Raw genomic sequence first — 274654 nt, forward strand, 5'->3', positions numbered from 1 at the left:
AGGGCCAGGTCTCAGCATGGGGCCAGGGCCAGGCTCAGCGTGGGACCAGGCTCAGAGTGTGACCAGGGCCAGGCTCGGCGTGGGACCAGGGTCAGGGTTCACCCAGGCCAAGCACAGCAGATCCCTGAGTCCTGGCTCATCAGGAACCTTCCAGTTCCTTCAAGCTTCTAGACTGGGGCCGCCTACACTCCCTCATGAGCCCAGCAGAGGGCACTGTGCAGCCCCTGGAGAGAGAGCAAAGGAAGCCCCTGGTCTGGAAAGGTCTGTGAGGGTGCCACAACCCCCTGCAGTTTCCAGATCCACACACCCCTCGGCCCCAGGATGGAAGACCGTCCCTGGAGAGGGCGCGTCAGAGGCGTGACCACCACACCTCACAGCCGGGCCTCTGCCGGGGGCCGGGGGCAGCCAGTGAAACCCGGACCCCAGGAGCTACCCTGGGGCCCCCACCTGCTGGGCCTCTGGCTCCTCTTCTCACCGGGGCCGCTCACAACAAGAAGCAGCACTCGGTTCCAGAGCCCAGGTCCCGGGCCCTGGCCGGCGCGACGGGCTTTTTGCGCCTGCTCACGTGTCAGACGGACGCGGCCATTCCGCGCCCGAGCCTGGGGCGTCCAGCTCACCCTTCCGGCACTGCCCAAGAATCCCCTCCTGCCCCGAGTCCAGAGCGGTGGCCACACTGACCGGGCGTCACACGGCGGCAAGTCTGCGGTCTGGGGCGGGCCTCGGGACCCCGCTGTGAAATGGGGCCGTCACGGGGACGGGCCCCACACATCCACCCGCGAAGGCCTGTGCCCCCCCCAGGCCTGGTTGGGTAGGAGAGGCGGCAGGCAGCAGCGGCGGCTCGGGGGGGGCTCAGGGCCCAGCGCCACGACGGAGGACCAGGCTGCTACCCCCGCCTCGGCCTTCCTTTCTGGGCAGTGGGTGAGGCTGTCTGTCCCACGTGGCTCTGAGACCATCCATCTTCTTCATTCTTTGCATGCTGTTCTTTGAATGGCATAAGCTCTATCGGTCTCGAGCGCTATCAAGGTCACTAATTCTGTGAGTTCACATCCACCGTGGAGCCCTTCCAGTGAATTTTTCATGTTGTTGTACTTTCGACTCTGGAATTCCCATGGTTTTTTTTTTTAAAGAGGAATGGTGGTTTTCTTGGTTTTTTTAATACTTGTATTAAGGTGTCATCTGCCTATTCTTAACTAAGACAGCTGAGTCTCCTTTAAGACGGTCACAGAGGCAGAGGGTGTGTTTGTTTTTTTGGCTGCACCACACGGCACGTGGGATCTCAGCTCCCCGACCAGGGATCCCACCCGGGCCCCCCGCAGTGGAAGCGCGGAGTCCTAACCACTGGACCGCCAGGGAAGTTCCTCCAGCTTTTTTAAAATAACTTTTTGTTTATAACCTTTTTATAGATACTCTCTACTTGATACCTTCCTTTCTTTTTTCCCCCTTTACTTCTTTAGTCATGGTTTCCTTTCGTTCTCTGACCACATTTGTAAAGGCCAGTTTGAAGTCTTTTCCTGTTAAATCCAACATCTCACTCCCTGAGGCAGTATCCCTTGCCTGCTTTTTAGTAACGGTACGGTATGCGGCCGTATTTTCCTGTTTCTTTGCACGTTCATACTCTGGTTGGGAACTGATCCTTTCAGGAAACATGTCGTACCGACTCTGGGTACTGGTCGCCCCAAACTGGGACCTGCTACCTGCCTGTTCCGTGTTTGGCTGGCTGGGCCATCTTAGTGGGCCCCCTGCAGCCCCTAACGGGGCCCCCGATGCCCCTTCTCCAGGGTGCGGCCTCCAGCAGGCCCACACTCCGCCCACCTCCCACCCCATGGCAGTGGTTCTGTGGTCCCTCTGTGTGGTCCCTGCCCACAGCCAGCTGTTAAGCTCCACTCACAGCTGGCTGAGCGCTGTTGTTTTTAACAACGCCCTAGGTGTAAGCTGCTTCTCAGACCAATCCAGTCAAATTTGGCTCCTCTGAAGGAACAGATACTGAGCTCAGTGCTTGAGGTTTCTTCCCTGGCCCACAGACAGCCTCCAGTTTAGCCTGCATCCCCAGTAAATCCATCAACCTCCTCCCACTGGCCTTTCTCCACGACGTCCGGTTTCTGAGAGCAGCCCTCGGCTTGCACTTCTCCACACCCTGCAGCAAATGAAGGCAGCTCCTTAGCAGAGGGACTAGGGGCTCTGTCCCACGGCCTGCTCCCGCCCGCGAAGAACCTGTGAGCACAGCTCGGGGGCTGGGGGTGAGTGGCAGCCCTGCTTCGGAGCTGAGGGGCAGGTGGAAGGGGCAGCAACCTAGGCCTCCTGGGCCTGCCACGCAGGTGGGGCGCCCTCACACCGCCCGGGCTCCTCACGGACACGGCGGCTGCGACCCGGGGACGCAACTGCCGGGCAGGGCGGCCGCCCCAGCAGCCCTTCTCGGGAGACCCGTGCTCCCTGCAAGCAGGACAGGGACTTCGTCTGACCCCCCTCCAGCCTCAAGCTGAGCCCAACGCCCGGCACGCAGCAGGCGCTGAGCAACGCTACGCGTGGATGAGACAGAAGCACGTTTACGAACCAAGAAAACCCACTGAAGCTGGTGCCTGTGGATGCCTCCTTCCTGGGGCTGCCCAGGCGGGTCCTGTTTGCCAAAAATTCTGCTGCCCCTGAGCCACAGCCTCCCAGGAACTGAGGCAGCATGTGTCCCTGCCGCCGACCTCCATCCCTCCAGAAACATCTGGCTACAGGGGCCCCGAGCTGCCTCCAAAGGGCTCTGCCTTCCGACCTGGGTAATCCTGGCCGAGAAAGGTCCAAGCAGGGGCTGCAACTGCCTGCCTTCCTTTCTTCATTCATCTGCCCTCCACCCACCCACGCTCCAATCCCCCCTGCCCCACCACCCGGCCCACCAGAGGTGTGAGTGCTACCACGTGGACACGCCCAGGGCAGGGCCTCAGCGGCCTCCGCCCGCCCCCGCCCCCCCACCCCCCCACCCCCCCCCACCAGAAGGAAACACTGGTGAGGCGGGGCAGTTCACCCCAGACCCCTACACAGGTTCAGCCTTCCCCAGCTGGACGACCTCCGGGACCTTCCACACCGTGGGTCTAAGCTGGGGCGCCTGCAGACCCCCCCGCACCGGGGAGCAGGCACTGCAGGCGGCGAGCCAAAGCAAAAGAGGCTGCGAAGCACCGCCGACCCACCCAGCCCCCTGGCAGGTGCCTGAATTCCATCTACCACCTGCGAGTCCAGCCTCTGCTTGGCCAGGCTCAGGCGAGGGGCAAGCCCGGCCGAGGCTGCCTGTCCTGGCCCGGCGGCCCCAGGCCTCCCGGCAGACTCTGGTCTCCTCTCCCTGGATCCCGGCAGAACGGTCCCTTATCCACCACAGGCAGGGCTGCCAGCGGCTGCCCGTCCAGCTCCGGGGACGCCCCGATTCCCCCCGCGGTGGGAAGGAGAGGCTGGGGGTACGGCGCGGCCGCGGGCGGCTTCCTCCCAGCTCGCGGTCTGCCGAGTCGTTTTGACCACCGAGAAGGGGGAAGGTCGAGGTGGGCCGACAGACCGAAGGGGCCCGCCGAGCGCCGACAGGGACGACCCCTGGCCTTATCCCAGGGCACCGGTGCTGCCTGCCTGGGGCGGGAGGGGTGTGCGCCGCTCTCGCTGTGCCCGAGCTCGCTGCCCCTGCAGGGTGAGCAGGGGGCCGGGAAGAGGCTCTGCCGGCGGGACGGAGACCCCACTGCCCCTGGGGGCTGCAGGGGAGGAGACAGGGGCCGAGGCACGGGAGGATGAGGGGGCCTTCCCACCCGGCTCCGATTTCACACCCAGTCCAGTGGGGCCCCCTAAGACTGTTTAGGAAAGATTCTGAGACCAGAACATTCTGACCCCTCAAGCCTCTCAGAAACTGGATGGTGAGTGAAGAGCAAAGCCCCAGGGGTGGGCGCTCGGGGGCGGGGCAGAGGCGGGGGCACCCGAGGGCAGCTGGGCGCCGCCGGGCTCCGGTCCTCCCCGGGCACGCGCGTCTCATGCAGCACCTCAGTTTGCACCCCGAGAAGCCTCGCACCGCCCGGGATCGCCAGCACTGAGGCCATGAGGAGGGGGCGCGCTGGCTCATTAGGGGAGAGGGAAGCAGGCAGGGCCGAGTCCTGCCCCCTGAAGAACGCAGCACAGGGGGCGCGTCTGGTCCTGGAAGGAGGGCAGAGACCCTCAGCCGGTCGGCGACGAGTGCTCATTGATCGGCCACAACACAGCCAGGACGGGGGCAGGCTGTGAGGGCAGGACAGGAGTCTGGCCTGGGGTCTACAGTTCGGTGGGGACAAAGCACCCACCGGGGGCCTAGGAGAGCCGGTCCCCCCCCAGCCGCCGGCCCCCAGCACAGCCCTGCCGCTCCAGAACCGCTGGGCTGGGGTCGAGGGGCTGACAGTGGGGAGGGAGCTTCTCCGTGTGTCCATCCACCTCCACGCTGCTGCCCCTGACATCTAACCCTGTCAACACCTCAAGAAGCTGCAATTCAACCGCACAGGGGACGCACAGGAGTCCAAAAGTGGCACAAAAGTACACGGTGCACAGATGCCGCCCCAAACACGGGAAGGAAACCGATGTGACAACGCAGCAGGAGGCAATCTGGCCCAAAGAATCAGCAACGACACTCTGAAAACAATCCGTGCTTGTTTCACAATCTTCATACACGCATTTAAAGCAGGAAACACACGGTCCACAGGGCAGGGCCAGGCCAGCCATGACTGTCACCTCACTGTCTGAAAAGATGTAAAAACACCAGAGAAACCGACGGCGAACCAAGCCCTCCCCTCCCCTCGGCTCTCGGCACGCAGCAAACACAGGAAAGAAAACCATGTGCCGGTTCAGCTACCCAAGAAGGGGATGCGACTGAAGGCGGAGCAGTGAAAAGAGCACAGAAAAGCATGCCCATGTCACCTGACATTCAAAGAGGGCGACCACTGCCCACGAGGGGCTCTCTGTCCTGCGGCCGTGCTGACAAGCGACGTGGCAGAACGGAGAGGCTGGAATCGGCTGCAACACAGGACACACAGCCTCGTCATCCCGCAACCGGCCTTTACGAGACCACCAGCACAGCCAGCTTGCCCCGCGTGAATCACTGCGGGGCAAACAGCTGAGAACAGGAGTTCAGATACTGCTCGGCAGCTCAGCTGCGTGCTTCACTGTTTTTGTTATATCGCCTAAGGCTAATTTCTGAACATCCGGTCCGAAGTTTACTAATGCAGAGGCTGTAAATGTGAACTTCTGGGGCACGAGGCCTGTCGGTTGGACTCGGAGCCGCGATGCTCGAAACACCGGCAGTGCCCTGTGGCCCCACGCTGGGGTGACGGGCACCCAGCCGCCCGCTCCCGCTGGCCTCGACGGAGCAATTCTACCACATCCAGTCGGCCTGCAGCCTGCTGCATCTTGGGGTCTGAGCCTGAGAGGCGGGGTGCGCTGGCAACACGGAGAAGCTCCGAGAGGCTTGTGCTGCTACGAGAGCTCACGACTGAAGGGGGACACGTGGCCTGTAAAGCCGCAGGCAGGGGCCACGCCGGCTCTTATGCGTTTGGAGTCCCTCCCTCGGTGACCTGCCCGACTCAGGGCCGGCCCCCAGGCCAGCAGACTGAGTCCCGGTGGAGGGGGGCAGTGGGCCCCAGGGAGTGACAGCCCCGTCAAGTGGCAGCGGGTAGCGCCATTGGTCGGCTGAAGGCGGCTCTTCCCCACCTGGACAGAGAGACGTCTCCACCCTCGGACACAGCAAGGCTCAGCCAGCGAACACGAGACTGGCTTCCGGCCACCGGAGGCTCCGGTACGTTTTGGGTCTGGGTGGGCCCTTCGGGAAGACCCCCTGGTGCCCATGTGGCACGACAGGCCACACGGCAAAACCCCGACGGGGCGGGCCGTCCCGAGGGACGTGACCCGAGACCGCAGGTCGGGCCCCGCTGCCTCAGGCCTCGCCCGCTGTGGACGAGCCGGGCAGAGGGGAGCGAGGCGGGGCGCCGCGAGGCCCGGAGGGCTCCCAGGGCGCCTCGAGCTTGACGGCGGCCCTGAGGGCTCTGCGCCGCTGTGCCTGCTGCCGCCTGCCGAACACGGAGCGCAGCGCGCGCAGCTGGCCCACCTCCTGAGCCGAGAAGCAGGGCTGCCCCTCCGCAAAGCGCACCACAGCGTCGAAGGATGCAGCCGCCTGCTCCCAGGCCGCCTCGTCACCGCCCCCAGCCTCGGCCAGCTCGGGACTCCCCGGGGCCGCGCTCCCAAGGCGGGCTGGGGCGCCTCCCCCGAGCCCGGGGATGTGCACGGAGGTCTGGTCGGGAGGCTTTGTCCTGAGGCGCTCGGGCTCCTCCTCTGAAGAGGAGCCTTCGACGAGCGTGACCTCGGGCCACAGCTTCCTCCAGGCCCGGCTGAAGACGGCGCCCGGCACTGCGTTCCAGGCACAGGCCACGTCGAGCACGGCGTCGGGCACGCTGAAGCGGGGGGTGAGGGCCTGCAGCGTGCCGCGAGGGGTGACGAAGTTCCTCATGAAATCCCTGCGAATGCCCTGGTCCATGGGCTGGATCAGGGAGGTGACGCTGGCGGGCAGGAAGATGGTGAAAATGTTCTCCGAAACCAACTCGGCCTCCCGCGGGTGGGCGCGGGAGCCGTCCAGCAGGAGGATGGCCTTGCTGTCTTCGGGCAGAGCCACAGCTCGGAAGTGCTCCCTCACCGCAGGCACAAAGATGTGATGGAACCAGTCAGCAAAAATCTCCTTGTCCACCCGCGCGTTACCTTGGGCCTTGTACGCGACAGGCAGGTGCTGGATGCCCGGGACCGCCTTGGGGCCGCCGCATTTCCCAACCACCAAGGGTGTGACCCTGTGGGAGCCCGTGGCGTTGGCGCACATGAGGACGGTCAGCCTGTCCTTGTTCTGCTTGGGGCCGGGCCCCGCCCCGCCCTCCGGGCTGGGACTAGGCAAGCTGCGCCAGAAGAGGCCGGTCTCATCGGCGTTGTACACCTGCTCGGGGGACAGGCCGTGCTCGGCGGTTAAGCTCCGGAAGAAGCCGCAGAACTGCTCTGCAGCCTGGTGGTCGGCCGCCTGTTTCTCGCTGGACGCATCCAGCTTCTTGATGCCGTGTCTGGCCTTAAAACGCCAGAGCCAGCCGCCAGAAAACACGCAGGGCTCCGTCAGCTGCATCTGCTCGTAGAAGTCCTTGGCCTTTTCGATGAGCATGGGGCCCGAGACGGGCACGCCCTCGGCGCGCTTCACCAGGAACCACTCGTACAGCACGCGGTCCAGGTGCTCGAGCTTGGGCGTGTGCAGCGTGCGCCGCTGCGCCAGGGCCTTGTCCGAGTCGGAGCTGGCGAAGAAGCGGAGCAGCTGGGCCTTGTGGGCCCTGATGTCGTACAGGGTGGACATGCCCACGTTGTACTCCTGCATCAGCGCCTTCCTGCTCTCCCCCTTCTCCAGGCGCCGGCAGATATCCATCTTCTCCTTCAGGGTCAGCACCACCCTCTTGCGCTTCTCCCCCGGGCTCCTCCCGGCAGCCGGCTTGGAGGCCATGAGGAGCGGGCTCGTCCTGGCCGACAGGGCTCGCGCCTGAGCCACTACTGGAGGCCTTTCCACCCCTCCCTCCCCTCCCACCACCCTCGCCCACCGGCGTCCTGCTGATGCTGATGCGGGGCCGCCACGAGCCAAGGCCCCTTCTCGGCTCCAGCAGCTTCCCGGCCCTCTCTGCAGGGGGGACCAGCGTCAGCCGCCCTAGGCTTCCACGGCTGGAACCTCCAGCCTTCTCTGCACGGACGGTGGCAGCTTCTCCCCTCAAACACGGACCGGAAGGTAAAGGGGCCCCGGGAGCTGGTTTCCGGCAAATCGAGGTTTCACCGTCTGAGCCGTGGTGCCTCTCTCACGCACATGGTGCTTTAGCAGCTGGAAAGCAAAAGGGGGAAGAAAGAAAACGTTACGGAGCCCGTGCCTCAGCCACCGTAGGCACATCCTCGTTACTTTCGACGACGTGCTGGGGAGCGGCAGGGCACGGTGGTGTGGAGGCGCTGAACACGCGAGCTGGCCAGCAGGTGGCACAGGGAAGAGGCCTGCCCGGCGCAGGGGGGCTGCCCGGCGCGCTGGGCACACTGGCTCTTCTCAGCTTCCACAAGTGACCTCTGAGCCGCTCGCTACGGCTCCAAATTAAAAGTGGCTCCTCTTGGAAGCAACCTGGCCTCCCGGGAAAAACGCCAAGGGCGATGCCTCTGATCGACGAAGCAAGGAAGCCACAGGTGCTGGGCGACCTGAGAACCACGTCCCACCTCCAGAACCAACCTTCCCGCTGTAGCCGCTCACGGCCCACCTGACCCACCCACCTTCACAAAGCCTGCGTTCCTGTGAGGGAGGTGGAGGCAGGGGACGGAGGCGCTGCAGGGGGCAGGGATTCCTCTAGACTTCCCGGGCTGAGGAGCCTGCAAACCTCTTCTGAAACAAGGTCCCCTCAAACCCTCTCTTTGACAGCAGGCCCCAAACTGCTTCTAGAAAACCAGGCCTTGGTAGGCCTCAGGCTCCTCCCAGAGCTGGGAGGGGCTCCCAGTCTTTCAGCTACTGGTCCCCATAGCGACACGCTCAGACGCCAAGGACGCCTCTGGAGGCACAGTCACACGTGAGCGTGCAGACAACACTCAACACACACCCTCCCTCCCTTACACACACACACAGGACACTGGAAAGGGCCAGGCCAGAGCGGGCTTTCTGAATACTTGTTGATCAAGAACACTCTATGAATAAATTACTAATTCATGCTGGAAACAAAAATACGAGAACTGCCTTCTGGCCCCGCTGCGAGCAGGCTGGTCTTCCTGCATCAGTTATGTAGCCTTGTAAGTAGTAAACGTCGTGTTTTAAGTTGACATACACGTCTTTGGTTAAAGCTGGTAAGACCACATAAAGGCAAGTGACTTACAGAAACCCCCCAGGCCTGGTCTGACTTGTCTTTCATCCTCATCAAGATCGGGGTCATCACGGTCCCTTCCAGCTGGCCATGTCCATCCCTTTATGACAATTTCCCCAAACGCCCCCCACGCCCCCCCTGCTCCGTGGAGCAGACATGTAGGACTTAGCAGACGGTCCTGGCTGACTCGGGCGGCCTGTGAGAATCACAGCCCTGTCACGTCACCTGGTAAACCGCCAACTTCCTCCGGCCCCTGAGGAGTGAAGAGCGTCATCCCCACACTGACCAGCCCTGGCTGGTCTGCTTGGGCCGTGTGGCGTGTCCGCCACTAGTCCTGTCTTCTCCCTCCCAGCCAGCTGTGTCCCCTGGCTCCCCTCCCGCCCGGGAGGGGCTGCCAGTCACCGAGGCAGCACCCCAGGCAGCTGACGGCGTCCGTCGCCAGGTCCCAGCGGGGAAAGGCAGCAACTCCCACCTCACCTCCCTCCCAAACCCTCACACTCGGCTCTGTCCAACTCCACACCATGGGTGAGGCCACAGGACTACACACGTGTGGAACGTAAAAAGGTAGCCCGTTGAGACCACAGCTCAACAGAAATGAAGTTTATTCAGATGTAGCAAGAGTCCCAAAGACAAATCCTAGGCATGTCAGCAGCCAGCCCAAGGTACGTCCTTTCACCCTTCTGAGTCAGTCTCCCGGTCTGCAAAGTACGGGTGCTGGGCCTGCTGGGACCTATTTTCAACCTATAGGGTTGGCTAAAAAGTTTGTTCGGGCTTTTCCATAAGATGCTACAGAAAATCCCGAATGACCTTTTCGGCCGATGCAGTATTTACTAGGTGACAGGTGATTGTGCCCTGCTTGGCCCTGTGGAGAGCAGAGGAAACTAAAGGCCATAATCCATCCTTAAGGGAACATTTAATATAAAACCACCGTAAAACCCAGGAGGAAATAGGGGACCCCCGGTCACTTGCGAGGGACTGACTCTAAGCACAAAAGGAAGGAGGACGGGCCAGACGTGGCGCCGGGACGGGGCTCAGCGCCAGCCACGGGCTCACTGTGGACGCTTCCTCACGTCTGAGCCTGATACAAGGGAGATGGAAACACCGGTCCCGCTGGAGAGACAAAAACTTCCTGTAAAAGTGAAATTCAGATATTACTTCTGAAACAATGTCTTAAACCAAAAGGAAACAACACGGCCAAAACATTAAGACGGTTTGTAGCCTTGTCACTGATACCCTCTTGGGCCATAGGGGACGGTAGGAGGGGGCAGAGTTGGGGCAGGAGAGAGAAGAGTGGGGCACCACCTGCATTCTGCCCCTTCCTGCAGGCGGGGAGATGCTCGTCCTTAGAGGAGAGCCTGAGGAATTTAGAAGGAGGATGTGAGAAACCACGTTTCCTCGGCAGTAGCCAGTAGCGTGCAAGGGCGTGCGTGGGGAGCGGGGCGACGATCAGGAAAAATACTCCAGACACAAGTGTTCCGGCCCGAGGAAGGGCTGGATTAAGTCTTGAGGGGCAAGAGGGACTGGGGAGGGGTCCTGGGTCAGGGCCGGACATGGGGGTGCGCACCCTGCAGAGAGGGGAGGCGGGCAGTTAGTTTCCCACGCAGACCCCTCCTTCGTGGGCGCAGGTGCGGGGCCGTGGGCAGCCCGAAGCAGCGGGACGGCTCGGGTTAGGGGAGAGGCTTGTTTTGATAGCGTTTCTAACGCCGGGGGCCACGTTTCGGGCAGAAAGGCAAAACCCAAAAAGAAAAGAAAGCAGCCAGGTCTCAGGCCGGCTCCTTCCTGGCGAAAGGACCTCGGGGGCTGGTCCTTCCTCGGGGGGGGGGGGGAGCCCCGGCCAGCCTCGGAGGGAGGCTGCGGAGAGACCAGCTCGGTTTCGGGGACCCGGGGGAGGCTTCGCACCAGCAGCTCGGCCCCGGACCCCAGCGGCCCGCCCGGCCCCCCTGCAGGCCAGGACCCCACTCACCTGCGGACCCCGAGCCGCCACCGCCGGCCGGAAGCGCCCCACCCCCTGCCGGTCCGCGCCGCTCCGCCTTCCCCCAGACACTTCCGGGACGCTCTAGGCGGCCCGGGGGACTCGGCGTTTCTGTGGCTCCGCGGGTGGCGGCGGCCGCGCGGTGACCGTAGGCTCGGGTTCGGAGATGGGTGCATCTCTGGGCCGAAAAGGCGGGGGCTCTTGTCGTGGGCAGGGGTGGCAGTAGGGCAGGGTGGGCCCGGCGCCCCCGGCCGGGAGGCCTCGGGTGGGGATGTTCCTGATGGAGGAAGGCAGTGCTTGTCTAGAAGATGGAGGAAGGGGCCACCAGCCAAGGAATGCAGGGCCTGCAGGAGCCGGAAAAGAGCCTGCAGAAGGAACCGGCTCTGTGGACACCTTGATTTTTAGCTCCGTAAGGCTCGCGTCAGACTTCTGACCTCCAGAACTGTAAGATGATAAATGTGTGTTGTTTTAAGCCCAGGTTATGGTCATCTGTTGCAGCAGCAACAGGGAACTAGGATGGATTTGCATAGTTCTCTCCCTCTTCGTTCACCTTCTTCCCTTGGCTCCCAGGACGCGACTACCCCTGGCCCTCCTTCCTCACCCCCCCCTGCTGATTCCCTGCGGGCCAGCTTCACCCCTCGGCTCTCTCCTCTCTGTCCACGCCCCCTCCTGGGATCTCCTCCAGTCTCGTGCTGTGCCTACCAGCAAAGGCAGGCAGCTCCCAAATTTAGCCTCCTGCCAGGACCCCGCCCGCAAACTCTAGCCGCCTGTGCCCTACCCAGCGTCCCGACGTACGTAGCCTTCTAACACTCGAGCCGGCATTTCTACACCTGGGCTCGCACCCCTCCCCCTGCTGGGCTCCAGCTTCACACCACCCACCGCAGTGAGTGGCAGCTCCACGTCTCCATCGCTCCGGCCAAAAACGTGGAGTCGTCCCTGACTCTCTGTCCCCCGACCCCCACGCTCTGCCCTCCACATCCAGGCAGCATCTGGCCTCTGCTCACTCCCCCAAGGTCGCCCTGAACCCGCTGTTGCCTCCCCTGGCCCTGGCTTCTGCCCTTGCCCCCTGGCGGACTGGAGGGCCCTTAGCCAGCGGGGTCTCCGGGGATGGTGAGGTTGACCCCCAGGAAGGCCGGCTTCATCCCCCCATGGCACTCTGCTGCCACCTTGTGGGCACCGGATCTCTTGCGCGCCCCCCCCCACCCCGCCCCAGAACCTGCTGGGGCCGATGCTCCCACGATCACGCTGGAAGCCTTGGGCCTCGTCTCCAGGACTGAGTCCACTCTGGCAGAGAGGAAGGGGTCGGGAAGAGACAAGGAGAAGAAAGCCAATCCCCTGGTGTCACATGAAACCTGGCATGGAGGGCCGCCTCCCCCAAGTATTCCCCCCAATGCACAGGGTCAGGCCCCCCACCAGGCCAGACTGTCCACAGCCCGAAGGCCTTGGAGAGGGTCTGGCTGAGCGGACGCCCCGTCACCGCCCCCTCCCGTGGCATCCCACGTGCCCCAGAAAGGTCCTCCTGGGCCACCAGGCCTGACGAGGTCCTGCTCTCACTGTCTTCCAAGCCCACGGGGCTCCTGAGTGCTGTGGCCCTCTGCCCATGGCCCTTGGCCTGGGCCACTCTGGGCACCCAGCCCAGGTTCCAGACCCTCGGGTGGAGAGATGTCCGGTCCCCCCAGAGCCAGGGTGAGGGTTTCTCACAGCAGAGGGGACTTTACTTGGGAGCTGGGGGTGTGGCCGGAGCTCCTGGCTCCCCGACTTTACTCGGGGGGTGGGGAGGAGTGGACAGGAGAAGGGGGGCCGGCTAGAGGCTCAGTCCTGAGAGGCACGGAGGCCCTGAGGACTCGGGGACACACAGGAGGGGCACCTCTGCGACCAGGGCTCTCTGGGGACAGAGACCCCTGAGCCCAGGACGGACGGTGTGGGGCTGGCGCACCGATCAGGTGGACGGGGTCTCAGTGCCCCGCTCGCGCGCTCAGCTGTGGGACACGCATTTACACACGCCCTGCACATGCGCTGTTCACCCAGGAACACACCCTCATACGTGCATTCCACACGGTCACTCCCACATGCAGTTTTCACACCCAGAGACGCCCTCACAGAGTCGGAGCTTGCAAGACACGGCTTTAATTTTGAGAGCCTATAAAGGGGAGCCCGGCACGGTGGACGCTCTCCCCAGTCTGTCAGGGATCTGGCAGTGCACCAATTACCCTCCTGGTGATACATGCACTTTTCTAAAGGAAAATGTCTACAAACGTGGAGGAGAATTCAGTTGCGGTTTTGCCGTAATACCCCATCTTTTTAAAAAAAAATGAATTCTGCATAAAATAATGAATTCATCCAAAACTGATGTCCGTTAAAGTGTGGGGCCACGTGGCAGCCCCAGGAGGTGGCAGTGGTCTGCTGGTAAGGAATCCCTGTGAGGTGGGCCTGCCCCACAGGGCCGCCCCCCCCCCCAACCCCAGCGCCCAGCCCCACCACCAGTCCTAGCAGCCCAGGCTTCACACTAGCAAGATCAGGAAAATCCCTGAGCTATGTGAACAGGCAGGATTTCCAGGGAACCCAACCGGTTTGGGCGGGCAGGTGGAGGGCCAAGAGAGAACAGGAAAATCTGGAGTCCTGGGAGGTGGCCGCAGAGCTGAGCGAAGGAATGGGGCTAAGGGCAAGTCACATGGAAGCCACACCTCGACCCCATTCCTGCTTGGAGGGGCCGCAGGGAGTCACACCCCTACAGGCCTTCCCAGAAAGTTGGATCCCACCAGAGGATCCAGGCTCAATTCCAGCTCACTGCGTGCCCAGAGCATGAGTGACAGGATGGGGTTCAGCATGGGACCAGGGTCGGGGCTTAGACTTTGACCCCAGCGAGAGGTCAGTTTGGGGCCCAGGTCAGAGCTCAAACTGTGATTAGGAGTGGAGTTGAATAACTGTCCTCAGGACATCACAGCCGTGGTCTTCTATGTTTGAGCCATGTCCATTAGGTCATCTATCTCGGTCAGCTTGGGCTGCCATAACAAAATACCAGAGTCTGGGTGACATAAACAAGAGAATGTGTTTCTCTCCCAGTTCTGGAGCCCGGCAGTCTGAGATCAGGGTTCCTGGGTGGGCAGGTTCTGGTGGGGACTCTATTCCTGGTTTGCAGGTGGCTCCCTCGCCCTGTATCCTCGCGTGGCAGAGAGAGAGCTGGTGCCACGTCTTCTCAGGTCGCCAAATCCCATCGTGAGGGCCCCAATCTCATGACCTCATCCAACCCTGAGGCCCCCCACTCTGAAAGCCATCAGGTTGGGGGTTAGGGCTTCAACATATGAATTAGGGGAGGACACAGTTCAGCCTATAGCACTGCGCCCTTGGCCCTCAAAGTTCACGTCCTTCTCACATGCACGGTGCATTCCCATCATCCCAATAAGCCCAGGAGTCTTAACTCATTACAGGGTCCACACTAACCCCTAAAGCCCCAAAGTCTCCTCCAGACCCTCTCTACATCAGACACGGCCGAGTCCGGGTATGATTCCTCCTGGCAAATTCCTCTCTGGCTGTGAATCTGTACAACCAGACAAATTACGTGCCTCCAAACTACAGCAGTGGGACAGGCCGAGGGGAGAGATTCCCACCGCAAAGGGGAAAATGGGAAGGGAGAGTGGTGGGTTCGAACCCCAGCAAAGCCGCGTCATCGCCGGGGCTCCAGGCGGTCCGGCCTGACGTCAGCCGAGGACGCTGTGGTGCTGTGCTGTGCTGTGCACGGCAGGGTGTGGAGCAGCAGCCTCGGCCTGCCCCCCTGCACACCAGGAGCACCCCCATCAGGGCAACTGAAAATGTCTTCAGGCCCCGCCAAACGTCGCCTGGGCCACGGAAACGCCCCCATCTGAGAACCAGTGCCTTACAGCAACCACTTCATATCAGATCACGCGCACGAACACACGGGCGACTGTCAATATTTGAAGAATGAGTGCTCCGGGCTGGTGCTAGGTGCTGGGTGCCTTGAACACCAAACAGATAAGAAAGGCCCCAGCCCGGGGCACCGCAGCTCCCTGTGAACTGGGGTGGGGGAGGGGCGCCGGCGGGCAGCCCCACAAGGGAACAGCGAAGGCACAAACATTTTACTTCCCACGTGAGGCAGCTGAGCCCCGGGGGCGGGCGGGGGCGTGTTCTGGGCGGGCAGCGTGGGCAAGGAAGGTGCCCCGGTGCAGGGGGCGCGCTCACCTCCATGCGACCTCGAGCAAGTTCCTCCCTGTCTGGGCCCCAGGCTCCAAGGGACAGAGCCGGCTTGGGGGGAGCCGGGGGCTGGGGTCGGGGTTGACCCCAGGAGCGCTGTGAACCCCGGGCGGGCTGGGTCTCAGGGCCCCCCCGGCCCACGCCGCCCTGCCGTCCTGCTCCCGGGCTGCCACCGCCGCGAGGCATCCACCTGCCCCTCGGCCTCCCCTCCGGCCCAGGGAGCCTCCTTCCCTAGTGCTCCTGGCAACGTCCTTCCCACCCCTGACGTGCCCTGGGCCCTTTTCTGGGGTGCAAATCAAGGAGGGGAGTGAGATGTGCTCCGCGAGGCCATCCACAGGGCCAGGAAGATCAGAGGAAATGAAAGGCCCCCTCCCCCTGGTAGGAGGAGCTCGTCGCCCCCAGACACACCCCGGGGCCAGCAGGCAGTGGACGCAGCCTGTGCCTGCCACCACCTGGCCGACACGCCAAGGGGTCCCAGGGAGACTGGGCACAAAAGGAGGGTCAGGTTGAGAGGGCAACAGGGACCACTGATGGCCCCGAGGGCAACAGCAGCCAGGAGCCACCGGCCCTCCCCAGTGCACAGGAATGAGGGGAAGGGCCAGTCCCGGAGGCTGGCTGGAGCCGCCGTGATGGGAGAAGGCTGGCGACATGGATGCAGCTGCTGCCATGGTGGCCCAGGCGTCAGGTGTGGCAGAACAGGTGGCCTGACTGCTGAACCTCTCACCCTCAGGTCTTGGCCAGTGGAAGCCTTTATAGGATCCTTATGGGACCCGGGACACAAACAGCGTGGTGGACAGGGGGCCTGGGTCTGGATGGAGAATGTCTGGCCCAGTGCCAAGCTCTTGTCACCTCCTCGTCCCACAGAGGCCGCTGACACGGCATTTCCCGGACTCCCTTGCAGCTAAAGTGCCGTGGTGTGGTGGGGTACTGAGTAAGTTCACGAGGGTGAAGCCCGCGGCTCCGGCTCCAGCCGTACGCTGTGCTCCACACCCTTGCGCTGCCGCGGCAGGTCCTCCAAGTGCAGCAACAATCGACGAGGGGGTGGGGAACGGAGAGCACCAAGGTGTGGGATCAGAAGGGCACAAGCAACTGATGGTTGCAAGGCAAATTTAATAGCAAAGCATAGCCGTATATATACCCCTAAAGCAGGGACTCTGCATAGTCATTGTAAAGCAGGGACTCTGCATAGACATTGTAAAGCAGGGACTTTGCCTAGTCATTGTAAAGCAGGGACTCTGCATAGACATTGTAAAGCAGGGACTCTGCATAGACATTGTAAAGCAGGGACTCTGCATAGACATTGTAAAGCAGGGACTTTGCACAGACATTTTTCTATAGAACTGGGCGCCACCATATCTGCATCCGCGGGTTTATTGCTTGTTCCACAAAGGCACCAACTTCCCCTCCAGGGTTGCTTTTCCTAGCTTTAGGGAACAACCAGGGACTCCCAGTAACTGAGCAGGTCCCTGGAGCGATCTGGCCAAAGGCCATCTCCTTTTTTACGTTCATACCATAAAGTCCAGGATGCATACCAAGGAGAGTACAGTCGGGCCCTGAGGCTTATGAGGGTCTTAATGGCGCCTTCCTCAGAGGGCAATGCTCGCCACATTTCCCCCTCTTTTATTTTTTAAAGCTTGGTAATGCAATTCCAACCCATACACATCCTGACGAGCAGGGAGACGGCCAACAATAAAGTGTAATAAACAAGGTAATGCAATTAAAATCAACAATACACATGACCCCACGGTAATCAATCCTGTGAGTCCATTTTGAAACCAATGCATTGGGTTTAACCATTGAAGCTGATCCAAGAGTCCTTGAATTAATTGTTGGGGCCCATCTTCTTGTAGATGAGCTTCTTGAATTGCTTGTATTTCCGCATTAAGTTTTTGTATGTCCAAACTAATGTGTCCATCATTGCGCCCTGGCAGCCTCCCCAGAAGGTCCCCCCCAGGCCCCCTCTCTGCAGCCCATGTTTCCTTCCTGCTGATTGTGCTGTCTGATCAAGGCCTGTCACCCCAGTGGGACTCAGCCACAGGGGTCAGCGTGGCTCCCACACAGAGCACAGTGGGGCCGAGGGAGGGGCCCTCAACCTGGGCTCAAAGACGGAAGGAGTGAGTGAAACTGGGGAATACGGTCTCCTTTCTCTGGCCTCGCCGCCCCTCTGAGGTGGTGGAGAGGTGGTCTGGGGCCTCGTCCTGGGGTGGCTGAGAAATGGCCCCTGCCGCAGGCAGGCTCTGCCTTCCCGAAGCAGAAAGAAGGCCAAAGGGTGCGGGAGGGCGGGGGCTGGAGATTGGGACCTGCCCGGCCCTGGGGCCCTGCGGCCAGGAAGCTACTGGTGTTGACAGTGGGTGGGCCCCCCCCCCCCCCCGTGGGCCACCCCCTCCCCGGCCCCAGCCAGCAGAGTCATATAAAGCTGCTCAAGGTCTGCTCCCCGCTGCCCGCCCGCCACCATGAAGGCTTTCCTCCTTGCCCTGCTAGCCGCTGTCTTGGCCCTGCGGCCAGGTGAGGCCACAGGGGGCCACGGGGCAGGGCGGAGGGAGCAGGGCCAGGGCAGGGGGCGGGGGTGGGGGGGGATGATCGAGGGAGGCCAGAGGGGCAGAGAGGAAGGAGGAGGGGGGGAGCAGCCCGGGCGGAAGGACACGATGCAGAGGCAGGGAGAAGGGGCTTTGACCCCACCCAGGTCCCCCTGGGGCGGCTCTTCGTGCAGCCAGGATACCCCGAGGCGGGAGCAGGCGGGGCAGCGCGGGGGTCTCTCCTCTGGCGCCACGGGGCCGGCCTGGCTGCTGGAGGGGCGGCAGACCGAGGGATGCGCCGAGAGCCTGTGGGGTGGGCGGGGCCACAGGGGCAAAGGGCCTCAAGTGAAGAAGGGCCACAGAGGGACGGAGGGAAGAGTGACCGGACCCTTCTCCCCAGGCCCAGCCCCGGCTTCTGATGGGGGCGCAGGGGTCGGCTGTGGGCCCGCACCGCTCCAGCCCGGACTCGGGCCTGGTAGGGACGCTCCCGGCCGGCCCCGAGCCCGGGGCGATCGGTAAAGCTCTCGGAGCCTCCGCTCTCCCTCTTCTGGAAAGCAGGGATCACGGTGGTGCCCGAGCACACACGGGTCGCCGGCGTGGGTGGTGCCCGAGCACAGGCTGGCCGCGGGGATCCTGTTGGCACCGCACCAGCGTGATGTGGATCCCAGCTTCAGCATTGTTTTACCCGGAGGAGACCTAATCATCATGACAGCTGGGGCCACTGCCCCCAGGGGCAGAGCAGGGCCGGGCCAGGGGCGCACCGATGGGCTCACAGCTGCGGGGCGGGGGGAGGGGACGCTGAGAGCGAGTGTGAAGGGTCCTGTCTATCCTGCCCTCACCTGCCTGGTGTGTGTCCCTCTCAGGAGCGCGGGCATCGTAACGGCCTTACAAGCAAGGGGGCGGGCGTGGCGCCCTCCCTGTGAGGGGCCCCCAGTTTGTGGCTCTTGTGCACCAGCCAGTGCTCCCTACTGTGTGTGACCTACGAGAAAGGTTCCCCCCACACCCCCGCAGCACGGGGAGGGGAGGGAGGGCAGGCTGGGCAGCCTCTGAGCTCCACCCACCCGCACCTTGCAGGCACCGCCCTGCAGTGTTACTCCTGCCAGGCCAAGGTCAGCAACAAGGACTGCCAGCACGTGCAGAACTGCAGCCACTCTGAGACCCAGTGCTGGACCGAGCGCATCCGTAAGCGGCCCTGCTGTCCCCGCAGGCCTCCCCGTGCCCCTGCCCTGCCCCTGCACCATCCCCTAGAAGCCCTGTGCCTCCCCTCCCTGGCAGGGACTCAAAGGGCCTGGGATTGGGTCTCTGCGCTGACCTGTCCACCCTTCTGTCCACCTGTCCACCTGCCCACGTGTTCTCCTGTCCACACATAAATACAGATGCTCAGCTTCCCATCTGTATTGGGTGGGTGAGCATCCGGGGCCCGGCCCTCGCCCAGTGGTCCCCACATGCCTCCCCCAGGTGCTGTGGATCTCGTGACCTTCATCAGCAAGGGCTGCAGCTCGCAGTGTGTGGAGGACTCGGAGAACTACTACGTGGGCCAGAAGAACGTCACATGCTGCTCTACCGACCTGTGCAACGCCAGCGGGGCCCACGCCCTGCAGCCGGCCATTGTCACCCTGACGCTGCTCCCCGCTCTTGGCATGCTGCTGTTCTGGGGCCTCGGGCAGCTGTAGGATCCAGGAGGACCCTGTGGTGTCCCATGCTGGGCAGTGGTGCCCAGGGGCCCGGGGGGCACTCCTCACACACACCCGGTCCAGTCACGGCCCCTTCTGAACCCTAACTCAGGTCGGGCGATGCCCCTCTGCCCTTTCCAGCCCCCCCTGGCTCCCTCCAGGACTCCTGCCCAGCTCCCATCGCCCGGCAGGCTGAGCTCCGTGATGTGGAACAGCATGCAGATGGCCCATCAGACCCCTTTCCAATATTTCGACCCACCCCTTAACCTTCACTCAGGCACCTCTTCCTCCAGGAAGCCTTCCCTGCCTGCCTCCTCCACAAGCTGAGCCAGGTCCTGCCCGTGGTGTCCCCCGCACCCAGCATGAAGCAGGCTCTCAGGAGGGCCCCGAAAAGGCTGAGAGGAAACGTTCCGAGTAGAATGAGGGTCAGGGGTGTGAGGTCCTGGGAGCCCCAAGAGATGAAGCTTGGAGGGGGGACCAGCTCTCCATGTTCATGGGGGTCCTGGGGCAGCAACCCCAGCACACAGTAGGCCCTTAATAAAGGCCCATGGGTTTGGTTGCAGAGAGCCCGTTCTTGCATGCCCGCAGGCTGAGGTCAAGGTTGGGGTCCAGGGCTGTGAAGGGTTGCCACCTGGGGCCACGTCTGTGGCTGTGGCTGTGCCCTTGGCTCCGGCCAGGGCAGGAGCAAATGTCCGACTCCTGGAAGGGAGAACATCGCTGCAAGGCCACGTCCCTGGGGCCTCCCGGCTCTTGCTGTGTGGCCTCGCACATGTTGCTCAACCTCTCTGAGCCTCAGATGCTCACTGGGACCCATCTCTGCTGTGAGGACTGACCCAGAGACTTCAAGGCATGGAGACACTTCTGCGTGGGAGGGGCTGCTGCTGCTGCATGAGGCCGCCAGAACCCCTGCCCTGTCCTCTCCCTTCAGCTTGAGGACGGCCCCTCTGTCTGTTTCTTCAATTTCTTATTTTGTTTGTTGTAAGGGCTTCACATCCAGAGCAAAACATTCAAACCGTACAAGAGGGTCTCTCTCCAGTGCTAAGCCAGTTCCCCAACCCCGACTGCGGGCCCCTCCCCTCTCTAGGATGCTCCCGTCGCACGCTTGGGGCTCCTTCCGGGGTAACTAACTGTGAGGCCTGGGGGAGCCCCAGGGGACATGGCCCCTGCCCTCGGGTGCCAGGGCTCAGGGAGGGCCGGGCCCTGGGTGAGACCTTCCTGCACAGGATGGGGCTTCCAGCCCACGCCAGGCGCTGGGTGGTGGATGAGGCAGGATTAGAACCCGGGTCCTGGAGGGACCCTCCAGGTTGGCACAGCAGCAGGTGTGGGGGGCGGGTCACGCTCACCAGAGTCCAGGCCAGGGCACAGGGAGCCCCGGGCAGCCCAGTGTTGCGGGTGGTGACGTCGGGAGGGCAGAGGAGACCAGAGGTCCCCGCACTCAGAGCCCACGACAACCCACACCTTAGCGCCTCCCTGTGGAGGGGGGCTCCGCCCTGGGGCCGAGGCTCGTGGAGGCGAGGTGCCCTGGGCCCCAGTGGATTGAATTCTCTGGGTCAACATGAGAGGAGAGACACGGCAGGTGGGAGGCCTGGCCACGCTCCCCACGCCCTGTAACCCGGGGCCTCCTCTCGCCTCCTGAGCCGTCCCTGAGGTCACGCGGCCTTGAGCCTCCAGAACAAGGACAGGCCCCGGGAGGCGCAGGAGCCTGCTCTGCACCCGACCCAGCACCTCAGGGCAGAAGTCTCCCCCTCCTGCAGGATGGAGGGCTGACGGGGGCTCTGCCTCTCCAAGGGTGAGGACAGCACGGAGGCCACCTGCAGGGCCAGCCCAGGGTCCCTCAGCCGGCCTAACGCAGGGTCTGGACTGGGCTCCCCACCCGCTCCACCCACACCGTTTCATTGTCAGAAACTATGGGAAAGCAAGAAAGAGGAAGTGCAGCCCCCTCTCCCCAAAAGCCCTCGCATGGTGTCGGGCCCCATTTTCACCCTCACGGTGATGCTTCTCGTGCAAGAATAAGGAGCGCCCTGTCACACTCTCTGCAGGAAACCGCTTGTTTTTTTAAAAACCTCTATCTCTCCTTGGTAAGGACTAGACACCCCGTGGTGGCTGAGGTGATGCTCCGGACAGACCAACGTGGTTTTGTTTTTAAGATGGCACTTGCTGAGCATCTTCCGTGGGAGAGATACTGTCCTGGTCTGTCTGCACCTATAGTATAGGTGACGACAAGAGCAGACATGGCGTAGCGCTCACCACGGGCCCGGCACTCCTCTGCCGCCTCCCATGCAGCCGGACGGTCTCCGTCTCCGGGGCTGAGGTTGATGGGACGCTGGCTCGGGGACTCGCCCTGGGCAGACAGCACCCAGAAAAGAACCCCAGCACAGGAATAATCGAGTCGGTCTCCCCCAGGGCTGCGATAGAGCTACCCTCTGTTAGGGAGACCGCCCCCTTTTTACCGAACTGAGTTTCAAGTCCACGATGGGCCGGCCCCCCAGCTCGCACTGCGGACAAACAGGTCTGCGCCCTCGTGACCCTGATTCTGTCCCGCCCGCAGGCTACCCCTTCGGGGCACTGTGGTGGTAACCAAGGCGTGCACGGACCCATGCGAGCCCTCGAACGCGGACGGGCTGGGCCAAAAGGGCCAGCAGAGCTGCTGCCGCCAGGATCCGTGCCCCACGCGGGGTGCTGCTGGGGTCCGGGCCGGGCGGGGCCCTGGGGCGACTCTGGGGGCGGGGCGGGGCGGAGCTTGGGCGGGGCCGGGGCCGAGGTTGGGTCCCCGTCCAGGGGCTGCCCGCCGCGTTCCGGCCACTCGCACTGCTGCTCCTGTTTTGCCGGGCGGCATCCCGAGCCCCTGCTCCTCTTGGGTCTGGAGCCTCGAATCCAAGCAGGCAGCCGCTAGAACTTAGGCTGCGGGCCTGCCTTTGGCGGTGACGCCCGGTGCTACCCAGACACGAGAGTCCTTGAGGAACCAAGGGGACCCAGAAGTACCCCTCCGCTGCTCCTCCACCCTGCTGGATACTCCAAGCCAGGGCCGAGGGAAGGGATCGAGGTTCCAAGCCCAGGACTCCTTCCAGCCTCCCAATAAACTGCCAGTGACCCATCACAAGATGCCTGCGTCCATTGTGTGGGACTGAAGCGGCCCGATGGTGGGGGGAGGGGGGGCAGAGAAGGCGCTGGTCCTTACAGCATTCACGTTCTGAGTGCCCTCGGTGCACCGGGCACCCCGCTGGCCCTGGGATTTGGCAATCAACGAGACAGACCGGGCCCTGGCCTCCTGGCCTCAAGGTCCAGCAGGGAGAGAGCACCCCCTGCCTACGGATCATATCTGTGAGTAAAAGTGGAGTGAGACCAGGGCTCTGGAGATCTAGCCCAGTCCGGGATTCAGGAAAGGGGCAGATGGGGCAGGGAGGGGCGGTGGGGGGAGCACAGGCTGTGAGGAAGTTGGGGGCAGGGGTCTCATAAGCTCCCGGCTGGATTCTCATTCACCAAACTTCACTGACATCTCCAGAAGCAGGTCTCTAGCTTTGGGGCCCTCCCCTGGGGGGACGGGACAAGGTGGGTGACAAGGAGGCTGTGTTCTCAGAGGAGCAGCCAAGGGGGGCTCCAAGAACATGTCATTCTTCTATTCGCCTTGAGAAGCTAGCTCACCCCCGGACCGACAGCTCAGAGCCAAGCCAGGGCAGGGAGAGCATTACAGGGACACGCGTGAGCAATGTGCGGGAAGGGCCTTCTTACCGCCAGGGCTTCCTAGGGCAGCTGGGCCTGCCCTGATAGGAAATGAGTTCCCTGTCCCTGGGAGTATCCAAGCAGATCCAGGGACCCAGGAAAACCCAGACCCCACTCTGCCCAGCCGCTGGCCCCAGAAGCAAAGCCAGAAAAGCAAACACCTCAGCCTCTGCCCTGACAGTGAACGTGGCATGGGAGGCCGCCCAGCCCCAGAGTGGACTGTGGACCTCCTTCTTCAGGGGCTTTCAAGAACCCCGCAACCCGGGCCCAGGCTGGGTGTGGACTGGATGAGAGCCCAGTTGCCTCAGTCCAGCTGCTGCCAGATGTATTCTCAGAGCCTCGGGACCTCAGCAATCACTCCTTAAACGCACCCATCCATCCCGGGACTCCAGTACTGACCTAAGGAGGCAGCCTCCGGGGTCACTGGCAAACGCCGTCGTTGGAGAGGCCTGGAGGCCGGCCGGGCCTTCGCTGGGCCTTCCCTGCCGACCTTGCAGAAAAGAGGGACAGGACACCTACTGTGCGTGGCAGTCCGGCAGGCCAGGCGTCCCAAGTGCCTAAGGCAAGGCCTTTGAATCGATTGCTGAGTCATTTACATTTCCTGACTCCTCCCTCTCCATCCGGGACGTTATTTGCTCCCTCTTCAAAAAGTGCAAAGGGTGGGAATACTAGGAAATGAGGTTGCGGTTATCAGGACCTTTGGGGAGGAAGGGGTGAATGTGGGGGGAGGGGTAATGAGGTTACAGGCTGAGACTGAAAAGGTGTTTTGGGGCCAGACTGAGATACTCCCTGAACCCGCCGCCTATGGGGCTACGGCCCTGCCAAAGTGGGAAGCCAGCCCCTGGTGGTTCTGGAGTAGAAGAGGGTCGGTTTCCAGCAGCCTCCAAGCAGCGCCGCTAGGGACCGGCCTATGTCCATGTGTCCTGGCCAAATTCCACAGCCTAGGCCGGGAAAGTGCTGGAGACTCCGACCCTCCCAGATCAGAGGCGGAATCTCCGGGGTCACTCCAAGTCTTCAAGACCCAGGGAAAGGCGCGAGGGGCTCGCGCTCCCAGAGGGCGGGCAACGCTGCGGGAGACCCGGAACGCTCCTGCGCCTGCAGCGCGCGGCGTCACCGCCAGGTGCCGCTGTGGTGCTCGGCGCGCCGCCCTGTGGCCCCGCCCGCTCCGGGGAAAGCAAAAGCGGCGCGGGCTGCGGGGGTGGGACGGACCACTGAGAGCGGGGAGGGGGGGGCCCTGGGCGGGGGGCGGGGCTCCGCCGGCCTCCGCGCGTCTCCCCCCCTCAGCCAGCCTCTCGAGATGGTTCGCTCCGGCCGCGCTGCGCTCAACGGTTCCCAGGCTGGCCGGCAGAGCTGGGGCATCAGGGCTGCAGCGCCGTGTGCACTGTCGACACCAGCGCCTAGGGCTCCGCAGCACCCCTGCGCCCGCCGCCGCCGCCGCCGCGATGCTGGGGCTGCTCGTGGCGGTGCTGGCCCTGGCGCTCGCCTACTTCGCGCTGCTGGACGGCTGGTACCTGGTGCGCGTGCCGTGCGCCGTACTGCGCGCGCGCCTGCTGCAGCCCCGCGTCCGTGACCTGCTGGCTGAGCAGAGCTACGCGGGCCGCGTGCTGCCCTCGGACTTGGACCTGCTGCTGCACATGAACAACGCGCGCTACCTGCGCGAGGCCGACGTGGCGCGCGCCGCTCACCTGGCCCGCTGCGGCGTGCTCGGGGCTCTGCGCGCGCTCGGGGCGCGCGCCGTGCTGGCCGCTTCGTGCGCGCGCTACCGCCGCTCGCTGCGTCTGCTCGAGCCGTTCGAGGTGCGCACCCGCCTGCTGGGCTGGGACGACCGCGCCTTCTACCTGGAGGCGCGCTTCATCAGCCTGCGCGACGGCTTCGTGTGCGCGCTGCTGCGCTCCCGCCAGCACGTGCTGGGCACCTCGCCGGAGCGCGTCGTGCAGCACCTGTGCAAGCGCCGGGTAAGCGTCCCCCGCCCCGAGCTCACTCCTCGCGCTGGACTCTGAGGACTCCTGGTCCCTGCCCCCCGCCCCTGGGGAAGGCCTGCCGCCTACCCCGTTAGGGGTGCCCCTGTTCCTCCGAGTACCGCTCCAGCCCTTTTCTTTGGACCCAGGGCCTTCTTCACTGATGCCATTCTTCTTGGGACCTCTCAGGGTCCCCTCATCAATTCTCTGTAGTCGGACTCAGCATGCTCCCCTCCTGCCATCCCTTATTAACCTCTCAAGGTTCCCTGCCCCACGCTACGCCTTTTCCAGAACAGGGAAGGCCAGACCGGGCGCCTCCCAAAGAGTCTGAGTGTGGCTTGGAGTGCGGAGCCAACCTCATTGGTCCTTGGTTCGGAATGTAGCATGGAAGCCGGGTGGGGGTGGGGTGGGGAGATGGGGGCTGGGGCGTTAGTGAGAGGAGGTTGCTGGGAGTTCTTAAGGACCTGAGACCCCCTTCACCCAGCTTAGACCTGAGGGGCTGTGTCACCATCACCTGGGTTAGGGGTGAGCCCTGAGCCGTATAGAGCTGCAAGCCCTTCTGCCTTTTCCAGTTGGAGAAAAGAAGGCTGCAGCACCTGCCTGGGGCTCAAGGCCCCTCCCCAGGGCCTGCTCCTCCCAGCACAGCCTGCTGCTGCAGCAGGGCCCTGGGCCCTGGGGATGCTGCTGCGGTGCTGGTTGCCGGGGCAGGCTCCTGCTGCAGGCACGTTCCTAAAAACATGCTTGGAGCCTCCATGCCAAAGCCAGGGCCCCCTGGGCCCCTAGGTGCCCTCAGGCAGGGTGCTGCCCTCTCTGGCCCTGGACAGGAGCAGAGGAGGGACACAGCCGCATGTTAATCACGAGAGGTGAGCCTTTCCTTTATATCGGAGGTGGGGAAACTGAGTCTCAGAGGGGCGACGCGAACTGCTTGCGGCTGCACAGTGGGCCACAGGCCCAGTCCCCTGGTTTTCTGTCTCTTTGAGTCAGGGACGCCCCCAAAGGGCCTGGATACCTCCCACCCTGCACCCACAGCGGTGCCCTGCGTGTCCCTTCACGCGTCAGGAGGCCGGGAGGAGATGGCCATCGAGGCTTTAAATCGATGGGCTGAGAGCTGCAAGCAGGGAGCGGAGGAGAGGGAGCCAGGGCCACTTTCCTGCAGGGGTGGGTGGTCAGGCGTGGGCTGATGGGTGAGACCCACACGAGAGGCAAGGGGGCCCATACCGTGGCATGGCAGGGACACTCGGCCACAGATGGCCAGGGGTCACGCGGCCTGAGCCCCCTGGGTTGGGAGGGTCCCGGGTGCAGTCTTGGGTTTAGTGTGGGACAGGCTGAGCCCAGTGCCGAGGTCTGCATGCTGAAAGGCTGGTGTGGGGCAGCACGGCCTTGCAGGGAGAGCTGGGCTACAGCCAAGTCTGTATCTGGTGATTCCAGCTGGGCTGGGTGGAGGATGCTTCCAAGAGCCAGGCCCAGCTCTGCCCAGCTTACCCTGTGACTCGGCTCTGAGCACCTCTGCCCAGCCTCCCTGATGCCCTGAGGTGGGTGGGCATTCCCCCTCATCCCTGAGAGTCCCACAAGTCCTCGGACCCCTCCAGCCTGGCCCAGCCCCTTGCCCCAGCACAGAATGGTGGCCGACTTTGCAGGGAGGCGGCTGGTGTGGCTGAGCAGGAGGGCGCAGGAACGCGGTGCTGAGCTGGCAGGTGGCGTCCAGCTCCTGTTGGCGCGCTGAGAGGGGGCCTCAGGCGTGGCCCTGTCCTGGGCTCTCCCGGCAGAGCCGCTCCGACGCCGCTTCTGCCCCTGCATCCCCTGCCCTGCCTCTGGCCGCTCTGGGTCTCCCGTCTCCCGCCGCCCCCTCCAACCAGCTGGCCTCAGGTTTTTGCCCCGGATCTGGGACCGTGCAGAGGGCTAAGTCGTGACCCAGTCGGGGAGACAGGCCTGATAGGGGGCTGGTGCCCTGAGAGCTGGGATGGGGAGGAGCCCGCACTGCGGCACAGGGGCCTGGGACGTGTCAGGGAGGGGGCTGGGGTTGGGGAACCGTGTGAGCCGAGGTCCAGAGCTGTGAAGACAGCAACCTGGCTGTCCCCGCCCCGCACCCGGCCCTGCTGGTCCCCACAGCAGCGGGTGGCCCGTGGGCCTCTCACCCTTGTCTTCCCCTGCAGGTGGAGCCCCCTGAGCTGCCAGCCGACCTGCAGCACTGGATCGCCTACAATGAGGCCAGCAGCCAGCTGCTCCGGGCCGAGAGCGGGCTTGGCGATGTCGTAAAGGACCAGTGAGCAGCGCAGCCCACCCGCCCTGCCCGTCAGCCTTGACCTGGGGGCAGTTGCCCACCCTTCCCCGCCTGCCAGGAGGCAGAGAGCACAGTGGGCTGGCCGGGCTGGGCTCTCTCGGAGCTGGAGTGGCCTTGGGACCGGCCCAGCCCCCTTCACACACCCAAGGCCCTCCCCCGCCCCCGTTATCGACGCCCCTCTACGCCCCATCCCACGCGGAGCACGGGATGCTGGTGACACAGGCACCCAGGCCCGCTCTGCGCTCAGGATAATGACGATGGGCACCTGGGAGGCGCAGGGCCCTTGGCACGTGGGCAGCAGGGTTTGGGGGTGGCCCACCCAGCAGGTGCAGCCCCGTGTCCACGTGTCGAGTCGGGGGAGAGTGCCTGGAGTAGGGGACTGCCTAGAGTTGCCCTGAGCACCGGAGCTTGGAGTCCGAGCTGCCGTGGGGCTGAGGCCCCAGCAGTCCTGGAGGCGGGGCTGGGGCTGGCCGGGGCCGGGGCCCTGCTTCGGGCACGGCAAGGAGCTGGGAAGGGTCAGAGCAGCATTTCAAGGCGTATCCCTCTGGCTGCGAGTGAGGGAAGGGGAGGCCCAGGGCAGAGTCTGGCAGACCAGGGGGGCAGGCAGACTGACCCAAGGGCACTCAGGACAGAGGCCCGGCCACCAGGCTCCTGGGATGGGGGCAAGTCCTGCAGGCTTGTGGCCCTGGAGAGAGTGCTGGGGCCGGTGCAGGTCACATGGCACAGGGGCTCCAGTGGAGGTGGTGAACCGTCGTAGCTGGGGGTGTCCTAGTTGGGGCCTGCTGCTGAGGAGGGATTGGGGAGTGGGGTTCTGCCTGGGTTCCCTCACCCATCTGTACCCTTCAGTGCCCGTAGGACTGTGCTGTGTGACGCTGGTGGGAGGGGGGGTCCTGCCCTCTCTGGGCCTACAGCACCTCAGTGGTCCGCCCTCCTGCTGGGGCTGTCCCTGCCTGGCATTCTGCCCCACTGTTGACTTTTTTCCTTCCTGTGCAGAGAGCTGCTTCCCTCAGTGGGCTGAGGCTGGAGAGAGTCTTCTTGGTTTTGCTCGAGCGGCTCTGTCCAGGCAGCTGCTGAGGGGCTCCCTGATGGCGTCACCGGCCGAGGGCTCCCACTCCTGCCCCGTCTCCCACCTTGCAGCTGGGGAGAGGGAGGCCTGGAGAGAAGCAGGCACTGGCCCGGAGCCTCCAGGGGTGCTGAGGGCAAAGCAGGTGGGCCTTGTCCCTGGCTGGCTGGGGACAGAGCTCAGGGCTCTGGGTGTGGGATTGCTGCTTTCCCGTGGGGGGCTGCCCAGGGCAGGGTGCCCGCTCACCCGTGCCCCTGCAGCTGCCCCCTCCGGCCCACGGGGCAGGCCAGAGCAGCTGGGGCCCAGGACTGCCCCCTCGCCACCCGGTCCATGACCCGCGGCCAGCTGGATCCAGGAGCACAGCCACACCCCTCATGCCTCCCCTGTCCCCACAGTGTCATCTGCCTCACAGCCACCGTGGGAACGCCGCAGTATTTCTGTTTTATTTAAAGAAAGCCCAAGAGTAAAGGGTCTTAAACGTGAGCTTGCTGGGGAGTCCTCATTTCCAAAGCCCCGGTCCCCCGGCGGTGTTTTCTGGCGTGGGGCGCTGTCGGTCTCGTTGGGTGAGCTTGGGGGCCACGCTGGCAGGCTGGGGTGCTGTCCCCGTTCCACAGGACATGGTGTCGAGGCCTGAAAGGAGCTGCCCCAAGCCCCTCCGGCCCTGGTCCTCTCCTCATCTGCGATTTTCCACAGGAACTTGGGAGGTCATGCCCCAGACTCGGGGTCCCAGCCCCCAGGCTCCTGGGGTCACTGGGCAGGGTGTGGGTGCCAGGGGGTTCAGAGGTCAGCGGGCCTTGATGCGTGGGGGACCAGGGGGGAGCACAGGGGCTGTTCCGCAGGCTGCTCCAAGAGGGCAGAGAGTGGGACCCCTGGGGTATAAGGCAGGTGAGTAACGGAGGTGTGGGTGGTGTCCGTGCTCTGACCACCTGCCCAGGAGGGCCCAGCACTGGGACCTGGGGAAGAAGGGCCGTTGGAAGCAGCTGGGTTTGCAAGAGGCATTCAGCGACGGGACAGTGGAGCTGGAGAGGCGGGGAGCAGGGCAGCGCTCTGCTGCCAGGCTGGTGGGCTGCGGCCTCGGCCCTCTCCACCTTTCCGGGCGGCCTGAGGGCCTTGGGGACTGACTGGGCAGTGCCTTATGCCTGTCCTGAGCCAGGGGCCACGTGGGGGGCAGTTGGGCACCCACACAGAATGTCTGTTTCTCTTCGTGTAAGAGGTGTTTGCACAGGTCCTGAGGGGCCGGGGGCAGGGGAGGTTGGGGGGTCGTGTTAGGCGTCTTGAGCTGAGCATTGCCGGACAGGACAAGTTCCCGGGTGGGACCACAGATAGGAAATGGTGCACGCAGATGGTCTGGGCCTGGGCAGGTCCGGCCAGTGGTCCTGAGTGGCTGGCTGGGGCCCTGGAGCAGGGCGGCGGGCTGTGGAGGCAGGATGGGGGTGCCTGGGCGTGGTCTGACCCACTTGGCACTGTGTGTGTGTCGGAGAGAGAAGGGGTGTTCAGGATGGCCAAGGGCATCTGGGTTGCATGTGGCTGCCCCAGAGGCATGGGGACCTCTGTGTCCACTTCAGGGAGACGCACCCCAGCTGGGCAGGCAGAGGGGAGGCTCTTGGTCCACATTTGGAGGACAGGCCGACAGCAGAGGGGAGGAGGGTCCTTGTTGACTAGGGGGCCTGGGGCCAGGGCTGGGGCTTTGGAGGTGGATCTGCAGCCTGGCTCTTCTGGCGAGTCCCACTCTGACCCCGTGGACTGGCCGCTTTTGTTGAGAAATTCAAGTGACTGTTTCAGCCCGCACGCGGGCCGGGCACTGGTTCTCTGGGCCGCGCTCCCCGCCTCCCACAGGCCGACGGCTACAGGGATGTCCGCGCCAGCACCCCGCAGCCTGTGGGGCTGGGGGAAGGAGGGTCAAGCCAGGGGCAGGGCACCGAGCAGGGACGAGGAAAGGGTAAGGGCTCAGCTGATGGGTCCGCAGGTCCGGGGAGGGGCTGGGCAGAGGGTAGAGGCTGGTGGATGGGAGGGCCAGTGCCTCAGGAAACGGGGTGTGGGGCAGGAAATGGGCTCCCCCAAGGTGGGAGTCACAGCTCAGTGGTGGCCGAGATCGGAGGGACAGGCTTAGAGCAAGCGAGGAGGGCTGGAAAGGAGGTGGCCCTAAGCCCTGGACTCACCCAGCTCCAGGTTCAAGGCAGCGGCCAGCGGGAGCCCAGGGAGCAGCCTCAGGTCCTCCTGGGGAGAGGCCTGGCTCCCAGGGCGCCCGGGCTGCTGTCTTACGCCAGCTGCTGCTCCGCCCCGCCCCAGAGGCCAGCGCAGCCCGGGAACTGGACTGGGGCCTGGGCAGCACGGGGGTCCAGCCTGGGCCCCAGGCTCGATGGCTGTGTGGCCTCCGGAGAGCCTCACTGAATTCCATAAACCTCTTTCCTGGTCCTCAGATGATACGATGGGGGTCACGTAAGATGGCATGGCACACCATGAAGCCCCAGGGCACAGCCTCTGGCCTCCCGGGTGAACAGGAATGAGGGTCTGGCTCGGGCCTGGGGGCCTAGCCCCTGGCCCTAAACATGCAAACAAAGCTTAGGGCCCGCCCAAACCAGAAGCTTCACCAGCACGGCCCCCTGCGGTGAGTTAGCGGAGCAGCTGCCCTCCGAAGAGCCACAAAGCACGGCCCTCAGCTTTCCCGCCTGTCAAATGGGCCTCCCTGCAGAAGTGGTGGTTCTGCACTGCCTACCCCCTGGGAGTGACGAGGGACCCTGGTCACGATCGTTGACTGTATTGCAGGGCCCAGGACCTGCGGGTGTTTGCCCAGTGCTGGGGGGCGGGGAGCAGAAAGACCCTTGGTATTAAGAGAGGCCCCGTGATGGGTGAGAGCCCAGAAGGACACCCCTGAGGGCAGGAGCCAGACTTTGTGGGAGCGACGCTCCAGCCAAGACATTCTGCCAAAGTGGAGGTGCACCGCGGGGGCAGTGTGGGTGGCTGTCTGAAGCGGGCCAGCCCTCCCGGCCCACAGGCCCTTGTCTGCCCTGGCAGCCCGAGGGGCTTCTGTCCATCCTTCTATCTGGTGGGCTCCTGTGGGTGGTCCGTCTCAGACCCCGCTCCCAGGCGGAGAGGAAGAGCCGGTGTCAGGAGCTAGAGAGCTGGGTGGTGGGTGGGTTCCTGGGGTCCTACCTCCCCCACCAGCCCCGTCAGCCTTCCCCAGGGGGCCGCTGGGTGAGGTGGTAGGTCTGCCTCGCTCCCAGGGAACCAGAACTGGGGCCCCGCCCGTGAACCCTGGGAGCCCTCCTGCCTCTCCTGCCTGGCTCCCCTCCCATGGGTCACCCCCTGCCCTGGGCCAGGGCTGGTTCCGAGGTCAAGACTGGGAGACCCAGGGTGGGCGGGAGTCTAGGACAGACAGAGGCAGCAGGACCAGCAAGCCAGACCACTGGGTGGAGGTGAGCGCAGGAGGGGTGGCTCGTGGGACAGAAAGTCGACACACATATTCACCCATTTATTCACTAGCTCGAGGAGGTGCAAACAAGACCTCTCTGGGAGGCCGTGTGAGGGAGGGGGGCCATGGCCTGAAGTTGACGCCCATGCTGGGTAGGGTCAGGAAGTGGACGGAAAGGGCACCATCTGTCCATCTGTCCATCCGTTCATCCATCTGTCCACCCGGTGCCTCCTGTGTGCCAGGCCCCAGACTGGGCAGTTACGCCCCAGCCTGGTGGCCGCTATTGTCCCCATTTTATCATCAAGACAACAGAGGCTCAGAGATGTGAACGACAAGCTCCAGATCAGCCTGAGGGATAGGATCCAACAAATTTTGGGGTGGGGGGGAGATGAAAAAGAAATAGGCCTCTCACTTTCCTTTTACCTTTCTCAGAGGTTTAGAATCATGAAAAAAATACACGTTCATCACCACAAATCCGATGTTACAAAGGGAGGTGAGAAGCAGCTGTCCAGCCTCCCCTCTGCACGTCTGTCTGCACCGGGGCCGCAGCTGTGCTCCAGGCAGATGGACAGCACAGGAGCCCACGGAGGTGCCACCACACAGTCAAGCAGCCGCTCCTGCGACAGGCAGGCTGCTCCCAGACGTGAAACGCCGCGAAGAGCTGCGAGGAAGAGCCTCGGCCTCTCCGCCTGCTGAGCGGGCTCTCGTTCCCGTTGGGGACCCACGATCCTGACACAGGTGGGAAGGGCTCCGGGCCAGGCGAGCTCAGCCTGGCTCCCCTCTGCCCTCCTCTGCGCTATTCCAGCCCTGGCCCAGCACCCAGACACAGGGCTGGGTGCCCTGACTCTCTTTCATGGCTTCTCCAACCTCCTGGTGCTGATTTTCTCCTTCTTTCCTGACCCTAAGCTGTTATAATGATTTCACATGCTAAAATCCTCTTAAATTTATAAACCCACCTTCTCAGCTTCCCCTTCCTCTCCCAGCTGATGGGAGAAGCGACTGCAGGGTGGCGCAGGGGTGCAGTGGGGGCGGGGGCAAGAAGTCCCACCTGGCTTGGGCAACTACTTCACCTCTCTGTGCCTTGGTTTCCTCATCTGTGAAAGGGGCGTGATAACGGCTCCTACCTTGCGGGATTGTCTTGCAGTGCTTAGAGCCACGACTGCAGGGAAACGGGCAGATGTTAGTTACTAACCTCATGGACAGTCGGTTGGGACAAGTTGACTTGTTTGATTTCCAAGGGCCCTACTGGTGCATTCCCCTGATTTTGCAGTGCTGCACGCTTCCCACTAGGGGGCCCGGCCGGGGCGTGAGCATAACACCCTAGGTGTGTCTGCGCTCAGTTTTGACCCCAGCCGGGCCAGGCAGAACCCAGCCTGTGGAGGCAGGACTGGCAGCAGGTTCTCCGGTGCTGCGGGCGGTGCCACGGGTTTACTGGGATGGGACCAGGTCGGGGGGAGGAGGGTCGGACAGATGGAGGCAAGAGGCAGGTGTAAGAAGCTCCCCCAACACCAAGCACACCCAGCTGCTGGATCCCTGCTCTCAGTGACCCCAGAGCCCACAGGGGGCCAGGCAGGGCTCTACTCCATCCCCGCCGGGACAGGAGGGAGAGAGGGAGGACCCGATCTAGCCGAGGAGCCACCGGACCCAGGACAAAGTGCTTTTGCACAAGCAGGGCAGTGACAGTGCTTCCCAGGCCTCTCCTGCTGAGGCAGGAGGGCAGCCTGCCCACGGCTGGCTGCCCTCCCTCCCAGGAAGCATCTGGAGCTGCAGTGGCCCTGCAGCCAACTCTGCGGGGAGTGTGGTCTCTTCCCTGAGGTGGACCACCCCCGGGAGTCTCTGGGTGGAGGAGCTGGGGGTGGGGTCTGGCTTCCCCCCAGCCTCCCCCAGGGAGGGCCTCACCCCGCACTGGGCATCAGGGGGAGGGGCCACCTGGCAGGCTGCCTGGGGTTCCGTCCTTCTGCTCCTTGGCCCTCTGGGAAGCCTGACCCAGGCCTGCCTAAGGACCTCCTACCCGGGCTCCCCCAGGGCGACCTGATTCCCTGAGGTCTGGCGGTCCCAGAGGGAAGCTCGCAAGAGGAATTTCCAGCACAGGCCCCCCTGACGGGGGCCATGCTTAGGGGCCAAGGGCTTCTGAGTTCCAGGCACAAGCCCCCACGTGGGCACCTGCTGTCGTCCTGCACACTTGGGCCGTGCCAACCTGAAGGGGCTCCTTGACCCCTCCCCGGACACTGGAGCTGGGGGCACTGGTCAGCTGAGGAGGCCTCAGGTGCTGTGTGACCCCCGCACAACGCTGCACGTCCCGACTGGCCTCACTGGAAGGAGGGCCCGGCTCCCCGGGCCACCTGGACCCAGAACAGCAGACGCTGGGCGACCCGGGCTCCCCAAGCTGGCCAAGGGGGGGCTCACCTAGGGTAGGTGCCTTTTAAATGATTCCCTTTCTTGGATCTCTGGGGGTCCCAAGGCCCAGCTTGACTGGCGGCACCTGAGAGCCACTCCCTGAGCTGAGGCTGGAGCGCTCCAGCCGGAGCAGAGCTCCCGCCCTCCCCGTGGGCAGAGTCAGAGGTCGAGGGCCCCGCGAAACCCTTTGGGACCAAGGCCGGCGCACGCGGCACTCGTTCAGTCGGGATCCTGCTGCCGCCCGGAGAGCAGTCGAGCCGCTGCGAGGGGCGAGGGGATCCCAGCTGCGCGGGGAGGGAGCGCGGCCCATTGCACCCTTCTTTCCCGACCCGTCCTCCCCTCCACCCCCGGACGCTGCCTTCCCTTCCCCTCCCCTCCGGCGGACCGAGCCCACCCCTGCCCGGCGCGGCCCCAAGCGTCCACCAGAGGGCGCCCCGCTCCGGTTCAAGGATGCACCGCCCCCGCCCCCGCCCCGGCGAATCCTCGGCGCCCCGGCAGAGTTCGCCGCCCCAAACCCCCCCACCCCGTAAAGAGGCGCACTCCGCCAGGGCCTGCTTAGGGCTGAAGGCCAGGCTTCGGGTGGCCACCGCTCTGCTCCCTTCCCTCCTGGCCCAAAATAGTCCTGGGATCAGCTCTCAAGCTCGGCCAAATATAGCCTGGCCTCTCCAGGCTCAGACCTTGCGCAGGGTCCCAGCGCCGGATCTGGAGGGGCCTCAGGGGCCTCTTTAGGCTGAGCCACTTCCTCCCCTGCCACGGGCTGCCGAAACACGAGGGGACGGCCGACGGGGTGGGGGGCACAGGGCTTCCCCGATCGGCCTGCCATGCCACACCTGCCCTGGGCAGCCCTCCTGGGGCCCTGGAGAGCCTTCTTCCTAGGGCTGTTCCCCACCCCCCGGGTCCCTAATTCCCCTCCCCCTCCAGCACACTTACAGGGCAGACGCAGAGGCCCCCTTCACGTCAGTGTTCACCGGCCAACTGAAGATCCCCCATCAACAGCACACCGTGCCCACACCCCCATCCTTGGACAGAGGAGGGGGCTCAGCTGCCCCGTCAAAGCCAGATGCCTTGGGAGGCGTGGTCCCACATGGCCTTCTGGAAACAACAGGTCATGACCTGGAAGCAGACCCCAGGTGGCTGGGGGAGGTCAAGAGTCCTCTTGCAGACACTCCTGGATGTGGCTGGTGGGGTCTGGGGAGGGCAGGGGTGGGGGGTGCAGGGGGAGAGGGTGGGGCCGTGCTGCTCAGCACTTTGCCCTTGAGTGAGTCTGTGGAGGGCGGGACGGGGCTTTAGAGCAGACCCCAGAGGGTGGCCAGGAGTACCAGGGTCAGGGTTGCAGGGGCCGCGAGGCCAGCGCCGTTACAGAGATCGTACTGGCAGCAGGAGGTGGTGGACGCGTGCTTGGAGTAGCCATCGTACACGGTCTCAAAGCACCTGGGCACGCATGACTTGCTCACCTTCATCCTGGTCGGGGTGTAGTCTGCAGAGGGAGGGGGAGGTGGGCCAGGGCCCTGAGGCTCCAACCCCAGCACGCAGGGCCATTAGGCCAGGTTCCCCGAAGCCAGGAGCTCCCCAAAAAGGATCCTAGGGCAGGTGGGAGCCTCCCTCCTCAGCCTCCCTCACACGCCCCCACCCGCCGCCGTGCTCCCCAGGCAGGGCCGTGAGGGGCGGGCCAGCAACTCACAAGTGCGCGTGGTCATGCAGTAGGTGACCATGGCCGGGCACGGCATGGGGTTGAAGCAGTTCTCGCCGTTGTAGGCACACACGTGGCAGTCCAGAGCCTGGGCTGGGGGCCGGGGAGAGATTGGGGTCAGAGAGCAGCGAGAGGCCCCCTCCTCCAGCCCATCAGCCCCCTCGTCCCGTCAGCTTCCCCAGGTCAGAACAGCTGGGAGGAGAGGCGGTCACTGGAATTTCCGCCCCCACCCCCTTCAGCCTGCCTGCCCCCAAAGGTGGGCCTGTCCACCCTCTGTTCTCCATCCATCTTACCCACAGGTAGGCCCACCAAGGCCACCAGGAGCAGGGAGAGCAGGGGCACCATGGCCGGAGGTGAGAGCGCAGAGTGGGAGTAGGGAAGTGGAGAGCAGCTGGTCTTCGATTCAACTCAGGCCAGGGCTGGGGCAGGGCACAGAGCGGGTGGGACAACCCCCTGCCCTCTGGGAGCTCCTGGTCGACTGGAGGCACTGTAGCCCTGCACAGAGGGGGATGAGGACAGGTGGTCACAGCAGGGCCTGAGGGACCCACAGGCTTGGGCAGAGGAGCCCCCCAACTCAGCCTGGGAGTCAGGGAAGACTTCCTGGAGGAGGAGACACGAATGAGATGAGAAGGAAGCAAGGGTGGGACAGCCCCCCAGGGGTGGGGGGCCAAGGGGAGTCCAGAAGGCTGGAGGGGCCTTGAATGCCAGGTCAAACCCACAGTCTACCGGGGAAGGTTGATGCAGGGGCCCAGGAGCTTGGCACCCAGCCCTCTCCCACCCAGGGCCCTGGGGCCCCGGGGGTGGGTCTATCCTCACTGCTCCCCCTACCCTCTGCCCCTGGCATGTCCCCGCGTGGGCCCCCCCCCACTTCCTGACACTTTCAGGGCCCAGCTAGGGGCCCCTCTCCCGGAAGACCTCCAGAGCCCTGCCTGGGGTTTTGAGTCAGTACTGCAGAGCTCCCGGCAGCGGAAGGCTTCCGGGCTCTGTCCAGCCTGTGGGGGAATGCGCTTTGAATGCACTCCAGGAGGGCACTTGGGCAAGACAAGACCTTCAGTCTGGATCTGCTGTTTGGAGCGGAGATGCCCACTCTCTCCGAAAGGGTCTGGGGGGTGAGTGTGGAGTACGACTCCCCTCCCCGCGCGGATAGTCCAGCCCCGGGTCCCCGCCTCGGGGAACTAAATTAGACCCTCCCCTTCCCGAGAACAACAAATCCATCTTCCATGACCCATTTTCCGGGCGTGCACCTCGGGATGTCGAAGGTCTGAGCAAGGCCGGGCCTGCGGCTCCAGCTCTTCCCGCCCCCTCCCGGAGAGCCCCGCCCCCAAGACTGCGGTCCCAAGTTCGGGGGGCTGTCGGGGTGACCTCAACCATGACCTTCACCACAATGAGCCCCCGTTGCGCCTACGACTCACCCCTCGCCAGCCCTGCGAGCCCGGGTCTGACAGTGAGTCCGTCCTTGAGCCCCGCAGTGACCACGCCGCGCCGCAGCCCCGCGGCAGAGCCGCCCATCGCGCGTGACCTCAGCGCAGGCCCCGCCCCGCCCCGCCCCGCCCCGCCCGCGAGTTCGTCCTTCCCGCGGGGACCCGGACCCACCGCCCCCCGCGGAGAGCCAACCGCGCGCAGACCTAGGCCCCCGCGGTGACACCCGCGCCACCCTCAGACGCATGCGCACCTCGGGATGGGGCTCGGGCCACCTCCACGGGGACGGAATCTTCTGCCCCTCCCTCCCTCTCCCTGCTTCCGCCCCGCCCTTCGCCCGCTCACCCCTCTGTTGCTAGTCAGCCCCGCACCCCAGCAGCAGCCCGCGCCCCTTCTTCCTTTAGCCCAGTTGTACAGGGATGTTAGCGGAGCTGCAGCGGGTGCGGGTGTGGGCGGCCGTGGGGGCGGAGGGGGGTTGGCGCGCTGACTTCTGGATCCGGCTTCTGGGTCCCCACGTGGCCCCGCTTTACCTGCTGTGTGACCTCGGCAAGTTACCTAGCATCTCTGGGCCTCGGTCCCCACATCAAGTCCTTCCTAACAGAGCGTAAGAGCAAGCCTTGAAAGGAGGCCATTGTTTCATGGACCCCCTTCCACGGTAGTAGTAATGTTTAAGGCAAAATTTAAGATTTTCATGGGCCCTAAATTTTTTTTTTTTCTAATGTGAGGAAAAAAATGCAACATTTTCTTTGACCCTCAATTGTATTTTTCTTTAAAAGAGTTGAACCGCTTTGGGGACCGTAGGCCCTGAGCCTCCAGAGTGAAGTGGGCGCTCTCCCTGGACGGACTGGGATGGTTGCTCACCCTATTTGCCAAATAGTCCCTGAGATGCCACGGGGTGCCAGGAGTTGAAGATAAAACGGGCAAACGTTCCCAAATATTCTCACGGTCATGAAGCTCACACTCTAATGGACCATAAAATAAACACGTGGGTCAAAACCCAAGTATGCTGTGGGCTTCAGCATCAGATCGTGATGAATTAACAGCAACTGGATTTTCCGCCTGCCTTGAAACAACTGAAAAATGGGGCAAAATAAATGAAGCCACGGTTCTCAGAGGTCACACAGCAGGCAGCAGGGGCCGTGACCCTGGAGGTGGGGGAGACAAAGGAGCTGCAAGCCACAGCGTGGGGAGGAGAAACCCAGACAGAGCCCAGGACTCTGACTGAGGAGAGGAGAGTTCAGGGAAGCCCAAAGCAGCTGGATCTCACAGAGTAGAGAGGAGAGAGCTGTCCCCTCTCCAACCCACAGGGCTGGGGAGGTCAGCAGAGGATGCCTGTGTCTTCAGCTGAGGGCCTATCAGTGCACACGTTTGAGGAACCAACCCCAAGATGTGGAAGGCGCAGGCACAAGGGTTCCCAGAGCTCACACAAGGCTGGAGGAGAAACCTTGTATCGACTGGAAAAAATACAAACCCGCACAACCTGAAAGTCTTGAGTTACTATTTTATTTGGGGACCCTGCTGAGGACTATAGCCCAGGACACTCAGAGCCTCTGAGCTCGGAGGATCCAAAGAGGTGAGGGAGGAGCCGGGACATACAGGAGTTCTTGCTGCGAAAAAACAAACAAATGTACTCAAACATCAAAAGATCACTTCTAGTCACAAAAAGCAGACGTGCAAGTTAATGATTTTAGTGCTTTTCTCTGTTCGGGAAGATGCGAGAGTCTGGGCTCATTGAAATTATTCCTTTGACGTGCATCTTAGCTTCTAGGGTGACTGTCCTGCTTTCCTCTATCCTGAATTCCCCTCAGAGAAACTATAAACTCATGGAACCCAGAAATTCAATGAACGTCAAGCACAAGAAATTGAAGAAATCCATACCAAAGCACATCGTGATCCGTTGCTTAAAACCGGTGATAAAGAGAAACCACTAAAAGCAGACATTGTGTGATGCACAAGAAGAGAAGGACGCCAGCAGATTTCTTGTCAGAAACAGTACAAGCCAACACAGTGAGGCAATATTTGAAATACCAAAACACAAAAAACAAACAACTTGGAATACATATGCCCCCCAAAAACATCTCTGAAAAGTGAAGGGGAAATAAAGATGTTTTCAGACGTGCAAAGGCAAAAAGAATTATTTTCTAGAATTTTTTTTTAAAAAAGTAAAGAAAGAGCAAGAAAAGAAAAATCAAAGAGCTCTACTTAATAAAGTAACAAAGGAGATAAAATGGAATCACAGAGAGTCATCTGGTCATTGACAAGAAGGCAGAAAAAGAGGGGAAAGGAAAAAGAGCAGGTGGGAGAGAGAGAAGACAGAAGGCAGGATGGGAGAGTTAAACCCATGACACCTCTAATCACACTGAATGGTCCAAACACCCCAACTAGGAAGCAGAGGTCGTCAGATTAAATAAAAAGAGAAAGCCATGTCTCTGCTGCCCTCAAGAAGTCCACTGTACATGTAAGATCACGTGTAGGTTAAAAGGCAAAGCACGGAGGAAGAGACACCAGGCTCACAGTAATTAAAAGAAAGCAGGAGTGACCACACTCATATCAGATAAAGTGGATTTTAGAGCAGAAGATATAGCCAGGAATAAAGAAGGACGTTACATAATGATAAAAGGGTCGGTTCATTAAGGGGACATAGCAATCCTAAATGTTTATGCACCTAACAACTGAGTTTCAAAACACACAAAGCCAAAAAACCTGATAGAACAAAAAGGAGAAAAAGAAAATTCATGATTCCAGCCAGAGATTTCAACACTCCTGTCTTAGAGAATTTTTTTTTTTGGCTGCATTGGGTCTTCGTTGCTGCACCCGGGCTTTCTCTAGTTGTGGTGAGCGGGGGGCTACTTTTCGTTGCAGTGCGCGGGCTTCGCGTTGCAGTGGCTTCTCTTGTGGCGGAGCACGGGCTCTAGGCACGCAGGCTCAGTAGTTGCGGCGCATAGGCTTAGTTGCTCCGCGGCATGTGGGATCTTCCCGGACCAGGGCTCGAACCTGTGTCCCCTGCGTTGGCAGGCGGATTCTTAACCACTGCGCCACCAGGGAAGCCCAACACTCCTTTCTTAAGAGCTCATAGGAGTCAACAGAAAATGAATAACGATAAAGGAGACTTGAACAACACTAATAGCCTGTGTGACCTACTTGATAAGCACAGAAGGAGAGCCCGTTCTTTACAAGGACACACAGAATATTGATCAAGATAGACCTATTGTGGGCCATAAAATAAATCTCAACAAATTTACAGGGATTGAAATCCTACAGATTATTTTATTGGGCTACAGTGGAATTAAATCAAGAAATCAAGAACAGAAAAATAAGATCACCAAATATTTAGAAACTGGTCAACACATTTCTAAATACCCGGTGGGCTAAAGGAAAAATTTTAAAGGAAATTAGAAAGTATTTCCAACTGAATGAAAATGAAAAGACAAAATACCAAAGTTAGTGGATGCAGCTAAAGCAGTGTTTAGAAGGAAAGTTTGGGCACTAACGCTTGTATGAGAAAAAATAAAGTTCTCGACACAATGGCCTATGATCCCACCTTCAGAAACCAGAACAAGAGTAAATCAAACCCCAAATAAGCAAAACAAAGGAAATGATAAAAATAAGAGCAAAAGGATCAAGGAAATAGAAGAAAATCAATAGAGAAAATCAATCAACCCAAAAGCTGATCTTTGAGAATATCAATACAATTTTTAACCCCCTAGCCAGATTGTTCAGAAGGAAAAGAGACAAGACAGATCACTGATATCAGGAATGACAAAAGGAGCCTTATGACAGGCCACAACAGCATTACAAAGACAATAAGGGAACGTTATGAATGACATTGTTACCAAAAGTGGGGTCTTCCTGCTTGCGGCTCAAAAGCCAATAAAGAGGCCAGGTTGGTGGAAAGGAAAGTTTGGTTTATTTCCGAGGTCGGCAGGCAACCAGGGCGGTGTGGGGGGGGAACTCCTGTCCAAAGGCCAATTCCCCCCCATTCCCCCCAAAAAATCAGTGGGCTAGAGCTTTTATAGACAGAGGGAGGGGGCTCCATGCAGCGACAGCACAGGCAGCTCTGACAGTCATCTTGAAATTCGCCCTGAGTGGTCTGTCTGATCTGCGGTCATCTTGATTGTTTTAAGTACAGTTAATCTTCATTTCCAGGGTCTGTTTGTTCCCTTTTCTTTGAGGCCAGTTCTCGGCATTGCGGCAGCTTCTGTCACGGCTCCAGCCTGCTCATCACGTAGTTCACTTCCTCCACCTGGTGGGGGTTTCTAACCTGGGACCCAGGTGGCCCCGGTTGTCCCTTTAGGGGTGGCCGCTCTGCGGAGCCTTCCCTGAGCCCGTGCGGAGGCCTCCTCCTCCTCCTGCCTCCGGAAGTTTGCTGACTGCACCCCTGGCTTCCAGATGGGGGGTGGGGGGTCGTCTCTGGAGTTTGGAACCAGGAGGCACTTTCCTCTCTGGCTCCAGCTGGCCCAGCTCAGAGCACCCTCCCCTCTTCGGAGGCGGATGTCCCTGACCCCACCTCTCGATTCAAACCCCAGCCACACGGCCGGCCTGCTGTGGGATATCCCGAGGGCTCGGGATGGTCCGCGCCCTGGGTGTCCCGGCCCGTCTGTCCGACCTCGGGGGCCCGCGTGTCTGACCCGGCCTTTCCACTCCCTGCCCTGGGTGCCGGGTGCCGAGGGCACAGGGTGGGCTCTGAGGGAGGGGAGAGGCATCCCCCCCGGGGCAGCTCTTCCCAAGGCCCGTCTCTCCGGTGGCCACCGGGCGGGGCGCGCTGGTCCTCGGAAAACTCCCGCTGCAGCAGGAGCTCCGGTCGGATCGCAGCCCACGGGAGCGCGCGGAGCGGGAGAGACCTGCCGCGGGCAGAGGCTGCTGCTCAAGGTCACCTGGTAGGACGAGGTGGGACCCGGGCGAGCCTGGGCATGCGGGGCTTGGCCGTGACGGGTGGGGGAAGGGCTGGCAGGGTGGGCGGGGCGGCCCTGCAGGACGGCGGCGTGTTCCACCGCGAGGTCTCAGGCAGGCTGGCGGCTACCTGGTGAGGAGCTGTGGCCTCGCCATCACTGTTGCCCTGACAAACTTTTGCCTACTCAGGCCTCTCCCAGGAGGGCCCTCCTTGTGTGGGGCTGCAGTGGAGGTGCCTGGGGAGGGTCGCGTCCCCTCCAGGGCTGAAGGGTGACGGTGGCCCCCCAGGCATCATGCGCGCTGCCGGGACTGGCCCTGGGTGACAAACCCTGGGACTTGGGGGCCTGTGCGTGTGGACGGCTCCTCCCCACCCCCGCTACTCCCGGAGCTAGCACACACACGACCGCACTGGTTTGCAACCATTTATTCCTGTGCAGGGCTTTGGGTAGAAAAGTAAACGGAAGCCAGACAGAATGACTAGGAAGCCTGAAGGGAGCCGAATGCCTCCCGTCCCCCCTCCTCCCCACCGCTGTTCAGGGAGGGGCGTCCTCTTGTGCTGGGGGAGGGGCAGCTCCAAGCCAGCAGCTCTCCGTGCCTCACCGCCCGCCCTGCCCTGGACCTTCCAGGGGAGCCCCCAGCCCAGGGTGTCTGAGCCCCCATCCTGGCCAGGGAGAGGAGGGGGTGGGGCCCCGGTCCCGAGGGTCACAGGCTGGGGGCCCAGGCGAGGGCCAGGAGGCCCAGGGCCAGCGCCAGGCCGAGGGGGGCGCTGGTGAGCAGGGCGCGGGCTGGCGCAGCGCTCTGCAGACTCTTGTTGCACAGGTCGCCCTGGCAGCACTGGGTGTCGGAGAATCCCCCGCTGACTTGGCTCTGATGGCTGTGCGTGGCCGTGCACGACTCGGCGCAGTCCTTCTGCACCAGGTTCCCAGATAGGGGCTCCACTGGGGACGGGTGGGCGGGGTCAGGCCGGGCAGCGCCCCCGACCCCCAGGGCCTCCCAAGTACCAGTTCCCAGCTTCCACCGCCACCGTGACCGGACGGTCACCGAGCTCACTCCCACCATCCTCCCCAGGGATGAGCCTCCAAGGCCTGGAGCCCCAGGACAGAGCCCTGGAGTGTCCTGCAGGGACCCCTTTCCCGTCCCCCAGATCGCTCACCCTTGGTCACGATCCTGCAGAACTTTGAGTTGCCTGAGCAGGTCTGAGGCTTCTCACAGTTGGTGGAGCTTGTGCATACATGACAGCGGAGAGCCTGGGCTGGGGGCGAGGGGGCAGGGGTTTCAGCAGGCCCCAGGGAGACCTCCCAGGGGGACAGGGAGGCCTGGGTTTACTGCCAGAAAAGACTCCTCCTGGACAGGGCCCTCTGTCACCCGTGCCCTAGGCCAGTCCCCTCTGCGGCCCCTGGGCCCCGCCAGGGTTCAGGTCTTGCACGCAGCCTCAGGAGGCAGGAGGTGACGGTCGTTGCCTGCTGGGGCCCTGGCACCCCACCCGGAGGAGCTGTCCCGTGCCGGGCATCCCTAGAGGACCAGTGAGGAGGTGGCCAGTGTGGGGCGCACTGAAGATCCTTCCCCGGGGGCATCAGAGGCTCTGGGATTTGCTAATAGTGGCCCACAGGACCTGGCTGCAGTCCCCACCCTGGGGGCTGTCTCCTGGTGGGCAGCCCACGGTGAGGACCCGAGGCTGCGTTGGGGTCCTGGAGGCTGTCAGGTGGGCCATGCTGAGCCTGCGGGGGGGAGGGGGAAGGGTGACCCAGGAGGCCCCTGGGCCCCGGAGAGGGGATCAGGGGCTGAACGCTGGGCATCTGTCTTTCCGCAGGAGAGCCATCTCAAGACAACTCCCAGCATCGCTCCGGCTCAGAATGTCTGCTTCTCGGGCTTGATTCTCTGATTCTGAGATATTGTTGGCTGTGATCCCACAAAGTTAAGACGCGGGTTCACTTGGTTCTAGGGTTCACAACGCCGAGGTTCTCCGTGCCTAGAGGTGAGCGACTCCAGGCTGCCAGGGTCTGGCTCCCCACTGCCCCCAGCCCCCAGCCAGCCCCTCACCTGGCCCAGAAGCCACAGCCAGGGCAACAAGGAACAGCGGGGCTGTCTTCATCTCAGCGTTCCTGGGAGCACTGGAAGCCCCTCCTCTCCGAGGCCTTATAGCTGGGACAGGCACTGGTGGGAGGGAGGGGCACGGACCTGCCCCTCCCTGCCTGGCCCACGCCCTCCATCGAGGCACACCCCTGCCCTGCCAGCTGGAGGGATCTCTGCCCCAGCTCCCCCCACCACAACCCTCCCCCCACCTCCCCCCCACCCCCCACACTGCCCCCCCACCTTCCCCCCCAACTCCCCCCCACCCCACACACTTCCCCCCCACCTTCCCCCCCAACTGCCCCCCACCCCACACACTTCCCCCCCACCTCCCCCCCACCCCACCCCCACTGCCTGCCCCTCTCTGGGCTGTGGACAGGGGCCTCAGCTGGCTCTGCAGCCCGCCTCCTCTCTCTGTCCCCTGCCCAGCTCTGGTCACTTTGTCTCTGACTTCCACCCTCAGATAGGGTCACAGAGTCCCAAGCCTGTGTGGGTGCCCTGGGGGGGCCCAGTGCCGTGCTTGGGGCCGAGGGGCGTGGTGCAGGAGCAGGCTCAGGCCCTGCATTCTTGGCCCCCCGGGGGCTCTGGGTTGCTAGGTTGGCCCCCAGGGGTGCTGGGGGAAAGACCCTAGGGCAGTGAAGTGTTCACTAACATGTCTGGACCTCGGGGAGAAGGGGAAAGAGAAGCCCTCGGGGCAGGGACGTGGATGCCAGATATGCCTGCGGAGAGGTGAGCACCGACTGGGTGAGGGAGGTGAAGTCCAGCGGGACCTGGGGCTTCGGAGGAGGGGCAGGGGCTGGACTGCTGGGGAGGGGCTGGTGTGGAGGCAAAGACCCAACCCCGCGTCGTCTCCACCACCCCTGCCTCCCTGCTCTCTGTGTGTGCTCTGCTCCTGAAAGGCGGTGTACTCTTCCAGGCCAGGCCCAGGGCCCACCTGGTGCAGGGTTCGGCCAGGGACTGCCAGGCACACCCCGCCCCACCTTCCCCCTCTGGCGGTGCTCACAGGAGGGGCTCCGGCCTCTGCGCTAGGCTCCCCCTTCCCTTGTCCCTCTCCCCGCAGGTTTCCCTGTCTGCTTGCTGGCCCTGGGACCCCACTACTTCTGCGATGTGCCCGGCAGACCCTGCTGGGAGGTGTGGGGGGACCTGCAGAGGCAGGCGGTGATGGCACTGAGTGGGGCCGGGGCACCGATGGAGGTCGGCGCTGGGCCGCCGCCAGCAGCTGGACCTGCCGCTGGACACGCCCCTGAGGGTCTGGTGGGGCAGCGCCTGCTGTGGCATCGGGGCCAGCCTGAGGCTCTTTGGAGCAGAGGCTCAGGCCGGTCAGGTCTGGGCTCCGGACCCCTGGCCTTTCCTCCTGACAGGCCCCCGGGCAAGCTGGCTCCTGAGCTGGGCCTCACCTCCTCCCTGCCGAGTCAAGGGTGCATATCGTGATGCTGGGGGTCCAAAGAGGTGTGCCCACCCTGAAGCAGTCACTGGGCCTGCAGGACCTGCACGATAGTGGAGGGGTGGTGTTGCGGTGCCTTCCAGGACCCTGGGGGGCACAGGGAGAGGGCAGGCAGGAGCCCCCGAGGCAGCCCCCCGTCGGCCTCCTGAGCCCGCGAAGGCGGCCTGTCCTACTGGCTGCTCCCTGGGGCTTGTTTAAGGCAGCTGGGCTCTGGATTGACAATGCAGGTGACGTGGGGGTCCCTGGACCCTGATCCAGAGAGAGAAAGTCACCCCGAGCTCCGCGGCCTCCCTCGGAGTGCGAGGGAGGGTGCCCAGGAGGTCCTGGGAAGCAGGGCACAGGGCTCAGGGACGGGGTGGTAACTGGCAAGGGGTGGCAGATGGCAGGTGGGGAGTGGTGACTACTTGGGCCAAGGGTCATGGAAGCTGCTGGAAAAATAGGTTTGGGGGATTGGGTTTCCTGTCGGGCCTGGTGGCGCTGCAGGATCCAGGGATGTCGGGCCGACTGGGAGTGGAGGTCTTGTCGTGAGGGCGCTGGGCAGCAGGCTCCCCGCGTGTGGGGCTGGAGGGGGCCCTGTACCCCCGATCCAACTCCGTGAGGCGCCTCAGGCTTTTACGTGGCTGCGTGCCCTGGTGGCAGGGCTAGACGCTGGAGCAGAGGTAGCAGCTGGTCCTGTTCTGTGGGAAGGAGGCCTTTGCCCCGGCAGGGCCGCCCACAAGGACGCGAGCTGCCTCTCCTGGGGCTTCCTAGCAGAAACATCAACCCCAGATACGCTTTACTTGTGGGAGAAAGTGGGTGATTCCAATGACAGGAGCCCTCAGAGAACTGGGAGTTATCAGGATGGTGCAGTCGGGGAGGGCTTCCTGCAGGCAGTGCTCTGGCCACCACAGTCTTAGAGGCCGGGTTCAGGGGACAGAGGAGTCCCGAAGCTCGTCCCCTACCAACCCCTTTCACCGGTGAGGAAAGAAGGGCCAGAGAGGACCGGGCTGGCACCAGGTCATCCGGGAGCGGGCCAGAAACTGGCGCTTGTTTCTGTCACCACTGAGTCCTCCTTCCCTCCCCTCTCGCATGCTGGAGAGAGCAGCCGCTTTCCAGAACCCGAGCCCTCCTATCAGCCTGGGTCCCTGGACCTGACTGTACCGGCAGGCGTGACGCCCAGGAGAGGCCTTAGAGGGAGTACTACCCCCTACACCCTCCCCCTAGCCCTGCCTGCGCCCTTAACTCGGCTGGCCAGGAAGCCAGACACCAAGACAAGCCCAGGCCTCCGCCTGCAGCTGAGGTTCTCCTGCCCGGGCCCTCCCCCTGCACCTTGCTTTCCTGCCCTCTCCCCCTCGTCTCAGCCTGGGCATGGGAGAGGGCCCAGGGCCACCGGAGTTACACAGAGCAGGGGTGTGGCCCAGAGAGGGCAGCGCCTGGCTCAGCACGGCACAGCAGGCACCCCAGGCCTTCCAAAAGGCTCCCAGGCCTGCCCCGGGCTGAGGGTGGGCACCTCCTAACCTCAGGCCGGGACAGGCTTCTTCAGCTCAGGTCACCATAAGGGCAGCCCCGGCCCCGGCTACACCCCCAAACTTCCCTCCACCTCAAGGCGCCCCATTCACCCCCTCCTTCATTCCTTCAACAGAGTTTTAGAAGGACTCAGCACGTGCCAGGCACAGAGGGTGTAACAGAGACTGAGCCAGGAGGGACAAGGTCCAGGCTTCAGCGCCCCCCGACTAGCTGGGGAGATGTCGAGAGGGTGCCTTAGGTCTGCAGGTGGTTGGTAGGCAGCTCTGGAACTTGCAACACCTGACATGCAGGAACTCCCTTTTTATTTAAGATTATGTTAACTGGGGAGGAGAAGGGCTTTGGGAGGACATCACTGATCCTAACCCGTAAGAGGGGAATGAATATCTAATATAAATCATGCGCTCCGTGTCTGTCCGTCTTTGGCACTAGTACCTCTTACACAGGGCAGTGGAAATTCCTTTCCTTGGCAGCCCTCCACCCCTGTCACTTTGTCCCCTTCCCCTTGGGAACAGGAAACGAGCCTTTTTGGGGGTGCTGCCACTCTTTAAGCCCCACTAGAATATGGCCAGGACAACCTAGAATTTCACAGAAAGGTTTTTTGGTTTTTGGTTTTTTTTGCGGTATGTGGGCCTCTCCCGTTGCGGAGCACAGGCTCCGGACGCACAGGCTCAGCGGCCATGGCTCACGGGCCCAGCCGCTCCGCGGCACGTGGGATCCTGCCGGACCCGGGCACGAACCCGTGTTCCCTGCATCGGCAGGCAGACTCTCCACCACTGCGCCACCAGGGAAGCCCTACAGAAAGGTTTTTTGGAAACAGCTGGTGAAACTGTGGACTTGGGACTACGTGTCGGGGAAGTCTGCAGTCTGCAGTGAGACCCCGATTTCAGACGTGGGCAGCCTCTCTGCAGACCCTGCATTTTGCAGACACGGTTACCGGGCACAGGGCGATGGGAGCCAGCAGGGCGGCATCTGCAGAAGCCACGTGGCCTGGGAGCTGTGGGACCCTGTCTCTCCCTGGGAGCCCCAGGAGCCTGTGGACTGGGACACGGGGCCGTGTCTGCTCCTGCAGGCCTCAGGTGGCTGCTGAGCTTGGAGTCCGGAACAGCCCAGCTCCAACGCTCTCTGCTCAGCTTGGTGGCCTCAGGGGCCCGGCTCTGGCACCGGTCCCGGTCCAGGAGTTTGCATATTGTTGCAGCCCGCTCTGGGCGTGGGGACAGCCCTGGGGCAGGGAGGTGGGTCCCAGTCTGGGCCTGCCAGGAGCTCATGACTACAATCCCAGAGGCTCAGGGGATCAGAGGGCTTGTGCCGTCATAACGTGGGACGTTATGTAAGAGGGGAGCGGGGGCGGCCCCCCTGGCTGGAGGGAAGGTGACTCACAGAGGCCCAGGAGACCCCAGGGATGTGCCCAGAGCAGAGGAGGCAGCTCTGACTGTGAAGCCCAGGGCACACGGAGGGCCTGGTGCTCCAGGACCCCTGCTGGCTGGCGGTCGGGGCTTCTAACCCAGAAGACTGCAGAGCCACACCTGCTCCCAAGCCCTCTGAGCTCCAGCTGCCTCCCTGCCCTCCCACTCCACCCTCCCTCAGGGATTTCAGAATAACAGGTCGAAGCCTGAGCCTTCCACGGATGGCCCCACCCCCGCACCCCCCAAATGCTCCTCCCTAAGCCAGCAGCAGAGGCAGTGGCTCCAGGGTCAGAGACGGCCCCACTGCCCGAGAGCCCTGCTCTGCTGGCACATCAGGTGCCCACCCTCAGGCTTCCCGCCGGGGGTCCTCTTGAAGTCCCTCCAGCCCTTCCCTACCTCTGGGCCTTTGCACCTGCAGTCCGGCTGCCTGCCCATGGTCAGGATCACAGCCACAACCTCGCCCTCTGAGAGGCCAGAGAGCCCTGCAGCACCCGACCTCCTCCCGAGTCCCCGTGAGAACTTGAGGGCCCACCTTTGCTTGTCGGTTTGCGGGCCACGGCCTCTGTCTAGAAGGCCGTCAGACCCCCCGCCCTGGCCTGTGTCCTAGACGTGCCCGCCTGGAGCCTGCACCCTTTCCCAGCAGCCCTGTGGGGGGACCGCTCCTCACGGGCTGAGCTGTTGGGCGCTCATCCCCAGGCCCAGGTGTGGCACAGGGCAGTTGTTGGTGGGGGTGGGAGGCGGAGCTGGCGCACAGGCTGGGGGCCACACGCACGCAGGGCCGGCCTTGCAGCGCAGGGCAGCTCAGGTCTCGGGCTGGGCCAGCCGCGCTCTGCACAGCCAAGGAGCCAGGAACCTAGACTCGCACTAGACGGTCCAGTTTTTGTTCGTTTGTTTGTTTGTTTGGGTTTTTGTTTTTTCCGCGCCATGCGGCACATGGGATCTTAGTTCCCCGACCAGGGATTGAACCCGCGCCCCCTGCATGGGAAGCACAGAGTCTTAACCACTGGACCGCCAGGAAAGTCCCTGTCCAGTTTGTTTCGATGGTATATTTGTCAATGATATTTTATTTTAACTTTTTTAAAGCTTCTTTTAGAGCTGTCATATTTTTGGCTATATGGTATGTGGGCTCCCATTCGCCCCAGGCCCCAAAAGATAAGGGTGGGTAAGAAACCAAAGTTCTGATCACTTCCCCTAAAACTGTACATGTCTGGGTACTGAGATGGGACGGACACTAGCCAAGCAATCCTGGTGTCCACACCACCCCCTCCGTCCACACCACCCCCTCCGTCCACTCCGTCCACACCACCCCCTCCGTCCACACCGTCCACACCACCCTCTCCGTCCACTCCGTCCACACCACCCCCTCCGTCCACACCACCCACTCCGTCCACTCCGTCCACACCACCCCCTCCGTCCACACCGTCCACACCACCCCCTCCGTCCACTCCGTCCACACCACCCCCTCCGTCCACACCGTCCACACCACCCCCTCTGTCCACACCACCCCATCCGTCCACTCCGTCCACACCACCCACTCCGTCCACTCCGTCCACACCACCCCCTCCGTCCACACCACCCCCTCCGTCCACTCCGTCCACACCACCCCCTCCGTCCACACCACCCCCTCCGTCCACTCCGTCCACACCACCCCCTCCGTCCACACCCCCCCCCGTCCACTCCGTCCACACCACCCCCTCCGTCCACACCGTCCACACCACCCCCTCCGTCCATACCACCCCCTCCGTCCACACCGTCCACACCACCCCCTCCGCCCACTCTGTCCACTCCTCGCACTCCATCGTTCCTCTGAGCCGGCTGACCTCCTGTGGCCACGGGCCATGGCAGTGGCCAGGCCTTGCCCAGCAGCCCCTGGCTTCCCTGGCCTGAAGCCCAGCCTTGCCTGGAGGTGTCCTGAGATTCGGACTGGACTCTGAAGCCTGTGTGCCTTCCAGACGCCACCCCAGCCCTCAGCCCAGGCCTGAGGAAGTTCTTTGATCTTGCTTCGAGGGGCACGTGGCTGGGAAGGGCAAGCTGCAGCCCAGACTGGGGCCACGAGACTTCGGTTTGGAGCACCAGGCAGTGGGCCGGCCCTAGACCCAGCTCAGAGGCCAGCAGGTGGAGGCCAGGCCTCTGTCTGTGGGTGCAGCAGACAGGCTGGGGGAGGGAGAGAGCACATGGGGCTCTGGGGTCCCCCTGCTCCGGGTGTCGCTGATTTCCACTCCGTAACCCCTTGGTCCTGGGGTGCAGGGACGAGGGGCTGAATGTGAGGGATTGGGGGACCTGCATTCAGTGATCGGTCGGGTAGCACACGGGAGCCCTGTGCGCAGCCTGGAGAAGATGGGCTGCATTTGAAGTAGGGGCGAAGAGGGGCGGGGCTTGAAAGAAGAGGAGGAGCCAGTGCAGAGCAATAGGCAAGGGGGTGGGTTCCCAAAACTCTCCCACAAGCAAAGTCGGCTGGATTTCACCCAGGGGGCACAGCATTTCTCAAACTGAGGTCTATATTCCCGGGGACCTGTAAGAGCTTTTTTCCCCTAATAGGGCAATGTGGGACATACTGAACATAAGGACTCTCAAAGGGCCTTTTGCGGCGAAGATTCTGCAGTCCTGTGGGGCAGGGGCCTGAGAGGGCCCAGCTATCTGCAGAGATGCTCTCAGGGAACGGGGGGATCCTCCGCACGAGGAGGGCAGCAGGGCAGAGGCTGCCCTGGCCCGGGAATGGGCAGAGAAACGCGTCCCAAGTACCAGCCTGCCCAGGGGCTGGGGGTGGGAGTGGAGCTGCCCCTCATTAAACTAACCAGGCATTTGAAACTCACTCTTTTACGAGCTGGACGTTCTCCAGTTAAGGCCCCAGTTCCCACCCCAGGTCCCAGTTAACACATGCCTCAGCCTGGCATTGGCCTCCACTCCCCAGAGTGGCTGCGAGGAGACACGGAGCTCCCTACCCCACAGGTGTGCAGGGCAGGCGAGAAAACTAAGATCCCAGCGAGGCCCTGCACTGGACACCTGCCCAGAGGAGCTCGATCCCACCCTCTGGGAAAAGACCTTGACCCCAGTTATGAACCCCAGGACCGCCACATGAACAGGAGGCTGAGTCCTGCTCCCGCCTCCCCTTCTTCCCTCCCCTCCCTGCTTCTGACCCCTCCTCCCGCCCTGTGCTGGGGACAGAGTGGTGCGGACCCAGGATGTGGACTCAGGCCCCCCGCTGTCAGGCAGGTCTGGAAAAGGGATGTTCCTATGCCTATTTCACCAAGGGGGCTCCAGAGCCCTGAGCCCGGTCCCACGCTGAGCCCTGGCCCTGGTCCCACGCTGAGCCCTGACCCTGGTCCCATGCTGAGCCCTGAGCCCGGTCCCACGCTGAGCCCCAATCCTGGTCCCGCTCTGAGCCTGGGCTTTGGTCACAAGCTGAGCTTAGTCCTGGCCATAAAGAATGGAAGCTGTTCTAGTCTCAGGGCCCATGGCCAGGTGCTGGGGAGGGAAGGAAAGGCTGGCTCGCTCGCGGGCACAGGGCGCCTCACAAAGGGCTTCAGCAGCCCCCGCAGAGCTGAGGCTGGTGGGACCCTGAGCGTCCTGAGTAGAAAGCTCGGTGCCCTGAGTTGCTCTGGCACCCGCCCTCGGCCAGTCTCCCCTCTGCCTTCCCTTCCTGCTAACACAGAGACTGGCCCCTACCCCCGGCACTGCAGCCTTCTGCTTCCCTGCAGCAGGGAGAATACCGGCTCCTCCCTCCCCATCCTGAAGGACCCCGGTCTCGGGGTGGGGGTCTCTGAGTGTCCGCCTGGCCCAGGGGTGTTCCAGCTATAGCCGCTCCTTGAGCGTCCCTGGCTCCTTCAGAGGAGGAACAGAGAGAGAGGTGGAGGATGGGGGTGATTCACTCTGGGCCCCCGGGTGGGCGGGCTGCTCCTGTTCGGGCTGGTCTGGGCAGCAGGAGCCGGGGTGCAGGGACGCCCGTGTTCCTGAGCATAGGCAGCTGGTATTTTCCAGGAGCGAGAAGGTGGCAAACTGGATAAACAAGGGAGTCCCAACAGCAAGCACACGGCAGGGCACACCTGGGACAGCCCGGCACGCCCTCCTTGCAGGTTGGGGCTGAGCCACGGAGTGGGGGGGGGGCACCGCCAGCTCCCCAGTGAGGGGCACTAGAGATGGGCCAGGAAGGGTGAGTAGGAGCTCACCAGCCAGAGCCGGAGCCAAGGTGCACAGGTACACCATCTCAGGGGATGTCTGCGTGGGAGAGGCTCCCTCTCTGAGATGGTGCCCTTGGGTTCTGTTCCAGCAACACGTCGTGGAAACTTCGGTACACCCTGGGCAGAGCTGTTATCCTGTTTAATGTGGGGCCAAGGGACAGCCGTGTCAGGGGCGCAGCTCCTGCCCTCCAGTGTCCATCTCCCTCTAGCGCCCTCTGCCGGCAAAGTGGGAGTGTGGCGGGCAGCGTTGCTGCCAGAAGCTGGGCACAGAGGGTGGGTGTGGACCTGAGCCCATTTCACCACCAGCACCCTGTTTGCTCACTAATAAAGGGAAAGTCACTCAAATGGAGTTGGGATGCCAGAAGAGGGCGCTCTCCCGCACCTACCCCTCAAGGTCAATACAGATCCCAACAGGAAGAGACCTACCTTGCATCTCTGGCAAGAAGTGACACTAAGACCAGCAGGAGGAAGGAAGATTTTTCTCCCCGCCCGACAACAGCCCAGCCAATGAAAAGCCACCGCTCCGTCCACTCCCAGTTTCCTCCAATGGACTCTGTTTATAACAGCCCCTCCCAACTCCCCTTCTCCTCTGCAAAAGAGTCTCCTCTTCTTTGCTTTACCAGACATGCGTATAGTTCACCACAGTTGCATTCTTTGCAAATTCCAAATTGCAATCCTTTGCTATTCCAGAACAAACACATGTTGCTGGTAAAATAACTGACTGTTATACTGTTTTAGGTTAGCTACCCCCTCCCGTGGCCGAGACCACGCGCCCCTCAGGGCTCTTTCAAACCTCGCTCCAGCCCAGGACTGGAAGAGCCGTCCAATGGGCAACGTGGGCCTGGCCCAGGGCGCACTCCCCCCGCCTCCCTGCGCCGTGGAGAGGTCTGGCTGCTCCCCCCTGTTACCCTCCCAGAGCTCCGGAGAGCGAGGCCACCCGGGCGGTGGAGCTTTCTCTGCCAGGTTCAGACCTCGAGTTCGTGCCCCTTGCCAGGTGGGGAAGGGTCTTGAACAGGCACTGAAGTGGCTGAGTGGGCACAAGCTTGGAAGAAGATGCCAGCAGGGATGGTTTTGAAGGAGAATCTTGTGTCCCCAGTGCTGCCCCGAGGCTCTCCGTCCCCAAAGCTCAGGTGCCCTCTTGCTGGCGAGGGGACCCAGGCTTCAGGGTCCCCTCCCCACACTCCACCCCACGCTGTTTATACCACCACTGGGTCCCCTCCGCCTTCCCGTGCCTGCAGTGCCCAGCTTGGAGCCTGCCACCTGGAGGGCCTGTGTCGCTGTAGGGCAGGTGGCTCCTGCAGGACCGTGCCCGGGCCTGGAGACGTCAGCTGGCCTCCTGGAGGCTGGAACGCCCCGAGGGCAGCACCACCTTGCTGGTTCTGCTGCAGAGGCCCGGCCAGGGGGCAGGCTGGGCCTTGGCATCTTGGCCACCAGGACGCTGGCAGATGTCCTCAGTCTGCAAACGGGAGACAGGTCGAGTCGGAGACAGTGAGGGCCCCTAGGCACTGATCTCTTTCATTTATTCACTCATCCACAAATATTCAGGTACCCGCTCATGCTGGGCGCGGTGTCCAGCACTGGCTCACGCTGGCCTTGGCTGGATTGGAAGGACCAGTGGCTCCACAGGAAGGGGGCCTGGGTGTGACAAGAGTGAAGAGAATGGTCTCCGCAGGCGCTTCCCACGGTCCCAGGGAGCGGAGGAGACATTTCCGGGAGGTCCTCGGGCGCGGGCGGCGGCCCGCTAGTTCAGACGCCTGACTGTAGCCTCTGGCCTCCAGCAGTGAGAGCTTAGGCAAGACGCCTGCTTCACTCTCGGCCTTACCACGGGCCCCCGCGTGGCCAACCCAGGAAGGCACGTATGCAGACACCGCCGCAGGCCTGGCCGCCTGGCGCCCGTGCCCCCTTCCCAGCACCGGGGCTGCACTTCCTGGCCTGGATCCCATGTCCCCCCAGCAAGGTAGGGAATCGGTACCCCCCTCAGTCCCTGAGGCCCCGGCACTGACAGCTGGGGTCGGGGAGTCCGTACCCACACTTCCTCGCCCAGGTGGGACGATTCTGAGGTGAGGGTTCTACGTGGGCTTCAGAGAGTCCCAGGGGACAGGGGGTGGGGTCTGCAGTGGCAGCTGGATGGTGCCCTCCCTTCCCCGTCTCCCCTGGAGATGTGCCTTCACCTCCAGAATAAGCCGCCTGCTCTCCAGCCCTTGTCTCAGGGCTGCTTCTGGGGGGCCTGGAACTTAGTGCCTTCAGCACCTGGCACAGAGCTGATCAACAACCAACAGCTACGGCCCTGATGCTAACGATCATCGCAGGGCTTTGGGGCTCCCGGGGAGGCTGCAAACACCTGGACAGTAGACCAGATGTCTGTCTGTCCGCCCACGGCCGAGGGTCCTGGAAACTGTGGCTGGATCTGCCCTGGGCTGCTGAGTCCGCAGAAACCTTCCCAGGTGGAAGCTGAGCCAGGTGTGCCCCCCAGACCACGCTGAGGCGGCTGAGGTCACAGAGAGCAGGAAAAGTGTGCACTTAACTCGCTATGGCAACTGTTAGGACGGGAGGAATGTATTTTCTTGATTCAGTTTTAAAAATACAAGGAACAGGGCTTCCCTGGTGGCGCAGTGGTTGAGAGTCCGCCTGCCGATGCAGGGGACGCGGGTTCGTGCCCCGGTCCGGGAAGATCCCACATGCCGCGGAGCGGCTGGGCCCGTGAGCCGTGGCCGCTGAGCCTGCGCGTCCGGAGCCCGTGCTCCGCAGCGGGAGAGGCCACAGCGGTGAGAGGCCCGCGTACCGCAAAAAAAAAAAAAAATACAAGGAACAGCGAGACATAGACGTTTAAGATCCATTACGATGGATCGTGTTCTGACATCACCTGGAGCCGAGTATGACTATTTAAATTCAAATTAAACAACGTAAAATCGGTTCCTCTATCACACGGGGCAACGTTTCGCGCACTAGGCGGCTATGGGCGTGGAAGCAGCCCCGGGGAAGGGCAACCTGCAGCCGTGGTCACAGAGCCTTCCTCCTGCTTCCCACACCCCGGCTCCACACAAGCCAACGCTACCGCCGCATCAACGGCTCATTTGCTGGCAAACCAAACACGTCTCTCAAGTTCCACTCGTGCCAGTTTTCTTGGTTTTTAAAGCCTACGTTCAGGTGACAACTTGGGCATGCATGTATATTTTGGAGAACTTGTCACTTTGAAAGGGATGCTGCTCTTGCGGCCCGCACACTCCCCTCCCCGAAGCGTGCGCCCCGAGCTGCAGCGGCGCTCGGCGAGGCGGAGTGTGCTTCCCGCCGCGCCGCGCCGCGCCGCTCGGGGCTGCTGAGTGCTGCGCTTTGTGTGTGTGAGCCAGGAAGAAACACTTTCTGCCCTTGCTGAGGTCACCACGGTTTGGGGTTTTCTGACACTTGCACCACACCGGCTCTTAAGGAACACGGTGGCCCACCTTAGCAATGCCACTTGCGGAGTCACGCGTCCTTCCCCAGCACGTGAGCTTTCCCTGACTCTGCACGGAGTTCTGGGGGGTCCGGGTGACCGTAGGCCCCTTCCCTTCACGCTCTTGCGTCAGCTGTAGCCAACACTCTGCCCCCTGCCTCCACGTGCCCCTGCAGGCCTGGCCTGGCCCTATTCACCTTGGCTGGACCTTCTCTATCCGGCCAGGTTTCGAGAGGTCGTCGCTCAGCCGCTCTCCTGAAACCAAGTGCGGTTCCCTCTTGCCCCGGTGCCCTAGGGGATTAGCTCACAGCAGGCTTCAGAGAGCCTCCCCCGTTTCCGCTCCTGTGCCTCGGCTGCTCCCGCGTCCTCTTGCCAGCGAGCTCTTCTGGCTCTCTGCACGGTCTCAGCCACGACCTCCTCTCTCGCGCGCCTGCAGGGACGGTCCCAAGCCGCCAGCGGGCCCCGCCGCGTCTTTTGGCTCACTCTCTGCAGCAGGTACCCCGTCCGCTGCTTCACGGAGCAGGCGTGACTGTGGGCCATGGGTTCTTCCAGCCTCCCGGCTCCTTCCCACACGTGCGCCCTCTGCGCGCTCCTGCCCATCGCTCCGCCAGCTCGCGGGAGAAGCGGCCACTCTCCCGCCGGGGCCGCGGCCTCCGCTCCGGACCCCGCTCCTTTCTGCCCGCGCCAGCCGGGCCTCCTCCTCCTACTTCTGTCCTTCACCGACTGGCTCCCCGCTCTTCGCAGATAAAGGCTCCCGAGGCTTTACATTCTTAATGTGGCACCGATGTTGACCCTTGATCTGCTTTTTCTAAACACTACCCTCTCACAGCTCCTTCCTTCCACAGTGACTTCTAGAAAGAGGATCTGTCACACTGGTGACAACATGTGTCCCGACTCACTTGAACTCCTCATCCTGGCAATACGTTGGTATCTCCCATCATCTGTCACTGAAAGTGGTCCTCATCGAATCACCAGACCCACGAGATCCAAATCTAGGGATTCTCCATATTCGCACGTCTTGACTTCCCGGTTATCTCACGCTGCACCTAACCGCCCTCCTGGTGCAGAGACTCCAATGTCAGGTTGCCATGGTGACTCTCAGTAGCTGACCTCTTGCCTCTCTTGCCTGCCCTAACAAAAGGGGCGCCCCCCAAGCTCCTCTGCTAGGATTTGAGTCGCGAGTAGCTGGGGGAGGCCGTTCCCGGACCCGGGCACGAGCTGCAGGCTGTGAGCGCAAAGCCCGTGCTTGGAAAAGGGACGTGCGCTCGGCAGGAGCCTGACAGATGCTGGAAATCTTCAGTCGGGGGCTTCTGGCCCACTAGACCTCTGGTTTAGAGGGTCCCGATGTGGCAGGGAGGGCCCTCCTCCCTGCTCGCCCCACGGCGCCTCCTCCTGGGGCCACCGAGACCCTTGGGAAGGTCCCCGGGCTGCCCGGAGCAGCAGTGTCCCTGAGCCCGACCGGGTCGGGGCCGCACTGGGCAGACGGGGCAGGAAGGGGCGCTGCAGACGCCGCGCCCGTCCCGACGCCGGGTCAACGTCACGGCGGAGAAAGGCTTCCTTTTGTGCACGGCCGTGACTGACTTTGCAGCTGTCGCCGGACAGCTGCATCTCACCCGGAAACTGAGAAAAGGCCGACCGTGCTGCCGTCCACCTGCTCGAGCTTCGGGCGCTGGACAAACGCACGCGCAGGGATTTGAGAGTCCGCCCGCGTGGGCCGCCCGGCGGGGGAAGCCCGCGCGTATCCAGCAGAGCCCCGTGTCTTCCGCCTCCTGGAAGCTGGCGGCCGCAAGAGCTGAAGGAGAGCGGCCGTGGGGCCTCCCCGATCACGAGAGGGCCGTCCCCAGGCTGATGCCCCACTCCCCACGCTGAGCAGTATTTCCTTGGCTTCAGGGATGTCTTATGCCCAAATCATTCTGTCTCCCCCACTGACCCTGGGCCCCCCCAGAGGTCAGAAGCATCGGAGCACTGCTCTTCACGGGCGGGCCTCAGGCCCTCGCTTCCCTCAGTACTGAGGCCCTCCAAGGTGAAGGGGGGGTCAAGCGTGGTTGTCGGCAATGGACAGAGTTACAGGTCTTGATTTCAGAGAGAAACAACGTGGAGACAAAATCGCTGCGGGGAAGGTTCGGCCTGGCTCTAATTTGACCCGCCGACCCGCCGCCTAGAGCCAAAGAGATGCCATCTCCCCGCTCCGTCCCCATTTCGAGGTGCCTGGAAAGTCGGACCACCAGTGAGCTACTCAGTGGAAAACGAGTTTAATGCAACAGGTTCCAACCGCCTGCAGCCAGTCGGCTTCATCAGGGCAGCCTGAGGCCCAGGAGCCCAGAGGCCGGCGTCAGGAAAGCGACCAGGCCCGAAATGCGGCCCCGGCTGCCCCGCCCGCTGCGGCCGCCCGCCCCGCCCCCCTCTGTGTATCTATCGTCTCTGTTTTCTTTGATGATCGGCTTCTGGTTGTTGCACAGGTTCTTCTTACAGCATGCCACGAACAGGAAGGGCGTGGGCTTCTCGAGCACGAACGACTTGCCCGTCTGTGGCGGCGGGCTGACGACCCCACAATACTTGGCGCACTGCTTGGAGACATAGAAGGTCCGCGGAAAGATTCCTGCCGGGAAATAAGAACAGAGAGACAGGAGTCACGTGGACGGAAAGCGACACCGACACCGACACCGTTTCTGTCCGACGTCTGCGGTGCCGCGTCTCGGAAGCCCCGCTCGCGGGGGGCGCCCGCTGGGGAGTCAGGAGCCGTCGCCACAGAGGAAGAGGACCAGGCCCTCGTGTTCAGATTTGCTGCCGGCCTGTGCGCGGGCCCCGGGCACCCGGGCCTGGCGGTCTCCGTTTGGGCACGTACAGGCTCCTTAGGCCTCGACTTCTCAAACGCGGGGTCGCTCAGGCCTCTGTGACCACGGACCGTCCCACGAGAGCAAGGGGCTCCCGGCCTCCCGAGGAGCCGCTGCCCGGGGCCTGGGTGTGGGCGCTGTGCCGTGGGCCCCCCGCAAGGGCGCAGCTCGGCGCGGGGTGACGGGGGGGGGGGCAGGCTTCCGACTCCACCTCATCTCGTACTTCCCCGCGCCCTCATCTTTCCACGCCGAGTCGTCGGGTCCGCGTGAGGCTGCAGCGGGGCGCCCCGCACACCTCCGGGAACGTGGAAGCCTCCAGAAGCGGCTGACGAAAGGCGAGTGACTCCTCTGGCCCTGGCAGGGCCGCTGCTGGGTGGCGCTGGCGCCTTCACACTCCCCCTCGGGAGAGAGCTCTTCCCGAGCCAGACGCCCTCGGGCGGGGCCACATGGCACAGCGGTGCTCTCCAGACCTTTCGAAGCCTGCACACTCCTCTCAGAACATAGTTTAAGCCCACGCCCCTAACCACGTACATCTCCTGTAAAAGCTACTCTGGGTGGGACATCTGAAGTCCTTAAAGCTTAGTTTTTGACTCAGAAGTGAACGAAAAGAACTCTTGTTACTTTCTTCGTACATCTCAGAATTTCACCCTGACGGACGGTCAACGTGCGCTGCCCTGCAACGGCCCCGCGGTGACCGACACGAGCTGGGTCTCCTCCACGGCCCGCCCGCCCTCCTGGCTCCGCAGGACTTTGCTCTTCAAATTTAACAAAAGGGTCGCTTTCATATTAGTTATTCTCTATTGAGGAAAACTAGATGGACCCTAAATCCTGAAAGTGTTCTACGGACCCGCCTGTGGAACCCCAGCGCTGACTGAGACACTTACTCACGGCGACAGAAGTGCAATACTGCACGTCCGCTTTGCAATCGGTGGGTCTTTCGCAGTCGAAGCTGTTCTCCTTCTCGCAAACGTGACACCTCAGCACGTCTGAAACGAGGAATAAAACGAAAACGGAATGTGGCGGCTCTCAGGTGCTGTCAGAGCAACACCCGCCATCCTCTCCTTCCTCCAAATGCGAACAGCCCTGGGGTCCCTGTCCTTCCAGCTCCCCACAGCCCGCCCCGCGCCCCGCGCCCCGAGCTCCTTCTCTCCTCCCTGGGCTTCCCTCGTTCACGCACAGGCTGTGTCTCGCTCACACCTCCACCCCGAGACCCACCGCACGAACCCGGCACGCACAGACGCTCGCCCCAGACACGTGCAAGCTCCCACCTGCACGTGGCAACGGCCCAGGCTCAGCTCCCCCACCCCGCCCAGACTCAGGGACGTGCCCCATCCACGCACACCACTGGCATCTCTCCTCTGACTTCTCTAGAAACAGAAGCCCCACAGCTCTGGAGCCTGCTCCCCCACCCCCTTCCCAGCCCGCTTCCCGGCCCGCCCCACCTCCTTCAGCACCTAGCTCCCCTTCCCCTCCCGACCCCGGAGCAGCGGCCCATGTCAGCTCCGCGTCACGGCGGGACTTGCTGCTGCGGGAGAAGCCGGCCACGCTCGTGCAGCTCTCTGTTCTCAAAGGCGGCCCCAGAAGGCCCAGTGACGGCTGCGCCAGGCCTGGCCTCCAGCCTGACCTCCCCCGGGAAGGCGGGGCCGTGGCAGGGAGAGCTGGGCGCTGGGGAACAAAACCAGCCATCCCGACCTGCTGCTGGGGGCCCCACATCAAGAGGCTCCCCGACGAGGCGTCCAGGCCAGCTGACCACCTCCTCCCGCTCTTTTGCCCACTGAGTTCTCTGCGCTACGACTGTCCAAACCCACCTGGGGCCAGGGCGGCGTCCCAGCGGGGATGGCCACCCCCGAGGCCGCACGGGCATTCCAGCCCCCACCTCCTCCTCCCAGCCCAGGAGGCCGAGGGCCTGGAACTTACTTTGCCTTCCAGACACGGTGACATTGGTCTCCACCCACGGCAGGCTCGTGACCAGCAGCAAAACAAGGAGGACCGTCATTTCCGGCGATGTCTGGCCCTGAGCGTGAGGAACGAGCAGGGCGGCTTGCTCAGCGCTGTGACTCCAGGGTTAGATCTGGCCCCTGTGCGTCTCCCACCATTCGGAGCCCTTCCCCACTGGACACTGGGGCAGACCCCCTCCTCCTCACCCATGGGGCCGGGGCGAGCTGGGGCCTCTCGGTGCTGGGCGGCCTGTCACCGCCACGAAGCCCCCTCTATCCTCAGGGATGTCACCACTCCCTGGAACTCTGCATTCATTCACCCGCGCCCCGGCACACCCGCCCGGCAGGTTTCCCCCACCGCTGATCCGAACTCCTGCTCCCTCAGGAGCCCCCACGGGGTCCCTCCCACCCAGCACCGCCGGCCTTCCTCCTCCACCTCCATCTCCCTCTCCATCTGCGGCCAGGACATCACCAGTGCACCCTGACCCCAGGGCACAGGAAGGCTTGGGTACCCCTGCAGCACCCAGCCCACCCCAGGCTGGCCTTGCCACCCCTGATGCTGAGGCCGGCTCTCCTCTCACCCAGCCTGCAGGCCTCACGCCGCCCCCGCCCGTCCACTCCTGCCCGCTCCCTTCCGGGATCCCCTCTCCTGCTCCTTCTGGAATGTTCCCCAAGTTCCACACCCGCCTTCGCCCTGCTGTCTGGCGGGTGGCGGGTCAAGGGGGAGAGACATTGGCCACGCGTCTGGGGGCGGCAGGGCCCTCCCGCGGAGGGAGCGGACACCCACCGCCCCTGTCACCCCGCAGGGCTCAGCCCCCTGCGGCCGGGCCGCGCACGCGCAACCGGTGCCTGGCGCTAGGGGAGAGGCTGCTCCGGGTGCCCCAGGCGCTCGCACCCTGTCCCTTCCCGGGCTGCACGGGATCGCGTTCTGGTTTCTCCCACGTCGTGGCCCCAGAGGAGCGTGGTGCTGCGGGAAGAACGTGGCTGTGCCCCGCCTGCGTTCTTCGCGCAGCTTCTCCTGCAGCCGTGCCTTTGTTATAGCACTGGCAGCGCCTTCGCAGGAATTCTCCTGTTTTCTTACAGGGGCGGAGCGTCCACGGCCTGGGTGTAAGATAGTGTATTTACAGAGCCTGCTTCGATGAGCCTTTGTGTTGTTTACAGCGTGTCATACTAGAAATAGGGCTGCAATTGTCCGTAAGGTTATTTCTTACGAGTGCAGGTACACCGGAAGGACGGGTTCCCAGAAATTCGACCGACAGCCTCAGGTTCAATGTATTTGCAATGTAGATGCACTTGCCCAACAGCTACATCAGTTTTCTCCTCCCGTCTTTGAGAAGTGTGAGTGCCCATTCCCACGGCATCGTAAAAAAGAATGCATTCTTGTCCATCCTTTGGGTTTTCACCAATCCAGTAGGTAAAAATAGTATCCCGTAGCATGAATTTGCAGTTCTTTAATACTGAGTGATGTTGAGCAAGTTTTTGCATTCAGGTAGATATGTGTATTCCTTTTTCTGGGCTCTCTATTCGAGTCTGTTGTCTACATGCACTGTGACGGTAGTCCATTGTCTGCCATAAAAAGTCAAAAAAACTCTTTTCCTATCTGATACAGGTCTTGGTATTTTTGCCAAGCAGAAGTGCTTGCTTTTCACGGCCAAAGATAAACAAAGTCAGACACTAGTTAAAGTGGTAAGGATGGATTTCGATCAGGAACATTCTATTTCAGTGGGGAAAAAAGAGTCTGCGTGAAGGGCACTCCACTTGGATTTGCACAGGGGTGACTGGGCATTTCAAAGGGAGAGTGAGGGAGGACGGACGGACGGAGGTGGTGAGAGGGGCTCAGTGGAGAGTCAGGGAGGTGAAAATTACAAAAGCAGGAAGGCACGGTTGGTCCCTGTGAAACCCACTTGGGTTTGCTAACTGGGACTTACCTAAGTTAAGCTCCCGCCCTCCCACGGAGGCTGGGAGAAGGGGCTCATCTTCAGGTGGCCCCTGGAACACAGTTCTTCAGGCAGGTACTTTAAGGCGGGGGGGGGGGTGGGATTTGGGTCATCCTAGGGATGCGGCCTTCACCCGATAGAAGCGACCTTAGTGTTTGCTCTAGTCTGTACAAGCCAAGCTTGAGGCCTGGTTGATAAAAGGCCCAGAGGAGCCTGGCTGGAGTTTGGTCAGGAGAGGGGCTTTATCACCATCTTTTATTTTATGGTTCTGGACTCTGAATAGTAGTTAGAAAAAAGCTACAGTAACCAAGACAGTGTGAGGCTGCAGCTGCAGAAAGCTTAGACATACAATCAACAGAACGGACTAAAGAGTCAAGAAACAGACCTACCCACGTGTGATTAATTGATTTTAGACAAAGGTGCCAAGCAAGATAACGCAATGAAGAAAGGGCCACCTCTGTGACAAATGGTGCTGGGACCTTTGAGCAACCAAATGCAAAAGATATGCCCCCAAATGAAAGAAACTTGTAAAAAAGAAAAGCAAAAACATAAACGTGACTTTCCCCTTACCTCACATCATATACAAAAATCCATTGGAAATGGATCACAGGTATAACTATAAGCTATAAAACTTATCTAAATACAAAGCTAGAAGACTTCTAGAAGGAAACAGGAACAATTTTTTTCAATCTTGGGTTAGTCGAAGAATTTTTAGATAAGACACATAAAGCATGAGTCACTGCAAGGCAAAACTGCTACAGTTTGTAGGGGAAAGAATGCTGATGCCTGTAGTTCCTTTTGAAATTAATCAAAATAAGATGAATTAAAGCATGGTTGGAGAGATGGATGGATACACGGAAAAGCTAATCAAATGTTAAGGGTGAACTTTAGGTGGTGGGTATCCTTGTATTTGCTGTAAATTCTTTCAACTTTACTGTTTCAAATAATTTATATAAAGTGCCAAGGATTAAAAATGTGCTCTACAGAGAATTCCCTGGTGGTCCAGTGGTTAGGACTCCATGCGTTCACTGCCGTGGGCCCAGTTTGACCCCTGGTCGTGGAACTAAGATCTCGCGAGATGGGTGGCGTGGCCAAAAAAAATTTTTTCTAATTAAAAAAAAAATGGGCTCTACGTGATTAAGCCCAGATTCAATCCATTATGAGAATCGTGACACAGAGCAGAAAATATTTCAACAAGAGGCTGAATTCACCTCCTCAGTTAAAGACTGAAGGTCCAGAACTTGACTGCGTCACCCTGAGCGTAGGAGTCTAAGGCGTTTGCAGAGTGTAGGTTAAACGCGCTGGGGGTGGTATTTAGAATGGTTTAAGATTGCTAGTCCCAGTCCTACAAGCTACAGTGACTTCTATGGGGATAGAAAAAGGAATAAGAGCATCATTAAATGAATGAGAATTAAAACAGGTGGCCCTTTGCACTGCTTCAGTTGTCCCTGATATGGCAAGGACTGTGCAAGAAGAAAAACAGTTGATGGGAGAATTGGTGTATCGAGGACAACGTAGCTAAGGCCTTCTTCTCCCGATTCAGGCAAAAGGTGTATTCTTTGGAAATGAAACTCATCATACATTTATAGTTTTGCCACAGACGAGTTTGAATTTGCCAGCATATGTGAAAACCCAGTAACTTTATTCAGTGCCACCTGGAAATAAATCACCGGAAGAGATCTCTGGAAAAAAGATCCTGGGGCTTACTCTCCACCCTGGATTTTGAGCTCCACCCACCCCAATTTTAGCTCCAGAGGTTACAAAAGGTTGTAGAAGGCAAAGTTCAGCAGCAGCCTGTAACCTCATGTTTCCTCTCTGTTGGGGCCACTAGTCTGGGAAGGAAAATGATGACCTGGTCAAATCTCTGTGCTGCTCCTCCACTGAGGGTGTCGGCTAACAGAAAGATAACAAAGTGTCGTATCTGTGGATTGCTTTTAGCAGGAAATACCCTCCCCCCATCTCCTCCCCAGACCTTCTGAAATCTGCCCCATCCCTGTGTCCCTCCCGGACCTTCTGGAACCTTCCCGTCCCCCCTCCCAGCCGGCGTTCTGCCCAGACCTTCTGGAACCTTCCCCTCCCCCCCTCCCAGCCGGCGTTCTGCGCAGACCTTCTGGAACCTTCCCGTCCCCCCTCCCAGCCGGCGTTCTGCCCAGACCTTCTGGAACCTTCCCCTCCCCCCTCCCAGCCGGCGTTCTGCCCAGACCTTCTGGAACCTTCCCCTCCCCCCTCCCAGCCCGCGTTCTGCCCGGACCTTCTGGAACCTTCCCCTCCCCCCTCCCAGCCTGCGTTCTGCTCGGACCTTCTGGAACCTTCCCCTCCCCCCTCCCAGCCTGCGTTCTGCTCGGACCTTCTGGAACTTTCCCCTCCCCTCCTCCCAGCCCACATTCTCCCCAGACTTTCTGGAACCTTCTCATCCCCCCTCCCAGCCCGCGTTCTGCCCAGATCTTCTGGAACCTTCCCCCACATCCCTGCGTCCTGCCCAGACCTTATGGAACCTTCAGGGGCACGACCTCAAGACGGGCTCCCACAGGCCGTAGAAAGCGCAGCCGCCGCAAGTGAGTGAGGAGAGGCCGGCCAGGCTCAGAGCCCAGACCCCACCCAGGAAGGGCGTCTCCCGTCAGGCTTTGCGCGGCCTCTAGAAGGTTCGGCCTGGCCTCGGGGCGGAAGCGCGTCCCCGGAGGCGGTTCCCTCAGAGCACCTGGTCGCGGGACGGTGTCCGGAAGGGGGAGATGGTTCCAGAAGGTCTGGGCAGGACGGGGGCGGCGTGGAGGTCTCCAGAGGGACCACACCAAATGCTGGGCAGGATGCAAGGAAACCAGATCGTTCACACATTACTGGTGACCCAGAAAAATGGTGCAGCCAACATGCAGGACAGGGTGGCAGTTGCTTTAAACGCTAAACAAGCAACTACCATAAGATCCCCAAATTTACTTCTCTCTGTTTTCCCCAGACAAATTGAAACGTGCCCATAGAAAACATATGCATGGCTTTATATGACAGCTTTACTTGTAATATCCCACGACTAGAAACACCCCAGATGTCCTGCAGTGGGTAAACAAACCATGTAACTTTCTCACCTGGGAAATTACTCAGCAGTAAAGAGAGAAAAATGTGATACATGCACTGACTTACATGAATATCCAGGGACTTATATGCTCAGTGAAAAAAGACAATCTCCCAAGGTTACATACCACACTGTTGCTTTTATATGCCATTATACAGGTGACAAACTTTTATAAATGGACATGAAATTAGTATTGCAGGGGCCACTGTTTCCAGATACGGCTGGAAAAGAGGTTCGTGTGTCCATATAAGGGATAATTGCAGTGATCAAGCCGATCTTTTTCCTCACTCTTGTCGATGGCACTACCCTGTTAGTCGTAATACTGTCGTATATTTTGTGAGATATTAACAAGTAACTGAGTAAAGGACTCGCAGGGTCTTTCTGTATTTCCTGCAAGTGCATTTGAATACACAATTATCTCAAAGTACACGTTTAATGGAAATGAAATGTTTAAACAAACATATCATTAATTACATTATTATTTAAATCGCTACAATTAGGAACTCAAGATTTTTGGGTAAACAAAAAAAATATGCTCTTTATTAGAGACATGCTTTAAAACAAGGACATGAAAAGATTGAAAATGAAATATAGGAGATGGTCTACAATTTGATTGTCCCCCAAAGGACCCTCTTATACACACACACAGGCTGAGTAAATATTAAGACAAGAGCGTTACTTATATGAAGAGCCACATTGTGTAGAGGCGAAGGGACAAAATATCAGAAAGACATTACAATCAAAATCCATATGCACCCCCTAACACGGGGTCAAAATATGTACAGAAGATACCTTGGTAGAATTCAGGTACTGTAGACAACTCCCTTATCCTAAATTTAGTTATCATCAACACTTCTCTCTCCACAGCTTCTAGATGCGGGAGCAAGGAGAAAACAACTTATCACAGCGATAGACCCGGATCAATCATCTTTTCCTGAAAGGAGCAGACAGCAAGTGTTTTCAGCTTTGTAGGCCTTTGAGTCTCTGTCACTACTATAAAACATTGTCTTTGTGCGGATGGAAGCAGCCATACAGGAGAAGTAAACATACGATCGTCCCTGTGTCCCAACGAAGCTTTATTTACAGACACAGTTGGTGGACAGGGTTTGTCCCACATACTCCTGTTTGCCAACCTGTGCTATAGAAGGTCTGAGCAGCCCCATTAACAAACTAGGAAAAATCAGTATACATGACAGCAGACCCAGAGATGACCAGATACAGCTTTTTACAGGGTCGCACATGACTCTACGAGGTTGAGTTTGTGCCATGACATAACCCAGCATCAACAAGTCTCCAATGGCTGACGTTACTTAGAGTTCCTTCTGTACTTCAGGGAAATTAAGCTAGAAATGATTAGTCAAAAGAGAACCAGGAACTCCCCAACTGCTTATTAATGATTCAGGGCATTTCTAAACGAATTACACAGAAGACACGCCGCAACAGAAATTGGGAAATGGTAAGGTCTAAACGATTATGAAGTTATGACAAGTTGAAAGTGTGGAGAAAGCAGCTGAAAAAGTGCTTAGTGCAAAATATATCACATCACAGGCATCTAGTAGAAGAGAGAACAGGGTGAAAGTTTTCTCAGCTTCCATTCAAGATGTTAGAAAAAGAAGAGATGATCCCCCCAGAGAAATGAGGAAGGAAGTATAAAGAGGATAGCAGAATGAACACGAGGTAAATTCACAAAACCAAGGTTGGTATTTTGGAAGGATTCGGGGTATTGGTAACACAGAAGGAGATCACAAAGAAGAAAAATAAAATTCTCATTGCCGATATCAGAAATGGAAAGGGAGGCATCAATCAGCCCTCACAGACCTTACAAAGAAAATAAGGGGCTGTTACGAATAGGCTCCCTGTGATAAATGTGAGATTTCTGATGACATGGACAAACACTTGGGAAACACTGTTAACCATAACACAATGAGAGAGGGAGTCTGAAATGTCCTTAATATTTTTCAAAGACCCTATGAACCAGAGATTCTATTGAAGTTAAAGCCTTAAAGCAATAGAAGGATACAGCGAGCTTATTGATGGTGGGTCCCAATAGAGTAAAGATTAATCTACAAATTCAAAGAAATTGCAGTCAGAGTCTCAGCAGGCGATAGCAATGCTCTTGGTAGTGGAGAGTGCAGGTCCTCCAGCGCTTTTCTTCTCCCACTAGCTTGCCTTGGCTATTCCCGGCCCTTTCCACCTCCACAAACACTTGAACATTTGGAATCAGCTTCCCGCGCACACACTCACACACGCACGCACACACACCACCTGCTGAGACTCTCACTGCAATTTCATTGAATTTGTCAATTAATCGTTACTTCATTGGGACTCAGCACCCTACACCATGCTGTATCCTTCTACTGGTTTAAGGCTTTAACTTGCATAGTGTTTTTGTACTTGCAGTGTGGAAATCTTGCACAAATCTGGTTGGATTTCTTCCGAGGTGCTGATATTTTTCTGTTTTTTGTAAATTTCACTTTCAGTTGATCAGTCGTTGGTGTATAGAAACACAATTGATTTTGAAGATTGATTGTTGAATACTGACCTGGTACCCAGGTCCCGTGCCTAATTCACTTGTTTTTCCCAAAGCCTGTGGTCTCTGGTGACTTGTAGCCGTGTAATTCCTGTCTTTCCAATCACCATGCGTTTTGTTTCTTCCTCTGGCCTAACTGAACCGACCATGAACTTGGTTCCACGGGGAGCAGAGGTGGTGACGGCAGGCATCCGCACCCCATTTTGACTCAGGAAAATCCTCTCACCCTTCTATTGAACTATCATAGTTTCTTTGAGACAAAATTCCCTTCTGCTTCCATTTCCTTACACTTTTCTTCTTAACTGGGAAAGGGTGTTGGATTTTACCATAAAAATTTCTGCCTGTTGATCAACATTCTATGATCTTTCCTATTTTCTTTGTTAATGTGGTGACTTGAACTAGTAGGTTTCAAACTGGAAGCCACATGCAATTCTGTAATTACTCCCCTCTTGTCTGTCGTCACACTTCCATGGTACATTAGTCCCAAATGATGAATGAATATTAATAAATTCTTATTAACTCAACTCCACACTTATTCAGAGTTCATTCACTTCCCCTTACTGTTCTTGTCCTATTCCAGGATCCCATCCAGGGTAGGCATGCATTGGGCGTCCAGCAGGTCATGTAGACAAGGGTTTTTTTGGCAAATGTTTGGTTAGTACCTTTGCATCTCTAGTCATAAGCGATGATGGGCAGAGATTTCCCATTCTTCCCCTTTCTTGGGTTTTGCGTTAGGCTTAAGCTGCTACGGTAAACGTGCTGGGGAGCAACCCCTCCCTGTTTGTTATCTGGAGAGGTTTGTGGAAGATTGGAGTGATTTCCCCCAGTCAGTCACACGGTACCCACCGCCCGTGACCTGCCCAACCTTCCAGAACCTCAACGCTCCCTGTGTCCTGCCCGGACCTTCTGGAACCTTCTCCCCATCTCCGTGTGCTGCAAAGACCTTCTTGAACCTTCCGTGATGCCCGCGTCCTGCCAAGACCTCTGGAACCGTCCCCGTGGTCCCGGGTCCTAGCGAGACTTTGGAACTTCCGCCGCCCCCCTACCACACCTCTGCCGTTTGCCCAGACCTTCTGGAAACTTCCGGGCACGCAGGAGTCGACCAAGCTGTAACCTAGGCGGTATCCTCCACATCCCCAGTGAGCCTGCTTTCCTGTTTCCCCGACACTAGGCGTCATCACCGGATCTTGTCGCTCCTCCGCCTTGGATCCTGTTTGAAACACTTCCGTGGTGCTTGTAATTGTCTAGCTCAGTTCAGACGCAGAGTGTCTCAGGCTGTTGCAGGCTTTTGATACGTGTTCTCATTCACTCGATGTCCTCTTGGAAGCTGGTCCTTCTGTAGTCGGTCACCATTCTTAGGGTGTGCCCTGCGGCAAATCCTTCCACCGTTGTTAGAAATTCGGTCGTGTGACTGTAAGAGAAGGGTTCCCGGTCTGGGCTTGTTCATGCTTACTAAGTAAGTCTGTAGGTGAAAGGTAAACCTCGTTCACATCACTCTAGAATTCAATTGTGTGAATGTGCCACTTTTAAAACTTGAAGTAGAGTGGAGGTCCAATACCATACAAGCTACAGGTGTAGAAGACAGAGATTCACAGTTGGAAATGTTATACGCCACTTACACTTATTAGGAAATATTGGCGACATCCCCTGTGCTGTAGAATATACCCCTGGAGCTTATTTTATGCATAATAGTTTGTATCTCTTGATCCCCTCCCCCTATACCGCCCCTCCCCCCGGGTAACCGCTAGCCGGTTCTCTGTATCTGTGAGCCGGTTTCTTTTTTGCTACAGTCGCGAGTTTTTGTTTCTTAGATTCTGCGGATGCGCGAGAGCGCACAGGATGTGTCTGACTCTGTCCGACTTTCCGCTCTTAGCGCGACGCCCTCCAAGCGCCTCCGTGTGGTCGCACATGGCAAAATCTCATTCCTTTCACGGCTGAGCAGCAAGTTCGTTCGGGGTTTTCGTGAGATGGCGTGGAAACTAGCTAACTGACCCTTTGGACACCCAATGAGTGCCACATTGTCCTTATCCATTCATCTGTGGGTGGACACCTACGTTGCTTCCATGTCGCGGCTACTGTAAATAGTGGTTCCAACATCGTTTTGCATCAGCGTGTTTAGTTTCTCGGGTATGTACCCAGGAGTGGAACCGCTGGGTCCCTCTCCGTCTTTTCCTCTTGGACACAGACTGTTAGTAACAGCACGGACCTGGGAGCAGGCGCCCCGGGACGCGGGCCCTGTGAGGTCCAGGCTTCAGGGAGAGGGCGGGCCCTGGCCTCCCGCAGGCGGTCCTGGCTGGCCTCAGGCTGCGGTTGGCATTCCCGCCCCGAGGCGGCGGCCAGCGGGTCCTGGGGCTCTGCGTGGGCGGGCAGGTGGGGCGGGGGCGGGGTCGCTGCTGGGGCTCCGGTTGCCTCCCCCAGCGCAGGGCGGAGGAGACGCGTCTGGGAACCTTCCTGGGGCGCAGGCTCCAGGCCTGGAGTGGGCATAGGAAGGCCCGGGATGAAGCGTGGAGAAGCGGGACCCAGCACCCAGGGGAGGACGCAGGCTCTGCTTGGGAACGTGCTCCGTGTTCAGGGCCACCGTGCGCTGGCCTGGCCCGGTGACGCCTCCGACCCGCGTTCTTCTCCAGCCAACACCGCGCACCCCCACCAGGGCAGGAGAACGTCAGGGCGGCGCTTCCCTCTCAGGCCCCTGGGCCTCCTGGGGCTGGGCTGGGCCCTTGCCCACAGCTGTGCCTTCGGGGAGACCTCCCGGCTTGCTGGGCCTCAGCACAGGAGGAGGTCTGCAGGGAGGGCTGCCAGGCCCACGGGGCGGTGACGTGGGGAGCAGGGCCCTGAGAAGCGTCTGGTGTCTTCATCAGCGAGGAGCCATTGCAAGAAGGCTCTCCTGGCCCGTGCACCTTGCTTTCAAGGCTGGGCGGTCAGGGAGGCACCCGGACTTCAGCGCAAGTACCGGAGCCCGTGGCGCCGGCGCCTCGGGGGTCGGCGGGGCGGCTTTGGGCTGACCTGTATGTCCGGCACCCGGCGGCAGAACGTGTAAGGACGCGGAAAGCTGGCACACGGCAGAGCCCCGACAGCCCCAAGGGCAGCCCAGGAGAGGCCGGGAGGGGGCGCGGGGTGGAGGGCACGCGGGCAGGAACGGGCAGCGCGAGGCCGACGCGCCAGCGCAGCAAGGGCAGAGGCTGCGTCTCCTCGGCCCAAGGACGGCTCTTACGCCATCCGGCGCTGAGCACATCGTCCAGCTCAGCCTGACGAGGGGCCTTGGCGGTTCTGACTCATGAGCCCAGCCGAATACGCACCGAGGAAGCGTCAGGAGCAGGGAACGGATTACAGCAGCGTGGCCGCCAGCGCTCAGGTCGTCAGCCCCCCTGCTAAACCCCCGCACCCCCTCCGTCCTGCCCCGCAGCCTGCGCTGCGGCGGCCTCACCGCCTCACCCCCAAGTCACGGTCAGGGCGCTGGGGTCCGTCTGGCACGCCGGGCGGGACGGGGGGCCTTGGGAGGCGACAGAAGCCCGGGCGTCCGTCGCCTGTTGAGGAAATGGGAACGGCGACAGCGCTACCCACCTCCCGGGAAAGCTGCCAGGCGTGGCTGAGACGAGTCGGGGCCCCAAACCGTGGCCCCCTCTTAGGCTTGGCTCTTAGGCTTGGCTGCGGCTGCGCGCTTGCTGGCCAGGGTCCCTGGGAGGCGGGGGAGCCCACAAACACACCCCGGTCACAGGCTCCGCCCACCCCAGGAGCGCGGGTTCCGGGGGGAAGGAGGGTGTGAGCCCCGAGCGCAGGCCCCGTGGGGGAGGCGGGGGCCTCTCACCCTCCTGCCTGAGGAGGGGCTTGCAGGCCACCCCCCCCAGCGACCCCGTCTTCTAGGCGTTCTCTGCGCCTCCGCTGCACCAGCAAGGCCAGACAGACAGGCCTCGGCCACATCTGTGCCCTGGCAGCCCCAGTGCCCCCGCCAGCGGGGTCTCTGCACCCCCCCCCGCCCCCGTGAGGCTGAAAGCCCCCTTGGGAGCCCCCTGCTGCCTCCTGCCTCCAGGCCCTGGACGTAGCGCAGGGCCTGGGGAAGAGTGCACAAAACACACGTGGCCTCAAGAAATTAGAGCAAAGCCCTCACCACTGCTTCCTGCTCTGGTCCTTGTAGAAAAGGGATGAAAATACCCAAGGTCCCCTTTCATCCCTTGCTAAGATAAGGCGCCTATCCATCTTGCTTGTTTGTTCCGTATTTCTTACCACGATGACTGACGGTGTTGAATTTCGTTAAATGCTCTTTCTGTGCCTATTGAGTTGGGGAGAATGTGAATTTTCTTTTCTATTCTACCGATGGGGTTATTGTCCTCTTACAATTAATTGACCTTTCGATATGAAACCAACCTTTTGTTCTTGGGATGACTCCCCCTCGTTCAGAATGTCGACTTCTTTCTATATGTTGCTGAATTTGGTTCGCTAGTCATTTGATGAGGGTTCCTGAAGGAGGAGGGGAGGGGGGTGAGCCTGAGTGGGCCCTGGAGAATGCAGGGCGCATGCAAAATACCAGGTGAGGGGCTCTGGGTCCTTCTCCATCCCCAAGGTGTCAGCTCACTGGGGGACGTCCTTGCAGTGCACCTCCCCTGCAACGGCGGCTTCTGCATCCTCTCTGTGTCCGCCCTCTGCCCTGCCTGGCACGCCCTGCACTTTGCTGGCCCAGCCCCGCCGGGCCTGGTCTGGGGCAGAGGACGAGTACTTTCTCTAGTGGCTAAGGCCACGACCCAGGGCTCCCTCCTCGGGTGACAGCTCCCTGGATCCCTGCCTTTGCGGCCCTGGTGAGCCTTTGACTCTGTGCCCCAGCCGCCTCCCATAAAGTGGAGAGAATCGTGGTGCCTGTGAAGGGACTAGACAAGTCAGTGTTTGCAAAGCGCTCAGAGCTGTTTCTGGCACAGAGCACGTGCCACGTGTTTACTGGTTAGTGGGCAAGAAGCTGTTCTCCAGCTCGGGAAGGCACTCCCCTCAAATCCTGGGTGGGGTAAGAGGGACATTTCTTACTTAGTACTTTTCATCTCTTTGCTGCACTGGATTCTGAGTTCCGTATCAGAGCTAGGTGGGTGCCAGGGCTCCGGTCTCTAGAACAGAGCGCTGGTCACCCTGGTTGAAACCTCCCCAATGAGGACAGAGTGGTGGCCACACGATGAGGTCCCCGGAGGGTGTCTGTGTCACCTCTGCTGCCATGCCCTGACCACTGCCCCAGTGCAGAGAGGCCCTTCTTGCCTCCCCAGATGGGGGTCACTTCCTGGGGGCCTGTGAGGACACCCCGTTCGCCTCCTGGACTGAGGCCAGTGCCCTGTCTGGACTGTTCTGGAACCCCACGGCCCCTTGGGCATCTGTGCCTTGGCCCCACGGCATCTGTGCCCTTGGGCCTCTCCACCGTCAGTGAATAATGGAACATAGCCACGCGTTGTATCAGCTTCTGTGCTTACACTCCCACTTTAAATCCCACTTCTTTCTCTAGGGTCCACGTTCCTTCCGTGGCAGCAAGTTCTGGGTAGCTCTTTTGGTGAAGGTCTGTGACTAGCAGACTGCTTTTGTCACTCGCCTTTTCTTTGAAAATGTTTCATGTAGCCAGTATACTTGAATGGACATCGAACGGATTTAAATCCAGTATGGATGTGGCCATTTTCCCTACACACCGCAAGTATGTTGTTCCGATGTTTTCTGACATCTCATGGTGTTGTCATGACAAATCTATTGGCCTCTTGTCTTTGATTTCCAGAGGCTTTCTGATATTTCTCCTCACTGTTCACGTGCTGCTTAAAATACAGTAGGATATAGGTTTATACTCTGGTTGTGCGTCTGTCTGGGGCTGTGGGTGTATCTGCAAGAATGTGTGAGCCCATCCACATCCTGGTGTAACTCCGGGACTTGCCACGTTAGTTAACACCCGGTGAACGGCATCCTATACAAACGCTTTGCACGTGGATCTCACTTTTTCCTTTCACGGATGGTCAGGTTTCTAACGCACAGACGCACAGAGAGCGAGCGGTCCTCGTACTGAAAGAAAATTGCATTGTGTCCATTTTTGACATTATGAAAATTAGTGAAATAAATATCCATTTCTATAGTTTAGACTCATAGGACATAATCCCACCGAGGTCAAGGACTTGTCTTTCTCACTACCGTATAGCACAGTGCCTGACACGTGGAAGGTGGTGAATGAAAGCGGGTACAGCCACTTTAAACTTTGGCTAGCAATCCTACCATTGTCCCACATTCTACCAAGAGCATACATACAACCACCAACCGGCAATTCTAGAACCTCTCCTGCAAGGCAGGCAACTCTTTGCACAAAAAAGCTGAAAAGCATCTTGCAGAGATTTGAATTGACAGTTATCGGGATGCCCGGTCTTCCCCCGGGGCAGCCACAGACGGAGAGCCTCCGGACACCGACTGCCTATTTAAATGTGCCACTGAAGGTCTTGCGGTTCGAGCAAAGGGACGGAGCTGATACTCTGAAAATCCTGCCTCTCCAGTAGCTCTCCAGAATCACAAACACGTCCAAAGTGCATTTCTGGGCTGGCAGAAAGGACGGGACCTCTTCAGGATCCTGAATCCAGGAGGGACCTGGCCAGGGAGGAGGGAGCACAGAAGCCAGTACAATAGCCACCAGGGGAGGGCTGGAAACGAGTCACCAAGTCTGGTGATCTGGTGACCCCAGTTAGAGGGGGGAAAGGATGAGAGGTGTAGGACACAAGTAAGATTAGAAATTGCAATCAGAACCCCACGGAAAGGCAAGACTTTAAAAACACTACAACAGGGCTTCGCTGGTGGCGCAGTGGTTGAGAGCCCGCCTGCCGATGCAGGGGACACGGGTTCGTGCCCCGGTCCGGGAGGATCCCACGTGCCGCAGAGCGGGTGGGCCCGTGAGCCGTGGCCACTGAGCCTGCGCGTCCGGAGCCTGTGCTCCGCAACGGGAGAGGCCACGACAGTGAGAGGCCCGCGTACCGCAAAAAAAACACAAAAAAACCAAAACATTACAACAACACTGGAAACCTGCCGTGCAACCGTCTGGGGAGGCGAGGAAGAAGCGTCGCTTCCTACGGCCGGGATGGAGGACAATATGTGCTTCCCCCTGAGAACTGAGAAAAGCCCCCCCACTCCACCCCGTGGTTTAGGATGTATGTTACTCATGTCTCAGAGGCAACCCCAGGCTGTGTAATTAACACGAAGAGCGGCCCTGGGAAAGTGATAACTCTTGGGCAACTGGAGGACACAGCCTCAAACCAGGCCCCAGCGGCACACGGAACATGGAAGATGTTCCCGGTCTTGGCACTGGGCTTCTTAAAGGCAATACTATTTCTACCTTGAAAGATGTGAAGAGGCATAAGAATTATGACGATTACACAGCAGACTGTTGAGATAACCTGCAAGACTTTTAGAAAGAGCCAGATGGACACTCACGCTGGAGAGGCATGGGAAATTCCAAGCAGGGTAAAGAAAAAGAGACTCCTACATAGGCTTGATACGGGAAAACTGGAGAAACACGGGAAGCCAAGCGACGATCCTGAAAGCATCCAGAGATGCTTTAAATTGGAGGTTGTCTCCAAGATGTGCACGATCGCTCCCAAGCCAAGGTCCTTCAGTGGGAGGGAGATGCGCTGAGGGCCTCGGACATGGGATCGGCATCCTGGCTCCGGTGGTACCCCTGCCGAGGATGCGCGTGAGACTCTAGCAGGTGAATGAACTCAGTTTCCTCGCCTGCGAGACGGGGGTGAGCGCAGTGGGTGCCCCTTAGGGCTGCTGTGAAGCTCAAGCAGACACACGTGCCAAGCTCCGCAGATGACACACCTTCACCCCAGGGTAGCGAGGCTTTCATTCCATTCCTGCCATCACACACCCTCCGCTCTGCACAGAGCAGGGCCACAAACAAGGAGACAACTTCTGAGCAGTGGGAGAAGAAAGCCCCATTTATTCGGTGCCGGTCGAGCCAGAAAGCTGGGCACTTCACGAGCACCGGTCTCCCTGTGCGCCCCTGAGGCCTGGTGACACGGTAACTATACAGAAGTCCCGGGGGAAGAGCTTGCAGCCCAGGGGGACGGAGGGCCGGGCCCACGTGGCAAGCCAGGGCTCCAGCTTGTGCCCGTGCGACCACAGGGTCTGGAACCTCCTCTCTTCTCCGTGATTCTCCGAGTCCCCCTCCACAGCGCCGGACTGGGGCAAGCGAAGACCACACCGCCGGCCGTGGTCCTCTTCCGCCGCGGGTGGGGTGGGTGGCGAGGGGCGTGCAAGCTCTTGTTCTCCTCCAGGGATCTTGCCGCCGAACAGATGCCATCGGGGCCGGCGCAGCCAGAGACACAGCTCCTCCTGCCCCGCGGCCTCGCCGGGACTGAGTACCTGCTTCTCCCCAGGCGAGGTGGGAGTGGGGAGGGAGGGAGAGTGGAGAGGCCCCACCACCCCCTCTTGCCTCTGGGGCCCCTTTCTACCTGGGGTGTCACCTGACCCCAGGTGGCATGGAACAGACACGCTCCTGCCAACTAGGAGAGCCCGGCTGGTCGTCAGTTGTTCAAAGCCTCTTCCACCCATGAGGTCAGGGTGGCCGCTCTGCTGTGGGGCACGGGGCACTGCACGAGGGCGGCGGGGCCCTCCAGACCGGCTCCGTTAAAGGGAGCACGAGATGGCCCCACGCCCTCCTCTAGAGGCTTCTCTGTGGTCCCCGAACTCCAGCCGGAGGCTGTCAACATCCCTACTGCACTCAGATGCGTACCATTGACCCAGATGTCCAAGCTGGCTCTTTGGTAGCTACTCTTCTAGCAAACATGACTGCTGACCTGCCTATGCAGGCCCTTGGCTGGGCACTTCAGCCACGATCCCAGAGGACTGGTACCGCCAGGAGGAGCCCACACGGGCCGAGCGGGGCAGGTAAGACGGGCAACTAACAACCCAGCTTGGAGGGCAAGTCCCCGCCAGAGCGCTGCAGGCAAAAGGGACGGCATTTGAAATGGCAACGGGCAGGACAGGGGACGCCCCGGTTGTCAGCTCTTGCATGGGGGCAGAGTTTAGCACAGAGGACATAGAGAGTGGACAGGGAGGCAAAGGGCGGCGTCTGAGGCCCCTTTGCTTGGACGGACACACGGAGAGCCTGGAGCTAGCGCTGGGGCAACAGGGGCTCCAAGGCCCTCAGATGGTGCTCCTTGCAGGACGGGGCCCTGGCGGGACCGCGCACACGGCCAGGACCTGCGACCAGGTTTCCTCCCCAGCTCTGCTCGGGCCTTGCTGCACAGGCTGGCAAGCCCTGACCCTCGGAGGGCTGGGCTGTTCCACGTGTGCAACGTGCTGCCTGGACGGTGGCGTGGCTCAGGAAGCAGGGCCCGTGGGAGAAAAGAGGGGTGCCGTGGGGTCAGGCACAGGGACTGCGTGGCGTGACTGGGCCGACCGAGTGGCCACGTGACTAGCTGATGGCCCGGAAGGTGAGGAGGGGAAAGGTAGAGGGCATCAGTACGAAGCGGTAGATCATCTTCACGTCCTCTTGCACCAGCGTCTCCACCAGGAAGTTTTTCAGCACCTAGGACAGAGGCGCGGGTTCTGCCTGGCCCGGCCTCCCCGCCTCGCGGCGCCCTGGGGGTGGATGCCCCGGGAGCAGAGGCCTGAGGTTCCCGAAGAGGCCGCCCGCCCAGGCGCCATCCAGGCCCACTCACGTGGTGCAGCAGAAGCAGCATCTCCACCTCTGCCAGGCGCCGCCCCAGGCACTGGCGCACACCAAAGCCAAAGGCCAGGTGTGGGAACCTGGTCCCAGAGGCCCGGCCGTCCAGCCAGCGCTGCGGGTGATAGCGCTCGGGCCTGGCGAACACGGCGGGGTTTCGGCCCAGGGAGTACAGTAGCACCTTCACCAATGTCTGCAGGCAGGGGGGGCAGGGCAGGGTCAGAAGCCCTGTGGGTGAAGGTCAGAGGGCGGGGGTGTGACAGAGGAGCCGTGCGGCCTCACTCACCCCGGCCGGGACGTGGTAGTTCTGCAGCACCAAGTCTGAGCTCACCTGTCGCTCCAAGAAGACACCCACGGGGTACAGCCTGTGCACAGGGGCGGCCCACTGGGTCCTCAGCTGCGGCAGGGCCCTCGCTTCCCTTCTGCAGCCTTCCCAGCCCAGCGCCCACGGCCCGAGGGCAGCTCCCCCAGCGCCCTCACGGGGCGCCCCTGGCACGGGGAAGCCCGAACCCGCGGAGCTGCTTCCTTGCGTCTCCTGAGTCAGCCAAAGCTGCCCCGGCCCACGAGGACACGACCGACGACGGTCCCGGGACCCTGAGGTGGGTCCCAGAGGCAGAAGCACCCCCACCCCTTTAGGGAAGGAAGAGGAGGTGCGGGGCGGGGGGGGTAGCCTTGGGCCACGCTGCTGATCAGTAGCCCCGGCATCTGCCCGCAAGCCCGGCCAGCGGGCTGTCCCCACGGCGGGGCCGGGGCAGCGGGGGTCGCGCAGGTCTTGCACGCCTACCTCAAGGTCTCCTTGAGGGCCGCCCGCAGCAGGGGCAGCTCCGTGGTCGCCCTCTGGGGATTTTCTGAGACCCTGGCCTCGGCCACCAGGCTCTCCTGGCGCAGGGCCTGCTGCACGTCTGGGTTCCGAGCCAGTTCAAAGAGAGTCATCAACAAGGGGAAGGCCGTCTGCAGGAGCCAAGGGCCGGGGCTCAGACCTGGGCACAGGCCGTGCCCCTCCACCCCCAGGGCACCCCTCCCAGAAAGATGGCTGCTGTCGCCTGGGGCAGGGACCTGCATGCCGGAGATGACACAGCCCCGAGACCTGAACCTCGAGATCCCAAAGCCACCTTGTCTACTTCCCCTGAATCCCTCGGGGAGGGTGTCCCCAGCCTCAGCGAAGGCGCAGGCCTCCCCCAGCCGCTTCGGAGCCTGGCTCTCAGCCTCCCCTGGGCCCACGAGGCGCTCGCTCGTGCCGTCTGTGCAGCGGGGAGCGTTCAGGAGCCCCGGGTGCATCTGCCCCCAGCGGGTCACCTCCCTGGCCAGCCACAGGCAGGTGCGAACGCGGGGTCCTAACGAGAACCAGCCACCCCGGGCCCCAACTGTTTCCTCCTCCTGGATCATCTCCACGTGCAGGGAGAGCGGTCCGCCAGCCCAGCCCGAGATCTGGGAGGCTCAGTATCTCCTAAATGCCGTCTCCAAGGCAGCGCGCCCCTGGCACCTCCTGATATGCGGATACGGCTCCCTGTTGCTCCCTCAGCTTTAGTCCGTGCTCTGCCCTGTGGCCCGAGAGGGGGCAGACGTCTGAGCGAGACACTCCCTACACTGGCTTCCTCTAGCCCTGCATACAGGCCTGGTGCCCAAGGCCCTCTCCTGACAGGGGCCCTGACCCTGTCTGCTCTCCGCTGCCCACTTGCCCTGTTCCCCCCACTCAGCCTCACAGCCCTTCCTTGCTGTCCGCTCTTGTAGGCCCTGGCCTGCTGCCCCGCCAGCCTCCTCTTCTTGGCCTAACTTCTCTGTGGTCCTTCCACATCCAGCGCAAAGGCCTCCTTCTCCAGGAAGGCTTCCCAGAGCTACCTCCTGAGGCACCGGCCCTGCCCTGGGCTCTCTCACCTTGTGGTCGCGTCACTGCCCCTGCTCAGGGAGTGTCTGCACCCGGGGTCTGTGCCTGCGCTCAGGATCCCGGGCGCCTGGCCCTCAGAGATGCTGGCGGACGCAGGTTCGGTCCAGAGGCGGGCAGCTTCGGCTGCACTCACACCCCGGGGCCCACCCTGCCCACTGCGCCGTGTGGCCAGCCACCTGCTCGCCTGCCCACGTGCTGGAGCCCCCTGCTGTCCTTCCCATCAGTCTGTCACTGCCCGAGGATCTCGAGTGAGAGTCCAAGGTACTCTGTCCCTGGGAAAGGTCCCCTTGTGGGGGCCTCCAGCCGCGCCCCGGGCACCCCCCCACCCCAGGACCTACGTGCTCCCCGGGGCCTCTGCTGCCGCATGTCCCTGGGCCTCGTCCACCCTGCACTCTGCCGGGAGCGTGGCTTCCCATGAGAGTGACCACAGACCCCCGCCTTTGAGGCTCGGCTCCCGTGCTCTCCCTTCTCAGTCCAGAAGCTGGAGCCGTAGACTGGGGAGGAGCTTGCAGGAGACGTTTGCCCTGGGAGGGGGCAGCCTGGAGGCAGGAGGGTTCCCTGGGCCATGGGAAGGGCTGGGCGCTGGCCTGACCGTGTCCACGCTCCCGGCAGTGAGGTCGATAGAATTGGCCTTGATGGTGTCCGGGGTCATGTCCGCACGCATCAGCAGCTCTGCCACGATGCCGCTGTAGTGCCACGGGCGGCCGAGGGCCAGCTCCTGATATATTCTCCGGATGGCTCTGTTGGCTGCGGGCCGCACAGAGACAGAGGCCCTGGGTCTGGTGCTGGGAAGCACTTTTCTTGTCATCCTCCCACCCTTCGGCCCTCAGTAGCCCCAGGTCTCCACGTCCTACCCCCATTCTCGGATCGGCCCAGTCCAGCCTCACTGCCAACGCTCTCGGGGACCACGAAGAAGCCACAGGTCCCTCCTGTGGCCTCCGTTCTCCCCGGACGGTGGTGCGTGGAGGGGACCCTGGGGTCCCTGGTCGCAGCACTGCCCGATCCCCCGCCCTCACCGTACTGGAAGATGTAGTCCCAGGCCGCAAAGTGTTCCCTCCACAAGCTGGCACTCGTCCAGCGAGACAGGCTCCTGGGCATGAACATGAGCTGCACGGTGGACTTGAACATGGCCTCCAGAGCGTGGATGAAGTTCAGGCTGTCAGGATTCGGCTGCTGGGCAAAGAGGCCCAGCTGCTCTCCATAAAGGACTAAGTGGCTGGCTGCGGGGAGGAGGGGCTTCCTGAGCCCGAGGCAGCCCAGGGCCCCGCGAGCACCTGCCCCCGGCCCGCTCCGCCCGCGAGCTCACACCTTCGATGGCGTAGTGGAAGATGCCGGGCCTGATGTCCAGGGTCAGACTCCCCCGGGCATTCTGCACCACCCTCGCCTTCAGGGCCCGGGAGAAATCCCTGGCCACCCGATCCACCAAGGGCGTGTACTTCTGCACAGCCTGCAGCGACAGCACATCTGGGTTCAGCCGCAGTCGGTCCAGACGCCACTGGGGCCCGTTTCTGTCGAGCAGGGAGCGGGGCATCAGGGCGTCCAGACTCAGCAGCTGGCCGCGGCCCTCTACCCCACCTTCCTTTCCCCAGCAGGAAGCAGGCGAGGCGGGGAGCCGCGTGTTGGTTCCTAGGGGGCGGGCTGCCCGCGTTGGGGCCTCGGCGGCACCTCTTCCTCGGGGCGGCCTCGTGCGCTTCGCCCAGGGGAGACGGGTGCCTCTGCCTGAGCCTGCTGTGGGGGTTTGTGCAAACTGGCAGGCCCCGTGCCTGACACACCCGTCTCCCACCCGGGCCCTCTCTGGGGCTCAGGCTTTTGCTCTGAGGAAGGGGGCCGAGCCCCCAGGCAGGCCTGGTCCAGCTTTGCTCTCGTCACACCCCGGAGTGGGCGAGGCCTCTGGACCCCTGCATCTCCCGGCTCCTGCGATGCCGCCTCTGTGCCAGCCCCACCTGCCCCGCCCTGCAGAGCCCCCTGCAGTTCTGTGGCAGGAGCCAAGTCGTGTCTCTCCTACCGCCCCCACGCAGAGCCCGGTGCCGATGGGGGGCCCTGACCTGGACGAGGGGAGAAGTCCAACCCACACTCAAGCCCCTCGGAAGCCCGTGCAGGTGCGGGGCTCCCTGACGGCAGGCAGGCATCATCCTTCTTCCTCTGGCCCTGCAGGAAGGGGCCGGGCTCCCCTCCCCGGCCCCAGGGCACACACGACCCCCAGGGCGTGCGCTCGATCTGCATCTGGAGCCAGTGGTCACCCTCTGTCCACCCGCCCGGATGGTTCCCGGGCAGGCGTGCTTCGGGGTCTCCCCTGGCTCGCCGCCTCTCTGCACCCAGGCTGCCCGCCCCCTCCGTCCGCATCCCCACTCGCCCGCACAGCAAGAACACGCCGCACGTGAGCCCACGGTCCTGTCGGTAGGCCAGCCAGGGCTCCGGGAACATCCGCCGGGGGTGAGGGCTCTCCACCTGCTGCAGCCGCTCCACGTCCTCCGGCAGCATCACGAACACCATGTGTCTCCCTCCCACGTCGTACCTGTGGGACAAAGCGCCCAGCCCTGCCGTGGCGCCGGGTCCTCGCCGGGGCCCCGCTCTGCAGAACCGGTCCGCCGCTGGCCCGGAGCGGGCGGTCCCTCCCGCGGCCGCACTGAAGCCTCCCCGCCTCTGGGGTCTGCGTTCTGTGCTCCCAGCCGCGAGCCACACACGGCTCCGTGCTCACGAAGGCCCCAGTCTGCAGCAGCAAAGGCACAGACCTGCCCCGCGGAGCCCCTCTGGGGCCCTGCCCCCCACTCCCCGGGCGCCCCTGCGCCCAGCAGGGACTCAGCTGCCAGTAGGGACAGAAAGTTAGGGTGTTCTCGCCGAGGTGGGCAGGGAGGGCTTTACCTGAAAATGGGCCCGAGCTCCTGGAAGGTCTGATGCATGTCCAGATGTATGTTCTCAGAGCCCTTCTCCTTCCAGATCTGCAGCACCCGCACCCACTTGTGGCCAGGACACCGGGGCATGGCTTCGAAGGGCAGCACTGCCTTGGGGGCCGGAGTGGCTCTGGTGCCTAGAGTGCGTGCCCTGTGCAGGGACAGCCAGGGCCCTGCCATCCACACTCTGGCCTTTGCCCACAGCGGCATCCTGCTGCGCCCCGGCCCCGTTCAGCCCCATCCTTTTATCTCCCCTGGCTCGCTGGACTGGTTCACGTCAGAGGAGAAGGTGTCCCTGGGCCAGACCAGGAAACCCGGGGCAGCGGTCAGGGCTGGAGGCCTCCAGCAGGGGAGGAAAGAGTTGGACGGGCACCGAGTCCGGCAGTGACGCAGGCCTGCTCGGGGGTGGCTGTGAGAGCAGGGGCAGGGTCTGGAGCAGGGATCCGATGGGGTGAGGGTGAGGGCAAGACGCCTCCCTCCGCCTCCAGTGAGGGAGGGAAGCAAGATGGATAGGCGCCTTATCTTAGCAAGGGATGAAAGGGGACCTTGGGTATTTTCATCCCTTTTCTACAAGGACCAGAGCAGGAAGCAGTGGTGAGGGCTTTGCTCTAGTTTCTTGAGGCCACGTGTGTTTTGTGCACTCCTCCCCAGGCCCTGCGCTGCGTCCAGGGCCTGGAGGCAGGAGGCAGCAGGGGGCTCCCAAGGGGGCTTTCAGCTTCACGGGGGCAGAGGGGGGGGATGCAGAGACCCCGCTGGCGGGGGCACTGGGGCTGCCAGGGCACCGATGTGGCCGAGGCCTGTCTGTCGGGCCTTGCTGGTGCAGCGGAGGCGCAGAGAACGCCTAGAAGACGGGGTCGCTGGGGGGGGTGGCCTGCAAGCCCCTCCTCAGGCAGGAGAGTGAGAGGCCCCCGCCTCCCCCACGGGGCCTGCGCTCGGGGCCCACACCCTCCTTCCCCACCCCCCCAAACCGGGCTCCCGGAGTGGGCGGAGCCCGTGACGGGGAGGTGGTTGTGGGCTCCCCCGCCTCCCAGAGACCCTGGCCAGCAAGCACGCAGCCGTAGCCACGCCTAAGAGCCAAGCCTAAGAGGGGGCCACGGTTTGGGGCCCCGACTCGTCTCAGCCACGCCTGGCAGCTTTCCCGGGAGGTGGGCAGCGCTGTCGCCGTTCCCATTTCCTCAACAGGCGACGGACGCCCGGGCTTCTGTCGCCTCCCAAGGCCCCCCGTCCCGCCCAGCATGCCAGACGGACCCCAGCGCCCTGACCGTGACTTGGGGGTGAGGCGGTGAGGCCGCCGCAGCGCAGGCTCTGGGGCAGGACGGAGGGGGTGCGGGTGTTTAGCAGGGGGGCTGACGACCTGAGCGCTGGCGGCCACGCTGCTGTAATCGGGAATATTCGGCTGGGCTCATGAGTCAGAACCGCCAAGGCCCCTCGTCAGGCTGAGCTGGACGATGTGCTCAGCCCCGGATGGCGTAAGAGCCGTCCTTGGGCCGAGGAGACGCAGCCTCTGCCCTTGCTGCGCTGGCGCGTCGGCCGGGCGTGTCCGGCCGGCCTCGCGCTGCCCGTTCCTGCCCGCGTGCCCTCCGCCCCGCGCCCCCTCCCGGCCTCTCCTGGGCTGCCCTTGGGGCTGTCGGGGCTCTGCCGTGTGCCAGCTTTCCGCGTCCTTACACGTTCTGCCGCCGGGTGCCGGACATACAGGTCAGCCCAAAGCCGCCCCGCCGACCCGCCGACCCCCGAGGCGCCGGCGCCACGGGCTCCGGTACTTGCGCTGAAGTCCGGGTGCCTCCCTGACCGCCCAGCCTTGAAAGCAAGCTGCACGGGCCAGGAGAGCCTTCTTGCAATGGCTCCTCGCTGATGAAGACACCAGACGCTTCTCAGGGCCCTGCTCCCCACGTCACCGCCCCGTGGGCCTGGCAGCCCTCCCTGCAGACCTCCTCCTGTGCTGAGGCCCAGCAAGCCGGGAGGTCTCCCCGAAGGCACAGCTGTGGGCAAGGGCCCAGCCCAGCCCCCAGGAGGCCCAGGGGCCTGAGAGGGAAGCGCCGCCCTGACGTTCTCCTGCCCTGGTGGGGGCGCGCGGTGTTGGCTGGAGAAGAACGCGGGTCGGAGGCGTCACCGGGCAAGGCCAGCGCACGGTGGCCCTGAACACGGAGCACGTTCCCAAGCAGAGCCTGCGTCCTCCCCTGGGTGCTGGGTCCCGCTTCTCCACGCTTCATCCCGGGCCTTCCTATGCCCACTCCAGGCCCGGAGCCTGCGCCCCAGGAAGGTTCCCAGACGCGTCTCCTCCGCCCTGCGCTGGGGGAGGCAACCGGGGCCCCAGCAGCGACCCCGCCCCCGCCCCACCTGCCCGCCCACGCAGAGCCCCAGGACCCGCTGGCCGCCGCCTCGGGGCGGGAATGCCAACCGCAGCCTGAGGCCAGCCAGGACCGCCTGCGGGAGGCCAGGGCCCGCCCTCTCCCTGAAGCCTGGACCTCACAGGGCCCGCGTCCCGGGGCGCCTGCTCCCAGGTCCGTGCTGTTACTAACAGTCTGTGTCCAAGAGGAAAAGACGGAGAGGGACCCAGCGGTTCCACTCCTGGGTACATACCCGAGAAACTAAACACGCTGATGCAAAACGATGTTGGAACCACTATTTACAGTAGCCGCGACATGGAAGCAACGTAGGTGTCCACCCACAGATGAATGGATAAGGACAATGTGGCACTCATTGAGTGTCCAAAGGGTCAGTTAGCTAGTTTCCACGCCATCTCACGAAAACCCCGAACGAACTTGCTGCTCAGCCGTGAAAGGAATAAAATTTTGCCATGTGCGACCACACGGAGGCGCTTGGAGGGCGTCGCGCTAAGAGCGGTAAGTCGGACAGAGTCAGACACATCCTGTGCGCTCTCGCGCATGCGCAGAATCTAAGAAACAAAAACTCGCGACTGTAGCAAAAAAGAAACCGGCTCACAGATACAGAGAACCGGCTAGCGGTTACCCGGGGGGAGGGGCGGTATAGGGGGAGGGGATCAAGAGGTACAAACTATTATGCATAAAATAAGCTCCAGGGGTATATTCTACAGCACAGGGGATGTCGCCAATATTTCCTAATAAGTGTAAGTGGCGTATAACATTTCCAACTGTGAATCTCTGTCTCCTACACCTGTAGCTTGTATGGTATTGGACCTCCACTCTACTTCAATTTTTAAAAAGTGGCACATTCACACAACTGAATTCTACGAGTGATGTGAGCGAGGTTTACCTTTCACCTACAGACTTACTTAGTAACCATGAACAAGCCCAGACCGGGAACCCTTCTCTCACAGTCACACGACCGAATTTCTAACAACGGTGGAAGGATTTGCCGCAGGGCACACCCTAAGAATGGTGACCGACTACAGAAGGACCAGCTTCCAAGAGGACATCGAGTGAATGAGAACACGTATCAAAAGCCTGCAACAGCCTGAGACACTCTTGCGTCTGAACTGAGCTAGACAATTACAAGCACCACGGAAGTGTTTCGAACAGGATCAAAGGCGGAGGAGCGACAAGATCCGGTGATGACGCCTAGTGTCGGGGAAACAGGAAAGCAGGCTCGCTGGGGATGTGGAGGATACCGCCTAGGTTACAGCTTGGTCGACTCCTGAGTGCCCGGAAGTTTCCAGAAGGTCTGGGCAAACGGCAGAGGTGTGGTAGGGGGGCGGCGGAAGTTCCAAAGTCTCGCTAGGACCCGGGACCACAGGGAAGGTTCCAGAGGTCTTGGCAGGACGCGGGCATCAGGGAAGTTTCCAGAAGGTCTTTGCAGTACACAGCGTCACGCGGAAGGTTCCAAAAGGTCGGGCGGGGGGGAGGGACGCGGGGGCGGGGGGGAGGGACGCGGGGGCGGGCGGGTAACGTCCCATAAGGTCTGGGCAGGAAACGTGGCCACAGGGAGGGTCTTAACGTCTGAGCAGAACGCAGGCTGGGAAGGTTCCAGAAGGTCTTCGCAGGACACAGGGTCCCGAGGAAGTTTCCAAAAGGTCTGGGCAGGACACGGGGATGGGGAGAAGGTTCGGGCAGGACACGGGGAGCGTTGAAGGTTCTAGAAGGTTGGGCAGGTCACGGGCGGTGGGCGCCGTGTAGCAGGCTCGGACTCGGCCTCCGGTCAGCATTTGCCGGTCCTGAGGTTCGGCCCTATCCCCTCGGGCAAGGTTCTGGGATCCCGCGGGCGCCAGTCAGCCATCGGAACCCCAAAGCACGGCCACCCATGGGGGTCGCTGGTCTTCCCCTCCCCCCCAACCGCCCCTCGCCTGGGTACAGGAACCTCCAACCTCCCACGAAGCGGCCCCTCCCCAGTCCAGCTTCTGTTGTGTCTTTTTTCAGGCCCTTTGTTCTGGGTTGAATTTGCTGTCACTTTCCTGGCTTTTGAGATGGAAAATGAGATGCTTGGGCTTCAGCCTTTCCGCCTTTCTGATGTGTGCTTGGCCTCCCTTCCTTTCCTGCCAGGCCTTGAGGCTGTTTAGGTCTGGTTTTGTTTTGTAATATTTTAATTATCGTGCTGCCCCAAATAGTTTTTGTTTTCTCCTGGGAGTGATGGGGGTGTGGAGGCTTTATGAGTTGGAATTGCTCTTAACGTCCGAACACAGTGAAGCGACCGGTTTCTGCTTAACGCCACTGTAGTCAGGAAAGGTACTCTGAGTGAGTTCCAAAAATCCCTTATGGATGTGAAATCTCCATCCGCCTTGAAATCTCGCGCTACTTCTTGAAATCTCGCGCTACTTCTTGAAATCTCGCGCTACTTTTTGCCTTGAAGTCTACACTGGCTGATACTAATGGAGCTGTTTCCACATCTCAATTCTGTTACCCCCTCTGCGTGGGGCTCTTGTCAAATATTTTATTTCTAAATGCGATGTGCAGTAAACATGCCTTGTAGCGGGATCTGCTGGTAAGGCGGCAGCCGAACTGTTTTTTGTGTCGAACCGTATTCATTTTACCTTCATTTTTGGATCATATTTTCCCTTCCTTAGAATAGAAGTCTTGGTGATCGTGTCTTCTTTCTACAGCGTTTGGAAGTGATTGTCCGTGAGGTTTTCTGTTTCTCCTGGTTTTGTGGAAAGACCAGACGTGGCTGGGATTTGGCTCCCTAAAGGTACGGCCTGGGTTTCCTCTGGCTGATGTTCAGATTTTCACTGTCCACGGTTCAGCTGCGGTGCGTCGGAGATTGGTCTTCCTTGTGCGCGTTTTTCTCTGGACCCGCCGCACTGAACTTGCCGGGTTGTGCGCCGATGGCCCTAGCTCATCCTGGAAAATTGTCGTCTCCACCGTTCTCTCTTCAGAGATTGGCTCTGTCCACCTCTCTGTCTCTCCTTCTAGGACTCCGCTTACATGGAGGCCAGATATTGGACTCTGACCTGTGAGTCCCCTTTTCCCAGGTCAGTTCATTGCTTTGTTTTTCTTTCTCTGGGTGTCAGTTTGGATATTTTCTGCAGACCTGTCTTCAGGTTTTGTGTTGTTCTGTTTTCCTGCATCTGGTTGGCTGTTAAGCCCATCCAGTGAGTTTTTCACTTTCAGGTGTTTTGTTTTTCTGTTTTAGAGTGTCCCTTTGATTCTGTTTGTGGATGTTGTAGGGGAGGAAAAGATTTCCTCCACCCTCTTAGTTTCCTTCGGCTGGTCTAATCTAGTTGGTGTGAGATGGATTAACAGAAGGAAAAGAAACCAATTTAATCTTGTAGGTACAGAGGCCCCATAGGTATAGGACCTAAGAAGTGACCAGAGATGGCTGTCTACATACCTTTTTAGGCGAAGAATGTGTTATTTGAGAAGATTTGATAAAACAGAGGGATTTTTGCTTGGGGTATCATATTAAGAAGTAACAAAGTTTTCTTATGCCCCTTTCTCAGGCTCAAAATCCCCCCATCTTTGGCGATAAGGATGCCCTCCTGTCCTCCCCACATAGGGGGGATACCTTCCCGTGGGACTTTTGCTTCTTGCTTTCAGTGGGACAAAGCAGGGTCAGAGCGTTCTTCTGGTACTGGGTGTTTCTCAAGTAACTTTAAACCAAAGTATTCAGTATGTGGCGTTGGCATATTTGGGGGTGGCCTGCCTCGAGCCCTATCAGTGCCCTCCTGAACCCTGCCTGGGATTTTCACACATTAAAGCGGAGGTGGTAGGTCACCCCGTTATTTCATTGAATTAAGCTCTTAGTCTTGACAAGAGATCACTTAAGTAGTTGTGTCTCCTTTGGGGAGTTGGTGGTGCAGCTGGGGTCCTAAGTCAGGCCTACGTTGTGGGAGAGTCAGGTATTTAATAAGGCATCGCATGGAAACTAAGGGAAAATAACAGTGAATCATGGGAGCAAATTATAAACGGTGTCTGAGTTCTGGGGGCGGCCGGTCTAGAAGAGCTCTTTGTATCAGATCTGAAGCACATGGTTTGAGGGCAGGCAGTGACAACTTGACAGCTTTTCCTGGTTTGCGGCTTCAGTGGCTCGAGGGATCTTTCTGCGTGGCCCACGTGGCAAGAGGCACAAAGGTTGTCTATACGTCAGCTGTTGTGATTTCTCAGAAGTTTATGCAAAGTGGTCCATCTTTAGGTTGCATGGCTTTAGAAAAAAGGCAGTTTTAGTTCTCAATGACTGCAAACCAGAAGGGTGGGAGAAAAATAGGAAATTTTAGTTTGGAGAGATGTAGCCAAATTTTGAGGAAACAGACTGGAAGAATTGAGAGTCTAGTTCATCTTACAGTTCAGAAACATAGCCTGAAAAGTAGTCAGCGGAAGTAGAATCTGATATTCCTACAGCTGTTTTACCGAAGTGTAATTTGTTCTCCCCTCAGTTACCCCCATCGCTGTCAAAGACAACCACGGCAGGACCTCTGGGTTTGCAAATTAAGGCTATAGTTCCAATAAACTCGGCTTGATGGTTTAAGTAAGTGCAGCAAGAATAGAGACTGGCCGTGTAGAATTGAGAGCTCCGTTTTGCTGGAACTTTTCATAAGGAGCCACTGATTGGACTTCTAAAACCCTCTGGAGGCCGAGGACCCAGGTGAAATACTTGCCGTCAGACATTGTCTGCGATACCTGCAGATTGGGGTGAATTTCTTGTTTCTCGAGGTTCCCAGAACATCCTGAGGCTCCTGCTTCTGCCAGGAGGTGACCTTCCTTACTGACCTGGTAAGGCCTCCAGGAAGCCTGTAAGCAGCGTAGCCGGCTGTTTTCCCGCTGCCGAGAGTCAAGCTTAGTTCCTTCAAGCTGTCTGGTCGTATCCGAGTCTATGTGCGTCCTTCTCAAAAACGGCATTCCAGTCGAAGCCTTGGTAACCTGACCAGTGTTTTCAGTTGTGTCCTGTTACAAGGAGAACAGATTCTTAGTGAACTCACGCAATCAACTGTAGTGCCATAAAAATAAGAAAACTCACTGGGAGCTTCCCAATTCTGGTGGGGTCAGGCGGAGAGCAAAAGGAAATGCTTCATCTTTGTTTGCAAGGTACATCTTATCAAATTGCCATAAATCATAGATAGCTTAAGAGGAAAAGTTTCCTTAAATCTTGAAAATCAAACCATTTAAAAAATCGGGAGCATTTCAAAGGTAAAAAGTCACAAACAGTTAGAGCCATCCTCCTCAGTTCGCAGTCCCGTGTAATTAATTCTTGTTGCTCTTGATAGTTGGTGAGAGGTTTTGTGAAGCCATCCGTGTTTCCCTTAGAGTTCTGTAAACTCTTCCCTAGTTCAGCGGTATGATTTGAAGTGTTATCAGAAAGGTGTTTTCTAGATTGCTTGTCGGAGTCCTTTCCGTGAATCTCCCTGAAGATGAAGCGCTCGTGCAGGAACACTTTCATAAAAGCGTCAGAGTAGAACAATAGCTGTGAGTGACAGAAGACTTAAAAAATGGCCAGAGGTAAAGATCTGATGAGAGTTACACCTGTCAAAGGAATTGGGTTATTTCTGTGACAGATAACACCTCAAGATAATAAGTACAATTACAAGTGATAACATATCAGATGTCCAAGAATTTAATATAAATGCTGGGATACTTATATTAATAACATATATCCACAGAAACATAATCTAAGGGTGTTTTCGCATCACTTGTTTGACAGTGCTTCCCAAGTCATTAACATATCACTTTTTTAATTGAAGTATAGTTGATTTACAGTATTGTGTTAGTTTCAGGTGTACAGCACAGCGATTCATATATACATATATATCTGAAGATATATATTATCTGAAGATATATATATAGAGATATATATCTTCAGATTCTCCTCCCTTATATGGTATTAAAGATGACTGCGTACGGTTCCCTGTGCTATACAGTCGGTCCTTGTTGGTTCTCTAGTTTATATATAATAGTGTATATTTGTTAATCCCAAGCTCCTAATTTATCTCTCCCCCACCCCCCTTTCCCCTTTGGTAACCATACATTTGTTTTCTATTCCTGTAAATGTCTTTCTGACTTGGAAATAAGTTCATTTGTATTTTTTTTTTTTTACATTCCAAATATAAGCGATATCCTATGATATTTATCTTTCTCTGTCTGGCTAACTTACCTTAGTATGATCATCTCTAGGTCCATCTGTGTTGCTGCCAATGGCATTATTTCATTCTTTTTATGACTAATATTCCAGTTGATATGTATGGCACATCTTCTTCATCCGTTCATCTGTCGGTGGACATTTAGCTTCCTCCCATGTCTTAGCTATTGTAAATTGTGCTTCAATGAACATTTGGGTGCGTGTATCCTTTTGAATTACAGTTGTTTCCAGATTTATGCCCAGGAGTGGGATTGCAGGATCAAATGGTAGCTCTATTTTTAGTTTTTTAAGGAACCTCCATTCAGTTCTCCATAGTGGGTGCACCACTTTACCTTCCAACCAACAGTGTAGGGGGTTCCATTTTCTCCACAGCTTCTCCAGCATTTATTATTTGTAGATTATTTGACGATGGCCATTCTGACTGGTATAATATAATACCTCATTGTAGTTTTGATCTGCATTTCTCTAATCATTAGCGATATTGAGCTTCTTTTTTACGTGCCTTTTGGCCATCTGTATGTCTGCTTTGAATAAATTTAGGTCTTATGCCCATGTTTGGATTGTTTTTGTTTTTTTTTTATATTGAAGCTGTATGTGCTGTTTGTATATTTTGGAGATTAATCCCTTGTCTGTCTCATGGTTTGCAAATATTTTCTCCCATCTGTAGGCTGTCTTTTCATTTTGTGTATGGTTTCCTTTGTTGTGCTAAAGCTTTTAAGTTTGTTAGGTCCCATTTGTTTATTTTTGTTTTTATTTCTATTACTCTATTAGATGGACCCGAAAAGGGATTGCTGCGATTTATGTCAAAGAGTGTTTTGCCTATGTTTTCCTCTAGGAGTTTTATAGTACCTGGTTGGTTTTTTTTGTTTGTCTTTTTAATTAATTAGTTAATTTTTTTTTGGCTGCATTGGGTCTTCGTTGCTGCGTGCAGGCTTTTCTCTAGTTATGGTGAGCAGGGGCTACTCTTCGTTGTGGTGCGCGAGCTTCTCATTGCAGTGGCTTCTCTTGTTGCGGAGCACGGGGTCTAGGTGCGGGCTCTAGAGCGCAGGCTCAATAGTTGCGGTGAACGGGCTTAGTTGCTCTGCGGCATGTGGGATCTTTCTGGAACAGGGCTCGAACCCGTGTTCCCTGCATTGGCAGGCAGAGAGGCAGCGTCCCTCAGAGAGGAGCCCCGCTGGGCACTGAGGGCACGTCCTGCTCCTGGCACGGGAGAGGGGGCGCCCCAGGGAGACGGCGGCCTGGGGCCGGGGGGGACAGTTCCCAGGAGGACCATGGGCTTTGCCAGCTGTCGGGGTGCACATGGGGCTCCACACGGAAATGTTTCAGATGCAGGCACTGCCTGGTGCCTGGCGGGCGTTCCCTGGAGCAAGTGCTGGCGTCTGGACTCGGCTGCAGCGAGCCCCAGACGCTCGCCTGCTGGGAATTCGTGGCTGTGTGATGCCCAGGCCCCGGGAGACATGGTTGCACGGGGTCCACGCTTCGTAGCCACAGGGCAAGTTAGGCTCCTGGCCGCCTCTGCACTGGTTCCCCTGCTCTAGTCACCGCCCCCTGCGTCTGTCGCGGTGCTTGTGCACGCGGGAGATGGCGCGGCGGACAGTGTTCGAGCTCGTTACACGAGGTGCCTTTGAGGTCGGGAGACAGCGAGCAGATAAGCGGACACGTGGGGCCGTGGGGCCGCGTGGAGACAGCCCCAGGGCCTCGCTGACGCGGCTGCGCCCTGCCGGTGGAGAGCAGGGAGGATGTCTTCGTCCAGGATGAGGGCTTGAGCTGGGCGCAGCCATCGTGTGTGGGAAGGGCTGCTCCCCAGTCCCTGCGGAGGAGCTCCCAGCCCGGAGCGAAGAGGCGCTGGAAGGTGGGAAGGGGCCGGGACTCAGGCGCTGGTCAAGCTGGGAGCCAGAGGCCCCCGGGAGGAGCCACGGCCCCGCTGACTTGAGCCCCGGGTCTCCTCCCCTGCAGGCGCAGCCCCCGCAGGGATGACGCTCCTCTGTGCCTTCCTGCTTCTCGTGGGCTGCCCGCTGGGCTTCGTGGACTCAACCTGTGAGTATCCCTTCTGCCGTGTCTTGGACGGGATGAGACTTCTCTTAATCGGGGTCGTTTTAAGGGTCTGAATGGAACTTGCATCATCTTGGGCAGCTGAGATCTCCACCGTCAGTGCCGTTGGCGGGCACGGGTGTCCGTGAGCAAGGGGAGGGTCAGGATGGAGGAAGGCTTCCCCCAAAGACCAGTGGACCTGGGGCCTGAGGGGCGGGGGAGCCGCCAGCTGCGGCCCTTCCTCCTCTGGAACAGGCGGGATTGGCTGAGGGCAGGGAATCCAGGGGGCTTCGGCCTCTTATGACGACCAGGCCTTCCTTGAAAAGGTGGCTCCAATCAACAGCGCAGAGGCTTCACACAGCCGGCTGCCGGGCGGTGGTGCTGGGAAGCTGTCGCTGAGAACAGGAAAAGCACCCAGTATGGCCGGCTTCGGTCCAGGGAGCCCGTCCCGCCCCGGCTCAGCGCCCACGGAGGGCCGCGCCGCGCAGCCCCGGGGAGTCCTGATGCTGAGGGAGGGGGACGGCCGCCGGAGGGCGCGGTGGGTGGTAGCGAAGAGGAAAGGGCGTGTTGGAGCAGGGGCCTGACACCGCTCTCTACTTCCTAGGGACCTATAATTTGAAATGCCATGACTGCTGGGCAATAAACAGCTTCACCTGTCCGAATATCCGACAGTGTCCTTATGAATCTAGGCGCTGTCTGACTGTCTCCACTCGTAAGTACCTATCCTCTCTCTTACACCTGTGAACTAGTCACCCCACCTGAGCAGTTTCAGGGCCAGGGCCTCTCTGGTCTTTCTCTGTGCCCAGCCCCTTGGCCTTGGCCTCCTCTGTCCCCGTCCTGAGAGCATATGTTCCCAGAACTAGGCTCAGCCCCAGGAAAGGGCAGTAGCAGCCTCTTACAGAGACACAAAGCCTGCCAGGTGGGGCCTGCTGAGCACACGTGACCTGCGAAGTCTCCAGGGGCTGGGAGGACAGCTGCACCTCCAGGCCTCCACGCCCCGGCAGTGCCAGGTCATGTGGGTCAGTGCCCCAGTGCGGCCTGGGCAATTCCTGTCGCCCTTTGGACTGTGGTCCTCGGGCGAGGCCTTCCGGCAAAGCAGGCCCAAGAAGTACATGCACCTTGGACTCCTTGGGACACTGCCTCCCACGCAAAAGATTCTCCCCAGCTTTTGGATGTTGGAATAAGGAGACGAACTCACCACAGTGATAGACTCAGGTCAGTAATCGCTTCCTGAAAGGAGCAGACAGCAAATGTTTTCAGCTCTGTAGGCCTTCTAGCCTCTGTCACGACTACAAAACGTTGTCTCTGGCGGGGTGGGGGCAGCCATACAGGAGAAGGAAACATGGGACCGTCCCTGTGTTCCAGCCACAACCTTTATTTACAGACACGGTTGGTGGATGGGGTTTGTCCCAAGGCTCCCGTTTGCCAGTTGCTGCTGCAGAAGGTCGGAACAGCTCCGTTAACAAACTAGGAACCATCAGCACATAAAACAGCAGACCCAGAGATGACCAGATACAGCTTTTTACAGGGTCACGTATGACTGTACTTGGCTGAGTTCATACCATGATATAGCCCAGCATCAGCAAGTCTCAAATGATTGACATTACGTAGGGGTCCTTCTCTATCACAGGGAAATTCAGCTAGAAATCATTACTCAGAAGAGAACCAGGAGATCCCCAACCGCTTAGTAATGATTCAGGGCATTTCTAAACCAAGTACACAGAAGACGAGCCCCAACAGAAATTGCAAAAGAGTAAGTTCTAAACGATTATGAAGTTACGACAAGTTAAAGGTGTGGGGAAAGCAGCTGAAAAAGCGCTTCGTGCAAAATATACCACGTCACAGGCATCTAGTGCAAGAGAGAACAGGGTGAAAAATGTTTCAGCTTCCATTCAAGATCTTAGAAAAAGAATAGATGATCCACCCAAAGATATGAGAAGGAAATATAAAGAGGATAGCAGAATGAACACGAGGTAAATTCACAAAGCCGACGTTGGTTTATTGGAAGCATGCACAGTGCTGGTCAAACAGAAGAAAAATAAAATTCTCATTGCCAGCATCAAAATGGAGAGGGAGGTATCAGTTAGCCCTCACAGACCTAAGAAAGAAAATGGGGGCTATTATGAGTAGGCTCCCTGTGATAAATGGGAGATTCCTGATGAAACTACCAAGAGCATTGATATCGCCTCGTTTATGAAGACAGTGTGGCGTCGGGCTCAGGATTGAAAAACAGACCAACAGAGGAGAAGAGCAAAGTCAGAAAGCACATAGATCCAGTTACGGGCGTTCTGACGAAGCCGACCCTGCCCTGGAGTGGGGAGCGACTCTTGATTGCCTTGACGAGTGGTGGATACACGAGATAACGTCCTCGGTATTCACAGCGCGCAAAAGAAGCAGGTTCGGGACGTTTGTGGATCTCAATAAGTACTGAAACATGGAGTTGTTAAAACAGAAAATGTATCACATATGGAACATAAAGGAAAGCAAGTGACTGGAGTGGAGCTGTTACTTCCTTCGGATGTGTGTGAAGAGGTGACATCAGATGCCCGAGAGGGTACATCCATCCGGGCTAGTTCCAGGAGCACGGGAATGATTTGTGCCGAGGCTGTGAGACACAGGGCAACAGAACAGGTGAATGAGGCCTGTGGAATTTAACGCGGGGATTCACGAGGCAGGTCTCCGGGGGAGCCCTGACCAGGTAGCATCGGCTGGTCCAGGCCGTTGGTGAGCCCTCCTGAGAAGGCGCTCACAGTATTCGTGGGGCTCTGCCTGGGATGCTGCGTGAGGTCTGCCCTGGGGCTTCAGCGTTTGTGTGTTGGGCCAGGAGCCGGGAGGAGCAGGCAGAGCAGCCCGGCAGGAGCCCGTCGAGGGGCCGTGGCAGCTGCAGAAAACCAGCTGAAGGCCCTACTCTAGGGCTCTCTGCTTGCGGGGCTGTGTGATCTTTGGGATCCAAACAAAACACGGTTCCAGGTCTCCATTTTTTTTTTTTTTTTTTTTTTTTTTTTTTTTTTTTGTGATACGCGGGCCTCTCACTGTCGTGGCCTCTCCCGTTGCGGAGCACAGGCTCTGGACGCGCAGGCTCAGCGGCCATGGCTCACGGGCCCAGCCGCTCCGCGGCACGTGGGATCCTCCCGGACCGGGGCACGAACCCGCGTCCCCTGCATCGGCAGGCGGACTCTCAACCGCTGCGCCACCAGGGAAGCCCCAGGTCTCCATTTTATTTCTGGGCCCCTGGAATCCTTATGACAAGCAACGCGCAGGGCGACTCGGGGACAAGGGACCACAACGCTCCTTAGGGAGGCCGGATGCCTGGACGAGGTGGCAGTGCAGGTTGGAAAACATCTCCAGGGGAAGTTCTTCGTGGAATAACTAGAAGCTCTAGCGGGCTTGGGCACTCTCGCTCCGTCGAGAATTTTAGGCAACAACGTTTGGGGGATGCAGCTCGTTGCGGTCAACGTGCTCGGATCTTTGCAAGTAGAAATCGTGAACTCTAAGATTTTCATCTCTACTTCTTTCTAGGTATGAGTCCTCGGGAGCTGCTCGTTTACAAGAACTGTACAAACAACTGCACGTTTGTGTACGCAGCCCATCAGCCTCCTGAAGCCCCCAGAAAAAGATATTTTCTTACTAACAGTTTCTTCTGGGTTAGTTGTTGTAATTCTATGACTTGCAATTATGGAGGACCTACTAATCTTGAGAGGGACATCTTACCCGATTATACAATTGAGGAGGAACTTGAAGGAACTGTGCGACCGGGGGGGTCAACTTTGTTCCTGAGCTTTGTCTCCCTCCTAGTCAGCAAAATACTGGCGTGAGAAGCCCCTGTGGAGGGACCGATCGTCTCCCTGTTTCACAGATCGAGTTGGTGGTCCTTTGCTTTCTTGTGAGCCAGAGGCACGGACCCCCCGGGGCCCCCTTGGCGAGTTACCCATCGAGGGCTTGTTTCAAGTGAGAAATAAACAGCGTTATTGCTTTTGCGTACTGTGGACTCGGAGGCTCTTTGTGGTCTTAGCATTTGATCCTTTTTTCCCTCCTCAGGAGTAATCTCGCACATAGACAAAAATATCTTTGCCAGTTTAGGGAGCAGAGATGGGGAATTTTAGTACAAGCAAAACAGTCACAGGGCACAGTCTGTGTGCCCCTGAAAAAGAGTGGCGCCAGGTCTGCTCCGACCACGGGCACCCGAGGCACCTGAGCCTGCGTCCTTCCGGTTTTCCGGTGGGGACGATGGAAGCAGCCAGAGTCCTGGAGATGCGGTGGTATGTGGACTGTCGGGGCTGCCACAGAGACTGTGTCCAGCGCCCCGCGTGGCTCAGTCAGACACGCCCCGCGCGACTCGAGCTGCCTCTCAAGGTGGCGCCTGGCAGCCTACAGGGATGGGACGTTTCCTCAGATGCTGACATCTGAGAGGGGCGAGGGGCCCGAAGGCCCGCTGGTGGCTGCCTTGCAATGGCAGGGAGAGAGGTCCAGGCTGCTGCTGTCACTTGCCGTGATATTTGAGGGTTCGTCCCTGTTGTAACGTGTGTTGTTACCTTGTTTGTTTGTTTGTTTGCTTGGATAGCTTTGCTGAGATGGAATTCACATACCATGCCATTCACTCATGTATAGAGTTCAGTAATTATCAGTATATTCATAGCTATGTCAGCCATCACCATCGTCTATTTTAGACTATCTACCTCACTTTGAAAAGGAACCCCGTACCCACTCGATCATCCCTTTACGCTGCTCAGGCCCAAACCCCGTCGCTAGGCAACCACAAATGTACTTTCTGTCCCTGTGGACTTCCCCGTCTGGACATTTTCTGTGAACGGAATCACATGACCCGGAGTCGATTGTGATTTTGGCTCCTTTAGCCTTAGAGCTTTCAAGGCTCATCCACGCTGTGGCGCGTTGCGGTACTTGCTTTTCCTGGCTAAATAATATTCCACTGTGTGGTTATGCCTCATTTTGTTTATCCGTTTATCAGCCGAAAGACATTTGGCTTGTTTCCACTTTGGTCCTTATGGATAATGCTGCCACCAGCAGACACGTGAGCGTCTTTTATGTGGACGTAGGTTTTTAATTCTCTTGGGTGCATGCTTAGTAGTGGAGTTGGGTGGGAGTTGGGTCCGACGCTCACTCTCTAACCATTGGAACAGCTATCGGGCTATTCCCACAGTGGCTGCACCATTTTACATCCCCACCAGCAGTGCAGGAGGGTTCCGGTTTCTCAACATCCTCACCAGCACTCGTTATTTTCTGATTTTTGATTCTAGCCATCCCAGTGGGTATGCAGTAGCATCTCTCTGTGGTTTGATTTGCGTTTCCCTGACGGCTCGTGAGGTCGAGCATCTTTTCATGTGTGTTGGTCATTTGTGAGTGCATCTTCCTTGGAGAAATGTCCATTCAAATGACTTGCCCAACTTTAAATTGGTTGGCTTTTTTTTTTTTTTTGCCACACCGAGCAGCACGTGGGATCTTAGCTCCCTGACCAGGGATCGAACCCTCGCCCCCTGCTGTGGAGGCTCAGAGTCTTAACCACTGGACCACCAGGGAAGTCCCGTGGATTGTCTTTTTATGACAGAGTTTTGAGTGTTCGTTATACATTCAGAAAACAAGTATCTTATCAGACAAATGATTTACAAATACTTTCTCCCATTCTGTGGCTTGTCTTTTCACTCTCTTGGAAGTGTCTTTTGAAGACCAAACATTTTTAACTTTGATGAAGTCCAAATTATCTAGCTTTTCTTTCAGTGCTCATGCCTTGCTGTCATATTTAAGAATATTTTGCCAAAACCGGGATCATTTATGTTTCTTCTAAGGTTTTTACAGTGTTAGCTCGTAAGATTAGGTCTTTGGTGCATTTGAGCTGGTTTCTGTGTAAGGTCTGAGTGAGGTAAAGGTGCAATTTCATTACCTCCCATGTGGCTCTAAAGTTGTCCCAACATCATTCCGTAAAATATACGCTCCTGAGTGCATGGTCCTGGCACCGTTGTAAAAAGCCAGGTGACCACAGGTGTATCACTTCCCTTCTGAACACTCAGTTCTCCTCCATCGGTCTGTCTGTCCGTGTGCCAGCACCACCCCGTCTCGATGATTGTGGCTTTGTAGTAAGGTTAGAAATCGGGACGCTTGAGTCCTCCTACCTTGTCCTTCATTTTCACTGCAAAGTAAAGGAGCTGTGACAGCGGAGGATGACGGCACTGAATGTCAATATTCTGACGTCGTGTGAGTGTGTTTCGTGGTTGGTAATTGCAGTCACTGTTGCTTTTATTGTGGTCATCCATTGACGACGCCTGCCGTCAGTCTATTTACCTCTTGTAAAAATCAAATACAGTGTGTGTGTGTGTGTGTGTGTGTCTATGAAAAAAAATGCAATCAGATGGTAAGCTTTTCAAATATTTTAGTTATAATTCTGTTGAATATTCTGAGAATTACATGATTATTTATATCATAAAGACTTGTTCTAGAATTTCATTGAATGATAGATAAGGCGTTTAAAAAAAGAGATTACTGTAGCTACATAGGTTCCTTGCATTCCGTGTGAATTTCAGAATCAGCCCGGCACTTCCTACAAAGAAGTCAGCTGGAATTTTCATAGGGGTGGGTTGAACTGTCTTCACTGCTTCCTGCGGCCAATCATTCAATCAGATTCCAAGTACCTATTGTCTGGGGGCCGTGGAGAAACAAGATTGAGGAAGACAGGCAAACCTGCCCATCAGAGCTCACATTTGGTGACAGCATCCCCATGTCCCTGTCACAAGCCTATGAAAATGACCCACGTTTACCTCTTGCTGTGCTTGGGGTGGGGTTGGGAGCTGTCAAGAGGTGGTGACATATTTCACCAACCGCACAATGCCACGGACTCCAGGATACCCCACTGTTTTATATCCCGCCGAGAATGAGGAACACCACCAATTTCAATGATTGCTCTGCCAGGTCTGGGGTCCTCCAGAATACGACAAGTGCTACCGGTGCTGCCAGCGTCCTCACTCCCTGAGCACTGTGGCCGAGAGCAATGGGGGGAGTCTTCACCACGGAGGTGGCTCCCGATCAAGGTTTTAAGGCTGAAAGAACAAATGAAATTTGGGTGTGTGGAAAAGGGTAGGAGAGGGGGAGAAACCTGACGTGAGGGAAAGCTTTTCGGCTTAGAGGTAGGCGCAAACATGATGAGCCTAGAAAGAGCAAAAGCCACATCTAAGTGCCTCACACAGCTTAATGTATTTACTTCTGATAACAGCGCATGAAGTGGTGGTTCTTGTCACTCCCAGTGCCAGAGGTGGTGATGGTGGCAATGATAGCGATGGCGGTGGTGATGGTGACGGTGATGATGGTGGTGGTGGTGGCGGTTGTGATGGTGGTGATGATGGTGATGGTGGTGGTGATGGTGATGATGGTGATGGTGGTGATGGTGGTGATGGTGGTGATGGTGATGGTGGTTGTGGTGATGGTGATGGTGGTTGTGGTGATGGTGGCGATGGTGATGGTGATGATGGTGGTGGTGGTGGTGATGGTGATGATGATGGTGATGGTGGTGGTGGTGATGGTGGTGATGATGGTGATGGTGGTGGTGGTGGTGGTGGCGGTGGTGATGGTGGTGATGATGGTGATGGTGGTGGTGGTGATGGTGGTTGTGGTGATGGTGGCGATGGTGATGGTGGTGATGGCGATGGTGGTGGTGGTGGCGGTGGTGATGGTGATGGTGGTGGTGGTGGTGGTCGTGATGATGGTGATGGTGGTGGTGATGGTGATGGTGGTGGTGGTGATGGCGATGATGGTGATGGTGATGGTGGTGGTGGTGATGGTTTTCTTAGCAGTAGTGGTGACGAAGCAGGTGGAGAAGAGGGTGGTGTAGTTTTTTCCAGCGTGAGTCAGTAACAAATGGTGGTTAAACCTTAACCCTTAGATTCTTATAGACTTGGGCTTGAGTTCCAGCTCCAGGGCCTCTTCACTATATGACCACAGACGATTTAGTCCTCTCAGCGTGCCTTACCTCATCAGTGGAGTGGGGGACATTCTTGAGCTTGTCTTGCAGAGGCGACAGATTCGGGGGCATCTTGTGGAAACTGTGTGCTTGTAACCTGCCTGCAGCGATTAAGTTCCCAGCAAGTATTGTTCTTCTCTCTTTAATAGCACACCCTCCAAGTTTCAAGCAGCCTCAGTAATATATCACAAGACCTCTTAATTACCCCAGTAGATAACACCTCTGACATATGTCGCTATAGTAATGGGAGCAAAAGCTGTTTTTTAGGAACTTGGAGTCAGTTCTTGACCAGTTTGAGCTGGCTAAGACTGGTTGGGACCACAGACCCTAAAAGCGGGCCTGCACAGGTGTCAGGAGTACAACCTTTTGACGTTAGAGGGTCAGAAACTCCACCCTTGGGTCGTGCTAGGCACCTCCATATTTTAACATACATCCCATGGAGAAGCAAGTAACTCAGATACACCTGTGCAGATCACCGACTACCTCACCTTTTCCCTACCTCCAATCACCTTTCCCCTTACCTGAGACCACCCTGCTTCTTTATTCCATAAGTATCCCAATCCCCTCACCTTTGGGGAGGCGGATCTGGGACCTGTCCTCCCGTCCACTCACTTGGCTGCCTCTTGAATAAACCCTTCTCTGCTGGAAACGTCGGCGTCTCCGCGTTTGGCTTGCTGCACGTTCGGCGTCAGCACAGGGCTCTGTCAAAAACCAAACTCTGCGCAGCAAATAAAACAGAGCAGAAAGATGAGTTTATTGCAGAGGTTTTGACCTGTGAGCCAGGACATTCAAGGGCCCAGGAGCAGTGAGCCCCAAGCAGTTCACAAGCTAACGGGCTTTTATGGGGTGAATACAGAAGTTATTCGGCTTTTCCAGCTGATTGGCTACCTAGCGCTCCTCTTCCTTATTTGGATCAGGGTCCCTGAGGGAGGCGAACAGGAAGTCCAGAGACGGCGTGAACAGACTCAGTGTCTGGGGATTGGCTGACATCCTTTGCTGATTCTGAGGAGAGCTGTAAATGCCTGCAACTCACATCAGACGAGATGAAGTTACATTTCTTGGGACTTCCCTGGTGGTTCAGTGGGTAAGACTCTGCACTCCCAATGGAAAGGGCCCGGGTTCAATCCCTGGTCAGGGAACTAGGTCCCATATGCACACCACAACTAAGAGTCCGCATGCTGCAATGGTTCTCTTTTGATCTCCCTGTCTGAGTCCTCCCAGGGAGCAGCAAGTGCACAGTAGGGCGTCTGGGCTGAGTCCCATGGCAAATGAGAGCAGGAAAGGGAGGGACAACTTGGGCCTCACGGGCAGGTGGAAGGGACACGCCTCTTCCTGTCCATCTGCCAGAGCTCTCATTAGCGTCTCGTTATCCTCTTAAAGTTTCTTTATGTGCATGCAACCGTGCAAGGGTACAGAGCCTAATTTTTTCCAGTTACGTTCAAAATCTCACACATAAGGTCCACGGGTCACTTAAAATGCATCTTGGAGAAGGTGTCACGTTCTCACTTCAAAACCGTGTTACAGGGGCTTCTCACGAGCACAGGGACCAAGAGCAGCCCCGCTCGCCGCGCACAGCAATGAGGACCCAACGCAAACGAAAAGAAGGTTTAAAAACTATTTTTTTAAAAACCCACAACGAGCCATCACTACATGCCTATCAGAATGACTAAAATAAAAAATAGTGACCACACCAAATGCTGGCGAAGATGTGTAGAGACGGGACCACTCATGCAGTACTGGCAGGTGTGTGAAACGGTACAGCCACTCTGGAAAAGAGCTGGGTGACCTCTTGGTAAAACTATGCATATACTTCACCCTAAAATCCAGCAATTACACTTCTAGGAATTTATACCAGAGGACATAAAAAACCTGTGCATGATTGTTTCATGGCAGCTTTATTTGTAGTCACAAAAGTGGAGACAATCCAGCTGTCCTTCAACAGGTGACTGATTAAACAAAATATAATGCCTCCACAATGAAATACTACTCAGCAGAAAAAGGAATAACTTGGGAGGTTCTCAAGGGCATTACGTGGAGTGACAGAAGCCAGTCTCAAATGCCACATACTCTGATTCTATTTAAATACCATTCTTTTGTAACCCCTCTTTCACCTTGTAAAAAGAGAGACATCAAAAATGATGAGATTTATTTGATAAGTTGAGTTGCATGGGAAGCATTGTCAAATAAGAAGAGATGCTTAACCTTCCCTAGGTTATATTTGTGTGGATAAATTGTTAGCAATATAAATAATATAGAAATTGTCTGATATTCCTAGAAATTTGTCACTATCTATTACTTCCCGGTCCATCAAATGTTCCAGGACTTCTTTGTCTATTAGACAACTACAATATAATGTTATCAGTCACAATTCCAGTTATTATTTTTAACATTTTATGCCACAAAAATAGCCATATTTCCTGTCAATTGTGTCCATTTTTGTAATGCACTATCATCAGATCTTTTGTCTTCCATAGATAGTTTTTGTTTCACTCTGATTCTTCCCTGAAAGCATTTGCAACCAGCTACAGGCCAAAGTGCCTTGTCCTCAGTAAAAGCAATGGTCTCAGAAACCCACGGAAAGGACTCTGACAGCTGCTCTGGGCACAGTCGTCTGAAGGCATTGCTTGCATAACTTGGAGATGGTCCCACTGGACTGAGTGGGGCTTTCCAGAACTCTAGTGGAGAAGCAGGTGGGTTTATAAAACTTCTAAGCCAAGAGCAAACAGAACAAAAAATTATGACATGGGACTGAGTAGACAAACAAAAGATGATTATACTTTTGTTTCTAGACATAAGGAACTCCTTTCTATGTTCTCGTTACCTATGACTCATAACAATTTAGTAGACTGTACTTCTGTAAACAGAAATGAAACATTTATCTTCTTCTTCCTGCCTGGTCTTCCCAGAATTCAAAAACTCCTATTGGGTATTCTCTTCATGGCAATATTATTATTTACATAGGTTCAATAAGAATCTGTCTTCCTCGGGACTTCCCTGGCTGTCCCGTGGTTAAGACTCCATGCTTCCAGTGCAGGGGTCATGGGTTCAATCCCTGGGTGGAGAACTAAGATCCCACATGCCGCGCAGTGGGGCAAAATAAAAAAAAGAATCTGTCCTCCTTGTAACAGGACATAATTGGAAACACTGGTTCCATAACCAAGTCAAGACACTTGACTGGAATGTCATATGGAACGATATGCACAGAATTATATGTGACCAATTTTAAGGAAGTGAGGTTGACTCTATGGACCAGTGTTCACAAAGCCCTCTTGGGAAAACCTGCCTGGTACCCAGCTTACAGGGTTCCCAGACTTACAGGTGAGAGAGAAGGTCACTTCCTGGGAGGCCTGGGAAACAGAATATTTAGGGGGATCTCAAAGAGAGAGGAATTCACCCAGTTCTACAGGTACTGCAGGCAAAGTCTGGTGTCAAGTTCTCTGCTTGACTTCCTAGCCTCAAGAAGCTTTTAAAAGTTCAACCTGAGATTCCACGTGGAAAGTTCAAGCAAAGCAAACCCCCAAAAGGCCCATGTGGTCAATTACCATTCTTGCTGCACTTGTGTAAGTAAATCAGGCCAAATCTAATGAGAGCAGACTTATTTTGTAAATGAGAATAATCTTCCTTTGATTATCCTCGATCGAGAAGGGGGGTGACAGTGGAGAGCAATGTTATATTTCAGTAGAAAACTATAGCACACCCCATGGGTTAACAGATTCGGGTCCTGACCAATGCCTTTGAGACTTCGTCACTTATCTGCTAACTGGATGGGACCCTGCCGGGTTTGTCAGACCCTACAAGAGTCTCGATTTTTCTAGTTTCCTTCAATATCTGACTACAGTTCTTCAAACAAACATTTCCAAATTTTCTCCCACTCTCATCACTGAGAACTAAAAGCTGACTGCCCAGATCCTCATTGAGACTCTAGATTGTCTCAGATCTGGACTTTTCCCTCAAAATCTAAAGAAGCCCTGTGAAGGAGGCCAGACAACTGAACCTTAAAAGCTCACCACCACAGCCGGTCATGGACGGGCACTTTTCATCCTCAGCCTCCACCATGCAGGCCTCCAGGAAGTGCACCAGGACCCCCACATCTTCTACGTTCTGCTCCAGGAGAAAACCGTGCCTGTGGCAATTATACCGAAACCTCTCTGAGGTCTATGCCATCACCAGAAACATTGAAACTGCAAACAAGTGAATCTGCCAGATTGCCACTGTCACGCTTATTCCACCGTCTAAAGAGCCTTTGAGCCCAGCGTCGAGAAATCTTCTCTACTAAGTGTCGTCTGGAACACTGAGTTTATAATCTGCTCAAACCATTAACCCCTTTTTTTCTTATATTTTCATAGAGATCCTCCTCATTAAATACCTGATGGCTCGTGCCAGAGAACATCAAATGTTCTCTACTACCAAGTCTCAACGTGCCAGTCTCAGCTGGTCCTTAACAAACAAAAGACGGTCGAATGAGAAATGGATGTACACTGTGCAGAGGAAAGAAGAATGTCTTTTCTTTCCTTGAGCAAGAGGAGGAACTCAGAAAGACTCCCGCCTTGACCAAATTCTAGACCAGGCCTCAACCTTGACCCCAGTCCTGTCTTTGGCCTTCCAAGTCCGGTTTTAGCGCAACATCATGCTAAGTCCATTTAGCAAGAACCCCCCCTACCCTCAATATCTCTCTTAGTAATTTCCCATCCACTGACCCCCTCACTCAGCTCATTGGCTATAAATCCTCTGCTGTCTTGGCTACATTTGGAGTTGAGTTCAATCTCTTACCCCTACTGCGATAGTCTTAAAGAAAATCTTCCTGACCATTTTAACAGGGGTCAGAATCATTTTTAACACATCTACCATAATACAATATAGTATTAGACTGGCACTGTTGTAAAATTATACTAATACTGATAGTCAAACGTATTAGGAAATTGACTTAAAGGCTTCCTACCCCTGCCCTCCTGCCTCCACCAAATACTGCTGTGTCCCTCATGCTTCCACACGTGTGCCCCTGTTACCATAGGGTCCGTGGTCAACGATGCGGCAGCCATGATAAAGTAAAGGGCATATCTGGTCTCTGTCTCCAGTTCCGGGCACAGAGTTTCAAAACCTTGGGAATTTGCTGAGGGATAGGAGTGCCTTCTTATTCATAATGAACTCTTTTTTTTTTTTTTTTTTGGCTGTGCTGGGTCTTTGTTGCTGCGCATGGACTTTCTCTAGTTGTGGTGAGCAGGGGCTACTCTTCGTTGCGGTGCACGGGCTTCTCATTGCAGTGGCTTCTCTTGTTGCAGAGCACAGGCCCTAGGCGTGCGGGCTTCAGTAGTTGTGGCACACGGGTTTCAGTAGTTGTGGCTCGCGGGCTCTAGAGCGCAGGCTCAGTAGTTGTGGCGCACGGGCTTAGTTGCCCTGCGGCATGTGGGATCTTCCCGGACCAGGGCTCGAACCCACGTCCCCTGTATCGGCAGGCGGATTCTCAGCTACTGCGCCACCAGGGAAGCACTGTAATGAACTCTTTTCAACCACACTTGAGGTTATGCTAATGTGATGACTTATGGTGGGTCCTTAGATAGCTTAGATAGTCCAGCAAGGGGCTGGACTCCCCCCAAAGGCCAAGCACATGATTAAAGAGTCAGAACTTTTAGCCTGACTCCTGACCTCTGGGGAGAGGAGAGGGACCGGAGACTGAGCTCAATTGACGACAAGTCAATCAATCGCGTCTGTGTAATGAAAGCTCAATGACGTCTCTGGACAGTGAAGTTGGGAGACCTTCCTGGTTTTCGAACCCACTGATTGCTGTGAGACTGATGTGCCGGGACTCTCAACGTGAGAACCTTGTCCTATCCATCTCCATCCTCAGTTGTATCCTTTATAATAAAATAGTAGTCTAGTACAGAGCTTTTAGTGAGTTCTTTGAGTTGTTCCACCAAATCATTAAACCTAAAATGGGGATGGAGGTCCCGGGAAGTCCCAGTTTGTAGCCAAGTAGGACAGATGTGCAGGTAGCCCGGGGACCCCACTTGCAGCTGGTGTCTTGCTGGGGACCTTGCCCTTTAAGCTGTGGGATCTGTGTCAACTCCAGACAGTTAGTGCGGGAACTGACTTGGGTTGTGGGACCCACAGCCGGTGTCAGAGCACTGAGATGCAGTAGTAAATAGATGGAAGGTAAATGAATGAGAAGAGATATACAATGCAAACCGTAAGCCTAAGAAAGCTGTTCATGCAATTAGACTCCCAAGCAAAGAGTATAACTAGAGATAAAGTCAGACTTTTCATAATGATAAGGTAGCAATTTATCAGGAAGACATAGCATGTGTGCACTGACAACTAAAAAAAAATGCACAACCTAAAAGCTGAGAATCTTGTTTCATTTGGTGGACTTTCTGAGGACTTCAGGTCCAAAAGACAGCTTCACAGATAGCTCTGAAGTTCTGCTCCGAAGCGGTCAGGGAGGGGCCAGGATATATAGTTTTTGCAACAAAGACCAGGTAGTCAGGGCATCAAAAGATTACCGTTCATTAAACAAATCCAGACATCTCAAGTTAAGGAATTTAGCACTTTTTTATGTATGGGAAGACGCAAGGGTCTGGGCTCCTTGGAATCGCTCCTTTGATGTGGACATCAGCTCTCTCCGGCCGGTACCCCGGCTTTCATCCCGACTCCGTTGAGGGTGGCTGCAGTGCCTGAGGGCTTGGCAGTGGGCATCCTGTTTGTCTGCATCCCGAGTTCCCTCAGGGCTCACCTTCCCCGGGGGGGGGGGGGCTGTGGTGGCTGATGGCTGCAATATCCTTTGTTTCCTGATATGGAAGGCAGCGTTTTTTATTCACAGCACTTAATAACAAAATTTCAAAACACAGGAAGCAAAAACAGAAATAAAGGGAGACACAAATCCCCAACACCTCTCTCCTAATGCCTGATAGAACCAGAGGATACAAAAACACAATTTCAGTAAGAATATAAAACGTGTGAGCGATACTCCCAGCCATCTTGATGTAATCGCCACTTACAAGACGTGATGTCAAATAACAGCAAAACCGACTTTTCAGATACATATTAAATATGTTCATCAAGACAGACATATCCTGGTCCCTCAGAGTATCAATAAATCTCAAAAAATGACATTCTTACAGAGTAAGACCAAAGTCAGTAACAAGAAGATATTTAGAATAGAACTGTCCGATAGAAATACAATGGAAGTCACGAAAGTAATTTTAAACTGTCTGGTAGGTGCACTAAAAAGTTAAAAGAAACTTAAAATTAATAATATACTTTATTTAAGCCAAAATATTATCATCTCAACATGTAATGAGTATTTTCAAATATGAGATATTTCATGTTCCTTAATTTCAACTGTCTTAAAAATCCAGTGGGTATTTTACACTTAAAAAGCACCTGAATTTTGGGACTTCCCTGGTGGCCCAGCAGTTAAGACTGTGTGCTGCCACTGTAGGGGGCAAGGGTTCGATCCCTGGTTGGGGAACAAAGATCCTGCATATGCCATGCAGCGCAGCCAAAAATAGATAAATAAATAAAAAGCACCTGAATTTCTACTATAGCCACATGTCATGTGGCCCGTAGCAGCACACGGCTAGTGTCTCCCATTTTAGAGCTCTCAGATCTGGAAAATCCCCAAATAGTTTTAAATTAAATATCATACTTCTAAAATTCCAGGGGTTCAAAGATAGACAAGGAAAATTAGAAAATATTTTGAACTGAGGGATAATGAAATCACAACATAGCAAAATGTGCAGGAAGGTCAAAAGCAGACCTTAGAGGGAAACATACAGTTTAAATTCCTAAATTAGAAAAGAAGAAAAAAAGAAAACCAGGGGTATAAGTTTCCTCCTGATGAAGCTAAAAAAGTGAGTGAAATTAAACATGCAATAATAGGAGGGAGAAAATCATAAGACACAGAAAGCAATGAAATAAACAAATGGACACACAATAAAGTTAACAGTGCCAAAAATCTGGCCCTTGAAAAGATTAATAAAACTGATTTTTTAACCCTAGAAAGACTAACCAGTAAAAAAGATAGAAAACACAATTTTCCAATAGTAAGAATGAAAGAGGAACTGCTATGACAGGTTCTACATGTATTAAAACACTAACCGAGACATACTCTTGAGGGGCCTGACTCCTGGCTAAAAGCCCACGTGTGCTCGCTCGGGCCACCGCAGGCAGCCACAAGGCCCTCCCTGCAGGCCTTTGTAGGGAAGTGCCCCCCACACCTGACTTGGGGCACAGCTGGCACGCTGCAGCCCCTGAGGGAGGCACAGTCAAGGGTTCACGCCCCCTGTGAGAAGGAGAGGAGGGGGAAACAGGAAGACATTTTCTGCACTCTCACCCAGCACTCAGTGCCTTCCACTCCCAGCCTGTCCCCCTGGGTCCATAAAACTGCAGGAGCCTTTTTTCAGGGCCCCTTCCCAGCGAGACCACCCCCACAGCTGTCTGATCCACCTGCCTCCATCGGGGGACCATTCCATGAGTGAAAATGGAGCAGAGGGCAGGCAGCGCTTTCTCTGGTTTAGCATCTTACTGATTAAAGAGTTCAATGTCACCTTCACTTTTGGCCTGTTGCTTCAGTCGACTGCTCCAGATGCTGACATCGTCAGTGTATCTCCAGCTGAGCTGAGCTCCTGACAGTTTTAAACAACTTGATGTCAAGATTTCAACAACTTAAATGGAATAGGCATTTTTTTTAAAAAAACACAATTTGGGCTTCCCTGGTGGCGCAGCGGTTGAGAATCCGCCTGCCGATGCAGGGGACGCGGGTTCGTGCCCCGGTCCGGGAGGACCCCACGTGCCGCAGAGCGGCTGGGCCCGTGAGCCGTGGCCGCTGAGCCTGCGCGTCCGGAGCCTGCACTCCGCAGCGGGAGAGGCCACAACAGTGAGAGGCCCGCATACCGCAAAAAATAAATAAATAAAATAAAATAAAATAAAATAAAATAAAATAATAAAAAAAATTAAAATAAACACAATTTATGAAAACTAAAGAAAAAGAAGAAGGAAAGAAAGAAAATCTGAATAGCTCTCTACCTAAAAAAGAAATCAAAATGGCTGTCAAAGAAAACTTCAGGCCCAGATAAACTTATTGATTTTTTTAAAAATGTTTATTTATTTTGGCTGCTCCAGATCTTAGCTGCGGCACACGGGATCTTCGTTGTGGCATGTTTAGTTGTGGCATGCGGGATCTTTTTAGTTGCGGCACGCAGACTTCTTAGTTGCGGCATGTGGGCTCAGTTCTGGCAGGTGAACTCATAGTTGCGGCATGCATGTGGGATCTAGTTCCCCAACCAGGGATCGAACCCAGGTCCCCTGCATTGGAGGTGTGGATTTTTACCCACTGTCCCACCAGGGAAGTCCCTACTGGTGGGTTTTACCAAATGTTTCTTAAAGAATTACACCAATTGTAAGCAAGCTTTTTCAGAAAGTAAAAGAGAAGGGCCTTGTCTGCTATAAAAACCTGATAAAGGCATTACAAATACAGGATTTGAACAATGCTGCAGATCTCTGGGTCCTAACAGATGTAGAAAAAATGCTCCCCCAACAATAGCAATCGCATTCTTCTCAAGTAGACCTGGAACATCCTCCAGGGTAAACCATATGTTAGGTTACAAAACAAGTCTTCACAAATTTTAAAAGATTGAAATCATACAAAATATCTTTTGATCACAATGGAATGAAGCTGGAAATCACAAGCAGAAGGAAAGCTAGAAAATCTACAAATATGTGGCCGTTAAACAGCACACCCTTAAATAACCAACGGGTCAAAGAAGAAATCACAAGGGAAATTAGAAAATACATTGGGACAAATGAAAATGAAACCTCAGCAGGCCAAAACTTGTGGGAAGCAGCAAAAGCAATGCTAAAAGGGAAATTTATAGCCATAAACGCTTAGATCAAAAAAGAAGCGGGACTTGCCTGGTGGCACAGTGGTTAAGAATCTGCCTGCAAATGCAGGGGACACAGGTTCAATCCCTGGTCTGGGAAGATCCCACATGCCACAGAGCAATTAAGCCCATGTGCCACAACTACTGAGCCCACGCACCACAGCTACTGAAGTCCGCGTGCCTAGAGCCCGTGCTCCGCAACAAGAGAAGCCACCACAATGAGAAGCCCGCACACTGCAATGAAGAGTAGCCCCCGCTCACTGTAACGAGAGAAAGTCTGTGCACAGCAACAAAGACCCAACACAGCCAAAAGTAAAGAAATAAATAAATTTATTTTTTTTTAAAGAAGGAAGAAAGATCTCAAAGCAACAACCTAATTTACACTTTAAGGAGCTAGAAAAAAACAGAACAAACTAAACCCAAAGACAGCAGAAGGAAGGAAATAATAAAGATTAGAGCAGAGATAAATGAACTACAGAACAGAAAAACAATCGACAAAATCAACAAAACTAATAGTTTGTTCTTTGAAAAGATGAACAAGGTTGACAAAACTTTAGCCAGACTGGTTAAGCAAAAAAAGAGAGAAACCTCAAATAACCAAAATCAGAAATAAAACAGAGGCTATTACCACTGATTCTATCAGAAATAAAAAGGATTATAAGCAAGTAGTACTATGAACAGTTGAACACAAACAAATCAGAAAACCTACATAAAATGGAAAATCTACTAGGAACACAAAACCTACCAGAACTAAATCATGAAGAAATAGAAAGTCTGATAGACATACACCTAATAAGGAGATTGTATTCATAATCAAAAACCTCACAACACAGGAAAGCTCAGGACCAAATGGCTTCACTGGTGAAATCTCCCAAACATTTAAAAAAGAATAAACATTAATCCTCTTCAAACGCTTCCAGAAAATTGAAGAGGAGGGAACAATTCCAAATTCATTCTGTGATGCCAGCATTTCCCTGATACCAAAGGCAGGCAAAGACACAAGAAAAGAAAATTATAGACCAATATCCCTTGTGCACATCGAGGCAAAAATCCTCAACAAAATACAATCCAAATTCAAAAGCATGTTAAAAGAAGTATACACCACGGAAAAGCGGGATTTATTTCTGCCATGAAAGGATGAATCAATAAATATAATAGACCACATTAACAGAATGAAAGGGAAAAAACCCATAATCATCTCAATTGATGCAGTAAAAGCATTTGACAAAATGCAACACCCTTTCATCATAAAAACAATCAACAAAAAACTTGGAATAGAAGAAAACTACCTCAACATAATAAAAGCCACATGTGAAAAACCCAGAGCCAACTTCATATTCAATGATGAAAGACTGAAAGCTTTTCCTCTAAGATAAGGAACAAGATAAGGATACTCAATTTCACCACTTCTATTTAATATAGCACCGGAGGTCCTAGCCAGAGCAATTAGGCAGAAAAAATAAATAAAAATAATCCAACTTGGAAAGGAAGAAGTAAAATTATCTTTGTTTACAGATGATATGTTCTTAAATGTGGATTAACCTAAAGATTCCACACTAACACATACACACACACACACACACACACATACACACACACCTATTAGCACTAATAAAGAAATCCAGCAAAGTTGCAGGATACAAGCAAAGATCAGTTGCATTTCTATACACTAACAATAAACAATCAGAAAAAGAAATTTTTTTAAGTTCCATTTACAATATTATCAAAAAGAATAAAATACTTATGGGGCTTCCCTGGTGGCACGGTGGTTAAGAATCCACCTGCCAATGCAGGGACATGGGTTTGAGCCCTGATCCAGGAAGATCCCACATGCCACAGAGCAACTAAGCCCGTGCACCACAACTACTGAAGCCCCCATGCTTAGAACCCATGCTCTGCATCAAGAGAAGCCACCGCAATGAGAAGCCCGCACATCGCAATGAAGAGTAACCCCCACTTGCAGCAACTAGAGAAAGCCCATGCACAGCAATGAAGACCCAACACAGCCAAAAATAAATAAATTAAATTAATATTTTTTTTAAAAAAGAGTAAGATACTTATGAATAAACTTAACCAAGGAGGTAAAAGACTTGTACTCTGAAAACTACAAAACACTACTGAAGAAAATTAAAGAAGACACAAGGAAGTGGAAAAATATCCCATTCGTGGATTGAAAACAATATTGTTCGGATAGCAATACTACTAAAGCAATCTGCAGATTTAATACATACCCTATTAAGTTCCCAGTGATGTTTTTTGCAGATACAAAAAAAAGAAATCTGTCCTAAAATTCATATGGAATCTCAAAGGACCCCAAATAGCCCATTTGACAAAATGCAACACCCTTTCATCACAAAAACAATCAACAAACTTGGAATAGAAGAAAACTACTTCAACATAATAAAGGCCGCATATGTTGCATTTTGTAAAATGCTTTCATTGCATCACTTGAGATGGTTATGGGGTTTTTCCCCTTCATTCTGTTTATGTGGTCTATCAGTTGCGTTAGGAAGTGTTTGCCACCTGGCTTTACCAATGGAGTAAAATGGAGAGCCAAGAAATAAACCCTTGCATAAATGGTCAAATGATTTTCAACAAGGGTGCCAAGATCATTCAGTGGAGAAAAGACAGTTTTTTAACAAGTTGTGTTGGATGAACTGGGTATCCGTATGCAATGGAATGAAGTTGGACATACAACAACTAACTCGATATGGATCCAAGATCTAAAATGAAAACCCTCAGAAAATAGAGGGGACGGCTTAATGACATTGCATTTGGCAATGATTTCTTGGCTGACACCAAAATCACAGGCAACAAAAGTAAAAATAGATAAATGGGACTACATTAAAATTTTAAAAATTTTATACATGAAAGGACACAATGAACAGAATGAAAAGGCAACCTATGGAATAGAGAAAATATTTGCAAATCGTATATCTGATAAGGTGCTAAAATCCAGCATATATTAAAAAAAGCTCCTACAGCTCAACATCCACAACAACAATAACAAAATGACCTGATTTGAAATGAGCAAAGGCCTTGCATAAACACTTCCCCAAAGAAATACAAATGACCGCAAGCACTTGAAAAGATGCTCAGCATCAATAATCGTTGGGGAAATGCAAATCAAAACCCCAGTGAGATATCACTTCACACTGATTACGATGACTACTACCTAAAGTGATAATAATAACAAGAATTGACAAGGATGTGGAGAAACTAGAACTCTTGTGCCCTGCTTGTGGAAATGTAAACTCATTCAGCTGCTATGTAAAACACGGTGGTGGTTCCTCAAACAGTTAAACCTAGAATTACCATATGATCCAGCAATCCCGCTTTTGGGTGTATACCTAAAGGAAACCAGGGTCTCAAACAGACATTTGTACACGTCATAGTAATATCACTCACAGTAACTAAAAGACAGAAACAATTCAAACGTCTGCTGGGGTGATAAGGATTGCATTGAGTATGTAGCTTGCTTTGGGTAGTATAGCGATGTTATAACACTACTATCTCCCAGTCCATGAATAAATAAACACAGTGTGGTCCATCCATTCAACAAAATATTATTCAGCCTTAAAAAGGAAGAAAATACTGACACATAAGTACATCGTGGGTGAATCTTGATCTTGAAGAGATGCTAATGGAAATAAGCCAGTCACCAAAGAACAAACGCTATATGCTTCCATTTAAAAGCTTTTGCACAGCAAAGGAAACCAGCAACAAAACAAAAAGGCCAACTACGGAATGGTAGAAGATATCTGCAACTGATATATCCAACAAGGGGTTAACATCCAAAATATACCAAGAACTCGTACAACTAAACATCAAAAACCAAACATCCAGATTAAAAAATGGGCAGAGAACCTGAATAGACATCTTTCCCAAGACATACGTATGGCCAACAGGCACATGAGAAGATGCTCAACATCACTGATCATCAGGGAAGTGCAAATCAAAACCACAATGAGAGGTCACCTCACACCTGTCACCACGGCTATTATCAAAAAGACAACAAGTGTTGGTGAGGGTGTGGAGAAAGGGGAGCCCTCGTGCACCATTTGTGAGAATGTTCATCTTTGCAGCCGTTACGAAAACAGTATAAAGATTCATCAAAATACTTAAAATAGAACTACCATATGAAGGCGAAGCTGGGACGAATTGAGAGTAGCACTGACGTATATACACGACCGTGTGTAAAATAGATAGCTAGTGGGAAGCTGCTGTAGAGCACAGGGAGCTCAGCTCTGTGCTCTGTGATGACCTGGGGGGGGGGATGGGGAGGAGGGGGGCTCAAGAGGGAGGGGATATATGCATACATAGAGCTGATTCACTTTGTTCTACAGCAGAAACTAACACTACATTGTAAAGCAATTATACTACAATTTTTTTTTTAATGACAAAAAAAAAAAAAAAAGAACTACTACATGATCCAGTGGTTCCACTCCTGGGTACTTATCCAAAGAAAAGGAAAACAGTAATTAGAAAAGTAACATGTATCCCCAATGTTCACTGCAGCATTAATCACGGTAGTCAAGTTATGGAAGCCACCTAAGCGCTCATCAATAGATGAGTGGACAAAGAAGACGTGGTACCTCTACACAACGGAGTGTTACTCAGCCATAAAAGGGAATGAAATCTTGCCATTTGTGACAGCATGGATGGACCTAGAGGGTAATTTGCTAAGTGAACTAAGCCAGACAAAGACAAATACTGTATGATCTCACTTATATGTGGAATCTACAAAACAAAAGAAATGAACAAACATAACTAAACAGAAACAGAGTCACAGCTACAGAGAACAGACAGCTGGTTGCCAGAGGGGAGGCGGGGAGGGGAGGGGAGACATAGATGAGGGAGATTAAGAGGGCCAAACTTCGGCTCATAAAATAACTAAGTCACGGGGATGGAATGTACACGGTGGGGAACAGAGTCAGTAATTATATAATTCCTTTGTGTGGTGACAGGCGGTAACTAGACTTACTATGGTGATCGTTTGGAAATGTATGACAATAGCAAGTCACTACGCTGGACAATGGGAACTAACCTAGAGTTACAGGTCAATTATACTTCGAATACAAACTCATAGAAAAAGAGAAGAGGTCTGTGCTTACCAGAGGCGGGGAGAAGGGAGGGGGAATTGGAGTGGAGGTAGTCAAACCGTACAAACGTCCAGTCGCAAGGTAAACAAGTACCAGGGATGTGACGCACACACCGTGATTAATAGAATGAACGCTGCTGCAGGTTACATATGAAACTTGTGGGGAGAGTGAATCCTGAGTTCTCAGCACAAGGAAAACGTTTGTTTCTATTTCTGGTTTTCATCTCTGGGCGATGATGGCTGTCGCTAAACGTACTGTGGTCGTCTTTTCGTGACGTGTGTAAGTCACATCACCACGCTGCACACCTTAAACTGACCCAGTGCCGTATGTCCGATTATGCCTCAATAGAGCTGAGAGGGAAAAAAATATCCTCCGTTGTGAGTTCTTGCTCCAGTGTTTTAACACCTGTCTCTCTGTCTTAATCTGAGCTCACACTCGAAACTAGCTGAGGCTCGGTAACCAGGTCAGCCCCGGGACTTCGCTTCCTGCTTTTTCCTGCTTTGCTCGGCTTGCTTTGGAACAACCTAACCCTTGACCCCGGGAAAGGCTCTGGCCACAGGTCCCTTCTCTCTCTGCTCCCCACCTGTTCTGCGGGGTACCTTGCTGGCTATGCTCCCCTGTGGCTCCCGTGCACACCGTAGCCCCCTCTCCGGGACCTGGAGTAGAATACACTTCTTCCTTCCAAGTCTTTGCCTTGCCCACCCAACATTTCTAATAGGACAGCAGCAGGACGGACAGGCAGGGTCTGCCCCAGAGAGAGCTCTGGAAATGGAGCCTGTGGGGACAGCAGGGCTTTGGGAGCACAGCTAATTCAGGAGATGGGTGGACAAACACTGCCCCCCCCCACACATTGCAGGGAGCAGCCCCCGGCGGCATCCTCACGGGTCCATTTTATCCCACAGGAAGGGCACGGTCCTCCTGGTCCAAATCCTTCATCAGGCGGCACCAAGAGCAGGTTTTTTGCCGGCCGAGCTGCCAGGAAGGGGCTTGCTAGGAAGACAGTAAGTGCCCAGGGAAGCTGAGGACAAGAAACACCCAGGAGGTGGGGGGCCCACAGCCGTGTGGGGAATGCACAGACGCCTGGGGGCTGGGGGCCCAGAGACGGATGGTTCTGAAAGGTCTCAGTTTTGCACTTCTGAGGAAGGGGGAGCCGCCCAGCTTCCTTCCTCCTGGGATTTACCCAAAGCAAGCGCTTCTGCAGAAGAAAGAGGTTGGATGTCTGCCAATCACTCCTTGCCACCGGGGCCCAGGGGACAGCCACCCTGCTGCTCTGGGACTCAAGGTCCTGGATGAGGTCGGACAGGTGGACGCAGGTGGAGGCAGATGAGCCCAGCCCCGCATTCCTGTGGGTGGGGCCCAAGGGCTCTGGGGGATGTAACAGGGGGCCACCAGGGAAGCGGCTCCAGATGCTGGCTTGCTGAAAGGAGTCTGAAGCTAGTGGTGAGCTGACACGGGAGGGAGGTGTGCTGGGGGGTCAGCCAGGGAGCGGAGGCACGAGCCTAAACCTGGGGCACCCCGGATGGGCGCACGGAATCGTGCCTTTTCCGGGCGTCACGCAAGGCCCCCCGTCTCGCCCTTCTGGTCCTCCTGCTGTGCTCGGAGCTCTGTGAGCGCCCGACAGCGAGGGACCCGGCCCGAGGGCATGGGCGGCAATGCCCCGTGAGAAGCTGTGCTTGTGAGCACGTGAGGGGTCTGCCTTCCAGAACCTGAGAGTGTGGAAAGGGGCCACAGTTCCTTCAGAGGGGCCCAGAGGCAGCCGTCCAGAGGCCACGCTCCCACACCGCTGTGGTCCTGTTGTGTGGGAGTCTGAACCCAGCCCTCCCGCCCTCTGAGCTTGGGCCTGTGTCCCTGCCCAGCCTCCCACCCCAGACGGCTCCTTCCGCGCCCACAGGGAAGGCGGAGTCATATTACACGGGGACTGTGCCATTTCCTGCTGTGCCCTTTCCTGCGAGATAGCTTCCACAGCCATGCCGGTGCTGGCGGCGTCGATAACCCCCAAGACTGAATTGCGGGGCGCGACCTGCCGTGCAAAGGACCTGGGGGATGGCGTGGCCCCGACGGGGCGCAGCCTCTGGGCCCTGGCCGCGGGGCTCCTGCTCAGCGTGCGCCCTACCTGCCTCTGGGCCCTGCTGGGACGACCCCTGCGTCGCCTGCGGCGAGGACTCATGTGGGGAGGGGCATCGTTCGCGATCGCGGCTCCGCGGGGGCGGCGCGACGGTCCGGGCCCAGCACGCCCGCGCAGCCGGGTGCGCTCAGCCCCGCGCGTGCTCAGCAAACACAGGCCGTGCCGGGACTCGTCCCCTCGCAGGCCCCGGCGCAGGGGCCCCACCCGCCCGGCCAGCCCAGCCCCAGGCGCCCAGCGCCCCACTGTGTCAGCAAGCCTGGCAAGTTTTGCAAACGCCGTCAATGAACCACTGACTCAAGTTAACCACCGGCTCAAGATGCAGAAACCGCGGGGCGCTGGCTGGACTGGGGCCTGTAGGAGAGCGGAGGCCACAGCCCGTCGGGCGGGTCCCACTCGCAGCGAAAATCAACGCTTTCCACATCCTCCTGATCTCCGCGTGCTGTTCAGCCCCATCGGGGAGAGGGTGGGGTCCCCTGTGACCCCCCTCCTCGAAGGGAGACTTTGCTTCAAGCCCGTTTTCCCTGGGCCGGGCGAGCTCCGATGGCCAGGGGCTGGGAATCGGGGCGCCTGTCCCGGAGGGGCCAGCTCTGCATAGCGGTGGGGGTCCCCCCCCTTCCCCGCGAAGCATTTCCTCCTCCGCGGGCCCCTGCGCTTCGGCACCAAACTCCTCCCGCCTCCTTCACTCCCTGAGCTGAAAACAAGGGACATCCAACCTCAATCCCTGAACATGGCGCGGCCATCCCCAGACTTGAGGGGGCCTGTCCGCACTGGGATGGGCCTGGGGGCGAGGCGCGGCCGGGCCTTTGAGGCCTGGAAATCCAGAAGCCTCTCCCTCAGCCCCCCGCCTTCCCGCATCTCCCCAGCCTCAGCGCCGGGACACCACACGGGCACACAATGCGGGGGTCCGGGGGTGGGCGTGTACGGGGTAGGAGCTGCTTCTCGGGAAGAGGGGTCTAAAGACCCCATGCATGCCTTGCTGGCCTCCAGCGGGCCTGCACAGGTACCCTCACCCCCAGCCTGGCGGGCCAGTCTCCCTCCTCCTGGCCTCCCGGTCCTGTCCCCCCGGGGGGCCCCGGGCAAGGGCTGTCTCCTCTGGCCTGCGGGGTAACCAGGGACCTCGAATGTAAGGGTGTTGGAGGAGGGGCCTTGGGGAGAGTGACAATGCGGGCAGACCCATCTGTGGAGGGAGTGCCTGGGGCGTGGCAGGCGAGGAGCCCTCAGGAGAGCCCCTGGTGGCCCTCGAGGAGAGGCAGCGGAGCCTGAGGGAGGTCCCAGGCGGGATACTCCTTCTCAACAAGGAGCATCCAGTCATCCCCTGACACTTTTAAGAAAGATGTTCCCCAAAACTCTCCCATTGGCCAGGTCGCGGGTCCCGAGAACCCCAGGAACGGCCCTTGCCGAGAAATGCACCTGTGAGAAAGCCAGACCTCAGAGGGTCCAGCGCCCAGCCAGAGCCCCGCCCCATGAGGACCCAGGGCCACCGAGACACCCCCTCCCCGACACCCAGATCAGTCACATCGAAGACGTCGGCAACGTCTGCAGACACAGAGGGTTAGGCCCGGAGACCTTCTGGTCACGGGTACCCTGTTGGCTGGGCACTTTGGTTCATGGAAATACAATATAGTCCGCCACATTTGTGATTCTTCATTAATTGTTACAGAGGAAATCTTCGTCAGCATTTTAGCCATACTTCACGAAAACGTCGGTAAACATCTATGATACGCTCTGTGGGAATTAAAACCTTGAGTTCGCCATTTGCCCTTGCTCTGGGGACACAAAGCAGTCTGGCAAATGCTCCTGACCCCAAAGACGAGTTCTTAAAATAGTTTAAAAAAAATAGTTTTCAAAAGGGGCAAGTAGCTTTTCCAAAATATCAAGAGTTTGTTTCAGTGATTCAAAAGAGCATAATGATAGGGACAGAGAAGGAGAATCAGAGTTAGCTCGAAAATCCCACCAGGGGATCGTAAATAGAGAGGAAATTTTTGGTGGCTTTGGGAGACTGCAGTCAGGTAATGATCACTTGAGAAACTAACGCGAGAAACTCCTGAAACAATGTGGGCTTGCTTGACTCATAAGGCAGAGCAAGTCGCTGAGCATCAAAGCCAGACAGGCCTGCCTAGCAACAAAAGCAAGCTAACTTACTTACCAAAAAAGCCATGCGATGGAAGTGCGAGTCATGCCTCAAGACAGTAAAACAATAGTGGAAAAATAAGTCATACATCCTGCCCAGTGATATCAACGAGTTAATGACCCCTAGGACATGCTCTCTGCACACACAAACACAGTGATGTAGGGAAAGATGACATTTCAAAATGAAACACCCTCATCATACTGAGACCTGAAATAATTTTTCCGTGGTGCCATGGAAGTCCCGGATGCACCCTATAGGGTCAAAAACTCCCCTGCTCGACATCTAGGAGGAGGTGACGTTGCAAGACTCGAAGAACGAGGAAGAAGGTGGTCTTCTCCCCCTCCCCTCTTTTCCTTCTATTAGAAAAATGTAACCCCCGAAGTACTCAGGGCAGTGCAACGCCCGCCTGCCTGCTTGTAAGCCTCACAAGCATCCTATTCTAATAAATCACTTCTGTCCACCACTTTGCCTCTCGCTGAATTCTTTCTGCGCGGAGACATAAAGAACTGGAGCTCCTCGGACCACCACCACCCACCACCCACCCCCACCCCCACCCCCGCCAAAACGGCACCTAGCGGTTGCAGCAGGTCTATAATTTGAAGACTAAGAATGTCCATCATAGACACTGTACCGTGGTGAGTGGTTTTCTCACTTATATTTCCATGTTCTCAATCCTATTTCTCAGAGGAGCTGGGTTCTGCCACCAAACTTGTGTCTAATTAACCACCAGATACAAAATTGCTCATCTACATAGAATTAGACAGACCAGTATGAGAAACAGGCATGTGCTTCCCAGGTCAGATGGCCGTTCCTCCACGTATGAAGGCGGCGCAAGCCAGTTACAGAGGTGTCCTTGGTAGATTACCATGACAACAGATGCGGCATCTAGCTTTTCCAGATCAGCCTTCTTTGCTGTGCGTTTCTAGGACCACTGATGTGAGGGAAGCCACTGGTCCGGACAGGTTTCTGGCACACACAGGGCAGGCAGTCCTGGCTCCCCACCCAGGAGCCCCACCCGCACCGTGCATGCCTGTGGTTCTGCAGGGGATCAGGAAGAAAGCGTCACCCCCGTGCTCCCTGTGCAGCCGGGCAGGTCGGAAGGGGCAGAATTGGCGTGACTGAGTAAAGCATAGAGAGAGAGAGGCCATAAGACCCCTCCCCAGGAAGCCTCTGGAAGCCACCTCCTCTCTGGACAGTGAGTACTTAACAGGAGGGGTGGGATGGGTCTGGGCACCTGCTGTGGGCCACCTGGCGAGCTAGAGGCACAGTCGGCTGAGGACCCAGGTCCCCAGTACAAACCTCTGCCCACCAGAGCAGAAGCGGCCCCGGGGCAGGGCCATCCAGGAGAGCAGTCCTCTCCTGGGAAGGGGCTTTGAAGCACTTCTTCCCCTACAGACACACACACACACACACACACACACACACCTACACACACACACACACACACACAGAGTACACACACACACACCAGATGCCCATACACAGACACACGCACATATACACACGCGCGCGGAGATTCACACTTATACCTACACACACACACGCACATGCACACGCACACACGCATGCACCTCTGTCCTGTCGGGCACTCACTGCTGGCACTGGTCTCCTGGGATATTCCATAACCTTTGCTTTCCCAGCACAGGAACCACGCTGCCCTCCTCGCCACCACTCCGCCTGGAGTGCAGACGGCAGCTGCAGGCCGATTCGCCATCCTGGGACCAGGCGGCGGCCACGATCGCGGAAACCACGCGCTGAAGGAGCCAGAGCAATGCACGAGGCCTCTGGGCCTCAGGCACCGTGGCCTCCAGCAGTCTCACCACACGAGGGGAGTATGAGCCCCTCTGCGGGAGGACTGAGCGCTCCCTGCAGGACGCCAGGGGCCCCCTGCGTCCCGAGGGGCGGGAGCTGGCCCCGTCCTCCTGCAAAGGCCTGAGGCACAGCCGGCTGCTTGCATTCCTACGCCATGCAATTTCTGGCGCTTTTGAATCTTCCATTGTGATGAGTGGCTACTAATTCTTGGAAGCATCTTCTTTCAGCCTGCCATCTCTTTTCTCTTCTCTTTGATTGCTGTGTCATGATAACAGGCAAACTTTTTCCACCGTTCGTATTCTTGAACGTATTGGTGGATTACTTAAAAACGTTTTCTGTTAATACATGAAGAGGTGGTCTTAGGTTTCTTCTAAAGACCTCTACGTTTTCTACTCGCAGTCTGAGCTTTGATCCGCCTGAAATGTTTCCCCCGTGACGCCCCTACCCAAGCCCCAACACGGTTCATCTTCCCTCCTCTGAGCTGCAGGCCGGGGGCCCCCCCACCGGCCTCCTACGAGAACCCCCAAAATCACTCAGCTCCCGCCAAGCCCACTCCATGCTGCTTTTAAAACATTTTTAACTTTTCATTTTTAAATCAGTTCACACGTACAAAGATGTTTCAAAAATAATGCAGCGTTTCTAGAATCACTTCCCTCATCTTCCCCAAATGTTAACTTCTTACATAACCACGGCACTGCCACCACAAACGGGAACTCATCACCGGTGCCAGACCCTCAGGCCCTTTTAGAGTCCCCCACCGTCCATCAGCTCTTCCCCTGGGTCCACAGCCCAGTCCTGCACCGCACCTCCACCCTGTGCCCTGGTCTTCTCACCCCGACACCACCCCTAGAGGGCCCGGCCACTCCCGGCCTCCCAAGGCTCATGGCTTACATTCCAGGGCTTTCACTTCGCCTCATTCTAAGACCCCCTAGTTAATCATAGCCATTCCTGTTTTTGACAGCTGACGCTCACAGGTTCGCCCACCGGTCTGGGAACTAGAAACACCCTCCAGGCACCACACACACTGAGGTCCCAGGTCCCAGCCCTTCATCCCCCACCCCCCAGAGCACCTCCTGGGAACATCCGAATCTGCGAGGCCCGTGGGCACAGACCTGCCCGGCGGTCACCTTGGGAAAGCTGGCCGACTCGAGTCTCGGCCCCACTGGCCCCGCTGCCCAACCAGGAACAAGAGCCCCCGGCCCTCTCCTCTGGCTCTTCTGTCGGGGGGGCAGGTGCCTCACTTCCCTCCGTGGCCCAGACGCTGGTCCCCGTCGGAGGGAGGCCTCCCGATACAGGGTACCAGGGGGAGCAGTGTGCGTGTGCATGTGTGCGCTGTGTGCACGTGTGTTCTAAATTAAATGTTTTAACATTTATCTGTTTATTTATTTATTTGCTATTTATTTTGGCAGCGCCGGGTCTTAGTTGCAGCACGCGGGATCTTCGTTGCGGCACACGGGCTTCTTAGTTGCGGCACGCATGCGGGATCTAGTTCCCCAACCAGTGATCGAACCTGGGCGCCCTGCATTGAGAGCGCAGAGTCTTATCCACTGGACCGCTAGGGAAGTCCCTGCAGGTGTGTCCTGTGTTTGGTGTTGGTGTCGTGTGCACAGGGCTGGTGTTGGCATGTGGGCACGCTGCGTGCTCAGTGGAGATGCAGGGCTGGGCATCCCACGAGAGCGTGGCCAGGGCAGCCCTCCAGTTTCCTTTTCCCCAGAATGCTGCCCCATTCTGGCCTGGCCCAGCCTGGGCAACAGAGGAGAGGCGAGGGGCACCAGGACGGGCAGGTGGCTCCTTTGGCCCCAAGGAAGCAACCCAGGGGGCTGGGGATCCGGGGGGGGAGCGGCCGCCCCTGCCCACCCAGGACAAGAGGGTCTGGGGCAGATCCCTCCAGCCCCCTTCCCTGGCTGGCCCTGCAGTGGGGGATTCTGAGTGAGGAAGAGGTGAAACCTGTGCCATGAGGGGAGAGCCAGTTCCCAGAAATGGTGCGGAAGTCGGCTCTCAGGGCCACACGGCCTGGCCTCTGCTGACCCGTCCACAGCCTCTCCTCCCTTAGAGAGTGACGGCCAGCTGGTGAAGACCCACTGTGAGCCAGACAGCACTCACCCAGGACCCTCCATCTACTGGGGAACGGAGGGGGACCAGGGACTCCACTGTGACTGCGCAGCCTCCCCCAGAAAGGGGCTGCCAAGCTCAGCCAGGACAGGGGCTGCAGGGGAGGGAGCTAGGCGTACAGAGGTGGTCCTGAAGGACCAGGACCCCCAGGAACCGAAGTTAGTGCCCTAACTATGCTGGTGATAACAGGCGCGATAGGAAGTAAAATTAGAAACCAATCTCCTGCAAACCCAGAAAACCTCTGCATGTGAATTGTGTTACTGAATCAGCATTAAACGGAGCGCCGTGCACTTCACAGGCAGTCCGCTGAGCTGAGAGATGGCACAGACGGACAGCTCCTCTGCTGCACAGCAGTTCTCCAGATCTACCGGGACTGGTCCTCGGGGGGCTGCAGCGCTGACACATGGTTCATCCCAAATTCACCTTCTAAAAGGATTTAACTCCACCTCAAGTTAGCTCAGTTCTCAAGAGACAGAATTCATCACGGCCAGTTTGCAAAAGTGATTGCTCCAAGAAGAGAGAGGCAGGAAATTTCCTTCCTTTCTTGCTCCAGGGAGAATAATTTTTTGCCTTCTTTTTACTGTGCACCCCTCACGTGCAGGATGAACGACGACTCTCTGCTCGGCCGGCGCCTGTGTTTGTCCTGCTGCCCACTGCGTCTCAGTAAAGGGCGGCAAAGCTCCCGTCTACTATGGCTCAAATCAAGTTCATTTCCATTTTACATTCCATTTCTTTCGCCAACTCAATGCTTTTATTACATAAATAACTGTTTCCTATAGAGAGTTCTAATAAGCCATCTGAAAAATAAACGTCATGAACTAGGGGCTTTGTCCCTAAGGTAGAAATGGACAGAATCAAAAATACCTAGTGCCTCCGCACAGCAAGAGTTTATATGTGTTGGTCATACTGTGAAATATATTTCTCATGGCGGATGTTGGTCAAAAACATGTAAAAGGGGCTTCCCTGGTGGCGCAGTGGTTAAGAATCTGCCTGCCAATGCAGGGGACACGGGTTCGAGCCCTGGTCCGGGAATATCCCACATGCCGCGGAGCAACTAAGCCCACGTGCCACAACTACTGAAGCCCGCACGCCTAGGGCCCGTGCTCCGCAACAAGAGAAGCCACCGCAATGAGAAGCCCGCGCACCGGGAAGAAGAGTAGCCCCCGCTCGCCGCAACTAGAGAAAGCCCGCGTGCAGTAACGAAGATCCAATGCAGCCAAAAATAAATTAAATAAATAAATTTATTTTTAAAAACCCAACCATGTAAGCGTGTGCTCGCTCAGGCTGAGCCTCCTGGGAGGTGGGGGGCTTGGGGCCGCCCCAGGTAGGAGGAGGGGACTGTGGCTGGGTGCCAGCCACACGCCCTGTGCTTGACCAAGGCTGGGCCTCACCCACAGCCTGAGTCCCACCCAGAGCCCGGGAGAATTCTCTGCGGGGACACAGGCTGAGGCCTGGCTCTGGGGGGCCGGGAACTGTGAACGCTCTCTTCTCTTGCCAGACCCTAAAGCCATGAGACACCCAGTAGAGTAAATGTTGTCGGGACAAAGCCTGTTTTAAACAATCTCCCTCTACCTGGTATACCCTTCCCTGGTATCCAGGGAAGTCCATTCTAGAGAGAGCCTGTGTGAGGAGCATTTCCAGGAGCCCAGGCCTTCATGGAACGCTGAGCGGGGGCCCCGCCAACACCCACCTGCTCTTCCAGGGGCCCCCAACTCCGGGCGCGGGGGGCCCCATCTCCTGGCGGGGTCCCCCCTCCATCCCTGCCTTCTCCCCTCCCTCCTTCCACAGGGCTGGCCTGCAACGTCCTGAAGCTGCTCCCATCTGACCCTGCCCCTCCTCCCTCGCCCTTCACAGGGTTCCATCCAGATCCTGCCCTTCTCTCTATCCCTGGGGGTCTGCTTCTCAGAGCACCCAAACTGACACCCCCCTCCCCGCCCCTCGCCTCCCCTCCCCAGCATGGAGGAGTCATGGACACGGCGTAGTGTGGCGGGTGTAGGGAGACACGGGCCAGGGCCCTTGACCTGGGGCAAAGGGTGTGGGAGGAGCAGAGAGGAGGTGGGTTGGCGCTTCTCGGGACGCGGGCAGCCCTGGGGGCGGGGGGCACACTCCAGTGCAGTCATCGCCCAGGGGCGGGCGCTGAGGACGACCCGCTGACCACCTCCTTCCCGGGGGGCGCCGAGGGCCGGCTTTTCTGCATTTCCTAGTAGAACTTTTACAAACAAGCTGCTCTCTTGCTGACAGCAGCAAGAGACGAGAAGAACAGAGAGCCTCCCGCGCGGTCCCTGAAATCCGCTGCGGCTCTCTGGCTCGGCGCGGCCCCGGCAGAGAACACATCCCGTCGCCCCCAGAGGAGCCGGTTAGGAGCCAGTCAGGACAGCGACAGGGCATGGACGGGCCCTCGAGCGGCGCTGCTCAGCCCAAAGCGAGCCTCCTCTGATGGGCAAAAGCCGCTGGCCAGGCTGAGGCCTGTGAGAACTGCGCTGAAGTCCGCGTCGGGAGTGACGCAGGTGAAGCAACGGTGGGTGTGAGAGGCACGTCCGGCCTCCGGCCATCTGGGCTCCCAGGGGCCACAGATGGCTGGCTGCTGCCCCTCAGGCGGCACGGGGGCCAGGCCCGGCCTCCCCGCTGCTCGGTTGGAAGAGCTCAGAGCCGGCCCACGCGGCCCGCCGGGCAGAGCTGCAGGGGGGCCCGCAGGGTCCTGGTGCCAGCGGCCCCCTGGACATCCGGAGCCCACTCCTCGGCAGGACATCGGAGTGTCCCCACGGACGGGCTCTTCCCCACTCCCAGGACACCTTGTGGAGCTTGAAGCAGAGATGCTTGTGAGAGTAAAACCCCAGGACTCAAGCTGGGGAGAACTACGGGGGCACCTGACCAGGGCCCAGGGCAGGAGGCGCCTGGAGGCCTCTGACATAAAAGCAGCGGCAGGGAAAGGACGAAGCCGGCCTGTCCCCGGGAGCGTGTGGGTGAATCCACCGTGTCCGGGAGAACGGAGAACAGAGACCAGCGAACAGCTGCGGGGGAAACCGGCCGCGGCCTCGAAGCCCGTGCAGGGTGCACTGCACGCTCCGGCCACCAGAGGGCGAACGAGGGGAGAGGGGCGCGCGAGGGGCGGAGACTGGGGACTGGACAGAGAGGGGCGGGGGGAGGAGACTGGGGACGGGGGGCGGGGACTGGGGACTGGCTGGAGAGGGGAGGGGGAGCCGGAACTGGGGACTGGGGGAGCGAGGTGGGGTGCATGACGCCAGTGGAGCCGACTGGGGAGGCGGGCGGCTCCCTGACCCGTGCGTTCTACCGCGTGCCAGCCCGGCCCCGGCGAGCACCAGGGACAGGGACACGTTCCGCCTCCCGAGGCCCCGCCCTGGGCCCGGCCGCCACCGCAGGCCGAGCCTGAGCACCGTGCGGAGGCAGACAGCAGCTGACACCCGGCGGGTGGATGTCTCTCCCTTCGCAGGATGAAACCAAAATGCCCGAGAGCGACGACTGCCCCACCTGCACCCCAGCCGCCGCTCCCTCTTGGCGCCGTCAGCCCCCATCCTCTGCAGACGCGAGGGCAGTGGCTCCAGGCTCCCTGCTCGGACACCGCCGCCTCGCCCGGTGAAGCCTGATCCAGACCCAGGACAGGACTAGGGGGGCCATCCAGCAGCAAATGTGCCCCCCATAATTCAAAGTGTGCGTCACCCAAACCTCAGTAGTCTCTGCCAGGAGAACGTTCCCCAGGAATCATGAGTTAGGAGTACAGCCCGGATACATTTTACACACATCCTGGGGGTTGGGGGACCTGCCACCTTCTGCCTCTGCCCTGCTGGGCTTCCCTCCCCTACTCCCCCACCAGGCTCTCTCTCTTTAGAGGGAGTGTCACCACCCCGTGGCACACACCAAGATGGAAGGCTTCCCCCGTCTGAGCCCTGTACCCGTGTGACATCTCCCTGGACTAAAGGGGCAGCTGGAACAAAGCCTTGAGGAATGAAGTGTGACTGAGGGTGGAAGGGCTGGATCACCAGCACAGATGCTACCCCGTCTCCGTGCTGGAAGATCTGGGCCTCTTCACTTCCTGCCTCACTTGCCAACCTTGCAGGGCTCTGGGGCACCAGCACCTGGCACCAGAGGGCACTCCAGGCCCAAGGGGGTGCCCAGACCTCCTTCAGGACAGCCAGGAGAAGGGAGGGGCGAGCAGGAGGGAGGCCTAGTGACTTCTAAAGGGGGGATAAGGATTGACGGGCCAAAAGGGGTGGTTCCCTGGTTTCCTGGACCAGCCTGGCTAGCGTGGAGCTCTGGGAGCAAGCAGGCCAGTGAGGGGCCATGCAGGAGGACACTTGGCCAAGGCTGCATCCACCTCTACCCATTGGGCAGTGCTCAGGACAGGGGCTGCCCAAGAAGCTGTGAGGCAAACTGGATCAGAAAAGCAAGCAGCCCTGGAAATCGGCAGTTTGCAAAGCTCAAAGAACTTGGCAAGCTCAGAGCTTTTCAGGCAGCCTTAGAAGAGGGAGCAAGGCAACATGGAGGGTGTACAGAGTAACCCCAGTGAGGACTGAAAAATTTTTTGACAACCTAAAAGTTGAGAGCTATGTTTTACTCGGCGGGACGTTTTAGGACTTCAAGCCTGGGAGGCAGCACCTCAAGTAACCCCGAGAGAACTGCTCTGAGGAGGGGAGCGGGGAGCCAGGTTATGTAGAAGTTTTGCAACACAGGGCAGGTAGTTTGAATGTCAAAAGATTACTGTTAATTCAAGAAAACCAGATATCCCAAGTTACGGAATTTAGCGCGGTTTCTATGTATGAGAAGATGCAAGAGTCTGGGCTCACTGAAATCATTCCTTTGATAGGCTTCTCAGCTATCTGGGGCCAGTATCCTGTGTTTTCACATCCTGAGTTTCCCCAGGACTCACCGGTAGGGAGAGGCTGCAGTCTGATGGCTGCTAGCTGGCAGGTATTCTTTCCTTCCCGAGTCCCCTCAGGGCTCACCGCCTCCTGTGGGAGGGCTGCAATCGCTGATGACTGTGACATCCTTTGTTTACTGATATAGCAGGAAATAGTCCATTTCTCACCAGAGACCAGGGAAGTGCTGGGCGGGGCGCCGGAACTTGGGGCGGGGGGTCCATGTGCCTCCATGTGCCCCCACTGCAGGGCCCTCACTCCAACCAGGCCCTCTGACAGTGGGGATGGAGCCTGGGGCCTTCCCAACCTGCCCAGGCCCTCGCCGGGTGTGCATGGGGCAAGGTCCCAGCCGATGCTGCTATGACCACACCAGAAAGCCAGACACACGGTGCAGGCAGCTTTATGTAGAATTCCTCCTGGTCCGAACCGTGGACTGTTAGAATCCAGAAATCAGGACAGATCACGGGGGGCTGGCCACCTTCTGGACATTCTGAGGAAATTACACTCTGCCTGTAAGATGTCACTCTTGGGGACAAGAAGTCCTTAGAGGGCATATCCTCGGACAGGAACTGGCCCAGATGAGAAAAGACTCAAAGTGCTGGGGATTGCCCTGGTGGCCCAGTGGCTAAGACTCTGTGCTCCCAATGCAGGGGGCCCAGGTTCAAGCCCTGGTCAGGAAACTGGATCCCACGTACCACAACTAAAGATCCCGCATGCAGCAACGTCCTATGTGCCGCAACTAAGACCTGGCGCAGCCAAATATATATATATATATATATATATATTTTTTTTAAAGACTAAAAGCACTGGATGCTGAGGGGCCATATAAACCTAATCCCAACCTCAAGGCAGGGAAACTCAGTAAAATGGAGCAGGGATGGGCTTCCCTGGTGGCGCAGTGGTTGAGAATCCGCCTGACGATGCAGGGGTCACGGGTTCGTGCCCTGGTCCGGGAAGATCCCATATGCCGCGGAGCAACTAAGCCCGTGAGCCATGGCCGCTGGGCCTGCGCGTCCGGAGCCTGTGCTCCGCAACGGGAGAGGCCACAGCAGTGAGAGGCCCGCATACCACAAAAAAAAAAAAAAAAAAAAAATGGAGCAGGGAGCAAGGTGGTTGGCCGCGGTGCCCCAGTCCTGGCCCAAGTGTCCAGCAGGTCTTCCTGTCCACCCCTGGGGCCCCAGAGTGCCTGTGCCCCTCCAGGTCATTGCCTGCCACGTCCCCTGAGACCCTATGAGGTGGGCGATTCCGTGCCCAGGGGAGATAGAGAGAAAGGTGCAGCTCTGAGCCAAGCTCACCCCGAAGTCCCACCCACTGCCCTGTGTCTGAGGTGCTTCCGAGAGGAGAGGTTCAGAGTCACCCAAAGGCAGCCGCGTCATGGTGGCCACGGAACTCTGGGCCATGACAAGACGAGTGGCTCCCGCCCCAGGCACACTGTGGACGGCCACTGTCATCACGTGGCACCCAGCCAGAGAGCTCCAGGTAACCGAATTTCCCCTGCTGGAGGTCCTACATCACGTCTGCCCTGGAAGGATGTGTATGCGAGGCCCAGGTGGCAGAGATGACACAGCTGGCGGGTTCGGACCTGCTTCCCCAGCGCAGGGAGGCTTCGTTAGAGACACCTCGTTGGACTCACTGTGTGCCCACTGCCCTGCTCACCTTGCTTCCCCTGAACTGCCCCATCACAAGCCCCACGCGCACTGCAGCGGGCTGGCCTGGGCATTTGGGCCTCCTGGGATTTGTGACACGTGGGACCGGCAGCGCAAGGTCAGATTTTAAGGTCTGTGTGGAAAGGAGGAGCCGCAGGGTCACAGGGGGCATGGGCAGCTCTGGGGGGGCGGGCAGGCCGGAAGGAAGGGAAGCAGAGACAGAGGCCGAGGTATCTGCAGAATGACTAGACCCGGAAGTGGGGAGACACACACCGGGCCATTCCAGCAGGTGTCCAGTGGGTGACAGGCAAATTCCCAGAGCCCAAGGTTGAAGGAGGGAGACTGAGTGGGCCCCCCAAGGGTAGGTGGGTCTTTTAGGAAAGCCCCCCTGGCCTCACTCTGATCCCAGGAAACGCCTCTGGCTGATGAGCCTGGCTCTGTCAAGCTCATGGATATAGACCAGGAAGTCACACCTCCCAGGGCTGCCACGTGTTCAAGGGCGTGGCCTTCCGAGTGCAGCAGGCTAATCTGGCCATCCCCCCAACACACACCCCACCCTCACCCCAATCAGACAAATCTGACTGCATTGTCCCAGGGCTGTGTAACCCCGAGGATGTCATCACTCCTCAGCTGGGACATCTCATGACACACAGAGTCCCACCTTCAGCCTCCAAGGAAAAAGCCCCCAAAGCCTCTCCAAGTTGATCTATCCCGCTCTCCTGTCATCTGGTCATCAAAGACCACAGGAGAAGCTGACCCGACCCAGAACTCTGAACACACAAACCCATTCAGCAGGCAATCCCTCGCATCCACGCATAATCACGTGGTGCCCGGCGCACCCCTACCTTGCCCGTGGGACTGGTCTCCGGCTACAGGATGATTCTTCCCACCTGCTCCATCCTGGCCACCCCCCCCCATCCTGCCTCAGTCCCTCTCCCTTGTATAGTTAAGAGGCCACTGCTCCTGGGGCCCTCCCCCACTGTCACCGCAGATGCCACCAGCAGATGACACCCAGAAAGGCTGAAAGAAAAGGTCAGGTGCAAAAACCAGCTCCAACAGGAAGTGTGTTGTGAAAGTAAGTGGTGCGAATCTGCAGGGACCCATCAGGCGCTGAGAGGACTCTGCACGAAGAAAAGGCAACCGGCAGACGGGGACACGTACAGGAAGGGCGCTCTGCCTGGCGGCCCCCGCCCACAGGCAGCCCTTGGCACCTCCAGCTCCCGCAGGCTGCGAGGCTCTTCCATCCCCGCCAGGGACAAGCAGGAGCGAGGCCTGGGGTGCTGCAGAGCCTGGCCCCTGAGCCTGGCTCACAAGCCGGGGGGGTGGGGGACGCAGGGCCGCACACAGTGGGTGCTCTGTGAACGTTTGCTGAAAGGCAATGAATGGCACCTGGAGACAGAACAAAGGAAACGCACTGGCGTCAGACTAAGGACGGCCCGCTTCACTCTAACAGGGGCCGCTAGGTTCCGCGCTGAGAGGGTCAGATCAGGCTGGCTTTGTGAGGACGCGCCCCGCACCCAGCCCCGGCTGCAGGGGAGCACCCAGGGGGCTCTTGAGTTCTCGGTGCGGCCCGGATCTCCTGTTGGGCGGCACTGCGGGCCGCAATCACTGCCCCGGAAGCCCCCTCCTCCACCCTCTCACCCTCGTCCTGTCACCTGGCCCGGGCGTGGCGTGCTGAAGGCCTCTTCGCAGCCCCCATCCCACTCTGCAGAAGGGGTTCCGAGTACAGACCCTCGGCCTCCTCGGACGCATCCCCTCCCCCGAGCTCCACCTCAAAAGTGTCCGGCCACCTGGGGGCCTCCCCCACCCCTGCCCAGCCTGGCCGGGCTGTCGCCATACGTCCCCGCCCAAGCGGACCAGGCGGACCGCCTGCGACCGGCCCTGCGCAGGGGTGAGGGGCTGGTGGGCGGGGCCCGGGCGCCAAGTCCCGCCTCCCGCACGCCCCCTGCGCTCGCGCGCCGCCTGGCCGCCCGGGAGAGCGGGCTGCCGCGGGCTCGGGCTCGGGGTTAGGCTTGACTGCGCGGCCGGGCCGGGGACCTTCGTCCGCCGGCGGTGAGTCAGGGCCCGGGCCGGGCGGGCGGGCGGGGGCGCGGGGACGGGGCCCTGCCCAGCGAGGAGGGAGAGCGGGCGAGTGGGGCGCCAGGGAGGCGGGAGAGGCCTGCGGGAGGCTGGGGGTCGGGGTTGCGAGCGGCCCCGGCCCCTGGCCGCCTCGCCTCCACTCCCGGCCCCCCCCCCAGTATTTCCAAAGGACGAGGGCGGGAGCGGGCAGAGACTGCAGCCGGGCGCCCTCCCGGGCTGGGTAGCCTAGGGCTGCGCAGGCGCCGGGGGCTCATCGCCCAACTCTAGGGCCCACGCCCTGACCCCTCACATGGGGACTGGGGAGGGGCCAGCCTTCCTGACTTGAAGGGGCTGGGGATCTTGGCGCGCTGGCAGGAAGGAGAGAGTTAACTGCCCTGGTGGGTCACCATGGGGACGGGAGCCTGCCTTGGGAAGAGGTGAAAGCACCTTGTTTGGCATAGATTACGCAAGTATATGAGGTGCCTAGGAACCCAACCCCCTGCGCTGGGCCACCAGGCCCCTTCCATCCCTGGGGTCCAGGACGTGCTCCTACGTCTTTTGTTGGCCCAGCGTCGCTGAGTGCCAGGCTCTCCCGGAGATAAGCCCTGTGAGCCTGGGGGAGGAGTGCACAGTCTGGGTCCCGAATGGCCCTGCCCGCGAACCCACGGGCTCCCCTCCGGGCTCCCTTCCGCCTGGCCCTGCTAACGTGGACACATTAGTATCCAGTGCCTGGACTCAGCCCAGCAGGGCGCACTTGGTCGGGTACCTGGCAGCAGGCAGTGGGGATGCTGGCCGTGACCGCGGAGGTGCGCCCCAGAGCTTCCTTCAGGACAGCTCAGGGCTCCTCTCGCCGGAACTTCACTTTGTGGAGGAGGAAACCGAGGCTCCTTCCTCCCTAACTGCCGGGATCCTAGAAGAGGCCCCAGCTGGGCTTGGCGCTCTTCTTGGACCTCTGCAGCCCCTGCTCCCAACCCCAAGACGTCAGCCCCTGCCGAGACCTGGAGCCCATTCTCAGGGTCTCCGCCAGCCCCTCCCAAAATCTGTTCTCTCCCTGGCCTTCTCCTTCCTCCCAGTGCCTGGGGACTAGCCCTTCCCCCGCCCGCCCACGGCTCTCCCCAGCAGAAGGTACCAGACTGCTCCTCCCACACTGCGCCTCCTGCAAAAGAGACAGAACCCCAGCTGGTCGCATTCAAAGTGCTTTCTCCATCCACTGCCAAGGACCTCTGCCCAGGGGAGGGTCCTGGTGCAGGACAGCCCCCAGGCACTCACAGCCACCTGCCAGAGCCTCTGCCTGTTCCCGCTGGGTCTCCCTGAGCCTCCCCCAGCCACGAAGGGGGGCGGGTAGCAGATACGTATGGGGTCACTGTCTGCGGCGTTCAGTAACACAGAATGGGAGAGCCCCTCGCACCTCTCGCAGCACAGAGGCTGCCCAGGTGGCTACTCAGCTAGATATGCCTCATGACCCCAGCCCAGCTCTAGGGCCCCATGTCAGGCACAGAGCTGGCCCCTGGAAAGTTCTGGATGCAGGTCAGCTAATATTACTGGTCGCCATCCCCCGCTAGGGCCCTTGGACTCGAGAAATTGCTAAGTGGCCAGATGAGAATTCCAGGCAAGCCTTCACTGGGGCTGGAGCTGGAGCTGCAGCACGAGGAAGCAAAAACAAGGAACAGCTCCCGAGAGGAGCTACTTGAGCCCTTATATGGGGTGACGACGGGGGCAGATCTGTGGGTCAGGCAGGAGGCATAGCTCGGGTGGCCTGTCCCCCCCTTGGGGGTACCGGGCAGGAGTGATGCACAGTACCCTGCTTTTGCCCCCAGCACCCCAGACACGTAGTTTGGGGCTTCTTGTGCCCGGTTGCCCCACTGTGCATGGGCGCAGTTATTTCTAGTCACTTAGAGTTTCTTTGTATCTTGTTGCTCTAGGGGACGTTTGTCCAGGTGCAAGCACTCTGATAGAGGATTCCGGGTCCCAGCCTATGTCACCCACACACCACAGACCGTGGGCAGGGGCCACTCCCTTGACCTCCCTTTCTGGGTGATTCTGAGAATCCTAACGCGTTCCCTCCCCCCCAGCATCAGGTGCCACAGACTCGGGGAAGGGTCTCGGCCAGGAGTCTGCACGGAGTGAGGGCCAGGTTGGGAGTGCAGGAGAAAGAGCCTCTGTGCTCCGGCCCTGCTGCTGGCAGCTCCCCCCATCTACGAAATGGGGACCCCAGGCTGCCCCCAGGGCCGGCGAGGCACTGCCCCTGCCCCAGGGCCCTGCGCAAGGGGCGGTGAGCCCCGCCCTCCAGCGAGCTGTCTCTTTAGCACAGGGCTGACTTCTTTGGCTTCGTGAGACCCCAGCCGGGACGCCAGTCCCCTCCAGAATGAAGGTCTTCCTGCCGGTGCTGCTGGCTGCCCTCCTGGGTGTGGAGCGAGGTGAGGTACCCTGGGGCCCCAGGCCTCTGAGCGGGCTGTGCCCTCCTCCTGGACTCCCTCTCCCCTTTCTCTCCCGAGCGGTGCCCATGTCACCTACTCGGTGCCACCTAACAGGCTCCTCTCCCACGGCGAAGCGCTCCCTCCTACCCCCGCCCCACTGGCGGCCTCAGCCCTGCCTGGACACTTGGGGCATCACCGGGGCTCCTCCAGAGCCAGGGTCTGGTGTCATTGTCTTCTGGGCCTCCAGCCTGGGCCCAGGATACCATAGTTGCTCAGTCAGTGCCCGCACAAGATGGGGTGTCCTCGTGCCTCTGGGTCTGGGCTGGGAGGGGACACAGGAAGGCTCCTGGGCATGAGACAGGCATCCCTCCTTCTGCAGCCCACTCCCTGGTGTGCTTCTCTTGCGTGAATGAGAACAGCAACTGGTACTGCCTGAAGCCCACCGTCTGCTCCGACACGGACAACTACTGTGTGAGCATCTCCGCGTCCGCCGGCGTCGGTGAGCGCAGACACAGGGCGCCCAGGCTCCCCCCCGCCCCGGCCCTGCCCTCCCCGGCCTCCTCTCACAACTCGTTTCCTGTGCAGGGAACGTGGTGGACCTCGGCTACACCCTGAACAAGGGCTGCTCCCCGATCTGCCCCATCCCGAGCGTCAACCTCGGCGTGGCGGCCGTGAGCACCCACTGCTGCCAGAGCTTCCTGTGCAACCTCAGTGCGGCCGACGGCGGGCTGCGGGCCAGCGCCACCGTGCTGGGCCTCGGCCTTCTGCTCGGCCTGCTGCTGGCTCTGCTGTGATTGGGCCCCTGACCCCCGGGACCCTGTGCCCGGCCCAGACTCCCAAAGCTCAGGAAGGAAGGAAAGCCCAGCTCCTCCCAGACCCAAGAGGATCTCGAAGCCTCCTCCCCTAGACTCCTCACCCTGCTGAGCCCGCCCTCTAGGCCCTGGGTCCCCACAGGCAGGCCTGCCCCCTGCACCCACACACCTGCCGGCCACCCTTACATCCCGGTCAGCCTTCCAGGGGGAACCTGGGAACGGAGCCTGAGGGCCCCAGAGTCAGAACCACGACCCAGGGACATGCTGGGAGGGGCACCTGATCCCAGGCCTGCCCCTGTCCGGGCCCCGCCCGCCCGCAGGTGCAGACGATGCGCTGTGCGGATGGGCGCTGGTCCGTGGGCCCTGCTGAGCACGGGTGAGTGTGTGAGCAGCTCTCGGCCTGTGTGGGGGGAGGACGGGAGCGAGCGTCAGGAGCCCAGCCCCAAGCACCAGCACAGAGCCCCTCTCCCCCGGCATCTCTGCACGCCGCGTTTCACTCGCTTCGAGGGCAGCCTTTAGGAAGACACGCCCTCCACTGCCCGCAGGTCTAGGCTGCTGACCCAGGAATCCACTCCCCGTCGGGCCCCCTCCCTCCACCACCACACTGGAGCCCCCCTGCCGCTTCGGTGCCTCAAATAAACACAGCTGTTGCCACCCTTTCCGGCTCTAGGTGTGGCCAACAGCCTGAGACTGCCCCTCCCATCAGGGTCCTGCCGAGGGGCAGGGGGCAGCAGAGATTCAGAGCCGCAGGTGTAGATGGTCTGAGGGTCCCCTGTGGTCGGGCCCCCACCCTGAGGCCCACTGGGAGGCAGTGGGGAAGAGGGTCGCCGGAGACCACAGCTAGCTGCCCTCGGCCGGGCAGGGTTGGGAAGTTTATCCTCTGGACAGGACTGGGCTGGACAGAGAAACAAGCAGAGGTCAGCCTGCTTCTGGGTGGAAGGCAGGACCCTACAGAGGGAGGGATGGGGAGGGGAGGGGACCCGCCCAGCAGGGGTTCCGGGACCTGGGTACAGACAGGGTGCCTGGGCTGGTCAGGCTGAGGAGGACACAAAGCATGGTGGGGAAGTGGGCAGGAGCTCAGTAAGTGAGTGAGTGAGATGTCCATCCCAAGGGCCTATGGGAGGAGTGGGAGGGGGGCGGAATCCCCCGGAGAAGGCCTGGACCCTGGCTGGAGGGCAGGGGTGCTGCTACCCGAGCCGGCAGCCCTCGCTGCTACACGCCTACTCCCCCGGCAAGCCCAACTGTGGTCTGTGGCTAAGCCAGGGGTTCCCAGCGTCTGCACTGGGGGAGCGTCTGAGTTCTAAGCCAAGGGGATTCTTTGATTGAGCTGGTGGCCGAGGTGCAATGAACCAAGGGCTGCAGCTGGGCGCCTTGCAGAGAGTGATACGTTTATCCTTCGGGATGCTGTCGTGTCTCCTGGATGGTGGGAGGGAACACAGCAGGGCTGGGTCCAGGCTGGCCAGCAGCTCTGATGTGCCTGGGTCCAGGGCCCAAGCATCGCTGTGCAGCAGGGCGGGGCAGTGGTCCCTGCGAGGGCTCGGGCTGTGGCCCTCATCCCGGGCCCGGGCCACAGGAGCAGGTGAGCAGCTCTGCACAGAATGGGCCCTGTGACACATGGATGCAGCCATCCTCGGCGTCACTGCCACCAAGGGGGGTGCCAGCCAGCACTTGGGGTTGAGCGCCAATGTGGTGATAGAACTCAAGGGAGGGACGGGAGGAGCGGTCCGCCCCGGGAAATCAGGACGACGAGGGGAAGGAGACCGAGGCTCAGCCAACATCTTGTGGAAGGGTCCAGAAGCACAGCACAGCAGTCGGGTTGAAATTCACAGGGTGGTAGAAATGGTAGAAATGTTGAGATTCACTTGAGTGGATCAGACCAGCGTTAAAAACCAAAGCAAGAAAAAGAATTCAAGGGGATGAAATCAGAATGTCCCCCAGGAATGCTGGTTACCCCTGAAGTTCAGAGTCCTCTAAACAGAATGTTGCAGGGACGTCCCTGGCAGTCCGGTGGTGAGGACTCGGCGCTTCCACTGCAGGGGGCACGGGTTCAGTCTCTAGTCTGCTGTGCGGTGCAGCCAAAAAAACCCAAAAACAACAAAAATGCCGCCCACCGTTCCAGTTCCACGAGGATTAAACTGTGACCCACCGCAGTCGCCCAGCAGCAGCGTGCCCTGACGCGAATTCACGACAGGGGAAAACGGGAGGAAGCGTGCGGTGTTTTGGATGTGGGCCCCTGGTTAAGATGTGGGTCTAAGGGAGAATTTCAATGACCCCCAATTCTTGCATCTTCCCATACGTAGAAAGCACTAAAATCATTAACTTGAAATGTCTGTCTTTTGCGATTCATAGTAACCTTTTACCAAGATGTATGCTTGACCCCCTGTATTTCCCAATCAAAAAATTCATATATATCTTGGCTCCCCTACCTCTCCGGAGCTACTGAGAGGCTGTCTTCCAGGCTAGAGTTCTCAGTAAAGTCCCCGCAAAAAAAAAACTGAAACTGTGTAAGCAGATAGGTTAGGGGGTCCCCAGAGAAAGAGAACCGGGAATGGCTTTCTTGACATAAAGAGGAGCCATTTTGGCCTAAGCCATTTTGTGACCTAAGCCTGGCCACAGTGCTTGCCCTTGACCAGGTCTCCGGGGGTCAGTGATCTTAAGGGAACAACAGAATACAGGAGCGGAGGGAAAGCAGTCAGACAAGAGCGCAGTGGTGAAGCAGAGTACTAGTTCCTCCTCAAGGGAGATACACGATACATCTTTGAGCTCTGTAAGGAACTAAGGCCCCCACCCGGGTGGTGGGTGGAGGAGGAGGATGTCCCTTCTGGCTTCAGTCAACCCAAGCCTGGACTCTGTCAACCTTTGCCCCAATTCTATACTGAATAACCCTCTGTGCAAACCCCTCATAAACACGCGTGTACCCTTAGCTTAAAACCCACTCACGAACACGCGTGTACCCTTAGCTTAAAACTTCCCCAGTGTCGCTGTCGGGGAGACTCTGCTTTGGCTGAGATCCCTGCTGTTCTCCTGACTTGCTGCCCGTAATACATCCTTCTCCTGTTCTTTGGCACCGTTGTGGCTTTTGGCTCCACACCTACCAAGAGGTGAGCCCGGTTTTCAGGTAACAACTGCTTTCACGTTGTGCATTTTGTTGGCTTTGTTTATTGTTGACGGTCCCCACATAGGATGCATCCGCTGTGTTGTTCACGCGAAAACAAATCACAAGCAACTTTGCTGAAAGGACTGAGGCCAGCAGGGTGGAGCAGTGGTGGTGATAGGGACAAAGTGAAGGGACAACGTAGGCGATTAAATAGTTACTCCCACTAAGGGGTCACAAGTAAAGAAAAAAGTATGGAAGACCCTGTAAGTTAACGATCACGCCAGAAAGCAGGCTTGCCTAGCAACAAAACCATACAACAGAAGCACAAGACGTGCCCCCAAACAATGGTGGAGCAAGACCAACATCCTGCCCAGTGAGGTCAGTAAGGTAATGTTTCCTAGAACATGCTCCTCTGCGCACACTAAAAACAAAAACATAGGGAGAGGTGACGTCCTACTGAAACCTGAGATGATTTACCGCGTTTTAGTATATGTTACCACCTTTTTGCCCATTTCCATAGCACCATGACAGTCCTGGTTTGACCATGTAGGGACAAGAAAACTTCCCTGCCTGACGTCGAGGAGGAGCTGATGATGGAAGTTTGACGTCTACTCAAGAATGAGGAAGACGGTGGTCTTCTTCCCCTCACTTTTTCTACATTATAAAAACGTAGCCCACCCAGCTTTCATCACGGCACTCCCTTGCCTGCCCGCTTGCATCGCTCACAAGCGCCCTGTACTAATAAACCTCTTCCTTACCTGTCACTGCCTCTCGCTGAATTCTTTCTGCACTGAAGAACCTATGCTCTCCCGAGTCCCAAAACGCGTTCCGTCGTTTCAGCGGGGCCAGGCCGGAGGAAGATGCAAAGGTGGACTTGACCGCCGCAGTTGGGAGTCTGGGTTTGACTCTGGGGACACTGGGAGCCAGGGGGCGGGGAGGCAGTGGCAGGACAGGTATGTAACAAATGCTCTGTTCCCACTAATGCTAACCTCAGCTTCCATCTCCGTGTGCTGACTATTCTGCAGGTGATACGGATCTGTTACACTCTTCCCACAACTACAGTGAGCGATGGATGTGGTTACCTCCAGGTTTCAGAAGTGAAAACCAGGCCTCAGAGGGTTGAAGCCACTTATCCTACTGGGTCTATGACCCTGGGGGTGCCCAGCATTTCCTCTGCTCCGGGTTGGAAGGCAAAGTCCCTTGAGGGCTGGGTTCGGAGGCAGCTGGACCTCCTGGGAGCGGCATGTGGTCCTCCTGGTTCGGCTGCGCCTCCCTCCCTGGGGCGGGGGTGGGGTGGGCTGGGCTGGAAGGCACAGGCTGTGCAGGAGCAGAGGGAGGCTGGGTGGGGCTGGACGGGGGAGGAGCCCAGGGCTCTGAGTTTCCATTTCCTACAGCCTGAGGGAGGGCGGGGAGGGGAAACCCCAGGAGAGGGCAGGAAGGGGAACGAAGACGGCAGAGGGGAGGGGAAAGGAAAGCTTTTCTCGGACTCTGCCCGGACTCCTCCCCCTGGCATCTGCCCGGGCTGCAGGGAGGTGCCAGGCACGGCACTGTCTGGCCCCGGGCACACTGCGGCCGGGAGTCTGGGCTCTCTAGTCTCAGTGCCCAGGGGCCGGAGTGATGCCTGCCATTTCTCTGTAGGCAAATTCAGCGCCGTCCGGTCCGGCCCCTGCCCCCTCGCCTGCCCCTCCCAGGCTTCCCGGTCGGCCGCCTGACCCAGCTGGCCTCCGGGACGAGGGGGGTCCTGCCCAGGGTCTGCCCTCTCCCACAACACTCCTGTGATGCCCATGGCCCAGGCCCGGGAGGGCCCTGCGCCCCCTCCTCCCCAGTCCTTAGCATCACCTTCATTGCTCTGCTCCTGCCCTCCTGTGACCCAGGACCCAACCTGCTGGCGGGGGCCCCTCGCAAAGGCTACCTCACGGCTCGGCCTGGGTTTCCCCTGCCGGAGCTTTCAGAGTTCCTCTGGTCCCCTGCCTGGCTCCCCTCGGTCTGGTGCCGTTGCCGGGTCGGGGTCGGCGTGGGGGGAGTTGCGGGCACCAGACCATCCCCAGGGCTGGTGACGGAGCCACAGCACAGCTGGACCTCCCCTCTCTGAGCCCCACTCACGGGTGCTTTGTGGGACCCCTTGAATGGAGGGTTAATAACCTCAGCAGAGGGTGCATTCTGGGAGGACGGCTCCCTGGAGAAATCTGAGTGACACGATGAAGCCCTGGGAAGGAAAGCATTTAAGGTGGAGTGGAAAGTGCAGGAGGAGGGGTCCTCTAGGTGCCCGAGCTGCTGGGACTTGGAGACCGAGTTAGCCGGCGAGGCGCCGCCCCCTGGCGGCCGCGAGCTGCACACGCCGACGGGGGCGCCGAGGCCGCTCGAGGGGGCGTCCGCCCTCAGCCCTCAGCCCTTCCGTTTAGCCTCCGGGGCAGAGCAGGGCGGGGCTCTCCGCGGGCCCGACGGGGCGGGCCCAGGCTGGGCGGGGCCTCCCCACCACGCCCCCCAGCCCCACCCGTTGAGGGGTCCGTCTTCCTACAGGTCACACTAAGCTTCCCAGCCTTCAGTCAGTCTGTCCATCCCGCTTTTGCCGAGGAAGACTGTCCTGGAACAGCCCGCCGGGCTTCACTGTAATAGTGAAGGAAAGCCCACCTCTTCTAATAGCTGGCCTCCTCCCGAGGGCTAGAGGGGACGCCAGGCTGAGGGTCCCCAGCCCCCGTCCCTCCCCCAGGACCACGCCCTTTGCCCCTCCCCCAACCCTCAGCTGCTCTGCTGACAGCCCCCCTGCTGACAGCTCCCCCAGCCTGAGGACCTCCCCAGGGAACTGGAGAAGCCTATGGGGACACAGGCAGCCAGAGGATCAGGCACCTGCTCCCGGCTCACCTGAGTCTGGGATTAGCCAGAAGATGTCCCTGAGCCCTGCCCCCCAGGCCCAGCTTTCACAAGATGCCCCGTCCACCCCGCACCCCCCACCCCCCCACACACACTAGGTCCCAGGGTCAGGACTTGGGACACTGATAGCACCCCAGGCCTGGGCTGGGGGTGGGCAGGAGAGGGGCTCAGAGCCTGGAAGGGGGGGTTCCAGTGGCTCTCACCCTACTGAACCCAGGGGCGTCTGGCTCCCTCCTCACATTAATGCCTGGGGTGGGGCTGGGGGCAGGGAGGCAGCTCTTGGCCGCTCGTGGGCGCCCCTGGCCGGTTCTGCCCGGAGGAGTGAGCAGAGCCTTGCCATCCTGAGGGTGTCACAGACACCCGTTCACCCACCACTCCGTCCCCGGCCCCCTCCCGGTTCCCCACAGCTTCTGCTGCACTGGGCCTGACACCCTCATAGCCTGGGGTCTGGAGCCGGTGAGGCTCAGACCCCGAAACCTCGGGCTCTCAGTGACCCCGGCCTCTCCTGCAGGTCCTTGTAATTTGCGTCCCTTCCCCCAGGATCACCAAGAGCGCCTGTCAGAGAAGGGGATGGAGGAGCTCCCAGCTCCTGGCCAGTCCCAACGGGACCACAGCGTCCTGCACCCCGAGGCTCTCCTTGCTGAGCCCCCTGCTGTGAGTCCCCTCACTTGCTGGCGCCTGAGCTCCCCTGGGAAGGCGGCCTCACTCTCCCTCCAGCGGCATCTCAGATTTGTGACTCGGTTTCCTCAGTTGTCTACTCGTCCTCAGGCCCCAGCCCTCCTCCCCCCGGGGCCTGGTGAGAGCCATGGTCCCTGTGGGAGGGACGCTGTGGTCCCCAGGAGGGTGGACAGGCCAGGGAAGGACAGGGGCGACCCGAGCCACAATGTGAGGGCAAGCCCCCAGCCCCGCCTCCGCCCCCGAGGATCCTCCTAGCCACGAAAAATTAATCAGTAGTCATTCTAAGAAAAGCGAATTTGTAGTGGCGCCAACCTGAGGCTTTGAAGCCGGGAGACAGTCTTTCAGAAAACCCTGGGGGCTCTTCCACCCGCCAAAGGTCAAAGCAAGGTGACATGTTTCTGAGACAAAGGGTTATACGCCAGATGGTGTATTATTGACAGTTTACACAATCCAGATCTACATGTACGAAGCGCGTAGTGGGTCATGGTGTTACAGCAGGCAGGTAGCTAGATGCGAGCAGAGGAAGGGGGGCACGGGCCAGATCGCAGGAAACCATACATCCTGTAAACAACGGTGGCCCTTGGACAGACAGAGAAAACCAGGAACCTCTGGACTGACAGGAAACCACACATTTTGGGGTGACAAGTGCCCTGGAGACAGACAAAGAAAGAAGAGAAGAGGCTGGAATCTCCAGAGTCCGAAAGTAACCTTTTGCTCATTATACTCTGATTACAATACAATTAGCCTCGCAGATAAGAAATACCCATCGGGCAGGAAGCCAGGACACTTATGATCAAGGCTAAATAAAGAAAAAATGCCTCCGCCTCTCGGGAAGGTGGAGCTGGGAAGGAATCGGGGACTACGACCCCAAACCCCTCCCTCCCCAATGAATACTCCTCCCCTTCACTTCTCACCCCCACGTGACCAGCTTGCCAAAGAAACGCAGCACAGCTACTCACGTGAGTCCGCCCACTCTCGCACTGAGAGCGCGCTGTCGCTGCATAAACCCTCCCTTTACTTTCTTGACCTCTGTGTCTCCTCTCTGAAATCTTGCTGTGAGTGTGAGTGAGACCTGTAACTCGTATTCACCATAGAAAGTGCAAAAGGGAAGGGACTGTACGGATACAGTTAAAGTTCGTGATCAATCGACTTTCCGTGACTCAGAAGGGAGCTCTCTTTGGTGGCCTCACGAGTCCTCTGAAGTCCCCCCAGCAGCACAGGCTCTCTGCTGCTGTGGAGCTGCCAGGAAATGAACTCTGCTGTTTTTAGACTCATCACTCTGTTGGTGAGATTCCTGTGTCGCTGAGTGTAGCAGGAGAGGATTCTTTTTCATTTCCATGTAGTATTCTATTGTGCGCCCATGCCAGCATTTATGTATTTATTCTGCCCTTAATGGGCGTTAAGGTTGTTGACAGGTTTCATGCTCACGAATAATACAGCTCTTAAGCATTTGTGGGCATTTATCTTGGTGAACTTCTTTCTCCTGAGTTTGTACCTGGGAGTGGAAATGCTGGGTCACAGGGTATGTGTATGTTTAATGTCGACTGAAAAAAAAAAAAAAAAAAAAAGCACAACCGAAGAGTTGAGAATCATGTTTTATTTGGCGGCCTTTCTGAGGACTTCAAGCCTGGGAGGCGTCCTCTCAGAATAGCTCTGAGTTTCTGCTCCAAAGAGGTCAGGGAGGAGTGAGGATATATAGAAGTTTTGCGAGAAAAGACCAGGTAGTCGGAGCATCAGAAGACTATTGGAGTTTTCTGTTTGTTTGTTTTGTCTGAAGGGCCGGTTTTATTTATTTATTTACTTTTGGCCACACCGCACAGCATGCAGGATCTTCAAACCCGTGTCCCCTGCAGTGGAAGCCAGACTCCTAACCACTGGACCACCAGGGAATTCCCAAAAGACTACTGTTAATTAAAGAAAACCAGACATCTCAAGTTAAGGAATGTAGCGCTTTTCCGTGAATGGAAGATGTAAGAGCGTGGACTCATTGAGATCATTCCTTTGATAGGCATCTCAGCTTCTGGGACCAGTATCCCGTTCTTCCCCATCATAAGTCCCCTCGGGTTGCACAGCGGCTGTGGCAGCGCAGTGGGCATGCTCCTCGCCTCCGTCCTGCGTTCCCTCAGGGCTCACCTTGGGGTGGGGGGCGGTGGTGGCTGATGGCTGCAACACCCTTTGGCTGCTGACGTGGCAGCAACGTTTTGCATCCCCAGGAACCTTAGCAGATTGTGCCAGTTTATGCTGAGCCTGGTAAAGTGGAAGCTCTCCAGCGGCTCCGCATCCTGCACAGCTCTCGGTATTTTCAGTACTTGTGATACTAGCCATTCTCGTTTGGATTTCTTCCTCTCCAACTTTCATATATTTTGTTTTCCTAGATTAACTGCACGATTGAGCATATGACATATTTGGTAAGTGTTCTACACGCACTTAAATATGGATTCACTTGTTTGGTATGATGTTCCATGTATGTCCATTATGTTAATTCTTTGCAATCTTGTGCAAATGTATGTATTCTAAGTGACGTTCTTGTCTGCTCGTTCGTTCTATTGTTAGGGAACCATTGACCAAAACTGCCCGCCGTGGCCTGGCGTGATAATAACCACTTGCGCGAGCTATCACACAAAAGGAAGTCCTGATAAGGAACACGATGCCCCGCAGAAAACTAACCAGGAGAATTTGGGAGGGGCCGAAAGGAGGGAGGAGACGCCAGCCCACAAAACGTCCTGCCGACCTCCCCGAAACCCTCCGACTGGAATCCATCGTAACTCAGAGATGCATGCACCACCAGGAAGGGCCCTGAGTCAGACCAAATGTGGGCACAAGTAGGATAATTGGCCAGAGACAACCCAGAAGGTAACCCCATCACCATAAAACCCGAGACTGCGAGCCAAGTGGCAGGGCGGTCCTCCTGGGGTCCCTTACCCCGCTGCTCTCCGCCCGGCGCCCCTTCCCAATAAAGTCTCTTGCTCTGTCAGCCCGTGTGTCTCCTTGGACAGTTCCTTTCTGTGCGTTAGACGAGAGCCCGTTCTCGGGCCCTGGGAGGGGTCCCCCCTCCTGCAGCACTATCAGTTACTTAAAGGATTTAGGGTAAAATATTTGTGTCACTGCACATTTGCCTCAACTTTCACTTCTGCCGTATCTTGCGTAAACATCTTGAAGCTGTTACTACTTGTATCCAGAGGTAGGATTGACATATCTTTGTCTTATATTGACTTTTTATCACTATGAAACATCTTTTAGTAATATTTCTTGCCTTAAAGCATACTTTATATGGCATTAGTAGGGTGAAACAAGATTTCTTTGGATTACTGTCGGCATGCTGTTTTTCCCACTCTTTTTCTTTCCAGCTATTCTGTGTCCTATTTTTAAAGTCAGAGTTGTAACCAGTTTAGTGTTATTTTGTATCCAGTCTAAAAAATTTTGCTTTTACTTTGGAATGTTAAGTCCATTTACATTTAACATGAGAACTAACATAGTTGGCTTAATGTAGTACAGCCCTGACACTTGGTTTCTTTTTTTCTTTTTTAAAAAATAAATTTATTTTATTTTATTTATTTTTGGCCGCGTTGGGTCTTCGTTGCTGCACATGGGCTTTCTCTAATTGCGGCGAGCGGGGTCCACCCTTCGTCGTGGTGCGTGGGCTTCTCATCGCAGTGGCTTCCCTTGTTGCAGAGCACAGGCTCTAGGCGCGTGGGCTTCAGTAGTTGTGCCACGTGGGCTCAGTAGTTGTGGCTCGTGGGCTCCGGAGCACAGGCTCAGTAATTGTGGCTCACGGGCTTAGTTGCTCTGTGGCATGTGGGATCTTCCCTGCCCAGGGCTCGAACCCCTGTCCCCTGCATTGGCGGGCGGATTCTTAACCACTGTGCCACTAAGGAAGTCCCGTTTCTCTTTTTCTAATGCAAGGGCCTGACCTTGCCAGGCATCCACTCCCAAATGACTGTCTACAGTTTCATTTTCTTCTGGCTTTTTTGTGAAAAGTCAGCTTTACCTCTTAATTGTTGTTGCTGTGTCTCTTTCCCCTGGTTGCTAAGAGTATTGTTTTTTGGTTTTCAGCATTTTGATGGCAGTGTCACTAGCTGGGATGACATTCTTTGCATTTATCCTGCTTAGAGTTTTCTGCGATCCATGGATCTGTGAATTATCTTTCATGGATTTTGAACAATGTTACCTCTTCAAGTATTTATTTATTTCCCCTTTCTTCCCCGTGGTACTCCAATCTCATGTAAAGTTAGACCATTTGACTGAGTCTCACAGGCGCTTATGCTCCGATTAATTTTTTTCTATTCTTTTTATTCTCTCTAAGCGTCCCTTGGGCTATTTTATATTGTCCTGTCTCTACCTACGTTCATATCGTCTTCTGCTCCTAATTTATCCAAACGAGTTCTGAATTTCAGATATTTTATTTTCTAATTCCAGAATGCGATGGTTAATCGTATGTGTTAACTCAGCTGGGCCACAGTACTCCAATATGTGGTCAAACACTATTCTGGATGTTTCTGTGAGGATGTTTTTGGATGAGATTGCTATTTAAATTGGTGACGTTTGAGTGAGGCAGACTGCTCTCCATAATATGGGTGGGTCTCATCTAATCAGCTGAAGGCCTGACTAGAACGAGACTGACCTCCTCCAAGCAAGAGGGAATTCTGCAGCAAACAGTCTTTGGACTTTGACTGCAGCATCAGCTCTCCGGCCTTCTGGCTGTAGGGGAGCAGAATTTGCCACCCTAAAATACGTCTCTTTGGCACATTCATTGTTTTCAGCTGGTTATTTTCTGAGAAAGAGCAGACACGGGAAGGGTTCTGACTACCAAGTAGGAGTTGACCTTTTGTAAGAAACATTTACATTTATAAGGGAAATCTCCATTTGGGATGACCAGATCTCTAGAAACTCTAATCACTGGAGAAGGCAAGGACTTAAATCTGCGTCACAATCCTGGTCACCTGCCGTAACTGACTCTCCCTACCTTCAACAACCTGTTTTGTCTTTAGCTGAGGATGGTATTTAAGGTGAGGGCTGTGGCCCCTTTGGTGAGTTACTCAGTTTTCCTGGGTCTCTCCCAGGTAGACATGTTGTTAGTGATTCTCTTCTGTTAATCTGTCTCATGTCAATTTCATCCTTAGACCAGCCAGAAGGATACAGGAAGACTTCTTCCCCCACCCCACCCCAGCACAGCCCATCCTGAAGATTTTGGCCCAGCAGCTACTCCCTTAAAATCAATCTCTTTTTGTTTCTATACACATTCTATTGGTTCTGCTTCTCTGGCGAATCCTGGCCAATACAGAGAGAATATTTATTTGATTTGTTTCATAAAGTCCTATTCTCTGTCAAAACTCTCAGTTTGTAAAGTCTATTATTGAACATATCCACTGGATATGTTGATATTATTGAACATATCCACTGGATCATCCGTTGGTCTGTGTCTACGGCTTTTCTCCCCTATTGCTATTGGTCACCTTGGGGCGTTGTATAAATAAGAGCCAGAGGCCACGCATACCTCTGTAGTAGCGGGTCCCTCGTTTCCTCTTTTACCAGATCAAAGTGCATGAGGTATTCACCAGGTCAACTCCATCACAAGTTGAGCTGGGTTGGGCTGGACCGCAGTTTTAGGAAACTCATACCCTCCTGTCCCTCTCCTCCCAGGCTTCCGGTGGAGACGCGGCAGGCCTGTCTCCCGGTCCTGGACAGCGTGGCAGATGCCCTTCACGTCTTTGCACCCTGCTTTTAAGCCTCCCACTCCCAACTCCTGCGGCCGCTTTAGACCCTGGCAAGGCTCTTCAGAGCAAGGTCAAATGTGTGTTTCGAGCAGGCCTCTTTCCTCGGGTGGGAACTTGGCTCCTGAGAGCCGCAGGACTGCCGCGATGTCACTCTTCCTTATAGACGCCCCGCCCCGGGTACCACCGCCTGCATCCGGGACTCCGCGCGCATTCTGGTTTCTCGTAGGTTTCGCTTTCCCGGAGCTGAGCCTGCTCGCCCCTCCTCCCTGGTTTGTGGATACAGTCCCGCTGGCGGTTGGCAAATCCCCAGGAAGAAAAGACAGGGCAGGCTGGCAGCGTCGGCTCAGCTCGGAGGACTCCCCCACCTCCGGAAGCCAGTCCGATTGGTCCTTGTCCCTCTCAGCTCCCCAACACGTTTACTTACAACACCTGCAACCTGCCTCTTTTTTTCTTCTTGGTCCAGTGGGAGCATGTGACCGCCAGTCTACTTCAACCTCGCAAATCTCGGACGCCCTCTGATGGCTACTGAATTTTATATGCTTACTTTGCATCCTGATTCATTACTGTTTTCCAAATTTGTTACTTTTATTCTTTATTCTCTAGGATTTCCAGGCATACTGCCGTATCATCTACAAATGGACCTGGTTTTACTTCTTTTTCCATTCTAAAGCCTCTAATTGTTTATTGTTTTCTAACTATCAGTGAATACTTCTGACTGAATTTCAAATAACGATGGGAATGCTTTTCTTATAATGGGTATTTTTCTCCTAATGTAAGATGATAACTTTTTTTTAAAAAATACATGTTACAGGGCTTCCCTGGTGGCGCAGTGGTTGAGAATCCGCCTGCCAATGCAGGGGACACGGGTTCGAGCCCTGGTCCTGGAAGATCCCACATGCTGTGGAGCAACTAAGCCCGTGCACCACAACTACTGAGCCTGTGCTCTAGAGCCTGCAAGCCACAACCACTGAGCCCGCGAGCCACAACTACTGAGCCTGCGTGCTGTAACTACTGAAGCCCGTGTGCCTGGAGCCCGTGCTCCACAACAAGAAAAGCCACCACAATGAGAAGCCCGTGCACTGCAACAAAGAGTAGCCCCCGCTCACCACAATTAGAGAAAGCCTGTGAACAGCGATAAAGATGCAAAACAGCCAAAAGTAAATAAATAAATAAAATTTATTTTTTTTAAAAAAGTTACATTTTATTTTGTTTATTTATTTATTTTTGGCTGTGTTGAGTCTTACTTGTGGCATGTGGGATCTTAGTTCCCTGACCAGGGATGGAACCCAAGTCCCCTGCATTGGAAGGCGGATTCTTAACAACTGGACCACCAGGGAAGTCCTGTAAGATGATAACTTTAAGAGATTATATTTCTCTTGAATATTTTTAATTAAGAAAGAATAGTTAATCTATTCAAAGTTACTTCAAAGTCTATAGATTTACTCCTATGACATTTATTTTCATATCTATTAATAGGATGAATTACATTAACAAATTCCCTGATATTTAACTATCACTGAATCCTAGGAATATATCCTACTTTGTCATACTGTATTATTTTCTTAATGTGCTGTTGGATTATGTTTGTTAATATTTCTTTAAGATTTTTGCACTGACATATCTAAGAGATGTTGGTCTGTAATTTTCTTTTTACAATTTTTATTAGGTTGGTTATCAATATTATACTGGCTTCGTTAAAAGAATTTGGAAGTCTTCTCTTTTATGTTCTCAAACAATCTCTGTGTCATTAGGAAAATCTGGTGTTTGAAGATTTTGTAGAATGTTTTGTGTGAAATCCTGGTTGTTTGTGCTGGGGTAGTTTCTTATTATGTTTCTTTATTTTCTACTGAAATTGGTCTATTTAAGCTTTCTCTCTCAACTGGGATAAATTTTGCTTAAGTGTATTTTCCTAGGTAATTATTCCCTTCATCTGAGGTCCTGTATATGTAGAAGGGAAATAGTCTGTTATCATCAAAAATTTTTTTCTCTCTTTCAATAATTACTTCACTCTCAGCATTTAATGCATGTGTCAGAGAGCACGTGTGTGACTTGCAGTGTGAGTGTGTGTCACTAACAGGGCAAACACCTGGCAGGTGCCACCTTGGTTACAAGAGACCAATGCCAACGTCACCAGTGAGTTAGCATCCCATGCCCTCCTCATACGATGCGGTGAGAAGGACACAACCACATTTCCAAGATATTTTTGCTAAAATGCTTCAGCTGGATTTACTCATGAACAAACAAGCCCAAATGAACAGACTTTCTACAAAACAGTTGGCCATCACTCTTCAAAAGTGTCGAGGTCCTGAAAGAAATCAAGACGGAGGCCTGTTCCAAATCAAAGGGACCTCAGGAGACGAGACCAGCAGGTGGGGCATGAGGTTGGGTCGACGGTGGGCAAGAGAAGGGCGAGGGGCGCCGGGCAGAATCGCATAAGGTCTGTGGACTAGATAATAGTTTTGCGTCAGTGTTAACTTTGTCGTTTTGATCGTTGTATTATGGTTATGTGTGATGTTAAAATTTGGAAAATCTTTGTAAAGGGTTGTATAGTATAATTCTATACTTAGTATAGTTCTTTAAACAATTGCAAAGTGTTCTGCAACTTTTTTATAAATCTGAAATTATTCCCAAATGAAAAGGTTAAGCTATGAGCCTCTTCACAGAATATTAGTCTTTATTGTTCTTTCATATAAGTAGAGAAGGATATAAATTTTGCCCAAACTATCACCCTTCACTGCATCCCAAACATTTTGAGAAGTAGTATTTTCCTCATTCATCAATTCTGGGTCTTTAAAAAAATATTTAAGACATCCTCTTCTAAAAAACTGTGCTAGGGACTTCCCTGGTGGTCCAGTGGTAAAGAATCCACCTTCCAATGCAGGGGATGCGGGTTCATCCCTGGTTGGGGAACTAAGATCTCACATGCCTCGGGGCAACAAAGCCCTCAAGCTCGCACACCTCAATGAGAGAAGGGAAAATTGTCACGCCACAACGAATCCCACATGCCTCAACGAAGATCCCGGGTGCCGCAGCTAAGACCTGACGCAGCCAATAAATAAATAAATAAACAGATTTTTTAAAAAAACAAAACTGTGCTAATTTGAAATGTGTTTCTTCTTCATTTCTACGTGTGAAAAGATTGTATTTCTCTTTTCTGATATTGACTTCTAACTTAATTGCATCTAAGTCAGAGAATAGTCCTGAGATGTGACATAAAGAGTTTTAAATGATAAAATCTGGACACTTTAAACAAATTCAGAGTACCGGAAGGTCTTGTTCAAGTCTCGGTTCCAACACCTGAGTGCCAGGGGCAGGGGTGTTTAATTACTGCCACAGAGAGAGTGCCTGAGGGAGCCCGTTGGCCCATTTGTTTTATGGAACATGAACTTAATACAGTGAAGTGTCCTTTCTCACCGCACCCCTTGGCCGCCCTCTTTCAGGCGCTCAGGGGTTTCTGGGTCTCCCGCTCAGCCATCTGTGGACGCCTGCAAGTCTTTCCCGCATATCCTCCACAGAGGGGAACTCCCTCCCTGCTCCGTGGGGTCTGTTACACCAAAAACGTTGCATCAGAGCTGCCGGCTCAGTCTGAGGCTGGCCCAGGTGGGCGGACCCACAGGTGGGGAGACCAGGTCCCCACCCCCTTCCCCCCAACACCCAGCTGTGACTCAGCTTCCTCTCCCCCCCCACGCCCCACCCCGGGCCTCAGCGGCTGCCGACTTAAAAACTCCAGGAAGCCCTCCCAAGAGCAGGGTTGATTCTGACTTGGAAGGTGTAGGAGAGGGGGGGTCAGGTGAGGGTCCCGGGATCAGGACCACGTCGGGACAGAGGACCCGAGGAGCCAGGAGGACATATGCGAACGGAATCAAGGGTGTGTGCCGGGGTGTGAGACCCGGGGAGAGGGGAGGGGAGTGGGACTCAGAGGTGCCCAGGCCAGGCTCGGGGGGCGGGGCTCTGGATCGGCCTCTTTCTCTGCCTCCCCCCACTGAGGCCTCACTGACCGCACCATGGGAGGGGTCCTCCTGATCCTGCGGTGGATCCTCTATGTGTGCACACAGAGGTGAGGCCACAGTGGCAGGAGGGAAGGCCTGGTGGGTTCTTCAGTGAGGGAAGGGCTGCGTGGGGCGTTTGCTCGTGTGTGTGCGTGTGTGTGTGTGTGTGTGTGTAAGCATGATCTGTGAGGCCAAGTGTCTCTGATTCTTGGTACGGTCAGGACCGTTCGAGATCCGGGGGCCGGAGACCACGGAGCCACCGCCCCTGCGCTCCTCCAATAACTCTCACACTCACCTCTGGGTCCAGCAGACAGTCCTGCGTGGCGACCACTCCCTCACACCACAGCTGCTCCCAGCCCCGGGGGGGCCGGGGTTACGTCCCAGCAGATGAAGCCCCCGGTCACCCCCGTGTGGTGGCCCCAGATCTATCGGTGCCTGCGGTCTGGGCTGTCCTCCCGGGGCCTCCTGTGTCCCATGTGAAGCTCTGGGTTCAGAGGAGTCACAGACGAGTGTGGGGGAGGGGCGGGGCCCTCCAGTCCCCGTTCCCCCAGGTGCCGAGGCCCTCCCCTCCCCCATCCACTGCGGCCAGACCTCCCCCCTCCCCCTCTGGGCCGCAGAAGGTTCTGGGCACTCCCTGCCGCCTCACGCCACACACACTGAGAGGGGAACCTGGGGTCTGTCCTGGGCGCTGCAGCCCTTCCCTCACCACGAGGGCCGCATCTGGGCACCGGCCAAGTCTCCATGGCTGAGTCCCAGCAGGACACGGCCAGAGCCCAGAACTGGCTTTACGCCAGAGGGGAGGTTCTCACAGACAAAAGCGCTGGTTCCCAGAGCTACAGAGCCGTCTTCAAGCAACTTCGCGGGGGGCTTCCCTGGTGGGGCAGTGGTTGAGAATCCGCCTGCCGATGCGGGGGATGCGGGTTCGTGCCCCGGTCCGGGAGGATCCCACGTGGGAACTTGGGTTCACACAAACATCTTTTTAATCTTGATTCATCTCATCGTTTTCGCCAGGCCAGAAGCACCTGCAAAAGCCTCCACACCTAACCCTCATTCTGCCTCACTCTGTCCTGTGCCACGAGGGCCACGGCTGCTCGGCAGTGACCTCAGAGCATTTAAAGAGCTCCTCGCCGAAAGCGCAAATTTGGAAACACCGACTTTGTCAGGAGGCTAACAAAGGACAGAACATATCCAGCTCGGCTTGAACGCGGGTGCAGCGGGGGAGAATGCTAGGCTCAGAACACCATTTTTAAGTGATCTGGTCTAGTGAACGTGACGCCAGCCTGTCCCCATCAGCATCTCCTGGAGTTGAAGCCTGTGATTCATGCTACGGATTTCTTGAAGTGAGGAAAATGAAACAAAAATCAATTATCTAGGGCTTCCCTGGTGGCGCAGCGGTTGGGAGTCCGCCTGCCGATGCAGGGGACGCGGGTTCGTGCCCCGGTTCGGGAGGATCCCACGTGCCGCGGAGCGGCTGGGCCCGTGAGCCATGGCCGCTGAGCCTGCGCGTCCGGAGCCTGTGCCCCGCAACGGGAGAGGCCACGACAGTGAGAGGCCCGCGTAGCTCACACACACAAAAAAAATTCAATTATCTAGATTTGTTTTAATTGACTGTTTATTGTTTAGCTTTCAAGAATTATTATAAAAAGAAAAACAAATGAAGCCCAAAGTTAGTAGAAGGAAGGAAATAACAGATTAGGAGACATTTAAGAGGGAATGTCTGGGATTGGGCACAGCTGAAAGTAAGGTACGAGAAAGAAAGCGATTACGGATAACTCTGAGATCGGGGGTTATGGGGGTGATAGAGATGGCTTTTAAATTTACAAAAGAAGAATTCTTACACCCAATAAGTAACGTCGGTTTGAGTTCCCTGATGGGACCCCGGTGGGAGGGCAGAGAGCACAGGATGGAGAGCGGGACACTCGTCACACGTCAGCTTCACAAATAAGGAGCAGCCCGCTGGACTCACTGTACGAAGGCCGCTCCGTCCGCATCACAGAAACACGGGACAGTGTAACACTCGCTTTGTGGCTTCAACGCCAGGCGTGTCTCCAGGACACGGTCCCTTCAACCACCAAGTGCTTCACAGCCACAGAAATCTGAACTTTCTGCAGTTCCCCGGAGCCCTCGGCGACTTCTGAAGGCCGCCCTCTCCTCGTTGCCCGTCCTCCTGGTCCCCACAGGCAGGTGCACAGCCCCCTGGATTAGCAGACGCAGCCTAATTCCAGCTGTGAAGTCGAGGGTTGACTCAGAGTGCACAGGACCCAGCTCGGAACCGGCACGTGGGGTCCCCAAAAGGAACCTCAGAATGTGACCTAATTTGGAAACAGGGTCTTTGCAGGGGCAATTAAGGTAAAGATTGAGGTGGGCCCGTACTGGATTAGGGCAGATTCTAAATCTGATGAGAGTGTCTTTATGAGAGACAGAGGAAGGGCATACAGACACAGGGAGGGCCACGGGAAGGTGAAGCTGAGATCGGAGTGATGTGGCCACAAACCAAGGACAGCCAGGACCCCCCCAGAAGCTAGAAGAGGCAGCAAGGATCCTCCCTGAAAGCCTCAAAGGGAACATGGCCCGGGCACACCTTGATTTCAGATTCTGGCCTCCAGACCTGTGGGGGGATTTCTGTTGCTTCGAGCCAGCTCATTTGCGGTGCTTTGTTACGGCAGCCCCTGGAAACCCCTACAGCAAGCATCACCTCAGGGGGAGCTCGGGCATATATGTCCCCAGAGCCCATCTCGAGGCCAGCTGCCCTCATATCGGTGGTCCCTGCTGCCTCAGTTCAGGGCCCCTTCTCCCATCCCCGCCTCTACCCCCGAACCTCTGCAGGCCCAGGGCCCGTCAAACCCTGCCCTCCTCCTGCCCGGAGCAGGCAAGTCCAGAAGAGCCTTCCTGTTGCTGTTCTTGGGTTCACGTGTTCAAAGTGTGAGGTGCAGGGCACAGACACAAGTGTTGAGGGGGGGCGCTCTGTTTTATCCCATTTGGGGGTATTTCTGATACTTCAGGTGCATAAAATCTAATTTTACTCATGGTCTTTGGTCTGTGGGAGCCACTCATCATCGGTCCCTGACACGACCCTCGTTCCTTTCTTCTTTTTTGTTTTTTTTGCGGTACGCGAGCATCTCACTGCCGTGGCCTCTCCCGTTGCGGAGCGCAGGCTCCGGACGCGCAGGCTCAGCGGCCACGGCTCACGGGCCCAGCCGCTTCGCGGCACGTGGGATCCTCCCGTACCGGGGCACGAACCCGCGTCCCCCGCATCGGCAGGCGGACTCTCAACCACTGCGCCGCCAGGGAAGCCCCCCTTTCTTCTTAATAATATAACAACCTTCCATGAACTCAACAACCAACAGGAAGCCTAACACTTTGATGGTAACTTACTGCTCCCTGTGGGATCCTTTCTCAATCCCATAAGGCCCCCATGTGCCCCCCCCTCCCCATCCTAGGGCAGCAGTATCAGATTCCGGAATCTTGAGTTGACTCTTCTTATGCTCTCCAGATGGATGTTAGATAGATAGATAGCTAGATAGAAACTAATGATGATTATAAAGATGGATAAATGATAGATGATACAGAATTTTGTTATCTATAAAGCAATATTTTCTATCACATGTGTATAAAACAACAGCATAAAGTAATGTATGTATGCATATCAGCTTTATGTGACCTACTGGGACTTATCTACTCGAACTCACACTGCTAACGTGGGTCCATGTCGTTTTGTGAGACTCGCTCATTTGTAGCAGCCACTGTATAATAGCCCATCACACCTCATGAACCCACTTTCCTGTTGGTGGGCGTTTGGGGTGCTTCGGGATTTCTGCTCTTGTGAACAGTGAGACCATCTACATTCTCCTGGTACACACACTAGAGACGTTTCACTGGATGATGTGCCAGAAGGAGACGGCTTGGTTATAAGGGAAGCAGAATAGTCAACTCCAGGAATACGACAGGCTGTTTTTCCTGGCAGCTGTTCTAGAGAGTCTCCAACCTGCGAGGCGCACGAGACCCGGGCGGTGCACGTGGGCTTCCTCAGGGACGTCGTCAGACTGAACGTCTGCTAATCTGAGGGCTACAGATTCCGCATCTGCCTGGTAACTGCGGAAGCTGGACCTCTCCCCCGTGGGCAGGCTCCCTGACGTTGGTGTCTGTCTTTGCGGGTCTGAGGACTCTCCTTGGCCCTGGCAAACCTCCGCAAAGTGGAAATGGAACGCCTGGCTTCAGCAGGAGGGCTCTCCCAAAAGACTCAGGGGATCTGGAGGCATGGTAACCATGGTGATTACTGCAGGGAACACTGGGGGACAGTCACCAAAGCATCACTTGATTTCTGATTAGCTAACCTTTAAGTCTTCTTTCCAGCTGTGTTGCCTCGGATGGCCCAGCTCTCCCCTTTGAGGCCTCCCCTGGATCAAGATCCCATGTCAACTCAGGAGGGCAAATGCCTGTCTTTCTGTCCATCTTGCAGTCTGTCTGTCTTGTTGCCTAGCTGGAGCCGTATGCTAGCCCAGGGTCCCAGGTTTGGAGGGATGGAGCAGGGACCCCCATGTTTTCCTCCCAGCGCAGGGAGATCAGGGCAGCGGGACTGGTAGGGAGGCTGACCGTGGGGGCTGCAGCCCCGGGAGAGCCTTGCTCGGCCGCTCACGGCCGCTCCACAGGCACATTCAGGAGGCCCTCTTCTCTTCGATTCACAAGGCTTGACTTGTCCGACCATCACTCTTCATCCCGCATGCACTCAGCTTTTATTTTACTCATTCATTCAGCAAAATTACCCACCCTCACAGGTGGTCTCGGCTGGTGGTGGATTGAGAAAGATCCAGATCCGGCTCTGTGGCCCCCTCTCCTCACTCAGAGACAGAGGAAGGGCGCTCCCACTCCTCACTGCACTGTGACCGGTCCTCTCTGTAGGTCTTGGGGACAAATGCATAAGCCACCAGCAGAGAGAAAGGACGAGTGAAGGACTCTCTGGAAGAATGAACTCTGCCCTCGACTACAGAGTCCAGCTGCTGGGGGTGGGGCTGGCGCCACCCCTGGGGCAGGAAGGACGGCCACACCGTCAGTGACAAAGGCCCAGCAAGGCCAACCCTGGGGTTGGTTCCCCAGAGACACTTGCTGGTGACACATCATGGCGTTGGGACAGGAGCACACGAAGGGCAGCCTCCACGAGCGTGAGTGGAGGCCGAGGGCACAGCACGGAGCTGGGGGTCTGTCCGGGACGCGGCGCATTGTGAGAAGGAACGGGGGGCTCCGTCTCCCCCGGAGACACCTGCACGGCTCCTTGGGGTGACATATCAGAGGCGTGAAAACACAAGGGGAAGAGGACCCTGTATTTGCATAAAGACACCTTGAATGGACCCAGAGGAGCACTGGGCAGACAGGCTGGGGGGGGGGGCACATTTCTCACCTGTGTTACCGACGTGAATGTATTAGCTATGGAGGAGCCCCTCACCTAATCCCAGGACTGGGGCCCCTTCGCTCCTCCAGGAAGGGTAAGGAAGCCCTGGGGCCTCACTCTCAGGACGCCCCTGACACCCACCGCAGAGGCAGGCCCCGGGCCATCTCACTTATCTTGCTCTCTGTTCTATATCCCCAAGGCCTAGAGCCTAGCACCTGGCTCCCCCAAAGTAGTGCAATGAATAAATAAGCACGCGAGACGCTCAGCTCCTCCTCCTAGCTCTTCCAGTGGGTGCCAGCTCCCTATCGTAGGGGTGTGGCAGGTGCATATCCCTGCGGCACTTGAAATAGGGATTTCTGCACACAGGGCCTGCGCGTCCGCATTGGAACCCTCACCTGAGGGAATTCTGCTGGGGTTTCAGAACTGGTGCCCAGAGCCACGGGCTGGGGAGCTCACAGGTTGGAGAGGGGTTTCCTGCACCTACCGCGCTTCCTTACCTGCCTCGGGGGAGGGGGAGTTACAACTCTCCTCCCACCAGCTACCTCAAACTCAAGGACCTTTGCACTGGGGGGTGAAGGTAAGAGGTACCTGCAAACATCACACATAAAAGTCTCTGCTGTAGAGCGTGAGGAAGCAGGGGAAGCTGGGGCTTCCGTCCAGCTCAACGCTATTCACCGACAGGTACCAACGCCTGCCGTGTGCAGGGGCTGCACTGCCAGCTGTGCCCTGGGACCCCAGGAGGGAGGAGGAGACACAGGCAGGGGGCAGGGGGGGTGGGAGAGAGACCAGATTGAATCCGGATCAGAGGCATCCTCAGGGGACTGGGAGAACAGGCCAGGAGGGAGGGTGGGGGAGATGCCGTCAGGGAAGGTGTACCAGGAGCGCCTCGCCTAAGAGCCCTGAAGTCTGGAAGGGGCTTGGACGGAACAGGGGAGGGGTCAGGGAAGTCTCAAAAAGCCCTAAGGAGGGAGCTGAGGGGGCCGGTCATCCTCCCACCTCGCCACACTTCCACCGCTAGCGTTCTGCCAGCCGGAACAAAAGGGGCCAGAGGCCTGGCTTCTAGGCTCAGCCCCTCCTCCACGTGCAACCCCCCTGGGAGCTGGGTGTGTCCCCACCTCACAGACACAGAAACAGGCTCAGAGGGGAAGCAGAACTTGGCCAAAATCACACAGCAAGTCGGTGCCAGAAGAGACACGTGAATCCAGGAATTTCCTGTGGATCGAGTGAAGGTTTTGGTATGTGAGCATCTTAGCGCTTCCAGGTCGGCCTCCTAGGTGTCGAGTGGGCATCATAAGGCCGCTCTCAGGTGCAGGTGGGGAGGAGATGGACAGATGCTCTGAGAGGGACAGGCCCAGCAGGCAGGGGGTGAGGGAGGGGCTCAGAGCACCGGCCATCCTGCAAGTCCCCTGGGCCGGCGCCAGAGGCCCCCCAGCTCCAGCGAGGGGGCGCTGGAGAAGACGACCCCCCACAGGCCCCCAGGAGCAGACCGCTGCAGAGCGTGGGTGGTGGGAAATGGCCTGTATGTTCTGTGAGGCTGCCAAAATCCTGAGCTCGCCTCCGACAAAGAGGTTCAAAGGCAAACCAGTGACAAATCTCAGTCCTGAATCTGATGCAACTGTCACACGATGCAAATGTGGACGATTTCAATCTGGCAGTGGTTTAAAAGAACACTCCGCCGTGACCTAGCGGGGTTTGTCTGTGTCACAAGCACCATCAGGACACGGAGCGAGAGAACCCACTGTATTAACTGCTAATGAAATGAGGGAACATGCGGTTCCATCAACAGATGGTGAAGGGTATTTCTTTTTTTTTTTTTTTTTTTTTTTTTTTGTGGTACATGGGCCTCTCACTGCTGTGGCCTCTCCCTTTGCGGAGCACAGGCTCCGGACGCACAGGCTCAGCGGCCATGGCTCACGGGCCCAGCCGCTCTGCGGTATGTGGGATCTTCCCAGACCGGGGCACGAACCCGTGTCCCTGCATCGGCAGGCGGACTCTCAACCACTGCACCACCAGGGAAGCCCATGAAGGGTATTTCTTTTAAATTCATCAGCCATTCCTAATAAAAAAAATCTAATTGAAATATGAATAGATAAAAGAAGCTGAGCTGATTTTCAAATCCAAAAGCACACATCAATTCAAAGTACAACAGGAAAGACCTTCCATTAACACAGAGGCCCTGGATCACTGTCGTTACTCAACCATGCTTTGCAGGTCCCAGCTAAACCAATAGAAACCAAAATTAAATAAGCAATAAAAATATTGGGAAAGCACAGCCAAAGTGATCCTCACTTGCAGATTATCTGATGGTATGCCCTGAAAATTTAAGAGATTCTGATGGTAATAGAATTCAGGGACATGCGCACTGGAAAACGAGGAGCCTTCCCTGCTCTAGTTGCAGCGCTGTACGGGGCTGCCCCGCATCACCCCGGCACCCTCTGCGCCAAGCTGACAGTCCCTGCATGGTGAACCCCACTTTTCTGGGATTCAGAAACCTCATTCTGCAGCCTCCAGGCCCCTAGGGTGTCACTGTACGACCTTGGTTCTGCCAGGGAGATGCATCCAGGCGACGCCCCCGGAGAGCACCATCGGGGCGAGGGGCAATGCCAAGCCTGCTGGCCCTGCCGCCCGGGGCAGCTCCCCGCATCCTCCCAACAGAGGCCCTTCCGCGGCCCCTCGGACTCACGGGGGCTCTTGCTGATACACTTGTGTGTGTGAACACAGCCCCAGCCTCAGGCAAACAAGGGGCATTACTTTAATCTTTCCGTAACAATTTCTCTCTTGAGGTCCATTCCACCAGGTGGCGGAGACCCAGCTGTCTTGGCCACGTCTTCTTTCCCAGGGCTGCGTCCGGTCAGGGGCGGCGGACGCCTCTGCTACAGTGCGCCTCAGCCCATCGGGTCCTCACATATCCACCAAGGCACACGGCCGCACAGATCGCCCCCACCTGTCTGCAGGCTTCAGTCCCAGCCCTCGCCCAGCTGGCAGGCGTGGGGCGGTCTGTGGCCCACCTGCAGCCGCTCTCGCCCACCCCGCTCTGAGGCGTCACCCCTCAGCAGCTTCTCTCTGGGACCCACCCACCCCCCCTCCGCTCCTTCCAAGCCCCTCCGCCCAGGGGCACCACTTCTTCACCTCCGGGAGTTTCCCCCGACACTGCATCTGGAAGGGTTTCGAAGGGCTTCTCCTTAGACTCGCTCCATCTTGACGTCTGTCTCGGAGAGGCCCGTGGCACAAGGGGTTGAGGATTTTGGAAACATGGAGGCCAACCATCCGAGAGCCCCTACGGACCCCTCAACCCCTTCCCTCATCATGCTACTGAAATGGGGGCCCAGTGGGGGCAGGTACTTCAGGAATGAACGTCCCAAAGAAAATGGAAAACATCAGCTCACCACACCAAACGTGCCCGTAAATGAAAAGGGGAGGGGATCAAATCCCACTTACAACACCACAGAAGCTATAGATTACTTAGCAATAAATATACCAAGGAAGATACAAGAGCCACACGAAGAACATGATGAACTTGTATGGAGGGACCAAACAAATGGTGAGATCCATGGAGTTTCTGAGTGGGAAAACGTCCAACAGTGAAGACCTTCCTTCCCCAACTAGACAAGTGGGTTCTAAAATTCATCGGTAAGAAAAAGCTCTGAGAAGTGGCAAGAGTCTGTTAAAAAGAAGAGCGGGGCTTCCCTGGTGGCGCAGTGGTTGAGAATCCACCGGCCGCTGCAGGGGACACGGGTTCGATCCCTGGTCCCGGAGGATCCCACGGACCGCAGAGCAACTAAGCCCGTGCGCCACAGCTACTGAGCCTGTGTGCTGCAACTACTGAAGCCCGTGCGCCACAAGAAGAGACGCCACCGCAGTGAGAAGCCCGCGCACCGCAACGAAGAGCAGCCCACACTCACCGCAGCTAGAGAAAGCTAGAAACACACAGCAACAAAGACCCAACACAGCCAAAAATAAATAATTTTTTTTTAAGTTTAAAAAATTGAAAGAAGAGCAAGATGGGCTCTCATCTTATCAGCTGCTGCAACTTGGCTGGAGTCAAGCAGCTGGGTGAGGCCCAAAGCGGGGTGTCCCCAAGGGTGGCAGGCCTGAAACACACACACGTGTGGAAATGCCTCCTGTTATCAAGGTGGTGCTTAAGTCACCAGGGAAAGGCAGGTTGTTTAACAAATGGCATTGAGAAAAACTGGCCACGTGTTTGGAAGAGGTCCCTGCCTTCTGCAACATAATGAACTCCAGGTGGACTGGATACCTGAATGTGGTGGCCAAATCTGTAACAATACTAGAAGAAAATACAGAGACTGTTTTCCTCAGATAAGGGTGGAGGACGTTCTCCTAAGACCTGAAACCCAGAAACCATAAAAGAACAATTAGATTTGACCACATGAAACTCGAGAACATGCATATGTACAGTGACACACCAAAAACAAAGACGCAAGGAAATATTTGCAAAACATACGCCATGGGAGAGACTGTTTCCGTAACACACAAAGGGGTCTTGCAAATCATAAGGAAAGACAAACGCCACAATAGAAGGATGGGCTAAGGATGCCATTCGACAATCACAGAAGAAACACACGTGGCTGACAAACACTTGGGACATCTAACCTCATTAATCATTCTTAAGTAGCACTCAGAGTAAGATTCTATCGGCCAGACTGGCAAAAAGTCCTAAAGTGATGTCGATGGAGCTGGAGTGACTGCAACTTGACGTGGCCTTTTTTTTTTTCTTCCTAATTTATTTATTTTTGGCTGCATTGGGTCTTTGTTGCTGCGTGGACTTTCTCCAGCTGCGGCGAGCGGGGGCTACGCTTCGCTGCGGTGCGCAGGCTTTTTATGGCGGTGGCTTCTCTTGTTGCAGAGCACGGGCTCTAGGCGCGCAGGCGCGGTAGCTGTGGCGCACAGGTTTAGTTGCTCCACAGCATGTGGGATCTTCCCGGACCAGGGCTCGAACCCGCGTCCCCTGCATTGGCAGGCGGATTCTTAACCACTGCGCCACCGGGGAAGCCCAACATGGCCTTTTCTGAGCACCTATTTCGTTGTTAAGTCTACGTCCTCTCTGGCGCAGCTGCCCCTGTCTCAGAATCGATGTGACAAATAATTGCCTGACCCCATAACGATGTGAGGACTAGGGCGGTCACGGCAGTACTGCTGACGAAAACCACTGAAGGGACCCCCGCGCCCACTGACAAGGAGAAGCTGAATGAGTCCTGGTCCAAAAGATACTCAGCAGCTGACACTGAAAGGTCCGTCTAAACGTCCTGACCCAGGAAAGTGTCCTTGATGAATGGTTCAGAAAAGGAGGCCGCGGCACCCTGCTCTATCAGCGCTATGTGTGTGCCTAGGTGCCGAGCACGCCGCATGGACTGTGGGCTTCGATCCTTCTGCAACAGCTAGCGAAGGCCGGGGCATACACTCAGCTCCGGCTGCTTGGAAACGGGAGGTGAGGTGTCGAGGCCCGGTTATCTGAGCCATGCTGCCCTGCCCGGAAGCCCCTCCGCTCAACCCTAATCGTGTATCTCAAAAGACCTGGGAGAACTTCACGCCTTTTTGTGTTTTAAACACTTCCCTCAAATAACAGATTTAGCAAAGACTGGCGTAAAAGTTGGTTTGAACCCCATGCCCCTGGGGTGGCCCGTCCACATCCTCCCAGCACCTCCAGGCCTCCCATCGCTCCAGATCTCCCAGCTCCCGGCCTCCTCCGAATCCCGCAGGTTCTCTGCACGGGTCGTCCAGGTCACCCGCCAGCAGCGCCCGGTCCCCACGGTCCAAAAGCAGCAGACGCACACTGTGGATAGCACGCTTTACTGAGGTTTGGGCGGGGGTGGGGAGGGGTACATCGCAGAGCAGCAGAGCAAACTGAAAACAGAGTGGGAGGCGACCCTCCGACAAGACCCTTGGCCATTTCCACCAGCAGGAAGGTGACACCAGTCTCCAGCGACCCCACTCTCCCCGCTGGTTCACTCACCCAGGACCTCCAGACCCCTCTCCATCACTCCAGCAGAGGAGCCCGGGGAGGAAGGCCAAGGCCGGCTCCGAGAGGAACTATCGTTCATTCCAGGGAGTCCCGGACCCAGGAGTGACCTCGGGCTGGGTCAGCCACAGAGAGATGAAGAGCGACAGGCCGAGAAAGCCTGGAGTGGCCGCCGAGCGCCCCGTGGTGAGCCTAGACCACAAGACGAGCCACGTGGCCAGTGGGTGCGGAGGCTGGGCCGGACTCGGGGGTGCAGGGATTAACCGGGGGCCCTCTGCTGGAGCCGGAAGGGCCGGGAAAAGCAGCAGCCTCAGGCTGACCTCCGCGGTCAGCCCCCTCCCACGGAAAGCACCCAGTCCATCTGTGTCGTCCCGTCCCCTGGTCAGGGGACTGGCCTTCAGGACCCTACCCGTGGCGGCGCCCAGCTCAGGGTGGAGGCGGGGCCGTGCCTCCTTCTGGGTCCGGGCCCTCGAGGTCCGCGCCTGAGCCTGAAGGGGCCCCGACAGCTCTCAGGGCAGCCGATCGCCACCGAGCGGAGAGAGAGCACTGGAGACCTACACGCGGGCGTGTCCGTGTGCTCCCGTTCGCACGCACACGTGGACCCGTGTGGACCTGCCTGCGCTGGGGCACGCCGGTGCAGGGGCTGCTGTGACGCGAACGTGTCAGTGGGGGCGTGGGGGGCACCTGGGGGCACGAGCACGTGACGACGTGCGAGCGCGCTGTGGGTGCGGAGTGCGCCCTCTGCTGGCGTAGGTGTGAGTCGGGCACGGCCCGTCCCTGGTGTGTGCACACCCCGTTGCCGGGCCTCGCCCTCAGGCCCGCCCTGTGACTTCGCTCATCTCAACTCTCCCCGCCCCTCAGGCTGTTCCCAAACTTTACCAGGCCCACGGGCCCCTGGCAGCTCCACACCACAGCCCCCAGGGGACGAACGCTGCCCTCCCTGGCCCCGCCCCCTGCCCTTTCTCTGCCAGGAACCACCCCCCCCCACCACCACCACCAAAATCCCCACCCAGGCTCGGGCCCGGGTCTCTGGACTCAGGAGTGACTTTATTTCTCCGTGGAGGATGCCCTCACAGCCAGGCTGTCTGGCGGGGCCTGGCTCAGCCTGGCTTCCCCTCCGAGGCCCGGGGTCCCAGCCTCCTGCTGGACGCCTGATTCCTGGAGATGTCCTGCTGGCTGGGACTTGGAGCTGGTGGAGAGACAGGGAGGGGCGGGGGCCACAGACTGTGGAGCAGGCCAAGGCTGCCCCCAGCTTCAGCCAGGCCAGGCTGGGGAGGGGGCAGCCACAGGCTCAGGTCTGGCCGGATGAGTTCAGAAGCTCTGCGGGAGGGAGGGGACCTCAGGGCCCAGCCCAGAGGAGGGTGGGCCCCAGGCTGAGCAGGAGTCCCCCGGCCAGGGCCCAGGAGCTGCGCCCCGCCAGCGCCACCCCGTTGCACAAATCCTTCTCACAGCAGTCCACGTCTACTTTCAAGATCCCAGAGTTAATGAAGCCCATCAGATAGTCTGAAAAAAAGTGCCGCTTCACGAAGTCACAGGACGAGGCACACATCTTGTTCACAGAATGATCCTTCCTGCCTGGGGAGGAGCGAGAGGGGAGCCTGGGATTCGAGCCCCGCGGGCCCTTCTGCCCTGAGCCCAGGACCCAAGCCCGGGACCCTCCAGGTCAGTTCAGGACCCCAGAACAACAGAACTGAGGCTTCAAGCCACCCACGCTGTCCCCGGCTACACGGAAAGGGCCACAGAAGGGCCAGAGAGGGTCAGGCACCTGCTGACTGTCACACAGCAGGGCAGTGCCCTGCCCCCAGACCCGTGCTCTTGTCGGAGGCCAGAGGGACTCTGATGACACCGCCCACCCCTCCCCACACCCAGGCTGGAGCCTGACTTACTGCTGCTGGGATCTGTGATCCGGACACTGGCACACACCGTGTCTGACGGCTGGCACTGCTTCGGGGTGCAATGACTGGAGTTGGTGGTCAGTGTGCAGTCCTGGCACCACAGGCCATGAGCTGGGCAGGGCACAGAGAGGAGGATGACGAGAGGAACCGGGGTCCAAGCCAGGCAGCCCCCTGCATCCTCCCCACCTGCTTTGCTGCATGTCCTAGGAGAACCATGCAGCTGTAGGAGGCCGGGCACTCCTTGACCAGGAGCGACCAGGCCAAACTAGCACCCGGAGGACAGGCTGGGAGGACCTGTGTGCCTTTGGGCAGGGGGGGTGAGGGTGCCACCACTGGGACTCCGGAAGCCCCTAGGCACCCCGCCCCCAGGCCCCCCCCACATGCATGGTGCGTGCACACCTAGACACAAGTATCCCACCTATGGTGCCCTCCTGCACACTCCTACCCCCCTCACACACATCCCCCCAGAATCTAGTTGGTTCCAGTGAAGGAAGAACCAAACAGGACTTGACGGGAGGCCAGGTGGGGCTCTGAGAAGAGACGAAGCACAAGCAACCCGGCACTAAGGCAGGAGCATCCGTGCAGGACCAGCCGCTGGACCAGGGCCCCGAGGAGGAGCCATGCCCTCAGGAGCCAGGAGAGACCCGCGCGGCCGGAGCTGGGGCAGCGCCAGCAGGGGCCACACAGGCGGGGGCTGGGCTGGGGCCGCTGGCTTCGCGGGGGGGGGGGGGGCTGTGGGTCTCATGGGCATCGTCAGAGAATGGCCGTCCCACACCTGGTTCCCTCCGGAGCTGCCTCGCGCAGGCTCTCGGGCAACCTGGCCTACCCCCGCCAGCCGGCCCCAGACTCACCGGGGCCAGAGCACAGCAGAGCCGCCAGCAGCACCAGGCCGAGGCCCTTCACGGCTGCGGGCAACATGCTCCAGGCGGGCCTCAGGAAGGCGCGGGGGCTGCAGGCTGGGGTCGTCTGGGGCACAGGCCTGGCAGGGAGAAGCCTCGATCAGGAGCCCAAGTCCCGGCCCAGCTCGAAGGACCCTCCCCTTTTCTGGCATCCTAACGCAACCTCCTCCCCGGATTCCAGGCCCGGGGGGTCGTCCGGGAGCTCCCAAAGCCCCACCCCCAGCCCATCCCCCAGAGCCTCCACCATCACCGCATCCCCTCCGGGGAAAACAGGTCTGCCCTCTCCGGCAGGGGGACAGCTCGAAAGGCCCGCACCCCGCGCTCCGCACCTGTGGGTAGGGGGTGGGTCGGGAGGCGCGTCTTATCCCTGGGGAGCGATAGGTGCGTCCGGAGAGGAAGGGGCAGGACAAGATGCGAGTGGACAGTACCTGCCAATGGGGGGAAGGGCGAGCACCTCGCCCCCACCCCACCCGGGCGAGGGGACCGGGAACCCGGCGCCGAGCCTCCGCCCCTCGTCTCCCCGTGCGAGCCTCGGCTCTCACCGCGGATCTGAGCGGGGAGCGCGGGGCCTCAGGTCGGGGGCGCACTCACAGCCCTGGGGTGTCGCGACTCCGGGGCTCCGGGCAGCGCGAGCGACGCGGGGAGAGGTGCCCTTCGGTCTCCCTGTGGACGGGAACCCGGGTGCAGCCTTGTCTTTCGGGGGACGCAGCCGCAGACACGGACCCCGCGCGAGGGGCGGGGCGGAGCCGGGGCGGGGGCCGCGCGGGGTGGGGGGGAGCGGGGGAGGCTGGAGACTCTCGGACCGGGGCGTCTGGGGCTCGGGGCCAGCGCCGGGTCGCCGTCCCGGGCCGTCCTGGGCGCCCCTGGCCAGCCGGCGCCCCGCTCGCCGGCGCGCGCCCGCCCTCTCCGGCTCGGGCTCCCTCCACGCTCGCTCCCCTCCCCAGGCGTGGGCAGCAGCCCTTCCCCCTCTGCTTGGCCGAGATCCCCTTGGAATTTCTCGGAAGAAGAAGGTTTACTGCGAAAGGAAACGACATGGCACAAAGACGCAGAGAGGGAGGGAGGAGGGAGTAACGGGTGGCAGGTGCTAACACAGGGCCCTGTTCGCAGCGCCCGGGCCCTCCGCTCCCCAGCCCCGTCACGGTCTCGATGGTTCGAGGCTATTCTCCTCCCCGGAGCACCCGTGACGACCCCACCAGCACCCGCAGCCCCAGGGACTGCTGCCTTCAGCCACGCCCACACTCAGGAGGGCGAGTCCCCAATCCTGGTCTGGGCATTCAAGGCCCTCCGCTGCCTGCTCTGGCCAGTGTCTCAGCTTTGTCTCTCGTCTTCCGGTCCCACCAGGCGCTAGTCGTGCTGTGCCTTTGCACCTGCTGTCTCCTGCGCCTGGAATCAGTATCTGCTGGGCACTGGTCTCTGCCGGTGCTGAGTAAACGAAAGCTACCCTGCAAGCGCTGGGGTCCTTCCTTCAGTCCTGCCCTCATTCTTCTAACAAATATTTATGCAGACAGCCCGGGACCACCCACTGGTGTGTGGCTTCAGGTATGCTGCGTGCCTCCCCACCGCCCCCCGCCGCCCCGTGAGCCTCAGTTCCTTCGTCTGTAAAATGAGGGTGTTGCTAGTAACCACGTGAAAGTGTGCGAGGGCTACACGAGACCCACAGGAAGAGAGCTCACCGTGCACCTGGCCCAAGGCGCGTGCCAGCGACAGGGAAGGCAAGCAGGGGACAGCTGGGCAACTTGACGGGGGCTGCAGAGTGGGCTGGAGTTTGTCCTAAAAGCTCTGGGGCCAGGCAAGGCTTGAGGCCGGGCAGAGTCCAGAGCCAGTCATCCTTGTCAGAACTGACGCGTGCATTTCAGAGTTAACACACGGCCCTCCCCATGGGACTGGGGGCAGGGCAGATATCCCGGGTGCCCTGCCACAAGGCCAGCCTCCACCCCTTTTGGTCAGCTGGGTTCCGACTCCCCGTGCAGGTATAGGGTGGATGTGGGTGGCACTTGGGTGGCGGGGAGGGGGTACCTGCTGATCACAGCCAACTCACTCCTGGCCGAGGAATCTCTCTGCCAAAGTTCTGTCCAGATACTTGGAAGATCCCTGCCAGTCCTAAGGCAGGGCACCCCCCTCCCCAACTTCTGGGACAGGTGGTGTGTGAGGCAGGCTGTCAGAGCCCCCAGCGACCCCCTGGTATTCTAGTCCTGGTGCATCCCTTTTTTATTTTATTTTATTTTTTTGCCACTCCGCACGGCTTGTGGGATCTTAGTTCCCCGAGCAGGGATCAAACCTGGGCCCTTGGCAGTGAGAACGCAGAGTTTTAACCACCGGACCGCCAGGGAATCATCCCCTCTCCTTGGGCATGGCTGGACTCACGTGGAGTGGAAACGGCGCAGCACGGGTGACAGGATGTCACCTCTGAGGTTGGATTATTGAGGCCGCAGCTTCTGCTGCAGGCTCTGCCTCTTGCCCTCTCAGATTGCTCACCCCGGGGGAAGCCGGCTGCCGTGTCCCTGCAAAGAGGGACCAAGGCCTGCGGACAACCCCCCAAGGGAGCTGGAAGTGGACCCACACACACAGCCAGCTGAGCCCTCAGATGAGATCACAGCCCCGGCCGACAGCTTGACGGCAACCTCGTGAGAGGAGGCGAGCCCGAGGTCCCAGCACCGGGGTTCCTGACCCACAGACACTTCGAGAGCGTGAACGGTGTTGTTTTAAGCCCCTCAGTTTGGGGGTAATTTGTTATGCAACAGAAGATAGCAGGTGAGGAGGGACTGGATTGGGCATGACAGGGGCAGAAAGAGTAATGTCCGAGGAGGCTAGGGCCAACGCTGGGGAATGCAGGTCTGGGCCTGCTCCTCAGAGAGCAAAGACCCTGCTCTCCCCGTTGCCAGGGCGACAGAGATCCCTAACCCGATTTCTGAGCTACTCTGCCTTCCTCCCGATGCACGTGGGATGGTGTCACCCTATCAGGAGTTTTGCAGACAAGAATAACAGTCAGTCACGATTCGCAGGAGAGACGGCAGAGTGTGCTCAGGTACGGCCCCGGCCCTTTCAGTGTGGACAGCCCCCGCATGGCGCTGGCGGCCGCTGGCCCTGACCTCCCTCCCCCCACACTGACCCGGCCCAGATGCCCGGGTGCTGGCGAGGGGTGCCAGGATCTCACCCCGCCCGGAGGCCCTCTGACAAGTACCCGCAGCCCGGGGTGACTGTGTGGCCGTCTCATGCTCTCCTCAGCGTCGGGATGACCGGTGGCCGGCTCTCCCCGCTTCAGGTGGTCAGAACCACGGACAGCGTCAGAGGCGCGCGGTCTTCACGCACCGGCTGCCGCTGCGCCCCTGGAGCTCCGAAGCGCACAGAAGCAGGGGACTGGCCTGTGGGTCAGGCCCTGGCAGGAGAGGGGCAGGGTTCAGGTAACACCTGAGCTGTGCTGCAGGCTGTTCTGCCTTGTATTTTGGCCGGCGCCATCAGAATCCCTCCAAGCCGGCCAAGATTGTGGGTGCGGCTGTGGCCCCACCACCCTGCCTCACGGAGAGGACCCGTCTAGGGTTGACAGAGACATTCATTCACACAGCGAACGCCTCCTGAAGCGCCGCTGAACTCGAGGAGAGAGAAAGTCTCTGGGCTCCCAGGACCCCCAGAATAGCGGGGAGAAGCCAACAGGCTGAGTGCTGGGCGCTAAACGGTGGCCCCAGAAAAGGTGTCCACCTCCTAACCCCCGGAATCTGTGAAGGTGACCCTGTTTGGAGAAGGGGTCTCTGAGGGTGGGATTAAGTTAAGTATCTCGAGATGAGGCCGTCCTGGATTTGGAAAGCAGGGCCCATCTCCAGCGTCTGGTGTCCTTATAAGATAGAGGAGAGGGACAGACACAGAGAGAGGCCACGTGATGGACATCTGGGGGTGGGGCTGAAAGCTGGAACCCTTTAACCACAAAGCTGGTTCTCTGGCAACCAGCCCCCTCCTTAGGTGACCGAGGGGTTTTCCAAAAGTCACCTCATCAATATGATAAGAAACACCTTTAAGACTCTGGTCACTTAGGAAATTCCAAGAGTTGGGGAGCTTTGTGCCAGGACCAGGTGAAGGCCAATACGTCTCCTGTTATCAGTCACAATATCACAAGGCTCTACTGTTGTGAACATTTGGACACTTTTTTTTTTTTTTTTTTTTTGTGGTACGCGGGCCTCTCACTGCTGTGGCCTCCCCTGCTGCGGAGCACAGGCTCCGGACGCGCAGGCCCAGCGGTCATGGCTCACGGGCCCAGCCGCTCCGCGGCACGTGAGATCCCCCCGGACCGGGGCACGAACCCGCGTCCCCTGCACTGGCAGGCGGACTCCCAACCACTGCGCCACCAGGGAAGCCCTGGACACTTTTATAGTAAGATGTTTGCATTTTCCATAATGTGCACGTGGCGAGGGGCCGGACCCTGTCCCCATGTGGCTCAGTGGCCGCATGAGAATGATTTTTTAAATTCCTCAAATTTGTGCCACTAACAACATTTGTCTTCCTTTAAGTTAGTCCGGATCTAGGGGTCCCGAAAGGGGATGCTGGGACCAGTCACAGGGGGAAATGGGAGTTTGGGGATAGAAGGACCTGGGTTCAGGTCCCAGCTCTGCTGTAATACAGGTTTGGTTTGTTTTGCTTGTATATCTTTGTATTTTTAGAGGGTTTTTTTTTCTCCTTATTACAGAAGCAATCACTGTCGTCAGCGTAATACAGTTTTTACTGCACTGTCTTGACCAGGTTTTGAGGCCTTGGCTAGAGGCGGTCATTTCCCCTTCTTGAGCAGCCACTTAAGTGCACACCCAACCCCTTTCCTTAAAGCTCTCATACTCCAGGCCACTGTACACCCACCCTCACCGCCCCACGGCCGGGTACCAGGCAGTGAGGACCAGCCCAGTGCTCCGGCTGACCCCCACCACAGGCCACACACGCTGCCCCAGCCTGCAGAGCCCCGGCCCTGGGTGCAACCCCGTGTGGCCACACTATAAGTTACAGAGTTCTGCCTTTCTTTCTCCTGGTGTCATCCTGCTGGGTCCCGCTATCAAAAGAAATTTTGCGGGCTTCCCTGGTGGCGCAGTGGTTGAGAGTCCGCCTGCCGATGCAGGGGACACGGGTTCGTGCCCCGGTCTGGGAAGATCCCACGTGCCGCGGAGCGGCTGGGCCCGTGAGCCGTGGCCGCTGAGCCTGCGCGTCCGGAGCCTGTGCTCCGCAACGGGAGAGGCCACAACAGAGAGAGGCCCGCGTACCGCAAAAAAAAAAAAAAAAGAGAGAGAGAGAGATTTTGCATCTTATAAAACAGACATAGGAGGACCGGGATCTCAGCTGTGCTGCTCACCAGCTGTGTGACCTTGGGCAGTTCTCCGCTCCCCTTGGTTTTCCCATGTAAAGGTGGGGTCCCTGATGCGTGTGGTCAGCACGTGGGCTAAGTGAGAGCACGCAGGTAGAAAGCTTAGTAAAATGTCAGGCTTCATAGATGCTCAGTTGATTTCTCCCCGACACTTTGTCCGTATCTGCACCCCTAACCCAGCTGCGGAGGCCGCGCGTGACCGGCATCGTTCTGATCGGACAATGACCGTGAACGCCACGAGGCCCCATCGCTTCCCTCATGTCCCCCCACCCTTTTCCTGGACAGAATCCAAACTTTGCTCCGGTGTGCACCTTTCTGTGAAGGGGGCCTCTGCCCGGGGGTGAGTCCTTCCTAGTGTCAGCCCGGTGGGGTGAAACATCGGTTGGTAATTAGTTTAGTCAAAGGCTTAGAGAGCACTTCTGGCCAAAGAGGATGTCAGAAGGGAGGGTTTATGGAAAAGGTCCCTCACCCTAAAGGAGAAACTCGGCCGACCCTGCTCTCGGGAGGACAGAGTCGTTCGTGGAAGGTTCATGCTCCCACTGAAGACAAGAAAAGGCAGTAAATCACAGAAACCATTTTTTAAGACACTAGAAACCTGGAGAAGCAATAAGGGCAAGAGGGACTACAGATGGGAAATCTGTAGGCTGGACCCGAAAATTCACCACCACCACCCCCGCTGTCTTGGGGCAGCCGGAAGCCTGTGGATCTGGCTCTGGTCAAGGGAGAGGCCACTCCTAGGGGGAAAGGAAACAAGCAGAGCTTCTGGCAATTATGCAGGGCAGGAAGGACAAAACTGGAGAGTCGAGAGGCCTCTAATGTATGGTTGGTCTCATACAAATTTTAGAATCCGTTCATCAATTTCCACACCCAGAAAGTTAAAAACACAATGAAGCACCACTACACACACACCAGAAGGGCTAAAATTTTTTAAAACTGACAATACCAAGTGTTGGCAAGGTTGTGGAGCAACCGGAACCCTCTTGCAATACTGGAGGAAACGCTTTGGGAAAATGTTTGGCTGTACCGACTGAAGCTAATCATACCTATATTCCAGCTCTGGTACCTGCCCAATGGAAATGAGGGCTTATTTACACCAAAACATGTGTAAAGTATGTCCAGAGCGGTGTCCTTCATAAAAGCCCAAACTGGCCAAATGCCACCAGCCGTAGACTAGGCAACGGCCCTGGTATTTCTGTACAATGGAACACAGCACAGCAACAAAAATGAGAGTGGATGGGCTACCAGTACATACAGCCGTGTGGGGTGATTCACAGCACAAGGCTGGATAGGAGAAGTGGGACACAAAGTAGCTGATGCCGTTCATGCAGGGTTTAAAAAGAAACGATCTGTGATGAACTTCAGGGGATAGATTCTGGCAGGAGGGGCACAAGGGAGCCTTCTGGGTTTCTGGAATGCTTTGTATCTTGATGGGAGTGGTGGCTACATTGCATATATATGTATATATATTATGTATGTGCTACATATATGTTATATATATCTAATTTCATCAATCTGTACACTTAAAGTTTATATACTTAGCCGTATGTAAATTATATCACAATTCTTTTCATGAAGGAAACAAAAAGCCATATACAAGACTGTTCCTAGCAGTACTATTTGAAACAGTCAAAAACGGAAAATTATCCAAAGCTCATCCACTGTAGGGTAGATAAATAACTTGTGGTATATTCACGTGACACAATACTGTGTAGCACTTGAAAGAGGCAAATGATATCCAACCACAACAATACAGATGAATCTCAGAAGCCTACTTGAGTAAAGGAAGCCAGACAAGGAAGAGTATGATTCCAATTATATAAACAGGCGCTACTAATCCATGACATCAGACATCAGGATACTGCTCATCCTTGGGGGTGACTGAAGGGGACATGACAGGGCCTCCTGAGGTGCTCTTAGTGAACTGTTTTCTGATCTAGAGGCTGATTACATGGATATTTTCACTTTGTAAAAATTCATCAACATGAATTTGTGATTGGAGCATTTTTCTCTATGTTGGTTATAACTAAAAACAAACAAAATCATGGCATGAAAAATGGGTCCCCTTCTTCCCTGGGTTGTCATGCTTGTATGTGATGTCTGGAACTGCAGCAACCACCTTGTGAGCTTGAGGGGCATTATTCCAAAAACTGATGATTACAGAGTGAAGAGATGCAAAAACTCTTGTGCTGTTGAGTGATTGAATTCAAGAGTCATCCTGGGTTGGCAGAGGCCAGGTCTTAGTTGATTGAAGTCACGACAGCCAGCAAAGGTCAGCATCATCAGTTCTCTGGCTCCAGTTAGTCTGGTGGCTGATTGTTCGAGGGGGTTCGAACCCTGTAATATAGCTCAAGAATGTGCGTCAGGCTATTCTTTACCTTTGAAGCAGAACTGGGAGTCTTGGTGACTGATTTGTTGTCTCTGTTATGGTTAGGTTATTTCCCTGGCCTGGTCAAGGGCAAGCACTGTGGCCAGGCCTAGATCACAAAATAGCTTAGGCCTAAAATGGCTTCTCTTATTGATCTTGAGGGGCTGCAGGGGTGCAGTGGCTTGAAGTAGGATCTCAGTTTCCTGACTGGGGATCAAATCCAGGGCCATGACAGTGAGAGCGCTGAATCCTAGCACTAGACCAAAAGGGCTAGCGGGCTTAAAGCAGGGCCTAGCTTCTTGTCTTCTTTGAAGAAAGAATTCAGCAAAGAGACAGACGTAGCAAAGCAGGTAAAGTGTTTATTAGAAGCCAAGTACGTGTGAAGGAACAAACAAGTGTGATCAGAGAGAGAGTCATGTGCCAAAGGGGTAGTTTAAATCACTTATAAGGAGGCAGTGTTCCAGGTTCCCTCTAGCCAATCATCTTGCTGCGTCTTGCTTCGTGCCCATATTTGGTCTGAATCAGGGCCCTCTCTGATGTGCACACGCATCATTTAGCCAAGCTGGATTCTAGCACAAGGGTCTCTGGGAGGTTGGCAGGACATATTATGGGCTGGTGCCCCCTCCCTTCCCTGACCCCCGAGGAACTTTTCTGCACATGTGTGGTCTAGGACCTCTACTTGACCCCTAGATTGAGAAACATATGGCCTCCTTATCTTTTACACAAACAGGGCCCAGCTCCTTGCTGCTCTTGCCATTATCTTTACCTGAAGTGTCAACAGGAGACAAGCTCCAGCTGCTCAGCCTGGGGCCGCCACCTCCTGCCCCATTGCGGCCAGAAAGGTATACCTGGTTCTCTTCCTCCAGGGGTCCGACCCCCTAGCCTATCTGCCTACATTATGACCACCTTCTGACGGTGAGACGGGAATCAGGGCGGAAAGCCTGGAGATCGCAGGCAGAGTCAGAACCAGCTCCTGGGCTTCCCCAGGCAGGACACCTGTCTTTAGTCCTGGTGGTCCACAATGGTCAGCTGCTGTGAATATTGTGGTTTGTAATAAATATATATTTAGTCCTGGCACAGAGCTCCCCAAACCCTTCAAATTTCCTAAGTGATGAGAGTGATGACTGTGTCTTTTGTTATGTTAAGGAGATGACTTTTGAAAAGCCCTTCTGTCACCTAAGGGTGGGGCTGGTTGCCAGGGAAACCAACCCTGTGATTGGAGGGTTCAAACTTTCAGTCCCACCTCCACCTCCAGGGAGGGGAGAGGGGCTGGAGGTTGAGTCCATCGCCAATGGCCAAATGATTTAATCAATCTTGTCTATGTAATGAAGCCTCCATAAAAACCTAAAAGGATGGGGTTGGAGAGCTTCCACACTGGAGGAGATTTGAGGAGATGGGAGTACACAGGGAGACCCAGGAAGCTATGGGCCCTTCCTTATGCTTGCCCTATGCATCCTGTCGACTTAAAGAAAAACACACGACACGAGAGTTGTGAATTTAAGTTTTATTCGAAGAACTTGCTGAGGACTATAGCTCGGGAGACAGCCTCTCAGTAGCTCTGAGGGTACTGTTCCTATAATAAACCAGTGATGAAATAAAATTCATATTTTCCGGCAAGATGAGAAAAAGTTCAACGTAAAATTTTTCTTTGCCCTTTAGGGCCTCCTCCCCCACCTTTAGTGTGTGCTGTGCATCTGTATGAACCAGACCTCCTTAGGAGATAACCTTCCTTCTTAATTTTGTAAGGGGCCACGATGACCCATGACCCACTGCTCACTTTGTACATGTAGATCTGGATTGTGTAAACTGTCCATAATACATCATTTGATGTGTAACCTTTTGTCTCAAAAACGTGTATAACTGTGCTTTGACCTCTAACAGTCCTGGAAGAGTCCTCAGAGCTTTCTGAAAGACTGTCTCCTGGGGTATCATCCTCAGGTTGGCTCAAATTTTCCATTTCTCTCTTAGATCAACTATTGATTTGTTTTTTGGGTCAACACCAGTGATCCAGTAAGTAAAATATTCCCCTGAGTTCAGTGAGCCACTCTAGTAAATTAATCAAACCCACGGCAGGGGCCCTGGGAGCCCCCACTCTGTGGAGGCTCAGTCAGAAGCGTAGGTGACAACCGGGACGTGTGGCTGGCATCTGAAGCGTGAGGAGGTGCAGTCTTGTGGGCCTGAGCCCTTAACCTGTAGGATCTGATGCTACCCCGACAGGCGGAGTCAGAACTGAGCTGAATTGTAGGACAGCCAGCTGGTGTCTAGAAACTGCTTGAGAGTGTAGGGAAACCCACCCCACACACACATCTGAATTGGTGATCAGAACCTTTTATTTGGGGAGTGGACAGAGGAGACAGAAACACAGCCACTGAGAAGGGGGAAGGCATGTTGTTAGTTTGGGGCACAAGCTTCGGGGTCACCCACAGCCCACCCTCCCAACCCACAGGCCTCCTCCCTCAGCACAGCTGCCTGGACACCTCGTCCCAGCCTCAGGGAGCGCGCGGAGGGGCAGAGGTAGGAGTGTACCTGCACTGAGGCTGGGAGGGCCGCGGCAGTCTTGGGGCTTCCTGCGCTGAACCGTGTGCCCACAGAAAAGATGGTGGAGCCCTAAGCCCAGAATGGGACCTTATTTGGAAATAGAGTCTTTACAGATGTAATCAATTTAAAGTGAGGTCACGAGAGTGGGCCCTAATCCAGTGTGACTGGTGTCCTTATAAGGAGAAACTGAGACATACACGCACAGAGGGAGGGACACACAGGGACACAGGGAGAAGATGGCCATCTTCACGCCAGGGAGACAGGCCTCAGGAGGAACCAGCCCTGCCGAAGCCTTCATCTCAGACTTCCAGCCTCAGAACTGGGGGACAAGAAAGTTGTTGCTATCCGTCTGTGGTGCTGTTTCCGCAGCCCTGGGAGACTAAGAGGGGAAGAACCCTCCCCGTGACCCCTGTCTGCAGCCGGCAGGGCAGCAGGGCCTTCAAGACCTTGCCGGGAGGACAAATGTAGCTACCCTGGACTCCGACTGCAGACTCAGGGCCTCGGGCCCCCCTGGTCGCAGTGACCGGGCTGCGGTGGCCAGGCACCCACTCGGTCAGGGGCGTGAGCTGCACCGTCCCGTGTCTGGTGGAAGCGGTTCTGTGGGATCGGCCCCGACACTGACCCCAGCCTTGAGATGCTTGAGCTGCTGCGTGGAGACTGTGGCGGCCTACGGGTACACGAGGGTCAAAGAAGAACAGCAGTGATCCCGAGCGGTCACCTGGTACGGAGAGCCCACTGAAGGCGAGGCTGGGGCTGAGGAGGCAGCACCGCCACGAGGGGCGCGCGGAACCAAGGACCACGGACGTGGTGGCTGCTCTCCACGCACTGGGCGCTTGAAGAAGGAGAATGGCAAGTTCTAAGCCCCAAATCTCTGACTCACGATGCAGACTGAGAGCCAGAATCCCCTGCCCCATCCCCGCCCCACGGGATGCTGGAGCCACAGCCTCCCACTCGGCGAGCTCCTCAGGCAGTGGACAATGCCCTGCACCCCAGCTGCACTCCCTGCCTCGAGCCCCGCAAGCTCAGGGCCTGGGCCTGTCCGCCCATCCCTGAGTCTCAGATTCCTCATCCACACGGCCCCCCGCAACGGGCTCCCCCATCCCCTCCTCCCCACTCCCCCCAGGGGTCTCACCTCGCCCCTCTCCCACCACCCCCTTCCCCAGCAGGACTGCTGGCAAAAACCTTATACCTGAAGTTCTGCCACCACACCTGCCGGGCGTCCAGGTGGGACGTCCCGGGACGCGGGTCCCACCGTTCTCCCTGTGCGGGAGAAGGCGCTGAGGCCGGAAGGGCCCGTGCGACCCCTGAGGGCCCCGCCCACGGCCCGGGGAGGGGCGCCTGCTCGCCCGGGGCCGCAGCCCCGGTTTCTCGCGGGGGCGCGTCCCTGCCGCCAGGTTTGACTTAAGTGACGCCCCCCCCCGCCGCCAAGTGCAGGCCCCCGTCCCGAGCTCAGCCATCAGCATCTTTCCTTTCTTCCCGGCGTCCTAGGTCCAAGCTTGCGGGGCGGGCAGCGCGGGGCGGGCGCAGTGCAGACGTGAGGTCTTTGCACGGAGTGCCAAGCCCCCCCCCGTCCCCGCTCTTGCCACGCAGCCCCGCCTAGCCCGCGTAACCGCTCCCCGAGACAGGACACAAAGAGCTTCTTCATGCCTTTCTCCGGCTGCAGAGAATCCCTGCAAAATTACTTTCAGCGGTAACAGCTCAGCGCAGGGGAGGTGAGTCCCTACCGCCAGGAAATTAACGCCGTGCACACGTGCCCCTCGCCAGCGCATCTTCCCCAGGGGGCGCCAACACCGCGGCAGGGGTGGGCGGGGCCGGCGGTGGGCGGGGCCAGAGCAGCCTCAGCCCAAGTCTGGGTGCTCCGCCCTCGTGCCGGCGCGCAGGCCAGGGGTCCGCGGTGGTGTTAGAGCGCTCACTCGTGGGCGAGAGCGCAGCTCCTGGCACGTGGAGATGTCCCCACATCGCCGTCCGAGAGCTGCACAAGGAAGGAGATGGGAGGAAGTTTGGGTGGAGAATTAAGGAAAAGGGTGGCTTTTCGGGGACTTGTTTTTATTTTCTTGATGAGAGACGCTTGAGTGTTTACAGGCAGAAGGAGAGGAACCCGTCCAAAAATTAAACACAGAATCACCATGCAATCCAGCAATCCCACTTCTGGGCACAGACCCCGAGGAATTGGAAGCAAGGACTGGAAAAGACGTCTGCACACCCGTGTCCGCAGCGGCATTATTCGCAGTGCCTAAAACACGGTGGCGGCCCAGCAGTCCGGGGCAGATGGAGGATAAAACACAATGTGGTCTCTACGTACAACAGAATATTATTCGGCCTTGAAAAGGGGGAAAATTCTGACACGAGCTACAACATGGATGAACCTCGAGGACTTTACACAGGGGAGGGGGAGGGGGAATGAGAGTTTAATGGGGGCAGAGTTTCAGTTTTGCCGATGGATGGTGTTGATGGCTGCACGACAATGTGAATGTCCTCAATGCCGCCTCATAGAAGTGGGGGGCGCGGGTAAGCTGAGAGTGCAGGAGCAGGGGGTGCTGACAGGCACCGTGGGCTGAGGGGAGGGTACCACAGGCAGCCCCACAGCTGGCGCCAGACACCAGGGAGTCGTGGTGGGGCTTGGGGGGCAAAGGGAGGTCGGGGGCAGGTTGAACAAATGGAGGATGGGGGCCTGGAATCAACAGATGGCTCCTTACACCCTGACGCGTCTGCTCACGGGGTCCCGGGGCGCAGGGCAGTGGGCCCCCTGAGTCCACCCGGAACCTGCTCCCTCTGGCCCGCCCACCCGCACCTGCCTGTTTCTCAGTTACGGATTTCAGGAAAGAAAGAGGCTGTGCCTCATCACAGCCCCTGGGAGCTGCCCGCCTGGCCAGTCACTGGGGGGCCGTCAGAAGCAGAGAGAGAGCCCACGAGAGACCCCTCATGGCCCCCGCCCACCGGGGAAGTTGGTCTGGACTCTGATCTAAGAAGGAGGGCCCTCCCTCCGCTCCCAGAGGCGGAGACGGTTCGGTTCGCTGCAGAGAGGGTGGGAAGGAGCCCGGAACAGGGACGGGGGCAGGAAGGCCAGCGCATCTGCAGCCCACATCTGCCCTCAAAGGCCCCACTGGCCCGTGGCTGTGTGCTGCCAGGCAGGGCAGATGCCTTTCCCACACCCACAAGCACCAGACCTCCACCCCTCAGTCAGAAGCGTTGTCCATCCCTCCCCAGGTCTGGGTCCGGTTCACTGTGGTGACCCCAGAGGCCCAGAGTGCGGGTTCATAGCGCAGGCCGGGGCCACGCCGCTCCCCAGAGAGAGATCAGGGCTCATGCCCTGCCCCTACCACCTCCCCCTCTGCCAGGGCCAGACGGGGTGTGGACGGCCAGTGTGCCCTGTCCGCGGCCGGCACCAAGGTCTAAGGACAGAGCTGCGCTGCCGCCAGGAGGAACAAGGTGACCCACTCGGCCAGAGGGAGGCCAGGCCTGGCAGGGAGGGGACCGACACCAGCTGCGCCCATGGGCCGTTCACGGGGGCCAGCCCGACCGAGCAGGGCAGAGCAGGCAGGGTCTGCAGGCAGGATGCTGGATCGCCCAGGCTGCCCAAGAAGAGCACTGGTGGGCAAGGCTGAGGCAGAAAGCCCTGACGTAGAAGGGCAGAGGCTCTAAAGTGGGCCTCAGGTGCCCACAGGGCCACCTGCCCTCAACCCTGGCCCTTGGGGTCTGAGGGAGCCATGTCCCCACCCGGGGAGTGGCCCTTGTCACGGAAGCCTGGGGTGTCTGAGGCCAGAAGGTCTGGGCGGGGCCGGGGGGGGCCCACACTCACTCTGACCTGAGGGCTGGGGGCCTCGTGCCCTCCTGTGGGCCACCAGCCTTGGCCAGGCCTGGCCACGTGACTGTGTCTGCGTGAGCGGGACCAGCCCCCAGCCCCCTCGCTGGGATGCGGCGAGGGAGTGGGGCGGCTGTGGGGGAGGAGGGGTGAGGTGCAGCCTAGGGCAGGGGTGGGCGGGGAGCGGGGAGGGGCAGCCAGGGCGGAGCTGAACCTCTGCAGTAATTCCTTGCGGGTAAAGCAGCGATGGTGACACTAGCCAGCCCTAGAGTTGTTGAGGACAAGTAAAATGACATTGAATTTTACTTAGTGAATTAAATGTGCTAGTATCGTTTGCACCTCGGCCGAGGAGGAGCTGGGCCTGTCTCGGGGGACAGGCGGTGGGTGAAGACTCCCTGCTCCCTAACAGTTCTGGGAACCCCTGTGGAGCCCTTCCTGGGAGCAGCCCCTGTGACGCCAGATCAAAGCCCCTGCAGGAGGAGCCGGGTCTGCGGGACCAGCTGGGTGGGGTGGCGGTGGACACAGGCCTGGGGAATGAAGAGGGCAGGTCCAGGGCCGTGTGTGCCAGGCTGAGTGAGACCCTGGCTGGAGAGTGATTTTGGCCTCCGGGTGGGGAAGGGCTGGGGGCAGCTTCCCGCAGAAGCTGAGGATGGCCGGGCCGGCCCAGTGCCCGCTGGGAGGCGAGAGTGCACTGGTCCAGAGGAACGGGGAGGCGTGATGACGCCTGGCGGCTGAGACTTCAGAGAAGTGTCATCCCAGCTGGCCCCGTGGGGACCGTGCCGGGAGCCGTCCTGCGCGCCCGCGGGCGCTGGGTCCTGATGGCCTCGACCAATGTGAGAACACTGAAGCCTGCCGAACCAGGGAAGAGAGGACTGGGCTCAGGCCCAGGTGGTCTTAGCCCAGAGCCAGCTCTCAACCTCTGCTGCAGGTGGTCCCTGAGAATGCTCCACCCGCTGCGGAAGCCCAGGCTGCGCAAGTTCAGGGAGTGGGCCAGGCGGACAGTGGGCGGGCTCGCGTCCCTGGCTCCAGGCCCCAATCTAGCCTCCTGCCCCTGCGCCCTCCTTTCCGTGGCCTCCAGGAGGGGGCTTCTCAGCAGCCCCCGTGCACGGTCTGCGGCCCGCAGGGGAGGGACGGGAGAGTGGGGCAGCCCAGGCCCACACACAGTGCGGCACGGGCAGGAGCGCAGTGGCCAGAAAGGCAGGCTCCCGGCGGCTCCCCGGGAGGCCTCCACCCCGCCCTGGGTGGCCGGTGTGGAGCTCTGGAGGGCAGGGGCCAAACGCAAGGGACGGATAGGGTGTGAGGTGATGGTGGGGAGGCTTCTCGGAGGAGGTAACGCCTGTGCAGGTGGGACAGCCTCGTGGACGTCAGCAGGAACAGCTTTCCAGGCAGAGGGAACAGCCAGGACGAAGCCCTGAGGTGGGAGGGAGGGCAGCGGGCGGCCAGTGGGCGAGCGCCGTGCTGGCGGGACAGGCAGGCCTCGTGGGAGGACTGCAATTGTGCTTTTCTTTGAAATCCTCTTAGAGAGGCCCCCGGAGTGTCGATGGTGACTCACGGCTGAAGGTGCCTGGGCAGTGGTCTGCAGCTGGAGGGCCCGGGAGGCCAGGCTCCTGGGGCTGTGTGGCCTGGGCCCGGGTCCTTCGGGTCCAGACGTGGGGCAGTGGGCTGGCCGGCCCGCACTACTGGGCTGAGGCCTCAAGGCCAGGGCAGAGCCACGCAGGGGGACAGGACGCCCCAAGGCCGACCACAATGACTTCCCCTCCCCCACCCAGCCCCTGGAGTCAGGGAGGGAAATGGCCATCCCTGGCCCAGTGCCTGGCCTGGGGGCCAGCGTGAGGCCCATTGTTTGAGGCTGGAGCTGGGGGGTCCAGGGCCTCCGGGAAGCCCCCGGCAATGTCCTTTGTCCCACTTGCCACCAATCCAGAGGCCCGGCGAGGCCCCGGCTGAGCAGACGCGGCAGCTCCGGCAGGATGAAGGCGCTGGCGGCCGTCCTGCTGACCCTGCTGCTGTGTGGACAGCAAGGTACTCGGGCAAGGGGAGACCTGCAGCGAGGGGGACGGCCCAGTCCAGGCCCACAGGCCCCCCAGGATCATCCAGCTGGGGGCGAGACGTGGCTTGGGAAGAAGGAGGGAGTGCAGCCGGAGGCCGAGGCCACGGGGAGGTGGATGGGGCTGTCCTGGGTTCCCACGGGTCCCTGAACCTCCAGCCCCGGCCCAGCCAGGCCCTGGGGGCACGGGCTCCCTCCCCACCCGATCCCAGGCTCAGCCTCTCAGAGAGGCAGGCTTTGGGGTGCCCTCTCCTCTCCCAGCCTCAGTTTCCTCTTCTGTGAAATGGACAGGCCATCCTGACGGCTACGGGCCAGCTGCTGTCAAGGGCCAGCGCACAACCCCTAGTGTTGCTGGTAAGGATAATGCCAGGCTACACACGGGTAAGGAAGCAGGGCCAGGGCTCGGAGACCCAGGCAGCGACCTCACCAGCTTGGGAGGCGACGGGGAGGGGACTGGGAAGGGGGCTGATGGATCGAGGGGTGGGGGCGTGGCACTGGACCCCGAGCACGTGTCCTCTGTGCCCGGGTAGTGGAGGTTTACAGGCGTCCCTGCGCGGCCAGGCAGAGGGCGGGCGCAGGAGGTCGAGGAATACGACGTGGACTCTGGACCCGAAGGCTATGACGAGGAGGACGATGAGGAGGACGACGAGGCCAGCGTGACTGCGGGCGGCAGAGGCACAGGTACCCGCCCACCCCGACCCCAGGGTCGGGGCACTTGCGCCCCTTTTCCAACACATGCACGGGTGCCGCCGAGGGCCAGGGTCCACGAGGCTGATGGTGAGGACACGGCGGGCAAAAGCCTCCGCCTGTGAGCTTCCCTTCCCTCGTGGGGGAAGGGGTGAGGAGGGGCCCCTGACACTCAGCGCACCCTCACCTCTCACCCTGACCGTGACCCTCAACTGCCATCCAGGGTGGGGGGGCCTAGAGAAGGAGCCGTTCCTGGGAGGGACGATGGTGTCAGGGCAGAGAGGTCAAACAGGAGTTCACCAAACAGACAGGAGCACAGCAGAGCCCCGGGATGGGGAGACCAGAGAGTCAAAGGCCCTGGGTGTGGCGTCCTGTTCAGAAAGACACGAGCATCGTGGCACTGGTGGGGCAGGGCGAGGGGAGGGAACGGGAGCCGGTCCTGAGGCAGGGGCGCAGGGAGGCTCCAGCAGGGCAGGGCTCGTGGGGATGAGCTGAGAACGGGTGAGCTGGACAGGAGCTGGGCAAAGACGTCGGAGGTGAAGAGGCTGCAGGTGGGAGGCGTGGGTGAGCTGGGCTGCGCTGGGGACTGAGCCCGTCCGGCCTCCCAGTGCTGCTGCGGTGCTACTCCTGCCGGTCCCTGCACAGGGATGAGAGCTGCGAACGCATGCAGAGCTGCATCCTCCCCAAGACGTGCAAAACCATCGTCTCCCACTGGAATACTGGTGAGCAGGCCACCCTGGGGCAGCCGGACGGGAGGAGCGCATCTCCCACGTCTGTGAGGGGCCTCGTCCCGGCCCCGTCCATACTGTGTGACGCACGTTCTCCACCACCCCCTTCCCACCCAGAGTCAGGTCCCCGGACCACCTACTCGGGGTGGTGTGCAGACACGTGTCAGCCCATCAGCAGGACGGTGGACGGATCCCTGACGACCATATCCTGCTGCCAGGCCAGCCTGTGCAACATACCTCCCTGGCAGGAACCCCAGGGAAGTGGGGCAGGTGGCCCCCAGGGTAGACCCTCAACTGTGGCCACCGCCCTCCTACTCAGCCTCCTCGCCGGCCTCCAGGCGATGGGGTTCTGAGCCCAGCCCGGCTTATACCCTGGCTGGTCAGCAGCGCTCTGTCCACTGCCTGCCCCTCCCTTCCCCTCCCCTGCCCCCACCCCAGCTTTGGAGAATAAACTGGAAGCATCTGTAATGATCCCGCCGGCACTGGTTCCTCACAGCCACGTCTGCCTTTCCTCCGTTTCCCCATCTAGCACCCTGGCCTCCTCTCCGTGCCTGTGTGTGGCAGGGCGGCCAGCACGTGGGCCTTAGGTCCAGGCCTCAAGTGCTCACAGGGTGGGTCCGCACAGCTCCCGCCCCTAGCAGAGAAAACACTCGCCGTGTGCCGGCGGGGAGACCCCACCCCAACTTGGTCTCCAACTTCCCATCAAGGAAACACCTCCGTCCATGTGATGAGCAGCCCATCTGGGGGAGGCTTTGGGAGGAAGGCTTCCTTGGCCTGTAGGAGGAGGGGCCCCGCCACCCCGAGAGGCTGCTGGGGTTTGGGGCTGGAGTTAATGAGGGGCTGGAAGAAGAAGAGAAAAGACAGGGAGGCAGGAGGGGTGGCCGAGATGGGACTTTGCAGCCGACTGCTCAGCCTGGTGGGTACCGGGGGCAAAGGGGCAGTGAACGGGGAGGTCAGGCCACCAGCATCAGGGAGGGGTGACATGGCCTCCGGGCTCCTGAGGAGAAGAGGAGAGGAGCAGTGGGGTGGGGGGGGGCGGGTAGGAGAACCTCGGCTTCCCCAGCGTCTGCTCTGGCTAGGCTGGTGTCATTGGCTGCTGGGCACTTGACCTTCTTGACTGGTGACGGGACAGAGCCCTGGAGTGTGAGGGAGGAGGCCTGGGCCTGGGTCTCAGTTTCCCCATCAGAGCAGTACAGAACAAGGCTTAGAGGACCCCGAGCCCCACCAGCTCAACATCCCCTGGGCTGGGAAGCCCCGACCTCCATCCTGCCTGTCAAGTACCCCAGCAGGCAGAGTAGTCTCTCACTTTCCATTCTCCCCTTTCCTTACTAATGGAGACCTCAAGGCCTAGCTGGGGATGGGGGGCAAATCCCTTAGGCAGAGGTGGCCTATCTTTCTCTTCTCCTTCCTCCTTCCTGTGGCTGGAATGATGGCTGGAGCACAGCAGCCACCTTGCACCATGAGGCAGCATGCTGAGAATGGCAGGGCAGCATGGAGGAAGGGGCCTGGACCCGTTATACCAGCCTTGCACTGCCTAGCCCAGGACCCCTTTACCTGGGAGGGAAATAAACCTCTGCCATCTTGAAGCTAGTTATCTTGGGTTTCTCTGTTTCTTGCATTTTCACGCGCTCTCATGCATATGCACGTATTCACACGTACTCCCGCTCGCACACACACTTGTGGACACACACATTTGCACACACAGTCCCTACGAAAGCATAGCAGATAAGAGCAGAGCTCGGGGGTCACACTGCCTGGGTTCAAACGTTAGGCCCACACCCTCCAGCTCCAGGCCCTGGGTGGGCCCCTTCGCCTGCAGCTGGGCTTCCTCATCTGCCATGTGGGAAGGTAGGAGACCCCTCCCTGTAGGTCTGCAGTGAGAATTGGCTGAAGCGCCGAGGGGGCTGCTTGTAGCCCCGCCCCTGTGTGCCACCTGCGTGGGCAAGCTCATGGGAGACGCCCCACCCGAGTCCTTTACCATCACAAGAAGCCTCGTTAGCCACACCCACCCGCTCTGGAAACGCTGGGCGCCATCACCCGCATTCACAGGCTTCCCTTCAACCCTCCTGCCTGAAGCCCCCAGAGCTCTGAGCCCACTGACGCCCCACCGTGCACCTCTGGAGCTGACCTCCTTCACGGCCCTTGGCAGCAGGAGGGAGCCAGGTCGGGCTCAGTCTGAAGCCACTGGCTGAAGGGCCTGCCCTGGGCTCCTGCTTTGGCGACAGCCTCTTCTCTGGGCTCCGGGCGCTACGTGCAGCTGGGCCCCTGATTCCCACCCTGGAGAGCAGAAAGCCCAGCACTGACCCCTCACTGGGGCTGTAACCTGCCCCTGCCCGAGGGCACAGGAGGAAGCAAGTGGTGCCTTGAGCGGGCAGGTCCAGCTGCGCGCAGGCACCTGAAGTGCCTGCTGGGGACCCCGTCCCAAATCCCCGCCCCTCCCCGCCGCCCGGCCAGCTCCCTGTCCCGGCACCCAGCAGTCCACCCGATGTAAGGGACACTTCTGCACAAGGCCACGCAGCTGGTGGCGGCAGGTCCGGGACCCAGTTGGGGGCTTCCCGCCGGCAGCGGCCGCCTTCCCGGGGGGCCACGGGCCAGGCGGGCAGTGGCGCCAGGGCACCTGAGCCAGAGGTTGGAAGTGGCTAGATGGCGGCCAAGACCCAGCTGGGTCCCCAGGCCAAGTCCAGTGTGAGGTGTCAGCAGACGGTCACAGCCAGGGCCTCGTCACAGCGCCTCTACACCTTCCCAGGAGGCTGGCGGGGAGCATATCCACCTGGATCACTGCCCCTGTTCCCCACGGCTGCCGAAACAAATGACCACAAACTCAGTGGCTTAAAACCACACACATGAATTATCTTATGGTTCTGGAGGTCAGAAGGTATCACGGGGCTGCATCCCTTTTGGAGGCTGTGATGGTTGGTCAGTTTTACGGGTCACCTCGACTGGGCTAAGGGATGCCCAAGTAGCTGGCAAAACATTATTTCTGGTGTTTCTCTGAGAGTGTTTCCAGAAGAGCCTGACATTTGAATGGCGGGCCTGGAAGGAAGCTCACCACCCCTCAGGTGCGTGGGCATCACCCAGGGCATCCAAGGCCCGGATGGAAGGGAAAGGCGGGAAGGACAGACTCACTGTCTCTTCCGCAGCTGGGCCGCCGGCCTCTCCTGCCCTCAGACGTCGGCGCTCCTGGTTCTCAGGCGTTTGGACTCAGGGGGAATTCACCACTTTCCTGCTCTCCCGCTTCCAGAGAGCCGGTTGCGGGGCTCCTCGGCCTCCAGGGCCACGTGACCCAATTCCTGTCATCAGTCCCCTGTGCGTGTCTGCATCCTGACCTCCTCTTCTTATAAGGGCACCAGTCGGATTGGCTCGGGGCCACGCTCGTGACCTCATGTACCTTAATCGCCTCTAAAAACCCCATCTCCAAACACAGTCTCGTTCTGAGGTCATGAGGTTAGGACTTCAGCATATGGATTTGGGGGACACCAATTCAGCCCATCGCAAGGGGCTGAGACAGGGCTCTGTGGGGGGCCCAGAGGGGGGCAAGAGCCCTGAACTGAATTTCAAGGAGGTGTTTGCCAGGGTGGTGGAGATGGGGGGGGAGGGCGGGGGGGAGGGGGTGCGCCGTGGGCGGGGAGGGCTGGAGCACGGCTCACGAGCCCCGGGCCCCGCCAGTGGCCCTCATGAGCACAGCTGGTGGCCAGGCAGGGTCACCCGCTCCTGCTGGCTTCCTCAGTACTCGGTGCAGCTGCTCCTCGGGTGCCTGTGTCCCCCACGAGCCCCATGACAGCGGCAGCCAAGCTCCGAGCACCAGGTCCTGTGTGCAGACCTTCTCCGTCAGCGGAGGCAGGCCTCTGCCCCCTGCAAGCCCCGCCCCCAGGCTGGCCCCGCCCCACAGAGGGCGTGCACCTGCGGTGACCTTGAGCCGGCCTCACACCTCCAGAGGTTGTGCTGTCACGGCCTGCAGCTCCCACCTGCCCGCCCCACTGAGGGCCCCCCCCATGCAGGTCTGGGGGCCTCGCCGGAGCCCGTGACCCCGGCCCTCCCCGCTCCCTCTCCTGCCCCGCCGCCCCGCACGCTGGCCTCGCCTCAGGGACCCTGTAGCGTTTGCGGGTGATCGAGCCTGGCACAAGTTTCTGTCACCAAAGCAGGAGGGTGTTGGTCCCCCATCAGGAGTCCTGAAGTGGGCTTCCAACGGGCACAGCGCTGGTGAAGGGCCCCTAGCAGCACTGGCCAGGCAGGAGAGGAGGCCCGCGGAGCCCGCAGCTCCTCAGACGCCCAGCCGATGAGGGCGGCGGCTCTGCGAGGCGTCTGCTTCTGGACGGGAGCAGGGGCCGTGAGGGGCCCCTCCGGTGCCCGGAGCGCCCGCCCGCCGACCAGGAGCAGCTCGGCTGGCCCAGGGGCCGGGGCACGGGAGGGGGACGGGGAGGGCGGTGGGCCAGCCTCGGGGCCTCGGTGCTCAGGCCTCGGGGCCCTCCAGAGCAGGCCCTTCACCCTGGGCACGTGCAGGCACTCGGCCCCCCAGACGGCCCTCCTCAAGAGCCTGATGCTGGAAACGTCCGGAGCCTGGTGGCCCTACGTAAGGGCTCTGCCCTGCAGCTCAGACGCTGTTGAGGCTTCCCGGCTTTTCCCGTGTGATGTGGGGACCAGGACTGAGATGACTGCCGGGCATCTCAGAGGCTTGAACCGGCCTCTTCCTGGCTGAGGGACCTTGGCAAGAGGCTCGGCCTCTCTGTGCTCAGTTCTCTCTTCCACGAAACTGCAGAAACACGGAGCCCATCTCCTAGTATCCCCGTGGAGGCTGGCTGGGTGCCGGCTGCCAGGCGCTGGTGCACCACCAATGCCAGGGGTGAATGCCATGGTCACTGCTCTGATCCTCGGAGCTGCCCTGTGGGGGCTGCTCTGAGCTCCGAGCTGCTGTCCCTTGGGCTGGGGGGGCTCCTTGGGCCCTGCCCTTCGGCCTTTGGAGGCAGGCCTTCTGTCTCTCTTCCCAGCATTGGGTGGTCCACTCACCCTGCTCCCTTCCAGGTGCCCTGCCCCTGCCGCCCCCGGCCCCCGTGAGAAGGGAACGAGTGAACCCAGCAGGCTGAGGGACCCCCTCTGCACCCCCTGGGACCCCTCAGGCCCTGTGTCCCCGCCCAGCCCTGGCACCGGCAGCAAACTCAGGCAGAGTGCTGTGTTCCCTTCTTTTCTGGGCTCACCCGAGCTGCCAGCTGGACAAGGGCCTGCGGGGGTGCTGTCCCAGCGGGCAGTCCTGGGCACCCCGCCCCAGCTCCTTTAACGTGGTGTTTTCTTTGGGACTTCCTTTCTCGTAGCGCAGGAAGCAGATGGCCGTGGCCTCATTTCCTGTCCTTGTTCGCGACCATGAGAACTGGGTGAGGACGAAGCAGTGACCCCCCAAGCAGGACATTCCTGAGGACAGAGATTCCCGGCCTGCGGCCTTGGACAGACCCAGCGGCGCCCTCCAAGGAACACCGGGGTTTGCAGAAGCCGACGGACTCGGGGCCCAGTCAGCAGTGGGAACTGAGCGAGACCACCGACCCCTCCAGGCACACAGTCCGACCAGGAACTCTCCGGAAGGGAGGGGAGTCACAGCGATGTCACTCGAGGACGCCAGGCCTGCACACATCAAGGGCTCCTGCCTGACAGCGGGTTGGGGGGAGGCCCACTTGGGGATGCAGAAATGTGTTTCAGTGGCAAGGATGCTGACCAGAGCAGAGCCGCCCTCACCCATGGGACCAGGGTGGCTCTGGGCACCCGGAGTTGGAGAACTGGGGCGGGGGCTATGCTGGAGTAACGTGGAGAAACCTCCCCTCGGGGTGTCCCCTTACTCAGCCTCATAATCCTCCCAGAAAGAAACCCAGGGTACGTGGCAGAGGTGGTGGCACGTGGGCTCTCAGCCCTGCAGAGCAGGCGTCCTGGAGGGGGGCAGCCCCATGAAGCCTCAACCTCACAACATCCTCGGGCAGGAAACCCCTGAGTGCGGTGGCTGCAGGAAATATCTTTATAAATAAATAAGTAAATATCATGGTTTTCAGACTGTGGCCACTGCTCTGAAGAGGTCAAGCAGAGGCAGAGGCAGGGCCAGCACTTTCCACAAGAACCACACGTCACTTTTCATTTGCCAGTGGCCACATTAAAGAAGTAAAAAGAAACAATTACTTTTATTTAACCCAATATATCCCAAATACTATCATTTCAACATGTAATCAATATTTTTAAAGTACTGAACTATTTTACCTGCTTTCTCTTTGTTTCATATTAATTCTCCCAAATCTGGAGTGTGAGTTTGCACTCACAGCCCACCTTAGTGTGGACCAGACATGACTCCTCCAAGGCTCAGAAGCTGCTTGTGGCTCTGGCCTGGTGCTGGACGGCTCGGGCCGGAGAGGGCGTGGGGTGGATTTTAGGTAAGGAACAGAGCAGCGCTCGCCTCCCGCGGAGGAGGGCTAGCTACAGCCAGGCTGACTGCGCAGGCCCGAGACGGCCCACAGCGGGCTGTCCACACCTTGTTGGATAAACAGCCAGCCAAGGAGGCCGGGCAGGACCGGCCCAGAGCAAGCGGGGAGAGACAGAAACCCAGCGCCAATGGGGGGCTACGCAGGGGCAGGCAGCATGCTCTGTCCTCATTACCCGGGAGTCCCCACATTCCTGTGACCCTGACAGCTGTCTGCCCTGGCCCTCCCAGGCCACAGCCAGCCTGGAGGACCCAGCAATGCAAAGGCCTGGGTACAAAGCCCAGGGGCGATTGTTTCCCCCACTATGCAGCCACTTTTTTCTTCTGAAAAAGAATCTATTCCCATTCCCCTCTCTCATTTTGGACATGCTTACAGACTTCAGAAGGAATATCTGAGCTAAAAATATATAGAAGTATGCTTAGAAGAAACACCCCAAATATTATCAATTTGAAATAGGAGTAAACAGAACAAAGGAGAGGGGTTAGCTTATTTATAAAAGCAACACAGAGATTTCCAGTTTCAGGTCTGATGTATAAAATCAACATACATTCACTGAAATACAGACAGTAGAGAAATACATAAGAGCAAAAAGTAAAAAGCCCTCATCCTGCCCCTATCCTCACCAGAGGTGATCGCTCTCAGATTTAACATTCACCCTTCCAGGGATTTTATATGTATATGTGTGTGTACGTGTGCATATGAACAGATACACGTGTGTGGTTCTTTCACACAAATAGAACTTTACTAAACATATTACCTTGTGGCTTGGTTTTTTTTTCAATTAATAGTAAATATGTTATGGAAATTTTCAATTAATTACAAATATTAACTATTTATAATTTATTTTTTCAGATCAGAAGATACAGATTTACCCAGAAATCCAGATTTTTATATGAACGCTCCCAAATTTTAAGTTGCCAAATAGTTATTTTTATTTACTCACTGAACAAGCAGTGTTGACTTAAAACAATAAAATAGCCAGTTATTTTACAAGCAAAATGAGTTGACTTGGGAACAGCAACAAATTGCAATTCAGGACCTGCAATCCATGGGGAACCACAGGCAAGCCTGGAGAACAAAGAGAAGAAACTCTTTTATAAAGGAGAAGGGGAGTTGGGAGGGGCTGTTCTAAACAGAGTCCATTGGAGGAAACTGGGAGTTTGAAGTTTAGTGGTTTTTCATTGGCTGAGCTGTTGCCCGGCGAGGAGAAAATCTTCCTTCCTCCTGCTGGGTCTGCAACTGAGGTGGAGGGACAGGGTGTGAGAGCTCCCCGTTCCGGCCTCCTGACTCCATTTCAAATGATATTTCTGTTCATTAAATTTCACAGCAGTATTAAAATAACAACAGAAATCTAAGACAAAATATGTCCACAACCCCATTGCTTCATCAAAGTACGTTTTCATGCATCCGTATGCTTACTTAAGTTTTGAATAGTCACAGGTAATTCTGCATCTCTATTCTAATATTACAGTGTGTCTTTTTTCCACTTCGGCACAACTTTATTTCTCCATTCACCTTCCCTCTCATTTTGCCTCATCTCCAAATACCCCACCTGGTAGCCAAAGTTAATAGAGCAGCAAACTACATCCTGCGGGCCAAGTCCAGCCAGCTACCTGTTTTTGTAAATAAAGATGCACTGAGACACAGCCACCTTATTTGTTTACATTTTGTCCATGGCTCACTTCACACTTCCAGGGCAAAACTGAATAGCTACAACAGCAGCCATCTGGCCTGAAAAGCCTAAAATATTTACTAGATGGCCCTTCACAGAAAAAGTTCGCTGGCCTCTAGCCTGGTGTGTGTGCTTGCATATATTTCTCCGTTCTCATATGGACATATAGAAACAAATACATGAATATAGGTTTTGTTTTAGCCATTGTTTGCTTTTGTAATAAAACTTGCTTTCTTTTTACTTAACAATATCTTGAGGACAGTCGTGCGTGTGCGTGTGAGTGTGTGTGCATGCCTGTGTGAGTGTGAGTGCGTGAGTGTGTGTGAGTGCGCGCGTGTGCGTGAGTGCGCGCGCGCGTGTGTGAGTGTGAGTGAGTGTGTGCGTGTGCGTGTGCGTGTGTGTGTGTGTGTGTGTGTGTGAGAGTGGTATGATGATTCAGAATACAAGCTCTGGAGTGAGAAGCTTGGCTCTGCGCGCACGAGCTCTGCGACCTCTGGAAAATTGTCTGACTTCTCTGTTCCCCAATTTATTCAGCCATGTCATGGAGATGTTATAGTACCTAAATCATTGGGTTGCTGTGAGGATTAGATGGGATAACACATGTAAAATGCTTAGAACATTCAATAGACTCTTAGTAAACACCAGCTATTATTGTTCATTCAAAAATATGTATTGGGCTTCCCTGGTGGCGCAGTGGTTGAGAATCCGCCTGCCAATGCAGGAGACACGGGTTCGTGCCCTGGTCCGGGAAGATCCCACGTGCCGCGGAGCAACTAAGCCTGTGAGCCATGGCCGCTAGGCCTGCGCGTCTGGAGCCTGTGCTCCACAACGGGAGAGGCCACAACAGTGAGAGGCCCGCACACCGCAAAAAAATATATATATATATATGTATTGAGGAAATTCTGCATAGTTGAAGTAATAGCAGCAGCATAAATCTGAATCTTCTAACATTTCCTTCAAAATATCAATAAAGAACAAATGAAACGACAGAAAACTCATGCCCTAGGCATAATTATAAGACAGAAAACATCCGAACTTTGAGTTACCTGTAAAACAAGAAACAAGAGGGGAATTTAAGATCCTCTGAGACAAAAGAAAGTTTTCAAAAATCAAACATCACACATCCTTTCCCCACTGACAGTCCTCTTCCACAAACAAAAGCCATCAGGTAACGAAACTATGCTTTTTTTTACATTGACACAAGAGGTCCCTCTTGGGCTAGGAATCTTGTAAAACAACCCATACCTCTGTACCCAGAAATGCAGGGGTGAGCTCACCATCTCTCTAAAACCACTACAGAAAGGGAGAGAAAATGGGGACCAAACAATTCAGCTCATGAAAATTCCCAAAATAACCAACAGCAAAATAGAAGGAAACTGTAACTCCAAACTGAATCAAATATCTGCAAGTATTTGGAGATATGGAAACAAAGGGGGAAAAAAACCTTCAATCAGAACAGAAATGAACAAAAAGCAGGAAGAAATAGGGAACTCAGGAAAACATAGAAGAAAAATCAACAACCAATCAGAAATGAAGACTGACTGACAAGATGCATAAGGAAGAACAGATTTGGATGAAATTAATAAGGAAAAGCAGGAAAATAACAAAGAATTTTAAAATGAAGAAGTAAGAAGTGTTAGAAAGTGATCAAAATGGAAGACAGGTAAAGAGGAGATAACGTATGGAAAACTGGAATTCCTGAAGAAAATAAAACAATGGAACAGAACTAAGACTTAAAACTATAATCCAAGAAAAGTTTCTGGAAATAAAAGAAGACATAAATCTACATCTTGAAAGGGATCACTAGGTACCAGGAAAACATAAGCCACAATGACCAAGTCTGAGACCACCTAGAAGAACTATGAGATTTTGACGATAAAGAAAAGGTCAAGGTTCCCAGGCAAAAAGGTCAAATACTTTCCAGGAGCAGAAGAATTAGACCAGCACCAAATTTCTCAAAATCCACAACAGTAAGCAAAGCGACAATGGAGCAGAAGTTTCAAGAAAAACAAGAAAGAAAACTGTGAACCAAGGGTTGTGTATCCACTCACACTGTGATCTTACAGGAGCCCAGGGATCCTGTACCTTTGAGCCCAACCTGAGGGGTGCACCGGAAGCTTCATCCAACCAAGGGATGACAGGAACTTCAGCAAAAAAAGATGGATGGTGTGCTCATTTAATGCCCTGATCTTGGATCTAACATCAAAAAAAAGTGAGTGGTGGGACTTCCCTGGCCATCCAGTGGTTAAGACTCCACGCTTCCACTGCCGTGGCCTGGGTTCAATCCCCAACTGGGGAACTAAGAGCCCGCAAGCTGCGTGGCGTGGCCAAAAAAAAGGGGGAGTGGAAGAATGTACTTTATATGTATTTTCTAACCAAGCAGAAATAACGTAACTTCTAAAATGTGAGGAGGTGGGAGAGAAGGACGCGGGAAACCTCCCTGATTGTGTATCGGCAACAGTACAAGTTAGGATAACATTCAATCTACGTGAGCACAGCTCTTTCCTGCTGAGCCGAGCTTGCCTCCCATGTGCCATTTCGTGTCCTAGAATTCTCTTCTCCCTGTTGGCCCCCCACCCATGACCCCCACATCAGAACACATGCACCTTGTATGCAGGTGTCCGGGCTGCAGCGCCCCACTGAGAAGGAAGCCGATATTCTGGAAGGTGAGCATTCGGAGTACTTGGCAGGGGCCTGGAGCAAAGGATGTTCCAGAAAAGCCTCCAAGTCCCCCAGCTCTCCTCCTCACAGAGCCTGCCCTCATGGAAAGAGGACCCCCTTCTTCCCTCCTCCCCCAATGTCGCTGTACATATTTATAGAGCAGCTGGTGGACGGGGAACAGGTCTGGGTGACAGCAGGGCCTCCTGGCCGGGGAAATGGCCTCTGACCAGACCTTACACACCAATGCTGTTGGCATCACCTGGAGCTCCTGGTGGACCAACTCGGCCACCAAAGGGAGGGAGCCACCAGGGCCACCAGGAGGCCAAGCTTTGTGTCTCTCCTCAGAGACAGGAGAACGTCTTTCTTTCTGCTGTGCTGCTTCTTCTCAGTCGCATTCTCTGTCCACCCATCAGTCTCTCAATAATATTGATTCTGCATCAGCTCTGGGCTGGGCCGTGTTTGGGGTCCTGGGGATACAAAGGTGAATAAGGCAGGTGCTGATCCGAGTCATAGGTGGTATGTAATGTGTAGAGACAGACGCACAAGCAGAACAACTCCACATGAAGTTGCAAAGGTAGGACAGAAGCACACACTGAGGGCTGAACTGAGCAGAGTCTTAGAGGACAGGTCAGTCAGGTGCAAGAAGGCGGGAGGGTATGCCAGGTGCATGGGAGCTCAGGGCCCGAAGCCCAGGCCTTGCAGAAACATGCACTACTTGCTAGGATCTCATGGAAGGGCAAGCGGTGGCAAGAGGGTGGCCAGCAGGTCGCTGGAGGGCCGAGGTAAGGGGATTTCTCAAGCCTGTAGGGGGAGCTGTCACACCCGGCGAGTGTGGGACCAGCATCCCATCCCTTGTGCTGTGGGACCAGCCCCTCCCAACCCCCCCCTTTTCCTTCCTTCTAGATTTGCCTATGGTCCACCATAGCTTGCATTTCTTGAATTGCAATTCCTCTGGCTATTCCCAAATAAACTTGCTTTTGCTGGTAAAATACCTGGCTATGATTATATTACTGAAGTTGACAGTTGCAACAAAGAAGGAAGCAGAGTTGAGTTTGGTCTTGAATATTTTGAAATCGAGGTACCTAAGGCTCCTGCAAGGGTGAAGTCCAGGAGAGAGCTGGACAGCAGGGGCTAGAAACAGAGATACGTGGGAGAAGGCCGTATCTAGGTGGCATCAGGGTCAAGTGCCCATTCGTTGCACCGCACGTAATGAGACCCCACCAGAAAAAGCAAAACCGTGTGCCCCCAAAGACTTGATTTTCTGGTGTGGGAAGGGAAGATGAACATAATAAACACAATAATAAGGAAATTACATAGTATGTTAGAAAGTGGAAACTGCTATGAAAAAAAATGCAGGGAAGGGTGAGGGCCAGAAGGTGGAGAAAGAGGCAGAATGCTGTGGTGTTACAGAATGTGACCCCCAGCAGTGCAGGCAGCACCCAGGACGTGCTCCTAGCCAGCGGACGACAGCAGAGGTGACAGAAGGCTGCTCCTACCGTTAGGTCATATGAGACTCCACCCCAGTAGACCGGGGCCAGAGGCTCTCCACTGACCCTGAAGGAGTATGAAGAGGGCTACATGGCAGGGAATTGTGGGCAGCCCCTAAGACCTAAGGTCAGCCTTCCAACAGCCCAGAAAAAGCTGGCCCTCAGTCACACAGCTACCAGGAAAGGAAGCCTGCTAACAACCACATGAGTGTGGAAGCAGATCCTTCCACAGTCTCGCCTCCAGCTGAGAACACAGCCCACGGACACCATGACCGCAGCCTTGCCAGATGGAGCAGAGGACCACCTAAGACTCGCTGGACTCCTGGCCCACAGGAACTGTGATATAACAAACACATATTGTTTTAAGCTGCTAACCTTGTGATAACCAGGAAACTAATACACACAGGGTAGTCAGTGGTCAGGTGTCCCCTCTAGGAGGTGAGCTCTCAGCAGGCGGAAGTGGGAGTTAGCCAACCAGACAGCTGGGGACAAGTGTCCAAGGCAGAGGGAGTGGCCAGTGCAACTGAACGCACGCCACAGCATGCCTGCTGCCGCTAAGGAACTCAAACAGGTGGCTGGCAGGGAGGGCACGAGTGACGGAGGGGGCTGGGGAGAGTAGGGGGAGCCACAAGAAGAAGAAGGGGGTGCAGGGGGAGCGAGGGGGGCTGAAGTGAGTGATGGAGTACAGGAGTAAGGAGGAACAAGAGTAAGGGAGCGGGGCTTCCCTGGTGGCGCAGTGGTTGAGAATCCGCCTGCCGATGCAGGGGACGCGGGTTCGTGCCCCGGTCCGGGAGGATCCCACATGCCGCGGAGCGGCTGGGCCCGTGAGCCGTGGCCGCTGAGCCTGCGCGTCCGGAGCCTGTGCTCCGCAACGGGAGAGGCCACAGCAGTGAGAGGCCCGCGTACCACAAAAAACAACAACGACAACAACAACAACAAAAATACAAGAGTAAGGGAGCGGGTGCAGAGGTGACTCAGGTGCGGCTAACGGGGGGGGGGGGGCGTGTGGGACCCCAGCGGAGTGGGAGTGGAGGTGGCTCGGGGGCGGAGTCCTCCGTGGTGCACCACCGAGATGCTGGGGCCTCGCCACCTAGAGCGGCACCGGAAACGGCCGGCTGGGAGCGGGCTCTTCCTGCGGGCACCGAAGGCGAGCGGGTGGGCCAGCGGGGATCGCCTGAAATGGGAAACCAGCTGAGGGGCGGAGCCCTCCCGGGAGCACCACAGAGAGGCCCGGGCCCTCGCCTCCTAGAGCGACGCCGGAAGGGACGGGGCCAGAGGCGAGCCCTTCCGGCTGGAGCATGGGTGGGGTTGCTCGAGTATGCAGCTTCCCGGCCCTGGGCGGCTGCGGTGCGGCGGGGCTCGGCGGCGGGGCGTCCCTCCCGGGCCGGGAACCCTGCGAGGGGCGCGCCCGCCCCAACCTCCATGAAGGAATTCACTGGGTCCCTTTGGCGTCGCGTGGGCCCCCCCGCCCAGAGCAACGGCACTTCTCTCTCGGCTCCTGGGCGCCGTTGGGAGGAGGGCGAGGCTCGAAGATCAGCTCCGTGCGGATCGAGGTGGAGTCCCTGGGCCTAAGGCTGGCGAGGCTCTGTCAGGCGATCTCTCCTCGGCTTCGACACCGCTGCGGGCCCGGGGCCCACACACTGCTTGGGTGCATGTTTGCCCTTTGATCTCCCACCACTAGTAATCCAGTCTCTCCCTGAGACCCTGGCTTCTGAGGACAAGTGAGGTTACCACGGAGTGTCCTGCTGCAGGGGGATACCCAAAACTTCATGTTACAAGAGGCCTGGCACAGAGAGTGAAGGAGCTACACTGAAGTCGCACAGCAGGTACCAGCACTCCGACCTTTAGGCCAGGGTTCTCGTCTGCTCTGGCTTTTCTGCGTGGCTGTAGCAGTCACCAAGCCTACAGGCCTGTGAAATGAAAAGACCAAGACAATGACCTCAGGTCTGTGCCGCTTTTAATAATTAAATATTTTATTCTTTGGTGTGCATGGGACTTAGGAGAAATGAGTACGTCCAGTCTCTGCCGTTAAGCACCTGCCAGCTTGAGTTAGGCAGACAAGAGGATTATCTAGAATGTTTCCTGAGCAGCAGTATGTGCAGGCTACAGCCAAGTAACTAGGGATTCAAGGATGAAAAAGACACGATCCTTGCCCTGAAGAGCCCTCGCCCCATCGGGAGACTGCCCCATCAGTGACAAGCCACACGTGGAGTGACAGGAGACCTGGTGGGGGAACAGTTCCTGGAGCACAGCCGGCAGTTGTCAGGCTCAGTGGGTTCAAGGACCACCCCTCTCCATCAAGTGGGTCAGCACAGAGCCAAGCTGAGTTTACACCTTCTCTGGAGAGCCGTGGCTAGAGGGTTAATGGCACTTTCCTGTTGGTTCTTGGTTTTCATCTGTTTCCTACTAACACTACACCTGAGCTCAAACTCCAGCCTGGCTGACTGGGGCCGTGATCCTCTGCCCTGGTTCCGCCTACCTCCCCAGCAGAGATGCTCCCATATTTGTGTATGCTTCCCTCAGCCTAGATGGCCTTCCATCATCCTCGGTTCTGGCTCTCACCTGATGCTAAAAACAGCCTCCTCCCAGAAGCTACCTCCAATAGAGCCTTCAGAGAATGACGTTTACCTGAATCCAAGTCAGGTGTATCTAAACATTTTCATTGAGAAGAAACCAGACTCTCAAACTCTTGTCAAGTTGGGAAACCTGTCCAGTCATTTTATGTGTTGCCTCTATGCATGGGAGAGTGGATGAAAGCCCAAGGACCCCCTTTAACTTAAAGGGAATTCAAAGCATTTGTACCTCAAAACGTATGTCACTTGGAACATTATCACCCAGAGCATCACATTTTAGGGTGATACAGCCTGTCAGGATATGGACCTCCCAGTAGATCGGGTAACCAGCACAGGCCATGGGAGGTCTTTTCAGGGATGATTTGAGGACTCAGAACATGATCTGCTTTCTTTGGAAAGTGCTTTCTCCTAATCTTGTGGAGGATTTCTTTTGCTAGCAGTTAAAGAGCCTGAAGTTTGTCAAGGCTTTATCCTGGAATTGCATTAGTTAGCACTGAGGGAAGAGGCAGGTCAACGAAGCTCAGAAATACTACAAAAAAGAAATAGATGAAGGTTCTTAACCAATGAAACATGAGCCATGCTGGTGATGCTTCTACAAGCACCTGGACCTGACATATCACTGGGACTGTTTGAATTCGTGGTGAAATTGGAATTCTTTTAGATGGGATTAGAGACAGAGAATGTCACATTTTTTAGACAATGCAAGCAAGATCGTAGTTGCTGGTTCCCTGGGGTTTTGGCCTTCAGTGGATGAGTTGGCTCCAGTTAAGTGCCACAAGGAGAATGGGAGCCGGGTAAGGGAACCAGGGAGTGGGGTCAGGGAGGACGGCCTGAGAAAGGCCCTCAGAGCAGAGCTCTGAATGAGTGAGGGGCCAGCACCACCAACTCCTCCTCTCAGGACCTGTTTCTAGGAGCAGCCAGGCGCTGAGGCAGGAAGGAATGTGTGGCAAACCTAAGGATGGCTGGGGGGGTGGGGAAGCACAAGGGCAGCAGTGTGAGGGGAGCCAGTGGGGATTTGGGCAGAGATGTGACGGGGGTTCACTGGCTGCTCTGTGGAGGATGGACCCAGGGGAGGGCCGGGGTGAGGGTGGGAGTGAGTTTCATCCAGCTCAGAATCCAGGCTCCAGGTGATGGGAGGTACGTTCCGTGAGGGTCACGTGTGTTTCCCACAGCCTGTAACTCCTAAAGCACGTTGTCTGGTCCCAAATACAAGAAGTGGAGAAGGAGCAAGTAAAGGGCAGGGAAAACTCCAGTTTGGGGACCACGCGGCAGTCGTTGGTCCATGGTACACATGAGTCCTACTGGATGCAGGTGTGGAGACGCTGGCCCCTGGCAGAGGAATAAGAATTCCTTGGTTGGGACTTCCCTGGTGGCACAGTGATTAAGAATCTGCCTGCCAGGGCTTCCCTGGTGGCGCAGTGGTTGAGAGTCCGCCTGCCGATGCAGGGGAGGTGGGTTTGTGCCCCGGTCCGGGAGGATCCCACGTGCCGCGGAGCGGCTGGGCCCGTGAGCCATGGCCGCTGAGCCTGCGCGTCCGGAGCCCATGCTCCGCAACAGGAGAGGCCACAACAGTGAGAGGCCCACGTACCGCAAAAAAAAAAAAAGAAAGAATCTGCCTGCCAATGCAGGGGACATGGGTTCGAGCCCTGGCCTGGGAAGATCCCACATACCGCAGAGCAATGAAGCCCATGCACCACAACTACTGAGCCCGCATTCCACAACTACTGAAGCCCACACGCTTAGAGCCCGTGCTCCGCAACAAGAGACGCCACTTCAGTGAGAAGCCCTTGCACCTCAACGAAGAGTAGCCCCTGCTCACCACAACTAGAGAAAGCCCACACAGCAACAAAGACCCAACACAGCCAAAAATAAATAAATTAATTATTTAAAAACGAATTCCTTGGTGAGCAACTGAGTAAACGACGATGCCATCTACTGAGATGCGGAAAACTGGGAACAATGAGATTGCGGGGGGGGTGGGTTTCTGGGAAATAAGTGCTCTGTTTGGTCATGTCCAGTCTGAGACTCGTTAGATGTCCAGGTGGGATACGTGAGCAGGGAAGGGAAGGGGGCCGTGTTCCCATGCCTCCCCCACCCCTTCCCTGCCCATCTGTCCCTTCGTAACTCGGCACTCAAAGACCTCACGGCTGTGTTCCTCCCAAACACTCGTTTAATCTAATGTTCACGGTCTTGTTTCTCTCCAGCCTCAGAAGGGTTGTTGGTCCTCTTCTCTTTGTTGCAGAGTTTCTGTTCCAGAACTGCAGTTACCAGCTTGGAAAAATACAGTGTTGTGTCTAAAGCAAGACCTTTCTGAAGAAGTGGAGTTACAAGGAAATTCATAAGGCTGGAGAATTTTGCTGCTGGTCGTTCTCCTTGGCCTTTGCCGGCTTCCAGTGGTCCTTCCTCTCTCCCGGGGACGAGAAGGATGGAAAAGCCCACAGGCAAAAAGAAGAAGGCACAGACCCCAGAGGAAGAGGTATGTGTGCAGAAGGACACTCCCAAGGAAGATAAAGCATCTAGGAAAAAGAAGCCAAACCAGAGATCTCCTTTGGCCAAAAAGCACAGTAAGGAACCCAGCCTGAGTCGTGAGGACGAGGAACACATGTTTGAGGCCTTCAGTGCTTCCTTTAAAGATGACTTTGAGGAAGTCCCTGTGTTCACTCCCTTCCAGAGGAAGAAGCTCTACGAATGCAGCGAATGTGGGCGCGTCTTTAAGCACAAGACAGATCACGTTCGCCACCAGAGAGTCCACACTGGAGAGAAGCCCTTCCAGTGTGCCCAGTGTGGGAAGACATTCAGGCACAGCTCTGACGTGACCAAGCACCGGAGGATTCACACTGGAGAAAAGCCCTTTAAATGCAGTGAGTGTGGCAAAGCCTTTAACTGCGGTTCGAATCTCCTAAAACATCAGAAAACCCACAGCGGAGAGAAGCCGTACGAATGTAAGGAATGTGGAAAAACCTTTGCCTACAGCTCATGTCTTATTCGCCATCGGAAATGTCACCCACGGAAGACGCATTGAGCGTGGGGAAGCCATGCAGACTCGGAGCTTTGTGCCCACAAGAACTGTTCTGGCAGGCCTGCCTGGGGCTCCTCCTCCCCTGGCGTCCGATTGGTCTGGGGGTCCTGCCGTCACCAGGAAAACCGTCCCAGCCAGGTCAGCAAACACCAGTGTGGCTGGTCTAGAGGATCTCCGGGCCAAGACATCACAATACCAAGGCAGCTCCTCGCAGCTGTGGCACCAGGGAGGCGAGTGTACAAACTGCTGTCCAGGGGACAGGCTTCAGACCCGAGCACAGCCAGCACCTCCCACTGCCGCCTCCGCCTGTGACTCCCATACTGGCTTCAGCCCTCCCACCGGCTCCTTTGGAGACCGAGCTGCAGAGCCTTGGCCCACTGGGTCCCAAGTCCGTCTCCATGCAGCCTGGCAGGAGGCCTGTGGCCCTCAGCTGGATGGCAGTGCTTCCGCAGTGAGCACTGGGGACCCCACTGTCCCCCTGGCTGGCTGTGGTGGCAGTGCTGTGCTTTGTCCTCTGCCTTCCCTCCTCTCTGGAGAACCATTTCTTGAACTTGGCCCCTGCTCCCAGGAACTGGGCTCTCTGTGTGTCCTCCCTCCTCAGCCCTCATCCCAGCTGAGCAGCCTGACTTACTGGGTGGACCACTCAGGCCACTAAATGCTGCCACCGTGGGAGCTTCCTGCCCTGGCCGCGTGGGGTCCCAGGATGTTGACGGCAGTTTGGATGCAACCTTTGCCTGCCGTGCAGCCTTTCAGACACGAGACGGTGGGCCTGCCCCCCAGGGCCAGCTCTCCATTCAGGTTAGTTCCACTTCTCTGTGCTTGGCCCCCGGGTTCCATCCTACCCCCTTCACATCCACATGCTGTGCCCACCCTTGGCTTCCCTCCAAGAGTGGTCTGGATGGGCCTCCGTGTTCTCCTGGGCGGGGGTGTGGTTTGTCCCAGAATTTCAGCACAGTATAAGAGGGGTGAGGTGACTGTCATCTGGGAAGTAATAGGGCTTTTTAACAGGAAAATGTTGATACCTACATTTTCAGCTCTTTGGGCCCAGAAAACTAATAATGGCCTTGGTCTTGGGGGCTCCTCCATCAGGAGACAGGGGAGAGTGCTCCCAGTGGAAACATCCCTCCAAGGTAAGATTTTGACTCTTGTTCTTTCTAAAAGCTATGACGTTATAACAGCTCTACCTGAGCTGGCATCTCCGCTTCACAGCTTGGCAGGCCCTCCTCCTACCCCGACAGGCAGGCCCCAGGTGTGACCTGTGATCCTGCTCTCACAGTCCCGGAACTGGAGATGTGATGAGGCAAAGTTGTTCCAACAGGTGCCAGGGTCTGGCTTAGGGAAAACACACCTGTGATCCTGGGTGGGGAAATGTTGCTATAAAGGAGGTCACTGGGACATGTGGCAAACATTGGGTCTAGACTGTCCACAGGGGACGGGGGGGCACATCGGTGTCAAAGCTCCCTGGTTTGATGGCCAGCAGCCATCCCAGACAACTTCCTTGTCATGAAAGATGCATGCTGAGGTCTTCAGGGCCACAGGGTCATGACATCTGCAGTTTGCTCTCAAAGGCTGAGCAAAGAAGCAATAAGAACAATGCAGATTGGCAGGCTGACAAACATTTTCTGTTAAGGGACAGATAATAACTGTTCTTGACTTTGTAGCCATAAGGTCTCTGCCACAACTCAGCTCAGCCACGACATGCAATAGCAGTCACAGCACAGAAACGGCCAATAAGGCTTTATTTACAGAAGCAGGCAGTGGGCTGGATTTGGCCGGTTCCAGATGAAGGGTATGTGACACGTTCCAGGGGTGTCTGCATCTGCTTCGGTTTATTTATTTATTTTATTTATTATGGTTTATAATATACCATGATGGATATATTGTTATATATAAAATATTGTATAATACTGTATAAATGTACCATAAATTACAACACATCACATGTACTATAGAAAAATTATCGTTTTGTATGTTATTATGTTTCCACATTAATACCAATGGGAAGCATTTTTTGTGGCTGCATAATGATCCATTAAATAAAATGTTGACTTAACCTTCTCCTAACAAAGGCATGTAGGCTGTTTCCAGTTTAGGTCATTAAAAAAAATGCAGTAGGGCTTCCCTGGTGGCACAGTGGTTGAGAATCTGCCTGCCAATGCAGGGGACGCGGGTTCGAGCCCTGGTCAGGGAAGATCCCACGTGCCGCGGAGCAACTAGGCCCGTGAGCCACAACTACTGAGCCTGGGCGTCTGGAGCCTGTGCTCTGCAACAAGAGAGGCCGCGATAGTGAGAGGCCCGCGCACCGCGATGAAGAGTGGCCCCCGCTCGCCACAACTAGAGAAAGCCCTCGCACAGAGACGAAGACCCAACACAGCCAAAAATAAATAAATAAACAAATGTGGGGTTTAAAAAAAATTTTTTTTAATGCAGTAAACATCTTTTCCACATTTAGGGCCAGCAGGACGGGTTGCCAGAAATGAGCTGATGGGGAGATCATTCTGGCAAATACCTTTCCCCAGGTTGTGCTGCATAAGTGCCCCAGCAGTGCACAGGCAGCAGGTGGGTTTTAATCTCACCAATTTGATAGAAGAGAAGAAGCATTCTAATCTGGTGTCTTTGAATTCTAGAGAGGAAGCAGGTGGCAAAGAGCGTAGTCTCTTGAGCCGGGGCTTACCGACTCGACCCCCGTGCCTTGGAGATGTGGGACCTTGGGCCCGTCCTTCACCTCCTTGTGCCTGTGGTTCCTCAGAGGTGACTTGGAGGCATTGTCAGTGCTCAGCCTGGTCCGTGACTGTGTGTGACTTCAGTGCCGTGCTGACCCCCAGTTCAGGCACTGTCCGCTCTGGTCACGTGTCAGTGTCCTTAGTGAGGGCACATTTTTCCACAGGCGTGAGAGGTGGCTGTGCAAGCAGACAACCGTCAGTGCCTCTCTCAAGAGAATGAAATCAACCAGGAAAACAGGAGAGACATGAGAAAATAAACCACACAGTCAAACTAAAATCAGTCCACTGTCTTTTTTGCCTCCTGTCATTTTGGTGCAGACAGACGGGCTCATTTCCCATTTCTTCTGAGTTAACCATTATGACACCACATCACCACCAAGCACCGAGCCCAAATCTTGCAGATAAATCTATTTTGATGGGTTTTTTGTTTTCTGGGTTTTTTCTTGCTATTGCTCTTCAAATGAAACTCAAATTCCAGAAAAAGAAAACCTTCTAAGTAGCCTGAGTCAAAGAAGAAAAACATGGGCTTCCCTGGTGGCGCAGTGGTTTAGAATCCACTTGCCAATGCAGGGGACACGGGTTCATCTTCCCCTGGTCCGGGAAGATCCCACATGCTGTGGAGCAGTTAAGTCCGTGCACCACAACTGCTGAACCTGCGCTCTAGAGCCCATGAGCCACAACTACTGAGCCCGCACGCCACAACTACTGAAGCCCCCTGCGCTCTGCAACAAGAGAAGCCACCGCAACGAGAAGCCCACGCACCACAACAAAGAGTAGCCCCTGCTCGCCGCACCTAGAGAAAGCCCGCACACAGCAACGAAGACCCAACACAGCCAAAAATAAATAAATGTTTTAAAAGAGAGAAGACCAAAAAAATAATGAAAGTTGTAAAATACTTAAACCTGGATGATAGTGAAAATACAACTTGCCGGAAATTCTGGTGCAACTAAAGCCAAACGGCAATTTGTAGCCTTATGTGACCAGCAGCAGAGCTGGAAATCAACAAGCTGAGCATCCAGCTTTAAAAGTGGAAAAAGGCCAACAGAATAAACTCAAAGTGGAATGGAGGAAATAAGTTATAGAAATTAATACGACTAATGGGAATGGATACCATGGAGAGCATTTTTAATAAAAGTTGGTTCTCTGACAGCACTATGAAAGTTGACATTCCCTGGCAGTGGGATCCAGAAAGAGAGAAGGAAGGAGCAAAGGAGCTCCTTTAGGAGTGAGAAGGGGAGGATAATGGCAGATACATCAGAGATTAGAAGGAGAAACTGTCGAACCAAGAGATGTGAGAACTCAAATGAAGTGGGTTATCAAAGAAAGATGAGTTAGTGAAGCCAGCTCGAGGAAATAGCCTGAAGAATCCTCTAACCAGACAGACTGCATTCCTAGATGACATAAATTCATAGATGCATAGACGACATAAATTGCAGAGGAAGGAACACGCCCAAATTTGTTCTACGAGGCCACCACTACCCTGATACCAAAACCAGACAAAGATACCACTAAAAAAGAAAATTACAGGCACCATCACTGGTATTATGCAAAACTCCTCAACAAAATAGCAAACTGAATCCAACAATACATTAAAAGGGTCATACGCCATGATCAAGTGGGATTTATCCCAGGGATGCAAGGATTCTTCAATATTTGCAAATCCGTGTGATACACCACATTAACAAACTGAAGAATAAAACCATATGGTCATCTCAATAGATTCAGAAAAAGCTTTTGATAATATTCAACACCGATTTATGATTTTAAAAAAACTGTCCAGAAAGTGGGCACAGAGGGAACATACCTCAACGTAATAAAGGCCATATATGACAAACCCACAGCTAACATCATACTCAGTGGTGAAGAGCTGAAAGCACTGCCTCTAAGATCAGGAACAAGACAGGATGTCCATGCTGGCCACTTTTATTCAACATAGTTTTGGAAGTCCTAGCCACGGCAATCAGAGAAGAAAAAGAAATAAAAGGGATCCAAATTGTAAAAGAAGAAGTAAAACTGTCACTGTCTGCAGATGACATGATACTATACATGAAAATCCTAAAGATGCCACCAGAAAACTGCTAGAACTCATCAATGAATTCGGTAAAGTTGCACGATAAAAAATTAATACACATGGGCTTCCCTGGTGGCGCAGCGGTTGAGAGCCCGCCTGCCGATGCAGGGGACACGGGTTCGTGCCCCGGTCCAGGAGGATCGCACGTGCCGCGGAGCGGCTGGGCCCGTGAGCCATGGCCGCTGAGCCTGCGTGTCCGGAGCCTGTGCCCCGCAACGGGAGAGGCCACAACAGTGAGAGGCCCGCGTACCACAAAAAAAAAAAAAAAAAACTATAGCAAATTAAACCTTAAGGTTAAACATTAAACGCCATTCTCTTTGAAAACGAGAGCAGTACAGAGTTTCTGCCATCACTGTTAATATTCACGTGGATCTTCCCAGACCAGGGCTTGAACCCGTATTTCCTGTATTGGCAGGCAGATTCTTAACCACTGTGCCACCAGGGAAGTCCTAAGTTTTGAAGCACTTTCCTTGAAATATTGTTGCCACCGAGGGTGGGATACATGGGTTGAGCCACAGCCCGCGCCCCCTTCCCCACCTTGCTCTCCTCCAGCCCCTGTGGCTGTTATCCCCACCAAGTACCAGTGTCCGCGTGTCCATGTGCCCAGAGCCTGGCCTTATGCACACCGTTGGCTATTTCCCAACTGTTGATAATTTCCCAATTATCAACAAGGTGATAATTGCGCTTTATTTATTCAAAAGGTATTTCTGTCCTTTTTCAGTTGTGAAAGCACATCAGCCCCAAAGCAAGAAGTTCCTGATGAAATATGCGTAAAAAAGAACCTCAAAACTAGCAAAACTTCCACATTCCTGAGCTCCAGGGAGGAACAGAGATCAAGAAGGAAGGGAAGAGAAAGGCCATGGTGAGAAAGGACACCCCTGCAGTCCACATGCTAGGCTGCAGGAGGGGCGTGCGGGGACACGGGGCGCGGAGGGCTGTCACCGCAGGCCGGGCGCTGTCACTACAGGGCAGGCATCGTCACCGCAGGGCAGGTGGCCAGGCAGCAGACACTCCACCCTCGGGCAGTGCCTGCCATCGGCTCAGGTGGAGGTGGAGGGAAGTGTTTCGTCGGATAGGCCCTGTGAAAGCAGTGAGATGAAAAGGGGAAGTAACCGCAGGGAGCCGTCTCAAGGTTCTGAGGCGCTCAGCTCCTCTCCCTCAGCCAGGAGCGCTGTAGGACAGGCTCCAGGAGGAAACAGCTGCAGGCCAAGTCAGAGCTTCCTTGGCTTCGGAGCTTGTCCCGGCAAATGGCCTTCAGGGTGTCCCCTCCCCACTGAACACAGGAGAATGGTTAAAGCAGCCCTGGGACGGCATGACCTGGTGTCAGAGCGAAGGCACAGAGGACCTTGAACGGACGTGGGGACACCTGCGGATGTCCCGGGGACGTGACGTCTGTGGTCCTTCGTGCCAGATCCTGTGCTCTTGGGGAAGCTGGCGGTGCGGGCCACAGAGCAGGTGGGGCTGATGGGCTTCAGCCCAGGTCGCCCTCGCCAGGTCCACTGCACCCCTGGGGAGGTTCTGGGCACCAGCATGTCAGCTGGGCTTTATTTCTAACGGCCGCTCATGTCTGTCCCCATTTGGGGCACCGAGATGTGATCATTCCTTTCTTCTGCTGGTAAGCTAGACACCAAGACGCACTGCAGGGTGATGCGGGGCTGGCCTGGGCCCTTGGGGCAAGGCCGGGGCTCCGAGTCGCCCTGCTTGCAATGGAAGCCCCTGATGCTGGGGCACTCGGGCATTTGCTCTGGAGCAGCACAGACAGAGGTCACGGTGAGGGTGGGGTTTTCAGTGAGCAAAGATGGAGGGGTGAAGTGGGTGTCTCCGAGGCCCAAGGAAGCAGTGCTGGGAGCAGAGAGGGAAACGGCGGGGGACAGGGCAGGAATGACCCGGGATCCGCTGCCTGCCGTCAGGGCTGTGCTCTCAGAGGCAGCCGGTGCCTTCGAGGACCCCGGCCCCGAGCTCGGAGTTCACCGTCTCCTGGCTGCTTGCGCACAGACTGCAGCCACCTGTCAGCGAAGCCAGGAGCCGGAGGTCCTCCCCTTGACCGGAGGCCCTGCAGGATCCAGGCCCGGCCACAGGGCGAGGCTGGTGCTGCGGACTCCATGGACGCGGGCTTCCGAGGCCTGAGGCCAGCCGTCCCTCGGCGTGAGCTCCCGGCGCCCCGGCCCAGTGCCCGCAGCGATCTTGGCACTGGGCGGCGGCCGCGTCAGTTACGCCTGACACGACCTGCGGGCTGCCTGTGGCCCCGCGTGGCCTGTGGCCCTGCAGCCTCACCCACGTGGCATTCTGGTCCTGTTTGCCTTGAGTGTCCTGCCTCTTGGTGTTACTGCGTGTCTGTTTCCTGGAGAGCTTCAGCACTGGGGACGCTGTCTCCTCGTGCTGCCCTGGTGGACCGAGGTGACCACGGGCTGTAACCGCCTGTGCACAGCGGGCGGCCTCGGGCCTGCGCTGGGGCGGACGCCTTCCCCAGTCTAGCGTTTCCGACTGTTATTTTTAGTCCTAGAAAGGCAACTTTCCAACTAGTCAAATTTGTTGAACTTTTACTTTATTATATTTCCACATCCTTCAGTCCGTGGAAAGCAAGTGTGGTCTACATTTGGGGTAGATGTTCTCTTTTGTTCTGTCCTCGCTTTCCCGGGGCTTGCTTTTCACGCGGTGTTCTCCTAACGCAGACGGGTGTTGCTCTGGCCGCCACGTTTCTTCCCAGATGCCCTGGGCATCCGTCAGTGCTTCCTGGTCCTGCTGCCTCTGGATCTTGTCTTCTCCTACAATAAACATCTGTTCTGACCTGTTCACTGCATTCAGCTGCTCTCCCCACAGCCAAGATTCCCCAGGGAGGCGCCACTGCCTCCAGGGAGAGACCATCTCCCAGCTCAGGGTCTGGCCCAGGCCTGCAGAGCCAGAGACCCAGCTGGTCACTGCCTCTGGATGCGTCTCTTGGGGGCCGCCTCATCTTAACCAAACTTGTAAGAGACCAGCACACAAATCAGAAAAGGAATGTGCTAACTCAGGATGGGCATGAGCCCCTGCTGCAGCAAAACACCGTGTCCCTCAATAGACACCCCCTCTCTGAGCCTGGATACAGGTTCCCGTGCCACCCAAAAGCAGAGCGTTCCTGTGACACCTTCCAAGGCCGAAATGGCATAAAGCGGAGAGGCGCTTAGGACGTGTTACCTTGTTAGGACACGTGTTGCTCACGGCGCACAAGACAAATCGAGACGAAGCGCGGACGCCCCCAGACGAGGTTCGCAGCCCGGGCAGCTTGGTGCCGAGTGTAATTCCTCAGGAGTTCGGCAGGGCCGCTCTCGCTGCCTCGGTTGCAGCTGCTGCAGAACAAATGCTGAGCGCTGTTTTCACTTTTTGCCTTTATTCAAAAAAAGCTAAAATCCTGTTTGGATTTGTCGGAAAACAGGTACTAACGTAGGTCTCTTGTAAAAGCAGAGTGGTGTAAAGAGAACGTTCAAAAAGCAAGGGGACATTTTTACCTGGGAAACGAAGTTACGCCCTGTCGTTGCTTCGTGTCCGCAGTGTGACGTGACCTTGCCTGCCCCCAGGCCCTGCCGGCACCCCGTTCAGGTCCTGAGCTCTGGCGCGCTCTGTGGGCGCCCCCTCTGTGCCCCTGCACACTCTGCCTCTGTTAGAGCAGATGCTCTCACGAGGGGCGGAGATTCTGCCCTCAGGAGGGGACGCTGGCAACACCTGGGGGCATTTGTTCGGTTGTCACAACTGAGGGGAGGTGCTACTGTCAGTTGCGGCGGGCAGGGAAGCTGCTCAGCGTCCTGAAGAGCCCAGGATGCTGAGGGTGGGAACCCGAGTTAGATGCGTGACTTAGGCAAAGGGCTAAAGAGAAGATTCACGAGGCCGGAGAGAGAAGAGTCAGTGCCATCGGCTGGAGGTTTCAGAAGCTGGAAAATGAGAAGCGGCTTTCGGCAGAAGCCAACACACTTGACACGGTGCACATTCAGGCTGAGAAGGCTGGCAGGGCCTGGGGCTGGGGGCCCGGGTAACCCTGACCGCGGGGCAGAGGTGGGAAGAAAAATGGTGATTGGCTAAAAGTCTCCATGGGAGTAATTAGGACCCCTCGGGTCTGCCCGCCCTCATGGGAAGCAGAAGGCTGCCGCCGCCCCTCTGAAACTGAACCAGCGGGACAGACTGAAGAAGAGAAAGGGTGAAAGTCCATCCCACGGCCACCGCTGTCCACCATCAGGGAGGACACATCCAAGGAGAATTAGGTTGTGTGCATTTCCATGACAACCCCCCTCCTCTCCCCGGCCATCTCCCCCCTGCCTGAACCCCGAGGTGTCCTCATGCCCCACATCCCAGGGGGCAGTGAGTACTGTCAGTTCTTCCGCCCACACGGGGCCCCGCCGAGCCTCCTCTCCATCTAGCCCATCTCTCGCCTTCTCTCCTGCCTCCCCACCGCCCCAGACTGTTCTTAAATGCACTCCTCACTCCCCTGCTCGGGACCTTCAGTGGCTCCTGGTGCGAGAATAATGAAATCCAGGCAACAAACTGGCTTCACGGCCGCTGTCCAGCTTGTTCTGTCCTCCCTTTCCTCGCCACACTCCAGCTTGCCTAGTCTTCGAAACCCGTGGGGACACTCCACAATGCCTCAGGACCTTTGCACATGCTCCTCTGCTTTAAATGCTCTCACCTCCAGCCTTTGTGTGACTAGCTTGCCCTCCCCCCTCCCTTTCTTCTCTGATGTCACTTCCTTAGCCCTTTGAGGCAGGGACTTGTCCTGTTTCACGCTGTACCCCAGCCTGTGGCCCAGGGCCTGGTACCAGGTCAGGCAGAGGGGGTCAGGGGGTAACTCTTACAGAACCTACAGGAAAGGGACCCACCGGGAGCGGGGCAGGTTGAGCAGGTGGGCTCCGCTATCTCCACCTCTGGTCTTTGGTGGGAATCAGCTGCTCCAGGTCTAGGCACCTTTTCTCCAGCTCCAGGTGTGCTTCAGCCTCTTTTCCAGTTCTCACCTTGGTCTCACCACCCACCAAGCACGGCCCCTCCCCACACACTTGGTCCTTCACACGTCCCTGATCATCCAGTTTTTCTGCTGCCTTGGCATCGGCCCTGGGACCAGATGTCTCTTCCTCCCTGATGAGATCCTCAGGCCTGGGGCTGTGGCTCCGCCCTTGCTGTCTTCCTGTCCTCTACCTGCCCAGGCTCAGGGGTAGCCATGGGCAAGCAACCCTGCTGGACGTCCATCCCTGGTGGATAGGTTCATGGAATCCTCCTCCAGCTGTTTTCAGGAAGAATTCCACGAAAAGCTTTTGGGAAAATCTGCAACACGCTCCTCAGGCCCTAGAGTTTGGGAACACACCTTAATGAAAGGGCAGTTTAGGGGGTATTCGAGACACCCCAGAAAAGGGAGGAAGAATGTCTTCAGCAAGTTCCCCAGCAAATGATGGCCGTCCATCCTGGGGAAAGAAAGATCCCTCCAAGGATGATTTGGGTGGAAGTTTTCACATTGCGGAAGGGAGAATTCCAGGGGCTAAAAGAATATGTGTGAGATCCAAGCCTCGCTCCGCAAGGACGGATGCGTGCCAGACGCGTGCTGCCCTGGAAGCGTGTGGACCGGAGACAGCGAGCTCCGCAGACGAACCAGGGGCGGCCGGCCTCGACGGGCTCCGGTCTCTGGGCTCAGAGGGCGCACGCGGGACCGCGGCACACGCGAAGGGACTTTCCCGGCCCCAGGCTCTCGGCGCGGCTGCCGTGGTCTAAGGCCGCAGACACGGGGTCGGACCCCCGTGGGGCGGCCCCGCTTGGAGATGGACCACGCCCGCCGCCCCCGAGGCGGCTCCCCAACAGCCCCCGAGGTCACCAAGGCACCGGTCCTCCGGGGACCTAGAGCGTCCCGGAAGTGCGCGCGGCCGGGTGGGAGGGGCGCGGGAGCACTTCCGGCCGCCGGCGGACGGACGGGCGGGCGGCCACCTCCCGTTCGGAAGGTGAGTGGGCGCCGGGCGGCGGTGGTGGCGGCTGCGGGGGACCCCCGGCCCAGCCCGCGCTCGCGCGTTGTCCCCGCAGCCGCCGCGACCTTGGCCTCGGCCGGGCGTGGGGGGCGCGGATGGCGGGACGCAGGGGGCACACTGGCCCCTGACCATCGCGGTGTCCGTTTGCGGGGCGCCTCCACACGCGCCCGGAACCCCAGGGACGGGAGCTGTGGTGATGCCCACTCGGCAGATGGAAAAGAGGCTCAGCGCTGCCCCTGGCCCGAGGTCCGTGGCCGGCCTCAGCAGGGACACCCTGCTCTCCGCTGCCAAGCGCCCCGAGTTCGGGCTCCTTCCGGCGGCGCACAGGCTCCAAGCTGGGGGGGGGGGGGGTGCGGAGGAGGGTTTGCTCCTGGGCCGGTGCCGTTTGTGACCCCTCCGCCTTCAGCCTGTTGCAGCAGCGTGGACATTTGCACTGGCGTCCCTTTGTGACCGCCACCTCCCCTCAGACAGCCCAGCTAGGGGTGACCGTGCCCTTTCCCAGATATTTAAGATGTGACATACCCAGATGTCAGGACTGCAACCCCACCGTGTGTCCAATTACCTGGCTGCGGGTGATACTTCCCATCATTGGGGGCTGACCCAGGAGGCCCCCACTGGTGAGGAGCCCCGTGGCGTCTGCCTCCCTGCTTCCTTGAAGCAGGTACTGTCTGCACCGTTATTGGATGTACATTACCCTTCGTCCTTCCCCTGCCCCTTTTCACTCCCAGATAAGGCCTCCTACTTCATGGAAGTGTGAAAGAAAACTCATTTTAGACCAAGCTGTTCCCGCAAACCAGACTAAAGAGAAGTATCTTTGACAGCAGAGGAGGCTCGAAGGACCCTGGGCGGGTCTGGGATGGGAGGGGTCCCAGCCTGCAGCCTCTGACGGGCTTTTCCTCTCTGGAAACGTCTCGTTAAGATTTAACCTAGGACGTTCGTGCTCCGGCAGGCAAGGTTCAGTTTTTCGCTCTCCCCAGGGCCAGCGGCCCCCAGCTGTGATGGGGGAGGTTTTTCTGGGAGAACCAGCTTGCTTCTCTCCGTGGGCAAGGCCTTGGGTTGGGAGGACATTGCAGGCATTGCTGGGAGGAGAGCTTGGGTTCAGTTCGTGTGGGTGCGCTGGTGCTGTGCACATGGTGGAACTGACACACCAGGGGCCCCGGTGGCCTCGTACTGTGGGCCCCACAGGTTACCTCTTGGCGTTTAGTCCCTCACCCGGGGAGAAGCCTCCAGCTCACCTGTGGCTGATCGCCCCACCCCGCACATCCCCCTGACCCCCTCATCTCGCTGTGGTTTTCATTTCCCCGGCTCCCAGGTGTGCACTCCTCCAGCAGGCCTTGGGGGAAGATGGCGGCCCTGGGGGACGGTCAGGAGCCCCCTCATGTCCTGTCCACTGTCACTTTCGAGTCACCGAAGACACCTGGAGCCTACCACCACCACGAGGCCCAGCTTCACCTCCACGGCCATCAACATGGTACTTGCCTCCCTGCACCGTCACTGCGGGCAGGCAGCTCACTGGGCACTGGGGCTCCTGCACCCTGGTGCTCGGGTCAGGACTCGGGCAGCAGTGCTTGAGGCTAGGGGTCGAGCTGTGTGAGCAGTGGCTCCCTAGAGGACAGTCCCTTGGAGTGTGTTTCTTTAGGGAATGAGGGGTGCAAAAAAAGCAGCCTCGATGGCTAGGCCTGTGTGAGAGGAGCCAGCCAGTCACCTTATCTCCCTGTCTGAGCCTTTGATCCCACGCCAGGAAAATGGTCTCCAGAGTTCTGGGCAAGCTGGTTTGGGTGGGGACCCCCAGGGGCCTGCAGCGATGGAGCCACCAGCCTTGCTCTGCCCCCCGGCAGGATCTGGGGGTGTCCAGGTGTGGAATAGCCCACAGCTGGTCGGGGAGGGTGTCCAAGCCCTGCGGTGTGTGGCCCCTGGACCTGCTCATACTCGGCCGTCAGGGGCTCCGGGGTCCCTTCCGTGCCCCGCGTCCCACAGGAGGCCCGGCCTCACTCCCCTCACAGTCGAGGACGCAAATAAGCTCTTGACAGCCAGGACGAGGGCCCAGGTAGATATCCCACTCAGCGAGCCCCCAGAAGGCAAGGAGGTGTGTTGGGGGGTACAACCCATTCTAGAGGAGGGGGAGATGAGCCCCAGCCCCCCTGTGACCCCCAGGCTTCCCCGGCTGCAGCCCTGAGGTGCTCTCCCAGCCACCACAGGAGGAGGATCTCCGGGTCGTGGAGGAGGTCCCGACTGACAGAGACACCTGCTGGCCAGGTGAGCGAGCGGAGCCTGCTGCAGGGCCCCGCCCAGAGCGCGTTTACCTGTGGCTGCACGCCAGGCTCTGTGTAGCGCCCACCACCGCTGCCAGGCCCCGGGGCTCCACTTGTCCCTGGCTCAGCGCTCACCTCTGTCCCCCGCAGCCCCTCCCCCCGTTCAGTCCTGGTCTTGTTGCTGACACTTTATGGGCTGTGAGAGCAGCGCAGACCCCCATATCCACCTGCCTGTCCGGCTAGAGTGTCTGACTTGGCACCGCGGGCCAGCAATCGGCGAGTCGTCCTGGCCCCCCTGTGTACTGCCCTCGGCCTCCACTTGTCCCTTATATCGAGCTCTGGTCCCCACCCCCTTCCCCTGGGGCTTCGCTCATCCAGGCCCTCAGCTCCTCGTTTCTCTCCCTCCCCACCCCACCCCCCGCCTCTCTCCCCTAGAGAAGCCCTTGGGGTGTCCTCTGGGGGGCCGTGGAGCAGCTCTGGGGCCGTGTGGGCAGCGTCCTCAGGATCAGGGGCTTTTCTGCTTGGCTCTGAGTCTGAATCTCCTGTCAGGTCTCCCCGCTCCACATGCACACGCACCCTGTGTGTTCTCACCCTGGTCCTGTCATCTGGAATGGGACGGGGGTCCCCGCGGAGGGACAGCCTGGTGGGCGGCTGAGTGCGCTCCGCCTCTCCCGTTTCTCATTTCAGATCCCGAGTTGGAGCGCGAGCAGGCCCCGTCGTCTCCCCAGCCGCACAGTCCTGAAGACGAGGCGGACCAGGACCCGGGGATGCTCAGGACCCTTCTGAGGAGCCTTCCCCGTAGACCCACGTGTGCGGACAGCTTTGAGCAGGAGTGCAGCCCGGAGCGGCCGGCGGGCCAGCCGCCAGGGGCCGGGCCCCGCCCCCAGAAGAGAGGCACCTGGCGTGGGCCGCTCGGGCTGCAGGGAGCCTCAGGGACAGAGGGCGGCCCGGGGCGCGCCGCCGAGCTGGCGGGCAGCCTCGGCCGGGGCTCGGGCGTCGGGGCCCGGCAGGGTGGCCCGCGGGGCGGGAAGCCGCACAGGTGTGAGGCCTGCGGCAAGAGCTTCCAGTACAATTCGCTGCTGCTGAAGCACCAGCGCATCCACACGGGCGAGAAGCCCTACGCCTGCCACGAGTGCGGCAAGCGCTTCCGCGGCTGGTCGGGCTTCATCCAGCACCACCGCATCCACACGGGCGAGAAGCCCTACGAGTGCGGCCAGTGCGGCCGCGCCTTCAGCCACAGCTCGCACTTCACGCAGCACCTGCGCATCCACAACGGCGAGAAGCCGTACGAGTGCGGCGAGTGCGGCCAGGCCTTCAGCCAGAGCTCCAACCTGGTGCGGCACCAGCGGCTGCACACGGGCGAGAAGCCGTACGCCTGCAGCCAGTGCGGCAAGGCCTTCATCTGGAGCTCGGTGCTCATCGAGCACCAGCGCATCCACACGGGCGAGAAGCCCTACGAGTGCCCCGACTGCGGCAAGGCCTTCCGCGGCCGCTCGCACTTCTTCCGGCACCTGCGGACCCACACGGGCGAGAAGCCCTTCGCCTGCGGCGCCTGCGGCAAAGCCTTCGGCCAGAGCTCGCAGCTCATCCAGCACCAGAGGGTGCACTACCGGGAGTAGCGGGCGCCGGGGGCGCGTCAGCGGCCGGAGGTCGAGGCGAGTTCCCGCGGACGGCTCCGGCCTTCGCGCCTCCTGGTTGGCGCGCCCGGCATCTCGTGCGTGTCCCGAATAAAGGCTGTGTGCTTGATGGACGCGGGAGGAAGGCCACGTGGCTGCCCCCATGCCTGAGGGCTCCTCTCGGCAGAGGAGTGAGGGACCGAAGGCAGAGCCCACCGCGTGCCCTAGCGACCGAGGCCTGCAGGCGTCGTGACTTCTCAGAGCCATAGCCAGGGCGAGGTCAGGCACCCCAGGACGGGTGGTTTCCAGATTGGGGTGGGGTGGGGGGACTGGCAGAGACGGTGGGCCCGGGCTGCCCGCTCTCACCCTGGGCTGTAGTCTGTGGTGGTTTCGTTCCCTCGTGCATCTGGGAGAATGCGTGTAGCACATTCTCTCTGCCGCAAGCCCTCGGATCTGCTGTTTGCCTTCTCACCCTGCCTCTGCACCTACTGGTGGCTGCCTGAGGCCGGCGGGCTTCGGTGGAAGGTGGCCCTGCCCAGCTTTCACAGCTGCCTCCAGCCCCAGGAAGCCGGGGCCCCAGGGGGTTCCCCGCTTGACAGGTCTGGGCAGCTGCAGCTGGGCATTGGCTGTAGCCGGCTTCAGATCTGCCCTGACTGCCCTGTAGCTCTACAGCCCCTGTGGTAAAGGGGAGAGCCCAGCTGGGTGGGGACGCCTTCTGCGTGCCTGCTCCCTCCTGGACAGCTTTGGGACTCCCCACCAGCACCACACACAGAGGAGTTGCCCGGCCCCTCTCCAGGGTGTAACTCTGCCTCACCTCTGCACCCTCTTTCCCAGTGACCCCAATGGAGAGCCCTGTGGTTGGGCTGCCCCACCTCTCCAGGCTACACTCCCAGGGCCCCGAGGCCATCAAGCGCTTTGGACTCCCCCACGAGGGTCAGAACACCTCCTTGAGTCGTCTTTGCTGGTGCACTGTGACGCCCTGGAAGACGAGGGACACCCGCCTTCCCCCCAGGCCCCCGTCCCTAATACCACGCAGCTATTGGGTATCGTGAAGCTCCCACCTTGGGCAGCCAGGCCGCGGAGCGGACGAGCAGAGCCCCCAGGGCTTTCCGGGGAGCGGCGGCTCAGCCTGTGCTCCGGAAGGGTCATCCTGCAGCCTCAGCACCGAGGCTGGACTCGGGTACCTGCACCAGAACCGGACTTAGCGGGCAGCCCCAGAGCAGAGCCCGGCGGTCCTCCACACTTTCCTAGACTGTCCTGGAGGTGGCCCGGCAGACCCTCAGTGGTGGGACAGGGACAGGGCGGGAGCTCCCAGGCCACTGAGCAGCAGACGTGCAAGCTAGGAAGGCTGCCCAGAGGAGGGGAGCGTGGAATCAACCGCCCCCAGCTGCAGCTCCTCGGGGCCAGGCGGCCAACTTCCAGCAACGGCTCTGTGTCCTCGTCGCGTGGGGCCTGCCGAGATGGGCTGAATGGCACTTGCGTTTGCTGGCTCGGGACCGGTTCTCTCTCGAGCGTTCCATCTGATCCATTCAGCACTTCCCGGGAACCTGGAAGGCCCGGCAGGACCCAGACGAGGACCCCGCAGGGCATCTCCGCCCGTTGTGGCTGCCCCGGTTGACCAGTATCTGGCTGCACAGGATGTTATAGTTCTCGACCCCTGACCGCTCCTGGGACGTGGGTACATCCCGGAGTGTCTGCACTGTCCTCCCGCCTTGTGTCGGGCGCAGGCATCACGCCCCGCCTCCCCCGCCATCGTCATCCTCCAGTTCCAGCTCTGTGCCCCGGCCCGCTCTGGCGCCTCTATCCAGCCCTGGCTGCGAGTGTCTCTAGCTCAGCGGCCACTGTCCCTCGCCTCCCGCTGGCCCCGTTATCTCCAGCCCCATGGGCTGCTCTCCCTTCCACCCAGGCCCGCGTCCTCGGCTCCAGCCAGCCTCATGCTCTTCCCCGAAGTGACCCACTGGTCGCCGGGAGACCAGGGTTAGGGTCTGCCTGCCCTGATGCCAGCCCAGGCACTTACGGCCCCTCACGGACCCTGCTTCCTCCTCTGGAAACAGGGACAGCCGTCTGTCGGCGCCGCACAGGGCGATTAGGAGGACGGCCGTAGAATCCTTCGCACACGCCACCAGGCACACAGCAGAGACCCATAAAAGGGGCTCCTGGACAGGCTGTCGACAACCAGGGACAGGTCAGGAACGCTGCTGACGGGCAGCCTCAGCAGAAAGCCACCCGGGGCCACGGCGAGCGTGAAAGAACATTGAGGGAGAAGGAGCGAGGCACCAGGAAAGCGGTCCCTGTGCGCTGCAGAGCCCGGGAAGTGGTCACTCGTGTAGGGGCGGTATCTGCTTTCGGCCCTAGAAGTAAATAAAAGCCCTGTAGGAGCCTGAGCCCTAAAGAAGGGTGGTCCTGTGAGGCGCTCCCAGGGCCCCGCACAGGGAAGAGGGTCCAGGAGCTGACAATCCATCTTGGGCTCTGTGCAGAGTGTGGAGCGGGCTGCGTGTGCCTGTGAGTCGGGAAATAACGACAAAGCTGGGCCTAGACGGGGACACTTCAGTTGGATACGAGGGGTTTTATTTTTACATGAATATCAGCAGTGTGGCATGACGGTTAAGAGGATCGACTTTGAAACTTAAAGCCCAACTCTACACTTCAGTGTAAGGTTGGACAAGTTATTAGTCTCCAAATTTGTTTTCTAATTAGGAAAAGAAAAAAGATGTGTTAGGGCTCTCCAGAGAAACTGACTCAATTGGAGAGATACGTAGATAGGTACGCAGGTATTCTTAGGAATTGGCTCACGAGATTATGGAGGCTGAGAAGTTCTGAGACCTGCAGTCAGGATTCCGGAGACCCGGGAGCGCTGATGGCATAGTTCCAGTCTGAAAGCCGGCAGGCCCAGGACCCAAGAAAAGCCAGTGTTTCAGTCCAAGTCCAAAGGAAGAGTGAGACTGACGCCCCAGCTCAACAGTCAGACGGGAGGAGTTCCATATCACGTTGTCTTTTTGTCCTATTCAGTCTTTCAGCTGAGTGGCTGGGACCCACCCACATTAGGGAGAACAGCCTGCTTTACTCAGTCTGCTGCCTCAGATGTTGACCTCACTGAAATAACGTTTGACCAAATATCTGGACACCCTCTGGCCCAGTCCAGCTGACACATAAAACTAACCATCTCGAGCAAGGATAAGACCGTACTTGATGCCATAGGGTTGGCCTCATTCCTCCTGATACGGATGTGCTCTCTCCCCGTGACGCAGAGCAGAGCTCAAAGCAGCCCAGACCCATTCGCGTGTATTCTAGCCACTGGAAGGGTAAGGGCAGCATCCCAGGGAAGGGCTCTGCTGCCTCCTGCTGGGCTCTCACGCCACTCGCTGTCCATCCCTGGGCCAAGGGCTGTAATCAGGGAGATGGGCCCAGAGATTGTCATCCAACCGGATTCAAGGTCACACCCCTGGCTGGCTGCAGGACGCTGGGACGGGCAAACAGAACCCTAAGGTCCTCTGCACACGTTTTCAATACCAGTATCGTCCACGTGCTTGTCTTTTTCAGTTGCTATGCAACATCCCATACTGGGCTACCTCAGTATCCCAAGGGTTTCAGACTTTGAGACACCCCAGATTAATGACGGCCCAGAGGTGGAAGCCAAGACGTGGTCTGTGGACTCATCTGCTCTGTGCCGTGTGCCCCAGAGCAGGTGGGCAGGAAGGCGGCTCTCCCAGCAACCAGCTTCTAAGGACATTCACTCTACTTTGTAGCCCAGCCCTGCCCCTCACTTCTATGCCACCTGGGCGAGGTCCGTATCCTCTCTAAGCTGCATCGGTAAACTGGCGATAGTGATTCTATTGAATACATCACAAGCTTTCTGTGAGCACTAAGTGAGATCATTACGTGAAGAGCCGGCAGAGCACAGGCCAGAAGCAGAAGTTAACATCCACTTCCCACCTGGAAAATATACATCCTCCCTCATGATAGTTTATTACGCTTATTTATTTCCAGCCCACTCATTCAGTAAAACCCTTTTTGAGCACCTGCTCTGGGCTGTGCATGTCCCCATCTCGGAGGCTGCTTTTCTACACAGCACATCACACCCAACTCTGTCCTCGGTGTACAGCACCGTGGTGGCCTGTGCACTGCTGCATGGTTAAACAGTCCCTGGGGTCACCCAAGTGTATCAATGGTCAGATCCCCTGACTTTATCTTCTAAATCCAAGGCTGCAGGCTAAATCAGATCTGGCAGGACTTTTCCAACTCCACTAGGGAAAGTGAGACAAACTGTTCTTCGGAGGTCTCTGACTGGGGTCTCTGAGCTGAAGGAGGGGTTATGCCGGACCCAGACCCCTGAGGAATGAGTACCAGAGGCTCCTCCTGGAGGCAGAGCTTGCTGAAAAACACAGATTCCCAGGCCCCACACCAGGGAAGACAGATTCAATAGGCCTGGGGTGGAGCCAGGAAACCCGGCTTTAGTTCTGACGCCTCCAGTGATGCTGACAGTGTGCCAGGCTTGGGAACCTCTGGTCTCATCTAGTCCCTCAAAGCAGGTGCATCTGCACAGGCAGTGGTCCAAGCCCCACTCTGACACCACCTGGAGAGGCAACCTGAACTGCCGGACAGCTCTGCCCTCTGGGTCTGTCGTAGCCTGGCCGCGCTCACTGGTAGGAAGAACGCTCAGGATCTGAAGGTACTGGTCAGGGCAGGCTCCATCTCCTCCCCGCTGCGCTTCTTTTCTAAGCACTCAGTTCCCTCAGCTGGTCGCAGGGTTTGTGGACTCGCCTTAGCAACGGACGGTAATGGTCTCACCTCAGTCCAAGCCAGCGTGCGTCGTTCCTCCCCAGAGCCCTTCCTACGGCCTTCCGGGCCCTACACGCCGGGTCCCCCATCGCCAGTGCAGCCCAGCAGCTCGGACAGCTCCGGGCACGCGCGCACGCCTCCGGCCGCAGGTCCACGGCCCCGAGGCTCTCCGGGTCCCCCGAGCCTCTCCCCGGGACTCCTCCCCAGGAGCCCTCCCCCCGGCCGCTCCCCTGGGCGGGTCCCCCGAGCTTCCTAGAGCTCCCGGAAGTGCCGGCGGCGCGGGGCGGGGCTCCCTGTGGGCGCGGCGCGCGCTTCCGGCTCCAGCTCCCGCCCGGGCCCGGGGGGCGGCGGGTGAGAGGCCCCGCGGTGCTGGTCCCTGGGCCCCGCAGCCGGGCCGCCGGGGGACGCGGCGTCGCGCCCGGCTCCCTCAGGCCTTCCCTCCGGCCGTCCGCACGACCAGCCAGCTGCGCCCCCCGCCGCTCTCGGTACTGTGGCCGGCGGCCTCCACTCCCGGCGCCCGAGCTTCGTCCGTGCTCAAGGAGGGCGCCCCCGGCCTGCTGGGCCCAGGGCCCGGACGGCCACAGGCCAGGTCCCCAAACCATGCTCCTCCCAACTCCTTATTTTAGGGAGTCCGCTGGAAGATTCGAAAATCCCGGGAAAGCCCGGGTTTCCCTTTCAGAGAAGCTCATCTTGGAGTGTCCGGGTGGACCTCGCTAAGTCCCGGCCAATGTGCCCTTGGGGAGAGCATCTGGCTCTGGGCACGGCCCCATCTGCACAGATGGGTTGTGTTTTCCTCAGGACCTCTCCACGGATCAGCACGAATCCTCATCTCACCAATGGCAGCGCTGTCACCCGCTGTGACCTCACCCCCCCCCCCCACTCTGCCTGCCTAGGGGACCGGGCCAGGCTCTCCTCTTCCGGGGGCGGGGACCCGGGGACATGGTACTCCCCTCTCGATCCCCGGTCTTTGTCCCTTGGGCCACAGGTCGTGACCTTCAGTGTGCGGCCTCCTCGGGCTGTTCTCAGTGCCCTCCCCCCAGCCCTGCCGCCTTGCCGCAGGGCTCAGCCAGGCCCCAGATCTCAGGGGAAATGGAAGGCTAGTCCTCAAGGAGGACAGGTATTAACTTTCCTTTTTTTAAAATTTTGTCTTAACTTTAAGAGTTTATTTGAGCAAAAATCGTTTGGAATCAGAGAGCACCAAAGTGGAAGTGGTTAGGAGTACTTCCAGATTTCTTTTTCTTTAATAGTGTTTTGGGAGTTTGTGTCCTAATACCCTTCCGCTCCCTGACCTTGATCCCTGCATAACCCCATCCCAGACGAGGGCCTAATTTCCTTGTTGCCGCCCCGCTGGTTTAAATGAGACGATGCGGCCTTTGCCGAAGTCTCTCCGCGCTCTGGTTCAGAGTCCGCTATCACTTGCTGCCTCCCTTTCTGGCTTCAGACCATGAGGACGGAGTTCAGAGTGAGGAGCAGATTCCGGGGCAGAACCGCAGGGTGTCCCGGGGACAAAGGTCACAGGGCCAGGGACCTGCCGGGCCGTGCAGAAGCCATCGGGGTTCACCGGGGGCGGGCAGGGCTGCCACACAAGGCCTGCACGCACCAGGCGAGTCCCGAGGAAGAGAGGACCCATGACCGCCAGCCTGGTGACCCGCCAGGAAGACCGCCCAGGAGGGAGCCCGCGTAGCTGCGACCCCAGCTGGAGGAGCCACTCAGAATCCAGCAGGCGTGGGGAGCCCCAGCGGGCCAACCAGCACTGCACCGGGCCGTGCGCCCCGAAGACTCCCCGTGAGGGGCCCACGTCCTGGAGCAGTGGCAGCTTCCAAGCAGGAAGAAGCCTCCCCAGCGCCGCAAGTGCGGGAGGGCTTTCCACCGCAGGTCGGACTTGGTGAAGCACCAGAGGGTCCACACCGGCGAGAAGCCCTACGCGTGCGGCCACTGCGGAAGGCCTTCGTGCACAGCTCGAAGGCACCAGGGCCTGTGCCGCGCCAAGCCGACCTTCCACTGGAGGGCGCTGTGGACGCTATGGATGCCTGCCGCGCCCTGCTATGGGCGCGGGGAGAGCAGCACGCGGACCCTCGCTTAAGCTGGCCCCTGCACCCCAGTTAAGACGCTGGCGTTCGCTCCCTCGCCCGCCCCCTCCCCCAGCCCTCACCCCCCCAGGGCCACCCAGTGAAACAAGTACAAACAGAGTCCCGGTCGCAGGCGGGACAGGAGGTCAAGGAAAGGCGGCCATGCCCTTTCTCTTCCTGGGAGACCTGGCGGCTTTGCTGTTGACAGACATGCAGGGAAATGTAGGGCCTGAGCGCCCCGTGGTCCCGCTAATGGCAGCCCTGACGGAGGCCTAGACGAGGGCACAGGCGCTGGGGAAGACCACCCAGGGCGGGATTGTGTACAGCCGTCAGGTGACCAACGGTCTTTGCATGTTAAGCGTTATTTTTTAAATAGTATTATTATGCCCAAAACATATGTACGACCTGGTCCTGAACGAAATATCTGCGGGCTTGTACTACAGGTACTTATCCCTGACCCGAAACAGTCTTGTCCGTTTCATAGATATAGACGCGGGTAAGCTGCACTTGGCAGCAAGCGCTAGGGGCGGGGCGCCGCTAGGGGCGGGGCGCCGCTAGGGGCGGGGCGCCGCTAGGGGCGGGGCGCCGCTAGGGGCGGGGCGCCGCTAGGGGCGGGGCGCCGCTAGGGGCGGGGCGCCGCTAGGGGCGGGGCGCCGCTAGGGGCGGGGCGCCGCTAGGGGCGGGGCGCCGCTAGGGGCGGGGCGCCGCTAGGGGCGGGGCGCCGCTAGGGGCGGGGCGCCGCTAGGGGCGGGGCGCCGCTAGGGGCGGGGCGCCGCTAGGGGCGGGGCGCCGCTAGGGGCGGGGCGCCGCTAGGGGCGGGGCGCCGCTAGGGGCGGGGCGCCGCTAGGGGCGGGGCGCCGCTAGGGGCGGGGCGCCGCTAGGGGCGGGGCGCCGCTAGGGGCGGGGCGCCGCTAGGGGCGGGGCGCCGCTAGGGGCGGGGCGCCGCTAGGGGCGGGGCGCCGCTAGGGGCGGGGCGCCGCTAGGGGCGGGGCGCCGCTAGGGGCGGGGCGCCGCTAGGGGCGGGGCGCCGCTAGGGGCGGGGCGCCGCTAGGGGCGGGGCGCCGCTAGGGGCGGGGCGCCGCTAGGGGCGGGGCGCCGCTAGGGGCGGGGCGCCGCTAGGGGCGGGGCGCCGCTAGGGGCGGGGCGCCGCTAGGGGCGGGGCGCCGCTAGGGGCGGGGCGCCGCTAGGGGCGGGGCGCCGCTAGGGGCGGGGCGCCGCTAGGGGCGGGGCGCCGCTAGGGGCGGGGCGCCGCTAGGGGCGGGGCGCCGCTAGGGGCGGGGCGCCGCTAGGGGCGGGGCGCCGCTAGGGGCGGGGCGCCGCTAGGGGCGGGGCGCCGCTAGGGGCGGGGCGCCGCTAGGGGCGGGGCGCCGCTAGGGGCGGGGCGCCGCTAGGGGCGGGGCGCCGCTAGGGGCGGGGCGCCGCTAGGGGCGGGGCGCCGCTAGGGGCGGGGCGCCGCTAGGGGCGGGGCGCCGCTAGGGGCGGGGCGCCGCTAGGGGCGGGGCGCCGCTAGGGGCGGGGCGCCGCTAGGGGCGGGGCGCCGCTAGGGGCGGGGCGCCGCTAGGGGCGGGGCGCCGCTAGGGGCGGGGCGCCGCTAGGGGCGGGGCGCCGCTAGGGGCGGGGCGCCGCTAGGGGCGGGGCGCCGCTAGGGGCGGGCCTGACCCTGGGAGAGCGGGAGCAGAAGACCATTCAAGAGTTTTGGCTTGCGAGCTTAGTTGTGGTTAGTGGGTGTTTTCTACGGTTATGCGGCTGTTAGAAGAGGGTACAGCACAGGCCTGGATATGGATAACGTTCGTGGGAAGTGACCGCAGTGGCGCTCCGGATGCCTGCGCCCAGGTGAGTCCCCTTGACTGCCTGGTGGTTTGTGGGAGCGAAGGTTCAGGAGCAGGGGCTGGCGTTTTCGGAGTCTTGCTTCTGCTAAGAGTAACCCTCAGTATACTGGAGGTTTTCCCTTGTGATGCGTCAGCAAGCTCATTTCTAGTTTTTAGATCATGCTTTTCTTTTTTAATATTTATTTATTTATTAACTTATTTGGCTGCGACAAGTCCCGTTGCAGCACACGGGATCTTAGTTGCCTCGTGGGGGATCTTTTAGTTTCTGCACGGGAGATCTTTAGTTGCGGCTTTCAGGCTTTGGTTGCGGCATCCTGGATCTAGTTCCCTGTCCAAAGATCGAACCCTGGCCCCCTGCACTGGGACTGTGGAGTCTTATCGCCTGGACTACCTGGCAAGTCCCTATATCATCTTTTTAACATTTTTTAATTTTTATGTGTGCTTTATGATTTTTATAGTTTGTTACAAATAAATGCAGTGCGTGGTGGGCGTGTACTCAGCGTTTACTGATGCCTCTGCAGTGAAAAGCCCCAACACACAGGGTGGGCTGGCAGGAGAGTGGTGCGGGGAGCCCCGTTTGGGCCGGATTGCGGGAGAGGCTCCAGAGGGGCCCCGGGGATGGCGGCGAGTCCAGAGGTGGGAAGGTTGCGGGTTGCAGGTTGCTGGTACTGAGAAGGCTCGGGGCTACTCCAGCTTCAGCTCTTGCGTTCTGAAGCTGGTTTTGGTCCCATAGAGCAAACTGTTTAGGCTGTTGGTGGGGGTCCAGACAACCTGGTTCCTCCCTTCCTGGCCCTGCTGCTGCCGCCCAGCTGCCCGCTGGAAGGCCTGTCCACTGTGCTCGGCCCCTCATCTCTCCCCCTCCATCGTGGCAGGACTGTGGGCCCCAGCTGCTCTGGGTAGTAAAAGGGAACTGGGGATACCCAGCGGGCTCGTCCACCTTTCTGTCCTGCACCCGCAGCGACCAGCAGCAGCATTCCGGTGGCGCCTGTCTTGTTGGCCCTGGATGGAGGAAGACGGGCAGAGCAGAGCCGCTGGCCAGTGGTGAACAGGGACCTCTGGCTTCCGGCGGGGAGATTCGGTGCCCACCTCTCAGCACAGCGCGGTCGGGCTTGGGTGAGTGAGATGGGGTGCTTGCCTTGTCCATGTGCCAGCTCCTGCCTCTGGCAACACAGTCTCTCCCTGGGGGGTTAATATCAGAAGAGGCGATGAACACAGTCGGGGCTGTTGAAGGAGAGTGTGGCTGGAAGCAGGTAGACCGCGTGGAACCCGCACCGCCTCCCTGCGGCCGTTAGTGGAAGGACAGACCACGTGCGCACTTGGGGCCTCAGGCCAGCCTGAGGTCAGCCCTCCCCACCTCGTGCCGGCCCAGCCCTGGCACCACTGAAGCCGGTCTGGCCCTCTGGGCACTGGGCAGCTCTCCGGTGCCCAGGGCCTGGGCCTGGAAGCTGAGTGGCCCCACTACCCATGAACAAAGCAAGCGACAGAAACCCCTCAGCACTGGCTTGGGCAGCACGCGGGATTAGGGAGCTGCTTCAGGAGCCCCAGGAATCTGGATTTTATGGCCTGTCAGAGAGGTCTCTGTCCCCTCCACGCCTCTCATCTCTGCAGGCCCCATGTGGCCTCGGGCTCCAGCCGCTGACCGGCCTTCCCCAGGTCTGACACCACCTCAGCCCGGCCTGCAGCGTACAGAGCCCTCTCTCACCCCAGCTCCTGGAGAAGCAGGTGGTGGGGGTTCCAGACTGATCTAAGGGAAGAGAGGGAAATGAGCACTCCCCAGAGGGAAGGGGTCCTGATCAGAAGCGAGCCACAGGCCCCAGATGCGCCCCTGAACCTGTCGGAGAAGAAAAGCCAGCGCATGTCCCATGAGGAAGCCATCGTCGTAGCCTCTGAACAAGAAAGCTCCCTCCGGGCACCTGGTTGCAGAAGCGACACGTGTGTGATAGGAAACTGGGACACGTGGGAACATCTGGAGAAGAGAACCATTGGCCACCTGCGTCCGGGGGGGCGGTTGTCGGCCTCATCCGCACCATCGGAAAACAAGCTCGGTATGCAATTTGTGATCTGCTTTGGGGCTTAAAAACAAAACAGGCTTTCTCCACGTTCTACAAGATCATCAAGGACTGCTGTTTGTCAAGATTTCACTTTCTGATAAAACTTTTGACAAAGCCCATTTTCCCTATTATATAAACAGAATATATCATAGAAAATTTGGGAAGTGGGGAAAAGTAGAAAGAAATCACACTAGTTCACACCACGTGGCAGAAATGTACCTTTTAATTTTTTTTTTATATCTATACAAATTGTTTCTTCCCCGAATCTTTTTAGAATGGATCGTATCCATTATGTCTCTTGGCTCCATAACCTTTTAGTGTGTGTTTTCTATATTCAATGATATTCTTTTACAAAGCCACAGTGCAGGTACCAAATCCAGGTAATTGGACGTTGACACAGAGCTCAACAAAGCAAGCCTTCTCTTTGTGCTTGTGGCATTTTCCCTCCGACCCAGCATCCATTCTGGGGTCCTAGGCTGCCTGTGGTCACTGTGTCTCCTGAGGAATCTAGAGCGGGGGGCAGTTCCTCAGCCTTTCTTTGCTCCCGAGATGGTTTATTAGTTGCAAGGGGAAAACGGTGCCCACACGGTCAAAAAACCAGAGGACACTGACCGTGTGATCAAAATGGTCACTAGCCAGTGAAGAGCCCGTGGACGCCGTGTTCCTCCACGTGACGCCCAGAGGACACGTGGTTGCAGGATTCCAGCCGGAGAGGCGCGACCTGTATCCAGTGATGCGGAAAGGGAAGGGAATGGGCAAAGCTCAGGGGGAGGCGGGAACGAGCCTGGCGTGTTCAGGGAGCAGTGACAGGTGTCACAGCTTGGGGGAGCCGGAGGCAGAGGTGACACTGGACAGGTGGGTGAAGCTGATGGAGGTAAAAGGGCCGCTGCCATCCGGGCACTGGGCCAGCCCAGCTGCGAGGGTGCCAGCCTCCACCCATGTTTCTGTCTGGGCCAAGGACCCGGGGTGGGTGCCAGAGCAGCAGACTTCCGTAGGAGGATCTTGCGGAGGGACGTTGTCAGGGAGCAGGGGGTCATTCCAAGGGCTCTCTGGGCTGTGGGGTTTCTGGAAGCAGGTTAGAATGAGGTGGCTGAGGAGAGACCACAGGAGTCATCTACAGGAAAGTGCCCAGAGCACGGAGAGACAAGTCAGTGATGGGCTCGGGACAGGACGTTCGTCGCCTAAGCCCCACAACACGTGTCTAAGGCAGACGCTGTGAAGGTTTCTCAGCCAGGATTAAACACAAGAGCACCCACTCTGCAGAGGACCCCAAGGCCGCCATTCCTTTGGGAAGCCTGCAGCCCCACGTCATGTGTGGAGCCCAAAGAACTCCCCCCCCTCGGGAACTGAATCCTGCCCACAGCCACGTGAGACCCCAGGGGAGACCCCAGTCGTGGCCAACACCTTGCCTGCAGCCTAGGAGAGACCCCAGCCCAGGACCGGCCAGGCCGTGCCCAGACTCGTGTAACACAAGGAAGCCGTGAGATCATAAACGCATGAGGCTGCAAGCCCTTAAGTGTGTGGTCACTGAAAACCAGCGGTGAGGGAAACCCGGAGAATGTGGCACGGCGGCCCGACGCGCGCAAGGCAGGGGATTGCTGCGCTGCCCCTGGCCTAGGAGGGGGATCCACCTGCGGAGGACCAGCCGCTGTGAGGCTCTGGCGCCCAGGCCCGGCAGGCTCGGGGCGCCCTCCCCTCGGCGGATCTTCTCCAGGGGGAAGCGGTCCCTGCGGTTCTGCCTGCTTCTTCCCCCGGGGTGCTCCCCCCTTTCTCCACGAGCAGTGACTTCATCCGTCCGTGCATTCGCTCATTCCGCAGTCAGCAAGTTCACCTAACCCGGCTTACTCCCCGGACCTCAGGCCTGGACCTGGTGGAGGCCACACGGCCCGGGGCGGGGGCCCGGGAGGCGTCCCAGAGGTGAGGGGAGTGAAGCCCTGCAGGGGCGGGAGAGGTCGGTGTGAAGGTGGCCGGACAGCAACCGAGGGTCTTGCACGCGAAGCTAGGGAATCCGCGCATAACTCGCGAAGGCAGGCCCACGCACCCCCCCCCCGCGGCCTCCAGGGCAGCTGAGTGCAGGTCCTCCGGCGCCCTAGAACGTCACCGGAAGTGCCCGAGCCGCCCGGGAGAGGGAGGTGGCGCTTCCGGTGGGCGGCGCTTCCGGCGGGCGGCGGGGGCTCTGGGTAAGTGGTGGTGGACTGCGGCCTGGGCAGGGGGTGGTGGATGGTGGGCCGCGCCCGCCAGGGAAACAAAAATATGGGCGCGAGAACGGGCCGTCCCTACGGGGCACGGGGCCCTTGTCTGTCCTGGGCTCTCCCTGCGAAAGGGCTCACATCCGGGAGGAGAGCGGGAGCGGGGGGCGGCCCTACTCCCGGCGTGTGACGGTCCCGGGGACAGCCTGCCCCACCCATTGTGACGACCAGTGTGAAGGCCCCGGGACAGCCTCAGACAGTTCCCTGAAGTGAAATCACAGTATGATTTTAAGGCCTTTGTAAATCATCGAATTACCCGCCGTCCAGTGCACTTTTTCTTCTTCCATTGGTGTATGAAGGTGCCTGTTTCCCCTAATTGTCTATATGCTCATAAGGTGCCACTGTATTTAAGCCTTACTCTTTTTAAAAATATTTTACTTATTTTAGGCTGCGTTGGGTCTCAGTTGTGGCTTGGGAGAACTTCCGCTGAGGCACGCGGGCTCCTCGTTGTGGCACCTGGGCTTTTCTAGTTGCGGGCTCACGGGCTCCAGAGTGCATGGCTTCGTAGTTGTGGCGCTCGGGCTTAGCTGCTCCGTGGCATGTGGGATCTTAGTTCCCCGATCAGGGATGGAACCCGTGTCCCCTGCACTGGAAGGCGGTTTCTTAACCACTGGACCACCAGGGAGGTCCCAGCTACTTGTTTATTTTCTTCTGCTCGTTACCTGTTCATAACTTTTACTAGTTTTTCGTGCTTTTTCATGTATATATAGTGGGTTTTTAGATATTGAGGATATGAATCTTTGTGTTGCAAATATCCCTCCCGTTTTTTTTTTCTTTTTCTTTTTGACAGTAAACATCCTTGTGTAGTTAAATCTGTCACACTTTACCTTTGGTGGCAAGCTTAGCAAAAGCATTCCTCAATCCAAAATTGCGCCATTCAGATCGTTACTTTTTTGGTTTCATACATTTATATTCAGATCTTTTGTCATTATCAAGAAAAAATATAAATACATAGAAAATTTTCCAGACATCCGAGGACTGACTAAAGGTGCTGGTTGGTTCCTGGTGGAGTTGAGACCACAGCGGGCAGGTAACAGGTGCTGCCACGTCTGTCTCTGCTCCTAATCTGCTGGTGGGCAGGGGTGGGGGAGCCAGCATGGCCTAGACAGTTCCCAGAGTGTGTCCCGTGGAGCACTAGTTTCTGGGACGTCTGCTTATTCAGGCCTTGATTTATAGTGAGGTGGCTCCTTCAGGGCCCTCTGGGCAGGCTCTGACCCTCCCTTCTCTGAAGGTACTCTGACCTCACCCCCACTCTCCCTGTCATTTTCTCCCCTTTCTTTCTCTTTCTCCCAGGCAGGTATCCCACTGCTGGTGTTTCTGCAGGAAGCAGCAAGCAGAGCCCCAGCCTGGGTCCACAGAACGCCACAGAGAAGGCTACCCTGATGGACACATGCACAGGTGAGGGAGGCAGCCAGGCCCAGAGGGCCATCCTGGGGTCAGGGACGTGGGGACAGCTTAGGCGTCGGGGCTCCCAAGTCCATCTGCCTGGCTGCTACTCCGGAGGCGCTCCTAGGCTCCAGCAGCTTATAACCATCACAGCTCCCGGCTCCGTGCCCGCTGTGCCTCCTTCAGCCCTCCCTCCTTCGCTCTCCTGGACACACTCTGCACCTGCCCCCTCTTTCTCTGCCCCCCCCCCACCTGGAGGCCTCTGAGAACAAGAATTTTATTGGCTAAATTATAGTTGATTTACAATGTTGTGTTACTTTGAAGTGTACAGCAGAGTGATTCAGTTATATGTGCACGTTCTTTTTCGTGTTCTTGTCCGTTATAGGTTATTACAAGATAATGAATATAGTTCCACGTGCTGTACAGTAGGACCTTGTTGTTACCTCTTTTATACGCAGCAGTGTGTAGCTGCTGATCCCGAACTCCTAATGTATGCCTCCCTCCGCTGCCTTTCACCTTTGGTAAACATGTTTGTTTTCTGTGTGAGTCTGTTTCTGTTTTGTAAATAAGTGCATTCGTATCTTTTTTTAATTTTTTTATTTTTAAAATTATTTTGGCTGCATTGGGTCTTCGTTGCTGCGCGCAGGCTTTGCTCTGATTGTGGCACACGGGCTACTCTTTGTTGCAGTGCGCGGGCTTCTCATTGCAGTGGCTTCTCTTTGTTTCGGAGCACAGGCTCCAGGCACGCAGGCTTCAATAGTTGTGGCACTTGGGCTCAGTAGTTGTGGCCCGCAGGCTCAGTAGTTGTGGCGCACGGGCTTAGTTGCTCCGTGGCATGTGGGATCTTCCCGGACCAGGGCTCGAACCCGTGTCCCCTGCATTGGCAGGCAGGTTCTTAACCACTGTGCCAGCAGGGAAGCCCCTGTATCACTTTTTTAGACTCCACATATAAGTGATATCATATGATATTTGTCTTTGTCTGACTGACTTCACTTAATATGATAATCTGTTGCTGCATGTTGCTGCAAATGGCATTATTTCATTCTTTTTATGGTTGAGTAGTATTGCATTATATATATATATATATGTATATATACCATATCCATTCATCTATTGATAGACATTTAGGTTGCTTCCATGTCTTGGCTATTGTGATTAGGTGCTGCTATGAACACTGGGGTGCATGTATCCTTTTGAATTAGAGTTTTTTCCGGATATATGCCCAGGACTGGGATTGCTGGGTCGTATGGTAGCTCTATTTTTAGTTTTTTAAGGAGCCTCCATACTGTTCTCCACAGTGGCCGCACCAATTTACATCCCCACCAACAGTGTAGGAGGGTTCCCTTTTCTCCACACCCTCTCCAGCATTTATTATTTGCAGACTTTTTGGTGATGGTCATTTTGACCAGTGTGAGGTGGTACCTCATTGTAGTTTTGATTTGCATTTCTCTAATAATTAGCAATATTGAGCATCTTTTCATGTACCTGTTGGCCATCTATATGTCTTTGGAAAAATGGCTGTTTAGGTCTTCTGCCCATTTTTTTGACTGAGTTGTTTTTTTCGTTATTGAGTTGGATAAGCTGTTTTGTATATTTTGGAAATTAAGCCCTTGTCAGTCACAATGTTTGCGAATATCTTCTCCCATTCCATAGGTTGTCTTTTTGTTTCGTTTATGGTTTCCTTTGCTGTGCAAAAGCTTTTAAGTTTGATTAGGTCCCATTTGTGTATTTTTGCTTTTATTTCTTTTGCTTTGGGAGACTGACCTAAGAAAACATTGCTACAGTTTACATCAGAGAACGTTTTGCCTATGTTCTCTTCTAGGAGTTTTATGGTGTCCTGTCTTATGTTTAAGTCTTTAAGCCATTTTGAGTTTATTTTTTGTGTATAGTGTGAGGGAGTGTTCTAACTTCATTGATTTACGTGTGGCTCTCCAGCTTTCCCAGCACCACTTGCTGAAGGGACTGTCTTTTCACCATTGTATATTCTTGCCTCCTTTGTCTAAGATTAATTGACCATAGGTGTGTGTGTTTATTTCTGGGCTCTCTGTTCTGTTCCATTGATCCATATGTCTGTTTTTGTGCAAATACCATGCTGGGGTTTTTTAATTTTTTTTTAATTTTATGTATTTTTTGATACAGCAGGTTCTTATTAGTTATCCATTTTATACACATCAGTGTATACATGTCAATCCCAATCTCCCAATTCATCCTACAACCCTCCACGCACCCCCCACACACACACTGCTTTCCCCCCTTGGGTCCATACGTTTGTTCTCTACATCTGTGTCTCTTATTTCTGCCCTGCAAACCGGTTCATCTGTACCATTTTTCTAGATTCCACATATATGCGTTAATATAAGATATTTGTTTTTCTCTTTCTGACTTACTTCACTCTGTATGACAGTCTCTAGATCTATCCACATCTCTACAAACTGACCCAATTTCATTCCGTTTTATGGCTGAGTAATATTCCATTGTATATATGTGCCACATCTTCTTTATCCATTTGTCTGTCAACGGGCATTTAGGTTGCTTCCATGACCTGGCTATTGTAAATAGTGCTGCAGTGAACATTGAGGTGGATGTGTCTTTGAATTATGATTTTCTCTGGGTATATATGCCCAGTAGTGGGACTGCTGGGTCATATGGTAGTTCTATTTTTAGTTTTTTAAGGAACCTCCATACTGTTCTCCATAGCGGCTGCATCAATTTACATTCCCACCAACAGTGCAAGAGGGTTCCCTTTTCTCCACACCCTCTCCAGCATTTATTATTTCTACATTTTTTGATGATGTCCATTCTGACTGGTGTGAGGTGATACCTCATTTGTAGTTTTCATTTTCATTTCTCTAATAATTAGTGATGTTGAGCAGCTTTTCATGTGCTTCTTGGCCATCTGTATCTCTTCTTTGGAGAAATGTCTATTTAGGTCTTCTGCCCATTTTGGGATTGGGTTGTTTTTTTAATATTGAGCTGCATGAGCTGTATATGTATTTTGGAGATTAATCCTTTGTCCGTTGATTCATTTGCAAATATTTTCTCCCATTCTGAGAGTTGTCTTTTCGTCTTGTTTGTAGTTTCCTTTGCTTTGCAAAAACTTAAGTTTCATTAGGTCCCATCTGTTTAGCTTTGTTTTTATTTCCATTACTCTAGGAGGTGGATCAAAAAAGATTTTGCTGTGATTTATGTCAAGGAGTGTTCTTCCTATGTTTTCCTCTAAGAGTTTTATAGTGTCTGGTCTTACATTAGGTCTCTAATCCATTTTGAGTTTATTTTCGTGTATGGAGTTAGGGAGTGTTGTAATTTCATTCTTTTACATGTAGCTGTCCAGTTTTCCCAGCACCGCTTATTGAAGAGACTGTCTTTTTCTCCATTGTATATCCTTGCCTCCTTTGTCATACATTAGTTGACCATAGGTGCGTGGGTTTATCTCTGGGCTTTCTTTCCTGTTCCATTGATCTATATTTCTGTTTCTGTGCCAGTACCATATTGTCTCTTTATTATTGTAGCTTTGTAGTAGAATCTGATTCCTCCAGCTCCGTTTTTTTCCCTCAAGACTGCTTTGGCTATTAGGGGTCTTTTGTGTCTCCATACAAATTTTAAGATTTTTTGTTCTGGTTCTGTAAAAAATGCCATTGGTGATTTGATAGGGATTTCATTCAATCTGTAGATTGCTTTGGGTAGTATAGTCATTTTCACAGTATTGATTCTTCTAATCCAAGAACATGGTATATCTCTCCATCTGTTTGTATCATCTTTAATTTCTTTCATCAATGTCATATAGTTTTCTGCATACAGGTCTTTTGTCTCCCTAGGTAGGTACCATGCTGTTTTGATTACTGTATCTTTGTAGTATTATCTGAAGTCTGGGAGGGTTATGCCTCCAGCTTTGAGGAACAAGAGTATTAATTCTTGGCTTTGTCTTACCAGGGCCCAGCAGTGTCAACTGGCCTAGGCTCAGGGTTGGTGACCAGGAAGTGTGTGGTGGATGACAATCTGGCTGGCCTCCCGCCCACTGGCCACCTCCCTCTCGGGCTCCAGGCCCCTCTGTTCTGAAGATTTCAGGCCGCATTTGGGGGAGGGCTCATATTCAGTTGCCTGTTGTTGAATTGTCACATGACCTGTGCTAACAACCAGGCCATCTTCCCTTGGCAAAGACACATGCCATTTCAAGCTTTTCCCCATCATACTCTACCCTAAGGTTCTGGTTCAGCAGTGGGAGCTTGGGGAGAACATGACCGTGGCTCCCCCAAACGCACCTGCACCTGCTCTCCCAGGAAGTCACAGAACCCCCGTGTCGGGTGGTTCAGCCACCCTGTGTCCCTGCACATCATCCCTCGGGGTGTGAGTCAAGGATGACCCAGAGGCGCAGCCACGGAGCCACCCTTCGGGCCCTGTGCTTCCAGGCCACCGTCTCCCTCCCTTGTGTGACCGTACTCCTGACCAGATCCGGCCCAGACAGCACTCTTCAGGCTCACAATTTGGGGCTAAATTTTAGCAAATGCCACCACACACAGAGTGTGGAGAAAAACAGGTTACTAGAAACATCCCATTCAGAAAAGGAATAAAGAGAAAGCACCCTGTCTGGTTTACTGGCCTGAGCATACGCTATGAGATGTACGGCCTGAAGGGAGGTGAGGCTGAGGGCTGGATCCCAGTGTCAGAGTGGTGACCAGCATCTGTGTCAGGGGACTGAGCTTGGTTAGGATGTCTGGCAGCCCAGGTTCTGCCTTCTGGGCACTTTGGGCTGGAGGTGCCTCTGTTGGGGGCGGCCTGTGCATTCCAGGATGTTGAGCAGCCTCCCTGGCTTCTCCCCACTAGGTGCCAGGAGCACCCCCTCCCCACTGTGACACTGGAAGTGTTTTCAAACATGGCCACACGTGCCTGCTCTGCTGCCAACCACTTCTCTGCATTCCAGGCCATGAGGCTGTACCAGGGTGTCACCAGAGCCTGGGGGTCTGTCTCCACTGACTCGTGAGACCAGGCAGACTGAGGTTAGAGTCTTGGGCCTTTTCTGGAGTCACAGGGAAGCCTGCTGATTAGCTCACCCCCAGTCCCTGTCCTTTCCTGTGACCACAGGTGTTAGAAGTCGGGGAGGAGAGCTGGGCAGGAGGAAGACAGGTGGGATAATGGGTGTCTGCTGCCCACTGGCGTCTTACTGTTCCCTGTCATCACGTGGCTCTCCCATGCCATCTGTGTGTCATTAGCAGAGTTCTAAGTTGTGCATCTCTGCCCTTCTTTTCCAGCTTTCCTAGCACAGGCACCGAGTGGCGGCCCGGCTTCCTGCTATGCTGCTTCGGTGGCTGAGCAAGGGGCTCAGAGCCCAGTGCTGATGCCACGGCAGGCAACCTTAGAAGAAGGGGGGCGCTGTGGACAGGCTGTGCCAGGACTGTTACGGGGGCCTCCCCGGGCACTGCGGTTTCCAGACCCTTGTGGGAATGAGGAAGCTGGAGAGAGGCCCAGAGGTTCCCCTCGGGGACCAGTTGTTTATGAGGAAACTGGAGGGCAGAATGGCCATGAGGACAGTGTGTCTGGGTCAGAGGTCACCCTGAATGCAGCCTCCATGGCCGATAGGAGAGGCCACTGGAAAGGACGGCCTTACCGATGCAGCACCTGCGACAGGAGCTTCAAATGCTATTCGGATGTGGTGAAACACCAGAGCATTCATTCTGGGGAGAAACCCTACGAGTGCAGCGACTGTGGGAAGGCCTTCATCCACAGCTCCCACGTCGTCAGGCACCAGCGCATTCACAACGGGGAGAAGCCTTACGTTTGTAAGGAGTGTGGTAAAGCCTTCAGCCAGAGCTTCAACCTCATTAGACACCAGAGAATCCACACGGGAGAGAAGCCCTACGAATGTGCTGAGTGTGGCAGGTCCTTCAGTCAGAGGTCAGACGCCATTAAGCACCAGAGAATTCACACTGGTGAGCGGCTGTACGAGTGCAGCGAGTGTGGGAAAACCTTCATCCATAGCTCAAACGTCGTCCGGCACCAGAGAATTCACCACGGAGAGAATCCTTACGAATGCAAAGAGTGTGGGAAAGCCTTCAGCCAGAGCTCCAACCTCATTCAGCACCAGCGGGTCCACACTGGGGAGAAGCCCTACGCCTGCCAGGAGTGCGGGCGTGCCTTCAGCCGCAGCTCCTTCCTCAGTGAGCACCGGCGCATCCACACCGGGGAGAAGCCCTATGAGTGCGGTGAGTGCGGCCGCGCCTTCAGGGCCCTGTCGGGCTTCTTCCGGCACCAGAGGATCCACACTGGGGAGAAGCCTTTCCACTGTGCCAGGTGTGGCAGGGCCTTCCGCCTGAGCTTTCATCTTATCCAGCACCAGCGAGTTCACGGCACGGAGTGAGCCTGTTGGGGGGTGAACGTGGAGTGGAAAATTGAGTAAGTGAGATTGGAGCGTGGGTACAACGCCCTTCAATTTTTGCCCACACCCCCAGCATTGTGTACTTTGCCCCACAGGAAGAGGATAAAACTGTCCTGGTGGTCTCCAAGCCTGACCGTGGAGGCCTGCAGTTTGTCTACTACCGCCTTGCCAGGAGCACCGGAAAGGAAAGAGGAGCCTTGGGGAAGGAGATGTGATGGCAACGTGTGCCTCGGAAGTTAATTTATTTCATTTTCAGAGCACTGGGGTTTTTCCTGAAGTATAATTTACATACAGTGGAACGCATAGATCTTAGTGTTTGGTTTTATGAGTTTCAACAAGTACAATGTGCTTTGACCTTTACAACCACCACACTTTCAAGATGTAGACTATTTCCATCACCCCAGAAAGTCTCCTTATGCCCTTTCAAGTCAGCCCCTCATCCTGAGAGGCAACCAGTCATCTCGTTTCTGTCACTGTAGTTTTGCTTGTTCTAGAACGTTATATAAATAGTGATATAATTTATACTCTTTTATGTCTTTTTCCCTTTGTTTAATGTTTTTTGAGGTTTTTCCCTGTATCAGTAGGTTTGGGGCGGCGGGGTGTGTTTTTTCAGTTTCATAGCTCTTGAAAAGTCAAGAATCATTTTCTACCCTGTATCAAAGCTATATGCTTATGTCTGTGTCTTTCTATCAAAGTATGAGCCCCTGTAGCTAGAATTATTTTAGCACAGCCCCGGATACAGGATGTGCACTCCACAAAAAAAATAAGTACATGAAATATGCAGGGGAGTTTATGAAAGATAGGCATAGAGGAGAGACCATAGGCTTGGCCGGAAGGAGGAGGTACTGATTCACTTGTTTTCATGCCATTTCAGAGCATACAGAACTCTTCTCAGGCTTAGGAAGGTAGTATAAGATAAAGCAAGTTTAAGATGTTTGTACTTCCAACAGACATTTCCTAAGCACTTAGCTGTTCAGGCTCTATGCCACTGTTGTAGGAAACACAAAGCCACTGTGATGGCTGCATTCAAGAACTTTGTAGGTAAAACTCCAATAACAGAAGTACATAAAGGGAACTAGTGACACAGGAGGGCAGTAAACAAGACTGGGGCAAGGGAAAAACTGGGGTGAACACCCAGGGGAGGGGATTCCTGAGCAGATGGATTAAATGTTGTGTACAAAGCAAAGGTCAGGGCACACTAGCAGAATGTGAGGAGCATAAGAAATGTGCCCTCCCATAGGACCTTCCAATTCATAGCTGGGGGATCAGACAAAAAGCGTATGTAAAACAGTGGTCTAGGTGAGCTCACTGCTCATGATCTGGTACTTCGTATCACAGTACAGTCGTGTTATAGATCCCTACAAATGCTATTTGCCAGATAGGAAGGGAGAGGTGTCTTTGTTGGGGATGATACTCTGTATATATCATAAAACTGCTGTAAAAAACTGAGTGAGGTCATGTTATTGAAAGTTTACTGTAATGACCAAGACAAATCCGAGCAGTCACCTGGCCGCAAGTCCTGGGGGTCCAGCTGCAGGACCCAAATGCGCTCTAGTCACGCTGTGGTTTGGTGCCACTTTGTGGGAACTGTCTGCTCTAGTTTAACTACTGACTGAATTATTTGGGTCCTATAGCTGGCTGGGACTTGCAAAATAGTAGCTAGGGCTCTTGTTGGCACCTATTTCTTTTATGGTGTGAGCTAAGGCTACAGGGTTGTGCAGCCTGTAGGGGCAGAGTTGCCCACAGAGTGCATTCAGGCACCACAGCTATTGGGCCAAGGTAACATGGAAAGCTAAGCCTGGAACTCCCATACTAAGCCAGGACCCAGGTTTGTGCCTCCCAGATAGCTCTTTGGAGGAAAACTTTCCCTACTTAGACCCTGTAGTGTCCCTGATCATGAGATCAAAGCAATGAGCTTACAGAAATCACCAAGTACACAGGAGGGTGAATCTCATTGACTGGGGGGGGGCGGGGGGGGGTCAACAAAATCAACAAAGAACAGATATAAAACCACAAAAACTGCAGATACTGAAACTGCCAGGTAATACAGGCAAGAGAATAGTTACACATGAAGTGTTTAAAAAAATCAGACACCTTCCCGCTAAAATCTGGAATAAGACAAGGATGCCCACTGTCACCATTTCTATTCAACATAGATAGTACTGGAAGTCCTAGCCACAGCAGTCAGACAAAAAAAAAGAAATAAAAGGTATCCAAATTACAAGGGAAGAGATAAAATTGTCATTTTATGTAGATGACATGATACTGTATATAGAAAGCCCTAAAGAGTCCACACAAAAACTACTAGAACCGATAAATTCAGCAGGATAGCAGAATACAATACCAACATACAGAAACCTTGCATTTCTTTACACTAATAATGACATATTGGAAAGGGAAAGTAAAAAAAAAAAAAAAAATCCCTTTTAAGATCACATCAAAAAATAAAAAAAAAATACTTAGGAACAAACCTGACCAAGGAGGTGAAAGACTCATATGCTGAGACCTATGTAACATTGATAAAGGAAACTGAAGATGATTTTAAATGGAAAAACATGCTTTTGGATTGGAAAAATTAATATTGTTAAAATGGCCATACTACCCAAAGCAATCTACAGATTTAATGTGATCCTTATCAAATTACCCATGACGTTTTTTCACAGAACTAGAATAAGTAATCCTAAAATTTATACAGAACCATGAAAGACCAGAACTGCCAAAGCAGTCCTGAGGAAAAAGAACAAAGCAGGAGGCATAACCCTCCCAGACTTCAGACAATACTACAAAGCTACAGTAATCAAACAACATGGTATTGGCACAAAAACAGACATACGGATCACCAGAATAGAGAGCCCAGGAATAAACCCATACACCTACCAACAATTAATCTTTGACAAAGGAGGCAGAAATATACAATGTAGAAAAGACAGTCTCTTCAGCAAGTGATGTTGGGAAAGTTGGACAGCTGCATGTAAATCAATGAAGTTAGAACACTCCCTCACACCATACACAAAAATAAACTCAAAATGGCTTAAAGACATATAAGACATGACAACATAAAACTCCTAGAAGAAAACATTCTGACATAAATCATAGCAACGTTTTCTTAGGTCGGTCTCCCAAAGCAAAAGAAATAGAAGCAAAAATAAACAAATGAGACCTAATCAAACGTAAAAGCTTGAAAGCACAGCAAAGGAAACCATAAACAAAACAAAAAGACAACCTATGGAATGGGAGAAAATATTTGCAAATGTTGTGACTGACAAGGGCTTAATTTCCAAAATACACAAACAGCTCATCCAACTCAATTGACAGAAAAAATAACTCAATCAAAAAGGGGCAGAAGACCTAAACAGACATTTCTCCAAAGACACACAAATGGCCAACAGGCACATGAAAAGATGCTCAACGTCGCTAATTATATTAGAGAAATGCAAATCAAAACTACAATGAGGTAACACCTCACACTGGTCAGAATGACCATCATCAAAAAGTCTACAAATAATAAATACTGGAGAGGGTATGGAGAAAAGGGAACCCTCCTACACTGTTGGTGGGGATGTAAATTGGCTTCCATACTATGGAAAACAGCATGGAAGTTCCTTTAAAAACTAAAAATAGAGTTATCGTATGATCCAGAAATCCCACTCCTGGGCATATATCTGGGGAAAACTAATTCCAAAGGATACATGCATCCCAATGTTCATAACAGCACTATTCACAATAGCTAAGACATAGAAGCAACCTAAATGTCCATCAACAGGTGAATGGATAAAGAAGATGTGGTATTAGGTTGGCCAAAAAGTTCATTGAGGTTCATCCATAACATCCGAATGAACTTTTTGGCCAAACGAATATAGTGTGTGTGTACACACACACACACACACACACACACACACACACACACACACAAAATGGACTATTACTCAGCCATAAAAGAGAATGAGATAATGTCATTTGCAGCAACATGGGTGAACCTAGAGATTATCATACTAAGTGACGTAAGTCAGGAAGAGAAAGACAAATACCATATGATATCACTTACATGTGGAATCAAAAAAAAATACAAATGAACTTATTTACAAAACAGAAATAGGCTCACAGACATAGAACACAAACTTATGGTTACCGAAGTTGGGGAGATCAATTAGGAGTTTGGGATTAACATACACACCACTATATATAAAATAAACAACAAAGTCCTACTGTATAGCAGAGGGAACTGTATTCAATATCTTGTCATAAACTATAATGAAAGATAATATGCAAAAATATGTATGTGTGTGTGTATATATATATATATATATATATATAATGTAAATCACTTTGCTATACACCAGAAACAAACACAGCATTGCAAATCAACAATACTTCAATTTTTAAAAAAGAATAAAAGAGCAGACAGACACAGTGACAAGAAAGCAATAAGAGACTACCACTCATGAAAAGGCAGGCTTTTAAAGTAGAACTTTTAGAAATAAAAATTATAATCACTGAAACAGAATTCAATGGGTAGGTTAAGTAGCAGATTAGACACAGCTGAAGAAAGCATTAGTGTAGTGGAAGAAACATGCAAGGTGGCCCAGAATACCACTGGGACAAGGGGACGGGAAACATGAAGGAAATGTTCAAAGATGTGTAAAAGAGAATAAGGTCTGATGTAGATGTGACAAGAATCCCAGGAGGAGAGAGTGAAGGAGAGGAGATACAGCAAAACCCAACACTGACCCCCGTGAGTATGCAGATCCTCTCCCACAGGCCATCCAGGCAGAGGAACAACAGCCAACCCCATCTGGTGAAGATGAGTGTCTGCATCCCCAGTTTTAACCTCAACCAGTCTCCCCATAATCAGGCCAATGAAACAATCAATTAAAGGAGAGAATGTTGAAATTGTTATCTATGTCCTGGAAGTTCCAGCCATTCTCAAGACCCAGAATCATAACCTTCAATGTTTAAGCCAGAGTGGACAACTGCCAACAAGTCGTGCCAACCTACAGCTGAGAACGGAGGGCCTGACTGCTTGGATGGACTTCCACAACTTCTGGTGGCCCCTGTGCCACAATCACAGTACTATGACTCTGCAATTTACACCCCACTCCTAGTGTTCCAGCAAGGCTTCTCTGTATTTAATGAAAAACATAAATTCACAGATGCAGGAACTATAATGATATGAAACCGCATAAATAAAAAGAAATCCACACCTGGACACAACACAATGAGAACACAGACCAGCAAGACGAAGACCTTGAGGAGCCAGAGAAAGACGTCGTCACCACCATCACAGTCACACTATCACACTGCTCAAGGCAACGGTAAGAGACAAGACAGTGGATTCGTGTCTTCAGTGCGTTGAGAGAAAACACCTGTCCATCTAGAACTGCACTCCCAGCAAAATTATTTTTTATAGATAAGGTGAAAACAGACATTTATAAATAAGTAAAATCTGAGGCAGCTCTTCATTAAGCAATTTTCACTGAAAGGACTTCTAAAATTTGTACTACAAAAAGAAAACGATTTCAGAATGATAGCCTTTGATACAAGATGGAATTGGAGCAAAGAAGATCGATGTGGGTGTAAACCCACACTGTGTGTGTGTGAGGATGTCCACTGGTCCCTGCATGGGCGCAGAAGGGACTTTCAGGTTCTAAGATCCTCCTTTGTTGGGAAGGGCTGTAACATGCTTTAACTTTAGACTTTAAATATGCATAGTATAGTTTAACTTTAATTACTAAATATAAACGGTGTATATGTTTCCAGTCTAATAGAGAACAAAAATGCAATAATTTAAAATGAACAAAAACTTACTACATCAACTAAAAAATAAATAGGAAAAGAAAAATCTGAAAAAAGCTGATCAGAGTAAGATGGTAGAAACCACCCAAATAGGTTCATAAGCACAGTAAACCTAACTAGATGAAATGTCTAGTTAAAACAGTAAGGTTGGGGCTTCCCTGGTGGCGCAGTGGTTGAGAATCTGCCTGCTAATGCAGGGGACACGGGTTCGAGCCCTGGTCTGGGAGGAGGATCCCACATGCCACAGAGCAACTTAGGCCCATGAGCCACAACTACTGAGCCTGCGCGTCTGGAGCCTGTGCTCCGCAACAAGAGAGGCCGCGATAGAGGCCCGCGCACCGCGATGAAGAGTGGCCCCCGCTTGCCACAACCAGAGAAAGCCCTCGCACAGAAACAAAGACCCAACACAGCAAAAATAAATAAGTAAAATTAATAAACTCCTACCCCCAACATCTTTAAAACAAAAAACAAAAAAAACCCAGTAAGGTTGGTAGGAGGAGCCTGTAACTAAGAACCACAGTACCTGTGAAGACAAAGTAGGCAGAGGCAGGAGTCCACCAAGGGGCCAAGGGGCCTCCGGAGGTGAGACGCCCGCCAATTTGCTGTGCGGAATTCTGGGAAGGCTCCATGACTGGAGACGGCGGGTCTGCAGGGTCCTCACCAGAGAACAGGAACCATCTCAGAGAAACAACGAAGTCCTGCCATAAGGACCAGCCTCAGCGGTAACCCCATTCAGCTGCTCCAGAGGCAGCAAGGCTCCCCCGGGCTCAGGACGCCCCCACCCCGTCTCCATGGATGGAAGGCCGGCGCCAGACAGCTGAGGAGGTTCTCGATGCGCGTACGAGGTCAAACCGAAGAAAAGGAGCTTTTTACAAACTCGGAGGAAACAGAGAGAGTGCAAGAAACACAGAAGCGGTGAGCGAGATGGTAGGTAGTAACCTCAAGGAGATCGAGAAGGAACTGTGTCCACTAAAAGAGAAAAGAATAGGGGACTTACTTGGTGGTCCAGCGGTTAGGACTCCACGCTTCCACTGCAGGTGGCACAGGTTCGATTCCTGGTTGAGGAGCGAAGATCCCGCATGCTGTGCAGCAAAAAAAAAAGAACAGAATAGTATTTTTAAAGGAACAATTCAAAAGAAGGAAACAAATCTTAAAAATGTGATAAGCAAAATTTAAAACAAATTAGGGGGGGACTTCCCTGGTGGTCCAGTGGTAAAGAATCTGCCTTCCAATGCAGGGGACACGGGTTCGATCCCTGGTTGGGGAACTAAGATCCCACATGCCGCGAGGCAACTAAGCCTACATGCCGCAACTACTGAGCTCGCGCGCCTCAACTAGAGCCCATGTGCCACAAGCTACAGAGCCCACACACCCTGCAGCCTGTGCACCACAACCAGAGAAGAAAAAACCCACATGCCACAACTAGGGAGAAACCCTCGCACCACAATGAAGAGCCCATGCGCCACAATGAAAGATCCTGCATGCCACAACTAAGACCCGACGCAGCCAAAATGAAAACTTAAATAAATAAATAAATCTTCACACACACACACACACACACACACACACACACACACACACACACAAATTAGGGGACTTCCCTAGTGGCGCAGTGGTTAAGACTGTGCTCCCAATGCAGGGGGCCTGGGTTCTGTCCCTGGTCAGGGAACTAGATCCCACGTGCATGCTGCAACTAAGGAGCCCTCGAGCTGCAGCTAAGATCGGGTGCAACCAAATAAAAATAAATATTTTTTAAAAAATTAGTAAGACGGTTGAGAGGCAAAGTTGAGACAATCTTTTTAAAAGAATAAAAAGACAAGGAGGTGGATGATAAGACAGAAAGATTAAGACTAACAGGAGTTCTAGGGGGAAGAAAAGGAAACAAAATGGTGAGAATGAAATTGTCAGAGAAATAATCTTAATCTTTCCCCAGAACTAAGAGACACGAATCACCAGAGCAAAAGTACCTCCCAATACCCTCCACCAACAACAAAGGAAAACTGACGCCGAGTCTCGACGTGGAGAACCCAAGAGTATCCGTGACGCAGACCTTAGAGGGGGCAGGCCAGACAGCAGAGCCCGCGGAGCACAGGGAAGCAGGTCCCGGGGAACTTCCCGGCTGCACGTATGGAGTCGTGAGTCCAGTGTGACAGTCGGGTAACGGTATTTTCAGACATGCAAACTGAAATTTTTTCACTGCTATTCCTGACACTTTTTTTCAGGAGGCTACACAAAGAAGATCCCCAAACACACTGAGAGCTGGGAGACAGGGGTGGGTGGGGTCCAGTCAACAGGGAATCCACTGCAGACGGTGGCGAGGGCCCCAGGGAATGACAAGGACCTGCAGACTTGGGACCACTTCGTTTTCTACACTCCACGCTGTAGCCACGCTTACTTACTTTTCCTTCCGCCCCTAGGGCGCCCGCAGGTCCCATCCAAAGGCTCCTCTCTGGTGAGTTTCACCTGGTCTGGTTGTACATGAGATGCCTCTTGAGCCAGAGACCTATAAACTACAAAGAAAAATTATCTGCCCCCCAACCTAGAATTTGCAAAAGGACACCTCCCAGCCCCCGCCCACGTCCAGCTCCAGGAGCCGGCAGGCCGACGCGCCTCCCACCCCACGTCAGTGACGCTCCCATCCATCCTCAGCCACGCCCACGTCCCTGGCCACCGAGTGCCACACACCCACCCGAGATCCTTCCCCGTGACTCCGAGACACCAGGCGGCCTGAGGGCACAGACACCGCAACTCCGGCCGGCCCGGAGCTCAGGACAGCCCCCCGCACGCGCTGCCCGCCGCCCTCGCGCGGACACGTGGACTCCGCCTGCCCACCAGGGAGAGACAGGCTCGACGGGCTCTCAGGGCCCCGCCGTCCCGTCTGTTGAGGGAACAGGTGCAGCGTGTCTGAGGGGGTCCCTGCCCGGCGCTGGGGCAGCGTTTGGGGGTGGGGAGGCATAGGCCTCTCACGGGACAGTCGGGCCCTCCCAAAGTCGGGGCCTGGGACCAGGCACGCAGCCACGCCAGCTCCCAGCCAGGCCGGGGGACACCTGGTGGGGGAGGGGACACCTGAAAGCGCCCGGCCGGGCGTCGGCCACCTTCTATGTGATGACGCAAAAGACACTACTTCGTACAAAATTCCCCAATCCGCTTTAATGGCGAAAAAAATAAGTTCCAACGAGGCACAGAGATGCTCATTTAGAATTCAAAGTCTTCGCCTGCCATGTCGAGAGCCCAGGCGAACTTCTCCCTCTGTGTCTTGTTGTAGATCTTCTCCACGGGCACCCCAAACCTCTTACACCTGCCAAGAGGAGGCCAGGGTGCTTGGGAGGAACGGGACAGAGGTCAGGACACCAGGCTACCCAAGCCGCTGCTCCTGGGCACGGCACTCACGGCACGGCCGCCAGCCGGGGCAGCAGGGAGGCCGAAGGTCAGGGGGGAGGCGGTGCCCCCCAGTGCAGCCCAGGCGTCCTCCGAGCGGGTGCTCAGGGGACCCGGTCACCCCACCCCCAGCGGGCAGGCCGGGCTCTCTGGGGCTGCTATGTGGCTCGGGGTCCCACCCCAGCCTTCCACGGCCCCCAGGGCTCTCGGGCAGAGAGGACCGGTGGCCCAGGACTCAGCATTAAACACACCAGCCAGTCGGGTCCCATCACAGGCAGGACCTGTGCTGACCACAGGGCCCAGGGGACTGAACCGGGGCCACTCAGGGAGGGGTCCAGGCCCACGTACCAGGCGACACTGATCCGGGGGTCCAGGTAGCTGAGCTTGGACGTGCCCAGGGCCACCTGCTTGCTCTCCTCCTTGTCTGTGGCCTGCACGCCCAGTCTCCCGAGCTGCTCCTCCAGTTTCTCCAGCAGCCGCCCCCTCTTCTCCAGGAAGCTGGCGAGAGAAGGGCGGGCACAAGCCCCACGCTGGCACCGCCCAGCTCCACTCAGGCCGGCGAGCCCAGTGGCAGGGGAGGCCCAGGAGGCTGGGACACAGGGAGGGCCACCCTCGGCAGGAAGCGGGGACCGTCCATCCAGACCCGACTTCACGGGAAGCACCCAAAGGCCACAGCGAACAGAAAAGGGGGCCAGGGACAGAATCAAACACAAAAGGCTTTTCACGTCTGTGAAAGACGCTCAGTCCTTATTCCTACTGTTTTAGAGAAACGCAGATTTATCAAGGCAGGACCCTCCTTTCACCCTCCACACGCCCTTCCAGAGACGCCAGACGGGGCGCCCTGCAGAGGGCGCGGGACAGGCACGGCCACGACACCCGTGTGCACGTGAACTTCGACCCCAGTCCTTGTTCCCGGAACTCCGGCTCCGGACCCACCTGGACACGTGCGGAAGGACCGCGGGGGGAGGGAACGCCACCGAGGCCGAGCGACCCCGACAGACGCTACAGCGGAGCGCGGGAGGCAGGGTCTGTCCCCAGGCTGTGCATGAGGCTGGGCCGCAGCCACAGGCACCGCTCCGCGGCGGCCGCCAGAGCACCAACCGAACGCCACGGTGCCAGCGGCCAACGGCAGGCGGATGCCACCGAGAGGGGCGGGGCGGGGGCGCACACGAGTCCTCCCGGAGGACACCAGAGGCTTCCCAGCAGCTGCCTCCGGGGAGCCTCAGCTTTCACTGAACACGAACACCCTTCGGTCTAATGGCTGGACACTCTCACACCCACACCCCACGACTAAAAAGCACCTGCCTGCACCTGAGGAAACTTTCATGCTTTCGCAGCCACAGCAGCCGCGAGTAAAAGGGGGCACCCCGCTAGAAACAAGGGAGACGAGGGAAACCACAGACGACCGTGTCCCGGTGGGGCAGACCAGCCCCCGGGAGGCGTGCCACCAGTGCTGACGCGACAGGGGACACGGGCAAAGCGATTACTCGGCAACTTCAAAACGTCCCACAAAGAACAGCCCAAGCCCAGAGGCGTTCACTGGTGAATTCTACCAAATGGTTAAAGAAGAATTAACTCCAACTCTTCACAAACTTTCACAAAAGAGAAGAGGAGAGACCACTTTCCATGTCCCTCCGAGACCACCATCACCCTGACACTGAACCAAAGACATCACCAGAAAGCCATACACCGTCACCCAGTGTAAATACAGAAGCAAAAACCCTCATCACAACAGCGGCAAACCTAATCCAGGACGTGCGAAAGAGATTCTGCACCATAACCAAGCAGGATGGATCCTGTTTAGAAATCCAATTAGTGCAATACAGCATCGGCTCAGTAGATACAGAAAAAGCATCTGACAAAATCCAACACCTTCCAGGAAAAAAACAAACCTCAACAAAAGGAACAGAAGGGCACGTCCTCACCTTGAGAAAGGCACCTAAGAAACCCACGGCTGACATCCTCCTCAACAGTCAAAGCTCTGCCCGTGAGGTGAGAACGAGACCAGGGGTCTGCACACATCACCTGTCCTCAGCACTGCGCTGGAGCTTCCAGCCAGAGCATCAGGCAAGAAAAAGGAGTAAAAGGCATCCAGGTTGGAAAGGGAGACGCAAACTATCTCTGCTTGAGGATGACGTGATCTTAAACCCTAAGGAATCCGCCAAGAAACTGCTGAGGCTAACAGGTGAGTTCAGCGGGGTGCAGGGTGTGAGACCAACCCACACGCATCAACTCTACTTCTGTGTGGTCTGCGGAGGACGAGTCAACACAGCAGGCCCGACCGACCCTGGAGAGAAAGGCCTGCCTACAAGGCTGGATGTCGGGAGGGCACCCATCTCCCCAGCCAGCAAGAAAAGAGAGGCCCACGGAGCCCACAGTTGTGTAGCAACAGTACAGGTCGTGCTGAACTCCTGCTTTCCTCCGGAGTCTGGAAGGCTGGGATGTGCCAGGCAGAGGGTGCCCACGGGACCCTTCACTGTACGAAGTCACAGCCGTGACCGTGCAGGGTCCTGAGTCCTACGGAATCACTGAACCTACAGGCGGCCCGGGGAGTCAGCGGGAAAGTGGGGTTCGCTAGCACTCTGACCCGTGACACGCAGCAAGAGCACTGTTCTGCAAAGGAAGGACGACGGGCCGGGGCAGGACACGCCCTCGGTCCCTGGGTGGCCCAGAGTCTCGCTTGGTGTGCGGCGGCAGGAGAGCTGCTGGCTGCTGCGAGAAGGCGAGCCCGGAGGTGACAGGTCCAGCCGCAGCCGACTGGGCTCTCGGGGCCTCCGGCTGCTGCTGACCCCCGTGGCTGGAGTGAGCGGGGTACAGCTCAGGTGGTGCCTGGGCTTCTGTTCTCCACGTGGGAGAAAGGACCCCAAAGGCCCAAAATGGAGCCCTGGATGGGCCAAAAACGTTAAAAGTTTACACGGCTCTCCCCTCCAAGCAGAAAAGCCTGGAACAAAGTTGTAGAAAAGACTGCTGCTCTCCCCTCTCCCTCCCCAACCCCCACTCCAGCTGGGATCTTCCCAGGCAGCTGTAACGTTAACCCTGTAAAGGTTTACCTGCTAGGGATTTGAAAAAATTCGCAGTAAGAAAAAGCAGGACAGGGACTTCCCTGGCGGTCCAGTGGGTAAGACTCCGCGCTCCCAGTGCAGGGGGCCCGGTTCCATCCCTGGTCGGGGAACCGGATCCCGCGTGCGTGCCGCAAACAAGAGTCCACATGCCGCAATGACGATCCCGTGTGCCGCAACTAAGACCCGGAGCAGCCTAGATAATTAATATCTTTTTATAAAGAGAAAGAAAAACAGTACAGTTCTTGCAACGGCTCCGTATTTTGTGACTACCGCATCTGGACGTAGAGTAAAAAGCTGACATAAAATGTAAAATGGCCGGAACTTCCCTGGCAGTCCGGTGGTTAAGACTCCGCACTTCCACGGGTCAGGGAACTAAGATCCCACACACTGCACGGCGCGGGCAAAACAGAAAGGAAAATCCTTGTAACTTCATAAATGCCAGGGGAATCATCCCAATCAGAAAGGATGCCCAGGAGAAGTGTCAAGGGGACTCAACAGCCTTGTTCTGCAGCCTGCGGGAGGGTGAGAATTCAAACTGAGTGCAGCAAACATCTCCATAAACGACGGCTTCTTACTCTGAGTTTGCCTATTGACATCTCCGGGGAAGGAGTCCACGTGAGGAAGGAGGTTCTCCCGAGAGGGAGACACGTCCCGGAGTCCGGAGAGCTGGGTGGATTTCTAACGAGCTCTCGTGAGATGGGACCCAGGCTGGTGACCTTCTGGCCTGACGTATGCCCTTTGGAGCAGGTCAACTTCTAACCTCCGTTTGGACGAGCGACCGAGGGCTCAGGGAAGCCTTGTGACTTGGACTTGCGGCGTCTCCCACTTTGCTGCTGCAGGAAAGCCACCGGTCCGCTGGGAATCTCGGGTCTTGCTGCCTGGGCCTGAGTCTAGGCAGAAACCCAGCACCGTCTGCAGCAGGAGAGCGAGTGGGACGGAGGCTCCGGACTGGACCTCAGACCCCAGGGTTGTGGCAGATTTAGGACACACCCCTTCGTGGGACCCTAACCATGCAGACGCAGCTGCTGGCTGGACCTTGGGGTCACCGGCAGATGCCCCCAGGAAAAGGCCCGTTTTTCTGGCGGGACAGTCAGAAATGAAGTGCGCTGGGCCGCGGGTCTCTGGTGCCGCGACTGCCGCGGCCCAGGCTGTGGGTGCTGCACGTGCGCCGGCGGGGGGCAGGGGGGCACATCACAGGCACAGCTGCCCCAGGGAGGCCTCGGCGCTCCCCGTGAGACTCTCCAGGTAAGGGCGGCCTGGAGCAGGGGAGGGGGCCGCCCCGGCACACAGCCCAGTGGGGCAGGCGGACCCCCAGATGCAGCCCGTCTTGTCCCTGCTGCTCACTGGATCAGCAGGAGAATAGAGCCGTACACACGTGGACATTTTACATAAACATGAGAACCTCTGAAACACCCAGAGGCCGCCCCGCCAGCGCCTGGCTGTGGTGGTGTGTCTTTCTGGCCCAGATGCATAGAAACGTTTCTCTGTGGCAACACCTCTGCCCCTTGTGCACAAGACCCAGATGAGAGGTCTGGGAAGGAAAGCAGTGCAAAGTTACGATGACTGACCACGAACATGATTTTGTGACAACGAGGGGAACGCTCCTGAGACCCTGGTCCCTGGGGAGCAGCGCGGACGCGCCGGCTCGGAGCCCAGGGAGTGGGAGCGAGTCGTGTGCAGCGGCCCGAGGGCCTGAGACCCGTCCGTGTGTCCTATCACTGTGCGGACTCTCAGCTCAGCGCCGAGTCCTGGGAGCCCTCCCAGTGAATCCCTGAACCCGGGGTGGGCTCGCGGACACGCAACAAAGCTAGCAACGAACAACCCAAAAGTGAAATTAAGAAAACAACTCCACTTACAACAGCAACGAAAATAAAGCACTTTCAAATAACCCCCCAAAGTGCAAAACTCGTCCTCCAAAACTTTGCTAAAAGAAATGAAAGAAGAACGACGCAGCTGAGAAAGACATCCCGGGTTCACAGGTTGGAGGGCTTGGCCTTGGTAAGAAGGCAAGTACTTCCCAAACTGACCTGCAGCGTCAACGCATCCCGATCAAAATCCAGGCTGACTTCCCTGCAGGAACTGACCGGCCAACCCTAAAATTCATATGGAATTTCAAGGGACTCTGAATAGCCAGAACAATCTTTGATGGGAAAACCAAACTGGAGCTCACACTTCCTGATTTCAAACTTACAGGAATCAAGACTGAGTGGTACCGGCAGGCAGGCAGACAGACAGATGAACGTGAACAGAACAGAGCCCAGGTAGCCTACCATCAGCTGATCTTCCACAAGGTGTCAAGACCATTCAGCTGGTGGGAGTGGTGCTGGGAAAACTGGGTGTCCACGTGAGAAAAAATGAAGTTGAATCCTTACCTCACATCACATACAAAAAATAACTCAAAATGGATCGACTACCTAAATGTAAACGTTAAACCTATAAAACTCTTATAAGAAAACCTAGAAATGCATCTTTATGACCTCGGGTCAGACAAAGCCTTATCAGACATAATACCTAAAGAATAAGCAACGAAAACTAGACTTATCAAGATTTTTGTGCTTCAAAGGATACTGCCAAGAAAGTAAAAAGGCGACACACAGAATGGAAGGGAGTCTTTTCAAATCATATATTTGAGGACTTCCCTGGCGGTCCAGTGGTTAAGGCTCCACGCTTCCACTGCAGGGGGCGCAGGTTCGATCCTTGGTCGGGGAAGTTCCGCATGCCACGTGGCACGGCCAAAAAAAAAAAATCATATATTTGTAAAGGTTCTTGTATCTGGAGTGAATAATGAGCTCTTATAACTCAACAGTAAAAAAAAAAAAAAACCAAAGAACTCAACTGAAAAACTGAAAAAGGATTGAACAGACATTTCTCCAAAGACCACACACAAATGCCCAATAAGCAGAGAAAAGATCCTCACACACCGTTAGCCATCGTGGAAACGCAAACCAAACCCACACCCGCTGGACTGTAACCAAAAAGAGGGGAGACGAGAAAAGTGCCAGCGAGGGTGTGGAGAAACCGGGACCCAGTGCACGGCTGGTGAGAACGTGAGCGCGGTGGACAACGGGTGGCACTTTCTTAAAATGCTAAACCTTGGCGCTACAGAGAAACCCACCAATTCTATGACAAAAGTCACAAAGTGGAAACACCCAAACGTCCAGACACATGGACAGTAACACGTGGTCTGGCCACACACGGAATATTCGGTGGTCGAAGCACTGACAGGCTACAACACGGCTGGACCTCAGCAACGTTATGCTAAACAAAAAAGCCAGACAAGGTCCACATACGGTGGGGTTCCATTTGTGCGAATGTCCAGGGGCTGGGGGAGGGGAGGGGCTTTGCCTGCAGCGATGGGAACACCCTAAAATGTACGGTGACGGTGGCTGCGCAGCTCTGTCCACGAGCCGGAACCGCTTGCCCGCAGCCAAGAGCCGAGAGCCTCTGAAGGAGAGAACCACGCGGCCCGGAGCTCGGGCGCCCGAGTACACGCAAGAATCTCCTCCTGCACGTCCGCACAGCTTCACCTTTCGGCGCAAACATAGTTTGTCTTTTTTGAATCAGAAAATATGACTGAAAAGAAACCCAGAGAACCGCTGAAGAGAAAAGCAGGTTCACTGCCAACGCCATGACTTGGAAGGGCTGTGGGGCCCCCAGACACTTGCCTCCTGGACCTGCTGTCCCCTCGGGACTCGTGGTCGGCCTTTGCCTTCTTCAGCGCTGCCTTGGCCTCGGCCACCTGCTTCTTCTTGGCCTCAATCTGCAGAGGAGGAGGGGCCCAGTCAGGGCTGCTCCTACCCACCCTAGGCCAGCCCCAGGGACCACAGCCTGCAGGCCCTAGGCCCTGAAAGGGCCCAGCTGACCGGGCCCCCCGGGTACCCGTCCGCCCCGTCAGGGTGCCGGAGCGCTGGCCCTGATTGGTCACTCTGTGGCCAGGGAACAGGGTGAGCCCAAGAGGCCCCAGACATACCACCTGCTCCAGCCAGACCCGGCCCCCTGCTCCACTGACCCCCCTCCTGGGTTAGAGGCCCTTCCACACCGGAAGGCCGCGCAGAACAGCCTCTGGCCCTCCCTTAGCCGGTTCTCCCCTCCTGGCCAGCACTCGGCCCCAGGCAGCCCTGACGTGCCCAAGCAGCTCCGAGGGCCGTGCGGTCCCAGGGAGGGAAGAGGAGGGGGGCCGCACAGTCGCCCCAGAGGCCCTCCCGCCATGCCCGCCGCGCACCTTCGACCGAAGGGTCTGCATCGACTTCTCGAAGGTCTTGGGAGTTGCCCGCTGATGGTTGCACAGAACAGCAACAGCCCGATTTGCTCGGTTGTAAGACAGGATCTTAGCGGCTAGGCTGTCTTCAGCTAGCAAACAGGAGTCTGTTACACAGCAGCAGCCACAGGACAACAGCCGCTGCCGCCCCGAGGAAGGACCTCACAGGACAGGACTCAGGGTCCGCACCTAGTCCAAGGGCCTCCCAACAGGGGCAGAGAAGAGGCCTCCCCAGGGCCCCCCGAGAGCACCGGGCCCACGTCCAGGAGCCCCCGCTGGGGGTGGGAGTGGCGGGAAGAGGGTTCCGCACACAATGGGGGGACACGCAGAGCTGGACAGGCGCTGCAAAGCCGGCTCTGCCGAGGAGCAGACGCGGAGACTGCGCGGGGGGCCTCACCGCGTGGGCAGCCCTGCAGGGACGGCTCGGCCTGGGGACCCGCGGGCCAGGGGAGCTGTACTCTGCCCTGGACACCGGCCACGAGGCACCCCGTACCAACCCGGCAGCCGGGCACCAGCGCACAGGCAGGCGCCCTGTCCCCACCCCAGGGACCCTCACCCCTGGTCAGCGCTCTCAGCTGGCCCTGCAGGGTGAGGCTGGCGTTGCAGGTGCGGAACACCTTGGCCGTCAGGCCATCCATCAGGTCCTGCAGATGCTTATTCAGACTGGCGGTCTGAACATGGGGAAGAAGGTGGGACTCAAAACGTGGTCTCCTTTGGGGACAGTTTCACAGCACTCTTCCCGGCCCCCCGCCCCACACCTCTGGGTGGAAGGAAGCTGCTGGTTAGACAGACGGCCCTCAGGCTTCTCGTGCAAGAGAACGTGCCAGTCGGCACTCACGCTCGCCCCGCGGCATCAGCCTGGCCCTTCTGGACGCAGACAGGCCGAGCTGCGCCGCGGCCCTGGGTCACCCCATCAGCACTGCTCTGAACCCCCCAGGCTTACGGTGAGTCTGTCAAAGAGCTCATCTCCAGGGCCTTTGCTCTCCATGAACAGTTGCAGATTCTCGTACACCTGCGGCAGAGAGAAGAAGCCTTTACGAAGACCCCCTGGGCTTCCCTGGTGGCGCAGTGGTTGAGAATCCGCCTGCCGATGCAGGAGACACGGGTTCATGCCCTGGTCCAGGAAGATCCCACATGCCGCAGAGCAACTAAGCCCGTGAGCCATGGCCGCTAGGCCTGCACGTCCGGAGCCTCTGCTCCGCAACGGGAGAGACCACAACAGTGAGAGGCCCGCATACCGCAAAAAAAAAAAAAAAAAAAAAGACCCCTTGTGCCCGAGCAGGAAGAAGCCTCCTGGGGCCAAGGAGGTGGAGGTAAACGAGGGGCCCAAAGGGCCAGCTGTGCAACAGAACTGGGAGGCCCGCGGACTGGGTTTCTCCCAGGGAGCAGTCAGCACCACCGCAGGGCCACGCGCCACGTGTCCAGGCTGCTGTCCGTCACGAGGCCGGCGCCGTCCCCTCACAACGCACACCCTGGCTCCTTCCTCCGTCACCCACGCCGGGTCCCTCCGGGTGGCCCCACGTCCGTAGCCAGACTCGCCCGACACCACGGTGCCTCGGAGGACCTTCAAGGTGCCTTTGTCCAATTTCCCTCCACCCTCACTTTCCTTCCCGTCTTCGAAGGGCGTGCAAACGTCCTCGCGGCTCGCGTCAGCCGGGCCTGTCTCTCCACGCAGCTCTGCGCGTGCCCCACGGGGCGGAGACCAGGTGCCCGGCTCCCGAGTGACCGGAACAGCCCCCGCTCTCGGCGCCGCGGCCCCCGAGTCCCCCGGCTCCTGACCGGGCCGGTGCCTTAGGACCGTGGCCCCCGCGCTCCCTCACCCTCTGCCACGTGAGGACAGGGAGGAAGCACGGCCGGGCCAGGAAGGGGCCTCACCGGCTCACAGCCCCCGACTCCAGCCCCCAAACCAGGAGACGGGAACACTGTTAACGCGGTGCCCGGGCCAGGTACTTTATCAGAGCGGCCCGAACTGAGATACGTAGTGATTCTCTCCTGTTACTAAAACCCCTCCTCCTGCCCCACGGAAAGCCTCTCCCTTTCCTCACCTGTGGCTCCCCGCCAGCGCGTGCCCTGGAACCGACTTCAGACGCCTGGGCGCGCTGTGCGGCCCCTCCCGAGCGGGCGTTTCTCCGTCGCCCTCGACGGTCTCCCCAGACCTCCCATTCTGTGCTCGGGCAGCCGTGTGTGTGTAAGCGGCAGGTGGTCAGTGTGGGCTCCGCTCTCTCTGCGACGCCGTGGGGCCCGGCCAGACGGAGGCCAGGGTGACCGGCGCTCTAGGGCTCGTCACTCCAGCGGGGGTGGAAACCCGATTTCCCTTCAGAGCCCTCTGCGAACCGGACACTTAACCCCCCACGCCCCCCACGCCCCGGCTTCCTCCGTCCCTCCATCGGCAGGCGCGAGGCCGGGCGCTGTGGGCACGGGGCTCAGCCAGCAGGCTCAACCCCTGAACCTCATCGTTCAGCGGGCAGGCCGGGGGCACCGCCAGCGTGGCCGCAGCGAGCTGCGTGCCCGGCAGCCGGAAGACCCTTCCCAGGTGCGCCGGGGTGAACGGCGTCCCCCGCAAACCCACGTCCTCCCCCAAACTTCAAAACGGGACCTTTTTCGGAAATAGGGTCTCTGCAGATACAATGAGTCAAGACAAGGTCACAGTTTGGGGGGGGCAACTCCAACAGGACCGTGTCCTCACAAGAAGAGAGACAGACGCGCGGGGACAACGGAGGCAGAGCCGCACTGCTGCAGCCTCGAGCCAACGCGCCAGGATACGCGGGCACCTCAGACGCCAGGGGGCCTGGAAGGTTTCTCTCCAGAGCCGCAGAGGGCGCGCGGCCCTGCCAACGCCCAGCTCTCGGAATCCTGGCCTCTAGAAGGCCACCCTAACCCACCAGGAGAGGAGTGGCGGCGCTGGCGCCTTGGAGGGCACGTCCAGTTCAGCCTACGTGCGCTTGGCCTTGCCGCCAAGGCTGACGGGACAGGCAAGTGGGCCTCATGGCCCTGCGACTTCCTCTGACGCTCCCCAAAAGACAGCGCCCAGGTCTCAGGGGTGAGCGCGGGCCACGACCCACTGCCCGCACCAGGCACTCACCGGCTTCTCCACCGGCACTTTGTTGTAGTAGCGGATCGAGTCCTTTCCCAGGAAGTCGAATTCCACGACGTACGGGCAGCCATCGGCCTCTGGGTGCAGCTGGACGTGTTCCACGCGGAGGGAGCAGCAGCCCACCGTGTCGGCCGCCTCGCCCTCCTCCTTCTCGTGCCCGGCTCGCAGCGCCAGCTGAGCGGATGGGGCCCGTCAGGGCGTGGCGCGCACACACAGGGGCACAGACGGACACGTGCCCTCGGGCCCACGCCCACCCCTCCACCTGCCCGAGGCTCCGGCTCAGGACACAGGAGCCCCACGGTTCCCCCAGCTGCCCGTCCAACCAGGTCTCTGCGACCGACTGGAGCATCTGTGAACGGCAGGCGGAAAAGCCTGGAACCATCCGCACCTTGTCGATGAAATAAAGGGCCACGGCGCGTTGTCTCGCCTTCGTTTCTGGGGACCTCCAGTCGGCCCGGTACTGAGAACGGATCTTGTCCACAACTCCTTTCAAGCGCCGAGCCACTTCATACTTCTCCCAGTCTCTCTCCCCCTAACGAAGGAGCGAGTAGCAGAGAAAACCCCGGGATCCCTTCCAACGGCAAACTGCCGACTCCTCCCGGGCCCGCTCTCGCCTGCCCGGCTCAGGGCCGGGGAGCAGACTCCAGACTCAGCGAAATTTAAAGAGGGTGTAAACCTAAACTCCTTGTTCTTTAAGACAAATGGCCGCTGGACACGATATCACTTCAAAGCTGGCCTGCCAGTGCCCGTGCGCTCAGGGAGCCCCTGCCAAAGCGGCCCGGCCCCGGCCAGGGGCAGCAGGTCGGAGCCAGCTCACCTTCAGCTTGGAGCTGGGGTTCAGCATGACGTACTTGATGGAGTTCTGCACGTTCTCTGTCCACGCCGCCAGCCACGTGACCGAGCGGTCGCACCGCACCTCCTTCCACCGGTGGCCCACCGGAGGCTCGGGCACCTCGGAGTCCCTGCGGCGGGAGAGCGACCCAAACCCGACAATGCGAGACCCCGCTCCCCGAAACACCGGCCCAACACCGTTGCCTCCTGTCACTGCGCTGGCCTGGCACGTGCCTCCTCGCCCAGGCCACGCCCTCGCGTCGCGGCCTCCGTGTCACCAGGCATGTGAGGGCCTCACTCAGAGCTGCGCCCACGCGTGAACCGGGACGGCCACCCCCAAGGCCACCCACGTTGCCAGCTCAGCAGCTCCACGGGACACAAGCCGCCTCTGGGCTCCCGATGGGCCCGGGCTCCCAGGATGCCTCTGCCGACCCAGCTTGGCCGTGGTCCACGCAGCGGAGCAACAGAAGCTCCTCCTGGAGCGTGGCCCGTAAGTTCCAAACGCTCATGTGTCACTAGATCATCTCGATCACCTGACTATGGAAAACTGCGTTGGAAGGACGCAGACACGCTTTCCGGGTGGAGAGAAACCTCAAGCGGGGGCAGGGTGACGAGGGCTGGTTCCGCAAACAGCACGTGGGCTGCCGCGGAGCGTCCACCTGTGGGGAAGGTGCCCTCCCGCCCGGCCCCCAGAGCCTGGAGTGACGGAGACAAGCCCCGCATCGGGCCCCCCTCCCCCGGGTGAGAGGCGGGACCAGACGCCGCCGCCCCCCCCGCACCGCGCGCACCCGCTGCAGTTAATGGTCACGTCCTCCGGCAGGACCCTCCTCTTCAGCATCCCCATCTTGGGGTGGTCGCCGCGGCCCCGGAACAACCCAGGGGGCTCGGTCTTGAAGTTGCCGATCTTCTCTCGGTGCCCGTCTAAGATACAGTAGCCAAACTCTTGCTGAAGTTTTTCCGCCTCTTCTTTGAGCTTCTGCGTTCATAGAATAGCGTGTAGGCATCAGTGGTGAAGAGACAGGACGAGCCTGGTGCCCACGTTTGCCGGGCGCACGAGACTCGCAGAGCCCCTTCACTGCTGCGGGAGCCCGGGAGGCCCAGCGAGGCAGGCAGGCCGAGCACAGTGCGGGGCGCCCGCCCCCCAGCCCCCGGCTGCAGCTGTGCTGGTCCAGACCTGTCACCACGGAGCATGACTACAGAGCCACTGGTTCACACGGCGGGGTCACTGTCCCCCGTGCTCTGGGTGGACGGAGCACTTTTTAAATGCATTTAGGGGCACGTAACTCAAAAAGTGTCTGAGAATAACGAAGCGGAATCAGAGGCCCCTTCACCACACCCTGTCGGGGTCTCGTCTAGAAGAATCCCACAGGAACAGCTTTTGTGAGAGGAGGGGGTCGTCTTCTGCATACCAGCAGCCTCCCACGCAAGGCCCTGGGGGCCCAAGCCAGACTGAGCCCCAGAGCAGCCTGACCTGCTTCTCCTCCTTGGACAGGGCCTTCCTGGCAGCGGTCTTGTCCACAAAGTATCTGTGGATCTCCGTGAAGTCACACTTGTCCAGGTGCTTGATTACTTTCCTCTCTTCTGCTGTCATTTCCTGCCCCCAAATCAGACACGCGTTCTCAACATCCAACACAGGCAACGGTCACAGGGGCAGCAGGGACCCTCCCCCACCGTGGCAGGGGTCCCACTCCATAGGGAATGGTGACATCCCAGAAGCAAGAGGAGCAGACTCTGGGCAAAGATGCCAAGGCCACCCCGACCCGCAGCCTCTGCAGCTGTCCCCCAAAGAGCCTTTTCAGGCAGGTGGCCCAGGTGTGCAGGTGGACAGGTGGAGAGCTGAGGCCCCGGTGCTTCCTCCTAGCGGCCTTCTGAGTCGGGCCACGTGGCCGCATCTGGAGAACCGCCCCCTCTGGCTGCCACGTGGACTGTGCATGGCACTGAGGGGCCCCCCACTCACCACCAGGGAAGTCGGCCCACTGCCCCACGCGCGGTGGGAACACACACGTGCTTGGCGGTCCCCGGTCCAGCCACACACACCCAGCCCGCAGCCCCGCCGACCCCCAGGTCCCCGCAGAGGTCAGATGTGAGGCCGCAGCACAGCCTGCGGCAGAACCCAGGTGCCCGCCAGCGGGAAGGTGACACGCGGCGCCGGTGTCCTGCCCGAAGCAGCCGGCAGCGGGTCTGGGGTGCGCTTTCTCGGGCGGAGCCCACAGGTGTAGCCAAGGTGAGTGCAGGTGCACACAGAACCCAGGTTTTTTTTAATGAGAAAAGAAAAAACAACTAGCACCTTATGGTCAGATAGCTTGCCAACGAGTACCTCTGTTTCCTGGGGGCCAGAAAATGCCACTGCTGGCACCCCGCAACCTCCCTCTCCTGGAGATTCCAAGCCTGGCTCTGCCTGGCCTTGCAGCCACCGGAGAGGAGCGAGGGTGGGCGAGCATCTGGCAGCAGCAGCCGACACCAAGAGGCCGCGGCCGCGCAGCACGTACCTTCCGCCAGTCGCTGAAGAAGTTGTTTTGGAAAACTTCTTTTGTTGTATATTCGTGATCCAGCATTTTCCCATAAAACGTGGCAACCTCCTCAGCTGCTAAGCTCAACTTCATGGGCTTCCCTGGAGATGCCGGAAGATACACTGATTTAGGGAGCCGACCCTGCCTCACCCTCGGCTCACAGCATCCTGCTCCTTAAGTCACGCTTCGTTACACACGCCGTATCATATCGTACCATAGCTGACTTTTAGTTCAGGAGAAGGCTTTAAATTTAGGGCAACCACACCCGTGCACGCGTGCGGCCGTGAGCATCCTACAGCGCAGGCCAGGCCTTCGTAGAAGACGCCAACGGCCAGAATTGCTCACGCTTATGCTGCTTTAACGATTTATCTTGCCGCTACGCTTACATGGGAATTTACAGTTCAAAAACACGAAAAGTTTTAGGACACACGTCACCACGTAACGTAAAAGTAAAACAAAAGGGCTTCCCTGATGGCGCAGTGGTTGAGAGCCCGCCTGCCGACGCAGGGGGCGCGGGTTCGGGCCCCGGTCCGGGAGGATCCCACGTGCCGCGGAGCGGCTGGGCCCGTGAGCCGTGGCCGCTGAGCCTGCGCGTCCGGAGCCTGTGCTCCGCAACGGGAGAGGCCACAGCAGTGAGAGGCCCGCGTACCGCAAAAAAAAAAAAAAAGTAAAACAAAGATTAAGACTCCAAAGCAGAAAGATGTGAATAACTGTAGCAGCTGCAACCTTTTAAACACCCTCCCATTTGCCCAATGACTTCCGACATTTTACTCCAAGAATCAGTATTAGAGACGGCTCAGTGGAGGCCAGGGATCCAGCAGAGCAGCGCAAAGGCCGGCCGGGGGCTTTCACCACGGAGGTCTCTCAACTGCTGTGCAGGTTTGAAAATTTTTATCACAAACGTTGGAAAAACAAATATGCGTTACTTTGATAATAAGAAAAAGGCCCTTGTGATAAAACAGCACAGTTCTTCCCAAAACCAGCTTCTCCGGAGGACAGAGAACTAGCTGAGCAGCCAAAGCCCGAGGGGCTCGGCTCCCGCCCTGTGAGCGCCCCTCCCCACGGCCGGGCCGCCCAGCTACCCACGAGGCACGGAGGGCTCTGACAGCCCCGGAATCTAGTCTAGCCCAGAAAACCAGATTCTCAACCAACGCCCACATCGATGGAGTCGCAGTGAACAAAGAAAATGCGTGGCTGTGCATGCTGGCCGAGTGTCCCCCGGGGAAAGGCACGTGTGACCCAGCAGGAGCCCACGGGCTCACCAGATCCCCCAAGGAGGCAAGCACTACAAGAGCCCCAGCGGGAGAGGAGGGGAAGGAGGGGAGGCAGTCCTCCCTGCCGTCCACAAAGGCCTCCCTGTGGCAGCGCCTTGCAGGTGCCAGGACAACGTGCCAGCGACCAAGGCTGGCCTGTGCGGTGCCCACGCACGGCCTGCCGAGGGCCTGGGCTGACCCAGGAGAGGCGGAGGGCTGCCTTCAGAAGGCTTACCCTAGCAGAGATGCAGAAGATGGGGGGAAACAAGTCAAACTAGCAGCACAACACTAAGCAGAAGGGCCTTCCCTGGTGGCGCAGAGGTTAAGAATCCACCTGCCAATGCAGGGAACACGGGTTCGAGCCCTGGTCCGGGAAGATCCCACATGCCCCGGAGCAGCTAAGCCCGTGCGCCACAACTACTGAGCCCGCGCGCCCCAACTACTGAAGCCCGCGCACCTAGAGCCCATGCTCCGCAATAAGAGAAGCCCCGCTCACTGCAACTAGAGAAAAGCCCACGCGCAGCAACGCAGCCAAAAAAATAAACAAAAAAACACAACTAAGCAGACGCTCCTAACCAGAGGGGTGGAGAGGAAGAGGGCCGGAGGCCGGGGGAGGGGCAGTGAGGGGTCGGGCCAGTCAGCTCATGCCCGTGGTAACAGCCGGGAGCCCGCAGGCAGCTTGCTCCAAACACCCAGGGACCCAGAGACTCAGGCCGTCACCCAGAAGGTCCTTCCGGATGCAAGCACACGTGGGCCACGCCAGCACAGCAGGGAGGCAGGGGTGGCAGAACCAAGCTGGACGAGTTCAAGGGCACCACCGGGTTCATCAGGCACTGGGTGTGCAGCCCCCACCCCCCCAAGCACGGCAGTTCTGAGAGGGTGCCAGGCTGCAGATGGGCAGGGCCCCCTGATGGTTCAGGGAGCCTCTGAACTGCGGGCTGGGAAGCAGCCTGGCCTGGCTCCTGAGCAAAGGGTCAGAGTCTCCCAGGTGGATGGGTCAGCCCCGACCCCGGTGGGAGAGCCACCAACGGAGCAGGCCTGGGTGGCCGCCAGTTACCCGGTGCAGAAGCAGGTCCCTGGCCACAGTCACTCGAGCCACCCGTGCAGTCCTCACCATCGTAGTAGAAGCAAACTCCCTCAGGAAGCGGCTCGTACGGGGGTGCGAACCACGGGCCTCTGTGCTCCAGCTGCGTCCACTTCACGCCGCCTGGGCTGTCCTTCTCCTCTTCCCACCTGGAGGACACACGAGAAGGTTCCGACTCTCACGCCGCACCTGAGCACAGGTCCTCCCCGGGCATCCCTCCGGACACCCTGTGACCACCTCCCAGCTGAGCCAGGTAAGGAACAGGAGGGGTCATCCCACTAGGGGTGCGGGGACTGACCATGCCTGACCGCAGACCGTGCCTCTCGTTAAACAACCACACCTCCCTGACCCGGAGGAAAAGGGGCAGAGAGGATCCCCCAGCCGGGTCCCTTCAGGGCCGCCCCAGAGTCCCCAGGTCTGGCTCCAACCTACTTTCCCAGTCTTGTGCAACTGTAACTTGCAGCTCTTTTTAGAACGCATCTAGTGAAGGTGCACCAGCAAAGTGGCTGCTGCAACCCAGCTCCACACTCGGGCCTGTGACCCCTCTGCTCCCAGGACGCCGCCCCCCCACCCCCACCAGCGGGGCCTGAGCCCCCAGAGGCAGACGGGACCCCGTGATCATGGCACATCTCTGGCCCCTGGCTGTAAAGTGGAAGTACTGATAGGACTTAGGTCACAGAAGGGGACCAGTTAGACCGCGGTGAGACACCATCTGGAAGCGCTCAGTTAATGACGTCAGAGCTCCAACAGGAACCCTGAGCGCAGCCGCATGCGGGTGTGAACCCACCCTGCTCTTTGGAAAGGTGGCATTTCACGCACAGGAAATCCCCACCTCCCTCCCGCTATTCCACAGCCGCCACAACTCACCGCCCATGTGACCACAGGGCGTCCGCCCACGTCCCCCAGGGAAGAGCTTGGGGGCGCTGCGGGCAGAAGCAAGCCTCAGGCCGGAACACAACAGCCACTGGTGACTGACCCCTGGGGGACTGACCACGGGGGGGCTGACCACGGTTATATGCCCGTGGAAAGAATGAATGGGCCAAAGCTCCTGGTGGTGGAGGGACTGAGACTCCAACGTGGAATGAGAGGCCAGCATGAGAGCACACATATCAAGCTCAAAACCAAACGCTACGGGCTTCCCTGGTGGCGCAGTGGTTGAGAATCCGCCTGCCGATGCAGGGGACACGGGTTTGTGCCCCGGTCCGGGAAGATCCCACATGCCGCGGAGCAGGTGGGCCCGTGAGCCGTGGCCGCTGAGCCTGCGCGTCCGGAGCCTGTGCTCCGCAACGGGAGAGGCCACGGCAGTGAGAGGCCCGCGTACCGCAAAAAACAAACAAACAAAAAAACAAACCACTATGGTGCTTGGGCCAGGCACAGCTACACGAGCAACAGAACTTACCAAAACAAACACACACAGTGGGGGCGGGGCTACAGGGGTGGTACCGGGGTGAGGGGCGGGGCACGGCCTGCAGGGGGTGGTGATGGGCAGTGGGGGCGGGACCGGGGCGGGGGCGGGGGTGGGGCCCGCGCCGCGTACCATCTCCACCTGCCTTCTCCCTCTTCCGGCCCTTTGGTGGCCTCGTGGTCCCTTTTCCTGTCTCTCCCTCCAGACGTTGCACCGAGCGGCTCCTCCTCTTGGCCTCTGCCCTGCTCCGGGCCACACCGACTTGCCTCCTCTCTCCGTCGCTTCTCCCACCGCACGTCCTTCCTGGGGCGGCCCAGTCCACACCTGCCGGCCCTCTCCGCCCGCCCATCCCTCCCCAGCTCCCCATCCCCTTGTCTCCGTTCCTTTGCTCCCGGAGCCCCTGCCCCGCCTGCGTTGGACTTCTTCCTTTTTTTAACTTTTCTGGAAACCACAGTCTCTGATGCGGACTCGTTACCAGCACATTTTTCATTTTCTTCTTTCTTAATTTCTCCAGCCCACATGTCTTTCCCCTCCTCGACCTCACCTCGTAGCTGCTTCCTCCCCACCAACTCTCCCGCCTTTTCGGTGTAGGCTAGCTGCCCCGTCGTGGACGTGGGCGTTCCCCCAGCCTCCGCCTGCGCGGCTTCCCTGCGGCTCTCGGCTCCCGCGTCCCTGTCGCTTCCACGCACCACCGCGTCCCCGCTGGGCCCGCGCCCCCTCTCCGCAGGCGCCCTCCTGCTGTGGCCGCGTGCACCCCTCCGGTCCCCGCCGCCCTCCTCCGGCTTCAAAGCCTTGGTCTGTCTGCCAGCACCTTCCTCCTTAAGCCCTTCCCGCCTTTGCTCTTCCGATTTGTTCTCTTTGTTTTTCTGTTTGCTTTTCACTTTCACCCCGTCCTTCCCCTGGCTTGCGTGCACTTGCTCCTGGCCTCCCTCTCCCAGGGCGCTGGGCCACACAGCCTTCCCACCGTCCTGGCCGCTGGGCACAGCCTGCAGTGGCCCATCCTCAGAGGACACCTGGAGAGCACCGAGGGCCATCTTCCTCTCGTCCCCAGGGCCTTGCTGTAGCCTTGGCACCTTGTGCAGAAGAGAGAGCACGCTGTGAGTGGGCCACGCCCCACAGGCAGCAGCCGCCCAGGTCGCAGACCCCAGTGACTGCTTTACTCACCACGTCCTGCCCTGCCCTTCCCCACAGGCGCCGCCGTCAGAGGGGCAACAAATCCAGACTATGCGCCTCTACTGCCTCCAAAGGAGCTTCAAAAAGTAGCTTCTGTGTCTCAGCCGTCCTGGCCCTTGTCAGGAGTGGAACCCAGGGCAGGGCACTGCCCCCGGGCACAAACCCCACCGGGCAAGGGCACAGGAGGAGCAGCTATTCCAATGCCACTTCCCCCAGCCAGGCTCCACAGACTCATTTCACAACACATTCCTATTAGAAAGTCAGACAGGGGATCTGCCTGGTGGTCCAGTGGTAAAGAATCTGCCTTCCAGGGCTTCCCTGGTGGCGCAGTGGTTGAGATCCTGCCTGCTGATGCAGGGGACACGGGTTTGTTCCCCCGGTCCGGGAGGATTCCACATGCAGCGGAGCGACTGGGCCCGTGAGCCATGGCCACTGAGCCTGCGCGTCCGGAGCCTGTGCTCCGCAATGGGAGAGGCCACAGCAGTGAGAGGCCTGCGTACCACCAAAAAAAAAACAAAAAAAACAAACAAAAAAACAATCTGCCTTCTAATGCATAGGACACGGGTTCAACCCCTGGTCAGGGAACTAAGATCCCACATGCCACGGGGCAACTAATGCCACGTGCCGCAACTACTGAGCTCGTGTACTTCAACTAGAGTCCATGTGCCTAAACTACAGACCCCACATACTCTGGATCCCACAGGCCACAACTAGACAGAAACCCGTGCACTGCAACAAAAGATCCCACACGCCTCAACAAAGATCCCGCGTGCCGGGCTTCCCTGGAGGCACAGTGGTTGAGGGTCCGCCTGCCAACGCAGGGGACACGGGTTCGTGCCCCGGTCCGGGAGGATCCCACGTGCCGCGGAGCGGCTGGGCCCGTGAGCCGTGGCCGCTGGGCCTGCGCGTCCAGAGCCTGGAGAGGCCACAGCAGTGAGAGGCCTGCGTACCACAAAAAAAAAAAAAAAAAAAGATCCCACGTGCCACAACTAAGACCTGACACAGCCACAAAAAATAAATAAATAAATATTTTTTTAAAGAAAGAAAGTCAGACAGTAAGGTCATTCACTGTCTTTTTTTTGCCCACGCTGCGTGGTACCAGGGATGGAACTCATGCCCCCTGCAGTGGAAGCATGGAGTCTTAAGCACTGGACCGCCAGGGAAATACCCATTCATTGCCTTCTTACACTTACAAGAATAAACACCCAAGCACGAGTGCCTAGAAAGCTGATCATGAGAACCACACCTGAAGACATTACCTGGCCTTTTTTCTTGGAAAGCTTTTCACTGTTATGCGTCTTCACAGGCTTGGTAGTCTGTGCAGATCTAGAATACAAAACCATACGTAAATACATAAATCTGCTGTTCACTTAGAAAGCCTACCATTTTGAAAACAGATAACCAAAAAACAGATAAATAACCTACATTACAGACTAGAGTCTCCAGTCTTTTCAATGGACTCTTCTATTTTTTTTTTTTTTTTTTTGAGGTACACGGGCCTCTCACTGTTGTGGCCTCTCCCGTTGCGGAGCACAGGCGCCGGACGCGCAGGCTCAGCGGCCGTGGCTCACGGGCCCAGCCGCTCCGTGGCATGTGGGATCTTCCCGGACCGGGGCACGAACCCGTGTCCCCTGCATTGGCAGGCGGACTCTCAACCACTGCGCCACCAGGGAAGACCTGGACTCTTCTATTTTTCACAACATGCTTGGTAAACATGAGCATATTCATAGGACATCTGTGGGCAGGGGGTGAATGAGCCCAACTCCAGTTTGACACTGAGCTGCTGGAAGCTGCAAAAGCACCCCTGGCACACCTCCTGACCACAGGAGACCTGCAGGGGCTGCAGAAAGAGCGGATGGCAGAGCCAGCCCTGTCACCCACCAGGTCCACCTCTGCGCACCCCCGGCCCCTGTCAATATTGTGACTGACATGGGACTTCCCTGGTGGTCCGTGGTTAAGACTCCACGCTTCCAATGCAGGGGACGCAGGTTCCATCCCTGCTTGGGGGACCTAGAATCCCGCATGCTGCACAGCCAAAAAATTTAAAAATTAAAGAAAAAAAACGACGACTGCCAGGAAATCATCTATTTAGAAAAACGGTCCTTCAAAAGTAACCTTTAAGAAGTAGTAATTGTGGGCTTCCCTGGTGGCGCAGTGGTTGAGAGCCCGCCCACCGATGCAGGGGACGCGGGTTCGTGTCCCGGTCCGGGAAGATCCCACGTGCCGCGTAGCGGCTGGGCCCGTGAGCCATGGCCGCTGAGCCTGCGCGTCCGGAGCCTGTGCTCCACAACGGGAGGGGCCCCGACAGTGAGAGGCCCACGTACCCAAAAAAAAAAAAAAAAAAAAAGTAGTAATTGTGAGAAACACATTCAGAAACAAAACCCAAGCTAAATGGAGAGAAGATCAGACACAACAGGCCCGAGCAGGAGCGGCAGGGCAGCCCCTTCAGCCACCACCCAAACACCGCCATGGGAACAGGCCCCGGGGGGCCAGGCACTGGGTTACGGAGGGCAAGGGAGGCCTGCTACCAGTTCACTGACCACCCAAAACAGTTCACTTCACACCCACTAGGATGGCTACAGCGAAAAGATGGACAATAGCAAGTGCTGGCAGGCATGTGGAGAAGTCAAGCGCCTCGTATATTGCTGGTGGGAATGTAAAATTGTGGAGCCACCCCGGGGAAACAGTGTGGCAGTGCCGGAGCGAGGCAAACAGCTACCACAAGACCAGCAACTCCACTCCTAGGTGTTCATACAAATATGGCGAGGGAATGTTCACAGCCGCAATACTGACAAGAGCCCAAAGCTGGAAACAACCCAAAATGTCCATCAACAGATGAACAGATAAGCAAAAAGCGCTATACTCAAACAGTAAAATATTTTCAGCCATAAAAATGAAGTGCCGCGGCTTCCCTGGTGGCGCAGTTGTTAAGAATCCGCCTGCCGATGCAGGGGACACGGGTTCAAGCCCTGGTCTGGGAAGATCCCACATGCCGCGGAGCAACTAAGCCCGTGCGCCACAACTACCGAGCCTGTGCCCTAGAGCCCGCGAGCCACAGCTACTGAAGCCCGCGCACCTAGAGCCCACGCACTGCAACGAAGAGAAGCCCCCGCTCGCCACAACTAGAGAAAGCCCGCGCGCAGCAACGAAGACCCAACACAGCCAAAAATAAATACATACATACATACATAATTTTTAAAATAAATAAAAATGAAGTGCTTATACATGCTACAATGTGGATGAATCTTGAAAATATGTTAAGTGAAAGAAGCCAGACACAAAAGGACAAATATTGTATGATCCACTTGTACAAAATACCCAGAATAGGCAAATTCGTAGAAATAAAAGGCTGATGAGAGGTTGTCAGGGGCCGGGGGAAGAGGGACATGAGGGGTATGGGGTTTCCCTTTGAGGTGCTGAAAAAATTCTGGAATTAGATCGTGCTGATAGCTGTCCAAGACTGTGAATGTCCTTAGTACCAAGGAACTGTACACTCTGAAATGGTTAAAATGATGAATTTTACATTATATGAATGTTATCACAAGAAAAACAAACACAAAAGGAAAGTTTCCCAAAATTTCTGACATTTTCTGTGAGAGAAAAAGAAGAGTTGGGACAGAACACCAGGCACAGGAGAAATCCTGCCCCTGTTCACAGCGCAGGGGCCGCACGACGAGGCCCACAAGCGAGACCTGGGTCGCACGCATTTCTGTCTGTCTGGCCAAGCAGTTCTGTAAAATTTCAGCAGCGTTTAACATTCGAGACGCTTCACCATAACGATCCCCAAGTGGATGGTGTGTGAGCTGCATACCCAGGAGGCTGCTCAGAAGTTCTTGCAGCACTCACAGCGCGGGGCCCAGCAGGGAGAGAGGGACCAAACAGCAGCCAGAAAAGGGAGCGGCCCTCCCTCCCCCCACCCCACTCCCGCACCCGATTACGGGAAACGAATAAACATGATTTGACATGACTCGGAGAAAACATCAAATTAAACTAATCCTGTACTCCGAGGCCAGGTGCTTCATTCAAAACTGGAAATACTATTTAGAACAACAGAGCTTCAAGTGCCTAGTTCTAAAGCCTAGACTCCTGTCACCATGAACTGATACGCAAATCCTGTCATCAAGCCACACGGGTTTCCAGCACCAAAGTTTCCAAAAGCAAAACCTACCACGGTTTTTTTCCATCAGGTTTTTTCTTTGTTCTACTGGACAAAGAGAGCTATTTATACTATCCTCTGAGACAAGAAAGTGGTAGAAAACAGAAGAGATAAAGAAAAGCCAGGGACAACCATATGCCTAAAGCCTTTTAAACTATTTTCGGTTCTATTCTTTGAAAAAGATGTGGTTACGTTGATTGTTACCTAGCTTACAATTATTTCTGACAAGACCCTTTGTTTACTGATAAAATAAAAACCACAGAAGAGAGGACCGAGGGCAGGGGAGGGGGGCCAGTCCTTGGCCTTCACAGAAGGCGCAAAAGCCTGATGTCCTGCTCAGCAGCCAGCGGCTCCTGTACCAGTCGTTCTGTGGTTCTACTGGGTTCTTCACTTCTGCTCACGTGAGAGCAAAGGCTGGATAAAAACAGGGAGTGCAGGTCCCAGTTCCAATGGCAAGGCCAGACTCAGGACTGAAGGTGATGTCGCCACCCCTCCCACCGTGGCATCCTCCCCACCCTACCTCACCTCCTGCACAGAGGAAAGGGACACAGAACAAACCCTACCTGATATCTTCTGAAATGGAGAATGTACTTTCTTCCTTCAGGCGCTGCTACGAGTCACAAGAAGACAGAGAGTTTTACTGAGAACATTTCCATGTTGCGGTAATGGTTAGAACTTCTGTTAAAACACTAAAGAGACCACCATCAACGTGTTCTGAAGTGGCCCCGGGGAAGAGCACACATGACCCTCAGGAAGTGAGCAAGGTCCAAGACACCATGACGCCCCCAGCCGGCAGCTTCCCAGTCCTTAGAACTCAGCCGAGGGCGCAGCCGCAAAGGATTCTGAGTAATGCGTAACCAAACCCACCCCTCCCAGAACTGATTCCAAGGCCCAGGCACAACACAGAAAGCAGCGCGCCTTCTGAAATTAGAAATAAATGTACTTTACACACAAAGTGTACGTTTTTAAAACTCTCAAAATGCCATACAGACTAAGAAAAGCTTACGGATTTTTTAAAAAATGAAAAACTTAACTTACTGAAGACTGTTAAGTTTAAAACTAGAACATTAGCAGTAAATGAAAGATTCAAAAAACCTGGTCTTTCCCACATCTTCCCTGATCTTTTTGGTTTGGCTCCTTCACTTTCGGTTTCTTTGGGTTTTCTAGGTTCACCTGGTCAGTATTCTCCCTCTTCCTTTAATGAAAAAAAAAATTTTAATGCACGTCCCAAGGGAGGAAATGTAAAGCCAACATTGAAACGATGTCTCTGGCTTGAAGAAATACAAACTGCACAGAAAAGCGATAGGATCACCCCGTCCTCTCCCTCCCCAGCCTGACACCAGACTCCTTCCTTGCTCGACACCACCTGGGCCATGTCTGTGTGCACACACTCTCCCCATCCCATTTTCCACTAGCGCAGGGATGGGGCCAATTAGACTAGCGCATTTCAAGAGTTGAGCCAGCTCATTAATAAAAATCACAAGCCGGGGCTTCCCTGATGGCCAGTGGTTGGGAGTCCGCCTGCCGATAGGGGAGGCGGCGCGGGTTCGTGCCCCAGGCCGGAAGGATCCCACGTGCCACGGAGCGGCTGGGCCCGTGAGCCATGGCCGCTGAGCCTGCGCGTCCGGAGCCTGTGCTCCGCAACGGGAGAGGCCACGGCGGTGAGAGGCCCGCGTACCGCAAAAAAAATAAATCACAATCCACTAAGCAAAGGCAACTTCTTCCCAAAAACATTCAGTTACCTTGTGAGGGCAACCTCATCCTTCACGGAGAATGGCTTCAAATCGGACACTTGACCATCTCCCATAGCCTCTTCTTTACCTGTAACCGTGTCTCTCCAACTGTGAGAAAACAGAGCTGAGATGCATCACAGAGGACCCCAGGTAAGGAGCAGGTCAGTCGGAAAGGAGGTGAGCCTGGGCCCATGTGCAGGGACATTCTATGGCCTGTCATGCCCGTGGCTGAGTCTACATCTAAAACACATCAACAGCTAACTCACATCAACCCACGACTAGAAGAGCAAAGGCCCACTGTTCACAAGGTCTCTATAGAACAGGTGCACCAGGAGGTGCGTGTCATTCTTGACCCCATTACTACAGAAACAGTCTCCTGGAACAGTTTCAGTTAACAGGTCCTGAGCATTGTCCCGCGTTTTATGTGTCCTCATCTTTATATTTTGAAACATCACAATTAACTATCTTGAAGGCAGGCATCAACTCCACTGAAAAAAGCCTGTTTGCCAATTCCAGCGGAGTACTTACGGCTTTATATGCATCAGACCAAAAGGAAAAGGAAAAGAAAGCTGTAAACTCGTGGCGTTAACAAGGTGAACGCCAGTACGTGGTGAAGACAAAGAAGGCAGATCAGGAAATGGGGCGGGCGGCTCCACAATGAGGACAACCCAGGCCCTAAGGCGGATATTTGGGTTCCAAGGCGGCCCCCGGCGGGAACTGGAGCCCGGGCACCGAGGGACTTGCGTGTGTCAGCGCCGGCCCACGACCATTTCCTAGGGAGCTGGTCAGGCACAGGAGGCCCCGCAGGCCCCGCTCGAACGTACGGAGAAGGGGAGACTGGGGAGAATGTCCCCCTCCGGGCCCCACCCGCGCGTTCCGGAAGTCCCACCTGCGGTTCCTCGAAGCCTCGGGCTCCACAGCGAGCGCACCGTCTACCGACGCGCCCTCTCCTGCCATTATGTCCGCGCGTGCGCAGCCGCCACCACCACGTGCCACGCCTCGGCGCCGCGGGGGCCGCCGGGAAGGCAGGAGGCGCAAGCGTGGGGCGGGGCTCCTGCGCCGCACAGCAACTGTGGGCCTGGGGCGCGAACTCCTCATTGGCAGGAGGTGCGGGAGGGGGGGGCGCGCAGAGCTGGGCCCTGGCAGGGTGGGTGGGATCGACGAGGGGGCAGCCCAGGGTCAAGGGCCCCGCGGGAGATCTCGGCCCAAGTGTGTGAGCGTGCATGTATGTGTGTGAGCGTGCACATGCACCTGCGTGCGCGGGCTGGGATTGAGTAAGGGCCGGCGAGGCGTGGATGTGATATGTGATGGTGCAGGCGGAGGGGGGGGGGCGGGTACTGTCAGGTTAGGAAAGATAACGTGCTCCCATTGCATTTAGAGGGATGAACGAGCCTCAGTGGGCAGGACAGCTCTTGGGGCAGAGAGGCCTGCGGGAAACTCAGTGCCTGGTCCCGTGGGAGACGGCAGTGAGGTCGGCCAGCGGAGGATGGTGGAGGTGGGGTCGAGAGGAGTTGAGGATGACACCCAGGGTTCCAGTTTGCATGGTTGTGTGGGTGGGGCTGTCCTCTGACCCTAAAACCCCATCACAGGAAAACCGCCTAAAAACGTACCTTTGGTGAAAACAGAGGAGGCTATTACAAACATGCTCCTTACTTTACAATTTGGTTGTTTTTTTATAAGTTCTGGTGCCTTTGTTTGACGTTATTAAAGATGCCATTTTCCTGCCTTCTTAACAAATGGACGTTAGGTAAATGGCTGTTTTCCTGCTTTGGTGAATAATGGCTAGACGGAAGCCTTCTGTCGTGTCGACAGCCCCTCACTGCCAACCCAGTGTGTGCTGTGGAAGCTTTGCATAAAGATGGCATCTAATCTACAATTGCGCCTGGATTTGCTAGAGCCCCACGGAGGCTGAACTCATTTTATTCAGAACGCCACGGAACGATAACCAAAAAAGGATACCATGAAGGCAACATCCATCATATGCTTCTTAAAAACCCCATTGTCAGCATCAGTGACAATGGCATTACCGCTCAGTCACTGAGATTAAAAATTAGTCATACGTGGAAAATAGAAACAGGTTTTCAGGGAAAAGGAAGCTTTGGTTCCACTGAATTATGCCCCTTTTTTGCTTGGTAAATAAAGGATGCATATTTTCCGATGATATATATTTTCGAGGTTAGCTATGTCTAGGTGGTCCCAGATTTGGGGTAAGAGCCTTGTTGTCAGTTGACTGACTGGGCAGGTGTCAAAAACACTTTATAGGGCTTCCCTGGTGGCGCAGTGGTTGAGAGCCCGCCCACCGATGCAGGGGACGCGGGTTCGTGCCCCGGTCCGGGAAGATCCCATATGCCGCAGAGCGGCTGGGCCCGTGAGCCACGGCCGCTGAGCCTGCGCGTCCGGAGCCTGTGCTCCGCAGCAGGAGAGGCCGCGGCAGTGAGAGCCCCGCGTACCGCAAAACAAACAAACAAACAAAAAGAACACTTTATAATTTGTATCCAAACCTGTCTGACAACAAGGTGTTCAGCTGTGACATCAGACTTACCACCATCCAGAATCTGAATCTTTCTGGATTAGGTCACGAATGAGTCCTTGGAATGATGGGTGTTTTCCTTCTCTTAGGTGTCACAGCCCATCACTGAGGCTGAGTATGCAAAGCATCACTTGGCTGCCTGCTCCCTCTCACCCCCTTAAACCCTGGTTAAACCGGGCCCTCTGCCTTCTGGGCAGCCACATCCCAGCTGGGGCCCCCGCCCCACCAGGAAGCCCCACCCCCCTTGTCCTTAGCCGTCCTCCTTGCCTCCTGTGACCTCCAGCACCCCTCCTCGGCCCACTCTCAGCGGGGGCCTTGCTTCCTATGTCATCGACACATAGAAACAGCCCACAGGGAGTGTCTGCACCCCCCCAGCCCCACGTGTGCCCTGCCTGTGTCCGCCATCCCTCTGTCTCCTCCTGTCGCTGTGGCTGGACTGTTCGAACCTCTGTGGAAGGCTGGCCAGCCCTCCCCTGACCCCACAAGCACGTGTCCCACCAGTTCTCTGCCCGGCCCCCGCCAAGCAGAACTCCCCAGACGTGTGTCCACTTCCTGTCCTCCGACTCACTTTTGATCCCCGTTAAGGCAGCCTTCTGTCCCCACACCCCACTGAGACGGCCCCCAGCGAGGTCTCCCACACCCACTGCCGCCTTCCCCGGCCCTACCCCGCTGACCGCCAGCCACACGGGATGCCGCCTCATTCACGGGCGCTCCTCGGACCCTGTCCCTCCCCGGGTTTCTGGGGGGTATCTGGCCCAGCCCTGCTGCCCCAGCTTCTCCTCCTCTTCCTGACACTGCCTTGAACTGCCAAGCCGTCTGCCCATGACTGCTCCAGTGCACGTGGCCCTGCCTGCAGCTCGCTCCCCACCCGGCCTCACCCGGCCT

General features: G+C 57.2%; 12 protein-coding genes and 3 long non-coding RNA genes across 33 annotated transcripts; 8 read left to right on the top strand and 7 right to left on the bottom strand.

Moving 5' to 3' along the window:
- Window positions 1-4612: 4612 nt before the first annotated feature.
- Window positions 4613-226945, bottom strand: JRK (Jrk helix-turn-helix protein). Of its 5 annotated transcripts, XM_067017817.1 has the most exons (4): window positions 10834-11261; window positions 10435-10567; window positions 9851-9999; window positions 4613-7861 (listed from the first exon to the last, which is right to left on the bottom strand). In XM_067017817.1, exon 4 carries the CDS (start codon window positions 7493-7495, stop codon window positions 5909-5911), a length of 1587 nt encoding a protein of 528 aa, XP_066873918.1. In that variant the 5' UTR covers window positions 7496-7861; window positions 9851-9999; window positions 10435-10567; window positions 10834-11261; the 3' UTR covers window positions 4613-5908. The 5 variants fall into 5 exon arrangements, with proteins under 5 accessions (XP_066873918.1, XP_066873917.1, XP_066873920.1 ...); XM_067017816.1 differs by lacking the exon at window positions 10435-10567; XM_067017819.1 differs by lacking the exons at window positions 9851-9999; window positions 10435-10567; window positions 10834-11261 and adding an exon at window positions 226936-226945.
- PSCA (prostate stem cell antigen) lies at window positions 17505-19802 on the top strand. The gene is made up of 3 exons (XM_059042581.2): window positions 17505-17556; window positions 18642-18749; window positions 19026-19802. The coding sequence occupies exons 1-3, from the start codon at window positions 17505-17507 to the stop codon at window positions 19238-19240; spliced, it is 375 nt and encodes a 124-aa protein (XP_058898564.1). The 3' UTR covers window positions 19241-19802.
- Window positions 24250-28745, top strand: THEM6 (thioesterase superfamily member 6). Its single transcript, XM_059042571.2, has 2 exons — window positions 24250-24915; window positions 27072-28745. The coding sequence occupies exons 1-2, from the start codon at window positions 24403-24405 to the stop codon at window positions 27183-27185; spliced, it is 627 nt and encodes a 208-aa protein (XP_058898554.1). The 5' UTR covers window positions 24250-24402; the 3' UTR covers window positions 27186-28745.
- LYNX1 (Ly6/neurotoxin 1) lies at window positions 34573-37441 on the bottom strand. The gene is made up of 4 exons (XM_059042578.2): window positions 37174-37441; window positions 36055-36256; window positions 35753-35854; window positions 34573-35548 (listed from the first exon to the last, which is right to left on the bottom strand). The coding sequence occupies exons 2-4, from the start codon at window positions 36104-36106 to the stop codon at window positions 35358-35360; spliced, it is 345 nt and encodes a 114-aa protein (XP_058898561.1). The 5' UTR covers window positions 36107-36256; window positions 37174-37441; the 3' UTR covers window positions 34573-35357.
- Window positions 41725-53948, top strand: LOC136792937 (uncharacterized). Its single transcript, XR_010837562.1, has 3 exons — window positions 41725-42057; window positions 43881-44045; window positions 53002-53948. It is a non-coding gene; the product is annotated as an uncharacterized lncRNA (long non-coding RNA).
- LY6D (lymphocyte antigen 6 family member D) lies at window positions 42488-44162 on the bottom strand. The gene is made up of 3 exons (XM_059042573.2): window positions 44111-44162; window positions 43224-43322; window positions 42488-43008 (listed from the first exon to the last, which is right to left on the bottom strand). The coding sequence occupies exons 1-3, from the start codon at window positions 44160-44162 to the stop codon at window positions 42773-42775; spliced, it is 387 nt and encodes a 128-aa protein (XP_058898556.1). The 3' UTR covers window positions 42488-42772.
- LOC131743684 (cytochrome P450 11B1, mitochondrial) lies at window positions 77702-83134 on the bottom strand. Its single transcript, XM_059042579.2, has 9 exons — window positions 82809-83134; window positions 82306-82461; window positions 81255-81454; window positions 80963-81166; window positions 80539-80693; window positions 78846-79012; window positions 78348-78426; window positions 78057-78254; window positions 77702-77923 (listed from the first exon to the last, which is right to left on the bottom strand). Exons 1-9 carry the CDS (start codon window positions 83045-83047, stop codon window positions 77810-77812), a joined length of 1512 nt encoding a protein of 503 aa, XP_058898562.1. The 5' UTR covers window positions 83048-83134; the 3' UTR covers window positions 77702-77809.
- Window positions 92900-97307, top strand: LOC131743815 (glycosyl-phosphatidylinositol-anchored molecule-like protein). The gene is made up of 4 exons (XM_059042763.2): window positions 92900-92978; window positions 93275-93355; window positions 93954-94061; window positions 96869-97307. Exons 1-4 carry the CDS (start codon window positions 92900-92902, stop codon window positions 97162-97164), a joined length of 564 nt encoding a protein of 187 aa, XP_058898746.1. The 3' UTR covers window positions 97165-97307.
- On the top strand, window positions 121385-125726 carry LOC136792936 (uncharacterized). Its single transcript, XR_010837561.1, has 3 exons — window positions 121385-121740; window positions 122186-123930; window positions 124768-125726. It is a non-coding gene; the product is annotated as an uncharacterized lncRNA (long non-coding RNA).
- LY6E (lymphocyte antigen 6 family member E) lies at window positions 132906-136935 on the top strand. 3 transcript variants are annotated; one of them, XM_067017913.1, is made up of 4 exons: window positions 132906-133041; window positions 135354-135464; window positions 135844-135963; window positions 136050-136935. In XM_067017913.1, exons 2-4 carry the CDS (start codon window positions 135413-135415, stop codon window positions 136256-136258), a joined length of 381 nt encoding a protein of 126 aa, XP_066874014.1. In that variant the 5' UTR covers window positions 132906-133041; window positions 135354-135412; the 3' UTR covers window positions 136259-136935. The 3 variants fall into 3 exon arrangements, with proteins under 3 accessions (XP_066874014.1, XP_066874015.1, XP_066874016.1); XM_067017914.1 differs by having other exon boundaries at window positions 132907-133041; window positions 135359-135464; XM_067017915.1 differs by having other exon boundaries at window positions 132928-133041; window positions 135338-135464.
- On the bottom strand, window positions 163804-167674 carry LY6H (lymphocyte antigen 6 family member H). 4 transcript variants are annotated; one of them, XM_067017156.1, is made up of 4 exons: window positions 167325-167674; window positions 166735-166862; window positions 165875-165994; window positions 163804-165563 (listed from the first exon to the last, which is right to left on the bottom strand). In XM_067017156.1, exons 2-4 carry the CDS (start codon window positions 166799-166801, stop codon window positions 165328-165330), a joined length of 423 nt encoding a protein of 140 aa, XP_066873257.1. In that variant the 5' UTR covers window positions 166802-166862; window positions 167325-167674; the 3' UTR covers window positions 163804-165327. The 4 variants fall into 4 exon arrangements, with proteins under 4 accessions (XP_066873257.1, XP_058898713.1, XP_066873255.1 ...); XM_059042730.2 differs by having other exon boundaries at window positions 167374-167673; XM_067017154.1 differs by having other exon boundaries at window positions 167112-167645.
- On the top strand, window positions 182356-184752 carry GPIHBP1 (glycosylphosphatidylinositol anchored high density lipoprotein binding protein 1). 9 transcript variants are annotated; one of them, XM_059042720.2, is made up of 5 exons: window positions 182356-182841; window positions 183158-183220; window positions 183428-183547; window positions 184162-184275; window positions 184399-184752. In XM_059042720.2, exons 1-5 carry the CDS (start codon window positions 182790-182792, stop codon window positions 184632-184634), a joined length of 585 nt encoding a protein of 194 aa, XP_058898703.1. In that variant the 5' UTR covers window positions 182356-182789; the 3' UTR covers window positions 184635-184752. The 9 variants fall into 9 exon arrangements, with proteins under 9 accessions (XP_058898703.1, XP_066873377.1, XP_066873372.1 ...); XM_067017276.1 differs by having other exon boundaries at window positions 182688-182841; window positions 183128-183247; XM_067017271.1 differs by having other exon boundaries at window positions 182704-182841; window positions 183128-183247; window positions 184199-184275.
- Window positions 197823-238031, top strand: GLI4 (GLI family zinc finger 4). Its single transcript, XM_067017324.1, has 8 exons — window positions 197823-202138; window positions 202473-202593; window positions 202798-202940; window positions 207658-207798; window positions 214221-214379; window positions 215079-215164; window positions 215848-216761; window positions 236799-238031. Exons 1-8 carry the CDS (start codon window positions 201549-201551, stop codon window positions 237489-237491), a joined length of 2847 nt encoding a protein of 948 aa, XP_066873425.1. The 5' UTR covers window positions 197823-201548; the 3' UTR covers window positions 237492-238031.
- Window positions 238032-246432: 8401 nt separating this feature from the next.
- TOP1MT (DNA topoisomerase I mitochondrial) lies at window positions 246433-264478 on the bottom strand. Of its 2 annotated transcripts, XM_059043342.2 has the most exons (14): window positions 264310-264478; window positions 262803-262921; window positions 260415-260536; window positions 259397-259519; window positions 258714-258901; window positions 257912-258056; window positions 257483-257626; window positions 257083-257268; window positions 254944-255012; window positions 254557-254671; window positions 253965-254092; window positions 253408-253502; window positions 247029-247178; window positions 246433-246600 (listed from the first exon to the last, which is right to left on the bottom strand). In XM_059043342.2, exons 3-14 carry the CDS (start codon window positions 260526-260528, stop codon window positions 246498-246500), a joined length of 1560 nt encoding a protein of 519 aa, XP_058899325.1. In that variant the 5' UTR covers window positions 260529-260536; window positions 262803-262921; window positions 264310-264478; the 3' UTR covers window positions 246433-246497. The 2 variants fall into 2 exon arrangements, with proteins under 2 accessions (XP_058899325.1, XP_066873921.1); XM_067017820.1 differs by lacking the exon at window positions 264310-264478 and having other exon boundaries at window positions 258714-258898; window positions 262803-262871.
- Window positions 264479-265141: 663 nt separating this feature from the next.
- LOC136792924 (uncharacterized) lies at window positions 265142-270315 on the bottom strand. Its single transcript, XR_010837545.1, has 3 exons — window positions 270070-270315; window positions 266610-266676; window positions 265142-265250 (listed from the first exon to the last, which is right to left on the bottom strand). It is a non-coding gene; the product is annotated as an uncharacterized lncRNA (long non-coding RNA).
- Between the last annotated feature and the right edge of the window lie 4339 nt (window positions 270316-274654).

The sequence above is a fragment of the Kogia breviceps genome, chromosome 17 (assembly GCF_026419965.1).
Source record: "Kogia breviceps isolate mKogBre1 chromosome 17, mKogBre1 haplotype 1, whole genome shotgun sequence".
NCBI classification, from domain to species: domain Eukaryota; kingdom Metazoa; phylum Chordata; class Mammalia; order Artiodactyla; family Physeteridae; genus Kogia; species Kogia breviceps.

What these genes read in the sequence shown, in the direction of transcription:
- LY6E (XM_067017913.1), top strand. Translation starts at nt 135,413, where the DNA reads ATGAAGGTCTTCCTGCCGGTGCTGCTGGCTGCCCTCCTGGGTGTGGAG. An exon ending in CCTCCTGGGTGTGGAGCGAG is followed by an intron (nt 135,465 to 135,843) that starts GTGAGGTACCCT and finishes CTCCTTCTGCAG; the next exon opens with CCCACTCCCTGGTGTGCTTC. An exon ending in CTCCGCGTCCGCCGGCGTCG is followed by an intron (nt 135,964 to 136,049) that starts GTGAGCGCAGAC and finishes TTTCCTGTGCAG; the next exon opens with GGAACGTGGTGGACCTCGGC.
- TOP1MT (XM_059043342.2), bottom strand. Translation starts at nt 260,528, where the DNA reads ATGAAGTTGAGCTTAGCAGCTGAGGAGGTTGCCACGTTTTATGGGAAA. An exon ending in AAGTGCCGGTGGAGAAGCCG is followed by an intron (nt 255,013 to 257,082) that starts GTGAGTGCCTGG and finishes TCTCTGCCGCAG; the next exon opens with GTGTACGAGAATCTGCAACT. An exon ending in AGCTCTTTGACAGACTCACC is followed by an intron (nt 254,672 to 254,943) that starts GTAAGCCTGGGG and finishes CCCCATGTTCAG; the next exon opens with ACCGCCAGTCTGAATAAGCA.
- JRK (XM_067017819.1), bottom strand. Translation starts at nt 7,495, where the DNA reads ATGGCCTCCAAGCCGGCTGCCGGGAGGAGCCCGGGGGAGAAGCGCAAG.
- GLI4 (XM_067017324.1), top strand. Translation starts at nt 201,549, where the DNA reads ATGGAAAAGCCCACAGGCAAAAAGAAGAAGGCACAGACCCCAGAGGAA. An exon ending in CAGAGACACCTGCTGGCCAG is followed by an intron (nt 215,165 to 215,847) that starts GTGAGCGAGCGG and finishes TTCTCATTTCAG; the next exon opens with ATCCCGAGTTGGAGCGCGAG. An exon ending in AGCTCATCCAGCACCAGAGG is followed by an intron (nt 216,762 to 236,798) that starts GTGCACTACCGG and finishes GTGAAACACCAG; the next exon opens with AGCATTCATTCTGGGGAGAA.
- LOC131743815 (XM_059042763.2), top strand. Translation starts at nt 92,900, where the DNA reads ATGGCGCGGCGGACAGTGTTCGAGCTCGTTACACGAGGTGCCTTTGAG. An exon ending in GCGAGCAGATAAGCGGACAC is followed by an intron (nt 92,979 to 93,274) that starts GTGGGGCCGTGG and finishes CCTCCCCTGCAG; the next exon opens with GCGCAGCCCCCGCAGGGATG. An exon ending in CTGTCTGACTGTCTCCACTC is followed by an intron (nt 94,062 to 96,868) that starts GTAAGTACCTAT and finishes ACTTCTTTCTAG; the next exon opens with GTATGAGTCCTCGGGAGCTG.
- LYNX1 (XM_059042578.2), bottom strand. Translation starts at nt 36,106, where the DNA reads ATGGTGCCCCTGCTCTCCCTGCTCCTGGTGGCCTTGGTGGGCCTACCT. An exon ending in CTTGGTGGGCCTACCTGTGG is followed by an intron (nt 35,855 to 36,054) that starts GTAAGATGGATG and finishes CCCGGCCCCCAG; the next exon opens with CCCAGGCTCTGGACTGCCAC. An exon ending in CTGCATGACCACGCGCACTT is followed by an intron (nt 35,549 to 35,752) that starts GTGAGTTGCTGG and finishes CTCCCTCTGCAG; the next exon opens with ACTACACCCCGACCAGGATG.
- LY6H (XM_067017156.1), bottom strand. Translation starts at nt 166,801, where the DNA reads ATGTTGCCCGCAGCCGTGAAGGGCCTCGGCCTGGTGCTGCTGGCGGCT. An exon ending in TCTGCTGTGCTCTGGCCCCG is followed by an intron (nt 165,995 to 166,734) that starts GTGAGTCTGGGG and finishes TGCCCTGCCCAG; the next exon opens with CTCATGGCCTGTGGTGCCAG. An exon ending in GATCACAGATCCCAGCAGCA is followed by an intron (nt 165,564 to 165,874) that starts GTAAGTCAGGCT and finishes GCTCCTCCCCAG; the next exon opens with GCAGGAAGGATCATTCTGTG.
- LY6D (XM_059042573.2), bottom strand. Translation starts at nt 44,162, where the DNA reads ATGAAGACAGCCCCGCTGTTCCTTGTTGCCCTGGCTGTGGCTTCTGGG. An exon ending in GGCTGTGGCTTCTGGGCCAG is followed by an intron (nt 43,323 to 44,110) that starts GTGAGGGGCTGG and finishes CCTCGCCCCCAG; the next exon opens with CCCAGGCTCTCCGCTGTCAT. An exon ending in CTGCAGGATCGTGACCAAGG is followed by an intron (nt 43,009 to 43,223) that starts GTGAGCGATCTG and finishes ACCCGTCCCCAG; the next exon opens with TGGAGCCCCTATCTGGGAAC.
- GPIHBP1 (XM_067017276.1), top strand. Translation starts at nt 182,790, where the DNA reads ATGAAGGCGCTGGCGGCCGTCCTGCTGACCCTGCTGCTGTGTGGACAG. An exon ending in GCTGCTGTGTGGACAGCAAG is followed by an intron (nt 182,842 to 183,127) that starts GTACTCGGGCAA and finishes CTCCTCTCCCAG; the next exon opens with CCTCAGTTTCCTCTTCTGTG. An exon ending in CGTCTCCCACTGGAATACTG is followed by an intron (nt 184,276 to 184,398) that starts GTGAGCAGGCCA and finishes CTTCCCACCCAG; the next exon opens with AGTCAGGTCCCCGGACCACC.
- PSCA (XM_059042581.2), top strand. Translation starts at nt 17,505, where the DNA reads ATGAAGGCTTTCCTCCTTGCCCTGCTAGCCGCTGTCTTGGCCCTGCGG. An exon ending in TGTCTTGGCCCTGCGGCCAG is followed by an intron (nt 17,557 to 18,641) that starts GTGAGGCCACAG and finishes CGCACCTTGCAG; the next exon opens with GCACCGCCCTGCAGTGTTAC. An exon ending in GTGCTGGACCGAGCGCATCC is followed by an intron (nt 18,750 to 19,025) that starts GTAAGCGGCCCT and finishes TGCCTCCCCCAG; the next exon opens with GTGCTGTGGATCTCGTGACC.
- THEM6 (XM_059042571.2), top strand. Translation starts at nt 24,403, where the DNA reads ATGCTGGGGCTGCTCGTGGCGGTGCTGGCCCTGGCGCTCGCCTACTTC. An exon ending in AGCACCTGTGCAAGCGCCGG is followed by an intron (nt 24,916 to 27,071) that starts GTAAGCGTCCCC and finishes CTTCCCCTGCAG; the next exon opens with GTGGAGCCCCCTGAGCTGCC.
- LOC131743684 (XM_059042579.2), bottom strand. Translation starts at nt 83,047, where the DNA reads ATGCCGCTGTGGGCAAAGGCCAGAGTGTGGATGGCAGGGCCCTGGCTG. An exon ending in ACTACCACGTCCCGGCCGGG is followed by an intron (nt 78,255 to 78,347) that starts GTGAGTGAGGCC and finishes CCCTGCCTGCAG; the next exon opens with ACATTGGTGAAGGTGCTACT. An exon ending in TGCTGCTTCTGCTGCACCAC is followed by an intron (nt 77,924 to 78,056) that starts GTGAGTGGGCCT and finishes CCTCTGTCCTAG; the next exon opens with GTGCTGAAAAACTTCCTGGT.